Genomic DNA, 277466 nt, shown 5'->3' with positions numbered 1-277466 from the left:
TACTGGTGTCTAGGTGTTTTTGGTGTCCATATGTTATGAGTGTCCGGGAGTTACTGGTGTCCAGGTGTTATGAGTGTCTGGGTGTTTTGGGTGTCCAGGTGTTATGAGTGTCTGGGTGTTATAAGTGTCTGGGTGTTTTGGGTGTCCAGGTGTTATGAGTGTCTGGGTGTTTTGGGTGTCCAGGTGTTATGAGTGTCCAGGTGTTATTGGTTCCCAGGTCTTATGAGTCTCCGGGTGTTATGGGTAATTTGGGTATCCAGGTGTTATGAGTGTCTGGGTGTTATGAGTGTCTGGTTGTTATGAGTGTCTGGGTGTTATGGTTGTCCGGGTGTTATGGGTATCCAGGTGTTATGAGTGTCCGGGTGTTATGAGTGTCAAGGTGTTATGAGTGTCCAGGTGTTATGGGTGTCCAGGTGTTATAAGTGTCTGGGTGTTATAAGTGTCTGGGTGTTATAAGTGTCTGGGTGTTATAAGTGTCTGGCTGTTATGAGTGTCTGGCTGTTATGGGTGTCCATGTGTTATAAGTGTCCAGATGTTATGGGTGTCCAGGTGTTATGAGTGTCCGGGTGTTATGAGTGTCTGGGTGTTATAAGTGTCTGGGTGTTATAAGTGTCTGGGTGTTTTGGGTGTCCAGGTGTTATGAGTGTCCAGGTGTTATGGGTGTCCAGGTGATACGAGTGTCTGGGTGTTATGAGTGTCCAGGTGTTATAGGTGTCCAGGTGTTATGGGTGTCCAGGTAATATGAGTGTCTAGGTGTTATGAGTGTCCAGGTGTTATGAGTGTCTGGGTGTTATGAGTACCCAGGTGTTATAGGTGTCCAGGTGTTATGGGTGTCCGGGTGTTTTGGGTGTCTAGGTGTTATGAGTGTCCGGGTGTTATGAGTGTCCGGGTGTTATGAGTGTCCGGGTGTTATGAGTGTCTGGGTGTTATAAGTGTCTGGGTGTTTTGGGTGTCTAGGTGTTATGAGTGTCTGGGTGTTATGAGTGTCCAGGTGTTATGAGTGTCCGGGTGTTATGAGTGTCCAGGTGTTATGGGTGTCCAGGTAATATGAGTGTCTAGGTGTTATGGTTGTCCAGGTGTTATGAGTGTCTGGGTTTTATGACTGTCCAGGTGTTATAGGTGTCCGGGTGTTATGGGTGTACAGGTGTTATGAGTGTCTGGGTGTTATAAGTGTCTGGGTGTTATGGGTGTCCAGGTGTTATGAGTGTCTGGGTGTTTTGGGTGTCCAGGTGTTATGAGTGTCTGGGTGTTTTGGGTGTCCAGGTGTTATAGGTGTCCGGGTGTTATGAGTGTCTGGGTGTTTTGGGTGTCCAGGTGTTATGAGTGTCTGGGTGTTTTGGGTGTCCAGGTGTTATGAGTGTCCAGGTGTTATTGGTTCCCAGGTGTTATTGGTTCCCAGGTGTTATGAGTCTCCAGGTGTTATGAGTCTCCGGGTGTTATGGGTAATTTGGGTATCCAGGTGTTATGAGTGTCTGGGTGTTTTTGGTGTCCAGGTATTATGAGTGTCCGGGAGTTACTAGTGTCCAGGTGTTATTGATGTCCAGGTGTTATGAGTGTCCAGGTGTTATGAGTGTCCGGTTGTTACAGGTGTCCAGGTGTTATGAGTGTCCAGGTGTTATGGGTGTCCAGTTGTTATAGGTGTCTGGGTGTTATGAGTGTCCGGGTGTTATTGGTGTCCAGGTGTTATAAGTGTCTGGGTGTTATGGGTGTCTAGGTGTTATGAGTGTCTGGGTGTTTTGGGTGTCCAGGTGTTATGAGTGTCTGGGTGTTTTGGGTGTCCAGGTGTTATGAGTGTCCAGGTGTTATTGGTTCCCAGGTGTTATTGGTTCCCAGGTGTTATGAGTCTCCAGGTGTTATGAGTCTCCAGGTGTTATGGGTAATTTGGGTATCCAGGTGTTATGAGTGTCTGGGTGTTTTTGGTGTCCAGGTATTATGAGTGTCCGGGAGTTACTAGTGTCCAGGTGTTATTGATGTCCAGGTGTTATGAGTGTCCAGGTGTTATGAGTGTCCGGTTGTTACAGGTGTCCAGGTGTTATGAGTGTCCAGGTGTTATGGGTGTCCAGTTGTTATAGGTGTCTGGGTGTTATGAGTGTCCGGGTGTTATTGGTGTCCAGGTGTTATAAGTGTCTGGGTGTTATGGGTGTCTAGGTGTTATGAGTGTCCTGGTGTTATGGGTGTCCAGGTGTTATAAGTATCTGGTTGTTATGGGTGTCCAGGTGTTATGAGTGTCCGGGTGTTATTACTGTCCAGGTGTTATAGGTGTCTGGGTGTTATGACTGTCCAGGTGTTATAGGTGTCCGGGTGTTATGGGTGTACAGGTGTTATGAGTGTCTGGGTGTTATGGGTGTCCGGGTGTTATGGGTGTCCGGGTGTTATCGGTGTCCAGGTGTTATGAGTGTCCAGGTGTTATTGGCGTCCAGGTGTTATGAGCGTCTGGGTGTTATTGGTGTCCAGGTGTTATAAGTGTCTGGGTGTTATTGGTGTCCAGGTGTTATGAGTGTCCGGGTGTTATGAGCGTCCAGGTGTTATGAGTGTCCGGGTGTTATGGATGTTTTGGGGGTCCAGGTGTTATGGGTTTTCTTACCGCACAAGGGCAGTGAGCTTGGGCAGTGAAGTGTAGGGCGATGGTAATCCCTGCCTTGGACTTGTCTTGTTATGAGGCACCAGCCTCAGCTCCTGTGACAATGTAGTGTAATTTGTTAATAATTGCCATAAGGTGATAATATGTAATTACAAACAAACAAGGCACAATCCCATGTAGCTAGTTGAGTGACAGGCATATCAGCTTCAGTTGGAGTCATGTTCTGTTACCTGCTGGACAGTTCTGGACATTCTAATAAACACCATATCTAAAGTAATATTTACGATTTAACAGGGGACTGGAACAGCCTTTAAAACCTCAAAATTTAGAAAGATTGATTAAATTTGCTAAATACATCAATCACATTTTATTTATGTTAGCAGTTCAATGGCTTATCTTTAATTCCCTGTAAAAGAATTATGTCTGTAGTTTTTTCAATCTTTATTAATGAATCCTTGCTATTTCAGATAAGTTAATAACTACTCTAAATACTCTAAATCATTAATTGCTAAATACCCTAAATCATTAATTGCTTCTCAAAATCACACAGGATATCAGTTCTGCTCCTGCAAGTTTTGAAACAGGGAATTGAAGATGGGCTGTTTAGCCAAAACAATTGTAGACGCCACCTTAAAAACTTACAGTATATCCAACTTATATTTTATATCCAAAACTATATTCTCCCTACCTCTGCATATGCTTCCATGTCTTCTAGGAATTGCCCAAGCAAAGTAAGAGAGAAGGCAATATCTAGTGCCCAATAAGGATGAAGTTGAACAAGACAATCTGGAAACGCAAAATAAAAATAAAATAAGAACAATTGTAGGAATATATAAAAAATGGAGGTATACTGTGCTGTACCATGGTAAAGCGTTCCCCATCTTAGGGACTCATTTGACATCCCCCAATTCAGGTTAATAAAGCAGGGCTTTGACAGCAGACGTACCAAATCTGCTAGTTTTATTCAAGGACTTACCGGAGGTGTATTGATTTATGGAGCTACTGTGCCGTACCATTGGGGAGCATTAAAAATCCTAGGGACTCCTTTGACAACTCCCATTTCAGGTTAATAAAGTGGGACAAAGGCTACTATTACTCAAGGACTCACCAGAGGTATATTGAGTTAGGGAGTCTTGCTGTGAGGTATCAATGTGCCAGCCAACCAGAATATCAACAGTGTCCTAGAACAACAGAGGGTAAAAGTTAATAAGCATCAATGGTATCTAGCTGCTTTAGTGATAGCATTGCTCACCCTGAAATGGCCAGCAAATGCTTGGGGGAAGTCCTTAGCAATGGGCATGATAACCGCCAGGACTGCACACAATAGTTCTGGGAAACAAACAAATTAAAGTGTATCTGTTATTCTAGCAAACTGTCAAGTAGGAGAAAACATCCATTCAAGGTGTACATAGCCGTCTAGGTCTCTTCAAGATAAGAGTAAGATCTTGGTAAATATGTACTGTAGTACAGAAAACGTTTTTTTTTTCCTGCACAGAAATTAACAGATGAGTGTTTTTTTGTAGTTTTTCAGTCTAATTTAATAAGGCAATGGGATAAGCTTGTCCTTTAATGGAGATGATTTGAATACAATGTGAACAAGTCAGGAGATTCATTCTTTTACCTGGACAGTCCACGTTTTCCAGAAAATTTTGTAGAGAACTCATGATGTTCTGCAAACCAAACAAACATTAAATCATCAGAGTTACAGTATAGTACGGTATGGTACAGGGTCGAGTTCCTATAGAAAGCAGGTTAACGCTAACCAAGGAATGAATGCCCTTTTTTAACCAATCAAATATCAAGATAGCCATATTTATCTCTAGGTTAGCGCTAACCTGCTTTCTAGGGACCGGCCCCAGTAGTACAGGAACCAAAAACATTACTACAAAAGTGACAACTTACAACAACAAATTCTCTAAAGTAGTGCTGGCCACTCTCTCCTTGGCCACCTTCAATCTGGATGGTCTAGAATAATTGACAGTGTTAGTATACCATTAAAACGTGTAAGGATACTTTAAAACAACCACACTTTGAAACAACAGGTTAAACATTGACAAAGATGGAAAATGACAAAAACCTCAACTGGAAAAAGAATCTATTAGAATCCTCCCATTTAACAGGCCATCCTCTCTAAATTATTGAAGAAACTTTCAATAGAAACACGGCTTTTACAATTTGGATTTTTTTTCACGTTTTCTGTTAAAAATAATATAAGATTGTTTCATAATTGACTGGAAGTAAACTGGTGTGATTGCCACTTTAAAATTGTGTATCTCATGGTGAAAATCTGTGTTGTAGAATTGTCTAAACTAACATAATAGTGAGTAGTTACTGTAAGGGCAGCAAAAGCACAAGTGACTTTGTATTCAAATAAAACATAAATCGAAACTTTATTCAACATTCGATCATTGTAGTCTTGTAAGCTACTCTATTTACCTTTGTAAGAGCACCAAGCAAAATAACCTTTATCTCCTCAGAGGCAGACGAGTCCAGTTTGTTGAATATCCATTGGAGATATCTAAAAATTTGTCTCAGAATTATTCATTTGTTGTGCTTTTTCCCACAAAGTACTCATTGGAAGGATTGTAACATTTCAACGGTAAATGGCTAGTCTTCTTCAGGCATTAAAGGTAGAATGAGATGGTATGTCATGAGTCTTTATGTACACAAGGTTGTTTGACTTTTCACTTAGTGTGTTGGATATAAGATGGATGGATTTTTTTTTATTGTTAACCAAACAGTAAGCATCCATGTTGCAGATAACTCAAAGCTGCTGTCTTTTATCTCCTATGTCACGGAGTCAAATATGAATGCCCTCTTTGATCTATTTTTTTAGTGGTATAATTAGAAAGACTACAGGCAAGCTGTAGAAAAACTATATAGTCTGTGTAGGCATGGTTAGATAAGGTATGAATCAACACAAGGTTGAAAAGGTATGTTAAACACCTCTGTGAAACAGAGTGGTTGCGCTGACATTTCGAGCTTTAGCCCTTCGTTGGAGCAAAAGAAACCAACAAAAGGCTAACACTCGAAACGTCAGGGCAACCACTCTGTTTCACAGAGGTGTTTAGCACACCTTTTCAACCTTGTGTTGATTCATACCTATTTTTTAAGCCCTGTTGTTTCTGGTCCAGCACCTATTTCTAGCTGGGGTATTAGTCTTGTACTCGTCTCAACTAGACATGATGGCGAGCTAGGGGCATGCATGAAAGTTTCAATGACTATACAAACCTTCTTGAATCATATCCAAGCAGTCCTCCAAAAACTCCAAAACACTGGATGAGTGGTTCTTTGATGTCCAACAGTCCACTAAAAGGTGAAAACATTCATCGGAATCAAAGCATGTGAATGTGAAAATATAGATACACATAGATACCTAACAACCTGCATAAAAAATGGACAAATGTTTGCTCAAGCTGCAGCTACTGTAGCACAGGGTCAAGGAGTTTCACAAATAAAATAAAATGCATATGCCACTAGTTAATACAAGGGATGACTAAAGCTTCCCACCCTCTCCCCAAGGAAAATGTTACTACTACAGCTTTTAAAGACCGCAGACTGGTGGGCCACCGCAGATCAAAAATGTGGACGACAAGGTATTTGAATCCAAAACTTCGCAAAAAAGCACTCTGGCAGCATTTTCTATAGCTTTCTCTGTAAACTCCACTTCATAAACAATTTTAGATAAGTGGTGGCCCACCAGTCTGTGGCATTTTGAATGCCCACACGACATTGTGAAAGCGGTCCATTGAGCTTCGATTTTGTGGATGATTTTGCCTTTCATGCAGGTGATTGGTCGGAAATCTTCTGAATACTCGCTGAAGCAGGTGAGTTAACAGCTCTAAAATGATTGCCACTTGCAATTCATTTTATGCAAAGAAAGAGAAAAGAAATAAAAATAATTTACCGCTCATACAAAATGTCTTCCAGGTCAATAAGTACACTCTCTCCATTCTTCATAATAACCTGAAAAAGGGATCAGAATTATAAGCATATTTAGAAAACAAATTATTAGGAGAGAGGGTAACAGCAAAAAATTCAAACTTTTTCAGCCTGTATCCACTTAATGAGAAGTATTCGCTTAGAATAAATGATTCACACAGGATTTTACAAGATTGTAAAATAGGGATTTTAAAATGCGTCCCAAAGAGCTGTAGGTTGACATGGACAGTACTAGAGGGAAAATGACATCTGCAATAGCTTCCATGTTACCTGGTAGTTCTCAGAGTTGTTGAAGAACTCTTCTAGTTGACGGGCAGCTGCCAATCTGCGTTCACGGTCTGTCTCCCTACTAATTCTTTTGATCATATTGGACAGACGTGACTCATCAGGTATGTTGCCATGGCGATCTAGACCTGAAATAGAAATTCAAGTTTGTTAGACACGTTTAACTCGGGTACTCAGTCAGACCTGTGATTCTTAATGGCTCTAAGGCATACTTGGCACTAACAGACTCTTCCTGAACACTTTCAAAGGAATTTTGAATCAAAGGATTCAAAGGAAAAACACAAAGGAAAATGTGGGTCTTTTTAATCAGACCGAAATTTGTTTTCACTCATATTGGACAGTGCCCTAAGAAAAGATACCGGTAATCAGACATGTGGATATTCCCTGTTTTCTTGTTGTTGTCCATTTTTTCCAGTTCTTCTTTTCTATACTGGCATATTCTCATAAGGGAATTCTTGTTTATATTTCAGTTACATTTAATTCCTTTATTTCTAATAAGATAAGAACTTTCGAAAACTACACATATTGAACGTGTAACGTTAATGGTCAAATGATACAAAAAAAAGATAATTGCATTAAAAAATTATTACTGGCTTTGCATACTTAGATTAATTTGTTTAGCTTCTTTTTATATTTTCAGTTAACTTTTCCTCTATGCGCGATGACGTAGACGACGAAGTGACAGAACAACGAAGCATAACAACAATCACACAAAATTCATCACATCGAGCGTCTTTCAACGCCATCGCGGAAGCAAAAAAATAGTAAAGAGCAGACATAACCTTTATGCTCACTCGATTGGCGTTAATGAGAAATTAAATAGTCGATAATTACAAGTTTGCTTACTATTTGCAGCTTTAGCAACACCGTGACTGTCTCGGTTTAGCTCTCGGGAGTCCCTATCTCTCGGATCATTTCGCTCTCGCTGCGCGGGTTTTTCCAGCCGCCTGTGCTTATCTTCTCGTTTCTCTCCACTTCCAGCACGGCCAGAGTCCCGGTCCAGCAGCTCACGAGGTTTATCGTCCAGCTTTCGAGGCCTTTCGTCCCGTCTTTCGGGTCTACGGCGTGTCGCTGTACGCCCATTGCGGTCTCTTGGAGTTTCTCTTTCGCTTCGTACGCTGCTAACGGAATCAGATGAATTATCGCGGTTTCTGTTACGCTGAGGACGGTCTCTGCGTGACTGCCTAACACGGCCCTGTGGTCTCCCACTCATTCCATTTCATTATCGGACAGAACACAGCAGCTAAAACAACGTGGGGACAAAACCGACCTCGGGCGCCATCTTGAATGTGATACTGAAACCTCGCTTTCAGTTACGCGGGCAGAGACCTGGAGCGAGTTAGACGGTTAAAAGAAGCAAAATGCTATATCTAGCCAAATTCTAACAAAATATATTTTGAAGTCAGCTAAATAAACTTTTTAGGGAGTTTTCTTATTCTATAACTGAGACCTATATTCCGTGCGAGTATTTATTTTATGTGTCATAACGCAAGCAGCCCGTTTATCGCTGTACGTTTGCAAGGAACGCCTGGTCGATTTCTCATTATCTTGGCGAAAATGTCGGAAAAGGAGAGAAAATGCTATGAGGGCAAGAAGGTTGTAGTAACAGGCGGTGCTGGCTACTTTGGATCTCGCTTAGGATACGCATTGTCAGAAAAGGGAGCTGAAGTCACCCTTTTCGACATCAGAGAGCCAAGACACTCAAAAGGATTGACATTTGTAAAGGTCAGTGTTTTTTTGCCCGTTTGTTTCGCGCGGTTGATTATGTAACGCTAATGTATCAAGTGCCTCTACAGGGAGATGTAAGCAATAAGGAACACGTCAGGGCTGTTGTTAAAGGAGCGGATTATGTGTTTCATTCAGCATCATATGGAATGTCGGGCCGAGAGCAGGTAAATATTCTCGCACAGGAAGCCGTTGCATTGCCAAAATTACTAGAAGCAAGCGTTGCCGTGTGTTTTGAGGGAAGAGAAAGTTTTTGTCCACTAAAGAATGTGGTGAGGACAAAAAAGGGGGAGGGGGACATGTAACCGGGGGGGGGGGGGGGCTGCAAGGGGTGCTTTTAACCCCCCTCCCCACAATGGAGGAAAGTCCACTTCCATTAAGCAATATACATGCTTTGTAGACAAAACTATAAAGCATAAGCAAAATATATAAAAAAGCATTCTCGATCACTCTAGTTTGTTGAAAATTCCAAAGTGAAACACCAAACGTAAAACGTGGAAATACTACAATGTCATACATGGATATTTTTCGCAGCTCAACAAGGAACTCATAGAAAAGGTCAATATACAGGGAACACAGAACATAATAGAAGGTAAACAGTAGTGTGTTCAGGTGGTTGTCAGGCAAAAGGTTGTAGTGGGCCCGTTAATGTGCCATATTAGGGAATTCAAAATCCCATGTCTCCTTTGGGAACACATAGTCAATCCTCTGCCTAAACAAGCACAAAGTGCGTCATCTCTTAAAAAATGCATCAAACATATTACAAAGTCATGATTTAATTGTTGCATTATAAACCATTTGACTTCACACAGCAAGGGAATTGATTGGTCATGGTGGAATGATTGACTATGCACTATTTCCAGACGAAAAATGAATTTCAATTCTTGGCGGTCACACAACAACAAACTCATCTTTAATTAAAATCCTTAATGAATAAGCCACCTTTTGGGACTGAGGAAAACAGGCTTTTTGCATAACCCACATAAAAAGTAAAGATGAGAAATATTCTGGATCATACAAAACATTTGTTTTTGTTTAAAAAAGGATTTGAATCATTCACTCATATTCATTCATTTTTTAACATATTTATTTATCTTTCATTTTCACCCCTAAGGCCCTTGACAGATTTTGTCTCCAGGCAGTAGATAGGAATACATAATGGTCTTCATTGCTCTCTTGAAACTTTTTTGCAGCTTGTATACAACTTAGTGTGGCACATCTAGTTTATACCAGCACATACAATGTGATATTTGGCAGCAATGAGATTCATGAAGGGGATGAGGCCTTACCTTACCTGCCTTTAGATGAGGTAACTTATCAGAAAACATATCCCACCTCAGTGGTAAAACATTTGAAGTGATTGTTTTTTTTCCTTTTTTGTTACCTTTTTAGTCTCCTGTGCATAGCTGTTCTTTGTGTCGTTCATGCAACGTTCCCAATCAGAGCATTGCGTGGCAGACACAAAGAACAGCTGGAGGCTACAACTATCACCAATGTGCTAAATTCTCAACGTCTTTGAATTGCTCTAACTAAGCTCTTGGTCAATATCAATTGAAGAAACTTCCAGTATCCTCCTATATTTTTCTCTGTCAGCACACAGATCATTATTCAAAAACAAAGTCAATATCAGAACAGAATGTCTTGAAGGCTAACAAGACTAATTTGCCAAGTAAGTCAGGGAGATGTCAGGCCTGTACCCAGGGGGTGGGGTCGAAGGTCCACTTCGGTTCTCAATAGACATGCTATTTGTAGACATAGATCAATCTAGTATGTAGTCAAATCTGACAATAAACGTCCCGTGGAGATACTGCAAAGGCATAAAAAAATCATTTGTTTTTTTGTGGGTGGTCAGATTTTTATCAGAGAACTCCCTTCACCCGCCCTCCCCCCCCCCACCACACACACACACACCCCAGAAAAATGAGGTCCATTCTTTTCAGATTTCGAACCCCCCCCCCCCCCCCCCCCCCCCCCCCCCCCCCGCCAAGAAAAATTCTGGGTACGGGCCTGGATGTATTACTTGATGTTATCAGTATTATCAGGGGTTGATATTTGTATTATAATTATGGACTTATTAAAAGTGTTTGAAAGTGTCATAATATCAGCATTTTTAGAATAAATTTAGTTTGTTGGCTACTTAGAATTTCTATGATATTATGTAACTTAATTATTGAAGGTGGTGATTATCTAAGAACTTGCGCATTGAGGCCAGCTGGGATTTATGGAGAAGGAGAAGAAAGGCATTTACCCAGGATTGTAGTAAGAAATTTCTTTTTATATATGTACACAATGTCATTTGTTTCTTGCTATTGTAGCCAAGGTTTAAAACTTGGCTCTGAATTCATGGTCTCAGGAATTCCAATAGAAAAGACCCAAAGACCTCTCCATAAAGATGTTTAAAAGTAATTTATGGTTTCCAGGCCAATAGCCAGGAGAGAGTTTGGGCAAACTACTTCACTTACTGGAAGGTTTGCTAGAAAATAAAAGAAAATGTCCAAAGGATCACTTGGAACAAGAATGAGATACCTTAAGAGAAAATGTTGCCTAAATGGGTAAATGGAAACTCTGGCTATGGCACCTAGAGAAAGTGTACTTGTTTTTTTTATCTAGAATTACATTGAGAAAGGCCTGTTCTCCTTCACGTATGGCAGAGGAGAAAGCAAAGTGGACTTTGTACATGTGGATAACCTTGTTCTGGCCCATGTGGGAGCAGGAAGTGCCCTTACTGGAAAGGCACCTCTTGCTGTGAGTGACAACGCTATGGATGATGCATTTGATCATATTTAAGAAAACAATGTTTCAGCAAATACCAAAAGTATCAGATTTATAAAATAAAGGGTTTGTGGTAGTCATACTTGATAAGTATGAATCCCCAGAGAATGAAGCAAGATTTTCCATGGTCCATGGTATCAAAATGCCGTTTAACATGCCCATTAACATTTCTGGTCAAATAAAAAAAAAGCAGTTTGAGACTCAGTTTACAGCATTTTGTTTGTTTGTTTACTTTTGGGGGAGGGGTGGGTAATTAATTTTTGTCCCTCCCGCTAAATGAGGTATTTTAAAAGAAACCTTTTTTCAGAGATTTTTTCAGCACACATTTGGATATTTTTTCTCCTTCTCGTTCTTCAGTCAGCTGGCTACAAACTTTGCCATCTTGTTTACAATTTTAAGGCCTGACCTTGATTTCATGCGCCACATATTAACCACAACTCTATGCGACATGCATGTGAAACCGAGATAAACAAACTTTGCCATCTTCTTTACAATTTTGACGCCTGACCTCGGTTTCACATGCACATTGCAAAGAATTATGTGAAGATGTAGGGAAGGTAAATATTAGTCTGCTAGCCAATACTCTTTTTTAAGTACAAATGTGTTTGCTTATACATCCCCAGTGTGTCTTGGCTTCATGTGTTTTTGAAAACAAAACATATCCTAATAATTTCTTTTCTATAATTCCAAATGAGAGCCAGCTTGGGTGTGGTGAGACAACTGCCTCAAAAATATCTAAATTTTGGTTTGCCTAGTCCAACAGTCCTTCAAAATTCATGATATATCTGGCCAATCTCATGTTCAATTATGATATTTTTCAAAGCTCCCAACAAAAGACTGGCACTCAGAACCAGCACCAGCTAAACAAGTATGTTCTTTGTTAGGCTGGGGAAGCATACTTTATTTCAGATGGGCGTCCCATAAACAACTTTGAGTTCTTCAAGCCTTTGGTATGTACAGTATGTAAGAAATAGTATCCCTAGCGTATTTATTTTTGTACAAATTTTTATTGTATTAAATTTGCATCATATGAAAATAGAAATACTGAGAACATTGTAAACTGCCTAGCTATAGTTTAAAATGGTCCCCCACCCACCCCAGTGAAGGACAATAGCGGCCAGATTGTTGTTATTGCTTTGAGTTCACAAACGATTCTGGCTCTGCTTATTCCACAGGTAGCCCAGGCAATGGTTGCTTGTCGTAGCTCGGAATTCGGCTGTTCTGAAATCGGTCGAGTAAAGCCTTTTTTTGTGTGTGTGAAATGTTGTCAATAAAATTGCCTTAGAACTTAGAACATGCCTTGTTTTATTACATGCGAATTTGACAACAACAAGGCATGTTCTAAGTTCTAAGGCAATTTTATTGACAACATTTCACACAAAAAAAAAACGCTTTACTCGACCGATCTCAGAACAGCCGAATTCCGAGCTACGACAAGCAACCATTGCCTGGGCTACCTGTGCTTATTCAATTTTTAAGACACTTTTTACTTACATACCCTTAGCCTTGGCAGGAATAAAAACTGTTCAGGAATGAATGAAATATTTTTTAGCATCTGGATTTTGACCATTCCTGAGGGTACTGTAGCTCCAGAGAAGGGTGTGGTATGATGGTTAATTATCAATAATGACCTTAATATTGTGATAGGTTGAAGGACTTGGCTATAAGTACCCCACCCTGAGGCTACCATTTGTACTTGTATATGTCTTAGGTTAGTATTTCTTTTTTGCTTTTTATTGTATGGAGTTATTCAGAATTAATCTGAGATGTCTTATCTGTTGTTTTGTCTCAATAGCATATCTCACAGAGATAATTCACTCTGTAGTTGGCAGATACATTTACAACTTCCAGCCCCTCCTAACAAGAACTGAGGTAATACACAATATGCACTGCTTGACTGAGGAGGAGTAGGTTTCACACTTAGGCATAAAGATATCGACATGATGATGGGGTGGGGGTATAAAGATGACATAGACATGATTGTATGGTAGGTATAAGGATGACATAGACAGGATGATGGTTTGGGGGGTATAGATGACATAGAAAGGATAGAGCCCAAAATTTAATACTCAGTACTATATTAAAAAGGCATCAAGCATGCCAAAGTCTAAAAACTTTTTTACTTAGCAACTTACTTCTTGAAAAAAATACCTCCGACCCCTCTTGAGTTATATCTTCTGTATTTGTGATCTTTATTCCAGGTACACAAAACCGGCGTAACCCATTACTTCTCAATAGCTAAGGCAAGATCACATTTCCAGTACACCCCAAAGGTCCATGATCTATCAGGAGTTGTTAAGCACTTCCGTGAACAAGGGCGGGGCAGGAGACTACGAAAGGCTGGCTCCGGGCTGTGGTACCATGTGGTCAATGTTATTATTGGACTGTTTTTTGCAAGTTTATTGTTTTCATTCTTGCCGACAATAGAAACTATACCAGTATTTGGATTCCCAAGTACGGTAATATGAGGAATAACAGTTGGCTCATTATCTAAAATATGATAATATTTTTTTAACGTTGTCCCAGGTTATGATTCCAGGGAAGGGGGAGGGGGGGGGGGGCTGGGTTTGATTCTTGTCATGACAGGAAGGAAATGACACTGGTTACATGATCCATGAATTAATCCTGAATCTATATGATTACAATGTTGTTAGTTACATGGAATTGAATAACATTTTATTTTACTGGGCACTAAGAACCCAGTTTTTGAGCAGCAAACCTGTCAAAATAAGCACAGAAACGGTTATAGTCACACGCGGAAGCAATAAAAAAAAATAATGCACCTATCAATGTTAAGCTGGTAGGGGGGTGTGCGGATTAGACATTTTCGTGAGTTTGTCAGTTAAATTCCCTACCCTTGGGACAAATATGGGGGCAAATCTTGAGAAATATCCTTGCCCCAGGCTATATTATTTGGACCAAATATCCCTTGTCAAGGGAGTATGGCAGAAGAAATAGAGATAACATGAACTATACAACAAGCAATTTCTTTTTATGGATGCGCAGAAAAGTGTAAAACACTGAAACATCAAGTCTTTAAACATTCTCACATCCAAGAATAACAAATAAAGAAGCAATGGAGCATCTGCAGCGTGCACCAACGAAAACATGCCAGTCTGTGGGTCACATGAAAGGGCACTAGATCAAAAGATCCCTACCCCGGGAAATGATTAGTTCAATAAACCTTTCCCACGGGATAAATATGGACATTTAAATCCCTGCCTAGGGGCCATTTTTAACTGTTCAAACCCCAACCCCTTGCTACACCTCCCCCCCCCCCCCCCCCCCACAAGCTTAACATTGATAGGTGTATAACATCTTCCATTGAAAACAAGCCCTTTTTGACAAACTTTCTGGATGAGTTGCTACTTATTGTTATTTTGTCACCAAAAGTCAGATTGTGTGCTGAGTTGGGTCATGCATTTACCAAATGACATGACGAAAAAACATAACATGACCCTTCAAATAAGCCTATATCACATCTAATAAGGAGGAAAATTTCTTTGAGAGCTAAGGGAGTGATAGCTACAAAAAATCAAATGCGGCTTTTTTTTAATTTATGTGACTTTTTGTAAAGTGTCATTGAAATTTGAGCTTTTCGTCCCTGAGCCCATACATAGCGCAAGGATGATCAAGGAAAAAATATCTAAAAGTCCTAAAACTCGGTAAGTGCATTTCGGTTATGATCCAATTGTTTATTTTTCTGTACTTGATACATAACTTCAACTGACTGACAACTATATCACAAGTGTGCAAGTTTCTTTCAAATAACCCATACAACTTACACAATTGTTTTGCAGCTAAAATGCCGTTCACATTTCAGACAATAGGAGCGAGTACCCAGTAATATTTTTATCTTCTTAACATAATCCTACATTTGCCTATCATTTAACATTTGAATTTTTTTCCTCTATAAACCATTCTTGCTCAGAGTGAATCTAAAATAACACCATACCTGTTTTCCCTGGTAGAACATATTTATTTGCAGCAAATAAATTGTCTTTTTTTTACCTTGCCTAAACACTAGCTATAACAAGGCTAAAGGTTTGGAAATAATTCTCATTATCATGGCTATTGAAAGATTTAACTCAACACCTACAGTGTTCTTACTCAATAGGTAAAATATGTATTTTACTGACACTAGATGATTCGATTCCCCTATGCACTTAATTTGCTACAAGTTCAGTCGAGTTCACATACATTTGGTAAAATTGATGGTTATTGAACAGCTGATTATGTATACTTTTTTTTTTACTTAAAGGGGTATTATCACTTTTCACTAATTTTTATTGAACCTATCTGCTTCACAGGGACAACTATGTAGCCATTAAATAAACTAAGATAAAATGGAATAAGTTAAAACAAACAACGGAACGTTTTTGTATTTACAGTCAAAGCTCTTCTTTAGCAGTAACTTGCCTTCAGGCATTGCTGTTTTACAGAAAAAGGGATGTATCATGTCGTAGTTGCCACTTAATTGTGCAAGCGAGAGGAGGGATAGGGCTGAAATATCTTATAACAGGGCCATGTCACAGCATTCCAGAAAAAAAAAAGTATGCAAATGAGAGGGCTGGCACGGGCTTTTCAGCCTATTATTAGATGCAAAGAAGTGATGACAATCCCCTGGCACAGGGTACTGTATGCAGCACTGAAGCAAAGTCGAATGCATTTCACTATCAGGGGCGGATCCAGGATTTTAAAATAGGGGGTGGATAATGGCCGTATCGGCAGCCTGTAACGGATCCAGTAGTTCTTGGTAGGTCACATAGATCTAACAGTACTTCAAGCTGAATTGAATTTGTCGCATAAGCTCAAGCAGGCGATGGCACATGGACAGTACCTTCTTCGCAGTTTCTTCAAAGTGAATTTTCAATTTTTTTTGCTCAAAAAGGGGGTGGATATCCACCCAACCCACCTCCCCTGTAACCGCCCCTGACTATTTTCTCAAAAGGTGTTATGACCAGCAAGAAAATGAAAGGTTAAGGCTCTCTTTGATCACTTAAGCAAAGGTATTAAACTCTACACACTACAACAACTGGAAACAAATATACATGTCTAATGAGAGAAGGGATTATGACCCAATAAACCACCCAGCACACTTTTATATTAAAATGATATGTATCCTAAATCTAAGCTGACTGTCTTGTCCATAGATTCGAAACCCTTGATACTGATACAGGATGGTAATTAAATACAATATACACCTGGCTGCTAAGATTCTGCAGGGACATTCACTCAACCCATGTTTTCACAACAGCCTCTTGTTACCACCCTACACAACCAGCGACACAAAGCTGTTGTACTGTTGGATATTCCTCTTGAGGATGTCAATACACGGCCCAAGTACACGTTCAAAGCGCTGCCGGTCTAGTTTGACGCACTTGAGGGTGCCGCGGGCCTGTACTGTGGCAGCTCGAGGTCGGTTAAGTACCAGTGCAATTTCACCTGGAGATAAGAAAACAATGGGTATAAATATGCAAAGAATAAGGCAATTTCACTTGAAAGGTTGGGAAAACAAAGGTTATGTTATAAACCCTTCTTATGAAAATGCTGTACTGTAAGTTCCTGTAATCTGTTTTATCCCTTTGTTTGTCTAAACTTTTTAAACAAGAGAGCATAGAAGTTTATCTATTCTGTCTATTAACTTCAACCTTATTTGCTGAAGGGGTAGAGGTACAAGTACCTTCCCTTAGAGCCAAGATTACATGTGAGCAGCTAATAAAATGTTTTAAACTGCCCTTCAATGTAATTTACCAAAGAGTGAGTAACTGGTACCTAGATGAATGAATTAATCAATTAAGTGGTTTTGCAAAAACAACTTGTAGAAGCTTTTTGTGACCAAGAAGAAAAAGACAACCTATGAGCTAAACATTGCAGCAGTACTATCATGGACCCAGCTCTACTCGCTACCTGAAAATTATGAACATGTCATAAATAGTAATGGTATTATTTACCAAAGTAGTCTGAAGGGCCCAGTCTGCTGACTTCTATAAAGTCCTCGTTGGCTGAGCGTCTCTGGAGAACCACAGCTGTACCCTTGGGTATAAGAAGTAGTGTTGAGATTTATCTATTATAGGCATCTTAGGTATTCTACTTAGAAAAAGTCACTTTATATTTTATATAAAATAATATTAACAAGAGCAAAGATTTTATTTAAATGAGTGCAGCACATAATAGGTATAAAAGCTAATAAACATGTGGCCCTCACCACAATACAAGGCCTTAAAAATGAACACTGGGAAGTAATTATTTCTCCCCAAATCATCATTCTGATTCAGGTGAGAATTTACCTCCACAATAATAAAGAATTCATCGCCATGCTCTCCTTGTACCACCACATCGTCACCGTCCTGGAACTGTGTTGGCTCCAGAGCATCAGCCACTGTCAGTCTCTCCCACTTGTCCAGGGACTCCAGGATGCTGACCTTTTCCAGGAACTGTTCGTACATGCGCCTCTTTCTGATCTGGCTACCCATCAAGATCCGTCTGTAGGTTACTCGGTCGATAGCCCACAGCTTCACATCAGTCTTTGCCTTGATAGTCGCAGCTCTTGGGGTGCCATAGATCAGGGCAAGTTCTCCAAAGCTCCCTCCCTCCCCAATGGTAGAGACCAAACCCACATTGTTGACAAAAACCTTAAGGATAGAAACAAAGTTTTACTGTTGAATCCGTTGTATCGCGACACCGCATATTCAAAACATCGATTTGTTTTTGCTTTTGGGATTTTCGGTTCTGCCAGTCAAATTATTCTAAGCCAATCAGATTCTTGCCATCTCTCGCCTAGTGCAGTTGCCTGGCTTTCTGTCGCGACACTGTCTGGTTTTCGTCCAGAGGATAGCCAGGGAAGTGCACAAAGCAAGACTCTGATTGGCTCAGAATGGTTTTACTGACGGAACAGAAAACCAAAACAAATCATGTTTTGAAAATGCGGGTCGCAATACAACGGATTTGACAGTAAACACCAGTTTTAGTCTAGTGCCCAATGCAATCAGGGCCAACATTGCTGGCCCAGCAATTGCCCTGTTGGTACTCCATGTAAGGAGATGTCTTTTGTCTTGTGGTTAGCTGAGCTGGGTGGTGCCTGCAATTCTAGCAGATTGCAGTGCTGTTTGCAAAGGGCATACATGAATGCACACTATAGCTCTGCAATACTTTCCCCTTTTACGCCTCTCCCACACAAGTCATCAGTCACGACTTGATTTCGTAGAGTGTGGAATTTCACATTCCATTAATTTGTTACCAGGCCAGTAGCCAGAATTTTCAATGCGAGGTGGTTGCAAAGAAAATTGACTCTCACTTATCTATATAGAGAACATCTTTTTTACCAGGCATTTTTTAACTGGCAATAGCCCCCTGATAAACACACTGGCTCAGCCTGTTACAGATTGCAAAGGCCAAAGATGGCCGGCCATGGCAAAATCAACACAGATTTTAAGGGGGGTGGGGCTGTTTACATTTTGAACATTTTCTCTCATTTGAGCAGGGACCCCTTACTTAGTTAAGTGGGTGTGTTCATCTGAATCCCCAGACCTCCCCAGTGGCTACATAGGCTTCTTCTTATATTACTGCATGTATTCCACATGATCTCACATGAAGGTAGGCTATATAGGCTTCTTCTCATATTACTGCATGTATTCCACATGATCTCACATCAAGGTAGGCTATATAGGCTTCTTCTCATGTTACTGCATGTATTCCACATGATCTCACATCAAGGTAGGCTGACAGATGTGTTACAATGTACTTTAGATTTCAGTTACAGTTATGGACCAAAAAGAAGGAAAGGATTTTAAAAGAAAACAACATACTGTTTTCCATATTCTAATATAACCCTTGAAATAATAGTATATGAATCAAAAGTTAAAATGTGAGACATCAAATTTGCTTACTGATAGCGGAAACCTTCACATTTATATCGATACTAATAAACAAAACATGCTTAAATAAAATGTGATCTAGAAAATTGGAAAAGTAACAGATTTTGGCTCTCAAATTAACCAAGCTCGCCTCAGAGCAAAGCTATAAATTTCCGTACACATTAGACTTGAAGCCATTTCGAATTCCCCATGACATTTTTTTTATCATATGGCTTTTACTTACATCGACTTCGCCACTGTCGACAATGTAAAAATTGTCTCCCTCGTCGCCTAAAGAAGAGAGAAAACTTGATAGTTTATTTAAAAGTAGCAACCGGGTGCATCAGAATTGCCTGACGGTACACGGAGTGTCACATGTGTTTTGTGTTCAATGTGCTGTTGTGTACAAAAGATGTTTGGGGAATTTCATATCTCATTTACTGTAATCACAAAAAAACTAGTTGTGTTCTCAATAAGAGCATGTGTTATCAAGTTGATTAGTGTGAGGTTGGGATGTATATTTCTGTACTGACCTTGTTTTATAATAATTTCACCCGCTCCGTGTTTCACAAGGGACATAGCATCGAAAATATCGCTGCCGAAAACAAAACAGTAAAAAATGTGTTTACGAAACCGAAGAGGGTAAGACCAAAGAAAATCATAGGAAACGAAATCAAAGTAATTTCAGCTTTGTAATAATGTAATTTTACCTTCGTTCGTTCTCGTCCAGATGCGAGAACAATATATTTTTGGTGATTGCTTTTGAGAGAGCAGCCATTGTTTTGTAGTCCTTCGGCACGACCTTGATAAAAGCGAGAGAAAAATAATAACCGAGTTATAATTCGTTGTTTTGAAGCAACAGGAACGAAGGAAATTTGTACCTTTTTCACGTATGATGTTGCTTCATCTTCTGTGATCGGTGCTGCGCTAACAGCTCCTCGTCTTTGTCGCTGGAAAGGTTTGGAAGGAGGTGGATGTTCCTCAACCTCGGCTCGTTGTTCTGGTTCAGCCTCCAAGCGAGCAGTCTCCTCTTTCTTTTCTTCATGGCCCTAAAATACGAAAAATCGCCGGTACAAATCAATAGAATACAGACTAAGGCGGCTACAGGATACGATAAAAAGGAGAACAGCGGTCACGGGGCGTGAAATTCATGCAAAAATGCAATCAAATCTCTTCAAACTCAACCAGAGCCATTCTATCCCTGGAGCAAATAACAGCCGCTAAAAACTCACCTTTTCTAACTTTTCGAAATACTCCCGGAAGAATTTGTATGGATTTTCGGGTTTTGAGATACATAGTTGAACGATACAATCCTTCAAAACTCCCTGAATGTTGTGTTTTTCGACATAAATCTCGCATTGTCGGAGGGCCTCTGCATCTCCATCTTGTCGCTTCGTGGACGCCATTTTGATGTGAAGGAAGAAGCGAAGACAGTCAGTGACGTCACGGCACGCCAGACCAATATCAACCCTCGTGACATCACAATGACGTCAAACGACAACTTATAGTCCAAATATAAGGCCAGAAGCGAGCAAATCTTGGTTTTATACATATATCTGCCTTAATCTTTCCATTTACGTACTTAGCGTTCCCAAGCTATCCCTTAAAAAAGGAACATTACAATTAAAATATATATAATATTCTTTTTTCTTTCTTCGCTATGTTTTACTCGATTTTTATCCGACACTCCGTAATTTATTTGCCTTTTTTCGAATCTCTGTTTATTCATGAAGGTTTAAAAAGCTAAGAATATTCACCATCTACCCACGCATCTCACAAGAATCGCAATTTGTTGAATAGAAATGAAAGATATTTGTCAGGCATGACGTCAATGGCGTGTATTTATAGCACGTATAGAGAATGAAATGCTCAAAAGACAATACACTGTTTTCAATCACCTGCCTTTTAAGCTTGAACAAAATACAAAAATACAATAAAAGAAGTGGTACTTCTATATCCAAGTTAAGCTTCCTGAAATGCACGAACGACTTAAGAATACATTTTTTATGACGCTCATATTCTCATGTATAATGTTTTCCTGTCTTTATGTCTTCTTCTATCGGATACAATGATTTGAACGATAACGCTTCTAAAGCGGAAGACAAGTTGTTTACATCTTCGGCAAAATATAGAACCATAAAAAAGCTAGCAAAGGCCTTCGAGGAAGTATATTTGAATATACTTTGGTAAATTTGACGACACCATTTTCAAAAGTACTCTGGTAAAATAATGTCTACACGTTTTTCTTTTTTACTATAAAAACGGCATTGAATATTTTTAAACCGACCTTTTATCATTCTTAATCACAGACAAGTTCATTGTTGAAGATTTTGTCTGTTTGTGGCGGAAGCATAATACAAGAACAAGGTCGTATATACCTCAAAACATTAAAAAAAAATTCAGCACCGTTTTCCTTGTTTAAGAAACAATAAAAAAAATATCTCTTAAGATTTAAATCACAATATGAAAATAGGTCTTATTCTATTTTTTTTCTATTTTATCACTGCTTCCTTTCGTTTATTCGTGTCGTCTAAAAAGGAGAACGTGACTCCGCATATTTTACTGGAAGTGACGTTATAGAGCACCTGCAAGCCTGTTCATACTGTACGTTTCTATACTTGTATGTGCTGCGTATTTTTAATTTTCTTCCAGCCCACCATATATCACGAAGCACATTTTGTAATGCCAGATAATTATTGATAAATCCCTCCCACGGGCCACGGGGGTTATTGGAAATTCCGGAGTTTAGTGGTAGGGGTCTGGGTCCTATTTTCCAGAAGGTGAAAACACCGGCGCCGGCGAGAAACAAAACAACGTACTTTTATTTTTCTCCACTTTTTGAAAAAAAAATCCCCTGATACTCAGGCTAGGTGATGAAAATCGGGGTGACATTCAATTAAAATTGAACGAGGGTCGACTAGTCTTTATTCGAGGGTCTCAAATATTAGTCCACCCTTTCTGTATGTAGAAATCTAGCATAACACAGAAAAATTTAAAATCACGCATGGATGTATTAATATTATTTATAACACATGAGAAATACAAGAAATGTGTATGAGACTTCAGGCAATTGATTATGATTCACGAGCGATTTTGAAATACAATACAAAACAAATTATATGCTATAGGAAGAGAAAAATGCTTCGAAAAGTTCTGTAATTCAGATTTAAAACATTCTTAACTGTTATTGTATTTAGTCCTCTATGTAAGTTACCACAATGCCCACAAGGGGCAGGCTCCAAATATGTGACAAAGAGGTAAACAATAAACCTGTGACGTGATTTCTAAAATGCTTTTAATCAGATAACTATAGAACCTTATTCACCAGTGGCCCACCACAATATTTAAGGGCTATCCTTTGAAGGATCTGATAACAACACATTATGTCAGGATCTGAATGACTCTCTTGATCCGTGTCCTATCTGCAGCATCATCACCACCTGTAAAAAAAAAACATGAAAGAAAAAAGAAACTTTGAATGGCTCTGTTTGCAGCTGTGACACTGATTAAAGAATCAAATCAAGTCAAATAAAAGGCCATTTTATTTTAATATGTGTTTGTAGAGGAACAGAAGTGTGAAACCCATCCTCAGGGACCCAGGGTGATGCGAAGACGAAAGCAGGAGTGCATGCTTCTGGTCTCCACGTTGCCCTGGGTCCCGAGGAAGTGTGAAACCTGGAGAAGGAAAAACTTTGGAAAATATAGCTAGAATAAAAGACCCTTATAACACCTTTGGAAATAAAATCTCTTAGTTGATAAGGTCAGGCACATGCACCCCCCCTTGACGGCCAAAAAGTGGGTCATTTTTTATTGAGGAATCTTTAAATACTATGCTTTTTCCATTTGATACCTATGGCCGCGCACCCCCCGCAGCTAATCATGAGTACGTGCATGAAAGAGTTATGTTATCATCATCAAGAAAACATTTTGAAGTATCACCAACCTGTTTCTAGATCCACAAGCTTCTCTGCTCTCTCTATAGTAGTCTGTCTAGAAAATCCTTGCAAACCACCAAGGTATTCCAGCAAAACATCAAAATCATCTTCTGGGACCTGTTAAATTGGACAACAGTGAAATATAATAGTGAAAGGGCTTCCAAAACAAATTTAAAAGAGAATACTAATCTTCAAAAAGCTGTTTACATTGTGGCATCGGGTTTTGGCCATCACCTGCTTACCTCAGGTAACCTTAAATGCAGTTTGGGTAATAATCAGACAATATTTATTGGATCAACACCTAACTTAAGGACGGTGACAACTTACCTTTGATGGATCATACATGTGTTTTAACAACCAGACTTGTCTGACTTTCTTAAAAGACCACTGTTTGCGGTTAGAATTCCACATTTTCAAATAAGATAGAGCAGCCATCCCTGCATTAGGCTCTTCTCCTTTATTCTCAACACTTGTCTCCTCTTTTACTTTGACCAGTCTCTTTTTTTCATTCTTTCCTTTCTTTAGTTCATCATTTTTCAGCTCAGTTGTAGCATTCTCATTGCCTGTTTCATCAGAAGCACAATCTGAATTTTCATCTTGTTCAAATTGAAGTCTCTTTTCTTCCATGTCATTCTGAAGAGCATTGATTTCTGCACCTAGCTCATCTTGGGCCTCATTGATATCCTTTAATTTCCTCTTCTGCCTTTTAGCTTCTTTAAGAATCTTTTTCTCTGAGCATTTCAATAAACTTGTTCCAGTTTCTGCTATAATATCTTTACTCTGTTCAATATATCCTTCACTGCTATCTTTACTCTTTTTCCTTTTCTTCTTTTTTTCTTTAGATGGAAGATGTTCCTCATCCTCACTATCTTTGCAGCTTTTTTTCTTAATAGAACTCTCATTGTCAGTCTCATTGGTTTTCTTTTCTTTTTTCTTCTTTCTCTTTTTATTTTTGGGTTTACATCCACTCTCCTGTTTTGTGGTATTCTCATCAAAATTTTGTTTTATGTCCACTTCTTGTTCACTACTACTCCTCTTTGGTTCCTCACTGACTACAGCTTCTTTATCACCATCATCATCATGTCCCCTTTTTTTCTTTGACTTATTTTTAACTTGTCCGTGAATCTCATCGTCATCTCTGCCGCAATCTTTATCCTCTCGTTTTCCCCCCTTCTTTTTTAATTTCTTTTCTTGTTTTCTAATATCTTTATCTTTATCATCACTTTCACTATCCTGATCCTCACATCTCCTTTTCCTACTCTTCTTTAAGTTATTTTCTTTCTTTTTACTTTCTAAATCATCATCATTAGATACCTCATTTCCACATCTTTTGTTTTCACCCTTCTTTGATTTTTTTAGTTGTTTTCTATCTACATCTTCTATGCTACCATTTTCATTACCTTGACAAACTCTTTTCTCAGTCTTCTTTGATTTCTTTTTCTGTTTCCCTCTATCGACATCTTCATCACACAAACCATCATCTCTATTAGTTTCTTCAATTCTCTCTCTCTTGTTCTCCTTCATTTCCTCTCCTTGGTTAACATTGTGGGTAAGTTCTTGTTCACCACTGGAATCTCGTTGACCCTTCTTATGTTTTCGTTTCTCTTTCTTTTTTTCCTTCATTACTCGTTCCTTCCCGTCAAGCATGCTACACGTGGTATTTGATTTGCCCGTCGACTCAACATCTTCTTCCTTATAACGTTTCGTTTTCCCAGGATCTTTCCCTTTACCCATTTGTTACACTAAATAATAACAAAAACACCTACAAGACTCGTGGGAACAGACGAAACTGCTTCAAAAATTTCAGAAGATGAAGGCAAAATTCGCTTCAAAAGAATCAAAAATTTTATTTAGATTTTCCTGAGAACCTTGTTCCCGAGTCTTACTCTAAAGAAACACACAGGTACCCCGTTTCGACGATTTCGATATTAGAAAAGAAAGAAAACACTTCCCTTTTTATTCTGTTTGTTTTAAATAATTCCACAAAATATTGGATTCTTTCTATCGAAAATGTTTGAAAAAAGATTTACACATTTCTCAGAAAAAAAATAATAAAAAATCAAGATTCAGGGCTCAGTTTCTGCGCGAGATAGTTCAACACAGGGAGCCAGATATTTAGACAATGATACCCGGATGAAGAAGAAAATGACAAAGAAGAAAAGGTGAACGAAGGTGGACGAATTTTATAACTCACATAGAATAATAATATCATATATTCTGATTTTGCACCATCTGTGGACATGGCGCCTGTGAAAGATGAGGTATGATTCTAAAAATGTTAATAATCTAGTTTCTGGTAAGATTACTTGATCACATCCGCGTTTCAAAAACTTGCCTTGAAAATTCATGGAATTCTCTTCTATCAAAAGCTGGGTGGTTGTATTCATACTAAAACTATACCATGACTTACCATAAATCAATTCATTCTAATTTTTGGGAGAAAATTTCTCTCGTGTTTTTTTCTTTTTTAAGGTAGTGAGTAGTTTATACCGAAGCGACTCAGCATCTTTGAATGCAATCGAACATTTCGAACGCTAAAAAATATCGATTGCAATTGATTTTCTCATAAATGTGTCTACGTTGAAGTAAGATTTCAGTTAATTAGTAAAATCTAGATCGTAATCCATAGGTTTAAAATTCTATAGCTTTATTCTTTTATTGTTTTTTTTTATGGTTTTATGATTGTGAAAACTTCTTTATCTCTTTTTCATACTTGTAAGTACTTATAAATTATTTATTTTTTTTCTGTTATTTACCATTTGTCAGAAATAAGAGAAATAATTGTTTTTGTATTGTTCCCATTGGTTGCAAAACAAAGGTACAATAAGTAAAGGTTTAATACTCAAACTATACCATTACCTACCATAAATCAATTCATTCTAATTTTTGAGGGAAAATTTCTCGGTTGTTTTTTTCTTTTTTTGGTAACAAGTAGTTTTTACCGAAGCGACTCAGCATCTTTGAATGCAATCAACGTTTCGAATGCTAAGAAATACCAATTGTGTTTGATTTTCTTTTCAATGTGTCTGTGTTAAGGTAAGATTTCAGTTAATAAGTAAAATCTAGATCGTAATTAAAATTCTATAGCTTTATTGTATTATTGGGATTTTTTATGGTTTTATGATTGTTAAAACCTCTTCATCTCTTTTTTATACTTGTAAGTACTTAAATTATTTATTTGTATTCTGTTATTTACCATTTGCCAGAAATGAGATAAATAATTTTGTATTTTTCCCATCGGTTGCAAAACAAAGGTATACTTAAGCCTTTATCAAAGAGACATGATAGTTGATAAGAGTTCCACTTTGTCTGGCTCTCACATGATTGATATGAAACAGTTTTTAGAGCGGAGGCACCCCCCCCCCCCCCGGTTCTCAATAGACGTGCTATTCGTAGACAAAACTATAAAGCATGAGCTAGATCAATCTGGTCAATCTATCAGTCAAACATTTTGAAGCCAAATCTGACAATAAACGTCCCTTGGAGATACTGCAAAGGCATAAAAAAATCTTGGTCAGATTTTTATCAGAAAATTCCCTCCTCCCCCCTCCCCCTCCTCCCCCCCAGAAAAATTAGGTCCACTTTTCCAGATTTCACATCCCCCCAAGACAAATCCTGGGTACCGGCCTGTAGAGGCAATAAGAGCAGTCAAGTTTATTTTTACAAATAGTCAAAGAACCCTGCTATACTCACAATTCTGTCTGACAGAAACTTTTTAACTAGGAGCATTCTGTCATGCTATGATATGCACTGAAGCATCTCTTTGTATCGCTGGTCAAAGCTAATGTCAATCAGAATGTACACAGATCTTGCATTCTCATTGCTTTTAATCAGGTCATTATTCATCCTGAGGAAGGGGCTGCTTAGTTTAATTTTTTTCTGGTTCAAAAATTGCGACCCTCCCCCAATCTAAAGCACAAAAATGGTGACCCTCCCCAAAAAAAGCGACCAAAGATTAAGGCCATCCACCGGAGCAAAAAAAACTAAAATTGTTGTGTAAGGGGGGCACTGACTTAGACATGCCATAAAGGGGAGGCGGAGCTGGCCTTAAACACTACAAGCCAGGAGAAAAGTTGATTTTGATCCCATTTCTCAGGGGTGTAGATAAAATAGTATATGGTGTCTGGGAGCATGCTCCCCGTGAAAATTTTGCCAATTTCAAATATAAAAATTCATTGATGGAAGTTAATAAAAACAAAACTACAAAAGAAAAAAGTAGAAGCCATATTTAAGGGGATAATGATTTCCAATGCCAGCCAAACGAGAGTCATGAAAGTGCAAGCAGAATGTGCATCACATTCATTTATCTATTTGGTAGGGGGTCTGGGTTCTCTCCCCCCCCCCCCCCCCCCCCCAAAAAAAAAATTGAAATTCCAGGCTTTTAGGAAGCTCGGAAATTCATCTGAATAACTATGCCCTCTCCTAAACCAAATATTGAGTCCCTCCCCCAAATCAACGCTCAAAAAATAGCAACCCTTCCCCCAAACAAAGCAACCCTCCCCCTTCCCATTAAATAATGACCCTTCCCTTACTTCACAAAACTATCAATTTGGCCTTGCTAGATACATTGCACTGTATGTTTTATCTAATAATGTCAAAAAAGAGTGATATTGTTTTGTATTTTCCTAGATAAACTTGAGGTCTATCACCTTTGATAAAGTCACCTTTCCTGATATACACACTGGCTATAGTCCGTTACAGATTGCATGTATCCATGGCAACCATGACATAATCATGTCAATCCTCGCTTGCAGCCCTAACAGGCTTGATATCCACATCGCACTTTCAGCTCCAGTACAAGATACTCAATCCAAGCTGCATGGGCAACCAACTGCTGCAATACTACAGAACTCCTTTGAAAAGGAAACAAAACAGAAGCAGGGGGCATGTAAAAATCTAACTTTCTTAGAACAAATTTTGGAACATCACAATAAAGTTAGTAATGACTTAAAAAAGCTGGTGGCCAGGCATGGTGACCTCAGACAAATCAAAAAGTTTCTCTCACTTGGGATTGATATTAACCAACCATCGACTGATAAAGATGATGCAGGGACCACTTTTTGCATGCTAGCTGCAGCATCTAACACTCGGCAAGTTTTGGAGTACCTAATACAGGCGGGGTGCAACATTCATGCTCATGAGCGCCATGGTAATACAGCCCTTCACTTTGCTGCATCAACTGGGAATACAGAGAATGCCAGATGTCTACTGTTAAAAGGTAAGCATTCTTGAAGACCAGGCATACGCATAACTTGGGGGGAGGGGGAACAAAAAGTAGGTCATTTTTTATTGAAGGGTCATCAAATATCATCCATATTTTCATATGAAACCTATAAAAGGGCACCACACACACACACACAAATCCTGGGTACACATCTGCTGTGGTCAACACAACACAACACAACACAATTAACACAATACAATGCCATGAACTTTATTTCACAATGCAAAATTCCTCAAGTACAACCCTGGAAGAGATGGGGAGTCCATTCTAAAGATGTGTTTGGAAACTCACAAATTTTTATCATTTTGTAATGACAACCTCCCCTCCTCCCCCCCCCCCCCCCCCCCAATGTCCAAAACATTATGATAATATTCAAGAATGTTGGTTACCTAGTTTTCCAAAGACATCAAAACCCCACTAACATGTAAAAATGTAGCATGGGGAGGAGTTCATCACACTCCCAGGGAAGTACCCAGCTACAGGCCCGTACCCAGGATTTTTCTTTTGAGGGGGGGGTGCAAAATCCGAAAAAGTTTAATTTTTCAGGGGTGGGGGTGGGGAATGAGTTTTTTCATTAAAATCTTACCACCTCCCCCCCCCCAAAAAAAAAGTTTTTCTATGCCATTTTTATGCCACGTTTATTATCTGATTATCGAAGTTGGCTACAAGACAGTTTTAGATCTATGCAAACCAGATTGATCTAGAACACCTTTTTCATCTAATTCGCTTATGCTTTATAGTTTTGTCTACAAATAGCATGTTTATTGCGAACCGTAAGTGCTCTCCGCTGTTGTGGTGGGTTCGAATGCGCCCCCTGCACCCTCCCTCCATCACAACCCCTTTAAACCCACAAAAGTACTAGACCCTGGGGAATTGTACCCTCCCCCTCCCAAAAATACCAGGCAAAGTTTCAGCTTACAACGAGCAGACACAGAGGCAGTCGAATATGTTGAATCTTGTAATGCAAATCGACTTCCATCATTACCAATCTGATGATGTATTTTGTTCAGAGAAAAGTACATAGGTTAAATTTCTTTCGTCTAAGGTAATTCTTATTTTAAAAAAACAGCTTATTTTCCTTGACACTGGGTAGCTCGTGATTTGCCGGTGCTAAACGGGGTATTGACAGAGGACCCAGCACCAACAAAATTCATAGTTAAAGAAGGCCAACCACGCCGCCATTTTATGCTCCCGCTCAATGCCGAGTGACTCAAAGAATCCATTTCCATCGGCTAATTCAAGCGGGTAACCAAGATATTTTCAATCAAATATCGCCAATAACATATCAGACTTAATTCTTAGATTTTAATTTCGAATTTCCCACGCGAATTAACCGTTGTATTTTCAATGATGAATCATAACAAGGCGTGGGTGATTGACATTCTTTAATTGTCCATGTTTGACACACGCATTTATCGATAACTTTGAGATGGATGTGTCTGCGTATTTCTAGATTCTTTCTTTTTGCGAAGTTATGGAGTGTCATGCAACGAAGATTGGGTATTGAGATGTCAAAACGTCTTACGACTTTGATTTCCATTTTCTTTTGAACAAAACAGCCAATCAAAATTGTCAGTTAGGGTTGTGGTGCCAATAATGTTTAGATGAATATTTTGTGTTTAAGCGGGCTTCATAACACTTTTTTTTTCGGGGCGCGCTTCATATTTTTTTGGCAATATTTCGTTAAATATTCGCCCGTCATGACACATTGTAAGAGAGGAGGTCGACGTAAGTTTCCTCTATTAAGCAGTCAATTGATCTTCAGGTGCAGCTGTTGACCAAGAGACGACCTGGGGTCGAACACCTCTACACGTTGCGGCAAAGAATGGAAATCTTGAGGCGGTGAAGCTACTTTTGGATTGGGGAGCAAAAATCGACTCCACCACGGTAAACCAAGACACAGCTCTTATTCTAGCAGCTGAAAAGGGACATATAGATGTCGTTGAGTATCTACTTCAAAAGAGTAGCTTTGTGAATCAGCCAAACTTAGCTGGGTGTACAGCGCTGCATTTCGTGGCCAAGCAAGGTCATCTTGGGGTCGCACGGTTGCTGATCCAAAATGGGAGTAGTCTAAATGCAGTAGACAAAGCAGAGCACCAGACTCCGTTGTTTCCAGCATCGGGAATGCCAGGGAATAAACAAATGGTTCAGCTTTTACTTGAACAAGGTAGTGAGTGCCACCTGAGGGACAAAAGGGGGAGAACGCCTTTGCATTTTGCTGGTGACAGAGAAATAGCTCAACTCCTTGTGCAGTATCGCAGTGATCCGGAATTGCGTGATTATTACACAGGCTCAACTCCTATATTCCATGCCGCGGCTAACGGTATAACCGATGTGGTAGACTTTCTCATTGATCAGGGTTTCAATGGGGAGCATGCCAAGAACAGCTTGGGTGAGAATCCGCTTCATGATGTTGCACGCAGTGGGCATGTGATTGTTGCAGAGAGGCTGATCCAACAGGGCTGTGATGTTAACTTGAAGGCGATGCTAGGAGGGGTGACACCTCTTATCCTAGCTGCATTGGCTGGTAAGCAGGAGATGATTGAATGTCTGATAGAGCATGGTGCCATCGTAAATGACACTGATAACTGGAGGTCGACGGCCTTGCACAAGGCTGTTGAGTGGAGTTCTGGGTTAGATACTGTCAAGAGTTTGTTGCGGCATGGGGCTGATGTGAATGCTAGGGATGGCCAGGATGAAACTCCAGCTAATGTTGCTCTGCGATTAGGGAAAACGGACGTTTACCAGTTATTGGTGCAGCACAAAGCAGTACCATCACAGTGACATCAAACTGATGGTAAAATTTTTAATGGGGCTTTTGTTAGTGCAAGGGATGGTCAGGGTGAAACACTCACATTGATCTGTCGCACTGCGATTAGGGAACACTGACGTTTACCACCTTTGGAAGGCAATTACCATCATAGTGACATCAAATTGATGGGACATTTTACTGCAGTGCAAGGGGTGGCGAGGGTGAAACACCTATTGATCTGTCACACTAGGGAAACAGACGAATCGATGTATCAGTCATTGATGCTGCACAAAGCTAATGCCATCACAGTAACTCCCAACTTATACGATACTGGGTTGTTTATTATAACCTGCGCTTAAGATTATCTAACAACAACAAAAACAAGTTTACGCTGGCAACAAGAGGCTCGCTTTTTCCATTTCTCCTTTTTTTTAAAGTTTTAGTTTAAAAACTTACAGGGAGTTGGTAAGGGTTGACTTTTAGCCTCTAGACTCAAGGGTAAAAAAGGTCGCGGTATAAGGCAGCTTTATCACTATACTGAGGGTGATTTGTATATAAGTGTTACCTTTATTAAAAGTCTAAATCTATCTCTATGTTTGTTTCTCCGTTTTAAGAACTACTAATGACTAGAAGCACTAAGTGTTACATAAAATTTTTATCTTAGGCGAAGGCTTATTTGAAAATGTTGGCTCTTGAGGGCTCTAGTGCACATGCGTGTTTTATTGACTAAAAAAAAGGCAGCCGGACTTTTTTTTAAGCTACGCCCTTTTAAAGTATTAAAATACTTCAGTTCCGGTGATTTTCGTTTCGAACACTAGTATACAGTTTAAAGCAAAATTCGTTGTTGCGCGACCTCCCAGAATCGAAAATTCCTTTCTTTCTTTGAGGATAGCGCGTAGTCAATCAAATCAAACAATCGAAACCAGACAAACCGCCACCAAAGCTTGTGTCTGACTACGCGCTATTCCCAAACGAGACAAGGATTTTGGATTCGCCGAGGTCGCGCAACAACGAATTTGGCTGTAAGTACTGCCCTTACTTGCGCAATGCGAATGCACCACATTTACATACTATTTCAATCTGATCTGTACACTACATTCACTGTTTAGCCTCGTTGCGGTTTGTTTTTAATTTAGGCAGCTCCCAATCCTGTGCTTTGAGGAAAGCTCTGAGCCCGCGTAATGTGACCGGCGGGAAATAAGACCCAATGCGCGTTCGCTGCCACCACTGACCACGTTCAGCGGCGGCGCTTCCCATCTCGGCAAAGGTATAACGATAATGTTCTCCGCGGATAAACCTGTTGGGGCAGGAAAGGCATGTCATTGTACCAATAGAAAATGCCGAGTGAATACTAAGAAAGGTCGCTTAGCAAATGGTGTCTCCAACAGCTCATGTTGCAGGTCCACGGCAGAAAAACGGTTAACTCTGTAAGCTGGAAGGCATAAATATACCCCCCCCCCCCCCCCTTTAAACCAAGCGGATATAAAAAAAAACAAAGCAGCAAAATTTTTTTCTTATTAATTCAAGGGCAAGAGGGACAGAGTTTGTCGCAGGTTTCGGACAGAGCGTCGGGGACTGTTCGCGCGCCACGGGCTAGTAGCATCACATAATAAACGAGTCGCGAAGCAAGGCGTATTTCAGGGAATCTCGTTAGTTAAAATTTAGCCTAACAAAGTCTGTTCCTCCTGCCCTTGCTAATGCGCGATTTAGATTATCTGAAAAACAATTAGCACCAGAAAAGTTGTCCATTGCCTGTCGAAAGATGCACGAAGTGCATCGCGAGCACGTAACTCTATGTCGGGATATCTTCGGGCATCGCGAGCATGTAACTCTGTGCTAGGGATATCTTCGGGCATCGCGAGCCTGCACCTCCGATCTCGGGCTATCTCCGGGCAGTCTGTAACTGATGACAGTCAATGAACATAATTACACTAGTGCTAAGTGCTTTTTTGTCCAGATGATAAGTCGGGTGACCTATAACGCATATAAAGGGGGCTCTTATTACAAATACCTGATTAGTATATATAGTGTTATATTGATTTAAAACAAATTTTGGTGTCCTTCCTTATTTGAACGTCCCCTACTGACACCTTCTACCCACCCCTCCCCCTGTGGTGCATCGTGTCTTACATTGGTGTTGTGCCGTTGCCAAATGGGTTGTGAGCTATAAGTGAAGTAGCTTGCTCGTCGTTCGCAAGGAGTTTGGCGGCAAGGTGAATTAGCCACGGATTGTATTGATAGTTCTGTTGGGAAAAAAAGAAAATGTCAAAAAAGAAACCAAATGGAAGTAAATAGAAATAACAACTAGAAGAACAACTTAAAAATAACAGATAAAAAACATATTTGTAAGTCCGGGGCGCGGGGCGGCTATCCGGGAACAAAGCTAATTAGGAGGTAAAACTATGGCAATAAGAGTCCAAAGTGTTGCAATGTTCTGATTAATTGTTTTTCAAATGCTATTAGAATGTTAATAAAGACATACTAATTCCAAAACAGTTGAATAAGCTTCAATTTGAATATTGTCCCTGTATCGCCCTGAACAGACCGAATCTTGGTGTCAGTCTAGACAAGAGAGCACGAATAGACAAAAAAATGGCATCAAATTTTCCCATTCTCAATATATAAGCTCAAGATTCCGCATACAAGGAGTTCCTCTGACAAAAATCTTAATTCCAAATTTAAAAGAAATTTAGAAGATATGAAATTTAGATATTAGGGAGCAAATTTGGCTTAATTTCTGATCAGAGCCCGACTTCTCCCTAAAAACATGGAGAATTCATACTTTGATTCATACTTTGAACATTTGAAAATTGCACTTTAAGCCTCATATCTCGAAGACGAATCCATGTTTTGTTCTTGTGCGTGCATCTATTGTCGTCTGTTTTTCGTTTCTGTTTGTATTGATATTATATTGATGTATCATGTTGTTTACCCATGCAATTTTCCGCTTGACCTAGCCGCTTAAGCTCGATTAGCTATGCTATTTCTTAATGCGGCTGGTGCCCAATTATAAAAATTATATTTATTTTTCTCCTTTTCTTATTTAATAAGTAATATCTGTATAATAGAGGGTGCTAATAAAATATGTTGTTGTTGTTGTTGTCATTAGAAAAAAAACTCTTTTTGATATGTTGGTTTAAATAACATAGGGAACCTCTATGCAAAAATTAAAGCTTACCGAAGTTTACCAGACCTTATTTTGGGAAAACTTTCCATTTTTTTGCTCTGTCGCACGAATAAGAAAGGGACTCTAGTATTACCAGCGTGCCATGTCGATTCCAGGGGCGCGGGCGGCTATCTGGGAACAAAGTTATTAGGGGGTAAAACTATTGGCAATTAGAGATCAAAGTTTTGCAATGTTCTGACTATTTTTTTTTCAATTTGAATAATTTTTTCGCGTAACTGTAACAATAACCTGATTTTCCCTGGATCGCCGTGAACCGGTCTTGGTACCAGTCTAGACAACAGAGCATAAAAGAGGGACGCTTTGGTATTATCCGCGCGCCATGTCGATTCCATACCTGAAAAGCTGCAAACCACATCAGCCAATCCAGACGGTAGTGGTAAGGTGAGATTAGGCACGGTCGCCTAGCAACACTGCCTGGTTTACACTTGAACTCGTACTCTTGCCAGATCCCTCCTTGGTCGTCGGGTATGATTGTGCGGTTTCTAGTTCCTTGGAAGATCACCTCCGTGCGCTCTTTAGTTATGCTGACAATTAAACACGATATAACACGATAGTAAATAAGTTTACCTTGTTTTTGGTGTGTGTAAAGTCAAGTATAAATGCCCTTTACCGTAATGATTCGAATAAGCGCCCTCTTTTTAATAAGCTTCCCCTCCCCAATAAACGCCTTCTCTCGACCGCGAATTTTGGAAAAAGCGACCCTTCCCTCCTCCTAAAAAAAGCACCACTAAAACCACCACTTGAATGGTGCAAATGTCGAGGGTGCTGCCCTGAGAATCTAGTTATCGATGGAAGCGACTTCGAGGACGATATTGAATGAAAACCTCCATTAACAACATTTTCACTGTCGTTTCACTTTATAGCAAATTTCTCAATCAATTCAGAAGCTGGTATTTTCCGTCAAAATGATATAAGCACCCCCTCCCTAATAAGCCCCGGACGTTTGTTCGAATCATCACAGTATATCAAATATAAACTAGTACCAACAGAATGCACCGCTGCATAACGCTGGCAAAGAGTTATTGAGAAATTTAATAGAAAAAAATAAAATGCGAAACACGTCCAGAGCAGGGCGATATAGCCTTACCTGCCAAAAGCGCCATACGTATTGACCAGTCTGAAGGAATCAAAGGAAGTATTCATCGCTTGTCGCGTAGATAATAAGTTCTGTACCACAGGGATGCTGAGATACGCTAGTACCAGGCCCAACATGATCTCAAATGTCCGTCGCACACACAGGCCTTCCAACACAAAAATACAATGCCTCAGTACCGTACAATAGATTTCTTCCAAACCCCAGCTGATGTCCACATTGTACAGGGTAATCATGTTAGTTTATAAACACGGCTCCAGCATTCAATCAATGAGGTGTAAAAACCTTGCTCTCTACATTGGGTACTATGAATTCCTCTTCTTTTTAGATAAAGGAGTTAAGCCTGGGTTTCCGTCATTTACTGTACAACATTCATTAACTGGGAAACATAAAATAACGACTCGGGAGGTTGTCCTGTGGTACCACCTACATTGATGATGTTTTTACACACTCACACCTATAAAGTACATGCAGGCATGTCCCCAGGATTGGCTAAGGGGGGTGCGCAGTAATAGGTATCATATGAAAAAAGCATAGTATTTCAAGAATGCTTAATACGAAATGACCCACTTCGGCCGCCAAGGGGGTGCACGCCCACCCAGTAAACCCCCTATGTACGTGCCTGGCATGGATCAGTCAGTATCTGAGTACTCAACTTACCCCATGTGGGTTTCGAAGGGTGTTCCTTCTCAGCCTTCTGAATCTCTTGCACCTTAATCCTAGCACCAGAAAATGAACTGAACAGCCAAGCAAGAGAGGAGTCATCGAAGCACGCGATGCTGGGCAAGATGGTCAGCCAGTTTAGAAAGCTTAAGTTGCCACTTATGATAAGTATAACCTACAAACGGAGATCAATAAAAAGACCCCAAATCAACGGACAAGTGGCTTGCGTAAGTATAAGAACCTCTGGTAAATATAAAAATACCTGATGGCTGTCTTAGGTGTTGCTTATTTTTCTATTTCCATTGAAATTTTTTTGCAGAGTTGCTGTTTATGCTTAAAGAGGCAATATCCCCTTCTTTACATCCGGTCAATTACATAACAATTTCCGATGATTTTATACAGAAAGCACGAAACATATTTTCAAATTGTAAAAGCAGTATGGCCTGTTAGATAGTGCAGATTTTAAATAGATAATTTTATCTTTTATCCGTTGAGGTTTCTATTTGACTGATGGAAGTAAACTGGTGCGATTGCCACTTTAACTGTTTAATGGTTGAGCTTTAGTCAACCACACCTTCATTATCCTTATAATTTATCGAAAGACAAATTATGTAAAGAACTCTTGATAAACAGGTTTATGCTCTGTTTACCAATTGCAATTGAAAATACTGCAATAGCTTTGCCAAAGCAGCCGATGGAAATGACAAAATGGCAGCTGAAAAAGACACTTAAGCTCTTATTCATACTGTTCTAATTCATTATGTGGCTCCTACCTGAAAAGCAATTTGAATTAGGCCACCCCAGATACGCAAAGGGCGTGGCAGGAAGAGCAGGAATGGGGCGACAAGTTCTACAAAGTGATTGACCAGAGTCTCGAATTTGTGGAAGAGCTCAGGAGAGTGGTGCATGTAGTAACTTATTGGGTTGGGTACAGGCTGGGTCTGGAGGAGAAGAAAGGCAATGAAATAATAATATGAAGGCAATAGCATGGCAATTGTGGTGATGTTTATGGTGATAATAATTATTTTTATGTTATGGTAGTAGCTATTGTGTTAATGATAGTGGTAATAATGTTGGCAATGGTCCAGACGGTAGTGGTAATGATGGAGATGGTGATAAATTCAGGGACCATAACTATGATTACAATGATGTTTATAACTATGATTACAATGATGTGAAGTAGACAATAATGGTTATGATTATGGTTGTTATTCTGATGATAAAAACATCAATGATTACAGTGACGTTAATGATAACAAGATAACCATAAAGTCAGTGGTTATGCAGATGAAAGTGGTTATGCAGATGAAAGTGGTGATGATTATGATGAGTACAATTTTAAATTTTGATGATAGTTTGTATGATGGAATGATGATGATAAAAATCACCACAATACTGGTAATGATACTGGTGGTAGCGACAGTGCTGAATAACGTATGAGCATGCGGATGCTCTGGCGAAAACAAGCACAATTCAGTTGCTGTTTTGACTAACTGTACAGCATTAAAACCATACTGGACAAAAGATGACAGATTTGTGTGATAATGAGGGAGTCATAAAGAAAATTATAGCCTTATGTTTGGTCTACTTTTCGTGGCATTTGCCAAAATGTGACAGTTTGCCGTTAAAATTGCCGCCATTTCAAAACAAAAAGGCTGGTTTAACCACGCGGTACTGGAACTAGTCTAGCGTTTTTCAGCACTGTTGGTGGTAGCTGTTCATCATAAAGATGATTAGTAATACCTCATAATGGTAGTTCATGCACGTTAGATCACGCCAACATTGGTCACCTCTGATTTTTATCAAGCCCTGTAATGAAAATGTATGACATAGATAAAAATATATAAAATTCATATTGCATGATTTTAACATTTAACTATTGAAACCATCTCAATAAACATTTTTATAATCCAATCATGCAAAACACCCAAACAATAACGTCCTTGAGCCAAAGTAATGAATAGATTTATATTCACATTTGAATATTATTCATTGTCTGTAATTCATCAATAAAGATAAAATAATAAAGAGTTTATAGCCAACTTTTGGGGGGAAATAATCGAAGTATACAATAGTAAACAGTATGCAAGCAAGAAGAAATAAATATTGAATAATCACTGTAAACATTTATCTTACATACACCAACTTTTATATATTTTTTAAATTAACAGTACAGGAATGCCAGTGCTAAGTAATTACCGCTCCAAGCATTATGCGGAAAATCAGCCATCTGTAACCATAGATCACAACCAAGGGTATCGGCGTCTGAGCTGGGACCTGTTGCAGCTTGAAAACTGGACAAAGAAAGGTGGCCAAAAAGCCGGATTCAAGAAGTTGGGATTCCCATCCTAAAAAAACATCAAATGATTATTAATATGCTAGAGGCTTAGACTCTCACTTGTTCTCTCAAAACAACGTTTTTTTTTCTTTCCCTAGTGTATATGTGTTAGGATTTCTAAGCCAATTGGGATAATTACAAGTAAATTGGAAGGGTTAGACAGTCTAAAGGACTGAATGGAGAAAAGGGTGGCAGGGCAGGGTGCATTAAAAAAATATAACCAACCCCATCCATACCAACAGTTCCTTTTTGTTTGATGTGGCTCATGTCATATTAAACTCTCTTCTATATACAGTACCTACCAAATGAATACCTGTGAAAACAAATAGAAGATAAAACAAATTAGAAAGATATGGAGTACAACTAACATTTTTTTTCTTCTGACATAAGGTCAATCAATAATAACAATTTTGCTAAAGATAGCAACAGCGGAACTTAGGGGAGGGTTTAGGGGGTTTAAAACCCCCCCCTTTGGGCTGTCAGAAAGCCAAATTACCCCCTCCCCATTTTGTCACTGAGCCAAATCCCCCCTTCAGTGAAAAGTTAGATCCGCCCCTGGATAGACTAAAGCAATAATGTGTAATTAGTGAACTTTATTAATTAGATGCAAGCACTTTCACAGGCTACTAAAATGTTTATTCCATCTTTATTGAGAAGAACTGCAAGTAGATTCTAGTGCAAGGAACCAACAGAGGTGTGAGGACTGACTTTTCATAAAACTTCACTCTAAATCCATACATAATCTGCACACAGCACGGCCGTACCTAGGATTTTTCTTGGGGGGTTGCGAAATCTGAAAAAGTGGACCTAATTTTTTCTGTGGGGGGGGGGGGGGGTGGGGATTTTGTTCTCTGATAAAAATCTGACCACCCCCGAAAAAACAAAAAGGGATTTTTTATGCCTTTGCAGTATCTCCATGGGATGTTTATTGTCAGATTTGGCTACATACCAGAGTGATCTAGCTTATGCTTTATAGTTTTGTCTACAAATTGCACGTCTATTGAGAACCGGAAGTGGACTTTTGGTCGTTGTGTGGGGTGCGTTCGCACCCCCCTGGGTACGGGCCTGCACCCCCCTGGGTATGGGCCTGCACCCCCCTGGGTATGGGCCTGCACCCCCCTGGGTATGGGCCTGCACCCCCCTGGGTATGGGCCTGCACCCCCCTGGGTATGGGCCTGCACCCCCCTGGGTATGGGCCTGCACCCCCTGGGTATGGGCCTGCACCCCCCTGGGTATGGGCCTGCACCCCCCTGGGTATGGGCCTGCACCCCCCTGGGTATGGGCCTGCACAGAGTGTTAAAATACTTTTAGTCTGTACCGTACAGGGCTGGTATTAAAATGTAACTCACCATCTTTGCCCAACATTCACAATGGAGTGATAAACCAGCCAAAGAGCAAACATCATAATCATATTAGCACACCCTGTAAGAAGGATGAAGGCAGACACAGCAAGCCCAGTATATGCCAATACATCAAGGTGCTGATCCACTTGGGCAGGATCAGTGAAGAGAAGCAGTGTAGGGACATGTAGGAATGTTTTCCATTCAGTTTCCTGGCTAAAGTGTTGCTTGATCCTTTTTAAATACATGTCTGAAGGTAGAAGACCATCTTTGCCAAGAAGCTGTCGGTTTTGGTTGGCTGCAATAGTGAAGGCCACAACTGGAAAAGTAAAAAAATCAGTGACTTTTTAAATAAAAAATACTTACATGGGACAACAATTAAAATCTTTTTAAACTTTTCTCTAAACCAACATTTAACACTTTGAAAAACTATAAAAAATATGTGCAATTTTAGTTGAATCAGAAAGCATCTCCTACATCTGAAAGCCATGTTTAGTGAGTGGGCTTTACCATTTTTATAGCACCTTGTGTGCAAAATACAACTTTTACAATAATTAGTATTCGAAGGGATAACATAACACCTTAACCACCATAAAACAACATGTACATACGGTAGATAAACGCTATAAAGCGCAGAAGCACAATTCTCGTCAGCCAGTAGCTTCCTTGTTGCACGACATTTTGCGATTCGCGTTTTTTACCGTCTGCCTCCTTTTTCTGTAAATTGCGTGTTTGTGACTCCTTCGGCGATGTAAACCTGTGTCTGAGACCATCAGGAGTCGCCATAGCGTCCGTAACAGTGAAATTAAGGAAATGAATTGTTCTTCTTATTAGACGAAACACTCTTTTTATCAACAACAGCAAAATACCATTCACCATTAGCACAAAGACACGTTTTCGTCAGGCGTTCCAAACCGCAATAAACGTGGGCTCAATAGGTAAGAAACACAGGTTTACCGTCACTCCTGGGGGACGGCAGGCATCAGACCAATTTTTCTGTGCAGAGCTTTCTGTTTCTTTTGATTCCTTTGCTCTGCTCCACATGTGAAACAAAGGACCAAGAAATTAAAGCGAACAAATCTCCGGCCAGGCAGACTTCAACTTTTTTAAAAGTTAGGATTGATACCTATGAGCTGTTATGTACATAAAATTTTGGAACTGAATAAAGATAATTCATATAAAGGGGAACCGGAGAATTGGCGTTTTTAAACTGCTAAAACAGTAAATGATTGTATGGGGCTGTAGTAGGGGTGGGGCAACGTACCCTGGTTCCAGGGCCTCGAACGTCTCTGGCCACTAAATAGAGAGCCAGCTGGCCACTAAATAGAGAGACGTTTGAGGCTCTGGAACCAGGGTAGGGGTAACGGTACTAGGAGCTTGACTGTGATCCCAAATATTTTCTTAATGTTTTTGCATCTTGCAGTTTTTTGTCATGGTTGTTGTTGTTGTTTTTTTGTTTTTTTTTTTCTAGATAAGAAAGTTTGATCAGGTTTTGTCCATAATACAACTATACACAATTTTATTACTCTGTCAATTTTCGATGTCTTCTAAATATGTTTACTCTCTGTTAACAAAAATTATTCTATACAAGCATTTATGTAAAGAAAAGAATCTTTTAATTCTACATTATATGCTATTTCAGGAGAATTCTCCAACACCATTTATTGACCCCTTCACCCCCCGCAATATGTGGTGATTCCATCTATTGCCTCTGTGTCTTAAACTCATTGTATGCCTTAACAACAAGGTTATGCTTAGCAGCAAACTCTTGGGCATCAAAAGAACGGCGTTCAGAGATTGGTGATGGCCTGACTTTTCCAGTCTGTTCCAGGGCATAGTACTTATAGCGATGTAGACCGCTTCCACTGGGTGGGGAGGGAGGTCTGTAGCTCTTCACTAAACAACACAACAACAAAAACAAGCCATAACTTTCTTAGGATCAAATTTGTGCAACACACAGTTGATTTGGTTTTTATTAAAATAAACCTTGGCTAGGGACCAGCCCAAAAGGAATGGAGCACACTAATCAAAAACATGCTTTAAATCAACACAAGGATGAAAAGGTATGTTGAACACCTATGTGAAACAGAATAATTGCACTGACATTTCAGACATTAGCCCTTCATCGGAGCAAGAAAAAAGGCTAATGCTTGATATGTCAGCGCAATTACTCTTTTCCAAACTTGTGTTACTTTATAGCTTGTCTCCACCATGCCTACGCAGACCATCTATTTTTCTACAGCTTGACTGTAGTCTTTCTAGTTATACCATAACAGAAAACATGATTGGGTGAACTATATGTGTGGAATTTAACCCCAGCACTGGAGGTACCACATCCCTGAATCCCTCAATGCCAGTAAAATGACAGATCAAGCGTACATCAGAAGGGGAAACTCTGCTTACATTCAGTGTCCATGCCAGATTGTATGGTGTCCATGCCAGATTGTATGTCTAGTCTTTGAGCAAGCTCATCACTCTGGAAATTAGAGTGCATATACATAAAAAAGGAATAAAGTAGGTTGCAACTGACTTTAAGGCAGGCTTCAGATGACAAAAGATTGTAAAATTGTTGCAATTTTGTATCTCCAAAAAAAACAGGGTCCAATATTGTGGGGTAATTAATCAACTTTGTTCCAACAAAAATAAACATGTAAAAATGCCAAAACGTTGCTTTGGCCATTTTATTCCAGGCCTGTAGCCAGGATTTGAGCAAGGGGGTCCATTTACTTATTTAGTAGACCAGTTGCCCTGTAACTAACTCATCCTAGTTGGCAGTGGTACTCAACTTCCCTTATTAATTCAGACATACCAGTACAGAAGGTGCTAGGTTTCTTCCAAGCCCCCTAGGGCCCTGGCGCCCGTTTCTCGAAACACCCAAGAATTCTTGGGCCCGAAAATTTTATTTTGCATTTATGCTCAAAATTTTGCATGCTCTCCTTTTTGAGAACCACTTTCATGTTTTAGAACAGTTTCAACTTCCTCTTGGTTAATATTCCAAATGATTATTCTTGATAGGGCAATTTTCAAAGTTTTGCTGAAGCCAAAAAGCAAGGTCCCGAGAACTTTCTTAATAGTTAAGCATGTGAGTTTCGGGCCCGAGAAGTTCGGGAAAGATCAAAATCTATAAAAATCAAGAGAATCATCCTTCACTTGAAGCTTTGTGGTAAAATACAATGTTTAACAATATTTCAACACATTCAGATACCATAAATTTTATAGGAATTAGCAAGCTTTTTAAATTTAAGGAATAAAACGTTTTAGGCCCGAGAATTCTCGGGCGTTTCAAGAAACAAGCCCCTGAAGTAGACATTTTTAAGTGGCCAGGACAGTGTCCGGCATTCACCTCTAGCTATACACCTGTTTTAATTGCAAGTTAGCCACACTGTGGATGGTGGAATAGTGATTGAAGGCTCACCGGAATGTTCACTTTGAGGTAATGCAGCCAGCTACGGTACTGATGTCTTATTGGAGATGGGGCATCTGGATCAATCACCATCACAGTGTACAGCTTGGACTGAAATCAATCAGTTTTAGATCAAGGGTGGGTACTTAGTGCATAGAGTGGTGGAGGGGGCAGGAAAAGGGGTGGCCACACACTCAAAAATGATACCCATGGGCCGTGTGATTTGGTTTCACAATAAAAATAGAAATTTGCAGAATCAGTCGCTGTATGGAAAATCTTATACATTTTTTTAGCCAATGAGAGCATATGTTTGTACAGCAAGACTTATCTATTATTTAGTGCTTTTAAAGCCAGACATATCTATTGAGGTAGTTTTGTTGTTAAGCAACAATGGGGCATAATAATACATAGCTGTCAACTCTCCAGCAATAGGCGAGAGTCTCAAGATTTTGAACCTTTACTCAAGCCTTATTTTCTTGAAAATATCCATACATTTACTGTATTCTCCCACATAAGCTATATATCTTGGTACTTCTGATACATCCACTGTATCTTCTCAAGATTTTTCCCTAAGCTGACTGCTATGAATAATAGGACCACCTAACATATTTTACACACCACCCAAAAACACAAGAACTGTAAAAACTGGCAGTATTCTAAAATCTACCGTATCCACAATCTACATTAAAATAGTTCTTTACTTTGATTTTTTAAAGATGAAAGGCCAACTTTGAAATAAAAATGTCTTTATTTGTGTGACATCTAAAATGACACTAAACCTAGCCCTGCCAATCGATAAAAATCGATTATCGGAAACTAATCAAATTAATCAATATTAATCTAAATAAACCAGTTGATTATTATTGATTGGTATTGTATATCGATACTAAACGATACTCACAGCCCAAGAGTATTCGATCATAATGATTATTATCTATTAATATCGGGTTTTAATCGAATTTCTTTTATTTAAAACTGACCGCTGGTAAATTGAAATCACCGCAATCACCATTACTGTGTGAACTGGGAATGATACGTCTAGCTTTTCAGCGTGTGTTCATCTGTAAATGTTTGCTCACTGCACACATAACAATTAGTTCGGCACGGCAGAAACACAACAAACAGGGCTTTAAACATTGTAACATAAGTACTTCGTACTTATACATCATAGGGTTGTACTTATGCTTTCCAATAAGCTAATATAACGAATGAGTAGTGTTCAGAAATACCTAATCGGTAGTAGTAGTGGGTTAATAAAGAACCTTTTTTAGTGAATAAATGTTGTTGTTATCTTGCATATCTTGAATATGGTCTGCAAATGGTAAAATTGAGCCCTTTTGAAGAGATGTGAAGACTTGCTTTGTTTATCTTACCTTGTCTATCTGGTTTTATTTGAAGAAACACAATCAAACAATTGATCATGCCGGTTAAGGGTGATACATTTCTACGTAATGTACAGTAATTGATATTTATCAGTATAATCAATAATAAACGATAATTTCAATATTTTTCGATAAAAATTCCATAATAACGGATACTCACATATTTTCACGTATTCGATTTCTATTGATTTCCGATATTAATCGATTGATTGATATTGATTTTTATCGATTACTATTGATTATTATTGATTATCGGAATTATCGATTGTTAGGGCCGGGCACTAAAGAAACTGATACGCTTTTAATTTCATTAAGAAATAGGAGAAAAAAAGTAAAAGTTATATAGTAAGCGTTTTTCGTGGGGTTTCAGATAAAGTCAGAGTGTCGTTTACCTCCTGTGCGTTAGGGAAGCTAATCTCAGGTGTTTCAGTAACCGATTCGTAGTTCTTCACCTCACCACAATTCACTTCACTGCCACCAAAGCTAACTCTAAGACGCTTTAGGATACTACTGCATGAATCCAATAGAATGTCGCTTTCCTCCGCGTAAACTTGAAGCAAGAAAATAACAACAACAAAACAATGTTTCGACCACATCATCACTAGCCTTGCGTCGACCTCGTCCCCAGGGTCTTCTGGGTAATTTTCAATATGGCCTCTCGTTGGCCTTGCCACAGGGAGCTCACCTCCACGGTCTGAGTAGTTTTAGTTTTTTCGGAGCCTTCCTACGGTTTAAATAAAGTTCCGAACCGCGTTGCGTTGTTGTTTTACTGCGTGTGTGCCGCTTGTCTGCCTGGCGCTGTCTGGCGCTTGTCTCATTGGTTAGCGGTCTAACGGCTGTCGTCTCGACTGCGAAATGGCTTCCTTGTCACGACATACCTTACAAAGAGAGAAAAGGGATGAAACTCTGGCTAATTCTTCCGCCGCTAGCGTGTTGAGCACATGCGGACGGAAGTGAAATTACCGGAAGTAATTTCAAAGCGTGACGTCACCTTTTCAAAAACTCAACGGCAACAGAGCCACTAAATCTTCGGCTCTGGACATCGTCAGCTGGTAAATAACAGTGTTGAGTTGATAATATTGATGCCAGCGAATGAATGGATCGTCATTGGCTGCAGCTCTTGTGGAAAATTCTGGCAGCCGATACCTGGAGTGCATGCTACGGCGACTCTCTTCGTCTTAGAAATCTCGTTAATTGCCCTCCTAATTAAAAAGCTTTTTCCAGTACCTGCCTTCCCTGTAAGAAAGGTATTGTGGCCGCCGGCTATTAAATCTAGTGCTAGCTTTTGATCAAAGGATAACCTGGAAGTACATAAAATACGGTATATTAAAATATGACAGATTTTAAACCCAAATCTACTGCGAAAACAGGAATAAAATATTTTTCGGCAAACAAATTTAATAAAAGAGACTAGTAGAAACAAAGAGAAGTGTACAAACTTACATGTTTTTATTTCAAGAGTTGTGTCAATCAAACATCGTAGGCGAGAGAAGCAAGCATGGGCTGGCGCGATTCGCTTATTAGTATGCAAACGGAAGTAAAATTTCATTGATGCATCTACTTCCGTCCGCATGTGCTTCGCATGAAACGGCAGAATAGCGGCAGAAAATCAAGGATTTGCGAGATGCTGTATTGTGGGGTTTAGAACGTGTTTCTTTGATTCTTGACATGATCAAGTAAAAGAGCCACCTTTCTTCTAGTTTTGTACGAATTTTGGGCCGATAAATTTCAAAAAAAGGAATTTTTCTGGCGTGTTTTCTAGCGCAGGTAAAAAGAGTTTCATCCCTTTTCTCTCTTTGTAAGGCATGTCGTGACAAGGAAGCCATTTCGCAGTCGAGATGACAGCCGTTAGACCGCTAACCAATGAGACAAGCGCCAGACAGCGCCAGGCAGACAAGCGGCACATACGCAGTAAAACAACAACGCAAGCGGTTCGGAGCTTTATTTAAACCGTAGGAAGGCTCCGAAAAAAACTAAAACTACTCAGACCGTGGAGGTGAGCTCCCTGTGGCCTTGCGTAGCAGGCTGACAGAGCAAAAATATGGCATGAAATTGTCCAATTCTCAATATATAAGCTCAAGATTCCGCATACAAGGAGTTCCTCTGACCAAAATCTTAAATTTGTCTGAATGAAATTTAGAAGGTCGCGCCCCCTGGGGCCGAATGCCGGCCCCTGGTCAGGAGAACGACCACCACGCGCCTTTCTTGCACTGGCAACGTTTCGAGTGAAGCTAACCTATGTGATCCACGCTTTTAAGTCTAAAAGATCATAGTTTTCACTCACAAAAAAAAGCTAATTATGAATCCTGAAAAACAACAACACCTAGTCTGGCCCCGGAAGTGCTCACAGCGATTCAGATGGCCGTCCAGCAGGCATTTCAAGCGCGACTGAGCGCTAACAACCAGCCAACGCGATTCCTGTCTCTAGCACAGGTACAACAGTGGTTGCGGCGGCCGGGCATCCTCATCCTTCTCACTGCCTCAGGCGAGCACCCCGGTTGCACCGTCGTCGGTTGGCCCAGGAGGTAGGTCAGTTCCAGAATTTTTACAAGTGTTTTCCTCAACATCGCTCGCATCGGTTTGCTCTGGTTTATCGTTGGCCGGGTCTACTCCATTGATGACTCCACTCGTGTCAACTTTGTCCACCCTAGCGACAACTAGTCCCTTATCAGCAGTCCCAATTTTACACAAGCCGTTTGTGGTGGGCCAAGGGTATTCCCCGGTCCCCTCGAAGGTGGTTCTTCAGATTGTGTCGAATAAGTTTGTCGACCTCGCCGAGTTGCTACCAGCAAATCTCTCGACAATGTCCGAGCCTGAACCTCAATTGTTACTTGACGGGCATTTGTTGTTGTCGGCTCCCCGCTCCAAGAAACCGAAAAGGCGGCTGGAGGACGTCGTGTCGTGGTGCGAAGCCTTCACTATTTATTCGACGGTACTAGTGTCTTATTTTCCTAATCGGTGGCAAGATCTCACAAAGTATAAACTTTCCATTCTGCTACCTTTCGTCAACTCGGCGGGAAAGCTTGGTTGTCGTACGATCGTGCCTTTCGAGAACAGGCAGCCGCAAACCAACTGACCGATTGGTCCCAGATAGACCCACAGCTGTTTAGCTTCCATGCGGCAGGTGCATCCCCCCGGGCATCCTCATCTGCTGACGGGATATGTTACTCGTGGAATCGTGGGAAGTGCACTTCACCGACGTTTCCTGTCTGTCAGTTTTCCCACCGCTGTGCGACCTGTTCCGGACCTCACCCACAAGTGGAGTGTGCTAGCCGGGGACGCAAACCAAACAGAGCGCGCTCCTCCCCACCCAGCACCAAGCCTCCGAAACGCCATCACCGATAAGGTTGTAGATGTCGACTTTGCAAACCTATGTTAACCTATAGGTCGGATAAGTGACACTTGTTGTGCTCACTAGGCTCATTATTGCGTATTAGTAGGAGCATCTATTGTGTATGTAGCATTAGGCTCGGTTAGCCTAACTTTTGGATGCACTTGTCAAGAGCAGTCGAGCTCTATTAACCACGAGTTCTTTTGGTACAGTTACATATACATGACTTTGGCTTTATTCTATGGTGTTAGGTGTTATATTAGCGTGCCGTCTCCCAGAATACTTAGCGCAGAGTTGTGGCGGGCACGGTACTTGCTTCTTGTTATTCTTCGCCCAGAATACTACTCGCAGGGTTGTTGCTGCGCGTGTGGGATGGTAAGGTTCGCCCTTCTCCCAGGAGGATTCGCGCAGGGTTGTTACAGCGCATATGACCTGGTTCGGTCCGGTTTTTTTCCTTGGATACTACGCGAAGGGTTTGTTACTGCGCATGCGGGATGGTAAGGTTCCCCCTTCTCCCAGGATGCTTCGCGATGAAAGGTCGCTCGGTTGTTTCGCGTAGGGTGTTGCTGCGCACGTGAGATTGTTCGTCATCCTTCACCCAGGATGCTACGCGCTGGGTGTTACTTTGCATGCGCGATACCAAGGTTTGCGTTTATCACAGGTCGCTTATTCGAACAGGGTGTTCAAGAAGAGTGTTTACAGCATGGCACATGCAGGTTGGTACGACCAGATCTGCTCTGAGGGGGGTTTGATCTACGCCTGCGTGGTGCTAAGGTTCACCACCATTCATCGAGCGATTCGACACCGCTCACGGGAGTCCACACTTCACCCAGGTTTACCAACTCCTAGGGTACTTCTATCTTCAAGGATCCTCTGAGCTCGCAGCAGGGACCAGCTTGCCCCTCCCCTCCTCTGTTTTCAGCCTGCCTGCTCTAGTGGCTTTGGGAGTTGATGAGTGACTTTTTGTTGCAGCATTGCTCGCATCAGTCCCATCGGTGACGCCTCTAAAGCACGACAGGTTCGCTGCACAGTTGATTAAACACCCCGATCAACACCTGGTGGCATATGTACTGGATGGTATACGCCATGGGTTTAGAATAGGATTTGACGGGTCTTCAGCACTCCAGTCGAGCAAAAAGAATAAGCATTCTGCACAGGAGCACCGTTCGGTGGTCGACGATTATCTGGCAGATGAGGTATCGCTAGGTAGAGTGGCTGGGCCGTTTGCTTACCCTCCATTCCCCAACCTACACATCAGCAAATTTGGGGTGATCCCTTAGAGCGGGCAGCCCGGGAAATGGCGTTTGATTGTCGACCTATCATCGCCTGAGGGCGCTAGTGTGAATGACGGGATTGATCCCGAACAGTTTACCTTGAACTACATACGAGTCGACGATATCATTCGCATGGTAGACAAATTCGGCCTGGGGGCTTTAATCGCAAAATTCGACGTCATGTCGGCGTACCGGAACGTCCCAGTCCACCCCTCCGATCGTTATCTTTTGGGTATGAGATGGCGCGCATATTATTATGTTGATCTTGCATTGCCGTTCGGCTTCCGCTCCGCCCCATACATCTTCAATACAGTGGCCTCTATGGTGGAGTGGATTCTGGTAAACAAACACCAAGTGTCAGACATTATGCACTACCTTGACGATCTTATTTTGGCGGGCCCACCCGACTCTCGGAGGTGTGCGCGAAATCTTTCAGTGGCGCTACAGGTCTGCACCAATCTTGGCCTTTGCATCCGGGCAAGTGTGATGGCCCCTCCTCGACACTTACCGTTCTAGGTATAGAACTAGATTCAGTCAACCGCGTAGCCCGGTTACCAGCAGACAAGTTGGCGAATCTACGCGCACTCATCAATAAGTGGTCTCGCCTAGATTGGTGCACCAGGCACGATTTAAAATCTTTAATCGGCCACCTTCATCACGCTGCTAAAGTATTGTGGCCTAGCATGGCGTTAATCCGGCGCTTGATCGATCAACTCCGATGCTTCAGACATGACAGACACCCAATTCGCATTAACAATGAAACTCGTCGCGACTTGGCGTGGTGGCAACAGTTCTTGGAATCTTGGAACGGTGTCAGCTTCTGGCTTTATCCTGGTTTAGAAGCGAATCCTACGGTTATCGTCATCTCTGACGCAGCAGGCGCCTTTGGCTATGGAGCTTATTGTGGGTCGGAGTGGTTTAATGGGCTCTGGTTCGCCTCTCAGTCCTCGCAGTCAATAGCTTACAAGGAGCTCTTCCCTATTATTATCGCAGCGCATGTATGGGGACACGGATGGGGTAGGGGACATGTCCTTTTCAGGTCCGACAATGAAGCCGTGGTTCACATCGTTAACTCTAGGACCTCGAAGGTTCCGTGCATCATGAAATTGCTGCGTAGGCTACTCATGTGGGCTGTGAGATGTGGTTTTTCTTTCGCTGCAGCCCATGTTCCAGGGATTGAAAATTCCCTAGCTGACGCTTTGTCCCGTTTCAATTGGCAGGAATTTCTGCGCTTGGCGCCTTGGGCTCGTCCTTCCCCTACTACCATCCCGGCGTGGCTTCTGGCAGATATCTCTCACCCTTAGAAACAAGGTGCTGGCGGTTCATCTCGTACCGCCCACTCGTAAGTCGTATGCTACAGGTCAGCGGAAGTTTGTCAACTTTTGCGCGCAACTGGGAAAGCTCAAACCCCTTGACTTTGACGCTTTGCTTGTTTGCGTCCTTTCTTGCGGATTTTGTTCAGCCGTCGTCAATCAAGGTTTACTTGTCTGGAGTTCGTGCTATGTACATTGAACAGGGGTTCCAGGACCCTCTTGCGGGCTGTTTACGACTCGAGAGAGTATTGAGGGGCATCAAAAGGGTTCGCGGTGTGAATCCCTCGTCCCGGTTACCGATGAGGTAATGTATACTATCCACCGACACCTAGACCTCGGGCTTCCAGACCACCTAATGTTTTGGGCTGCCTGCTGCCTCGCCTACTTTGGCTTTCTGAGAGCATCTGAGTTTACGGTAGACTCGTTGAACAGCTTCTCGTCACAGCGACACGTACAGCCTCAGGACATCACCTTAGATTCCATGTCGGCTCCCAAGTACATACGTGTCAACATCAAGGCCTCTAAGACTGACCCCTTTCGCAAAGGAACCTTCATCTATATTGGTAAAGCCAGACCTCCCCTGTGTGCGGTTGAGGCCATCCTAGCTTACTTGCACTTGAGAGGAAGTACACCGGGCCCTCTCTTTTTGTTGCATTCGGGTCAGCCCTTGTCTCGGCCTATCCTGACGTCTTGGTTGCGACAGATCATGCGAGCAGCAGGTTTCGCCAGTGATTACTCCAGCCACAGCTTCCGTATTGGTGCCGCCACCGTGGCGGCTAGGAATGGGCTCTCAGATCATCTGATCCAATCTCTTGTCCGTTGGTCTAGTGACGCGTATAAGGGCTACATCCGTACCCCCGTAGAGGCGTTAGCAGCCGCTTCTGCTGAACAGATACCTCCTGTTCATTCTGTGGTTGGTGCTTGGTTTTGTTGGGGTCAGAAGGTCCCATGGTAGCCGAGCCACAGTCCCTCCTTTCCAAGCACCTGGTTGGCGGGGAGCTGTGGCCCGGTTGCCATGGTTCCCTGGGTAGCGCTTGGTCGGGCGACCAGTACGCTCCGATACCTGACCCCAACTTATCTGACGATGAGTTTAAATGTTAAAAGTTAAACCGAGTCACGGTCGCGCGCCCTGGAGCCGAATGCCGGCCCCTGGTCAGGAGAACGACCACCCCGCGCCTTTCGCAAAGTATTGATTAGTTTGAAATTATACTTTATTTGGTCGTGCAAGTAAGTCCTACCATTAAACTTGTGTTTGGTATTATCCTAGGTTACTTCAGTTACGGCGAAAGCTCAAGGTGCATACACAGGGGGGTTCGCGCGCACCGCTTCTTGGCGGCCAAAAAGTGGGTCATTTCTTATGATTCCTATGACTATAGAGTCGTAATTGCGATGACGTTTCGAGCGTTAGCCGGGCTTCGTCGGAGCAAAAGAAAGTTCCGACGTAGGGCTTTTCAATCTTGTGTTAATTTCTAATTTATCATATTCTGAGCCATTTATTTTCCGAATTACATCGCATTAATTAAATTTCCCTGACTTTTTCGTTGGAGTCGTAACGACCTCAGGGAAAGGCCATTATTTATCAGGGGGGGGGAGGGCTACTAAGTTGAATTTTTATCTGGTTCAAAAATTTCGACCCTCCCCCAATATAAAACACAAAAATGGACCCTCCCCCAAAAAGCCATCCCCCAGAAAAAAAAAGGTAAAAAAAAAACGTATTGATTAGTTTGAAATTATACTTTATTTGGTAGATGCTGTACGTGCGGCACGTTCTTCCAGGAGCATAAAAAAATTTTATAACCGTATGAGTGCTATGCCCTCAAATGTATAATAAGAAGCTGCCCACAAATGTGTAAACCCACAACTGTAATAACGAGCAATCTGTGCAATATACAAACAAAGAAAGGGGATTGGGTACTTTGCCAAGAAAAATATATTCTTAACATTTTGTTATGAATGTCGCAGTTTCAAATTCAAGTTGTGGGGAGACACCGCCTCCATCCCCCGCACTTGTCAAATTGTTATGCGTGAGGGGGAGGGGGGACTGACTTAGGCATGCCCATAAAAAGGCAGCGGAGCTGACCTAAAGCACCACCAAGCCAGGAGAAGCATTGTTTCGAGCGCATTTTTCAGGGGTGTAAATACTATTGTATAAAGAGGAACCTGAAGTGGAGGGATATAAGCTCAAACTCTTGTTTCTTCAGACATAAAGAGCATCATAAGGTCACTTGGATGCACCCCCGCTCCAAGCACTGGCACTTATTAGACTACATGATAACGAGAAAGAAAGATCTGAATGACATACTGGACACAAGAGTTATGAGAGGGGCTGATTGCGCCACAGATCATCAGATGGTCAGGTCCAAGGTGGCCTTCTCGCTGAGGAGACCGCATGCACGGACAAAGGCTAAACCACCAACAAAACTGGATGTGCGGAAGATCAGGAGTGGTGACATGAAGGCTAAGCTACAACACGAAATGAATGAGGCCCTGAAAAATCTTGAAGAGATGGATGGGAGTGAGATTGAGGCACAGTGGAATACTCTGAAGACAGTTGTGTATGAAACAGCAGAAAAAGTATGTGAGAAGCCGAAACGAAAACACCAAGACTGGTTTGATGAAAACGATAAACATCTGGAATGTCTGCTGGAAAAGCGGAATGCTGCTAGAGCCAATATGCTGCAAACAAACACAAGGTCCAACAAGAATAAGTACACGGCTGCAAGGAGGGTACTTCAGCAGTACACGAGAAAGCTCAAGACAGACTGGTGGGAACGAAAGGCAGAAAGTCTACAACAGGCATCGGATGTAAATGATATGAAGGGCTTCTACAACGGACTACGAGAGGTGTACGGTCCTGCAAAGCGTGGGTCAACCCAACTCACTGCTACTGACGGATGCACAATACTTCAGGAGAAATCGGAGATCCTAAACAGATTTGCCGATCATTTTGACCAACTCCTGAATGTATCAGGGCTTGTGGATGAGGGAGCACTCAACAGTCTCCAAACAAGACCAGAGGTAGTGTGCCTTTCTGAGCCGCCAGACATAAAGGAGGTTGTGGATGCAATCGATGCTACACAAGAGGGGAAATCACCTGGTAAATGTGGTATACCTGCGGAAATCTGGAAGCATGGTGGTACAGAGATTGTGTCCAAGCTGCATAAACTTGTCCTCAAAGTCTGGTCAGCGGAGAACACACCTCATGACTGGAGAGATGCCAGTATTATCCCTATTTTCAAGAAAGGTAGTCGGAGAGACTGTGGAAATTACAGAGGTATATCCTTGCTCTCCATCGCTGGTAAGATCCTCTCTCGTGTTCTGCTGAACAGGATTAACAGACACATAGCACCAGTCATACTGCCCGAGTCCCAGTGTGGTTTCAGGAGTGGCAGGGGCACAATGGACATGATTTTCTGTCTGCGACAGACCCAGGAGAAGTGTATAGAGCAAAACATGCCGCTATATGCAGTGTTCATTGACTTCTCAAAAGCCTTTGACACTGTATCGAGAGAGGCACTCTGGCAGGTCCTGGTCAAATTTGGCTGTCCACCCAAGTTTGTCAATGTTATACGATCCCTCCATAGCGGTATGAAAGCTTCTGTATCCCAAGGCGGAAACGACTCGAAGCAATTCGATGTCTCCAATGGAGTAAAGCAAGGGTGCGTCCTGGCGCCAACGCTCTTTTCTCTATACCTGTCGGCCATGTTGGAGGTAGCCTTCAAGGACTGTGTTGATGGGGTGTCAATCCAAACAAGGCATAACGCCGACCTATTCAATGTTGCTCACTTCAAAGCGAAAAGGAAAACATGCCAGGTCATAGTACGAGAAATGCTGTATGCGGACGACAGCGCATTGGTGGCACATGATGTGGAAAGTATGCAGAGATTAGTAGACAGATTCTCCTCAGCTGCAGAACAATTCAGCCTGAAAATCAACATCAAAAAGACAGAGTGCTTATTTCAACCAGTGAAGCGTCAGACATTGACTCAATTCCCTGGCGAAATCCATGTAAGAAATGAGACCCTGGTCCAGAACAAAGACTTTGTGTACTTGGGAAGTACCATCTCTGACAATGCACGAATAGATAATGAGATCACCTTCAGAAAGGGGAAGGCCAGCGCAGCATATGCTAAGCTGAGAGAGCGGCTGTGGGACAACCATCACGTATCGCTCAAGGTTAAAGGCAAGGTCTATCGAGCAGTTGTCTTATCTGCCCTAGTATACGGTGCAGAAACATGGACTGTATATCGCAGCCAGGTGAAAAATTTACATGCATATATGATGCGACACCTGAGAGAAATAATGAAAATTACTTGGATGGATAAAGTCACAAACAAAGAGATATACAAGAGGACCGGATTACGGTCAATGGCTGACACACTCATTGAGAAAAATCTCAGATGGACTGGGCATGTTCACCGCATGGACACTGACAGATTGCCTAGGCAGCTGCTCTACTCTCAGCTCACGACAGGGACCAGGAATCAGGGTCGGCCTAGACTCAGGTTCAAAGATGTGGTAAAGAGGAACCTGAAGTGGAGGGATATAAGCTCAAACTCTTGGCAAACCACTGCTCGGGATCGTCCAGCATGGAGAGTTAAGATCAAAGGACCAACACAATAGAACAGTCATCGTCGCCTCGACGGACTGCCAATGATGATGATGATAGGGGGTCTGGGGGCATATATGAAATGCTCATTATTGTTAAAAACCAAATGAAAAATACCATCATTAGCTCCTTCCCAACTGAAATCTTATTTATTATTACATATATTTCCAATTACATATATTTCCATACAACAAATCTGAAAAGTTAGTAGGGGAGGTGGGGACTTGAATTGAAATTTGCAAATTCAGTGCAAAAGAAAAAAAGTAGAAGCTACACTAAAGGGGACAATGGTTTTTAAGCAGAGGGCGCGTCATATTCATTCTTTGTAGGGGGTCTGGGGTTCTCCCCAGAAAGATTAAAATTGTGAAATTCCAGACTTTTAGGGGGCTCGGAAATTGATCAGAATACTTGTTAAAAAAAATAAGGCCCTCCCCTAAACCCTGTATCAAAATTTGAGGCCCTCCCCCAAATCGATGCTCAAAAAATCGCAGCCCTCCCCCAAAACATAGCTGCCTCCCCCCGTTAAATAATGACCCTTCCCTAACCGTCATCAATTTACCTGTCTGCGAAGCAGCCCCAAAGGATTGAGAAAAGGCGCGCGCTAGACAGAGAGAAGAATTCGCTCCATCCTTCTCTCAAGCGAACGGGGTCTATCCCACATCTTCCCCAGCCTTTTGCGCTTGCCTTCACAGGCTAGAGCAACTTGCAAATACAGGCGCGTACACAGGGGGTGCGCAGCGTGCATTTCCCCCACTCCTCTCTGGCAGTCAAAAGGTGGATCATTTCCTATTGAAGGATAGCCATATACTGCCCTTTTCCAATGGCTACGCACCCCCTTTCTGCAAAACCTGGGTACGCGCCTGGAATACCCTGTCAGATTGACACTAAGGACGGCTGCGAAGGATATTACCAGATTACGTCAAAACCTTCACAATGAAAATTCGAAATAATAATTTCTAAAGAACGAGGAAATAATGTAAATGAGGTGGTCCAAGAGATCCTCACTTGGGCGTGAAGAGCGTAATTCTAAAAGGGAAAGTCACCAAAGAAAATATACCCTGCTTCCAGAGCCTCCACCGTATAACCAGTGCAGGACATTATCATTTTTGTTAATATCGATTTACCTACCTATTATGCAAATATTCAAAATGGCCGCGCGGAGTTTGAAACTTGAATTTGTTTTGTTAGCGAGACGTCGCGTTGCAAAAAGCACCAAAACAGCGAAATATCCTGCTCTATACCAAGTTTGATATTTGATTGATGAGTTCCTGTGTTCGTAAAATATCGATCGGGAAACATTGTCAAATTGAACGTAATGTTTACGTTTAGGAAGAGGAATATGAGTGTGATGGACCAAATTATACGGCTTAGATCCCTGACAGGATTAAACTAGGATAGATGAGGATAATGGCATACTAAATCAATTTTCATCACAAGCCGAAATCAGTGCCCACAAGGTATGGTGAATGTGGAGGGGAGCAGAGGTTGAATTGTGGGAACGAAAGTGCAGGTCAAGGCACAACGTCTGTACTTCAACAGGGAAAAAAAAGCCGAAGAATAGGTATGGAAATCCGTGTAAACATATAGCCGAAAAGCCCGAAAGCCTCTAGGGGCTGGCTTCTTCTTATTCTTAACCAAAATGTCTTGCCCTTCGGCCACCACAACAACATGGGGGTGGGGGGGTACTCTAGCTGTAAACATGACGGTGGGTTCCGATAGATACGAACATTCTATGCCGCTAAAAGAATGAAACCGTGGAACTCCTAAGAATATACCCGCATCTGAATTCTATACCCAAAACACCACAAAGAATAGAAACTCATAGCCCCCCGCTCCACCCCCCCCCCTAAAAAAAAGAAACCAAAGCCAGAGTTCTACTCCTAAAACATACAGTACAGTAGCTGGAAACTTGCCAGCCCCATAAAAATACTATAGCTAAAGTTTTATAAGGGAAATTTGCTTATTAAATTAAATTTATCTATTACCTTTTATAAAAAAAAACTCTATCCTCCTCATCTCCAGCCCTAGGCCCTATGCTCCTTATCTCCAGCCATCAGGCCCTAATCATCAAACCCGGTACAATTTTACTTCCTTGACATGCCCTTAGTCTCTCCCTTACCATGCATTTCTCAACTTTTACTTTTACACCATATGCCTTTTCCCATTTGTCTGCACACACCATAAAATAGCCCTCATTGAGTAAGCGCCGACCATACACACACAAAAAATTCGTGCATCAAGCTAAAAAAAATCGTGAATCAAGCTCAAGGCACCAAATTGTTCAGTGGCCTATGAATCATAAGTTTTAGTGCATTTCCAGCCCCCCTATGGGCTGGAAATATCAAAACAATTCTGGTGAAGCATACCCCACACCCCTACCGAAACTATCAATCCTCATAAAAGAAGGCTGTCTAGAGGGGTCTGGTATGCTCACCCAGAGAAAAGTATGACATTCAAACCCTCAACAGAAAGAAATGCATCCATGTCCATATGGATGATATCATAATTAGCAGATGCCTGTATGTCATATCGGACATTATAGTCTACAACTTCTATTTGTATCATATCACAGTGAATCAGACGTCTATATCTAAACAATCTCATTTTGTTTTCTGGTATAAAAACTGAAAATCATATCAATATGTATCAACTGCAACTATAAATAATCAAATATAAGGATTGACTTCATGTCCTAAGCAATCACCAATTGGATTTACCGTATGAACAAATAGAATGAACTCTAGATTCATAGATGTTTTCCGCACCATAGATAAATTCCAGTGTTTGTGGCGAAAAAAAATTCCTGCAAGCCAATCGCTCACAAAAAGTATTTATATATTCGTGCATCACTGGGCGTCCGAAAAAAAAAATAGATTGAGAAGTCAAGTGAAAGCACGATCAATCCAAGCTGAGATGATGTTCCAAAATAATTTGGTAGATATTGCGGCTATGGTAAAATATGCAGTTATTAAACCGCGAATCGGCGTTGACGAAAAAAAAAAACAATTGCATTTATGACTGGGCTACCACAGGTATCCCATTAATATAACCAAAAATGGTAATGTTCCGCACTGGTAACTAGGGAAGTATTTGTATTGACAAAGCCAAGTGATACGAGGCTCAGGAAGTTTGTCCACAGGGAGCCCAAAAACTTTTATTTCCGAAAAAATGAATAAGCAGAAAAGAGGGTATAACCCTTAAAAATATAAATACATATTAGAATCCACCCACTTAAATAAAGCACCTATATCAGGGACTACCAAGTGCCGCAATAACAAAAAGACATAATATGATAATCATGCGGGCGAACTGTCTCAGCGTGATCAGCGGTGCACAGCGCAGGCTAAAATCTAACGAAGCCTGTAATTTATTTTGTTTACGCTGCTCTTGCTTTAGTTATCTTCCTTGTTGTGCACAAGTCGAATGAATCAACCGGCTAGCCTCCCGTTCAGAATGCCATCGCCAGTGGAAGAATTCATAGATGGGACGCCGCTTGCTACAATACAGGCTGAACTAACTGATGCTGCCCCATCGCCAGGAACTTTGTTGACCTCCAACGAAAATGCATTTCTGGTCGCAGTTCGAAGGAATGATCTTGAAAGTGTTCGAACTATGGTCGCTCCACGCTCACATGATCACAGTTCCGGTCATCTCAAACCCGAGATGGAGCAACATGAGAGAGGAATTGACGTGAATTGTATGGATAGTACAGGAGAAACAGCGCTTCAAATCGCTGTTAAGAACGACTCAATTGAGATGATACGGCTTTTATTAAAAAACGGCGCCGATGTAGGGGCAGCTTTGCTTCAAGCGGTCAGTAAAGACAATGTCCTTTATGTCAAGGCACTTCTTGCATATGAGAACAACAACGACCGGTTTTCAAGACGCTCATCTAGCTGTGTGAATTTGTCAAAGAATACAAATGACAGCAACAGATACATGACCCCCCTGATTCTGGCTTCACACAATAACAGCTATGACATTGTAAAGCTTCTATTATCCAAAGGTCACACTATTGATAGAGTCCATGACAGGGGGTGCCTCTGCCCTTGGTGTCAATCACTTGGACGGATTGGGACCTCGCTACACCGACTTTACACCTACCGCGCCCTTGCAAGCCCTGTATACATGTCACTGACATTCTTGAGCTGTGTAGAAGCGGAGCATCTTACTGATAAGATAGAGGCTAGTAAGAAAGACCCTGTGCGACAGGCGTTTGAATTGAATAAAGAGCTGGTAGAGTTGGCTGACATTGAGTATGAATTCAGGTCAGACTACTTGCAACTATCACAGCAGTGTGAGGAGTTTGCCGTGGCACTACTAGACCAGTGCCGAGACATGTCAGAGATTGAGCAAATGATGAGTGTGCCAGATATGGATGGGGCGCTGACAAAGAACGGGTCTAAATCACTGGGTGTCCTGGATTATGCTATTAATAACAAAAATGGCAGGGTAAGTGAAATAAGGGAAATCTCTACAATTCCTTATTATTTTGGGTTTGAATTTTTTGGGTCTGCTTATGTTTATATATACCTAAGTACCAGGATATCTGTGTATCCATTTTGTTTTTAAACTTGTCAGCAGCCGTTCAACCACAGCTAATAACCCAAATCAAAGGCCATGAAGTATGGGCTAGGTGCGCTGTATATTACTTTCTATCATGTGACATGTAAACTTGTTTAATTTATGTTTTCTATTTGGTAGTTTGTTGCTCACCCATACTGCCAGATGATGCTCAACTCAGTTATCTACGGCGACTTCCATACCTGGGAGAAGATGGGAGTCACTCTAAAGATCTTGTTCGCCCTTCTCTTTACAATCTTCATCCCAGTCTGGGCCATTGTCTATTTTTTCACTCCCACTAGCTGCCTGTCGCAGAAGCTTGCTACACCTATATTGAAGTTCATCATGCACACTGGCGCCTTTGGCTTGTTTTTATTACTTCTTATCCTGTCATCTGTTGAGGATTTATTCTTTGATCCTCTTAGAATAACACCACTAGGTAAGCATCAGACAAGGCTGACACATATCGTGCCTCTGTAGCCAGGAAGATCTGGTTTCTGGCATGGATCCATACACCTATTTCAAAGAATGTTACATTTTAGTATCTGTGTGTTGTAACCAGCAGTACAGTGGTTATGGGTAACATATGAATGGATCAATCATGTTCACTGAAAGCCATTTTAATGTTTACAGGCATATAAAAAGATTTACTTACCTTGGATTTGTTTCTATTTACACTTACTTTATTTGCATTGTATTTAATACCAATAAAGTACTGCTGTTTAAAAATCTCGGATTTTCTGAGTGCAACACTAATAGAAATGGGTGCATATACATGGCTCATCAAAAGCACCATACATCACTGGGGGTAAAAAAGCAAATGAGAAAAATGTATGCAAAGTAAGCAAAAAAGAAATAACTAAGAGAAAATGGCCAGATAACAGGACAAATACCCCCTCTCTCTCCACTTAAAGATTCAAAGATTTATAAGCTCCAATACATTTCTTCTAAAATTCTTTTTAATTTCTCAGACATTCTAATAACCATCTGGATTTTTGGACTCATTGTGCAAGAGCTGAAAGACATGTGGCGTCAAGGCAAAGAGCGCTACCTCTCCCAGTGGTGGAATCTTGTCACTTTAGCTATGCTGGGGTTATTTATCATCTCGGGTATCCTGTGGGTTGCTGGTTCTGCACTGTCTGTTAGCAAGGAGGGATCCTTGGCAGTGTCCTTCCAACAGGTAACCTTTTTATTTATTTGTTTGTTTGTTTAATAATACAGCCAACCCTTAGCTGGAGCAAGGTTATCAGAAACTACATTAGCTAATAGATAGCTTAAAGAGACATTGACACTTTCTCCCCTAGTCCTGGCATCAATTCATTGATAAGCCACTAAAATCGGGAAGAAAAGGAGCAATGCTGTATGTAAATGCTCTTATCCTCTCTTTATTTAAAGCAGGGCACTAGAGTAAGACCTTTTATTCCCCCAAATTTTATTAGCAGGCAAGGTTCACTGTTTTGATTGAAAAAAATCAGTAAAGTATATGTGAGATGTCCACTTGGGGTGGTTTCTAATGTTCATCATGGCAAAATGTTATGTGCATAAGCTCCAGGCGCAGATCCAGGAAAAATTCTGACCTGTTTACCAAAAAAAAAAACAATGTGGCCTATTAACTCTTTTTTCACACAACTAAGTTTGGCTTTCCCATTTCCCCCTTTCCATCTTTCATGCAACTCGCACTTTTTTAACAGGCTACGCTGAAGCGTTTCATCTTCATTCTGGTTGGCATGTGATGTACAAGTAACTTTGTGCAAATTTATTATGTTATCTACAATGTTTTTGGCACGTTATTAGGAGCTTGGCGATAAGACAAAAATAATTGCAATAATAATTAGAAAACACATAAAAACAGGCACATAGATAGACATAAAAAAGACACAAAATGTTTACTTTTTTGTCGTTTTTTTTTGTCATTTCTAAGGTTCTAGGTCTCACCGAAGGCATCAAGGAATCGTACCGCTTCATTCTCCTAGCCAATGCCTTCTTCACCATAGGTGTTCTCCTCGCCTTTTTACACTTCTCCAATGCTGTCCAAGTGAATTCTACGCTCGGGCCTCTCCAGCTCTCTCTTGTCAAGATGGTCAAAGACATCCTTAAGTTCCTTCTACTTTTCTTCTTGATCTATCTGGCGTTCGTGGTAGCTTTGAGGAGAGTCTACTCGCAGTATGTTTGGGCGGGAAAAACGTTCCTCAACCAGACTTCAACTACATCGGAATTCGCTAGGTAAGTGTCACGTACAGTGGCTAGAGTTGAGCGTCCCTCAATTTCTAGTAAAAAATATAAGTAATGTTTAGGGGCTAAAAAATGGAGTGCCTATAGGTACATCTTACTGGACTTCCCCCTCATCCGCAGAATAGAAATATAGAATAAATATGGTATGCATCCAGGCCCGTAGGCTGGATTTAGGGTGTGGGGGTTGCGTTTTTAAGGCTCAACATCAAAAGTCCATCTTATTATTCTAGAGCTTGTCTATAGTTTTCTAGTCCGCATACCATTTCTCTTTATTCTGTCTTTTGCAGCGTTCAAGGCAGTATGCGTCTCGTCTTTTGGGCCATTTTTGACAAAACGGAACTTGAAGAGTTCAACACGGACCCATCCTTTCCGACCAAAATTACCCAAAGCACTGGCGAGGTCCTATTCGCGCTCTTTAACATCGCCTCTATCCTCGTGGCGATCAACATGCTCATCGCGATGATGTCGAACTCTTTCCAAAAAGTGGCGGTAAGTAGCTTGCGTAGCTAGCGCAAAGGGTTGACGAGACAAGGCGCGCGCTCCATCCTCCTCTCCAGTCAAATAATTTTTTTTTTCTTTAAACCTCAGGTTTAAAGAGGTTTCTTCCTGTTTGATATATCTGTCCACTTATCCGTGAGAACGCGAAAGAACAGCGACGCGGATAAGTGAACTGATAGAAACAAGCAAGAAGAAAGTTCTGTTACCAGGGTATAAAATTAGCAGAACTGTCGGTCTAATCGCTAAAATAAGGCACTTCAGCTGAAATAAGAATAAAAAGTTGATTTGCATAAACTACTTCTGTTAACAAAAACGTTGGAAGGATACCTCAGTTCTTGTGACACTGTAACACTACAATTTCATCGTTGTCCCTTCCATTTAAGGACTCAGAAGACTTTCTATGGAAATTCTCGCGAACCAGAATGTGGATGGAATACATTATCAAAGGAAGCGTGTTGCCAGCACCGTTTAGCGTCCTGCCGTCTATAGCAAGTATCATCAATTTCTTTCGGAGCTCCAAATACTGCGTAAGTATTAACAGCTGTCATAGGTATCATGGGAGCGAAGGGGGACTTGTAACCCAGGGAACAGGGGGAGGATCAAGGAGTTCCAATAAGACGGAGCCGAAGCAAAGATTTCGAGTAGGGTGGCCTGATTAATTGTTCTTTGACATGTATTTCTTTATACTTTTTTATATTTTTATTTGAAATCCCTTAGTATGCGAGGGAAGGTGTTGTTCTGGCGAGTATCATGAAGCCCTCAAACACTGCGTAATAGCGACCGGCGGCGGGTTCCTGAAAGGCCGATTAACTTAACCCTAGATCAACAAATTAAACCCTGGGCTAGCGCTAATCGGCTTTTGAGGAACCGTCCCCTGGGGTAAAAATCTAATTGTGGGTTAGGGCAAATTCAACCTTGGGTTAGCGCCAATTGGCTTTTTATCCAGGGATAGAGGACGCTCCTTCAGGTATCCTCCCCTCTCAAAGTATTTCCAACACTTTGCTTTATAAGAACGCATAGCTGTTGAGGACAGTTTTAAAATTCCTGATGAAAACACTATTTTCTTTATATTTAAAGCCGTTGATTTGAACATTTTTTTGGCTCGCAAAGATGTCTTCATTAACGGGGTTTCAATCTATCGCTTAGTTTTTTGTCGCTTCAAATATCTTCCCCGTCATTCATCGCGCGGCGTCTATGTTCATCATCGTCCCCTGGGGAGGGGGGGGGGAGGAGAGAACCAGGGTCCAACCTCACTCCAGCAGGGTTGAGGGTGTCTAATTTATTTTTTTTTCACTCTGTCAGTGTCGGTTTTTCACGGATGAAGTAATCACAGATGGCCCTGGTTTCGTGGATGATAACTTCGTGAGTCATCTATCTTGCCTTGAACTTGATAAAAAAAATAAATACACCTAGGTAAAAAAATGATTTCAAATTCTATTCTTTACTAGCGCATCACCGTGGTTCGTCGACTAATCGAAAGATACTTCTACAACATCGAGAAAGCTAAAGACAACACCAATCCTAGCCATGTCGGAGTCGAACTTACTGACCTAACACTGCGCATGCGTGACCTCGTAGAGAAGCTCAAGAAACATGAAGACGATCCAGAAATCCCCGCAGATAAAAGAAAGGTGAGGCGGCATGGTTATAGATATTTGTGCTCAGCTTCAATAAGCGCTTAGAACTAGCGCAAACACGATACTGAAGGTTTTTGTGAGCGCCACTATTCAAATATTTTGAAAAAAACGTAACCACTCATCAACGCTCGAGTATCGTTTGGATCGCAATTCTTTCAGAGCTGAGAAAGATGGTAACTTTCATTAGCTCTAATCTCCAATTGATGGGTTAATAATCGACGTCCGAAGACAAGTTTTTGATAAAATTGTTACGCGTTTCTTTTTCCAGGAACTTCAACAAATTGTGAAGCTTTGGAAGGAAACGGAACGCAAGCACTTACAGGTAGGGCGGATTTCTTGTGTCCGTGACTGCGCGACCTAGAATCTAACTTTGTGTTTTGCTATGTCTATTGCAGATAGAGTCCGCTTTGTGACTGGTCGCGTTGCCCCTTTGCCACTAAAATACATCACTAAAATACATATTGCTGTTTATTCAGAACAGCTGTAGAATAGATTGACCAAGGCATTCTTAGGCTGCGTAGCAAGCACAAGTTGGGAAAGAAGAGAGGAGACAAGGCGCTCCATCCTTTTCTCCAAAACTTATGACCATAATGTATACTAGGGCGTGACTAAATTAGATTGCATACATAAGTCAAAGAGACAGAATTGGCTTAAAAGAAGGGGACCTTCCCTGTATCCCCCTGGGACCCACAATTGTCCCCTTGTAAATAGAATACAATAACAGAAATTGATTTTGTGAGAGTTTGTAACACCCGAACGCGTGCTCCTCCAGGGCAATTTTTTTTGGCATTTATAAAACGCTTAAAATTGTTAAAACGAATGTTTAATATCCGGCTGTAAGAGCAGCAAATTATTTCATCATGGTATTTATTTTTAGAATTGTTTCACTTTTAAATCCCTAACAAGTCAATAAATTCTTGTTTATTTAATTCGATAATTGACCATAACATTTGTATATGGTTTGAGTAATAAAGCCAAAACAACGTTGGGTGCGATACTTACTCGTGGTTGACACTAGTGCACACTAATTAACTCTAGTATCGGGAGAAAATCCAATGAAAACAGACTCCTAATGTGAAGCAAAACAAAAAACAAAGAGCACTTAAAAAATACATTCGCGTTCATCAGTTGGTTTGATTCTCACGTCAAATGAGAAGTATGTGTGATAACGAAGCGCGTGCATTGGAAGCCCCCCCCCCATCCTCTCCAAACACAGAAGAAGGTAAGTTTGATCCTCCAATAATTACAGTTTCCTTCTACGCAGTTTAGTTGATATCCTGGGAAACATAGTCTGGACTCCTATTTCGGTTAGCGTATATATGGACCTACGCTCGAACTAGAAAACCTCACATCGTTCCGGACACTACTATTGCCTCTTACCCGGGGAGTCGCCTTACACACCTATGATAGCAAGTTTGCTTGCGATGTTCATAACCAAGGCGCTGTGTTTAATGATATTTCATTATATACTTTTCTATGAGATCCGCAGGCGTAGGAAGGGGGGAGGGCGGAGTGCACCCACTCAGTCTATCCCTTGCTACCTTCCTGGATCTACCCGATTTCGATGATATGATTCAAATGTTGAATAAACAAAGATATATTTACTGTTTTATAACAGTAAAATTAAATAATGGTTATGTTAAAAAATTATATCCTCAATTGATCACTCCTAAAATAATCCTTTTTTTGCATTTCGGAATTCGTATTTTGGGTACAGTACTGAAAACGTTTAGGGCGGTACAGAGAAGAGAAGGTTAAACTTTAGAAATCTGCTCTAATAGGATAAATATATATGTGATAAATATTATTTATTTGAAAGATAATCAAAGATAGTATTATCTGCATTTAAGATAGTGGTATATAGAACTATAAATATTGCGGAAGAATATGAAGTCAGCTCATGAGCGCCTGAAGATCTTTGCAAAGCTCGTCTATATCACGTGACTGTCCCTGGTATTTCGTAAGGTCCACCCCCATAACTGTCACAAGATCGGCGATCTGTAACAAAACGGATGTATGATTATCATGTACCAGAGACTTTAACGAAACAAATTGGCCAATTTAATCGAGCTCATAGCAAAGCAAAGCTTACCTCTGAACTGCATTGCATAAACCGCTGAAGAGCATAAAGGCAACGATAAGCTGGAATGCAAGTGAACGAGAAGTTACAATGGAGACAAAGAAAACAAACGTAAAGCAATGTAGAAAAAGAAAGCGAAAAACAGTAATGCGTATTCCCATTAAAAACTAAAGAAGAGAAGTGAACATTTTCCTTAAAATATAAAAACGTCTATTATTTAACAAGGGGTACTAATGGTGTTCTTTGAATTATTTATGTATTCATCTTCCCCCTCACAAGAGACAATACTGAGACAAGAAAACATATGATTCACAGTAGCTTTTGCCACTGTAAGCCAGTAGAGGATATAGCTGGAGGGTTTAGGGGGTTTAAACCCCCCTTTAGGCTGCCAGAAAGCCCCCCTCTAGCGAAAAGCTAGATCCGCCCCTAAGCCCGGGGGCAAACTAGAAAGGTTGCGGTATCCAGCAAATATCTTAAGCTGATATTCTTTAGTGATATTTAGTAATTTTCGGAACAAACAGTATGTACCTAGCGGTAAGAAAGTGAAGAAGAAGAGGCAAAAGGGAAATGTTCTTTGTCTCTGCTTACCAGTTTCACCACAAGTCCCTTTGTTTAGGACCTCTATTATCGCAGTTGAACATTCTAGAGCAATATCTTCATTCACCTGAGAATAAATAGTAGAAAAGCACAAGGTGATTAGAACATTGAGCTTGAATTAAGTTTATATTAATGAAATGTACTTGGCTCTGGTTTTATTATAACGCTTGCTTTTATCAGGACACGTTCACAGTACTAGATAGTGATTTCGTGAAACAATCATAGTACCCGCTTTACCACGTTCAACAAGACCAAGTTGTCCAATAAGCATACGAATCACAGTTTTTACATTTGCCACGATTATTGAAGTTCATGCGTAATTCTTTCGTCGTTTCTTGCATTCTTGTTGGCACACCGACAAGGTGACCACGGTAGCGCGCGCGAAATTGTACAGTTTGCAAATGCTTTACCGTATATCTGGCGATGTTGAATGCAAGTGCTGCACCAGCAGCTATAACATCTTCTTGTTCGTGCAGAAGGGAGCAAACTGCTACTGTGGAGAGGTGGGGTGGGGCTTCGTCTGTCACGAGCTGGGAGTGACCAGCATAAGAGCGTGTTGCGTTACAAAACTTAAATTAAAGTCATTGAATGTAGTTAAAGAACCTTGGTCATCCACACCTTTGTTATTTACTATCAATGTTGGAAGATAAATCATTTGAAGTAGTCTGGGAAAAAAATCTTCTGAAAAAGAAATAGACTTCATCTACAATAATCAATCGATTATCGCAAAGCCTTTTTTACTCGTGTGACTGAAAACGAGTAAAAAATGTTATGGCATGCCTCTTGCTGAAAGTTTGAGTGTTCTGCGAACAAAAATCTAAATATAAGTAATTTGGCATTTAAATTACGACTTCTTTAGTAAAAAAAACTTGAGCAAAGTTTTGATCAATCAGAGAGTACAAAATGCAATATAAGTACTGGGCATCTGTTGACTGGAAGTCTCAAAATAAGACTTATCGCGACCGCGCAACAGCCTTACACTTATAGTCTTGCACTTACCATTTTAACGGCTGATGTATGGGTATCCGTTTCTTTTGCTGTAGCAGACGAAAAGTCTTTAATCACTGACCTTAAAAATTTGTTAACTGCAACAAAAAAAGGTTCATTTAAAAAATAAAACGAAAAAAACAGCAAACAACTTCAGGAGACAGAAGTCCCAAAGGAGTCGTAGTAAGGTTGCAAATACCTTACTAGGGTAGAAAGTATGATAAATGATCACTTGTTATCGAAAACGTTCTTGCATACCTTGTGATAATTGTAAGAAGTGTTTGTTCAAACAGAGAACTTGTAAAATTTCCATCAATAGCAGCAGACACTGTCCTTGCTTCTGGGTAAGCTGCTGATATAAATTATCTGAAAATGAAAATAATTGAATTCAACATTGTGTGAAATTATAAACTATCATTATAGCGCTTTAGTCTAATATTTAAAAAAATCTTATTCTTACAAACCTGTCATCAAGTATCTACATCTTACATTGTCTTTCTCCTCAACTAAATTTGTCTATTTCCCCTCTGTTTATCTTCCACCTCATCCCACCACCATGCCAATGCTACCTCACCTTAACTTAACTCAGCTAACAACCTCACGTCACCTATGCAACCTCACCTTCTTTTATCTTGCCTTATCTTACCTTGCCTTGTATCACCTCACCTAATCTCATGTAACCTTATATTACCTTATATTTATCTTGACTTACCTCACCTTTTCTTAACTTACCTCACCTTGCCTTGTATCACATAATTTAATCTTACCTCTCCTCACCTCGCCTTACCTAATGTTACAGTATGTTACCTTACCATCTCATGTTATGTTACCCAAACTTACATCATACAGTAGTTGTCCATATAAACCTCAGATAACATGGTTAGCTAGCCTCCTCTAACCTCCACACCACATCACCTGACCTGACATGACCACATGACCTTATCATGTGTCAGCTTGCACCTCAGCTCACCTTACTATACACTCACATTACCTTACTCTCTCCACCCTTACATCACCTTGCTACAACACTTCATCTCACCCTATCAGGCACAAACATAACCTCACTTCATCTGCTTACAAGACCTCATACTTTTTTCCCATCTTTATTTCTTTTTTCCTCACCTTACCTGGATATCTCCTTATCCCCACCAGCCCGCCTTATCATACCTCACCTGCATTAGGTTACCCTCTGAAAACCTTACATCTTCCTCACCCTTTTCCTACATTCAACTTGATTTGATTATAACTGTGAATTTGCTATATCTTACCAATATATGTGACATGTTTATCGGTTACTGTAGATGGTTTTTTGGTCACACATTCCTTCAGCTCCTCCAAGGAAGACATGTCACTGTTCCCACTACTCATTAATCCAGATTTCAGTTCTTCAAAACTAGTTTCAACTTCATTGACATTAAACACAGCTGGGGGTGGGGGCAAAAGTTCCATTGCACCAGGAACTTGACTCTGTCTTGGTACACTTTCCCTGGGCTCAAAGATTGACTCTGGGTTTTGTTTTTCTTGTTGTTTGGAGGAATTCCCACTTGATGCTATTCTGTGTGATTGGTGCATGGCTGATGGGGTTGCTCTCTCATTACCACCAAAAGATGTTCCACCAGCTGGTGTGACACGCATTGAGTCTACGAGTGGTTTGATCATCTGACCAAATGCACTGAAAAAGAAGACACATAAAAGAAAAAAATAAGGAACCAGCAACATAAAAAGGAGATAATCTCTTACATAAAATTACTATACATCTCATTTTTGTTTCTAGTGAAAATAAAGATAATGGCTTCTTCAAAAAACATCGAAAATATTTTGCTGTCAGGGAGGAGCATAATGAGGAAGGAGGAGGAGCCACAATTCTCTACGAAACAATGGTGAAATAACTCAAAATCCCCTTCTCCTTCCACAATGTTCACAAGCTTAGCTTATGAAACATGGACATCATCAAAACATTGTAGAGGCAGGCAGAAGAAGAAAAAGGAATAAAATATCTGAAACCAAAATGAAATAAATGAACCAAAGGCCTTATTAGTGATATTTTCCTTTTAATAACTTCGAGGATTCTAGCTACATTAGGCGTCTTTCTACAAGATGATAATGGACATTATCACTTTTAGGCAAAACTTTGTGCATGTTTACAAACAAACATTTGTTGAGGGTAACTACTTTCACTTCCCCACCATTTAATGCTAAATCATGAGAGATTATCTCAATCTTAAATACCCCTATACCTTCTATTCCAGCTAGTTTTCAAGCTCACCTATTAAGGACATCTTTTGGTAAATCCTGGATGTGTCTTGGGATTTTCTGGCCAGTCAGGAACATGGCAATTTCATTGGAAAATGTATTGCAATTGTGTTCAAACAGGTGGTACTTCTCTGGCCTTTGAGAAAATAAAAACAATTCTAAGTAGGCAAGGACAGAATTAAACCCTATTTTGATTAATTTTGGAAGATTTTCTGTAGTATTCACCCATTCTTCTAGTTTGTCCATCCCTCCTTTTTAGAGGTCTAGAAGTGCCTGTGGCCTATATTATGTAGTCTAAAACACCTTCATCCTCTCCCTTCAACAATCTAAAATCCCTAAAAGTTTAGTGATATACCTAATATATAGAGCAAATGATTTGTCTTGAAAGGAGTGAAAATACCTTAGTCACCAAGCACATATTTAGGAAGGGCATACACAACCCATCTTGATTGCAAAAAATTCATTTACTTTTCTTATTTATTATATATGCATTCACCCTCACTCAACAACTCCTGGCTACATAAATAGCTCTTAGTACCATGGAAACCTGTTATTCCCTGTTATTTAATTAAGGTATGGGACATGAGACCCCCTTGGGACCACACCCACATGTCGTACCTGAAGGCATCACAGCTCAAGCCATGAACATATTCCATAAATAAATCTTCTGTAACATGAGTCACACCAAGGTTCATAACCTCATCTGGTGAGCCAAGGATTGTACCTCCCTGATAAAAACAAGAAATCTCTAATTAGTAGTTCACATAGTAAAAGATGGCAATGATACAGTAGAACTTTGAAACTAATGTGTATTGGGGGAGGGGCCAATGAGGGGTATTTCATCTGCAAAGTATAGTGTGCCATATAGACTAATGGGAGATTGAGTAAAAACAAAGGCAGAAGGGGGGGACTTTAGCATTTTTTGATTGGATGTAGAAAGCAAGCAATTCACTTAATTGTATTATTTTGATTTAGTGTTGGAAGTTTTTCTATTGGCAAATTTGTTTTATACAGTAACTACATTGTAGTTGTAGCTGAAAATCTTCCGGCTGTGCAAGCCCAGCTTGACCTCCCAGTATCAACTTACTGGAGGGCAGCTCTCAATTCCGCCACCACCAAAGAAGAACTCTTTCCCAAAACATACCACACCAGTGTGCCTAGTGAAGACAGAATCATCAATTAGTACCAAAATATGATCAATCTGCCAAGTGATCAAACAAAGCTAGGCATAATAGCTGTTCCTATCCAGCATCCTGCTGCATGCCTGTCGTCGTCTCTCCCGCTCTCCTGTGTTGAGCGTCCGAAAAATTCTAGAAAATCATCATTTTTCCTATTTTCTATTGAAATATTTGAAACAATAATTCCATTTTGTAGCGCAATTTATCTAACACCCTCATGAGATCTATAAGTGGATTTGTATGCTTGAGCTTTCTATATGGCAAATGCCTGCAAGGTTTAACCCACCCCTCCCGCCAAAAAATGAATATACCCCACCCCTCCCCCCAAAAAAATCTCAAGCCTCGAGATTTTCGGAGGTTGACAGGTATGATTCTGGGAGTGGAAAAGTAAAAGATCAAATATACAATTCATGAGAGAACAGCTTCTCCGGGATATTTGGTGTGAGATTAGGTAAAAAGTCTGATCTGATAAAGATGAAGAGAATGTATTCTACTAATGAAACTGTTCACTAACAACTGTTTCTGACATCTCTTCATTGAAAAAAATCAGTCCAAATGCATTGGAGGACACCTACCAAATTCCATCGATCTGTTTTCCTAAAAAACAAAGGGCAATTTAGAGTGTTACAAAAATTATTTGTAGTGATCAAATCCAACGGGTATTACAGCAAAAAGATCAAATTCTCAAACGTTCTCTACTGTAAATTCTAAAATAGTTTTACCTAAAAGGAGAGGAGACATCTGACGTGCCAAACCGTTGGACAGTTCATAAACATACAAATGAACTTCTGATCCTGCCATCTTAGAATAACACTAGAGGAATTTCGACAGGCCCTATATACCAGTGATGTTATCTGTAGTATTTACAGGAGAAGCCAGGGCTCACGGGAGAAGTGAAAGAGTTTCGGAATGACTCAACAAAAATCTCTAAGAATTCACTACACGAGTAAACAAGGCGAACACTCAAGTCAGGGGCCTGGGACTCGGACATAACTACACAGGAACCCCAATTATCTTCATTGAATTTTATTCTTAATACCGAAGGCTTTTCATATTTAAATACCCTAATGATTTATTTAAAGATGTCATAGCATTTTACAATTATTGATTACATAAACTTGTCTGATTCCTTTTTTGTTGTTGTTGTTGTTGTAACTTTTTTCTTTTTTACAAAAAGGTATCAAGCAACCCCAAACGGCTCTACGTGAAAGCAACGAACGCCTGGGAGAAATTGTGTTGTCACACTTCAAAAATATTTTTATTTTTTATTTATCCCCAGAATTTTCTCCCCTAGTTTGTACCGAGATGACAAGAAAAACAACAAGAAGAAAAAGATACGCCATTTTTGCTAGAAGCACAGGTGTAAGTGAGACCGTTTTAATTTGCGTAAACGAAGAGTACTTTCTTGCGATGTTATTTGCACTCTACATGTTTCCCCCAAAATTCGAGTTGATAACCCAAGGTAATCGGACTCCTTCTTTGGATACGTACAACCATTTTTTATCCTTGTATTGATACTATAATCGACTGAGTATCTATATATTACCTTTCGTCTTTTTTGTCTGCGCACGTGATAATCGTTAGGGGTGATGGATGTTTGAGGTAAGAATGTGTTTTTCTGGTATTGACTTGTGATCAGCTGTCTTTATTCCATATCCGGTGATCGCACAAACTCGGTCGACTCTCCAACAGCGAGTATTCTACAGAGGGGAGAAGAATTTCCACCTTGATAGACACCTCATTGATGCTTTGAACTCTAAAAACATACCGACCAATTCCAAGTTTTTACTGCAGTATTATAAGTGGTATTGTCTGATTGAATTATTCAATTCATTTTGACTGGTAAGTATAGTACACTTCGACTCTTAAATATAGCAACCAGATTTGAATTTTTATCCTGAGTTATTGGAATAATAATGGTGCCTTTAGGCTGGTAAAACGCTGATTGATTAAATCAAAATTGTTGATCTTATCTGATCGTGTTTTAAATTGGGGTTTTAAAGTGATAATAAAGACTAAAAACTATCAGAGATACATCGAAGTTATTTCACCCATATTCCTGTTACAAGTACTGAGCATAATGCTATAATTGATGTGTTTTGCTGCTTATAATAAAGACTTTGTTATTGTTAAAAAAAAACATTTCCCTTTGAAAGTTATAAAAAAATGAAGTAATAATCTATCTTATAAAGGAATGAAATAATAATTTCTGTTATAAAATAATGAATTAAAAAATGATGCTATATCTTAAAAAAAATAAAAGAGCTATAGAGCTAATAAGGTCATTTCCAAATGGCAAAATTTGGTATCAGCTAGCACTTAACCTAAATAAAAAAGAGAATGGTATCTTCCTCTCCAGGAGATACAGGAACGACTGTGTTTTCCTCTCCCCCCCCCCCCCCCCCCCCCCCACACACACACACAATGTAAAATCTTTTAGTTATGGCCATAAAAATTCAGTATTTCTCTAACCTCTCAAAAACAGGGAACTTTTCCTGATGGATACATCTGTAAAACTTGGACACCATGACAGTAACAAAGCAAGAAAGAGGCTCCCAGAAATTCCCCCAGAGGAGTTGGCTTTGCATGGCGGGAAAGAGACAGCAGATGGTCAGATCAAACCCCAAGGCCTCCCCCCTGAAGTTCAGGCCAACATTCGGCGTCGACAGTTTAAGAGTAGCATCCACAAGAGGTCAAGGTCATTGTCTGGATTGGAGGGGATTGATTTCTATTTGGATGTGGACCCTAAGCAAACTCCCAATCAAGAGGAGGTTAAAGAGAGTAATTCTTCCATACGGAATGACAAAGAGAACATTGCCATGTCATTGCCTAATACACCAGGTATGAGCTGATCAATGAACTTGGTATGAACAAAACATTTGTCAGATGGCTTTGTAGCATATTTAAGATTTATGGATGGGGGGGGGGAGCAATAAACATGGGTGAGTAGAACAAAGGGGGGTACAGACCTCCCTAGGAACTTTGTTTTGGGGCCCAGCCTCCCTCCAACTTTGTTCTGGCTGACAAAAGAAAAAAAACATACATCATAATGGGCCAATGTTTTCCAGTGTACAGAGTATTGAGTGCCCCCCTAAATTTTTGCTTCTACCAGTTATAAGTGAGAATATTCCAGAAAGTTTGGGGTATAGAACTAAGCATCTGTCAAGCTCTTTTGCTAATGGGTATTCCCTTTTTTCGAATTATCTCTAGCATTAGATAGATATAAAGCTATATCAGATTAGAGGTCTATACCCAGGGCCTTAGCAGGTGATGGGGCATGTGCCTGCCCAATATCTTCGAAAATGGGAATGACCAGAAGGGGCGTGGCTGTGTCCCTGCAATATATTCCAAATATTTTCAATATTTTCCTTATGTGGCCTGCTACGGCTCTGATGCCATGATATAATTATCTCAATTCGGTTAACTTTTACTATAGTTATCCAAAGACGGAGCAGCACAGGAAATCAATTGTCCAAAGAAGACAAAGATCAGGAAATTTTGAAGGAGCTTCGCTGGCATTACAAACAGTACATCAGAGCTTCCAAGCGAAAGAAGGAAAAGGTATGCAAGAGAGGGACTAACATATACCTATAATGGTACCATCTAAATTAGGCCAAAGGCCTGCTTCAAAGAAGTGACTATTAAAAGGCTGTAACCAGAGGTGGGGGAGGGGTTGAGGTGTTTAAAAGATCTTAACTGGAAGGTCCACTCAAATGAAAGAAAATTAATACCACTGCAAGCTAGGACAAACGAAAATGGTGAGAAAATGGCCCACTAAATGGGTATCATAAAATCCTGCCTACAAACTGTACTCAGTAGTGGTAGAAAATACAGTAACCAAAATGTTTGTACTTAAATTTAAGCCAGCAACAAAAACGTTCAACTTGACATACAACATTGTTGCCAAACAAGTTGAGGAGTGATGTGGCCATTTAGAGTAGGGTGGTTGCTTCATTTCAGGGTCATAACAGACCTCGAAATACTGGGGGAGGGGGGCAAAATACAGGGACAGTAAGAAAAAATCGGGGACACATCCACACCCATTCTCAACATTTTCTGACAAACCATAATGATTCAAATAAGCGCCCTCCTTTAAATAACTGCCCCCTCACTAATATGCACCCCCCTTGACCTTGAATTTTGGAATAAGCAACCCCTCCCCCTAAAGAATATCCAAACAAAAGCACCACTTGAATGGTGTTAATCTTTATTTTATTAAGCTCGCATTGACATTCTCACATTACAACAATATTTTCAAACAATGAAATCCTCTACATGGATGTAATGTATTTAGTCTAACAACAATCTTACTGTTGTTTCAGTTAACTGCAAATTCATCAGAAGCTGGTATTTTCCACCGAAATGAATTAACAGCCCCCTCCCCAATAAGCGCCCCCTCTCCAAAAAGTGCTCCCCAAAGACCCCAAATTAAAGCCGCATTGTCACAAGTTTACTTCCGGTCGATTGCGTAAGAATCTCCGATTATTTTTAACGGAAAACACGAAAAATATTTCAAAATATAGAAAGCAGTGTGTCTATTGGAAGTTTCTTTGAGGATGTGACTGCTCATTTAGAGCGGATGGCCTGTTAAACATTTCGGATTCGAATAGATTCTTTTGTCTTTTAACGGTTGAGGTTTCCGTCGGACCTCCGGAAGTAAACTGGTGACAATGCGGCTTTAAATTGCCCCAGGTGCTTATTATAATCATTACAGTATTATTTTAAACTGGGGGGGGGGGGGGCACAGCCCTATAGGCATACAGCCCTGCATTTTACAGGTTGTCAATTAAGAGGTATCACGGTAGCCCATTTTTCTAAGACGGTCAAATTGATTTCATTCCAAACTGCCTGTTGACATTACAGATAAGTCCAAGTGGTGAACCTCGTGTTGTTGGGGCTGTACAGGCTGTCCTTAGTGAGGTAAGCACAACAACTTGATTGTTGGTGGCAAGCCAACGCATAATGAACTCAGGGGGAGGGGAACTCAGATACTGGGGGAGGGGGTATTTGATTTTCTGTGCTCCATATTTTAGGTCTTACTGACCTTTCCAGGTAGTGGTGAGTCTATACTTGGTGTTTTTGGGGGTATAGATTTTTGGCTCCGTCAGACCGCTATGTCAGACTGACATAACCTGTCAATGTTCGAAATACACCAAGCAAGTTTTAACATTCATTAGTGTGAGTTAGTGTGTAAGCGTTGTAAGATGGTACCTCGGACCAGAGCCCCAAACAGTTCTCTAATACCCCTCCCCTCCCTACTACACAAGTCAATGGATTGTGTTTGGAGAGGCGGAGCCTCAAGCCGCATTTTCACCAGTTTACTTCCGGTCGATTACGTAGCAATCTCCGATGATTTTTAACGTAAAACGCAAAAAATATTTTATAATATTGAAAGCAGTGTGTCTATTGGAAGTTTCTTCGAGGATGTCATCGATAATTTAGAGCGGATGGCCTGTTAAATATCTCGGATTGTAATAGATTCTTTTGTCTTTTAACGGTTGAGGTTTCCGTCGGACCTTCGTAAGTAAACTGGTGACAATGCGGCTTTCAGTCTAGCGTTCTTCTCCGAGAAGGTGAGGGACTGACAGTCACCAATGGAGGTCAACTGGGCTCACCCATTGAACACCGAACGCGATTCCCTGAGCAGTCGCATTTTCATTGAGGTAATGACCGCGACTAACTGGGCGCGACCGACTTAATTTCCCACCAATTTCTTTTACAGACAGCAGACAAAAAGCAATCGTTTGAATCGAACCGCTGCGACAGCTGCGGCAAATCTGTAGATATCCTTGAGCGTGTAGCAGTCGAGAACCACGTGTTTCACAAGGCTTGTTTTGTGTGCGCCATATGTAACGTCTGGTTAAATCACTTTAACTACTGCTTCGTGCCAGACCACGACAAGTTCTACTGTGTTCAACATTATCAGGACATAGAGAATGCCACAGAGGGGCTGGGTAGTGGCGAGATACGAAAGGCGATGGGTATCGGCCCGGGTGTCCAACAACAGTTCAAGTTTACACCAGGTAAGAATTGCACCAAGATGTAACTTCTCCGAGATGCTCAAAGGCCACAGCGAGGGAGAGGGTGGGGCTGAGGGGGAGGGGGCATATTTCTGGGGGCTCATTTTTTAACACCATGTCAGAAAGTTGACGATTTTTGGAAACACGAAGAGGAAATCTTGAAGACATCTCATGTTGGTCTGTAGGCAGTAGTAACTGCGGAGGTTTTGAAAACCAGGAACTTTGGCCATACAGAGTTTGGACCCTGTCGGACTTCCTCTCCGTCATGTTTTTTACCCAATTGCCCCTCTGGTCCCCTCAGTCAAGAGTCTTGGAGAGGGGGATACAGTCATGGAATAATACTACATGGTTTGTGTTGGTACAACATCCTCGGGAACCCAGGGCGACGTGGAGACCGGAAGCGGAAGTACTCGCGAAGACGAAAGGACTTTTCCCCCTTTTTCTTTCATCTTCGCGCTTACTCCCGCTTCCGGTCTCAGGGTCGCCCTGGGTCCCCGAGGATGTTGGAACAATTAATTGGCAGATTTCGAGCATCTAGAGTCAGTCATTGGAAAAATATGCAATAAAGTTATCAGCATTTAATCTGTGCCTGGTTGCTTTTAATCGTGCGATTGGGAAAAAATACAGTTTCCATTGTGTTAAAACCATTCAAGATATATCCATTTCTTATTCAGATGTGAAGAGTGGTGGCAAGGAGGATAAAACGGCGAACCGAGTACAGAATTCTCTCAAGATTATGAAGGAGAAGATCGCACTGCTCAGCAAACGCGGCAAGAAACTTACAAAGAGATCAGCAAAACTCAAGACAGAGTTCCTAAAGTGTAATAATGACGAGGAAAAACGGAAGAAGTTCTTTGAATGGTTCGACGCAGAACATGAGAAAAACACGACCGTGCGGCGAGAAGCAGAACTTACGTTTAAGTACGTTGTAATCAGTCATAGCAAAGTGCGGTAGGGGACGGTTTTAGCCAACAGCGATATCTATGGTATTATGGTCTTATATTAGCTACGACTGTGATTTATCTCGCCAGCGTTTGTATAGCTAGTTTTGCAGATTTTTGAGGTAAATATCCATTGTTAAGTTTAAAATCCCTGTACAAATTCAGGGCCGTAGCAGGGGGCATGTGCCCCCCCTAATATTTTCAAAAATTATAAGGAAATGACCAGTAGGGGCGTGGCTGTGCCCCGAATTCGTTTCTATTGTGCCCCCACCCCCCTAACTTTCGTGGCCTGCTGCGGCTCTGAAATGTTCGATTAACCATTAAGCAGACTGTTTTCTCTTAAGAGGTAGTAACTTTTTCAGTGGTAATCAGATTTCCTTCATTTGAGCGATCCTTCCAGTCAAGTGGGGTGGTTCCAAACCTCCCCTGGCCACGGGCCTGGGTTGTAGTTTATAGGATAGTTCATCGTCTAACATATAGAGTTTTCTCCTGACGAAAGGGTCCGGGAGACGGAGCTGTCTGAAAAGTACCACGAGCTTGAAAAACAACTTCGTGTCATCTCAGAAAAAAGCGGTGAGTTTTTAAGCTTCTGTGGCGTGGTGAAGGATGCGCATGCACATCTTCTTGGGATGACAAATCGCGATACTCTCTTATGAAAAATTTAACATTTTTAATTTTCCTCCTTGTCTTGCCGACGTCTTGAAATGCGTTTTTAATAAGATCATTGACTGTTTGACTTAGTTTCGTATATATTTGGTCTTTTGTAGAAAACACAAAGACAGAATATGACAAGTCAAAAGAAAAAGAGCTGTTACAGGAAATGCTTGTAGTGGTGGAGAAGCGCGAGCAACTGATTGCCGAAATGGACGAGTCAAAACACAGGTAGAACACCCATCCGGAATTAATGAATGGAAAACTGAAATCAAAATCTTATTTTCATTTTTTTATATACATTCATCACGTAGTGATAAGGGGTAGCTTACACGGGGGGTCGCCAAAATGTTGGTACACTTTTATTGGACCATGAAAAGTTATTCTTTTTTTCGTATGATATCTATAACTGTGCACCCCCTATCAGCACGTTTTGGATACGCGCATGCTGCACAATATGTGACTCCAAATAAAAACTACAAACACAAACAAAAGTAATTAAACAGCACATTTTTACTCATGCCTTTTTAGATACATGGATGAGGACAAAGACTTGGAGAGGCAAAGTGAAGAAATAGGTATATGGCGAAAGTATCAGAACAGAGGCCTTTTCTATGCATTTCGCTGGGCTCGGCGAATGCCAGCCCTCTGAAATACAAAGAAAATTGGCCCCTGCTAGGAGAAAAATATCAGAGCAGAAATGGTCAGTGAACAGCCATCACTTGAGATGAAGAGTTATAGGATCAAGTGCTTAAGTGGAAAACAGCAGATTAAGACTTGATGAGTAGCAGAGAAAACGTTTGTCTCTGTGAAATTACTTTTACCTTCATATTTAGTTGTTATGCCAGGAAGACGTTCATCTACCATTGCTTGTGTTCCAGGTGTAAACAGACCAGACTTAATTAAAGATGCCACAGCGGCAGACAAAGATGCCCACAAAGTTTCAAGTGCTGTCAGTCGTGCACCGTCCACAGTCAAGAAGCAGTCACTCATGTGTCCGGGATGTACTCTTTTCTAGTTTAGACACCACCATCAGACATCACAGTTAGTTCTTTATCTCACCACCAAGAAGCAGTCACTAATGTGTCCAGGTTGTACTCTGCTTTAGCTTAGACATCAAGACACCACCATCAGCTTCTAGTCTAGCCAGTTTAGGGTGTAATATATTCTAGCTAAGATATCTACTGTAGAAACCACACAGGTGTGTGCCCAGATTTGCTGAGGGGGGTACACAGTCAAAGGTATCATATGGAAAAAGGATAGTATTTGCAAAGATCCTTTAATAAGAAGGACTTTTGAGCGGTTAAGGGGGTGTGCGTGCACCACCTCCAAAACAACTGTCCAAGAAACATTTTTGTGTCGCTTGAGGATTTGGCACTCTCTACAGGTTTTTTGGGGTAGCATAACAAGGAGAAATGCTGCATGCCGCAGACTATATGTCTTCTAGTTTAGCCAGGCCTTTTAAAAGGAGTAAAACTCTTACTGGAGCAATCATTTGGAAACAAGCATGGGTATGGGTATGGAGATTTTCAAAATAGCAAAATAATATGGATTTTTTAATTGTGGGTTTTTAGAGGCATACTACAGTATTTTCATTCAGATTGGAGTTACAATAAATTTAAATCTATTGGAATACTATGTACAATAAATATTACAATGATGTGATAGCTACCAGGGGCAGATACAAGGGGTGGATTGGGTGGGATATCCACCCCCTCTTTTTGAGTAAAAAAATTGAAAAGTCATAAAAAAAATTGAAAAGTCAATTCGTTTGAAGAAAATAAATGTCTGAGGGACGGGAGCTATGGTCAGTTTTCCTTCACCTGCTTGACTTTGCTGACATGACAAATCCAATTCAGCGTGAAGTCAGTGGTGGCGGATGTTTCTTTATATATAAATGTTTTTTTTTAACCAATAGGTTTCAAGCGGTATATATGCAACCGACAAAATTTAGGTTATTCCCGCATTCTTATAAATAGCACTTAAGGACTTAAAACCACCACCCTCCCCTCCCACCAACTTTCGCCCCCCACTTATGGGACCACCCCTGGAAGTATTGTAAGATGTATGTAGTGACCTACCAAGAACCACTTGATCAGTTATAAGCCATCTATCCGGCCATTATCCACCCCTCATTTTGAAACCCTGGATCTGCGCCTGCGAACATGTGACCTATTAGTTGAAGGCTGAGGGTAATCAGCCTTTAGCAACTAGGGCAATTAAATAATTCCCAAATTCTAACTCTTGTAAAGACCAAAAATATTAAAATGGAGGTTCAGGACCTTTTCCGAAGCTCCACATGAAGCACTCTGAATTAATAAATTTTATTTAGATTTTAATAAATTACATATTCTACCAGGCAAAGGTAATCTGTTCATATTGTCCCTATTTACATGTTTTATAATTTCCATACAACACTGGTCTATCAGTGTAGAGTATTTACAACAGCGATAACCAAGCTCGACTTCCGACTCGCTAGCAGTTGATGAAGCTATAGGGTACAACTCGCACCCTCTGTCCTGCAGCCCAGTAAAAGCCACGCCCAGGGGTTGACCATTTTTGAAAAAAGAAATTGTTCCTTTATCCATATCCAGAAGCACTCCTATTACTGTTGAATCAAAGAATGGCTCACAGAATTTCCACTTCTGGCCGCCATGCCATATCTCACCCCGGTGTGAAAGTCCCCAGCTTTCCTGATCCCGACCAACTAGATTCACATATTCATAATTATCAGTGTGTAGCATTGCATCTTGTGTAGCCACACCTATCATCATTGAAGTACCGCGAACATCTGTCAGTTTAATTTCCCAGTAATGCTGTCCATGGGCGAATGCCTTATTACCTAAAACAGCAGCAGTGCCAGTGCTCTCCACAACAGGATCAATGTGGAAGCATGCCACCTTGTTGTGATAGCAGAGGTAGACATTGGGTGAGCGACTTTGAAAATCCCAAACCCATTCTTCCACGAAAAAGCTTGTCCAGGGAGGGACCTTTAAAATATATATATTTAAAAAAGATATATATTAAAAAATTAGTATTTTCTATGAAGTTTGAATCATTTCTGAAAGCTTAGATTCTTAATATACCTTGTCTAGTCAATCTTAAAAATCGATATCGATTTGGCAATCGATAAATAGTTAAAAATTGGTAAGAACTAATTGATTTTTATCGATTTTTCATAGTCAATTAAATTGAAATAAAATGATCAAGACATTATCAACCTGACTTCGTTTAACTGTTTACAATGCGAAAAGGTTGTTTAGCCTGCAATTAGGCATACTCCCGGTTTTTCTTTATATCTTTTTCCGCCACCCTCCCCCAAGTTACTCATTTTTGTCAAAACTCAAGATGGTAGCCTGCGTAGCATCTCAAGGGGAAAGGGAGGGAGACTGCCCAAAGACTATTGTTCTAGCCGTTCACTCTGGTATCTGAGAGACCGGGGGCTCACTATTGGCTGAGATGTGTCACATGTTCTGTACATCCATCAACACGTTGTATCAACAAGCTTTGGTGTAAGAAAATGCCTGCAAGTTGGTAAGGGTTTCAAAATTGTTTATCCAGCATTTTGTCGACCCTACAAATTCAAAAGGACCGGATTTTGCCCTTCAAAACAAGCAGTTGCAGTGCTTGAGGCAGCTATTTTTAAGGAATGATGTAATGGCAATTGTGCCACCGGGGTTTGGAAAAAGTTTAATTTTGCAAACCCTTACGCTTCTTGCCGAAGCGATATCAGGGATATCAGCCTGTCCCCTTGACCTCAATAACATCTAATCCATCTTGAGCGGTCGGTTTTCAATCGTTGCCTACATTGCCTACAAAACTCGTTGCCTACAAAACTCACGTTGTACCGACCTGGGGTATCGTTCTCATGTTTTTAGCAATAACAACACCAAAAACTATCAGCTCTTTTGCTCTCTTTAAAAATATTGGCAAACAAATCATAAGTGAGCTTGTTTCCGTATTGAATTTTGAATATTTTTGTCGAAATAACGACAGCACTTGTTCCTGGATTTCTTGACTGGATTTAAGTTTTCTTTTCACACGGACATACTGGAGAACACATAGTTCGAAGAAACAAGACAATTGTCATGAAGGGCGTTGTTTATTTTGACAAGAAACGGAAGTAAAATTACAATGTAAACAGTTCATGTGATTCTGACAGCTACTTGAGGACACAGGCTTAGGGGCGACGCGGCTAGAACAATGGTTTCCCGGCAGGATCTCCTATCTTCCCTTCCCCCTCCCCTTCCCTTGAGCCACTACGCAGGCTACGAATCGCTCAAGGCTGTTTTTTTTGCGATAAAAACATTGGGTAAACAAGTACATTGCAGGCTTAAGGTAGTTTGTCTTTTTGGCCCTTCTTTCATGGATAAATATGTTTTTCTAAGCTTATGTCAAAATTCGATAAATCCCAAAGAAACAATATTATCGCTTTCCGCACTTCTTTTCACGATAAATCGATAAAAATCGGTGATTCTCATTGATTTGCATCGATATCGATTTTTAACGATCGATTAGACCGGGTAATATAGCATAGAAGATTTTATAGTAAGTATGACGTCTCTTCCGTAGACAAATTTTAATAGATACAAAGCAGAACATAAATGTACCGGAAATATAGTAAACAGACCAAAGGTCTTGACCTGAAAATAGCAGGTTTGAGATGCTTCAGGATTTACAGAGTAGATAGGTCAAATTTCGTTTGGAACAACCAGCTCATATGGTAGTGATTCGTGCGATTAATCCACCAGGTAACAGTAAAGCATACATATAATTTCAAACGTTTTCAATATTGAGTAGAACCTGAACAGCAACATCAACAGAATAATAACACTAGAAGCTCACCATGAGTTTCCTTGTACATGAGTTTCCTTGTACATGAGTTTCCTTGTACATGAGTTTCCTTGTACATGAGTTTCCTTGTACATGAGTTTCCTTGTACATGCCCTATATACGGGTATTTTTCTCTTGCTTTAGTCGCTACAGTTGAATACAGATCGAATACTTGGATTCGGCTTCGAATCAGGCTAAAAAATACTATCGCGTTTCAAATGTACCTTTATATTTTCTAACGCACTATTTTTATGGCAAACGCCGAACTTTAACGTTTAAAAAAGATCATTGTTTTAGCCAAATTCTTGCAACGTTTACCCTGCTTCCAAGCACTAACCAAAACAAATTCTATTCAAAACAAACTTGTTATACAGTCAGCTGACTATATAGAGGCATGTGATTGGCTAACAGAAAAACCAGGAAAGCAGGACTGACAAGACGGCACAACGCAAGTCACAGAATCAGTCACGCTTTACCTGGTTACAGTCACGGCTGGATTTCCGACAGTAGGGGGAAGTGCGCCCGCGATATATTTTTCAGGACAGCGGGTGATTAATCAATTAACTATACGGGAATTTATTCGTAATACAATACACCAAAAACTGGAAATCGACTCTGTCAAATTTTCGTCTTTAATAAGACTTCTTCAGGGCAGACTCAATTAAATTCAGGGAATTTATTCGTGCGTGAAGTGGAAATAAGCCATTCCGTGACGTTACATCCGGTATGACAACACCTGAGCCCACCGTATAACAGCGGCAACGCCTGGCCGAAAAATAAAACAGATGTTCTCATACGGAAAGCAAGATCGTAAAAAAGTCTCTCTAGAAAAAGACGAAATTTGTAGTCCTTTACAGCTTTAGGAGAAGATCGATAGCCAATATGGCTTTAGTACAGTCTACTTCGTACGAATTTGACCAGCTAGCACAACGGAGGGATTTTTTAGCAAGAATTTTTCGACCCCCAGAAACATCAGAGGACGAAACCCACAGCGATTCCTGCTCAGATTCGGAATTCGATGATGATCAAGGTGGGTTAAAACTCGATCTGTTCCTTCTAAACATCTAGGAGACCTTTAATTTCTTTCACATTATAGGCAATATGTCCATTTGTCAATGAGAATTACATTCCAGCAAACGTTTATGGTTTTTTCGGCGCCTTTTATGTGAACTTTGTACCTAGCTAAGGCTAGCGAAGCTTTCATTTGGTAGTTGTGTTTACTTATAGTTTATTTCTAGCGTTTTCCTATTAACATAGATAATTGTGGCTCTTTTTGTAATTTTACTTATCAAATTAGTATGGTATGTATATTTTTGCAACTAACAAAGCGCAAAATATAGCCAGTCTAGTTTCGTTCCTAAATACGCAAACTACGGAAACTGAAATTTCACGAGATCAAATGATTTAGGTATTTCAATAATGCTCGCATATTATTTTCTTTTGATTTGCGATTTTGAAGAAACGGTTGAGATTTAACTGCATTCTCTTGTTTGTATTGTCTTTGTGAATATTCCCAAAACGTGTCTGAAAACCACTCATGCGATAAAAGAAGCGCGCGTGAACGCATGGAATTGTAAAATTCTAATTAATCCCACAGGGATATATTTTTTGAATACTTTTAAATATAAGTGTTTTTTTGGCTGAAGATAAAGCTGTATTTGGGTAAGTTTTCAGCAGGAATCGTTCTTGTCGAACCGGCACACCCCAGACAGAACAAAAACAGAATACACGCAATCATGCAACGCGCAACGCGCAGGTTATTCTGTTTCCGCCCATTTGTGATTTTATAATTGTTTACATATTTTTATATGGTACTGCCACACAACAACTACATTTTTTGCATATAACCAATCTCTACACTCTATGCTTTTTCTAATAAGCAAAACTAGTCGTTGAAAGACGTATAAATAGTTGAGATATTTTATTTACAATTCTGTAAAGAATCTACAGTTGCCTTATCAACAGAAATTAAGAAGTCATTTACCACATATGCCATTCTGTCGGTACATCCTAGAATTTAAACAAGATTATTTCAATGGTACAATTTAGTCTACAACACAAGTTTGACCTTATTGACTAAAAAAAAAAGCTATGCTATTGTGAACGTGTACTTCTTTTTACTAGCAACAAATTTGCATCAGTAGAAAATGAAACTGTATCTTGTCCTAATAGGTTGTTAATTAAACCAAAAAGTATTATCGTTTTAAATTGAAACCCATAAGTTATGTTAATAATCCCTACCTAAAGGTTGTGATCTCCTTGTTAGGGCTTGTCTAGTAATGACCATATATAACCTTGTCTGCTTTCTTGTCTTATCTTTACTATTTGTCTTTACACTTTCTAAAGATATTTTTTTTTTTGCTCTGCTAAAATCCTTTCTGTTTTTGTACAATTTATAAACCAAATAGATCTCATTGTTTGTATGTCTATGTTCTAATAATCCATGAATAATGTCACAGCCTGTGATGTCAACAACAGTCACTTAACTCCATCTTGTTGCAGACGTTTTTGTTCTGACATACTGTGAAATAATTAATTTACTCAAAAATTTGATCTGTTTGCTAAACAAAAGACTGACTCTCAAGTACCTTTTTCTTTACTCATACATACAAAATGAATACATACAAAATAAATAAATTGCAAGTTCTATTGTGCAAGTTTCTTCTACTGTTTTACTTACAGCATGACCACTTGTGTTTTCTCGCATTAGCTCATGTTTGTTTATGTATACACCTATTTAAAAAAACGTTGTCAGTGCAAATGGCAAATGGTGATTGTCAAATTGCAATTCTACAACCGAACGGACCCATGGATCCCAAAATATTTGTTTAAAATTCCAGAAAATATAAGTAAAAAATACGACTATCTATTACATCCAAATTCGTTGCTTCGCGACCTCGCCGAATCCAAAATACTTGTCATGTTTGAGAATAGCGCGAAGAAAGGAATTTTCTATTCTGGGAGGTCGTGCAACAACGAATTTGGCTATTATGTAAATTAATATATGGTTCTGACATCGCTTGATTTTATTTATCACCTTTATTTTCTTCAAATAATTACTACCCATAAACACCTTTCAGTCGTAGAACTGCCATTTGGTAATTGCTATTCGCTGATCGCACTGACAATGTTTTAAATAGGTGTATGCATTATACAGTACATTCTGAAAGCACAGTTTAACATGTACTATAGGTTAAACAATCATTAACTAATAAAACATCAACTATTACATTAATAAACACTGAAAATTATAAATAAATATAACCAACCGGACCTGCACATAGACATGGACAACATGACTACCTGACAGACAAGACAAGACATTTTTTTAGTTTGACCTTTGAATGGTGAGTGGTCATCAATGATGTGCTGTTGTATTACATTACTCGTATCTAATGTTCCATCACCATCCCCTAGTTTACAGTACTTGTTGATTCTTGTTGTACTGTATATGTATCATGTGATGTTGTATAACATTACTTGTATCTAATGTTCCATCACCACCCCCTAGTTCACTGTACTTGTTGATTATTGTTGTACTGTATAGTTTATCGTTCCACTGTCATGCGCTTGTTCACCTTTGTTCACATCTGAATTTTCCCTTGTAAGCCCCTGTTATGATGAAGAAAATATTTATTACAATATTAGTACAGTATATTGTGTAAACAAGCCATGGGTGACCGCAGTTATTGCATATATACAGATAAAACTGTACAATTATTGATCTTACACTGATTTTTACCTGCTATCATGAAAAAGATATTTATATACTTAAAATATATACTGTAGTAGCAGCAGTGTTCAAAAACCTTATTTATTGCAAAGCAGGAAAGGGAGACTGAGTCAAGTTAACAATTTAGTTTTCATAGCTGTCAACCCAACTTGGACAGAAATCTTGTGAAATCAGGTGAAATACAGTAAAAAAGTGAAAAAACCCAAAATAGTCAATGCGGGTGAATACAGAGAATGTGTGAATATTCTCACAAAAATAAGGCTTGTGATGAGCTCCAAAACCTTGTGACACCTGCCTGATACAGACGAGTTGACAGCTATGAGTTTTGTGCATGCAGGCAACACAGTATTGAGGCAGTATTTCTCGTGCGGGCACGCTACCAGTACTGTACCCAGGGGCCTCAAATAAACCACAATTTAAAAGTCTTTCAGGTCTTATCAAATGAAAGAGAAATTACTGCCATTGTAAGGTAACAGGAGAACATAAAATGTAAAAAATGGTCCAATAATTGGCTGATTTTGTGTCCTCAAAAATCAGTTTACTGAGTAGGGAAAAACCATGGAATGTGCCTCAACATTGGGTCCTTCTGCACCATTAGGTCTAGATTCTAGTCTTTCAAGGGACGTCAACTTCTAGGCTTGAAAAGTGACGAGATCGCTGAGATTTCAGTCTAATTTTTCTTTGATATCCAAGTGATTTAATCTTAAAAGAGGGAATTGCTTGGCTTTAAGTATAATAGATCACAAATTATGGTTAAAAAATTCCAGTCGACCCCTACTTCATCATTGGTTACATTTAAAAATGTCAAAATATTCATCCACGATTGAAGTCTGACCCAATATTAACAATATTCAAATAAAAGTACCCACATTGCTTGCTTGAGTATGCTGATAGAAATGGGTGCTTGTGCAACTCTGTACTGTGCTTAAGCCGAAAAAAGGGATGTGGTTGTCCTTCTTTTTAGTGAACACGAAAAATTTTTATCCTGGGGAATTGACGTCCCTTCAAAAGTATATTACAGGTGAATGCTTTGGTCCTCCTTGTGCACACATAATTCCACCCTCCCACACTACGGCCAACACATGGTTAAATTATTTTCCAGGAAAGTCAAGCTCATGACGCCGGTTCTGGTTGCCTTCCTTCACCAATCAAGACTCTTGTCTTGATAAAAAAGGAAGAATGCGTGGGGCGACGATGAGGCGCTGAGGTAGAGGTAACAATGCAAACTGGAGAAGCTACACGAAAGCATACTAAAATATTAAAGATTATTGATTCAGAACTACTGTCTCAGAGGAGTTGTGTCATGTAGCTTGTAAAATTTGAACTGTGTTTGTGATTGTTAGTCTGTTATTTTGACTAATCTCTACTTGTGCCTTTCTACTGCAAATAATGTATCAGAGTTGTGCTTTGTGATTTTTAGTCTATGGTTTATTTTAACTATTCTCTTCTTGTGCTTTTCTACTGCAAAGAATGTATCAGAGTTGTTCTTTGTGATTATTAGTCTGTGGTTTATTTTAACTAATCTCTACTTCACTTGCATCACTGCAAAACATGTAAAATTGCAAATGTAAAGAAGACACCGCCATATGAGATGCATTAGACAAAAAGTTGATCAAAGATTTTCCTTTGAGCTGTTTTGTGCTAAATTGTACTTAATCGTCATTATAACATACTGTATTTGTAATAAACATGTTTGTTGTTGTTGATGGATTTAATAGTCTATATGAGAAATGTCTATTTTATTTGGGATAACAGGTGTAGACATATTTGTAGTGTTGTGAATCTTGTGCTGCAAGTAATACTGTAACCGTATGTCATCTAGCAAGGCATAACATCCTCTGTTGCACTGCCTCTGAACAAAGGTACTCAAGTTTTGGATTCTCTCAGACAGGGTATAATTTATTTTGGATGGTGTTTTGAAAACAGTGGTTGGCTTCCTTCTCCACTCAAATAAAGAAAAAGGAAGGTCACTTAAAATTCTGATATGTTTTTTTTTACATTATTTGATGAATATACAATTCAGCAATTCACTTTCTGACTGAGAGCTGTGCAAAACAGATCTCCACAACATAATTTCCTATTGGTGTATTCTTCTTTATCTTCATTGTGGTTTTACATCTGTCCCTAAGTTCTCAGTCAGTAAGTGGAAGCATTTTACTCTAATGGTTACTGTCAAATGTATTCATTAACTATTTATCTTGCAGATTGTTCTAAAATTATTATCACCATGCCTCATTAGTAATCTGCTTTATATATCAGGAACTATTAACCATTACTCTGCTTTACTAGAATGGTTTCCTAATAAGCTTCAAAGAGGCATCTTCACATCAACCGTCTAACTTCTTCACATCAACCCTTTACCTTCTTAACCATATAACATAATGCATATGATTTTTAACTTTAGTACAAATAATTGGTTTGGGGTTTTTTCTACAAAGTTACAACTTTAAACACCATGTAAATCCCCAACAGTTAAATTTAATGTGTCTGGAGTTCTTCTATCTGACATCTCATTTTAATTTTAATCTAAAATAATTGCACTTAAAAAAATCTCAGGTAATGTTTCTCACAATCCTTATCTATATCAGCAGGTTGCGAATGGCGCTGGCATTCTAGCTCTGGTCCTTCCACGGCACTGAAACATGAGGGGCGTGAGGTTGTGTTCCATCCTGATTACAGCTGTGGAACGGCAGCCACCAAGGGGGAGGAGCCACTTTTTGATGGTGGTGTGCATTACTGGGAGGTCAAGATGACAAGTGCTGTTTATGGCACTGATATGGTATGTCGCATTGTCATTATGTCTGTCAATTGTATATGCTGGAATTAAATGGATTTTTTCTGCATTTCTGTTTGTCTTTGTCACATGTTTGATTGTCTTTTTTTGTGTGTCTTTGTGAAATGTATGTTTCAGTTATAAATAGGTCATTGTCAGATGTCTGCCATGTCTGTGTGTCTGTTTTTTCTGTATTTCTCTCTGTCTGTCTTGTGTCTATGTTTGTCTGTCTGTCCTGTGTAAGTTTACATAGATGTCATTCTTATCTCTCTGTCTGTCTTATCCCATGCCTGTCTTGTCTGATGTCTTTATCAGATGTGTGTATGTGTGTGTTTTAGTTGTGTCCTGTGTATGCAAGTATTGTCAATGTGTCTTGTTTGTATGTCTTGTTGTTGTCTTGTCTGTGTGCATGTCTTGTCTTTGTGTCTGTTTGTGCCTCTCTGTTTATCTTCTGCCTTGTCTGTGCCTCTGAATGTAGTCCCCATCTGTCTTGTACACATATCTGTCTTGTATGTATGTCTGTCTAATACTGTATGTTTGTTATGTTTGTCTGTCACCTCACCTCACCTCGTTTTGTATGCTGACGGTCTTGTTTGTCTGTCTTTTATGTCTGTCTTTCTTGTAGCTGTATGTTTGTTATGTTTGTGTGTCCTCTCTCTATGTCTAGTAGGCATGACTGTCTTGTCTGTCTGTCTTGTGTGTCTGTCTTTCTTGTAGCTGTATTGTTATGTTGGTGTATGTTTCTGTCTCTTGTATCTGTGTGTTCTTGTCTGTCTGTCTTGTAGATGTGTCTGTCTAGTCTGTATGTCTTGTATCTGTGTCTGTCTTGTATCTGGCTGTCTGTGTGTCTTTCTGTATGTTTGTATTGTTTGTCTGTAGAGTATAATCTTGTCTGTGAATCTGTGTCTGTTTGGAATGTATCTGTCTTGTCTGTACCTCTTGCCTAACTCTCCTTGTCTATCTTGTCAGTTTGTCTGTCATGTCTTTTTGTCTGTATGTATAGTCTTTATGTCTATCTTGTCTGTGTCATGTCTTTTTGTCTGTATGTATAGTCTTTATGTCTATCTTGTCTGTGTCGTGTCTTTGTGTCTGTGTCTTTGTGTCTGTGTCGTGTCTTTGTGTCTGTATACATTGTCTTTGTGTCTGTCCATCTCCTCTGTGTGTCTGGATGTACTGCCTATGTCTGTCCTGTATGTGTGTCTGTTGTGACTGTTTGTCTTATCTTGTGTGTATGTCTTGTATGTGTGTGTCTGTTTGTCTTGTATGTGTGTGTCTGTCTTGTCTGTATGTCGTGTATATGTGTGTCTGTTGTGTCTGCCATATCATTGTGTCTGCCTGTCTTATGTCTATCATATCTTGTCCGTTTCTCTTGCATTTTTGTTTGTCTTTTCTTGTCTGAATATCTTTACTGTCTGTCTGCCTTTCTGTTTGTCTTGTACAGTATGTGTGTTCGTCTTGTCTTTCTGCCTGTCTGTCTTGTATGCATGACAGTCTTGTATGTGTATCTTGTCTTGTCTTGTCTTGTATATGTGTCTGTCTTTTCTTACCTGTATGTCTTGTATGTTTGTCTGACTTGTATGTGTATATGTCTTGTATGTGTATCTGTATCTCATGTCTGTATGTTTGTCTGTCTGTATGTCTTGTATGTGTTTCTTTCTGTCATGTTTGCACATAATGTTTGTCTGTGTTGTATTGGTGTCTTTTATTGTGTGTATCTGTCTTGTTTTATCTGTATGTCTTGTATGATTGTCTGCCTTGAATGTCTTGCCTGTCTATCTTGTGTCTATGTCTTGTCTGTCTTGTATGCATGTATGTTTGTGTACCTATCTTGTACTATATCTTCACATCCATCTTATCTGAGTTTCTTTTCTGTAGTCAGGTTTCTGTCCTTTTTCTGCTTCTGTTTTGTCTTAACTGTTTGTCTTGTATTGTCTTGTATGTGTGTCTGTCTTGTCTTGTACAGTATGTGTGTCTTTGTGTTTGTCTTGTATGTGTGTCTGTCTTGTCTTGTACAGTATGTGTGTCTTTGTGTATGTCTTGCATGTGTGTCTGTCTTGTCTTGTACAGTATGTGTGTCTTTGTGTATGTCTTGCATGTGTGTCTGTCTTGTCTTGTACAGTATGTGTGTCTTTGTGTATGTCTTGTATGTGTGTCTGTCTTGTTTTGTACAGTATGTGTCTTTGTTTTTGTCTTGTATGTGTGTCTGTCTTGTCTTGTACAGTATGTGTGTCTTTGTGTTTGTCTTGTATGTGTGTCTGTCTTGTCTTGTACAGTATGTGTGTCTTTCTGTATGTCTTGTATGTGTGTCTGTCTTGTCTTGTACAGTATGTGTGTCTTTCTGTATGTCTTGTATGTGTGTCTGTCTTGTACAGTATGTGTGTCTTTCTGTATGTCTTGTATGTGTGTCTGTCTTGTACAGTATGTGTGTCTTTCTGTATGTCTTGCATGTATGTCTGTCTTGTCTTGTACGGTATGTGTGTCTTTCTGTATGTCTTGTATGTGTGTCTGTCTTGTCTTGTACATTATGTGTGTCTTTCTGTATGTCTTGTATGTGTGTCTGTCTTGTCTTGTACAGTTTGTGCTCTTTCTGTATGTCTTGCATGTGTGTCTGTCTTGTACAGTATGTGTGTCTTTCTGTATGTCTTGTATGTGTGTCTGTCTTGTCTTGTACAGTATGTGTGTCTTTGTGTTTGTCTTGTATGTGTGTCTGTCTTGTCTTGTACAGTATGTGTGTCTTTGTGTTTGTCTTGTATGTGTGTCTGTCTTGTCTTGTACAGTACGTGTGTCTTTGTGTATGTCTTGCATGTGTGTCTGTCTTGTCTTGTACAGTATGTGTGTCTTTGTGTATGTCTTGTATGTGTGTCTGTCTTGTTTTGTACAGTATGTGTCTTTGTTTTTGTCTTGTATGTGTGTCTGTCTTGTCTTGTACAGTATGTGTCTTTGTGTTTGCCTTGTATGTGTGTCTGTCTTGTCTTGTACAGTATGTGTGTCTTTGTGTTTGTCTTGTATGTGTGTCTGTCCTGTCTTGTACGGTATGTGTGTCTTTGTGTATGTCTTGTATGTGTGTCTGTCTTGTCTTGTACAGTAGGTGTCTTTGTGTTTGTCTTGTATGTGTGTCTGTCCTGTCTTGTACGGTATGTGTGTCTTTGTGTATGTCTTGTATGTGTGTCTGTCTTGTCTTGTACAGAATGTGTGTCTTTCCGTATGTCTTTTATGTGTGTCTGTCTTGTTTTGTACAGTGTCTTTGTGTATGTCTTGTATGTGTGTCTGTCTTGTCTTGTACAGTATGTGTGTCTTTGTGTATGTCTTGTATGTGTGTCTGTCTTGTCTTGTACAGTATGTGTGTCTTTGTGTATGTCTTGTATGTGTGTCTGTCTTGTCTTGTACAGTATGTGTGTCTTTGTGTATGTCTTGTATGTGTGTCTGTCTTGTTTTGTACAGTATGTGTCTTTGTGTTTGTCTTGTATGTGTGTCTGTCTTGTCTTGTACAGTATGTGTGTCTTTGTGTATGTCTTGTATGTGTGTCTGTCTTGTCTTGTACAGTATGTGTGTCTTTGTGTTTGTCTTGTATGTGTGTCTGTCTTGTCTTGTACAGTATGTTTGTCTTTCTGTATGTCTTGTATGTGTTTGTCTTGTCTTGTGTGCGTGACATTCTTGTATGTGTATCTTGTCTGTTTGTGTGTCATTGTCAGATGTCCTTCACCTTCTGTCTTGTCTCTATGTCTATCTTGTCTGCCGTGTAAAGTGTGCCTGTATTTTTAGTTTGGCTTTATGTTTATCTATGTCTTTGGTTTTATTCATGTCTGTCTATATCGTGTTATACAGCTGTTTCTTTTCTGTGTCTGTCTCTCTCTCTGTGAGCTATCCCGCTTGTTAATGCTGATAGTTAGTTCATACAGTGTCTATCTGGTGCTTTAGAAAGAAGAAGTTGTAACCGCTTCAGTGGTTTGGATTGAAAATGTTCTCAATAAGACATGTATAAAGACTGTATAAAGCGCATTGCCTTCTCAGAGTCAGTATGTACTGCCTGTGTGTATGTCTTGTATGTTTGTTTGCCTTGTAATGTATGTCTGTCTATAAATCTTGATTTGTCTGCCTTGTCTGTATGCCTTGTATGTCCTGTATGTTTCTATGCCTTGTTTGTGTGTCTGTCTGCAAGTCTAGCCTTTGTGTCTGTCCGTCATGTATGTATGTTTGTCTGTCTTGAATATGTATCTGTCTTGTCCTATCTGTATGTCTTGTATGTTCGTCTCTCTTTATGTGTGTCTGTATTGTCTGTCTGTCCGTCCTTCTGTATGTCTTTCTGTTCACATATTTACGTTCGCTTCAATAACCTTTATTTGTTTGTGAGTTTCTTTTTCAGCTTGAACAATTACTGGACAACTAACGACAACCGACAGTACAACTTACGACCACCATGATACAGTATTACCGTCTACAGTACAGCTAACAGTCCCGTGTTATCGCGGCCTTTCTACTCTACAGTACAGCTAACAGTCCCGTGTTATCGCGGCCTTTCTACTCTACAATACAGCTAACAGTCACTTGATATTAAGACCACCAATGATGCAGTTTTATCGTATACAGTCCCATGATATCCCATCTACTCTACATTGCAGTATACAGTTCAGGGTTACCGACGGACTTGTTAACAATGACAGCTAAATGCAGTACATATCAAAACGTTGTTGAGCATTCCTGTAAAACGCAGATAACTAAAATGAAATTGCTCGATTGACTATGACAACGTAAACGTCAAATTCATTTATATCGACAAAATGGTCTCAAATTCCTTCACATTACAAGGTGAAGATGTGTTAAATCAGAGTTAGTTTTTTCATTGTGTATTGATTGTTGCATATTTCTCCTTTAGATGGTCGGCGTAGGGACTAAGGACACTGACCTTGAACGCTACCGGAGCTCCTTCTGTAGTATCCTAGGACGGGATCAGGACAGTTGGGGACTATCCTACTTTGGGACCTTCCACCACGACGGCCTCACCCACGACTACACCACCAAGTTCGACCGGGGTACTACCATCGGCATCCATGTAGACACCTGGAGCGGTCGCCTCACCTTCTTGCGGGACGACCAGCCTCTAGGTGTGGCCGCGGAGGGGCTGAAGGGGAAAGAGCTGTACCCCATGGTCTCATCAACGGCGGCGAGGACCAAGATGAGACTGACTCGAAGCACTTCTTTAAAGCACTCGTTACAGTACTTGTGCTGTGAGGCAATAGGGAAAGCATTATCCCACCCGAACAACGTCCATGACTTGCCCTTGCCACCAGGGGTGAAGAAACACCTTGCGAAAGAGTTGAACTGGATTTTAAAGGTCACAGCTCAACCCAAGCCAAAAGAGGATGGCGTGTGGGACTCAAAGCGCAAAAGGAAATGCTGAAAATGTATCTTATAAATTATGTACAATTGGTATTATGTTAGGGCAGGGTGTTGTGAATTTGTTGTTCTGAATTGTTTGGACTTCTGTAGATAAATATAGAGTTTTATATTCGAAACAATGAAGTTTGTTTAGTAAAATACATTGAAAAAAGGTTTTAGTTAGCGTTACTTGTGAAGACAATGATATATTTATGTTAGATTCCAAAATCGAAAAGTTTATTATTATATATTATTATTTTTAGAAAGTTTGCAAAATGTTCAGTGATCAGCGCCAATCGACGAATTTGAATTCGTCTCAAAGTTGCATTTGTTCTATTTTCTTTCGCAAATTAATGCCAAAAATATTTATCAGCGCTCTGTGTATAAGCAATAATTCAATTCAAATAAAAAAAACAAAGTGAATTTTATACAACCAAATTGAAAATATAGGGAATTAATTTTGTTTATAGTTCAGAGTGCGCAAATTGAAATATTAAATACAGACTGACTATGAAAATGCGAATTTTGATCGAAACTTCGTCAATAAAGACGGTTCGGCGTTATTGTCAGTTGCTCTTATTCTCTGAAGGAAAAAAAATGTCTTTTCCCTTATATATTTTTTTTGCTATGCATATCTTCGAAGTATTTGCTGTTTTAATTTTTGCACTCACAATGTCGTTGCAAAGTAAAATGTGAGGATTTTGTTATATTTAGTTTTATGACTAAATAGTGTGACATATACCGACACCGTTGAAGCGATAATTAAAGTTTTGATTGACAAAAATTTAATCACTGGAAGGATTCTTTCGTGCTCTGATGGATTTTTCGTGCTGTCATTGTTTTGCTATTGGTTTACTACACAAAACTATCAATTTGGCCATGGTAGCGGGCGTCGTATCAGATAGCACTTCTCTCGCATTCTTATTGGTTCACTTCACAAAACTTTTAAGGTGGCCACGGTAACGCGCGTCGTATCACATAGCACTTCTCTCGCATTCTTATTGGTTCACTTCACAAAACTATGAAGGTGGCCACGGTAGCGCGCGTCGTATCACATAGCACTTCTCTCGCATTCTTATTGGTTCACTTCACAAAACTATTAAGGTGGCCACGGTAGCGCGCGTCATACTATAACGATCGTGAACTTAAAATGGTAATAGCAAGCTCACCTATTGCTCCTGTTAGATATGTTACCTTTTAGTTTGTTTTTTCATTAAAAATGTTAACTCCTAGAGGCATTGCTTGCGTGTTTTCAATTTTGGAAGGCCTCCAGTTTATGCCCACTCTTGTTCAACTGCGAAAAAAGTGTGGCGTACTACACGACCAATTCAAACCTGATTCAGACAGCACGACTTAGTCGTATGCGACACTTATCACCTTAAAAACTCGTCCCGTAGAGTGTAAATAAAGCCCACGACTTCGCTACGACACTCAGCTACGCCACAAAAAGATCGTGAGATTTTGAAACGTTTTAAGAAAGTCATCGATAACATTGTGATTTCTGGGTGAATTGTTAGTTGACTTTTGTTGTTTCTGTGCACAAATGAAGTCCAATGTATGATAGAACAGGGCCCTCGGATGGCGGCCAATGAGCATTATTTCACTATAGCAACACGCCAATTTCCAAGAGACGCAAGTCTCAGCGAGCTATGCGTGGCGTAACCGAATAAGACAGAGTTAGGAACCTGGTTATTGCCTCCCTAGCCGTAAAGCTTTCAGCTGCCATACGGCGGGTCTATTGTTTTTCTCATCTGATCCGGGCAAGGTTCGATACTTGGTAAATGGACTCAAAATGTTTTAATTTTCTTTTTATCACTTGCTTTCATTAACGATTGTCGGGGATTGTCATTAGCTTTCTGTCCATGGTTGCCGAACTGTACGGGTAATAGACTGTGCTAGCGTCTCGTTTTGGCCCGACTGGTGCCAATGTGTGTATGCTAGTGTGCTCTAAAAGTCCACTTACTGTTTATTTGTCTTTGTAAACGTTGAAACAGAAAAGAACAGGGTCTCCCAGGTTGAAATCCGAAACTGAGATAAGTAAGTCTTCTTTATTACCCCCCATCTCCCTTATCATTTCTATCCATTTCTTTCCAGCTCTGATTGGCTTAAATGTACCAGTCGGATGGAGAATGGTGCCGATTCTCTTGAGCGTTTGTAAATCAGGCAAGGGTGTAGCTAGCCTTGTTGCCAGGCCCCTCAGGCTGCGCGGCCACATATGAAGCCGACGTTTGATTTCCCGTTTCCCGCATGCTCTCCGTGGTCAGCTCTAAGAGCGACTAGAGCTGACCGAGAGTGGCCTGGGGATGAGGCTAGGGCAAAGCGGGGATGGCGGTCATTTATTCAATCAAAGCTTTTGTTTGCTTTCTCGATTTATTTAGCTTGAGCAGGCTTGAGCAACATATTTTTTTCTGAACAATAATCAATGTGGTACATATAAACAGAGAAACAGAATCATGTGAAAAATCAAATACACATTTTTCTCGCATGGATCATAGTAATATTCATGACTCAGCCGAGTGCAACAATAGATTTTAGTGTATTCTTGATTGCATTTTTAGATAATTCTCATGTCACTCAAAAAAAAACCAAGTGCCAAGCCGTCGTCCAGGGGATATGGATTTGCGCATTCTTTTTGCGAAAATGGACTTTGCGTTTAGATTATCCGCCCTGCTCTATTTCCGAGATAATATCATCGACACAACTGATAACCTTAGGCAACGTTTGGTCTATGATTTCGTTCTTGTATTGGTCTGTTTTGTTTTAACTGTCAAATTGTATGCATTGTACTTTAAGTTTGTACATCACTTGTCACTTCACCCAAAGTTCATTTAGCATATGTCAGTTGTAAACGGATCGAAACATCACACCATCAACTCAAAACAGTGACGAAGGGCTTGAGGTATCTGGTTCTCCGAGTCCTTCGATAAGGGCTTCTGTCTGCAGTTTACACAGACAAGAACAAGACGATATAAAAAGCCTCACCTATGCTCAATTAATCAAAACTTGCAAACTCGACCTTCGAGAATAAACACTGCCTTCAAATGGAGCCAAAAATTGAAGAATGCTCAGTTTCACAGCAACAAGTGAAACCAGAGAAACTAAGACTGTGCCTGAAACAGAAAGCTTCACATGGTGTTGGGCACATTTTGAACGACCTCGTGTCTTCAGTATGGTTTACATATTTGATCATTTACCTTACTAAAGTGGTACAGTTATCGAACCGTCATACGGGGCTGGTAATTCTACTCGGTCAGCTAGCGGACGGGATATTCACACCGTTTATAGGGATCCTATGTGACAGGACGGTTTGTCAATACGGTCGCCGCAAGCTATGGCATTTGATAGGCTCTCTACTGGTCACTATCACCTTCCCGCTGCTTCTGACCAGGCTTCTGAGTCACGGCGAGGGGGAGGCGGCGAAGGTTGCCTACTATGTAGCGGTAGCGGCGGTGTTTCAGTTCGGATGGGGCTGTGTGCAGATAAGTCATTTGTCGCTGATTCCGGAGATTTGTGAACAAAGCGGGGAAAGGGTTGAGCTTAATGCAATAAGGTAAGTTTGGAGCTTGGGGAAGAGGGGTGAATACAATTTGTATATGTTATTTACCAGCAGGGAGGTCCGTATCGTGAAATACCGTGATCGAGGTCTTGAAAATACTAACCGAAGGCCGAAGGCCTCGGTCAGTATTTTCAAGGTTGAGGTCACGGTAGGCCTCGGTCAGAATTTTCAAGACCTCGGTCACGGTATAAATGAAGGCGGAAGGGAAAAAAACGCGCCGCTGGGGGCCGTGTTACTCATTTACCAGGCGGCGGCGGTTACAAAGCACGTCGTTTGAAAGGTCAAAAGCGTGTAGGGGCAGAGCTCGCTGGAGGAGCGAAACCAAGGCGAATACATCCCCAGTCAACGTAGGAATAAGTGCTTTATTCAACACTGGACATTGGAAAATTTCCACCTTTGTTTACCTTACGGGCTTACCGTATTTACTCGAATAAGCGCCCAGGCGCGTATTAAAATTTTCTACTCTCAGACGGGGCGCTTATTCGGGGGAGGCACTTATTCGAGGGAGGCGCTTTTTAAAAATAGCAAATTTAGAACAAAAGGCCGAAGTGTTTTTTTTTTCATTTAATATCAGTTTTATACTGCATCAGTTTCTTTTCTCTATATCATTATTACAACGTGAAGCAGCTTTTTCAATAAACCTTCATCCATTAAATATTTGTCTTTTTCTTGTCCAGAGTGCTTATTCGGGGGAGGCGCTTATTAATAGTTTTGGTTCAAAGGGGCGCTTATTCGGGGGATGCGCTTATTCGAGGGAGGAGCTTATTCGAGGGAGGAGCTTATTCGAGGGAGGAGCTTATTCGAGTAAATACGGTACACGGTTGCACGAGGCGAGTTTTCGCTTCTGACTTTTCGCTCATGATCATTCAATAAACTCTATTTTGTATTTCCACACAACGCTTTTAACCCTCCAGAAATACAGAACCTCCAATGAAGACATCCTCTGAGTTTTGACCAACAATTTTTAAAAAAATTTAGTCCAAATTGATACGTCGTTCTCAACTCGAATTGATTATGGAAAGGCCTTCTTTCCCTTTAAATCCTCCACTTGGTGAAACAAGTTGATATCGGAGTCGGGGTAGGTGTCAGTGCAGCACTTTGATATGGGATTGAGGGAGGGAGGGAGGGGGGGGGGGGTGAAACAAGTTGATATCGGAGTCGGGGTAGGTGTCAGTGCAGCACTTTGATATGGGATTGAGGGAGGGAGGGGGGGGGGGGTGCAACAAGTTGATATCGGAGTCGGGGTAGGTGTCAGTGCAGCACTTTGATATGGGAATTGAGGGAGGGAGGGAGGGGGGGTGAAACAAGTTGATATCGGAGTCGGGGTAGGTGTCAGTGCAGCACTTTGATATGGGAATTGAGGGAGGGAGGGAGGGGGGGGTGCAACAAGTTGATATAGGAGTCGGGGTAGGTGTCAGTGCAGCACTTTGATATGGGAATTGAGGGAGGGAGGGAGGGAGGGGGGGTGAAACAAGTTGATATCGGAGTCGGGGTAGGTGTCAGTGCAGCACTTTGATATGGGATTGAGGGAGGGAGGGAGGGGGGGTGAAACAAGTTGATATCGGAGTCGGGGTAGGTGTCAGTGCAGCACTTTGATATGGAATTGAGGGAGGGAGGGAGGGGGGGGTGAAACAAGTTGATATCGGAGTCGGGGTAGGTGTCAGTGCAGCACTTTGATATGGGAATTGAGGGAGGGAGGGAGGGGGGGGGGGGTGCAACAAGTTGTAATGGGAATACGGGATGGGCTTGTAGCAGGGGGAGTAGGGTGAATGCGCAACAAGTTGATTTGGAAATTAGGGGAAAGGAAATTAACTAACACAGCGAGTTTAGGAAAGCTACCTAAAAGAAAATGGCCCATTAATAAAGAATAAACGACCCCTAACGTTCCTCCCCTCCCAGAATCATGACTATGGGCCTTTGAACTGTTGAATATTTCCAAGCACCTGCATTTTCGTTCATCAGGTCGGCGTTCACGTTTCTGTGCGGCATCTTCGTGTATGGTGTCACGTGGGTTCTACTCGGTCAGAGCACTGAGTCCCAGCTCTCCCCAGGCCTCTGGAAAGAGTTTATGGTAAGAGACCCGCCCTAGTTCTACTTTTGAGACTTCATTTGTTATCCAATTATTTTTTATATCCACTTGCGCTATTCCAAGACGATCAATGGATTTGATTTCACGGCGGGCGCAATAAACGAATTTGGCTATAAAAGCTTCAACAAGGTTATTTTGAGGTGTTTTAAAGCTTGTAGTACTTTTGTCTAATTGCTTTGGAAGAAAATAGGAATTTTTGTTATTGACTACATACTTCTTCCCTCCCCAGTATCTCTCGTTAATCGTCATAGGAACGGGGAATGTGTTTAACGTCGTCTTCCACGTGATAGTCAAAGAGCCGCCCTCATCTCGGCTGCTCGAAAAACTAGCGAGGAAGAATCGACAACATAGCGAAAACTCCACGACAAATAACGAGTGCACTACGACAAACGGTAAGAATGCACCGGTAAGACAACACAAGTTCCTTTGCTACGAGCCGAAGCAATATGCAACAACGCAAAAACAAATGAATAGCGACTTCTACCCAGTCGCTAGATGATAAGAAAAAGCAATGACGAGGCAGGCGCGAAAAGGGTTCTAGGGCGGCGAGCGGACTTTTTCGGTGGTGCGCAATGCTTTCTGGAAATGTCAGAGATTGGATGTTTGGCTATTTCTTTTGAAGCAAACGTGGGCTACGGCACATAGATTCTACAGTGTAAGCTTTTTGAAGTAGACGTGTATCACTTATGGTGTGTATTTATTTCAAGACCATCCACAAGCCACCTATTGCAATGGGGGTCTGGAACTAGTTGAAAGTAACCACAGCAACGGACCTACAACGGATATGACATCATGTGTATCTATGGCAGAAAGCAATAACAACACAGCGAAAGAGAATGAATTTGAAATCAATGAACGTACTGTGTCTACCCGGGAGGGTGGAACTCCCGTCCGGGAGAGGACTAGGGTGGAATGGCTCAAGGACCCAGCTCTATACAAAGTGAGACGCACTTCAGCTCAGAGACCCGTGGGGGGGGGGGGGGGAGAATTTAAATGGTATGAAGCAAAGCCCTAAATTTTTTGGTGTTTTGGCCACGATCAGGCTCGTTCCCAGGATTGGCCGAGGGGGGGGAGGGGTTGTGCAGTCGTAGGTATTATATGGAAAAATTATTTTATTTGAAGATTCCTTAATAAGAAATGCCCCACTTTTTGGCCACCAAGGGGTGGGGGTGGGGGGTAGGGGTGCGCACCTGTGTGCGCGCTGACGATTGAACCTGAACCGGGACGCGGCTTGTCTCGCAAAAATATTGTTGCAGGTCGCATGCGCATTTTTTTGCGTGTGACACCCCCTTTGCAACTTGTTTTGAATTTCTCAAAGTCGCCCGAAAAGCAGAACGATCTTCTACTTTCTGCAAAAAATTGTTTCAAGTCGCAGGAAAAACTTCACGTGTGACAGGGCGCGTGCGACCTGAAACAATTTTTTTGCGAGACAAGTTGCAGCCGAAAAATCTACGTGTGACAGGGCCTTAACGCAAACGAACCTTAAAAATGTAAAAACAGGGGAATATTTGTAAACATTTTTCTTCCTTGCCATTTATTTTGATAACCATGACATATGCAAAATGATACATTTTTTTATCTCTATACGTTGTTATGGTTACGGGCCACGCCCATTTAGAGCTGAGTCAGATGGCCTCCACAAAAAACGGTCTAGCTTATTCATTAATTTTCGCCGCCACTATCAAATGGTCAAACACCGTGTTTTAAGGAAAAAAAGTTTTTAAATTGTGGAGTTTTAGTTCCCCTTCTTTGTTGATGGATGTCACTCTTGTTATTATAAATTTTCAACTCATCGTTTCATTGGTCTTTCCCATCCACGTGGTGCAGAACTCTTTTTCAATTGGCTCCCAGCAGACGGCAATACCACTGAATAAGTGTTTGGTCGTTATCAGTACGTCTTAATACCTCATTGTTTCATTGGTGGTTTCCACTCACGTGTTGTTTAACTCATTCTTCTATTGGCTCTCTACAGACGGCGCTCGTATACATGTGTACTCGACTGGTTGTGAATATCTCGCAATCCTATCTCCCGATCTATCTGACGGAGACGCTTGCTTTCGAAAAGGTAAACGAGTTTTTCATTAGGGTGTGTTCATTTATTGGCTCTGGGGGATTAAGCTTGCTAAAAGAAAGGGGTTCACTTAAATTATATCTTACAATAACGAAGAAGCTCTGAAATTTATTCATTCATTCATTTATTCATTCATTCACAGATTCATCGTGGTTCCCTTTCGTAACATTTTTTCAACTTCACCCCTTTTCAATCAGGAACATCATTAAATCATAGCGAATATATCTATAGGAAGATTTTTAAGCAGATATTGGATGGTGAAAACTAAATAAACCCAACTTAAAAATTGGCGATGATATTAAAAGTTAAAGAGCAAAATGTTACAAAAAGGAACACCCTTTAGGTTTCAGCCAACAAAAATACAGAAAAACCGAAATCACGCTGTATCATCGGGATATATCATCTATCTGGACTTTAGCATACCCCTCCTAGCTTCCTAACCTGCTTTGATTTGTGTAGAATTTTCGAGGCTTCAAGACCGTGCTCAGATCAATGGACTTTATGGTGACCCGTGCCAATCATAAGATTCAAATTTAACGCAGTTAAAGTCACCTCACAAAAAAGCGTAAAATCGATCGAGTTCTTCCGCTTGAGGCCCCTCAACTCGTTGTACGCATAGAAGGATAGTTAAGGAAGATTCTCTCAAAACTTGGTTACATTTCACCTAAATATAAATGATTTATAAAGAAAACTCGAGCGAAATTGGCCTCAGAGGCGAATCCAAAAATACTCAAATTTTGGCACTTTCTATCCGGCCCGAGAGATTTGAAATAAATACCCAATGAAGCGGTGGATCTTTTTGCTTATGCATGTATAAAAGAGATCAAATATTGGTGGGGAACATATCCAAGAAGTAAAGCAAGAACGTGGAAGAAATTGCTTTTTTGATTTTTTTCCTTGACCCGCTGAAAATGCTTAAATGTTACAAAAAGGAACATTTTGGGGTGCTATAACTAGTGCAGGATAAAAAAGTATTTTATTTAAAAAGATTTTTATTTCTATGCAATTCTAGGTTTGATAATGTTTTATAGGTCTGTTTATAGCAAAGAAATATATATGTGAGATCACAATAATATTTTATTGAAATATATGTCAGGTTACGAAAAGGAACGACCGCGAAAATCATGTCTCTTTTAGTGTAACAATTATCAGAAAAATTAGGTTTATTTATGTTTAAAATCATGGTGAAACAACTAAAAACTGAAGCAGGGATAGACAACCATTCGATTCAGAGAGTACTTGTTAGTATTTTCATTTTCTGTGTTTCAGTTTTTTGGTCAAATCTCCAAGGATAATAGGCACATTTTGAATTCCCCGCTATATTGTTTCGATATTTGCAGCTTCTTTGCAGCCTCTTGAAAGACGTATAACACAAGCAAGCCTAACAAGAATCATCAGATGCTATTCGTATTTGCTTTTCCTGAGTTAAATAGCTCTTTGAATTAAAATGACTGAGATATGACGATTCTTGGAGACTGGGTAAAATGCATCATTCGTGTGCTGTATCAGAATAAGGTTTTCGCTATTTCCTTGACTTTTGCAATTTTTAGCAGCCTCTAGGAAAGCGGATAACTCAAACTGGCCTTAAATCATAATCTACTATTCGTCTTTCCTCAAACTACACACGGATTGAAAGTGCTCAGAGATGGGTGTACTCATAGAAACATACTACAGCTTTACAGGGCAGCTTTATTAATAATGTCGCTTGCTGTTGCTGCTCATAACGTCTCTGTGTATACATTTAAGTATAATAACGTCTCTGTGTATACATTCAAGTATAACAACGCCTCTTTATATACATTTAAGTATAATAATGTCTCTGTGTTCCGTATGAACAAACAAGTCATTAACAACAATTTTAGTGAATCCTTCGAATTCTCTTGCGCAAACATTTTTAACAACTGAACTTACTACAAACGCGGCTGAAAACGGCTGAAAATGCCTGGAGTGGTCATTAGATTGTTTCTACTACTTTGACTTCTTAGCTTTGTTGCGCTCTGCACGCACCTTGTCAGCAAGTTGTTGTGGAGTAAACGCAGACAACTCTTTCTTGGCCTCGTCATCTCTCATGACTCGTTCCATCAAGGCTTTTCTCTCGATCCTGTCATTGTTGTGTAGGAGATCATGAAACAGTCGCAGACAGAGATTAGACTGCGAATCTGTAAATACTTGAGACCCCTTACTCTTGAGGCATGATTCTTCAGCATCTTCCCGACCCGACATTCTTTCCATCTTCTCTTGTTGGGTCATTTTCTCTGTGGGGAGGCAAGGGCTCGCTTGTGTATTTTCTTTCTTCATCAATCTCCTTACTTTATCGTAAACCTTCAAGGCGTCGATATGCGCCAGAAGGGGGGTGCTTGGGTATTTCTTGCTTCACGGCATCTAACCGAAGCTTGCATTCTTCAATGGCACCCTTAAATACCATTTCGATAGCCTCCTCTTCTTTCTCTGTCCAGTGGTGACGACCAGACTTTTCTGCTTCCCCATTCTTCACAGACAGGGCTTCACTTGCTTCTACATGTGATGCCCCTTCCGCATACATGATATTTCTGAGCGCCAGAAGGGTTTTGCAGCCGACTTAGACTTCTGCTTAACGAGAATTTTTCGGCGGTCTTTTGATTGTGTCCCATAAGTCGGCTAGGTCCTTCCTCAGATGTTGGTGCTCTTCGTGGACCACTGAAACAGCTGCTTTACGGAATGAAGCTGCATTTACTCTAATCTTCCCGACAGCCTTTTGCCACAAGGAATTAAGTTGAGCAGATATCATAAATGATGTCATCTCACTCACTGTGAAGCTGATGAAAACCTTCTCATCGGGATCTGTTCCTGCTCCGCTGACCTTGTTTCTCATGTATTTTACATACGCCTTTAGCCAGGTGAAGACTGTGGGACTTAGCACTACATGGGCTGGGCCTGCCGAGGCAGATGTCTTGTGCTTCAAAATGGTGACAATCATTTCATCGCCGTCTTTCGTGGCTCTATCTAGATCCCGCAAAGTCATATTTGCGATCGGGCCAGCTCTACATGCATTCTCGATGCATAGGCGAGTGATGAGATGGTCTCTGACAGTACAAAAGTCTGTCTGACCCGGGGACCCTTCCTTTTCCATGTATCTTCCCAGTGTCGAGATTGCCGCTCTTACTGAAGCCGACTTTGAAAACTTCTGGACGTCCTCCGGGGTTATGAGTTTCTCTAGGTCTTCTTGATGCTTCTCCCATCTTCTTTCTTTGAACGGCTTCTTAAAAGAAGCCGACCACTCTTGGACTTGCACTCTGACCTTCGTCACATGCTCTTCTGTTAGCTTTAGGTCTTCTAACTTTTCCACAACAAGGAAACGGATAAATCTTGATAATGAACCTAAATATGCCTTGCAGGTCCCTGGCTTCCTATTACGTTCCAATTTCTGTAACCATTTGTCTCGAAGATGCTTCTTATTCAGGATTCTGTCGATGCGCAGCTCATCTGGATCTACATCCTTGATGATTGCGTGAACCTAAGCAACATATTGCTTAGCGGTACGCAACTCTCTACCTCCATCGATACCTTGAAGCCATTGTAAAAATGCGTCCAATATCTTATCTGTGTCATCGTTTCTGCCTTCATCATCTTTCATCAGCGTTTCTGCCTTCATCGTCAATTCATTTTCTTCATCGGTAACATCGATATCATTATCCTCATCATCATTACCACAACCTTCATTATCTTCGTCTTCATCCTCATCTTCGCCATCTGGCTCGTAGTCTTTCTCTTCTATCTCCTCTGCTGGGCTCGACGTTGATAAGTCATCCTTTTCCTTGCTATTGCCTGCTGCAGTTGCTTTCCATAGTGTCGGTGAAGATTGTTCTCCTCCCAATCCCCCAGTTGTTCTCTTCTTGATAACCTTTTGAGTGTCGCTGTGAATATCGGCTAGCGCGCGCTTAGGAAAGATGCTTCTCTTCTTTCCTATCGGCGATGAAGGGATAACTTCATCACTATCGTCATCACTTGAGCTGTATTTGTGTTGATCTACTTGACCTCCTCTCATTATAGCTTTGGCTTTTTCGGATTTTCTATGGATTTCCTGGAGGCACATTTCTTCTTCATTAGATGACATTGTACTGGATTGACTGCTCTTGCTCTGGCTTTGGCTCTGGCTCTGGCTCTGGCTCTGGCCCTGGCCTTGGACCTTGCCCTTGCCCTTGCCCTTGCCCTTGCCCTTGCCCTTGCCCTTGCCCTTGCTTTGGCTCTGGCTTTGGGGATCGGGCTCTTGCTCGGACTCGGTGTCAGAGGAGATCTCTACTACACACTCTTCCTGGAAATCTTCGCCTATCTCTTCCCATCGCGATTCTTTCAATAGCTGTTTGTATATCTCGTCGTGTCGACTTAACTTATGTTTTGCATTCAGGTGGTTGTGCAACCTTCGCACGATCAGGTTGCACCCTGGGAACGAACAAACCCGACGTTTGTAGGTCCGCTTGGCTCTTTGCTCTGGGACAGCCTCTGACTTCGTTCTTTTTGCCCTAAGGTCGAACACAGACAGTGCCTCTAATGCCTTTTCGCGGCTCCATTTGTGCACTGTTATCAAATGGCGAGGGAGGTGAATCACCTCTTTCTGACAGGCAGGCACTGGACAGCGATGTTTCTGTCTTTTATATGATTTCTTCATTTTGACTGGGTCACAGCTAGCCATCTTATGATAGAAACAGAGCATGGTAATCATAACCTGCGCAACAGGCGTCCCTTTTTAGGGCCTAAATCGCCCTATTGCCCCTCACAAGTGTTAATGGATATTCAAGGGAGCTAAGGGGGGCTCCCATACAAATATCCAGAGCAATTCATCCGCATGGTGTTGGGGCACCATAAAGAAAGCAAACGCGGAAATTACCTCTAACCGTCGTGTGGACTTCAAAATGAGGGAAAGACGTTATCGATTGAGCCTTGCATACTCCTCTCAATGTGGGATGTAAACCTTAATATTTTAGTGTTTAAAACGCTCATGAATCGACAAAAATGTGTATCGATGTATATCATTAAATAAAAACAAATTCAGGGAATGAAATAGAAGCAAGGATGTCACTGGCTGCGTATTATTGATGATATAAATGATGGAGCACCGACATTATCAATCTTATTCTACAACTTATTGTTACACTAAAATGTACTCATACAATGTAGGAGATAAGAATAAAACGTTTTATTTGTCGTTTAAATAGGGTTTGGATATTTACTGTAGAATTCAGTTTCTGAATTTAGCCCTATTTTCTAAGGTTACCAAAAGGAACACCCAAAGTTACGAAAGGGAACATGTGCTCCTTTTTGTAACTTGGCTTAGGTTACAAAAAGGATCACAAATGTTACAAAAGGGAGCACATGGTTACAAAAAGGAACATATGCTCCTTTTTGTAACTTGGCCTATGTTACAAAAAGGAGCACTGTTCCCTTTCGTAACCAAACCTTGGTTACAAAAAGGAACAAAGTTACAAAAAGGAACACGACTCGGTTACAAAAAGGCCCATGAATCTATTCATTCATTCATTCATTCATTCATTCATTCATTCATTCATTCATTCATTCATTCATCCATCCATTTATTATTTATTTATTTATTTATTTATTTATTTATTTATTTATTTATTTATTTATTTATTTATTTATTTATTTATTTATTTATTTAGAGGCTTCCATCACGACGTGACGAGGGGGTTGCTAACGGATGCGAGAAAACCTTGTCTCCCCCATAATAAAATTTTGAATAAACACTTCCTTAGGATAAAAACACCTCCAACATTTATTTCCTTCTTGTTTCATCAGTTGTTTTTCTTTTTGTTTTTCAAAGGAAGCTATCGCCTATTTTCCTCTAGTCGTATTGGTCAGCGGTGTACTTGCTAGTCTCCTAGTGAAGCTGCTAAGCGACAGGATTGGTACAAAGGTGCGTACTAACATCCAGTCTCGTGGAATGACTTCTCAAGGAAGCAATTGCCACAGCGAAAGTAATTAGAAGAGTCGACCTCTTTTTAACCACAACAAGTGAGCATTTTATTGGTGCCGGGTATGACCGCTAATTTCGTTCATTCGTTCCACTCAGTTGACGTTTCTCGCGGGCGCGACAGCCTTCATCGGCGCATGCGTATGGTATTACCTGCAAACTGTGGAGTCAAGGCAAGCCGTGTATGCAGCCACGGCACTAATGGGCAGCGGTAGCTCCGTGATGCTAGTGACGGCACTTTCCTTGATCTCTGATCTTGTCGGGTACGATAAGGTGCATACATTTATTTTGTATAGTACTTTCCTATATATATATATATATATATATATATATATATATATATATATATATATATATATATATATATATATATATATATATATATACATAATGCGTGAGTGCAGGCGTTCATATAACAGTGCTCAATACATAGGTGTAGAGCGGGATATATCTTGGTTTGTAGGAAAAAAACACGCGAACTACCGTTTCATCTCTACAAGCCTGTTTCGTGGTTGCCCAATCATCAGGTTGCCCACTCATAAGGAGATTTTTCATCTTCTGATGAGTGGGCAACCACGAAACAGGCTTGTAGAGATGAAACGGTAGTTCGCGTGTTTTTTCCTACAAACCAAGGTACTTTCTATATATATATATATATATATATATATATATATATAGAATTTTTCATTATAGTCTAGCATGTACGTGTTTCAGGAAAGGCTGCAAGCTTATTACAAGCCAAGCTATCGACAGTGTTCCAGTTGGAGTTCCCCCTCCAAAATGAAATACTAGAGGAAATGTCTTAATCCTTAAGCCTTAATCCAAAACTTTACCACCAGCCATATGTTTCCCATCCCTTTAGGAAGGTGCCCGCAATTCGACGCCTCGTTAATTTCTGTGCTTGAGTCACGCCCCTTACTTTATCATCTAGCCACAGGCATACCGCAGTTTTGTTTTATCATCTAGCAACAGGCATAACGCAGTTTTGTTTTGTCATCTAGCAACAGGCATAACGCAGTTTTGTTTTGTCATCTAGCCACAGGCATAACGCAGTTTTGTTTTGTCATCTAGCCACAGGCATAACGTAGTTTTGTTTTATCATCTAGCAACAGGCATAACGCAGTTTTGTTTTGTCATCTAGCAACAGGCATAACGCAGTTTTGTTTCACAGAAATCTGGTGCATTCGTGTACGGCGCCATTAGCTTTAGTGACAAGGTATCGAGTGGTACAGTCATCGCCATCATCCAAGAGCTGAACCCTGCGAAAGGGCCACAGTAAGTCAGGAACACACCAGTATAACAACTGGCAACATGCCAGTATAACCATGGCAACATGCCAGTATAACCATGGCAACATGCAAGTATAACCATGGCAACATACCAGTATAACCATGGTAACATGCCAGTATAACCATGGAAACATGCCAGTATAACCATGGTAACATGCCGGAATAACAATGGCAACATGCTAGTATAACCATGGCAACAAACCAGTATAACCATGGCAGCATGCCAGTATAACCATGGCAACATGCAAGTATAACCATGGGAACATACCAGTATAACCATGGCAACATGCAAGTATAACCATGGCAACATGCAAGTATAACCATAACCATGGCAACATGCCAGTATAACCATGGCAACATACCAGTATAACCATGGAAACATACCAGTATAACCATGGTAACATGCCGGAATAACAATAGCAACATGCCAGTATAACCATGGCAACATGCCAGTATAACCATGGCAACATACCAGTATAACCATGGCAACATGCCAGTATAACCATGGCAACATGCAAGTATAACCATGTGAACATACCAGTAAGACCATGGGAACATACCAGTATAACCATGAGAACATACCAGAATAACCATGGCAACATGCCAGTAAGACCATGGAAACATACCTGTATAACCATGGCAACATGCCAGTAAGACCATGGCAACATGCCGGTAAGACCATGGGAACATACCAGTATAACCATGAGAACATACCAGAATAACCATGGCAACATGCCAGTATAACCATGAAAACATGTCAGTAAAACCATGGCAACACTTGACTTGGAAGGTTCGCTCAAATGAAAGTGTACAACTGCGAGCTAGGAAAAGTTACCTTCCAGCAGATAATGGTCCGTTCTATGGCTGTTTTTAGCATAATATTTGCACTCCCAAGATTATTAGGCTTTCTGTGGTTGCCTTGTTTTTCCAGATTGTCGAATTACCTGTGGCTTTGTTATATCAGGGGAGGAGTGTCCAACGTGGTACGGTTGATGGGGTTCCTTGATTACTACGCTACTGGTTACAAGACAGTTTGTTGATTCTAAATAAAGACCACCTGTGGATTTAAATGGTCCTAGATGATAGGGTTACCTGTGGTTTTCTCATTTCAGGTCACAGACAGTTTGCCACGCATGCGCAGAGTACGTCCGTTACGTGCAAAGTGTCGCCCCAGGCTCCGCTGCGCTTGTAGCCCTGGTGTTCGTTCTATTCTTTTACAAATCAATATTCGTATGCAAGAAAAGAGGTTAATATACGGACACAGCTTTTCTAAAAGGGTCCAACTCACCCTGCCGACAATGCACTGCTTTGTTTTTGTTTTCACCATGGACAAGTCCAAAAAATGCACGTGGATAGAAATTTTTACACACCTTTCTTCTATCTTTCGTGAATAAAGCATGTAAATTGAAAGAATATTAAATAATTTATCATTTTCTCAAAAGTTTTGAATTTCGATGGCATCAAAAATGGCCGCCATCGCAATGCACTATGGGCAGGGTGAGTTGGACCCTTTAACGTTATAGCATAGACACGCTGCAGGGCCACACGTCTTATTTTGGTCAAACAGCTCATCACCCATACATGGGGGGGGGGGGGGGGACGCGCGCTTTGCCTGTGATGTTCTAAAAACCCTAGGGCCTGGGCCTGTTTCAATATGGCGGACTTCAAAATCGTAGTAAACACGAAATCATGCAAGTTTACGTGGATATTCTCGACGTAAACAGTTCAAGGGCGGCAAAAAGTAACAATAATGATTTAAGCGGCCTTCCAAATATGGTGTATGTAATGTTCTAAAAAGGAATTGACTGAGAAAGCTAGAAAGGGACAGTTTGCAAAACAAGATTGATTGATATGTGGAATTTGTCAATAACCTACTACTCTTTAGCGCAAAATGGAAACTCGAGAATCAACTATTCAATTATCCTTTGAAATAATTTCTGTTTCATCAATTCATTAAAAGTTTAAATCCTTGATATCATGCATGTCCTTTTGGTGGTATTAGGCTTTAAACGAGGATTTTTATTGTTTCAGTTGTTGTTCGTGATAGTGCAATACAGACTGACCGAGAGATACTGGAGTCGACTTCGGCACAATACTTGAATAATGGGGGCTCCCAACTGTGCGCTTGCGCAGTGAATGACGCCGTTTCTAAACCGTGCGCGTGCGTGGTAGAAAATCTCTCAAGTAACCCGAAATTAGTGAAACCTATTAGGGAGTAAATAGTTCTAAGGTAAGGCACGGGCCAGAGCAGCTATCTCGCATTTTTCGCGTTTTCCGTTAAAAAAACATCGGAGATTGTTACATTATCGATCGGAAGTCATTGGTCCCCGGAAGGAAAATTGACCGATTTTGAAATATGGCCTCACCCTACCAATAATATGCTTTCTTGCAGACTATAGCTTCCTTGGACACGAATTTCCCATTGCGATTCTCAAAGTTAGATTGTTACTGCCCCAAGCAATCGTGTAGTATTTTCCTACCTAAAGCGCGCGCTATGGACGACAGGATCTGCGTTGTCACGTGACTCGGCTTTGGCCCAGGTTGAACATTTAGACAGAAGCCTGCATTGTATCGTCCGTTACTCATACCTAGACTCCTGGGGTAAATAATAGGAAAAGAAAGGCAGAGGAAATTAGAGAATGATCTATGGAGCGATGAACTGATGTGAGCTACATGATGGAAAAACATGACGTGACGCTTCAAATAAGCCCATTTCACATCGAATAAGGCGGAGAATTTCTCTGAGTACTTAGTAACTTATAGCAAACAAAATATAAAGTGCGACTTTTTTTAAATTGATGCGACTTTTTGTAAAGTGTCATTGAAATTTGAGCTTTTCGTCCCTGAACTGATACACAGGGCAATGATGATCAAGTAAAAATTATCTTAAAAAGCCAAAATCTGGTTATGTGCACTTCGGTCTCACGTTATTTGTGTTTTGAAAATCAGTCCGTAATACTAGGAACCTATAGCCATTGTAAGAAAATGTGGCTTCTCTCTCTATCTGGAATTGCACGTTTCACAGGTTTTTCCGTCATGTCGACGTGAGCAGGATGAGTAAGAACTCGAAAAAGGGTGTCAATTATTATAAGTTAAGCAATGAATTGTAATCAACGGAATGCAGATTTGTCAAGTAATAAAAAAGACATTTTTTATAGATCTGTTTTATTCCACGAAATAATATAACACGGGTCAAAATGAACTAGTATACGGAAACTTGGGAAAGTACAAATAAAAATACACGTGAGGCTTGAACAATTCAGGGTTGGAAAAACTTAACAGGAAATAGGCTGCGAAGCTTGCATGGATATACAATAGACAATATATTTTCCGTACATTTGTTGTCTTTGCATTTGAAAGCGTTGGTAAGGATTCTTCAAATCAGAAGAGTCGCCGTTGTCCGAGTATTGAACAGGTTTCTTTTTTGTGAACACAAACAATAAGCAATATCTAGGGAAATCAACACTGAGCTGATCCAGAGCACTAACTGAAAGGAAACGGTTTCTTTTACCGAAGTGCTATGCGACTGCTTTTTAACACACGTCCAAGAGGTTCCTGTAGCGTCATATATCTCCTGGGGATTGGGGGCTGTGTCGCCATTACTACCCACGAGCCATATGATTTTTAATTTGTTTGCGGACGTGTGCTAGCTAAAAAACGGCAAACATTCATTAAAATACTTTCGTGTGGTCTCCGGTACTTTAGCTATTCCTTCCAAAATGCCTGCCACGCACTTGCGTTACTTGGAGCGTGACCGCGACCTTGAGCGCTTGGCTTCACGTGACCTTGAGGTGGATCGCGACTTGCGTGACCGTGACGTTGAGCGTGACTTGCGTGACCGCGAAGTTGAGCGTGACTTGCGTGACCGTGACGGTGAGCGTGACTTGCGTGATCGTGAAGAGGAGCGTGATTTGTGTGACGGGGAGCGTGACTTGTGTGACGGAGAGCGTGACCGAGTTCTGCGTCTTCGGTCACGGCTGCGGCTTTGGCTCCTGAAACAGTGAAAATCAATGGCAGTCGGTTTTCTAAATGGTCTAAAAGAGCCTGTAGCGAGCGCGCGGAAAACCTGCGATGTTCTTAAAACGCTAGGGCCTGGGTCTATTTCGGCCTTCAAACTCGCAGTAAACACGAATTCCTGTAAGTTTACGTGGACATTTTCGATGTACGCAGCTCTAGGGCGGCAAAAAAGCGAAGAAAATGATTAAAGCGGACTTCTAAATATGGTATGTAATGTCCTAATAAGGAATTGAAAATCAACAGTTTTAAAACAAGATTGATTGATATGTATTTGCTCTATCTTCTATCTGCTCAACAAGGGATAATGTTCGGAAATGTTTTCACTTTGAAAGTGCAAAGACCGAGGCTCACTGGGGCTAAGGTTGAGATCCGATCCAGTACTCCTTGCCCCTTGGCGCGCCACAGGATTCCCAATGTTCGGAAAAAGAAATCCGAAAAACCCGTAAGAGAGCGGGCTAGCAGGCTAATATTGTACGGAAAAGCGTTCTGGACGTGTTGACTTACCTTCGCCTCTTATGATCACGGCTGCGACTGCGGGATCTTCGACGGCGACCACTGAAACAGACGAAGCGAACAAGTGTCTCAGACAGGAAAATTTATAAAGCTTATCGCTTCATTGGTTACATCTATTTTTGTCCGACCTATTTATTTTCTCGTCCTCTTTTTTTTTCCATTTCTACCCTATGCTGTCTGTATTCATCCAAAGCTTCCATTCTTCGGTCAGTAAAAATACCTTCAGAAAGCGGTAGGGACCGAACAAAATCCCTGATCCTGCAAAAATCCCTGACCCCGCAAAAATTCCTGACCCGCAAAGATCGCTATTCCCGCAAAAATCCTTGATCCCGCAAAAATTCCTGATCCCACAAAGATCCCAGTTCCCGCAAAAATCAGCCTTATCCCGCAAAAATCCCTGATCCCACAAAAGTCCCTTATCCCGCAAAGATCGCTGGGTCTCCGAGCACGCGATTGCCGTGTGGTGCGAGGCCCAACGTTTAACGGTACCTAGCGACCAGAACCCGTGAAAAAAACCTGTCTTTGGGAACGTAAAAAACCTGTCTTTGGGAACGTAAAAAACCTGTCTTAGAGGACGTAAAAAACCGACAAGGACGCTAGGTTTCTCCCACTCATAAAAAAAACTACCTGAAGCAGACCACGTGATTCACATCTGAGGCGCGTTTCATCATATGCGCAATATTACTTTGCGCTATAAAAATATAACGCCACATAATTGTCCCCTTACCGGTCCGCATCTCGACTGCTTCGTCTGTCACGGTCTCCACTGCGCCGTTTATCCATCTCTCGTCGCTCTTGTTCCCTCTCTCTCTCCCTCTCCTCCCGTCGCTTCTGTCGTTCCAGTTCCCTCTCTTCTCGCTTACGGGCGATCTCCTCGTTTAGCTCTTGGAGCCGGTTACGGATCTTGATGAAGCCCATGTGCAGCTTGCCACCAAAGTGATCTGCTAGTCTAGATTTGATAAAGAGGAATATTTAGAAGAAGGCCAATCGCGCCGCCATTTTATGATCCCGCTCAATGCCGATTCACACCAGGGAAGTCACACCTGGTAAAACAAAGTATCCGTTTCCATTGGCTAATTCAAGCAAGCCACTAAGAAACTTTCAATCAAATATCATCAATAAAATACCAGACTTCAATTGTGGTCAAAAAACCATTGTATTTTCAATTATAAACATAGGAGAAGTTGAAAAATATTCTTTTAAAAGAAAGGCATTCGTTCCGTCATATTTGTGATCCCAGAATAGTCCATTACTTTTACGCCAAAAATGATACCCGCCCAAAACAAATCTCCCACTGTTAAAATCTCGGCAGCTTCAAATCCCACAATTACCGACTAATGAGTAACTTACCTAAAGTTCAACAAACTCAGAGAGAGGGAATACTCCAAAATTTAAAGATTTTCTTTCGTCATAGCCTGCAAGCCGACTCTCCAGTGGGTTAATTCGAAAATTGTTGTTTTTTGGGGGGTCTCTGGATTCCTGTACCCCGCTTTTTTTTGTGCCACAGGTATCCTGAACAAGGAAAACACAGGAGAGCCGGCTGACAGGCTACTTTTGTCAGCATATTGGATTGCATTGTTATGAACCCCTAGTGAGTACAGCTGCGCTTATAATTTCACTTCTTTAACAGAGCTATTGAAGGAATTCATGCTTGGTATCTAAGAATTGTTAGCAATTTATCTATTTTACTTAACTCTTTTACTTAGAGGCCCCAACCCCAGAATGTCAATCCCATAAAAAAGCCAACATACAGTGTGAGGATCTTATCCAGAATCAACACTGTGAGAGTGCTGTTGACGCAACATATGACGAACCTCCTGTCGTTGTCGTAGAGACTCAGATATGCTGCACACACTTCACAAACTCTCAGCTTCTGCTGTTGGATGGAAGAAGTTGGCAACTGGCTTCGGTAGATTTCCTACAGTACAAACCGCATGTTTGTTTAACATAAGTGTTCCTTAAATAAAATAGTACTGTTTCATAGGCATCAAACCCGAGGCATCTCAGTAGTGAATTACAGTAATCTGCTTGAATCTCGGTGAATTTCAACCCATCCACAACTAAACCAACTCAATCCCATATAATAAAGTATCAAAATAATATTTTAGGTTGTATTTTAAAAACGATGAGGATTTTGGATATTCCCACCAAAAAACAAATAAGCCCTTTCACACAATACAAATCTACAGACTTACAGGAAAATTTACGCTTTACAGAAACGTATGTATTATTGTACAGAAACCTAATTTTGGGTAAAGAAAAACCCCCAGTGAAACAGAAAAATGGAGATAAGACTGATAGTTACCCCAGTTATTACATTTTGTATGATATTGCAAGTAAACATACCTCTGCTTCGCGTTTCTTGATCTTCAGTTCCTCTACTTCATTCATGAGGCTGATGGATTCCTCCACTTCGCCAGCAGCACCTATAAAAACAAACAACCACCACCATCATCATCATCATCATCATCATCATCATCATCATCATCATCATCATCATCATCATCATCATCATCATCATCATCATCATCATCATCATCATCATCATCATCATCATCATCGTCACAACTACTACCATACCATCACCATCACCACTACTACTATCATCATCATAAGCAGCAGCAGCAGCACTATCATTGTCATCATAATCAACATCAACACTACTATCATCATCATCGCCCCCATCATCACCATCATCATCACCACAACTACATTCATCAGCACCACTGTACTACCATCATCACCACAACTACATTCATCGTCACCACTGTACTACCATCATCATCACAACTACATTCATTGTCACCACTGTACTACCATCATCATCACAACTACATTCATTGTCACCACTGTACTACCATCATCATCACAACTACATTCATCGTCACCACTGTACTACCATCATCATCACAACTACATTCATCGTCACCTTCATCATCATCATCACTACTGTCATCATCATCACAACAACAACCATCATCGTCATCACCACTTTTACCATCATCGTCATCACCACTACTACCGCCATCATCATATGATAATCATAACCATAAACACTTCCATCATCATACCTAGCTCCTCTGCTTTTGCAAGCTTCTTTCCAATCTGTTCTCCGATATCTTGAATTGCCTTGGCCTGGAATGAGAGCCCCATGTTTAGCACTGTGAGTTTACATTAATCAGGATTAACCCTAAGGAATGGGATTAATGTTAAAGTGAGAAAACACAGATTGTTAGTTTACCTAGACATGAATGTGATATTTTTTATCAGGGGGGAACCCTTGGTCAAACAGCCAACACCTTTACCTCCTCTGATGTATCAAACTCATCCTGAGTATCCTCAAGACGCTTCTTAGCTATAGCAATCTTACGATCACAGTCATTAATGAAGGACTGGAGGTGTTCCATTTGCTGAAACAAAAAAAAAACCTGACATTCAGTTTCTGAACTTACTGTAAATTCACTTGGAAGTTTTCTTACAGTATACAGGACTGTTCAGCAGGTACTGTGTATAGGATCTAGTAATCTTAGTACAGGGGGAGGGAAAATGGTCAGGCCATGGTACTGGTAAAAAATGGGTCAGGCTTTTGTATATATTTTTAAGATCAGCTCCATGTAGTAAGTATACAAAAATTAGAGTTAATCACCTTGGATTAATTTGTAAAAATGGTCCATACTCACATCCATATTATAGCCATAGTCTCGTGTCTTGGACGCCGCCTCAAAGTCAGCCTTAAGGGCGGGGTTGTGGATCTTCTGGCAGCTTCCTAGGTCCATTTTCTGTGAAAAGAGAACAAGTGAATCTAAAAAAAAAGCAATCTCTTGACAATGAAAACGCTGAGATCAGCATGAATTTGCCTTAGAATAAATGATTTTAGGGGAGGTTTTGTTTTTATTTATGGTGAATACCTTTATTTAAACAATATGATGCAAAAATTGCATGTAGAAGTGAAAAAGAAGACTTGATCTTAACATTTTTGCAGACTTATCTATTTTAAACCATTAACAGTTACCCAAAAAGAAACATATAGTAAAAGTGTCTTTTGAAAATCAGGCAAATCAGACAGAATTTTAATTCTCGCAACACTCAAAAAGAGAAATAGAGAGGAATAGTAAGTAGAATGCAAATTTAGAACACCTACCGTGTTGTTAAACAGCTGGTGAGGACACAGTCCCATCAAGTAACTCTTACACACTCGGTCACTTGTAAACTTGAGGTCTGCATCAGGGGTCGCACCTACAGAACAATAGGCCAACAGATTAGGAGATAAATAAACAATTGGTTATCAGGGGGATTAAGAAATATCTATAGTAATGCTGGGAGAACGAACATCTTAAGGGATGAATTGGTTCTAGAGTGGATTATAGCCAATTAGTGTAGTGGCATGGCTGAATTGTGCCACAGTGGTAAAAAGATGCAAAAACATGAATGACTTTACTCACATAACAGCCTCCAAGTCTGCACCAAGTAGAGATCACTGAAATACTCCAAACCTTACAAGATGTACCTCTACTTTTAAACCACTAAGTGCCATTGATTCTAGCAATAACCAGCCCAGGATAACGAGTAGGTTATTAGGTGTTATAACACAAAAACCTGAAATATTCCGATGTTTAAATCAAATGTTTATGTGTAGAAGTGTTTTCTCTTTTCAGAATTATAGCATTTTAATTGCAAAAGGATTATTACATACTTCTAAATCAAGTGAAATGATAACCTATGTACTGTAGTAATTTGCAAGGGATACATATCTGTCCACTATTTGACCCACAAATTTGCAACATGATTGCAGTTTCCATTCTAATGGGCTGGTAAATTAGTTATTTTACAAATGGTCTGCTATCGGGATTACTGATAATATATATCGTCTGGTTTAGAGCAACAATAAATACAGTATGCACAACAATGTGGAGAAATTCCCCTACTTACGTCGCCCTACTTACGTATCCCATGACTTGCTAGGGCAAATAATACTCATTCATTCATTGATAAGGGCTAGCCGCCTTTATTTGAGAAAGTATCAATATGCGGCATTAATTCCAATGCTTTTCAAATGTTATACATATTGAAAAAATGGGAAAAATACAATAAAAATAGAATGTTGAGGTTGGAATTATAAATCTAGAGATACTTTAAAATAAGGGAAAAAAACGGAAAAAATGCTTTTAAAAGCGGATATTTTTCTGATTGTGGTTAATAAACTGTTAAAATTTGTGCGTCTAGTTGAAATAGGGTACTTCAATTTACAAGAGCCAAATTCAAGTTCATAAAGGCCCTCAATTAAAAGAAAAGGCAAATAGCAAGGTTTCGCTCTTGTTGAAATCTGAGGAAATAAATAGCTTCCTGGTAAAACAGGGTTTCCCATGCGGTAAAAACCATATTAAAAGTTTGATTGTTTCCTTTGGTATCGAAGCATTTATTTCGAATAGATCGGTGCATGATTTTGAAAACTAGTTTCGGTAATTGCAGATGCGAAGTGTTTCAAGAGCGAGCGCTAACTCACCATCTCTCTGGGTCCCCATTAGCTCGTCTAACATCTTTTTCATCTGTTCTTGTGCCGTCATTGTGGAAGAATTTCAGAGTGCTTCTCGAAATACTGAAAAACTCCAAACACATTCGCTACCTCAAGATGGCGTCCTTGCGGTATTGCACTCGCAGGGAGTCATGGGTAAGCACAGGTTGACCGAATCTCTTACACTTGGATATCTCAAAATGGCGGAGGAAAGAGCAACGTTGTTTTGTCTTCCTCGTATGGACATAACTTTTAAACTTATCTTTCCTCGATTGTACTACGATGAGCTATACAAGTGTCGGCGAGTTTGCAAAGGCTTCAAGAAACTCTGTGATGAGTATTTCAGCACGATAATAACAACATTTGATTCAAGACATATCTCAGCGAAACCTCTCACACACAAGTTTAAATCCAAATTCAGTTCAAACGCACTACGACTGATTACAGCAAGAAACAACTGCTTAGATACCTTGGTGTTATCTGACATTGATATCCAGGAGGGAATGTCAGTCGATATAATAAGAAATCCGCAGCTGGAAACTCGAATTGAATGGAGTGCATTTTTATAAGGAGGGAAAGGCCAGGAATGTTGTTGTTGATGATGTTGTTGATGATAATGATGATGATGGTAGTCGCTATATGGTCCTTGGCAAAGACGAGTTTTTTATAAAACTTGTAGAATGTTGCCCACAACTGAGAAAACTTGTTGTTACGAAAGATTGGTATACAGGGTCCACAGGTTTGATGACAATATTCAAGGGACTCCCTGAACTAAGAGCTGTGTTTTACATCTTGTGAGGTATTTTATTGTGGTGAACTTCCCCTTGAATATTTAGCAGCAACTTGCAAGCACCTAAAACAGCTAGAAATAGATGGGATTGGACCAGGTGCAGTCCCCAGTTATCTTTTATCAGATGTTTTACAAGCAAACCCCTCTCTGGAGACTCTCACGTTGACTGATGCAGCAACAAATAATCATATGAGGGCTATTGCACAGTTTTGTAAAAGTCTTAAAAATCTAAATTTAGCTAGAAACACTAGAATAACAGAATCAGGATTTAGGAGTGTATTTGAAAGCTGTTCAGAGCTTCAATCAATAAGACTTTTGTTCACTAAAATTGATGATGATAGTCTAGCTTGTTTAGCTAACAACTGTAGAAACCTGGTAGATATCAACCTTGCTGGATGTGAAAGAATCTTTTCAGATGGATTGTGTAGATTCTTCAGGAATTGCCCAACATTAGAATCCATAGATTTGTCAGATGTTTATGATATCAGAGATGAATGTCTTCAATCATTAGCTACATGCTGCCCTAAAGTCAAGAAAGTAATTCTTTACGGATGCCAATTCCTGACATCTAAGGGAGTCCAGATCTTTTTTAGACAATGCCCACAACTTGAAGCTGTTGATCTAACCAAATGTGAAAATGTTGAAGATGATGCATTGATTTGCCTTTCAAAAAACTGTCTAAAGCTGAAGACTCTATATGCTGGAGAATGCAACCAGCTAAACTCAAAAGGAGTCAGGCCCATTTTGGAGGGGTGTCCAGATCATCAAAATCTTAGCATCATGCTTGATGGCACATGTTTGGAACAACTGATAACTAATGGGACTTCAAAGCTAAAAGAACTTACTCTTGGATCCTCAGACACTCCCTACTGTGTTTCCCTTTCAGCAATTTCCAGGGCCCTATTTTGCTGCAAAGATTTGGAGAAAATATCTTTTGTAAACATTGACAACCTTTCGGAGGAATGGATTGCCTGGTTAAAGCAGACATTTCCAAGACTTGAATATGAGGTTTATCCAAATAAGCGCCGATGCCTGACAAATTTGTGTCAACAAGACTGAATGTTGTCTTGTAAGCTGCTAACAGATAAATGGAATCAGTACACCCCCCAATTATCACATTTCTTGTAGCACCATTTTATCAAATTAGTGACAATAAAGCCATAATAAAAAACAATTAACACAGAGAAGCAACTGATACGGGTATTGACTAGTAGCAACACCTCTGCCTTCCCACAATCCATTGGGTTGAAAAGAGAGTGTGCCACTGTAAAGAGCTACAACATTCAGGGTTCTCGCAACCTTTTTGTTCCGTTTTGAAAAATATATATGCGTCAACGCAAAGTGGAAGAAACAAACAGAAGAAACGAACAAAAGTGATAAGAAGAAAATCAAAACAAGCAAATATATCTAGAAATAAAGACGGAAAAGAAAACCTTGTGTAAGAGCTCTAAGAAATCCCAAATACCATGTTGTCCAAATGGCCGCAAAACAGTTTCAAGTCAGTTTCAATATACAATTGACAGGTTTGTCTGTATGGTGATTTTGCTGCTGTATTAGATAATAGTGATTTCTGATTTGTCTGATGAGCCGTTAATTTCACTTTTGAATAAAATTTACAAAATGTTTGTTACTTGCTTGATTGTTATGCCCAACTGCCTCAATGTAGTCTGGATGAAATTCTAAGCTATTCGAGAGAGTTGTTTGCGAGCTTTGCTGATCTCCAGTGAGAGCTTGGGATACCTGTGCCTCCCCTCGTGTGAAGTGCTATGATGCAAAACCTAGTTCATTTATTTGGGTAATTTTGAGAGGCACACATTCACGATTTCAGATAGTGTGCCGATCTATCAGGAGGTAAATGTTCTGCGTACTGGGTTTGTAAAAAAAAAAAAAACGCGCAGAACTAAAAAAAATGCATGAAAAAAAAGGCTTGGATTGTACAAAGATAATTTTAAAGATAATATTCGAATTCAACGAGAAACAAAGGATTATGTCGGACTGCCGGACCGTTTTCATCTTTTTAAGAACCCCAGCAGGTTGCCGGATCTCTAGTCACCGCGGAAACTATTTGGTGCAACATTATGAGAACTTCTAACCTTAATTCGTAAAAAACAAGGCATAAAATACAATGAAACAAATTTATTTTTCTCTTTTTTTTTATAAGAACGTCTTATTTTCAGTTGAGGCTGGGCCGTTCTTATTTTTGGGACATTTTGAAGCTGAAGATGTTCTTAACGATGTTCTTAGATTTAAGTGTATATGAGAATATAATACCCAATGAATTATTAGGAAGAGAATCAATAGCAATAATATAGTTGTTACTGCGAGCAAAATTTGATTCTGCATTTTAGAACGTATCAGGACTGAAAATGATTTTTTTTCTGCTATCTGAGCTTCGGCATAATCTTACCTTTTTCTCAAAATTTGGTGAAATTTCAGCTGAACGTTGTTATAAAAAAGGTTCTTATAAAAAAAGAGTGTATTCCGAAGTTTAGCTAAATATTTTGTTAGAAGCAAAAGACCGAATCTGCTCATAAAAATATGTACATAGTGTCATACTCTTTACCTCATCACTTCCTCTTTACAGCCATAGGATACTGTATTCATTTTGAAAGGGGAATGTTTTAGCTTTTGATCATTCAGCAGGAATCCCAAAACTCCGGAGAGCCGGCTAGCAGGCTTGACTGGATTGAGCAAGCGTATTACGTGGCAAGGTGTCAAGAGTGACCCGAAGTAAACATGAAGCATAGTTTGTTGGAAGAATATAAAAGTACAACTTAGTAAAATAAGGCAAAAGGCGGCTTCTGAGTCATATTACGCTAGCATTTAATAACACCTATTATTAATGATTTAAGTAATATTGTTTCTGACTTTTCGCTCGATTATTTTCCGATCGATTCGTTCCGGCACTTTTAGTCCGTGTATGGATGAAAAGCGGTAGTCTCCTAACCTGGCTCACCAGCTCGCACATCAAATTCTGGGAATCGGAAACCCCCGACGAGGTACTTTCCCCGACAGCCACCATAAACCGTTGACCATTGACGTTTCTCTACAAATATCGAGTTTTAGAGCGTATAATACTAAAAAGCGACAACTCTCGTCGTTTGGTAACCAAACTGAAGGCTTATTTATGGAACGAGAAGAGTAGAGCATTCGTGTAGGATTCAGAAAGAAAGGCCAAGGGGAAACAGAAGGTAGGTTTTTGGTTCAGTAAGCTTGCTAGACATTTTTTAAACTACTTCGCTTCCCAGTATATATACTTTATATGGAAGGGAATAACCTTAGTATGCCTTCGTAATGCTTCGTATGCCCCAAATTATCTTTCTGGGGCCGGTTGCCATTATTCGCTACTAAAATGCAGTCCACTCTCTACCTTCTCACGGAGGCAGGCAAGTTTGTTGATGAAGAAGATGACAATTTGAAAGTAAAGAAGGGTAGCAGGAAAATTTATCAAGTTTGCTGTAGCTCTCACTTTCTTGTGTAAACTCAATTCTCAATGAGCTTTCTAGTATGCACGACTACAATAGGATAAAAGGGGCTTCCTAGCAGGATAAGAAGAAAACTTTTTCTTTCAATAATTTTCTATCAATAATTTTCTTAGGTATGGTATGGTTCCAATGTATGGTTCCGCTCATATAGATATGGAATAAGGCTGTATCTCCGTTGCTAATAATATAGTCCACAGTTCTACTCCCGTTATATTTAAAATAGTTTTTTTTTATCTATTCGCGTCCCTAGTACATGTACATGGCAGTACATGTGTCGATTAGTGCATTACCTGTACTATCTACCACGATATTTAGCGCTAAGAATCGGCAACATAATCTTCCAGCAGTTCAAAGAATTTATCCCTGTCTTCGGTTATAAACTCTTGTAGGAAAAAGTTTCCAAATCATTCTAAAAGAGTGCAGGCATTCAAGCCCCCAATGTGTAAACCCCAAAAAAGTGTGTGTGTGGGTGATAGTGGGTGTGGGTATGGAGTCATGGGTGTGGGTATGGAGTTGTGGGTGTGGGTATGTCAAGAGCGACATGCGTTTAGTACCATATGGAAAATGGATAGTTTTCAATTCCTACAACCCATCTGGAAGCTTTATTTTAACAATACAACAAAGCTATTGTCATACTCGAGAATCCAGAGCTTCCTTTCCTTTCCTAGACGGAGAAAAATCCATGAAGGTAACGAGACCCTTACCACTCAGATCGATGGGTCTTTGAGTATGAGGTTTTGCTGGCGTGTCAAGTTGGTCTCGTGTTTCATCAGCTTAAACTGTATAAAATACGTAAAGTGCGGTGTTATAAGCACAAAGCGCGATAACTCATACACGCAAATAGTGCGATGTTATAAGCGATATTCTAAGTCATACACGCAAAAGGTGCGATGTTATAAGCGAAAAAGTGCCATATTATGAGATATAATGTGCGGTGTTTTGAAGCAAATTGTCTCATGTCGTGACGCCAAGAGTCAGATGTTGTTGGCGATTTGCATAATGTGCAATGACGCAAGCCTAAACATCCAATCGTGTGTGACAAATAGTCACATGTCCTTGTGCAAAAAGTCCAATGTTGTAACGCAAAAAGTGCAATCTCGTGAAGCACAAAGTGCGTTACCCTGGGTACCAGAGGCTCCGAACTTCGCTAGAGCCGCGAAGCGGCTCCGAACTTCGCTAGAGCCGCGAAGCGCTTCACAGCTCTAGCGAAGTTCGGAGCCTCTGGTACCCAGGGTAAAAGTGTGTTTGCAAAAAGTAAGTTTTTTCCTACATAGACCAGCATGCTTTGCGAATAGACTAGAAACGTAATTGCAAAATCCTGAGCTTAAATTGAGATATATAAGTAAATATAAATATTAAATCAAGATTATAAGCCATGATGATCAGTAAAATACATAGCATTGTTGATAAGACAAAGTAAAAAGTTTAGCATTGCGACCCATTGTGAGTCGTTGCCTAAGATATTATGGCATGCTGTAAATGATTGTCAAAAAAGTTAGATATTATTAGCAGTAATGTCTATTTCATAGACAAAAACTGAAATTATTTGGCCATTCGGCAAATCGCGATATTTTTTAAGACACTAAGTACCATGTTATAAAGCACAAAGTTAATTATTTTATGCAATAGACAAAAACTGAAATGATTTGTGCATTCGGCAAATCGCGAGATTTTTTAAGACACAAAGTACTATGTTATGAAGCACAAAGTTAAATATTTAATGCACAGACAAAAACTGGAATGATCTGCGCATTCGGAAAATCGCGAGATTTTTAAGACACAAAGTTGAATATTTTATGCAATAGACAAAACCTGAAATAATTTGCACATTCGGCAAATCGCGAGATTTTTTAAGACACAAAGTACCATGTTATAAAGCACAAAGTCAAAATGCAATAGACACATAGTGCTATGTTATAAGCACAAAGTTGAATGTCGTGAACGATATACTGAAATGTTTTGAGCAAAGGCAAAATGATGAGTTTTTTAAGACACAAAGTGCGATGTTTTGAGACACAAAGTGCGATATTGTGAACTAAACCTGCAATGTTTAAAGCGATAATTAAATAGTGCTTTGTCGTGACACTCAAAGTGAGTTGTCGTGATGCAAATTGTTCAAAGTCGTGACCGAAAGGTGAGATGTTGTTAACGAAAACCTTGAGTGGCCCTCATGGGCTTCCGTAGTTGCACAAAGCCTGAATAAAAGTTATCCAGCGGTTAAAGTTATCCGGATGATAAAGGTCGGATAAAGTCTTACCCACCGAATAAATGTGAAGAAAAAACAAAATGGCGTCAGAATTTAGATTAATTTTAGACGCAGTGAAAGTTGAAACACATGCAACCGACGAATTTTACTGTTGGTAAATTTACAATGAACTACGAACTTACAGGCAGCTTTGGAATCAAACTGTATTGTCCGTTCTGTCGAGAAATGTGTCCCAAAGACAGGAAGAAGCTAAACACTATCCCCTGTGAACATTCAATTATTTTCATGCACTTTGTCTTGATAAACTGTTTGTTTTCTGGCACTTTTAGTAGCTTTTTCAACGGTCTCCATTTTGTTTGAAGGAAAAACAGCGCTCGCTTTGCATATTTACCATGAAAACGGGAAGCCATTTAGTGGTAAATGATGGCGATTCAGCGGATATCCAGTGTTCTATCCACGCTTTGTGCAACACTATTTTATACGACGGATAACTGTTCGCTGGATAGGGATTTTATCCAGCGGTTAGCGCCTATCCGGCGGATAACTCATCCAGGCTTTGTGCAACCGGCCCCTGACGCCTCAGAGGCGCGCGCTCAAGATCGCTTTTCCAGGTCGTAGTTACGAGGATTCACTCATGCTTCAAACCTTCCAACGTTGCCCCTGTTATTACCAATATGAGCGCGTAAAAAATTGACAATAGGATTCTACAACGCGTTCAATCAAACTTATTCTGTTACACCTTTTTTTAACCTCCTTGGGCTACCTGCTTTGCAATGCTTTTGTATACAAATCGGGCACGTATTGCTTTTGGATGGTGGTCAAATTTGCGTAATCAAAATTCCTCTAAAAAATATACGCTCAAGGGGGGGCCCCCGGCCCTTGTGCCTCGTGGGGGGTCTCATTGTCACTCAACTTCCTAGAGTGAAGAGCTCCCGGAGAACCTCCATAAAAAATTCAAATCACCGCCATTACCATTGCTTTTTCTAACTACGCCTGCCTACGAGTTTGAGCTTCCACATCCTTCAAAAGGCAATAATAGGTAAGAAAAATACTTTTCTTGCAATTCTGCTATTTCTCTTTAGCAAAAAGCTCATAATTTTATTTTATTTTTAGTGGCAAAAATCGATAAGATTTTCAGAGGGGAATGACGATGTGATGCATGGCGTGCCTTGGAGCAAGTAGCCATAAAATAATGTAGAACCGGTAAAGATGCCAGATTTATTTCTCTTTGTATGCATTAGAGTACCAGGAACATCCTAACTTCAATGAATAAGCAAAACAAGACATTTTGAGCATTAAAACTCGCTCGTCTCATCAAGCCATTTTCACATTCCAAACCTCCCATTCGCACAACAAAATCAGCTTTTGCGCTTAGCTTTAAAATTAAATTTTTGGGTCTCTAATATTTGATGGACGTGACAACATTCCTAGCTATGTTTTTGAGATATAGATGGCGTTGGATGGTGTCTGAAATAAGAAGCGAAATAAAGTTTCCAAAAGAATTCTTGTGATTTAACTTAAGCTTATATCTACACTCTTATTTAACTTTTAAGTTATATTTACTGCATATTGTCAAATTGCATTCTTATTTGGCAGGGCAATAAATATTTTCTCAAAAAGAAATAGAACAGCTGTATTATAAACTGTATTTTGACTCATAATTGTCTAGTTTGAATTTAATGCATCTGTAAATAACATCATGTTTTTCAAATACAACTACAACTTAAAGTCTATGTATTTGATTCTAAATTATATAAGTAAAGTTGATTAAGACCCCCTCTGCTGCTCAATGGGGGGCTTCTATAGCCATTAGCTGGGCAAGGTTTTGAAAAAGAAGCAGAAACACCCTCAGACCCTGGCCTATCCAAGAGGGCATATACGGTCCATCCCACTATACCTGAAACCAAACTTTACCTGGAGTAGAGCAAGCCACCCCATGCTTTTAGATCCACTGTAGTCGCCCACATTGTGCTTAGTACCCAAAAACAGATATGTATCAATGTTGATAAAGTATTTTTATTTTGCATTCTATACATGATTCTGATCAGATGTTTAAAGACTATGAGCTTATGAGCTAATATTCTATAATATTCACTTGTGTTGTCTACCACTTTTCTAATGTATATCATTTGAAATTGGGCTCCATTTCTATTCTTGAGAAAATAAATAACTCGCTTGTGTAGAAAAGAAAAAAAAAAACACCGGAAAAAATTCAAGCTGACATCCTATGACAGGAAGTAGCCAGGATTTGCTGGGGAATACGAGTTGGGGATGGCATATATGTTGATATTTTTTAAAATGGCTTAAAAATCTGGGGAATTATTTTGAAAGAATGGTATCACTGCTTTTTGGTGGCCAAGAAGGGTGTATGCACCCCTGTGTTTACCACCTGTATTGCTTGAAAAGTAAAACCAATAATTACTAGCTTTTGATTAAAATACAAAGTCAACGGGGTAAGAGAACTAAACTCTAGAAAACATGAATCATGCAAGATGCATCAAACACACTAATAGTAAGAACCTGCAATGAAAAAGCAGAAAAGGGTATGGGCTGCCAGAGAGCCATATGTAACAAAAAAAATTATCCCCTCCCCCCATTGTCACTGAGCCAACTATGCCACACAATACAACCATACAACACTAACAGACTCTCTTGTCATTATTTTCTTCCTTCCACCTTCAATGTATTTTTCCCTACACTCTTCACCTAAAGAAGGTTAACATGTATCTCTCATGGAGCACTGTAAGCAAACAAAAATAATGGAGGGAGGGGAGATGTCAGAAATGTCAATACTCTTTCTACATTACACACCATTGAAGAAAAGAAAATTTAATTTATCTGGAGATTTCTTAATATATTCAGGGACTTTAGAGATGGGTATAATTTCTCTGATACGCACCTGAAATACTCTGATAAGTTTACTAATTTGTTATAATGTTTTTGGTATGTACTTTTAATAAGCTTCAAGGTGCAGTATGGTATAAAAAGTACATGCAAAAAAAAAAAAGAGCTGACCATAATTTCAAAATGCTCCATCTCATAGGCCTGCACACAGAGCTTCTACTGATTCTTTGAAGGTGGAAGGGAGAGGACCCAATTGGATCTTTTTAAACAACAACAGTACTTACAAACAACAACCAGAGAACTATCCCTTGTAATCTAAATCTGCTTCTCTGACCACTTTTCAAATAATTTGCCCTCTCAAACTCTGTTTACAAAACCGCTAATACATTCGTTTAGCTAATGATAAGAGCATTTATCTCGAGCGAAAGGCCAAAAGCGAAGAAGGTTGGACTGGCCACTTGTAACACCGGCCCAAAATAATGCGCCATTGTTGTTCTGTAAATTTACCGGGATGTAAGAGTTTTTTTTTTTAATGTGAGAATTTTTTTAACATATCTGTGACAGTTTAAACAATCAAATTGCTTAAATTTGTAAGTACATTGGATATTTCCTCTAAAATCGGGAAGATATACAATTTTGTTGTATATTCTTTTAAAGGATGTATACAGTATCAGGGGCTCATAAGTAGGGGCAATCATCTGTATTATATAAGGATATATCCTTATACAAGGATTAAATAAGGATATAGAAATGTCATGATCAATGTAGATGGGGCTAATAAAGTTAAATATAAATTGTTTAATTTTTTTTAGTGCACATGTCTAGAAAGCCAGAAAGTAATAGCTGTTCTAACATTCCATTTTGGTTTGAATGGGTCAAAAACCATTTGACCAAGAGCTCTGCAAGCCCTCCCATAACAGCATTAGGTTAACATATTCACCCTATAGCTACCATTACTCCCTTGCCTTAGCTTCAAAATACCCAGTTTGTGGCTATTTTTTCCTGGTTTGATGATAAGATGTTGAGAATCAAGGCCAAAGTCAATAGCTTGGACATATTTCATACTTTGACTTTGATAACCAGGATTTACAAGCTCTGATTTGTTGGTGCCCTGCTTCAGTCCGTGAAGAGAAAAATCTGGCCTTGCACCAAAAAAATGTCAGATAGATTCTTAGCCAAAATGAATGTACACAAAATGGGCCAAATAATAAGCCCAGGAAGAAAACCACTTGACTTTACTTCTATCCTACTGGATCTTGTGGACTGTGTCAACAGTTAGGGACAAATACAGACTTTAAAAGAAAAATGTTGACAAGCTTTGACACCATTCAGAGGTGCTTTTTAATACACTATATTTTGGCAGGCCAATATCTGCAGTTAATATTTTATAGTAAGAGTAGCATGTTTGCAGCTAATATGAACAACTTCAATAATAATTAAGTAAAAACATGATAAATATAATAGGGAGTTGTGTAAACTAAGTTATTTCACAGTAAACAAAAGTCAACAATAAAGCTTTTTAAGAAGCAAAACACTTCATGAATGTAGCAGATATTATTAAAAGAAAAGCTTCAGGATATTTTTCTTATCATTGCATATAATTATCTATTACAGCGAAATAACCAACTGTTATTATTACAGGGAAAAATATACTGTTTGAGTGGCAGCATAATCTTCCCCAAGAAGATTTTCTGAAAGATTTAACAAGGACTAAAAGTGTGTTACTATAATGGTGGCAAGTCTTACATTAACAGGCCCATAGCCAGGGGGGGGCTCGGACGAACCTCCCCACCCGGCTTGAAGGTCTGCTCATAGCAAACAAAAATATATAACGTTTGGCCAAAGATATACCGTGCACATCAATATGTCTTTAAAATGACTATAGAAATCTTTTTATAATAATTATCTTTATTATTATCTCTATATGTTAAAAAGTACCCTATTAATAACATTTTAAATACAAGATTGATTGCCTGATGCAATAAGGTGAGGAGAGGGGTATACCGGAAATTTGGTCCGCTGAAATGGATAAACGATCCACCTCGCTCAAAATCCTGGCTACAGGCCTGAGTATATGCATGATTTTATACCTTCCTTGCCTTTTTTGTAATGATTATAAAACGTATTATAGTTTCTGGTCACCCAAGAGGTCACATTAGAAACGACTTCAGTCGATAGTCACTATAATACACATCTCAATACACCTCTCTTTTTTTTGAAAGTCAAATTAGAACAAAGTATTCATATCATCATAAATAACAAGAATAAATTTTTGAATTAAATGGAAATAGAATTTACAAAAAGACACAACTATCCATATTGAGGTTGCCTTTTATGTTAGTGTACTTTTGCATGGATATTTCTTACAATTTTTTACCAGATCAGGACAGTCAGTCCAGGACAGGTCATGGGTGTTGATACAAACACAGTTCCAGCTTTGAAGAGCTCGTTTAATAAAAATATTTAACAAAAAACAAGACATAAACTTTCGTATGTTACTTACACTATTGTTAGTTAGTTAGTTAGTTAGTTAGTTAGTTAGTTAGTTAGTTAGTTAGTTAGTTAGTTAGTTAGTTAGTTAGTTAGTTAGTTAGTTAGTTAGTTAGTTAGTTAGTTAGTTAGTTAGTTAGTTAGTTAGTTAGTTAGTTAGTTAGTTAGTTAGTTAGTTAGTTAGTTAGTTAGTTAGTTAGTTAGTTAGTTAGTTAGTTAGTTAGTTAGTTAGTTAGTTAGTTAGTTAGTTAGTTAGTTAGTTAGTTAGTTAGTTAGTTAGTTAGTTAGTTAGTTAGTTAGTTAGTTAGTTAGTTAGTTAGTTAGTTAGTTAGTTAGTTAGTTAGTTAGTTAGTTAGTTAGTTAGTTAGTTAGTTAGTTAGTTAGTTAGTTAGTTAGTTAGTTAGTTAGTTAGTTAGTTAGTTAGTTAGTTAGTTAGTTAGTTAGTTAGTTAGTTAGTTAGTTAGTTAGTTAGTTAGCAGTATCAAAAACCTTATGAACAGATTTTTAACAGGCATGGCGGTCGGACGCAATTTTAGGCTCTCTACAAATTTGTGTCTGTTTCTCTGTATATATATGGTTTTCAATAGTGACAAGCCTTCTTATGTAAGGGAGAACACTCTTCTCAACGACAGAGACATTTATTTTATATCACAGACAAGTTGCAGGGCTGTAATTGCAAGTACTTCATTCCATCAGAAGACCTCGACCAAAGTTAAAGAGCTCAATGGACCGCTTAAATGCGTAATGTTTTGTAAGCTCTTTCATCGTGCCTGCTTTGCCCTGGCCCTTATTGCCCTGGCTGGTGATATTGAGTCAAATCCTGGCTACCTGGCTTTAAATGATATCAAAAACACCCGAGGTCTCAAGATTGCTCACTTGAATATTCGGAGTCTCATTAGAGCATAAAATGGATCTGTTAAAACTCGAAGATCAACATAATTATAATACCAGAAACAAATGTAATATTAGGCTCCCTAGTGTGAAAAGAAACTGGGGCAAACAAAGAACTGAGTACCATGCAGTCAAGGATTTTAACTCACTTAGCCAGGACATTAAGAGATGCACAAATATTTGTACTTTTAAACGCAGTATTTCTCAATTTTTAACCTAGGTATTTTTTATCATAGTATTTTTTAATGTAACGATATATCAACAATATATTTTTTTTCTCTTAATTTTTTTTCCATATATTTTTTATAGATTATTGTTATTATTTATAAGTCGAGGTCCTTTTTGAAAATCATTTTAAATGAAAAAGCTCTCCTCAATAAAGATTATTATTATTATTATTATTATTATTATTATTATTATTATTATTATTATTATTATTATTATTATTATTATTATTATTATTATGAATGATAATATCGCCTCTCAGCTATAAGTATAGATCGATACAAATGATCACTTAAGATTTTTTGCAAGAGTAAGAAAAATAGACTCGTAGCAACATTTGAGTCCACTTATAAAAAAAATAGTCCAAGGCTAGTAAGAAAATTTTCCTTTCTCTGTGGCTAAAAGGGTTCAGAAATTAGGAGACATATGACGATGTAGGAAGACTTTGAAAAGCAAGCGTCGTTTTCCCCCTTCTCGGCCGCCATTTTGGATTCCTTGAGACAAAGTCAATTTTTCCGCCCTGCCATCTGATTGGCTCATCCGCGCGTCTAAAAATAGCCTGACCCTAGGAAACGCAGTGACACTTATATAATGCAGATGATTTCCCCTACTGATGAGCCCCTGTGTGAACCAAAAGTGGACTTTCGGCCTTTGTGGGGCACCCCCCTTTTTACGGGTCTGTTATATAAAAGTTAGTGATAGTAAAGCTGTTACAGCCTCTCGTGAAGCTTTAGCGTTTATCGAGTATCTGGATTAAACTTGTTGTGTTATTTGTCATCGATGACGTCACAAGAAGCAAAAATATGATGACGTCATCAAAATAAAAAACATATTTATATTTCACGAAGGAAACATGGTATGGCAACCAAACTTGGTAGGTGTCATGAAGGTGTCAAGGGGGGTGCAACAATATGGTCACGTGTTGTGTGACGTCATCGGTGACGTCACTTAAAGCGAAAACCGTGATTAAATGCAAAAACATTCATATCTCTTGAAAGAAACATTGTTTCACAACCAAACTTGGCAGGTGTCATGTTGGTGTCAAGGGGGTGCACAGATATGGTCATCTATATGTTATTATATATTTATATTATTATTATCCTTAGATTATCTTATACTTAATAGAAAATATCCATAGGGCCCTTAGGTACTCAGCACATGACCTTTGGTAAAATGTTTATATTACTAACTAGACTGAGATACGTGAGGGATTGCAGGCCCGTAGCCAGGGGGTTCTGGAGGTTAGAAATAACCCCTCCCCCCACACAAACACACACACACACGACTGGAAGGTCCGCTCTAATTAAGGAAAACTAAGTACCACTACGAGGTAGGACGAGCTACCTAAAAGAAAATGGTCCGCTTTATGGGTAAACGAACCCCCCCCCCCCCCCCCCGCTTAAAATCCTGGCTACGAGCCTTGATTGCATGTGTATTTGGGGTTGACATTCATGACCTAGCCTATCCCATAGTGGGGGTGGCATAAACTAGCTTAGGGAGGGCAAATCCAGCGTTTATTTAAAGCGCTATCCCTAGGGTTAAAAAATGCTTTGAATTAAATTTACTGAAATATCCAAAGTGAGTCATATTGTTACATAAAATATAATTGGTTCAATTGTTCATGGTGTTAATTATTTCAGTTGTTCAAAATTCCAATTTGAGTATTACTTTTCACGATGACATATTTAAGGGCAGAGCTTTGATTGCATTTGCAGTAAAAAAATTGACGATCTTGCCCTTTAACTGCACAAATACAAGCGATTCTCCGGTGAGATTTCAAATTCCAATATGGCGGACTGGAATAACAGCTTGAGAAATCTTATTAGGAATTGGCGCATTGGCTTCCTGTGCATTGCGCAGCTATGCAGATTAATCTAAAAACAACAACATCAAGTATATAGCGTACAGTTTACGCTTGCCCTCACCTGCATCTGAGATTAAAGCCTTAACAGTAAGCTCAAGTAATTCGGGTTTTAAAAAGTCCCAATCCCAGGGAAAGCGATCGCAGTTAAATTCTCGGTATAACGATGGACATTTCGTGTAAAATCTCGATGGAACGATATACATTTATATCGTTCTATCTGGGTTCTACTCTATGTTAATTGTTCCTTTTTTTCCTTAGGCTTACATGGGACCCAGTCAAGGATCCAATCGTCTAGCATGGGCGTGCAGTGCCAACTGCGTTAGGTGTACAGAACTAAAGTAGTCTTAAGTGGGTAAACTAGTGCAAAAGTCAACCGGAAGTAAACGATACAGTCAACGAAACCCTCAGCCTTTACCAGTTTAGAAAAATCGCTCCAAGTACTGACTGTTTATTACTTGAGCTAAGAAAAACAATAGTCCAAATCAAAATGTTTAGAAAACTTTTAAGGTTAATGGGTGTTTTAGAGTCCAGCGATAATAAATCGCAAAGTATTGACCAAATACCCGGTTCATCGGGGACAAGATTAACAACACACCGTGCATCGGCGAATTGGTCAAGTAATGGAACACTTTGTATATCGGGGGTTAGGACTGGCAGCACTACAACACCCGGTTTATCGGGAAGTAGGACAAGCAGAACACCCGGCTCATCGGAGGTTAGGACAAGCAGAACTACAGCAGAAAGTACATCGGGAATGAGGACAAGCAACAGTAAAACACCCGGTACATCGGAAAATAGGACGAGCAACAGTACAACACCCAGTTTTCCGGGGGTTAGGACAAGCAGAACAACAACAGCAAGTACATCGGGGTTGATGACAAGCAAAAGTACAACACCCGGTACATCGGGAATAAGGACAAGCAACAGTACAATACCCGGTACATCGGGAATAAGGACAAGCAACAGTACAACACCCGGTACATCTGGAATGAGGACAAGTAATAGCACATCATATAACTCAGCAGGAATAATAACCAAACCAGTCCCCTATTTTGAAGCGAAATCAAAACCACTCGTACGTGGTGCTTGTAAGCCTAACTCGACGAATAAGTTTCTCGTTGATTTCGAGCCAAAACCAAAATCCAAAAGCAACACTATTGGCATTAGCACCAAAAGCTCTTCGTGGCTACAGGGGACTGTATGTGAAGTTCGCGAGCGAGCTGTCTTCCTTACGCCCGTCACGTCGCTACCGACGGGTTACACCAACAAAGACGTGTACATGCGACCTGACGCAATTGGACAAAGTGTTTTACCCATCAAAAAGGGTGACAAGATAGAGTTCATATTGGGAACAAAAGACAAGAAGAAACCGATGGCTTGGAAAGTGAGGTTACAAGAGTATGCTCCACGCCGTGTAGCGGAGCTGCAAGAATACCTGGAACAGTACTTGGAGAAGCTGGTGAAGTATAATGGCTCCACTGGGCGTCAAACCATTCTGCTGGATACCCTACCTTGTCGCGCACTGTGGGAGCTGCTTGGAGACAGCATCTTTTCGGAGAACCCCATTAAAGCCATGGCCTATATAGTTACCCTCTTAGAGCTAATAGTTCGGCTAATGGAACTTGGGAAGAACCACAAGAAGCTGATTGAGGGCATGATTTCAACCCTTCTGCAAGGCGCCTTGTTTCAGTTTCACAATGACCAGATCACGAAGATGAGCCTTCCTGAAGCTATACGTCTTAGTCCCGAGGTGTCTGTTCTTCGTGAGAGAGTGACTGATCTCTGCATGGGCGTGGCAAGATACGTGCCCGATGCTGCAAGAGCGCTATTGCCAAGTGTGGCGGCTCTCTGTGCGATAGAGCCAGGGGGAGAAACGCGCTTTCTCTTCGACTTACTCCAAATGCTGCTGTCAACTGGCGGCTCATGTGTTCCGCAAATGGACCTTTGGAATGAGATGCCGTTGGTTCCTGGAAGCAAGGAGCTGGCGGACCAGCTTGTAGTGAAAGACCCTCATCTGTCGCGAGTCAAGATTGGTCCGGAAACCTACAGTGGATCAGAGGAGTACATGGACACTTATTTCAGGTTACTATGACCATGTTCTTGATCAATTAAGCTATCAAATGAAACCATGGACGAATTTAAAAAGCGTTGATGGTTTCTTGCTGGTATGAGCAGTTTGTTAATTTGTGCACATCGTTAATGTTGTTACTTTCTTCGATAAATGTATGGTGTTATGTTATTTTTGCTGTATAGATTGCTTCGCGCAGAGACGTTCGCCTCTATCCAACGCGGCATCAAAGACCTGAAGAACAGCGAACTTGACCCGCGCGACATGCACGTGTACTTCAAAATTCAGTTATCAGGTTACGAGGTCCATAACGCCGTGTTCTCCCTCGCCCTGCAGTTCACCCCTGCCAAGCCCGTGACCAAATGGGAGGCATCGCCACAGCTCATGTTCGGCAATCTGCTCTGCTTGTCGCCGAACAGGACATTTGAAGACGCCATATGGGCCACTGTGAGCAACAGGGATACCAACCTTCTCAACAAGTCTCAGATTATTACTGTGGAGCTTTTAGACTGCAATACATTGAGTGTCAGTGACGTCATAAGCAGTCTGCAGCTCAATGATGGGCTAACGGTCATGGTAGAGTCACCTACGTACTTCAATGCCCTGAGACCTGTACTTAATTCCCTTCAGAAGTTTGAAATGGAAGACTTCCCGCTCAAGAATGAGATAGTACACGCAGTGAGCTCATCCGAACTTCCCTTGTACCTGAACTCTGCCCAAACCATCAATACAAAAGCGGTTGAGCCAAAAACCGCAGACGCACAGGACGTTTATGTAAAAGAATTTCTTGCATATGCCGACCGATATAAACTTTTAGAGTCCAGCCAAAGCGAAGCTCTGCTCCATGCCCTGAATAATCGATTAGCTATTGTCCAGGGACCACCTGGCTGTGGCAAGACGTTTCTTGGCGTCAAGATAGTCCAGCTCCTCCTGTCTCTTCAGCCACAACTAACTGGACCCGTCCTGCTGCTGACTTACAAGAACCACGCACTTGATGAATTCCTGAAAGCGATGTTTCAGTTCTGTGAAAAAGAAAACATCGTACGAATCGGTGGAAGATCTAAGGAGCCACAACTAGAGGAGTGCAATTTGCAGACCATCTTGAAAAATGAGAGGTACACGCAAGCGAGGTTTAATGAGATTCAAGATATCCGGATAGCAATTGGTGATAAAACGGAAGAAATCAAATCAATAGCTGGTACCATACGAAACAGCAGTTTCCTAACACGTGAGTCACTTCTGCAAGAGATGTCTGAAGCACAGGTTGTTTCATTAATCCGGGATGCCGGCTGGAACGAAACCCTCGTCTATAAAGCAAGCTCTAAGTTCAGGGCCAGTAGAGAATGGGTAGCCAAGCTTGTGACATCCATAGAGCAGGTCACCACCGTCAAAACCCTTGTTCTTCATTGCTTCAAGGAGGGAGTTCCTAAGGATAACACTGATGCCCGCTACTGCTTTGAGTTGTTCAACAAGGCGCTAGAGACCTGGATTCCCGATCGGAAACAACTCGCTCAGGTCAGAGAATTTCAAGCTACGTTTGTCCAAGAGAACTATAACAGTGACGTTTCGACAGTTGACGAGGGCGTAAGAAAGATTCAGGGCAATGGTAAGTGAAACAACAGTTTTATAAGGAGGTTACAGTTTATCCTGATACGCGATATTGAGGAGACAGAGAATAAGAAAAACATTATTCCTTTTTTTTCATTTAAAAATCAGATAAAAAACAGCAAGATGACAATAGTGACGATGATTACGATGAGTATGACGAGGAAGATGTGCAGGCTCTTCTAGAGGCTAGACTGTCATCTTTCGGCGGCGATGGAAGGGGAGAGAGAAAAAGGGATAACTTGGTATTATTTGAGAAAAACAGCGCTGAAGTGCTTGTGAGTCTTCAGGATTATCCCCAGAACATGGAGCCGAGTAGCTCAATTCTAGCGGTGGAGAACCTGTGGTCTCTCACGGGGATGCAGCGTCTTCAGTTTCTTTACACGATCCTGTACAACCGGTCCAGCGTCACAGCTGACAAGCTGGGGGAGCTACTCGCTGAACTTGAAGAATTGAGAGACCGCAAGCAAGGTGAGGCAGAAATCGCCTGGTAGCTATCAGGCTAGACACGTTGCAAGCCATTCATATTTATATAAGTGCAGCTGAGGTTACAGCTCCACAAGAATGTGACTGTTGTTGCCGTTATTGCTGACGACTGCTATTGCAGTCGACTGTTATTGCTATCGACTGTTATTGCTATCGACTATTATTGTCGTCGACTGTTATCGCTGTCGACTGTTATTGCTATCGACTGTTATTGCCGTCGACTGTTATTGCTATCGACTGTTATTGCCGTCGACTGTTATTGCTATCGACTGTTATTGCTGTCGGTTCTCGTGGTAACAATGTTCATTGTCGTTGTTAGTTTTTTTAACTGATTCTTGTTTCTCGTCCCTCTCAATTCGTCCAGGTATTGAGACTAATCGCAAGTTTGAGGTGCTTCAATCCAAGAAGATTGTGGGTGTTACTATCACAGGGGCGTCCATTAACCACGACCTGCTGCAGCTACTTGGACCCAGCGTCGTTATTGTGGAAGAAGCTGCGGAGATCCTGGAGCCCAGTCTTCTCGCAGCGCTGACACCACAGCTACAGCATCTTATCCTCATCGGAGACCATAAGCAGCTTAGACCAAACGTAAGTAGGTGTTGAGCTTAGACGCCATTGGACGATGATTTTAATTTAATGAGACTGTGCGATGTTACCCCCCAAGAGAGAGTAAAAGAAAATGCAAGCTTATATACATATACAAAAAAAAAACCTCATTCATAGATTCATGTTTATTGTTTTTTAATTTGTGATGTTTCAAATAACTATGACAGAATGAAACTGCATCTTGCTAACTGCCAAATGCTATTTAATGATTTTTTTTACAATTCCCGGTCTTGGCTCTGTTTCCTAGGTCGATACGTACGAACTCACGAAGGATTTTGACTTTGACGTCTCGCTTATGGAGCGTCTTGTCAAATCTAATTTTCCGTACAAGACATTGGCGAAACAAAACAGAATGCGTCCCGAGTTCTCAGCGCTTCTGAAAGACATCTATCCGAACCTAAAGGACAACCTTCCTCGTGTATCTCAGAACAAACCTCTGGAGTGCCTAGACAAATCCATGTTCTTCTGGACACATAACCATCCTGAGAAGAAAGAACGCACCATTACCAACAAGAAAGAGGCGGACATGGTCGCGTCTCTTGTGCTCTATCTTCTAAGTAGCGGCTGTAAACCGAATGAGGTGACCGTATTGGCCGCGTACCTTGGACAGGTCAAAATCCTACGCGGGAAGATGAAAAAGCACAGGATCGATTATCCAGAGCTTCACCCCAATAATGAGCAAGTGACAGTGCAGACGATTGATATGTACCAGGGCGACGAGAACAAGTATGTAGTGGTGTCACTGGTCAGATGTAACAACAATGGGAATGTGGGCTTCCTGAGTAAAATCAACCGACGCTGCGTGGCGCAATCGCGGGCTCAGTGCGGAATGTACTTCGTAGGCAGTGCTTATACGCTAGGCAGAAGTTGCTGGGGAAAATTGCTGACCGGAATGGAAGAGCAGGAATGTTTAGCTTCTAAAATCACCCTTCAGGTTAGTAAACAACTATTTTCCAATGATCAGCGCAACTTAGGGTGCGGCTTCGCAACAAGTAAGTCTTGTCAAACATTTAAGATTTCAGAGTTTTCAATATTCTGTGAAATCTTGCCGACGATTTGTAACTACGAAATCGCCTTCAGGCTTTCGTCATTCAAAATCTTTAAAGCGTTTTCATTGGCCAACACTGTAATGGTTTCCAATCATGCCACCCCTGCGTAAGGCGATGATGACTAATGCACCTATCAATGTTAAGCCGGTGAATGGGAGGCGCTGACTAATGCACCTATCAATGTTAAGCCGGTGAATGGGAGGCGCTGACTAATGCACCTATCAATGTTAAGCCGGTGAATGGGAGGCGCTGACTAATGCACCTATCAATGTTAAGCCGGTGAATGGGAGGCGCTGACTAATGCACCTATCAATGTTAAGCCGGTGAATGGGAGGCGCTGACTAATGCACCAATCAATGTTAAGCCGGTAAATGGGAGGCGCTGACTAATGCATCAATCAATGTTAAGCCGGTGAATGGGAGGTGCTGACTAATGCACCTATCAATGTTAAGCCGGTGAATGGGAGGCGCTGACTAATGCACCTATCAATGTTAAGCCGGTGAATGGGAGGCGCTGACTAATGCACCTGTCAATGTTAAGCCGGTGAATGGGAGGCGTTGACTAATGCACCTATCAATGTTAAGCCGGTGAATGGGAGGCGCTGACTAATGCACCTGTCAATGTTAAGCCGGTGAATGGGAGGCGCTGACTAATGCACCTATCAATGTTAAGCCGGTGAATGGGAGGCGCTGACTAATGCACCTGTCAATGTTAAGCCGGTGAATGGGAGGCGCTGACTAATGCACCTATCAATGTTAAGCCGGTGAATGGGAGGCGCTGACTAATGCACCTGTCAATGTTAAGCCGGTGAATGGGAGGCGTTGACTAATGCACCTATCAATGTTAAGCCGGTGAATGGGAGGCGCTGACTAATGCACCTGTCAATGTTAAGCCGGTGAATGGGAGGCGCTGACTAATGCACCTATCAATGTTAAGCCGGTGAATGGGAGGCGCTGACTAATGCACCTGTCAATGTTAAGCCGGTGAATGGGAGGCGCTGACTAATGCACCAATCAATGTTAAGCCGGTGAACGGGAGGCGCTGACTAATGCATCAATCAATGTTAAGCCGGTGAACGGGAGGCGCTGACTAATGCATCAATCAATGTTAAGCTGGTGAATGGGAGGCGCTGACTAATGCACCAATCAATGTTAAGCCGGTGAACGGGAGGCGCTGACTAATGCATCAATCAATGTTAAGCTGGTGAATGGGAGGCGCTGACTAATGCACCAATCAATGTTAAGCCGGTGAATGGGAGGCGCTCACTAATGCACCAATCAATGTTAAGCCGGTGAATGGGAGGCGCTGACTAATGCACCAATCAATGTTAAGCCGGTGAATGGGAGGCGCTCACTAATGCACCCATCAATGTTAAGCCGGTGAATGGGAGGCGCTGACTAATGCACCTGTCAATGTTTAGCCGGTGAATGGGAGGCTCTGCAAGGGGTGGGGGATTCGAACAGTTGAACTGGCCCGTAGGTAGGCATTTGACGATCATGTTTATCCCGAGAAAGATATTTTTTGAACTCATCTTTTCCCGTGGTAGGGATCTCTTGATCACGGAGTGCCAAAGCTCCTTTGCTCGGTAAAGCCCAAATCGTAATGATTCGTTATCATTTTGTTAATCATTGTGTCGCCACTGTGGAACACGTTTTAGTGGATTTTTGTTTTTTTCACGGACGGAATCTATGTAAGTTTGCTTTCGTTTGATTCGTTTAGTTACCCTAATCGATTGTATACATTCTGACGTAGTTCCTTAATGTTTTTATTTTAGTTTTCACCTATATTTTTTTGTTGAAAAAGTCTACGAACAGATGCTTTAGATGGCCCATCCCGATTTTTCATTATTATGCTAACTTTTATAGAAAATTGAATTAGCGTCCTTATAACTCAGCTGAACTATGTAAGTGTCATATATGTCATATATACTGTCAATATTATATTTATCTGATTAATGGACAGGACTTCTTTCCTAACTCCTCTATTGGATAGGTAGCTGAAAATAGAAAACACAATACATTTAACATCCTGATAAGTCATTTACTTTATATTGTCAGTGTTGGAAGCATAAAGAGCGTTCGTGCAAGCACGCAGAGAGTGCCTCAGACGTGAAGAGCGTCGTAGATCGTCCGCTATCTCTCTGCAAGCTGGAATGCGGGGATCAAATGCCATGCAAGATTCCCGGTCACGTATGCAGGAAGTCATGTGCTTCGCGCCACGCCCACACCCTGTGCACCATCGTCGTACAGGACACGTTCCCCTCGTGCGGGCACCCTGTTAAGCGGCAATGCTACGAACTTCTCAATAATCTGCGCTGTGATATCAGCGTCTCCTACGTCTTCCCTGACTGTAATCACGTGAGTTCCAAGAAGTGTCACGTAAACCCATCGCAGTTGAAATGCGTGGAAATGGTTGATTATCATTTCCCCGGATGTAATCATCCATCGTCTAAGAAGAAGAAGTGCTCTGAAAAGATCACGTGGAAGTGCGACAAGAAAGAGAAGTTTACCAAGAAGGATTGCGGACACGAGCTGTTTAGGATTTGCCAGCAAAAGGAAGAGGACGTCGTGTGTAACGTACCTTGTGGGCGAAACCGACCGGGGTGTGGCCATCCGTGCACTAACCTTTGTGGCGAGGACTGTAGTAAAGGAGACTGCAAACTCTGCGAGAGGAAGCAACAAGAGACGATGAAGCAATTTCACAAAATGGCAAAAAAGAGAATTGAAGCGATAGAAAAGAAAATAAGCATCGAAGAGGAGAAATATTTCTTCTGCGATGAAATTTTCCGCGATGGTGCAGGATCAGCTGAGTTCCAAAAAGTAGAAGACCAAGTCTTGAAGTACATCCAACCGTGCCACAACTGGTACCCGACTGTCCACAAAATCGAAAAGGTAACGAACTTGAAGCTCGAGAAGAGATTTGAGGAGGCCAAGTCAAGAGCATTTGGTGACAACATTGACACAAAGTTCCATGGGACATCGGACGAGGGCGTGGCGGGTATCACTCGAGATGGGTTTAAGCTGCCTGACCAAAACCTTCCCCCAGGCAAGCGAGGGATGTATGGGCAGGGAATCTATTTTGCCACAGACTCATCGAAGAGCGCACAGGGCATCTACACCAAGGGGTCCAACAAACTCCTGGTGTGTCAGGTGTTACTGGGACGGAGCATGATTGTGAGGAAGGCTGATCGAAATATGGACAAGGCGAAGCTCCGCAAAGGAAGATACGATAGGTAGGCGTATAGTTTGGTGGCGTTTAGGGATACGCCTTTTATATGTGTTGGTTGATAACTTACTTACTTTAAATGTCATTCCAATGTCCATGACTCACTGTACTGGTGGTCCCTAGGTACAGCTTGTGTGGTAGAGTGTGTTAATGAATGGCTCACTGTACAGGTGGTCCCTAGGTACAGCTTGTGTGATGTTGTTTATTCATGTATGGCTCATTGTGCAAGGGGTCCCTGGGTACAGCTTGTGTGGTGTAGTGTGTTAATGTATGGCTCACTGTGCAGGTGGTCGCTTGGTACAGCTTGTGTAGTGCAGTGTGTTCGTGCATGGCTTACTGTGCAGGTGGTCCCTAGGGACAGCTTGTGTGGTGCAGTGTGTTAGTGCATGGCTTACTGTGCAGGTGGTCCCTTGGTACAGCTTGTGTGGTGCAGTGTGTTAATGTATGGCTTACTGTGCAGGTGGTCCCTTGGTACAGCTTGTGTAGTGCAGTGTGTTCGTGCATGGCTTACTGTGCAGGTGGTCCCTAGGTACAGCTTGTGTGGTGCAGTGTGTTAGTGCATGGCTCACTGTGCAGGTGGTCCCTAGGTACAGCTTGTGTGGTGCAGTGTGCTAGTGCATGGCATTTACCAAATGTCACAGTCTCTTTGCTGATATCGTATAATTCCATTACAGTGTGTACGCACCTCGAGGCTCTGACGTCATGAATGATGAGTTCGTCATCTTTGACCCGGCACAGGCTCTTCCCCAGTACATCGTGCACTACTCTACCACAGGCCTCCCTCCACCTCAACAGCTTGCTGCTGCAGGCCAGCCATTTATAAAGAAAAACATGAAGCCATCTCGGACCGTGGACCCGAACGATCCTTTTGAGAACTTCTACAACCTCGCCGCACAGCATTATCTTAGCAAGTGCCAGACAAAGAAGGAGATAGAATCAATCGACGTCGTCATCAACAACCAACTGTTACAAAAGTTTGAAGCTAAGCAGAAGGAGTTTAAAAGCAAAGGTATCCCAGACGGCGAAATTCTCGCCTACCACGGCACAAGAAGCGTCAATATTGACAGCATTCTGCGTAACAACCTCGATATCAAGTTCGCCCAAAGACAGGCATACGGTCGAGGAAACTACTTCTCGGAATTCCCTGAGATCAGCATGGGTTATGGTGACGGGTTGCTGCTATGTCGAGTTCTCCCAGGCCGTGAGTGGGTGGACAGTAGTGGCAGAGACATCCTTCAAGGGTACAATTCCAAGAAAGTTCTCCAACTGCAAAGAGGACAACCAGCCGCAAATGCTTTCGGTGACATGGTCATCATCGAGAATTCGGATCAGATCCTTCCTTACTTCGTCATGCATTTCAAGTAAGGGGTAACCATGGTGACTCAGACTGTCACTCTTAAGTATATGAAAGCTTCAAATCGATACACCAAAAACTGGAATTCGACTCTGCCAAATTTTCGTCTTTAATAAGACTTCTCACACAGGGCATGATTAATACACGTATGATTAAAACACATGGTTTTTAATAAGTATGGTCAAATGGCCGGCCTTGTAATATTCACCAAGGATGTTTGCTTTATGGATGATATCATCCAAGATAAAATATTACACCAAATGTATAGCTAAGGTAAAATCGGCTTAGCGATTGAGGTTTTGAGTAACGTGCAAACTTGTGGCAACAGCTAAACAATCTTCCAGCCAAGGTGTTAACCAAACAGAAATCCCGATTAAAGTGGTTTTCATTAACCCGTGAAACAAAGTGTGATAGTCAAAGTTTAATAGTCAGGAAAACACAAAAGGGAACAATGGAATTGATCGCAAATAAAGCGTAGTACGCTTTAGTGTAGTTCACAGTTAATATAAGACAAAGTGTTATAGAGTGTTTTTTAAAAACCCATGGAATACTAATTAGTTTATTTAGTACCAATACCTTGTAATGACTTTGTTCTCTTTTGATCTGACTTGACTTGTCAATCAAATGTATGATTGTTAGTGAAAGCAGCTGGAGAAAGCTTACTGTATAAATATGTTATCACCAGATCGCGAACTGAAACTGTTTTTTGCCGTCCCCACGTAACCGTTTGAAAACGCAATCTTTTCGTTTGAAAACGCAATCTTTTCGTTACGAATACGGGTAATCGCCCACACACAAACGCGAAAACGATAACTGAAAATTTGAAAACGTGATAACTGAACAATTTGAAAACGCTCTCCATAGTGGAATACTTTTAAAACGACTATACCCTTTCGGTGTTGTGTGGACAAACGCATGCGCTATAGAGCCTATTATCGTTTCGTACCGTTTCTGCGTTTTGTTTCTGCGTTTTCGTGGGGATGGGGCGTCCCAAAATAAATACGCTTCGTGTGGACGCGGATCTTTTTGAAAACGGAACAAAAAGGTTGCGTTTTCAAGCGAAAACGGATACATGGGGGTCTAAGATAATTTCATGGTATTAACTTTGCTTTTTCTACAAATTTACCACCCCAAAGGAGCAAACGGCATTTGGGTGACAATAAATTTATAAGTTTTAAACGTGGCGCGCCCCCAATTGTTTACATTTCGCATATCTTTCAATCTATCAATCAAAGGCACAGGTATCCAAAGCTAACAGGGTTTGATCACGCTACGTTCGTGACGTAGTTTGTAGTAAACATATAGAGTTATAAGAAGCCGTTCATTCTACTATGAAATAAAATCTATAAAAATCACAATAATATTCGTACTTGATTTTCGTATCCTCAATGTAGTCTGTATGAAATTCTAAGCTAGTTGGGCGAGTAGTTTGCGAGCTTTGCGGTTGAGTCAACCGCCCCCCCCCCCTCTCTCGTCCCCTTCCCCTCCCCTTGAGAACCGCTACGCAGGCTAGGTCTTGGACTGGATCCGACTACATGCATTGGGACTTCCACGTAATGACTTCCATTAACTCGATTATGAAGCGCCTGCGAACTCCAATTATTTTCCTGATTTGTAAATTGTCGATTTCCTTTTGTATTTTTGGTTTATTTATTTCTCGGAGGGAGTGCAGCGACAAGAGAGGAAGTCTAAACATGGCATCCGCATATGCGAAAAGCTGATTTTTCGTGTCCACACCACAGGCTTCCCAGTCGGCTGATTTGTATTTTTATTTCATGTTGATCAGCGGTGATTTTAGCGCATGCGCGAGTTTTATATAGTAGATGCAATTTTTCGTGTCCACATTACAGGTTTCCCAGTCGGCTGGTTTTTATTTTGATTTCGTATCGATCAGCGGTGTTTTTAACGCATGCGCGAGTTTCATATAGTGGATGCAATTTTGGATGCATTTTTTCGTGTCCACACCACAGGTTTCCCAGTCGGCTTATTTGTATTTTGATTTAATGCTGATCTGTGGTCTTTTTCGAGAACCCCTTTACTGAAACATGTTCGTCCCGTCCTCCGAGCATTCATTTTCTATTAGAAACTTCTAGTAATTATTATTATTTTGTTTTTTGTTTTTGGATCGCTACACCAAGTAACTCAAGTACGCATTATATTACCACAGGGAGCCCAACCAATCTGCCACTCCCACCCCACCCCTTGCGTACTATATTACGCATGCGCACTTAGGAGGCAAGGCTAACGCCGCCATCATATCGAAAAGAACAACAACATTCCAGCTGAAATATTGCGCCTGGATCACATAATTACTTCAAAATACCTTTATAGCATGTGAACTACATTACTGGAGAGTACAACTGAGTTTTTTTTTGCAGTATGAGTTTTAAATCCCGAGCCGCAAGCTTGGGCGAACTTAATGGCGGTCAGAGTGAAAGATCCGAAGAAACTATGGAAAGATGTAAAAGTTCGCGAAGTTTAGCGAAGAAGAAAAGCTTTCGCTTTGGTTCGAAGAATCGTGAAGAAGGGAGAAAACTCTCTCGAAAAGCATCCATGAAGTCTGTGTCTAATATGATACAAAAAATCGTGGTTAAAATGAGTTCTGTTGCGGTTCAACTACCGGCGAACGAAACTTCATCGAGTAATGGCGATTTGACAAGAGTCGAAAATGCCTCTTACAAACAGCGAAATAGCGACGATAATTTAACAACCAACAAACTTGACAGCGGCTATGATAGGACTCCAGAGGTGTTTTCTTTAACAGGACTAAAAAATCACGGGAATACGTGCTTTATAAATGCTATTATACAGTGTTTGGCACATACGGATTTATTGGCCGAGTATTTTGTCATGGGGGGCTATAAACAGGATTTGAAACTACGTAAGGGGCAAATCAAGAAATTCGGCACTAAAGGGGAAGTGACGGAGAAGCTAGCGGTTTTACTCAAGAGCTTGTGGTACAGCGAGTATTCAGGTGAAGTGAGTAGCGAGTTTAAATCGGTGGTTGGAAAACATGGAGCCCAATATCGGGGCTATTCGCAACACGACGCGCAAGAATTCTTGCTTTGGTTACTTGATATAGTTCACGAGGACCTAAATCGAGCGACAAAACGAAAGTACAAAGCTAATAAGGTAAGACTAGAATTTTACCATATAAGTTAGCATATAAGATGACAGTTTCGGGTTAATGGTGTTTAATGAATATTCACTGTTGTTAAATGATGGGTTATGTCCAAACGTATCCGGAAATTTTTTTTTCCCGCAAATGATTTTTTGAAAATGCGAAAATTTCCGCGGCCACACAAAGCATATTCGAAACACAACTTTTTTTACGAATCCGGCTTTCGTCCACATGTATTCAGCTTAATTTCCATCCGTATCCAACAGAATGACTAATTATATTCTAGTAGAATTGCATCACACGTGACCCAGTGGGCATAGCTGTTAACTCATCTGCATTAGCCTAATTTTTGTGAGAATGTTCTTAATTCTCTGTATTCACCTGCATTAGCTCTCTTGTTTTTTTTTTTCACATATTTACTGTATTTCACCCAATTTCACAAGATTTCAGTTAAATCTTGACAGCTATGAGTGGGTGGCGTACTGGAACCTTATTGTTTCTAATGTAAGTTGGTTCATACAAGGAAACAAGCATAATACATGTGCGGGTCAATTAAACAATATGAAAACTGTGCAAACCCAAATGCAAGGGCAAGCAGGCATGCAAGCACAGGATGCAGTTTTACTGTATTCCTCTTGCATTTGTTCTTGTGCTTGCATTCAAGTGTGAATCAAGAAAGATGGTTGTTGTCTAGGCACACACTGGGTGTTAAACGTATAGAAAAAAATGACAGTGTTCTTGTGTGGAATGGTAATTGGTGTAGAATTTTTCTGTCCTCACTAAAAAAAGCATTCTCTTTCCATTTGTTAATAGCCAAACTTAGATATAATCTGCATGCTCTAATGATGTCCCTATTTTCTTTCAGGATAACTTAGGTCGCTCTGATGAATGCATAGCTACAGAGGCTCTGAACAATCACCTTCGCTGTAATGACAGTTTCGTACTAGATCTATTCCAAGCACAATACCGATCTGCACTTTCTTGTCCCAAATGCAAGCAGAAGTCCACTACATTTGATCCCTTTCTGTGTCTGTCCCTCCCCATACCTCAGAGAAGCCTCAGGCCATTGCTTGTGACCATTGTGTTTGTTGGCGCGTCTAGGGCGCCGCTAAGAATAGGAGTGAGCGTTCCTATAAGTGGGAGTATATCTGATCTCTGCGCAGCAATATCCGAGATGACCGATATCCCATGCAGCTCTCTCATTATCACTGAACTCAGTTCTGATGGCTTTAATCGACGTTTCTATGCCAACCAGCCGTTAAGCATCATTCATGATAGTGATGCCATATATGGATTTGAAGCACCACAGAGATTGTACCCATCCCAACAGAATGATGGATGCTCTGTGACCTCTCCCGGTATGCCGGAAGGTCCTGACTCTATAGTCATTCTGTTGTTGAACAGCCAAGGTCAGGGAAGACAAATTCGTAGGTGAGCTTGCAAAGACTTAGCTAACACCCACCTCCTGGTAATACTGCATATGTACCCAGAGAAAGAATTTTAATACATCAAGGGGCCATCTAATATTTTAAGGGCCTTGCAGCTAAATTCCAAACAAGCTGAAATTTCCCTCTTGAAAAAAGAATCTACTGTACATGTACAGGAAAACCTAGGTGTAAACACATCTTTTGGTAAAGAACGGCCACATTTCCAAGAAGTACAGTTAAAGTTAAGAAAATAAAAATGATATAGAATTATGAGGCATCAAACTTTTAAAATTATTTTATTTATGAAAAAAGTTCCTTTTTCTTAAAAAAAAACAATCTGTGCCAGAGCCCTAAAACCTTGAGCAGTGGAACTACATATTGTATGGCATGTTTGTTCCACCCTGTCGCATGCAATATTTTCAGCCTAAAGACAATAAACATTCCACCCATACAGTACAGGGGTACAATACAGGGGTATTCACACTTTTACTGAAACGGCTATTTCTCCCTCCCTGTATCGTTGTTGTTGCAGGTTTGGTCAACCATTTGTAGTCCATGTGCTACAGGAGCTAAGCTTTTCTAAACTGCAAGCCTTGTTTCTCCATGAGATGGACAGGATGCTTTTAGACAATGCTGACTTTCAGGTAAGATACTTAGCTGCCACCCTAAATACCACCCTATCAACGAGGTAAGGCAATCAACTTCCTCCCTGCTGTATTAGCACCTTATTTCTCTGCACGCTAAAAAAGTGGTAGTGTGCGCTGAAGTGTTGTTACGCTGTTGTCATTCTTCCTTCATCATGTATCTTCAGTTTTCTGTATTCATGACTGGCAACAGGTGATACAATGCAATTCCACTTTGTTTTGTAGTTTTAGAGATATTTAATATGGGTATCTGTTTTCAGATTAAAAAGCACAGGCAGCTATTTCGGTTGCGTGTGATGAATGGCTTGGCTGGGCGGAGTTACCTATCATCTGAACTAGACCACCCCCTGTACACTGCAACTGTCGAAAGGCGAGTAGCACTACTAACCCATTCCGATGCACCAGTAGCATGACTTGAACAGGATGGGAGAGTTTTTTAAACCCCATAGCAAACCATCTCATCCTTACTCATAGAGTGGTACAGTTTGTAATTCTCTTTCATTTGAGTGGACCTTTAAGCTGGGTGTTCTTCCTGATGAGCACTCATTTTTTGTACGCATACTTAGCATTTAATCTTGCCTTTTCTTCAGAAAAGTGCTGCTCTCACATCAAGGCATCCCAGTCAAAATGTCCTAAAAACAGATATTCTATGATGCTACTGTATTATAAACTTGTTTATACTGTATAAGAGTTGACTACTATACCAGAATTTGCCATACACACTGACTCTTTACTTTTGTTGAAGACCACATCATTGTTTGTGTTTTCATTGTACTCTATAATACTTATTATGTATCAGAATGATTACTTCTCCTTATTTACAGTAGTTCTGCCTTGCTTATGGTTATGAATTGAGTGTTGATTATTGACAGATACTGTTATTTTCAGTGCCCTGACATACAACAAGGGCTCCACAGGTCCTGCACACATCAGAATGGTGTTGGAATGGGAATCAGAGCTGAGGAACAGGTTAGGCATAACAAACAGGTTAGGCATAAGAAACAGGTTAGGCATAACAAACAGGTTAGGCATACCAAACAGGTTAGGCATAACAAGCAGGTTAGGCATAACAAACAGGTTAGGCATAACAAACAGGTTAGGCATAACAAACAGGTTAGGCATAACAAACAGGTTAGGCATAACAAACAGGTTAGGCATAACAAGCAGGTTAGGCATAACAAACAGGTTAGGCATAACAAACAGGTTAGGCATAACAAACAGGTTAGGCATAACAAACAGGTTAGGCATAACAAACTAGGCCCCAATAGGTGACTTGCACTAACAAATCGCAAGGTTTTTGGTAAAAATAAGTAATCAATAATTAATTTACTCTGTGCTTCTTAATCATTAAGAATTAACCAGAAAGTTTTTTGTGTCAGAAATGGCAATAGTGTTTATTCTAACTTCTTTTTATCGCTCTCTCAATCTTGATGCATCAATCTTGGTGTTTGTTTTTGCTTGCCTTTGCCACCCATAACAGTCATGTGATTAGTTGGTGAGTTGGTGCAAGTTGTTAGTATTGTCATGTTACAGTTAGATAACAAGCTTTAGGAAGCAATCTGGTGTTTGGTTTTGCTTGCCTTTGCCACCCATAACAGTCATGTGATTAGTTGGTGAAAGTTGTTAGTATTGTCATTTGTTACAGTAGATAACAAGCTTTAGGAAGCACTGAGACGGTTGGAGTTCACAAATGTTTTGAGGTTATTACTACTGTAAATAAGTAGGCATACTGTATGGTGGCTAACATGTTGGGCTGCTGGTGGTGTTGGTTATGATCATGAAGCTATTAACAATGTATTTGTTAATACGAAAGGGATTTAATATAATTAGGATATAATTGGTTTACACTTTGCAATTTGTAGACTTGCGAAGACATCAATTACTCTTCTCAGTTGATTTCCATTTGTTGGATGTGTTATGTTCAAACCACCATATTGTATTTTTCTGAAAGATGTAAAGTTATAATAAAAAGCCATGATGGCTTTTTTGGTCATCCCACATGGCTTTAACCGTCTTTTAAGAAAAAAAGCATACTGTACCGAATTAACAGTAAATTCACCATGCAATATACTGTACCTATTAAGGATGATTATAATGATGATTAATGATATGTATAACTGATAATGATACAGTGTGTTGGTGATGATGGTTATGGTGATGATGATGGTGATGGTGGTGATGGTTGTGATGGTGATGGTTGTGATGGTGATGGTGGTGGTGATGATGGTTATCATGCCTTCCAGCTGCATCAAGCCAGATGTCCAAGATAGCCCAGAAGAGCACACCAGTGTGCAGAATGTCCAGAATCTGTTCAGCAACACCCACGCTGTCAACCTAGATAACTGCTTTGAGCTCTACACCAAAGATGAAACGGTAGGTACTATACATGTATTTTTTAGGTACTAAACTAGATTCTAGCATAGCAGGGGCTAATATGAAGGAGGTTCTAGAAAATTTTATTTATATTGCTTAGTGCCACCACCAACATTTTGGGTCCCACAATAAAATCAACAATATACTTGACCATGATTAAGGCAGGTTGTTTTGAACTTTAAGCAATTTGAATAAGCAGCGTTCAAAATTCTTGTTGCTAAATAGTAGGAAACTATTTTATTTGTGTATTTTGAAAGGTATTATAAATATAAGTTATTAGTGTATTGCTAAACAATTTTGATTGGAGTCAGAGAAAATAAAATTCAAAGTTTAAAGAATTGAGTCCTAGAATAGGCAACCAACTGTCCACCATCCACTGGTTGTCTAATAACCGAATACAGTTGCCTAATAATTTCAATCATACAATAAATACAGAAAAAAAATACAATAAAAAAGGAAGCGCAAACAGACAGATGTGTTTTCACAGAAATTCCCCGGTGATTTTTGTAATGTTTGAACAAAGTGAATAAAATTACAATTAATTACAATTAATCCGAAGCAACCGTTTGCCTATTAGAGTTGCCTGATAACAATCATCATAAGTACATTTGTCCAAAAATTCTTCAAAGCGAAGTGCAATGAAAGTAAACATAGAGCAAATCTGGTATTCATTGAGCAAAGTCTCACATGCTGGGGTTTCATTGAGTTTTAGAATAGGCTGTGGAAGTTGATAAGTACACTCGCACACTTGGTCATACTGCCATTACTCACCATGAAGAAGAGGAAACTATTTTGGACACAACCTTTGCTTTTTAAAACCTTTCAATAAGCAAAGATCAGTTTGGGGTATTTAGAGATACTCTTTTCCTTTTGCGAAGTAAATAATGAACACATGTTAAGAGCGTCAAAGCGCCACACATTTCTCCTACTACGAGAATAAAACAAACCCGTCCTCGTCATATCTTCATCAGATCTCACATGTTTGAGTTATTGTAACCTTTGCTTCTGTAAACCTTCTGATCAGCCACAAACTGTTCGAGATATTACCTCAAGATGTATTTTTTTAAAGTGAATCAATATTTTCCTACGAAGATTTTTTGAAGAGCGTCAATTAAAAATTTTATCTACGAAGAAAACAACGAAGCAATGTCTTTATCGTTGTTTCTTTCATTACTATTATGCCCTGAGACGCCTGTAAAATGTATGCCCAACTCCAGAACGTCAGAAATACAAAATAAACATCACCAGACCCGGATACTCATGGATTCCTCCAAGGCATAGACGACCTTCGAAAGCTCATCTTAGCAATGTAATAGAATTGACCCTTTTTTACAAAATATCAACCTTGAGTTCTGACCAATTCGTAAACATATGCTTAAACTCAGAAACATTTCTTACCAAAAAAGACACAAAATTTTGAACTACAAATAGAGACAAGCAAACACAGATCAAGTCACAAATAGATACCTTTATTGCGCTCCGTCAGGTCCCATTTTACAGCAATCAGTCACAATAATCAATGCTAGAACCTCCATTAGAAGCGGGTCACCGTGTTTGGCCTATTTTGCATGCCTGCACTGCATCATGGGAGTCTTGGAAACACCTTGACAGACAGGCGGGCAATCTCCTCCCCCAGAATCATAACAGTCTTTTTGCCCTGAAGCCAAACAAAACATTTCCAGGTCCAAGGAACACAGAAAGCCTGAAAACAATTTTTGAATAAAGTTGGGTAGCAAAGATGGCAAACATTGGAGAGTATGAGGCCATTCACTAGAAAATTCCTTTAGTATCACTTGGTGAAGCCCAGACAAGGAATTATCCCATTGAATCAACCTCAGCATGCAAACATCCATAAGCACAGCATTAATTATGCCCAAATAGACTTTATGATGTCCTAAGGCACTCTCCAGATGTGAAAAAGCTGTGAAAAACCGTTTTAAGCAACAGGCTGTAGCCGCTATGAAGAAAAGACACCGGAGTGCATTGTAGGAAACTTCAAGGCATGCCGTCTTGGATCAGCGGTTGCTTAGCTTAACTGGTAGCGTTGGACTTGAAATAAGGAATTCTGTTTTCAGTCTATTTTTTTTTTACAATTTTGCTCAAGGTATCCAGGTGTGAAAGGGTTAAGATCCCCTAGTTTGTGTGATCAATCTTAAAAATTTCTGTGAATGGCGAGAGGCATAGTTCTCGATTGCCTCATTAAAAGTGCGAGTCTCGATTCTCGAGTGGTGAGAGTGCTAATGAGGACTTGACACAGTGTAGCTTTGGTTACTCTAGACCTGCACTGTAGGGGTTGGAAGTTATTAGTTCAAATAAAACATTAATCGACTTTTTTTTAAAAGTAGGCTGCATTTGGAAGATAGTAGCTAGTGGTTCCACCATCCTCTGGGCCTGTAAATGGAACCCCTGACATGCCTTCTTTAAATTACATGTGTTAACCTGGTCCATCTGTGTTTAGCTGGGCCTGGACGATGCATGGCTGTGTCCGAGATGCAAAAAGTTACAGCAAGGCACAGTCAAGAAGCTTAGCCTCTGGTCTCTACCCGAGGTTCTCATCATACACCTCAAGAGGTTCCGCCAGGTCAGTAGGCTTAATAAATCTTATTCAACTTACACTTTGGTTAATAAGAGGCCCATAGCCAGATTGATTGGGGGGGTCAGAAGACCTGACTGGAAGGTCAACACAAATTTGGAGAATTTTAAGTATCACTAGAACAAGTTGAAGTATACTTCAAAAAAGGGAGGAGCGTAACGCTTCTCTAGCCTTCCGAAATGGATAGCCCTGATCAATCTCTGAGAAGGGGGAAAACTGCTTTGATAAATCTTCAAAATTCTCTCTGTTTTACTGACCATCTGAAAGCTAGATCCAATTTTCTGTTACGAACAATGTTTTTTTTTCTTATTAGCTAGCGTTTTATTATCAAGGATAATCGTTTTCTGACTAAAAAAGTCAGTGAGATGAAATTTGGCGTTGTTCGTGAGGTTTAGCAAGTGAGCGGAGGTCCAGCGATCACTATAGGAAATCAAATCAGATATGAATTTGAATCGAAGCGAGTACGCTGTATCTTTATTAAAAGGTTAATTGAATATTCAATGCTGACAAGAATAACATCATAGGTAAGACTTTTAGTGAAAGGTTTTTTTTATTGCATAAGTAAACACAACTTGACATATGTTATTCTCTTTGTTCGAGTATTGCTTTTTCTCTCTCTTATCTCTTCTTTTCTTTATCTCGGATAATTTTGCTACTGGTGGTCTCTGCTTATTCCTTGTCACAGTCACAGTCACCACCTTGGAAGAATAATGGACGTCTCTGATTGGCTATTTCGAAAAATAGTACACAGGCTTCCCGTCTTGCGAGTTACCGTGACGCTCCTCCTTTAATGTGTAAACACACAGCCGTAGCAGGCCACGTAAGATTGGGAGGGACACAGTGCGAAAACATAAAGAAAATATTTGGGGGGGGGGACACAGCCACGCCCCTACTGGTCACTTTCTTATAATTTATGAAAATGTTGGGGGGGGCACAGCCACGCCCCTACTGGTCACTTTCTTATAATTTATGAAAATGTTGGGGGGGGCACAGCCACGCCCCTACTGGTCACTTTCTTATAATTTATGAAAATACAGTATTGGGGGGCACATGCCCCCAGTGCCCCACCCCCTGCCTGCATAAAATCCTTACTATGATCCTTACCAACGCCGTTATGCTTACCAATACTCTTTACAGTTGGTACACATTTAGATTGCTTCAAATCATGTCATATTATCATGAAGCATTGACTAATCAAGAAGCAATAAGGAAATGATTCTCTTGAGTTTGAAATTGGACTGAAGCCAGAAAGAATTTTAGCAGTTGGTGAGAGTTCACAGAGTACACAAAATCCTGACCGATACAACAGCTTGGAAAAAAGAATAAAGTTTGCTAGCTAGAGTGTAACTAGCTATTTTTTTTTGCAACTACAGTGTCCATCTGGTCGTACAAAGCTGCACACGCTAGTGGAATTCCCTGTGAATGACCTTGATATGTCACCCCACCTTGAGCCCCGACACAAGATCATACCCGACACCCACTCGGTACTCACCAACTGGCCCCACTGGCGACGTACCAGAAGAAGCTCGGGCGTGGCAGGGGAGGACAACCTGTACGACCTGTATGCTGTTTGTAACCACCTCGGCAACATGAGCGGGGGTCACTACACGGCACACTGCCGTAACCCTACGGATGGGCAGTGGTACCTGTACGATGACACTAGGGTAGAGCAGGTAGGATAACACATCACACTATGCTACAACCTACACCACACCACACCTAACCACACCTAACCACACAACACCACACCACACCACACCACATCACACTACACTACACTACACTACACTACACCCTATCACACCACACTACACAACACTACACTACACCCTATCACACCACACTACACCACACCACACTACACTACACCCTATCACACCACACCACACCACACTACACCCTATCACACCACACTACACCACACCACACTACACCCTATCACACCACACCACACCACACCACACTACACTACACCCTATTACACCACACTACACCCTATCACACCACACTACACTCTACCGCACCACACTACACAACACCCTATCACACCACCCTACACGGCACACTGCCGTAACCCTTCTGATGGGAAGTGGTTCCTGTACGATGACACTAGGGTAGAGCAGGTAGGATAACACATCGCACTATGCTACAACCTATGGCATCACACTACACAACACCCTACTGCACCACACTACATGTGTCAGTGCCAGTAGGCATAGTCAATGTACAGTTCTTCTAAAAAAAACAGAAAGGAATTTTCAACTATCATTGACTATCATGTAACGCTTTATTATGTGCCTCACACTGTTCAGGTCCCGGTTAACCAAGTAACCACACAGGCAGCCTATCTTCTATTCTACGCTCGCCGTAACCTCGGCTGCTCCTCGGCATCTGAGTCGTCGGGCTCGTTAGACCACTGGACGCGAAGAATACCACCACGCGTGTCTCGCGAGTCACTCGTGACAAGCTCGCGCGAGGAGCTGAACGATGATTCAAACAAACCACAGCAAGGTACATATACAGCATACTAACGATATACAGCATACTTACGGGGCGCTAAGTGATGGCAACACAGGGAGCTAAAGCTAACGTTAAATGATGTGTAGTGTCCAGTTCCATCGTGACATCTGCTACTAATTATACCTATGAACAATAAAGCACTCACTAACAGCTAAAGGTCAAATTAGCTCGCAGCTACCGCGAAACCCCTTCACAATAAAACACCCTCAAAAAGCTTAATGTTACACTAACTCGCAGCTCGTCCGTGAAATCCCTTGTAGCTCTACCCATAGCACAATAAAAACACCCTGAAATAGCTACTGTAAAGGTCAAACTAACTCGCAGCTTTACCGTGAAACCCTTTTACAATATAATACCCTCGTCACACTAACTCGCAGCCTTACCGTGAAACCCCTTGTAGCTCTACCCATATTGCAACACAATCAAACACCCTGAAATAGCTACTGTAAAAGTCAAACTAACTTTGCAGCTCTACCGTGAAACCCCTTTACAATATAATACCCTCGTCACACTAACTCGCAGCCTTACCGTGAAACCCCTTGTAGCTCTACCCATATTGCAACACAATCAAACACCCTGAAATAGCTACTGTAAAAGTCAAACTAACTTGCAGCTCTACCGTGAAACCCCTTTACAATATAATACCCTCGTCACACTAACTCGCAGCTCTACCGTGAAACCCCTTTACAATATAATACCCTCGTCACACTAACTCGCTTTACCGTGAAACCCCTTTACAATTTAATACCCTCGTCACACTAACTCGCAGCTCTACCGTGAAACCCCTTTACAATATAATACCCTCGTCACACTAACTCGCAGATCTACTGTGAAACCCCTTTACAATATAATACCCTCGTCACACTAACTTGCAGCTCCGCCGTGAAACCCCTTTACAATATAATACCCTCGTCACACTAACTTGCAGCTCCGCCGTGAAACCCCTTTACAATATAATACCCTCGTCACACTAACTTGCAGCTCCGCCGTGAAACCCCTTTACAATATAATACCCTCGTCACACTAACTTGCAGCTCCGCCGTGAAACCCCTTCACAATATAATACCCATGTCACACTAACTCGCAGCTCTACTGTGAAACCCCTTTACAATATAATACCCTCGTCACACTAACTCGCTTTACCGTGAAACCCCTTTACAATTTAATACCCTCGTCACACTAACTCGCAGCTCTACCGTGAAACCCCTTTACAATATAATACCCTCGTCACACTAACTCGCAGATCTACTGTGAAACCCCTTTACAATATAATACCCTCGTCACACTAACTCGCTTTACCGTGAAACCCCTTTACAATTTAATACCCTCGTCACACTAACTCGCAGCTCTACCGTGAAACCCCTTTACAATATAATACCCTCGTCACACTAACTCGCAGATCTACTGTGAAACCCCTTTACAATATAATACCCTCGTCACACTAACTCGCAGCTCTACCGTGAAACCCCTTTACAATATAATACCCTCGTCACACTAACTCGCAGATCTACCGTGAAACCCCTTTACAATATAATACCCACGTCACACTAACTCGCAGATCTACTGTGAAACCCCTTTACAATATAATACCCTCGTCACACTAACTCGCAGCTCTACCGTGAAACCCCTTTACAATATAATACCCTCGTCACACTAACTCGCAGCTCCTACGTGAACCCCTTGTAGCTCTACCATTTTCTAGCTATTTAGTATCACATAAACATGTTAACGACGCCATGCTGAATAGGGGACTGTGATCACGTGACCTTTCTGGGTGGCAATTTCAAAACAAAATAATCAAACAAACAAAAAATGACTGCGCCCGTCACAAAAGAGAACGACGAAAAAATAAAATCTTTAAATGAAACTAAACACTTATGAAAAAAGGCTTTTTTCGTAAGCTTTGAATAAGATGCTTTTTGTTGCTGTTTTTTTGCCGCGTAAAGCCTGAGTGTGCGCTAATTTTTCACCCGAAAAGTCACGTGATCTCTTAGCGCAATTGCCCAATTGCATCCCTTAAATCGTCCCAGCATGCTGCTCGCTTATCAGCTCGACCCAATCCCGCGCACAACGTAAGAATGGCGATTTTTATCAGCGGAAGTCCTGTGGTACGGAATACAGAACTATACCCTGTATGAATGGTCACGCGAAAATAGCAAACACGGTGTACCCAACAACCCTAGGCCTGCCTGATGAATGGTCACGCGAAAATAGCAAACACGATGTACCCAATAACCCTAGGCCTGCCTGATGAATGGTCACGCGAAAATAGCAAACACGATGTACCCAACAACCCCAGGCCTGCCTGATGAATGGTCACGCGAAAAAAGCCAACAAGATGTACCCAACAACCCTAGGCCTGCCTGATGAATGGTCACGCGAAAATAGCAAACAAGATGTACCCAACAATCCTAGGCCTGCCTGATGAATGGTCACGCGAAAATAGCAAACACGATGTACCCAACAACCCTAGGCCTGTCTGATGAATGGTCACGCGAAAATAGCAAACACGATGTACCCAACAATCCTAGGCCTGCCTGATGAATGGTCACGCGAAAATAGCAAACACGATGTATCCAACAACCCTAGGCCTGTCTGATGAATGGTCACGCGAAAATAGCAAACACGATGTACCCAACAACCCCAGGCCTGCCTGATGAATGGTCACGCGAAAATAGCAAACACAATGTACCCAACAACCCCAGGCCTGCCTGATGAATGGTCACGCGAAAATAGCAAACACGATGTACCCAACAACCCTAGTCCTGCCTGATGAATGGTCACGCGAAAATAGCAAACACGATGTACCCAACAACCCTAGGCCTGCCTGATGAATTGTCACGCGAAAATAGCAAACACGGTGTACCCAACAACCCTAGGCCTGCCTGATGAATGGTCACGCGAAAATAGCAAACACGATGTACCCAATAACCCTAGGCCTGCCTGATGAATGGTCACGCGAAAATAGCAAACACGATGTACCCAACAACCCCAGGCCTGCCTGATGAATGGTCACGCGAAAATAGCAAACACAATGTATCCAACAACCCTAGGCCTGCCTGATGAATGGTCACGCGAAAATAGCAAACACGATGTACCCAATAACCCTAGGCCTGCCTGATGAATGGTCACGCGAAAATAGCAAACACGATGTACCCAACAACCCCAGGCCTACCTGATGAATGGTCACGCGAAAATAGCAAACACGATGTACCCAACAACCCCAGGCCTGCCTGATGAATGGTCACGCGAAAATAGCAAACACGATGTACCCAACAAATCTAGGCCTGCCTGATGAATGGTCACGCGAAAATAGCAAACACGATGTACCCAACAATCCTAGTCCTGCCTGATGAATGGTCACGCGAAAATAGCAAACACGATTTACCCAATAACCCTAGGCCTGCCTGATGAATGGTCACGCGAAAATAGCAAACACGATGTACCCAACAACCCCAGACCTACCTGATGAATGGTCACGCGAAAATAGCAAACACGATGTACCCAACAACCCCAGGCCTGCCTGATGAATGGTCACGCGAAAATAGCAAACACGGTGTACCCAACAACCCTAGGCCTGCCTGATGAATGGTCACGCGAAAATAGCAAACACGATGTACCCAATAACCCTAGGCCTGCCTGATGAATGGTCACGCGAAAATAGCAAACACGATGTACCCAACAACCCCAGGCCTGCCTGATGAATGGTCACGCGAAAATAGCAAACACAATGTATCCAACAACCCTAGGCCTGCCTGATGAATGGTCACGCGAAAATAGCAAACACGATGTACCCAATAACCCTAGGCCTGCCTGATGAATGGTCACGCGAAAATAGCAAACACGATGTACCCAACAACCCCAGGCCTACCTGATGAATGGTCACGCGAAAATAGCAAACACGATGTACCCAACAACCCCAGGCCTGCCTGATGAATGGTCACGCGAAAATAGCAAACACGATGTACCCAACAAATCTAGGCCTGCCTGATGAATGGTCACGCGAAAATAGCAAACACGATGTACCCAACAATCCTAGTCCTGCCTGATGAATGGTCACGCGAAAATAGCAAACACGATTTACCCAATAACCCTAGGCCTGCCTGATGAATGGTCACGCGAAAATAGCAAACACGATGTACCCAACAACCCCAGGCCTACCTGATGAATGGTCACGCGAAAATAGCAAACACGATGTACCCAACAACCCCAGGCCTGCCTGATGAATGGTCACGCGAAAATAGCAAACACGATGTACCCAACAACCCCAGGCCTGCCTGATGAATGGTCACGCGAAAATAGCAAACACGATGTACCCAACAATCCTAGTCCTGCCTGATGAATGGTCACGCGAAAATAGCAAACACGATTTACCCAATAACCCTAGGCCTGCCTGATGAATGGTCACGCGAAAATAGCAAACACGATGTACCCAACAACCCTAGGCCTGCCTGATGAATGTAATATTGAAAAAAAATCGATAGAAAGGAAAGTTAAAAATGTATTCTATAGAAGTTTAGAGTGCAAAGAACTTGTTCACTAACGTTGATTGATTGATTTATCGTGTTTGACTTTGTTGCAACTTGTTTTACGCTTACAAGCGCTAATATCTTACAGCCGAAGCCATTGACGCCCCGAAGGAGCCGAGCATGGGACCCGAGGGAACAGTCGTCGCTGAGTCATGTGTATAGCCGAGTATAGGGGGATGCAGTAGCTATTACCCTTCCAAGCTAGGGGTAGGGGTAGGCACAGTAAGCTGGCGTACCTCCCTCCCCCCACCCTCGCCGCGACAAGTACATTCTTCTTAATGATATACACCAATTTCCAAAAACGTCAGTGCAAATGACGAATGGCACGTGGTTTCTTCTAGGTATAATTTATATCCATAAGAATAAGGTCAAGTAAACTTATTGCACTAGTTATTCAAATTTTCTATATTCAATAGAGACATTACAAGTCTATGGCATTTTAATGCCATTTATCATTTGCACAGACAACGTATTTTGAAATATGTATATATATACAGTATGCATAGAATTGCAACCTCCCCTCTTTCTTGGCGGTAAATCCCAGCTACAAGCCTGCTCCCCACCAATCAGTCAACTGTTTAAAACATAGGGAACCCTGTGTTTTGACACCAGTCCCTCCCAGCATTAGATCACTAAAGACCACAGGGTCCCTGAACAAGTATTTTATAACCAATTAGAGCGCGCGTTATTTTATAACCAATTAGAGCGCGCGTTATTTTATAACCAATCGTGTATATAGACGATTTGTCATTTGTAAAACGAAATAAAACCGAGTTCAACAACTCACGTCAAAAACTCAATGCCAAATTAATTATACAAAAGGAATTAAACGCCGAGGAATGTACTTTAGTACGTACAACATTTATTGTATTATTGAACATTTGTACATATAATGAATAAAATAAATCGAATTGAATAACCCTTTTTTTTCTTTGGTTAATAGAGTGGTTTTTAAAATCGCTTGCAACAAATGTAGTTTGTAAAGTGTAATAGTAAAGTCAGAACAAAAGAAAACAAAGTCATTACTGTGTATTGGTACTAAATAAACTAAATAGTATTTCACGGGTTTTTAAAAATATATAACACTTTGTCTTATATTAACTGTGAACTACACTTTAGCGTATTACGCTTTATTTGCGATCTAATTCCATTGTTCCCTTTTGTGTTTTCCAGACTATTCAACTTTGACAATCACACTTTGTTTCACGGGTTAATGAAAACCACTTTAATCAGGACTTCTGTTTGGTTAACACCTTGGCTGGAAGACTGTTTAGCTGTTGCCACAAGTTTGCACGTTACTCAAAACCTCAATCGCTAACCCGATTTTATCTTAGCTATACATTTGGTGTAATATTTTATATTTTATCTTGGATAATCATCCATAAAGGAAACATCCTTGCAGGGGTGGATCCAGACTGATTCAACTGATTTCAGTGAATCACTCAAAATCCCTGAAAAACTTTCTTTTTCGTAGATTTGAATTTTAACACGTTCAATAGAAATAAACATCCATCTGTTGTCTGTTATTTAAACACTATAAGACCTGCTTCCTTGGTTATTTCGCTGTTATTTCCTTTAGCGCTTAGGCCGCATTTCCGGTTCCCCCAGGGGAAATATTGCTCCTGATGGTGAGTGATAAATCAATTTTTTTTTTTTTGGGGGGGGGGGGGCATTTAGAAATTTTGCGCGTGTTCTTGAACCACTCAAGCTCTTCACCGATTGGCTACGGCCCACGCGGAACTACTCAAGCTCTGTTTTGATTGGTTGCTATAATTTGTGAATCACTTTGGAATCAGTTGACAATAAAATCCCGATGCTACCCATGACAAAGTAGGCCTTTGCTTGCTTTAGCGTGTGATCTCTTGTACACATCTCTCGAACCGAAATCTTGAGTAGCGAAGCATGGCTTCATAATATGCAGACGTTTCTCGTGGAGAGCCTGTCTACCGAAAGAAGGAGTGTTATCCTTTTGATTATGGTGTAGAATTTGATCGAATTCAGATCCAGAGAAGTTGGAATTTTAATTCCATCATTAAAATGATGAAAGTGTGGCGACAGGACGATAGCTCTTTAGAATTCTCTATGAGTTATGGCAATGGAAAGTGGTCGCCCTCGTAAGTGAAATACATAATGTTTTTAGCAAAACCCCCGGACAGTGTATTCTTAGTATATTAATGGTATTTCTGTTTGCCCTGTGTTTTATTTGGGAAGATTTTCGGCTGTTATTTTAGTAAGGTAAATAGGCTGGTAAGATACCACACATGAGCAAAATTGACCAGTACACGAATTTTCGATGCCTCTAATGGATGAATCTAGGAGAAACATGCAAAAAGGAGAAGTGCCAATAGATCAGCAACTAGATGGGATAACGCACTGTAAAATTGCTTAAATTGGAGAGGTCATGGAGTCAATTATTTATAGGAGTTGCTGTCTGTGTGGCACAAGCTACGTTATAATGCAAGGAGAGGTTGTTTTTTATATATTACAATCACACCATTTGGATATTGCCAAGGGGTATTCGAAGAGAATAACTGTCAAGAACACAAATTTGGTTGAATTATGTAGAAATAGTGTATTTATTTTCTGACTAATCGATTAATGAAGTCACTCAGTTTTAAATGACCAAAAGTTTAATACAGCATCGGTGAAACGTAACCTTGAATTTATGATCTCACTATATAAATTCCTAAAATGCCAAATGCATCCCTAAAAATTCTGCAGATTGCATGTTTCAATTTCAAAAATTTCCTGTTGGGCATGCCCCTATACCCCCCCCCCCCCCCCCCCCCCCATTGATTGGTCAGTGACCATTTGGAATCAGTCAACTTTAGGCCTGGATCCATCCCGGCCTTGGTGAATATTACAAAGACCGGCCATTTGACCATACTTATTAAGAACCATGTGTTTTAATCATACGTGTATTAATCATGCCCTGTGTGAGAAGTCTTATTAAAGACTTCTTTTTTCACGGGTTAATGAAAACCACTTTAATCAGGATTTCTGTTTGGTTAACTCCTTGGCTGGAAGATTGTTTAGCTGTTTCCACAAGTTTGCACGTTACTCAAAACCTCAATCGCTAAGCCGGTTTTACCTTAGCTATACATTTGGTGTAATATTTTATCTTGGATGATCATCCATAAAGCAAACATCCTTGGTGAATATAACAAAGACCGGCCATTTGACCATACTAATTAAGAACTACCTGTATTAATCATATGCCCTGAAGAAGTCTTATTAAAGACGAAAATTTGGCGAGTCGATTTCAAGTTTTTGGTGTATCGATTTAAAGCTTCCATATACTTGAGTGACAGTCTAGGTCACCATGGTTACCCCTTACTTGAGATGAATGACGAAGTAAGGAAGGATCTGATCCGAGTTCTCGATGATGACCATGACACCGAAAGCATTTGCGGCTGGTTGTCCTCTTTGCACGTGGAGAACTTTCTTGGAATCGTACCCTTGAAGGATGTCATTCCTACTATTGTCCACCCACTCACGGCCTGGGAGAACTCGACATAGCAGCAACCCGTCACCATAACCCATGCTGATCTCAGGGAATTCCGAGAAGTAGTTTCCTCGACCGTATGCCTGTCTTTGGGCGAACTTGATATCGAGGTTGTTACGCAGAATGCTGTCAATATTGACGCTACTTGTGCCGTGGTAGGCGAGAATTTCTCCGTCTGGGATACCTTTGCTTTTAAACTCCTTCTGCTTTTCTTCAAACTTTTTTAATAGCTTGTTGTTGATGACGACGTCGATTGATTCTATCTCCTTCTTTGTCTGGCACTTGCTGAGATAATGCTGTGCGGCGAGGTTGTAGTAGTTCTGAAAAGGATCTTTCGGGTCCACGGTCCGAGATGGCTTCATGTTTTTCTGTATAAATTGCTGGCCTGCAGCAGGAAGCTGTTGAGGTGGAGGGAGGCCTGTGGTAGAGTAGTGCACGATGTACTGGGGAAGAGCCTGTGCCGGGTCAAAGATGACGAACTCATCATTCATGACGTCAGAGCCTCGAGGTGCGTACACACTGTAATGGAATTATACGATATCAGCAAAGAGACTGTGGCATTTGGTAAATGCCATGCACTAACACACTGCACCACACAAGCTGTACTTATTGACCAACTACACAGACAGCCATACACTAACACACTGCACAACACAAGCTGTCCCTAGGGACCACCTGCACAGTGAGCCAGGCACTAACACACTGCACCACACAAGCTGTACCTAGGGACCACCTGCACAGTGAGCCAGGCACTAACACACTGCACCACACAAGCTGTCCCTAGGGACCACCTGCACAGTGAGCCATACACTAACACACTGCACAACACAAGCTGTCCCTAGGGACCACCAGTACAGTGAGTCATGGACACTGGAATGACATTTAAAGTAAGTAAGTTATCAACTAACACATATAAAAGGCGTATCCCTAAACGCCACCAAACTATACGCCTACCTATCGTATCTTCCATTGCGGAGCTTCGCCTTGTCCATTTTTGGATCAGCCTTCCTCACAATCATGCTCCGTCCCAGTAACACCTGACACACCAGGAGTTTGTTGGAGTCCTTGTTGTAGATGACCTGTGCGCTCTTCGACGAGTCTGTGGCAAAATAGATTCCCTGCCCATACATCCCTCGCTTGCCTGGGGGAGGGTTTTGGTCAGGCAGCCTAAACCCATCTCGAGTGATATCCGCCACGCCCTCGTCCGATGTCCCATGGAACTTCGTGTCAATGTTGTCACCAAATGCTCTTGACTTGGCCTCCTCAAATCTCTTCTCGAGCTTCAAGTTCGTTACCTTTTCGATTTTGTGGACAGTCGGGTACCAGTTGTGGCACTGTTGGATGTACTTCAAGACTTGGTCTTCTACTTTTTGGAACTCAGCTGATCCTGCACCGTCTCGGGATATTTGCTCGATGGAAAATTCTTTTTCTTTCTTGAGTTTTTCTTTGATTTCTTCTATTCTTCTTTTCGCCTTATCGTGAAATTGCTCCATCTTTTCTCGCTGCTTTTCAACACAAATCTTGCAGTCTCCTTTACTGCAGTCCTCGCCACAGAGGTTAGTACACGGATGGCCACACCCTTGTCGGTTTCGCCCACAAGGTACGTTACACACGACGTCCTCTTCCTTTTGCTGGCAAATCCTAAACAGCTCGTGTCCGCAATCCTTCTTGGTAAACTTCTCTTTCTTGTCACACTTCCACGTGATCTTTTCATAGCACTTCTTCTTCTTAGACGATGGATGATTACATCCGGGGAAATGATAATCAACCATTTCCACGCATTTCAACTGGGTTGGGTTCACGTGACACTTCTTGGAACTCACGTGATTACAGTCAGGGAAGACGTAGGAGACTCTGGTATCACAGCGCAGATTATTGAGAAGTTCATAGCATTTTCGATGAACAGGGTGCCCGCACGAGGGGAACGTGTCCTGTACGATGATGGTGCACAAGGTGTGGGCGTGGCGCGGAGCACATGACTTCCTGCACACGTGACCGGGAATCTTGCATGACATTTGATCGCCGCATCGCAGCTTGCAGAGAGATAGCGGATCATCTACGACGCTCTTCACGTCTGAGGCACTCTCTGCGTGCTTGCACGAGCGCTCTTTATGCTTCCAACACTGACAATATAAAGTAAATGACTTATCAGGATGTTAAATGTATTGTGTTTTCTATTTTCAGCTACCTATCCAATAGAGGAGTTAGGAAAGAAGTCCTGTCCATTAATCAGATAAATATAATATTCACAGTATATATGACACTTACATAGTTCTTTCAGCTGAGTTATAAGGACGCCGATTCAATGGAAAAGCTTCTATCTTTAGCAGCCACACCACGGAATACAGCTTCGATGATCGAATTTTTGTGTGTGTTTTGTTTAAGGAGTAGAACCAGAGTACCATAGAATAAAATAACAACCTCAGAACAGCGCATAGAGCCCTCATGCACATCTATACGGGATTCAAATGTCGCGCCAATAACGATTAGAATCATAGACGCAACCTTGCTTGCTATGACTCGCCAACGAAGGGTTAACGCTCGAAACATCAGCGCAACAACTCTGCTTCAAAGTGGCGTTCAACATACTTTTTCAACCTCGTGTTGATCTACAGCTTGTCTAATTTCCTATGACTCGTACGTCAAATTTACTAACCTGTAAAGTAATTTTAGAGCCCACACATCTCTGCTCTTCCATTCCGGTCAGCAATTTCTCCCAGCATCTTCTGCCTTGTTCTTTTCCCCTTAGAGTATCAGCGCTGCCTACAAAGTACATTCCGCACTTAGCCCGCGATTGCGCCACGCACCGTCGGTTGATTTTACTCAGGAAGCCCACATTCCCATTGTTGTTACATCTGACCAGTGACACCACTACATACTTGTTCTCGTCGCCCTGGTACATATCAATCGTCTGCACTGTCACTTGCTCATCATTGGGGTGAAGCTCTGGATAATCGATTCTGTGCTTTTTCATCTTCCCGCGTAAGGTTTTGACCTGTCCAAGGTACGCGGCCAACACGGTCACCTCATTCGGTTTACAGCCGCTACTTAGAAGATAGAGCACAAGAGACGCGACCATCTCCGCCTCTTTCTCGTTGGTAATGGTGCGTTCTTTCTTCTCAGTATGATTGTGTGTCCAGAAGAACATGGACTTGTCTAAGCACCCCAGAGGTTTGTTCTGAGATACGCGGGGGAGGTTGTCTTCTAGCTTTGGATATATGTCGTGTAAGAGCGCTGAGAACTCGGGGCGCATTCGGTTTTGCTTCGCTAAGGTCTTGTATGGGAAGTTGCTTTTGATAAGGCGCTCCATGAGCGAGACATTGAAGTTGAAATCAGTCGTGAGTTTGTACGTATCCACCTGAAAAACAAACAATAGGAGAAAATTCCAGACTCAAATATAAAACGAAGTAAAATTGAATTTGCTCATTTCTCCTTAGTAATCTTTTATATTATCGAATAAAAAATGTAAAATTAGTAATCGCCAACGATTACTAACAGCTGAAATTGCCTCTCTTTTGCCTGCTTGAATCAGCCGATGCAATTGGATGCTTTGTGTGACTCGGTATTGTGCGGTGGCATAAAAAGACAGGATGATTGCCTTCTTTAAAGAATACATTGCTTAATGAGGTTGTTTGATTTCTGTCACTTTGGTATAAAACATCGCACATTCACTAAACTCATCGTCCACTAACGTCTGAGCTCAACAGCTACTCACGTTTGGTCTAAGCTGCTGATGGTCTCCGATGAGGATAAGATGCTGTAGCTGTGGTGTCAGCGCTGCGAGAAGACTGGGCTCCAGGATCTCCGCAGCTTCTTCCACAATAACGACGCTGGGTTCAAGTAGCTGCAGCAGGTCGTGGTTAATGGACGCCCCTGTGATAGTAACACCCACAATCTTCTTGGATTGAAGGACCCCGAGCTTGTGATGAGTCTCGATACCTAGAGGAGGGGGACGAGAAACAAGAATCAGTTAACAAAGTCTAACAACGACAATGAACATTGTTCCCAGAGTACCGACAGAAATATAACGGTATACAGCGACAGTCACATTCTTGTGGAGCTGTATCCTCGGCTGCACTTATATAAATATGAATGGCTTGCAACTCGCTTAGCCTGATAGGTACCAGGCGGTTTCTGCCTCACCTTGCTTGCGGTCTCTCAATTCTTCAAGTTCAGCGAGTAGCTCCCCCAGCTTGTCAGCTGTGCCGTGGGACCGGTTGTACAGGATCGTGTAAAGAAACTGAAAACGCTGCATCCCCTTGAGAGACCACAGGTTCTCCACCGCTAGAATTGCGCTACTCGGCTCCATGTTCTGGGGATAATCCTGAAGACTCACAAGCACTGCAGCGCTGTTCTTCTCGAATAATACCAAGTTATCCCTTTTTCTCTCTCCCCTTCCATCGCCGCCGAGAGATGACAGTCTAGCGTCTAGAAGAGCCTGCACTTCTTCCTCATCGAATTCATCGTCATCGTTATCATTGCGCCTATTGTCTAAGAAAACAATTATTAATGCTTTAAACGGACTTTAACAAAGTAAGTATTATTTCCAAAAACCACCCGAGGATAAAAATGACTAAATCATTAAATAAGGGAAGGATTGTACTCCTACCTTTTTTTTGCTCAATATTGATGCCTGCTGCATTCTCAACGTCATCGTAGCTTTCCTTGACGAATCTCGCCTCCAGATTCCTTAGCTCTGCAAGTTGTTTCCGATCGGGAATCCAGGTCTCTAGCGCCTTGTTGAACAACTCAAAGCAGTAGCGGGCATCAGTGTTATCCTTAGGAACTCCCTCCTTGAAGCAATGAAGAACAAGGGTTTTGACGGTGGTGACCTGCTCTATGGATATCACAAGCTTGGCTACCCATTCCCTACTAGCCCAGATCTTGGGGCTTGGTCTATAAACGAGGGTTGTTTTGTTCCAGCCGGCATCCCGGATGAATGAAACAACCTGTGCTTCAGACATCTCTTGCAGAAGTGATTCAGGTGTTAGGAAACTGCTGTTTCGTATGGTACCAGCTATTGATTTGATTTCTTCCGTTTTATCACCAATTGCTATCCGGATATCTCGAATCTCATTAAACCTTGCTTGCGTGTACCTCTCATTTTTCAAGATGGTCTGCAAATTGCACTCCTCTAGTTGTGGCTCCTTAGATCTTCCACCGATTCGCACGATGTTTTCTTTTTCACAGAACTGAAGCATCGCTTTCAGGAATTCATCAAGTGCGTGGTTCTTGTAAGTCAGCAGCAGGACGGGTCCAGTTAGTTGTGGCTGAAGAGACAGGAGGAGCTGGACTATCTTGACGCCAAGAAACGTCTTGCCACAGCCAGGTGGTCCTTGGACAATAGCTAATCGATTACTCAGGGCATGAACCAGGGCTTCGCTTTGACTAAACTCTAATAGGGTGTTAAAGTTTCTAGGTAACAATAAGAGAAACTCGTCAACATCCACATCCCATGCATCAGTGACATTAGCCTCAATTGCTTTTGTGTTGATAGTTTGTGCAGAGTCTAGGTACGCTGGCAAATTCGTCGATGAATTAGCGTGCACTATCTCATTCTTGAGCGGGAAGTCTTCCATTTCAAACTTCTGAAGGGAATTAAGTACAGGTCTCAGGGCATGGAAGTACGTAGGTGACTCTACCATGACCGTTAGCCCATCATTGAGCTGCAGACTGCTTATGACGTCACTGACACTCAATGTATTGCAGTCTAAAAGCTCCACAGTAATAAGCTGAGACTTGTTGAGAAGGTTGGTATCCCTGTTGCTCACAGTGGCCCATATGGCGTCTTCAAATGTCCTGTTCGGCGACAAGCAGAGCAGATTGCCGAACATGAGCTGTGGCGATGCCTCCCATTTGGTCACGGGCTTGGCAGGGGTGAACTGCAGGGCGAGGGAGAACACGGCGTTATGGACCTCGTAACCTGATAACTGAATTTTGAAGTACACGTGCATGTCGCGCGGGTCAAGCTTGCTGTTCTTCAGGTCTTTGATGCCGCGTTGGATAGAGGCGAACGTCTCTGCGTGAAGCAATCTATACAGCAAAGATGAGGCCGTACATTAAACGAAGAAAGGAACAAACATCAACGATTTGCAGCAAGTGCACAAATAAACAAACTGTTCATACCAGCAGTAAATCATCAACGCTTTTCTGAATTCGCCCATGGTTTCATTTGATAGCTTAATTGATCAAGAACATGGCCATACTAACCTGAAATAAGTGTCCATGTACTCCTCTGATCCACTGTAGGTTTCTGAGCCCATTTTGACTCGCGACAGATGAGGGTCTTCCACTACAAGCTGGTCCGCCAGCTCCTTGCTTCCAGGAACCAACGGCATCTCATTCCACGTGCTTAACTCTGGAAGGCAGGAGCCGCCGCGTAACAAAAGCATTTGGAGTAAGTCGAGGAGAAAGGGCGTCTTCTCACCCGACATTGATTCACAGAGCGCTTTCACAGTTGGTAAAAGCGCTCTTGCAGCATCAGGCACGTGTCGTGCCACGCCCATGCAAAGATCAGTAACTCTCTCATGAAAGTAAGACTCCATAGGATTGTCACGGATAGCTGCAGGAAGGCCCACCTTGTCATCGTGATCCCGAAACAAGGCGCCTTGCAGAAGGGTTGAAGTCATGCCCTCAATCAACTTCCTGTTAATCTTTCCAGTGTCCATTAACCGAACAATCAGCCCCAGGAGCGCTATCATGTAGTCCACAACTTTCACGGTGTTCTTCGGAAAGATGCTGTCTCCAAGCAGCTCCCACAGTGCCTTACAGGGTAGAGTGTCCAGCAGAAGGGCCTGACGCCCGTTGGAGTCAGTATTCTCCAGCTTCTCCAAGTACTGCTCCAGGTATTCTTGCAGCTCCGCTACGCCGCGCGGAGCATACCCAAGCGATCTCACCCTAAATGCCCTTGGCTTCACCTTATCCTGATCCTTGTTACCTAAAACAAACTCTAGCCTGTCTCCTCTCTTGATAGCCAACAGACTTGATCCCAGGGCGTCAGGTCGCATGTACACGTCCTTCTCGGTGTAATCTTCTGGTAGGGCTGTCGCAGGTTTCACAAAAACAGCTCGCTCAACAACTTTACATACAGTTCCTTGGTACCAACCAGAGTTTCTTGTCTGTGTAGAGACTCCAATCGTTTCGATTGTTGTTCCTTCGTTTGGCTTTGCTGTTTCTGATTTCTCAGATTTTATCATAGAAGCAGAAGATGTGCTTTGATCATGTAATAAGCTTTCCCCTTTCCCAAGTGTCTTTTTTTCGTTTTTTGATTTTTGTAATGCTGGGATTCCCGGTTTATCTGTTTCCATTCTCTTTGCGATTGGCAAGTCAGACGACGTTTCTCTCTTGTGCGGAATCTGCAAGGACGCTGTCATAGCTGTCGCTTCGGGGGATAGCTGTGCAGCGGATGCTTGTGGTAATGACATTCCATGGGATGCCTGTGCTGCCACTGACACTCCATGGGTTGCCTGTGGTACTGATGTCCCAGGCGCTGTTGCTTGTGGAATATTAAACCTTCCGATACGCTTTAAAAGACTATTTAATCCTTGATCTGTAGATTCCTTGAAAGCTGTCGCTTTTGGGGATGGCTGTGCAGTGGATACCTGTGGTACTGACATTCCATGGGATGCCTGTGTTGCTGCTGACACCCCATGGACTGCTTGTGGTACTGGTACACCTGATGTCACAGGTGCTGTTGCTTGTGGAATATTTGACCTTTCGATGCGCCTTAAAAGACTATTTAATCCTTGACGCTTCCCTGGATCTTCAGATCTCTTGACATCGGTCTCCCTAATCCCAACTGAAAAAAACAAAAACAAATCGATGTTTTGAAAATGCGGCGTCGCGATACAATGGATTCGACAGTAAAGGAGTTACGAGAATAAAGTTAAGGGCATTACGAGAAGAAAAGAGGAAATTATTTTTTCCGGTGGCTTCTTGAAAGGGACACAGCCTTATGCGTCTCTTCAACCCCAGGGCGGCTTATAATCCGGTCTAAAAAAATAGACAAGGGCTAGCATCGAAAGTCAAATCAATTTTAACCACAAGGGATAGCTCTTTGGGTGTGTAAAACATCAATTCTTGCCCTTAAGAGATAGGTAAGTGAGTGGTGAGGTGAGGTGAGTTCGAAGCAAATTATTAAACCTAAGAGACACTTTTTAAAAGTTTAATAAAAGTTTTAGTATTCCTGAATGCTATCGTGATTGTCACCAGTTTACTTCCGGTCGATTACGTAACAATCTCCGATGATTTTTAACGGAAAATGCGAAAAATATTGAAAGCAGTGTGTTTATTGGAAGTTTCTTTGAGGATGTGATTGATAATTTTGAGCGGATGCCTGTTTAATATCTCGGATTTTAATAGATTCTTTTGTCTTTTAACGGTTGAGGTTTCCGTCGGACCTCCGGAAGTAAACTGGTGACGATGCGGCTTTAAAAGTCACCGCCATCGACCCCTTTTCTTTTTTTGACGACTTTTAAGAGTTCTGCTTAAAGGGAGGGGCCCTTATTCAAGGGAGGGAGCTTATCCTATTAAAACCTCCCCCTGGGCCAATATTTTCAAATATAAGCCCTCCCTTGTATCACCGCTAAATGTAATAATCAACGCTAAATGTAATAATCAACGCTAAATGAAATAAACTTCAACGCTAAATGTAATAAACCATTAACACTAAATTTAATAACATTTTAACGCTAAATTTAATAATTTTATTAACGCTAAATGTAATTTACTTGTTACTTGATCATGGATACACATAGTGCTAAAGCTTTATTTTTATGTCCTTAGGCTGTTGTAAACACACAATCAAACTCCCCCCCCCCCCCCCTTTCTTAGACTGTAGGACTGGGATGTGTTGGGTTTGGACATACCCATCCCATTGGCATTACATACTTTACATAATTTCTATTTTTTCTTGCTTTTCTATAAGTTTATAGCTGTTTTCCTTAGAAACAGTGCCTTATAGGGGGGTGGGGGGTGAATAGGGGTATGTAAATCCGCCGATCCGCAACATTTTCGGGGCAAATCCGTGGATCCGCAGATATTTTTAGATCCGCATGGTTTGACAGATAAACAATAGCATCGATTGAAATTCATTTAAAATCCGAAATTCGACCGTCAAAGCAGTCAAAATCCGAAATCCGTGCCCAAATTGTCAACAGATCCGTGATCCGCTGTATTTCCAAAATCCGCCAATCCGCTGAAATAATCATCAAAATCCGTAATCCGTGAGCATTTCGGGGCTGAATCCGCCGATCCGCGAACCTATTCACCCCCCCCCCCTTATATGTACAAGACTATTAAAACAATAAAAATACATAAAGATGTGATAAATTGAAATTGTTTAATAACATGACCCAAGTCACTAACTATGCCATAGCTGTCAAATCACCCACATTCAGAGCCGTAGCAGGCTGCATAAGATTTTTTGGGGGGTCACAATACAGAAACATTTAGGACAATATTGGGGGGGGACACAACCTTGTCCCTCTTGGTTATTTCCTTGTAATTTTTGAAAATATTGGAGTGTGGGGGGGGGCACAATACAGAAACATTTAGGACAATATTGGGGGGGGGACACAACCTTGTCCCTCTTGGTTATTTCCTTGTAATTTTTGAAAATATTGGAGTAGGGGGGGCACAATACAGAAACATTTAGGACAATATTGGGGGGGGGACACAACCTTGTCCCTCTTGGTTATTTCCTTGTAATTTTTGAAAATATTGGAGTGGGGGGGGGGGCACAATACAGAAACATTTAGGACAATATTGGGGGGGACACAACCTTGTCCCTCTTGGTTATTTCCTTGTAATTTTTTAAAATATTGGAGTGGGGGGGGGGGGGGGGGGCATATGCCCTCAGTGCCCCATCCCCTGCTACAAGACTTTACACTTAATCACAACCTAATTTTTTGTGAGAATGTTTATACAATCTTTGTATTCTCCTGCATTGGCTCTCTTGTTTGTTTTCACATTACTGTATTTCACAAGATTTCTGTCCAAGTTGGGTTGACAGCTATGCTACACAGAGCAATTTAGGTTACGAACTCGTGTAACAACAGCAAAAAGCAAGTTATTCAGCCTTTTAAAATCCACCAAAAAAGACTTATTTTCATTGATATATTAGTTTTTGTGGCTCACTAGCCTGATATGACCGTAGCAATTTCTTTGTCTATTTTGGCTTAAATTTGGCACTCAAAAAGTAATATTTTTTTGCATTTTCATGTGCAAGTCACCTATTATTTTATTTTGCTATTTGCTGCATCTTGATGGCTCTAACAACTGTCTCCTTTATTATTCACTATAGATATAGTTTAAAGTTTTCACCCCACATTTACTTACAGTGGGAATGGCTTCGGTTTCTCAGATGCTCAGGGTTCCTTCGGTAGCACTCAGTGTTGTATCTACATTGTTCCCTATCCATGGCTGGAAGATTAAAAATGTAGCTATAAAAATGAGAGTTCCTTTATACACAGCTATTAGGTCACTGTTTTAGTTTTTGGGAGGGTATTTTTTATCAGCTTTTGACCGAAATAAAAATAATGCTGCTTCTCTTTTGCCCCACAAAAATTTTTGCAAGAAACTTTATTAGGTGTGTACTTATGGGGGTGGGCAGGGGGTACACTCACCCCCACTCCCTTTGTTTTTTTTTTCCTAATCCTCAAGGTGCCTGTTGCGACAATAACCAGTATTGTATAACTATTGCTTAAACACCCCCATTAAAATCAGCTAACAGTGTAGATGCATAGCAGTGCAAATGTGTGTTAAAGCGTTCATTTTTAATTGGCACACAAATTAAATTCGTTTTTGAAACAATGGAGAAAAAATATGATGTAGCTGCTGTAGATTGAAAATCATGTAATGAATAAAACAATAGAAATGCCCGATTTGAGCAGGGTGTGGGGGGATCGTTTGGGAATTTCCATTAGGAAAACCTTTCAGTCATGTGATCAATGGGGTGGTTCTTTGGGGCCCTTTGGTGATCAACATTGCTGAATCAGGTATTGTGCTATGCTTATTGCTAATTGATAAAAATTGATAATCAAAAGGCAATTGATATATTGGATAATAATTGGTATCAATTGAATGAATGGTTTTCAATTATTATCAGCAATTTATAACAATGGATACTCAATCAACTTTTTTTGGTATCAATTGTTATCAGTTGATATCAATAATTATCAATGGATTCGGCGCATTCCAGCAAAAATCACTTACCGATTTATATCAATTAAATTAACTTGATAATCAACTGTTATCAATAATATTACTTATCAATTTCTATCAATTAGATGTTAATCATCAATTGTTATCAACTGTTATCAGTTGATAACAATTGATATTAGTTTCATCAAGCTCGCGGACTTGCTAAAACAAAACTCACGGACTGAATCTTATAAACGACATTAAAAAGCAACCAACAAGTTGATCGCACCCTAATGTCGAACCTACGATTCGCCTAGTACCGAAATACCCCGATGGCAAAACCCCTTCTCTGTACTTCGCAGCACAGAAATGAATACGAAATACTTATTTCATATACTGCACGGATAAATTTTGTGTGTTTACGAAGTGATTTTAAGTTAAGTGTCTAGGGGAAGTAAAGAAGAGAGTGTTTACTTCGTGGAAGCACGGGTGGCCTAGTGTGTTAGCGCGTCGGCCTCTCACCGCTGTGGCCCAGGTTCGAATCCTGGCTCAAACTGGGGATTTTTTCCGGGTTCCTGCCTTGAATCGAATTTGTCACAAGTGAGTTGAAGTTATTCTCCCGTGTTTCCAGTCTTCTCGGATAAGGACACTAAACCGGAGGTCCCGTCTCTTCAAGCTGCACTACATTAACCTGAACCGAAGGGACGTAAAAGAACCACTGGGGACGCAATAAACCCTCTGGCAGTGACCACCCCCAGTGACAGTGCATACTTACCGAGGAATCGGTCTCCTAGTATTAGCGAAAGCTACCTATAGGAGTAATAATAAATCAAATAAATCACTCGTGCCGATGAAGCGCGGTGTCCGCTTGGTGGTTAGATTATTAGATTCGTTTGATATCTTGTAAGAAGTCGATTCGATTCAAATCTGCCTTAATGCCTTTAAAAGCTAATCGACGCCTCTTGATGTTAGTAATATAACTTACCTCTCAAATAAAGTTACTCCTTGTCATTTCTCCGTAGAAGTATGAGCGTATTGGGGACTTACCCAAGCAGTTATTAGGCAATATAATCACTTTCGGGGAAAGCCCCGATTTCTAAGAATTGTGTAAAAAGAATTTACATACTGATCTAACTACTCACCTAAGAAGCTGAGAACCATTGAATTGATTTGTAGCAAATAAGGAACATTTATAGGCTTAAAGGGGTATATGATAAAACCAAAAATGCCATGTAAATCTATGTGCTCTTTCTTTTTTACTAAAAAATGTTTTATCATTTCACTTTGAGCTTATGATCAAAATACTAAACTCTCTCAAGATAATATGTGCTGCGTCACATCGCCAAATTTCCCCTAATTGCTCATTATAATTCACTGAATATTTAGTAAAAAAAAACCCTTCTGGCGGGGTATCGGCGGATCATGTCCAAGGATAAGAAATGGTACGAAAAATAAACAGTTGGCCGAGAAGCGAAGCTTCTGAGCAAAAGAAGGGGTTTAATTATTTTATATCCCAGTGACTACACTGGAAATGCGAAAAGTGTATTCTGCGCGCGCTGACGTGCACTGGAGTTTTTGCCATTCGCGAAAGATATCAATTCATGCAACAATTTTTCTTCATTAGAACAAAAACTACAAGCTAAAAACTTGCATTTCAACTGATGGATTTACACCTAGACTGTTTTCGTATTGTTCTGCTGAGAGTTGGAATAGAAATTGAAGCAAAAGTTTTCAATTTTGAAATGTCTTCAACGCGCGCACTGACGTGCACGGGAATGACGCCACGAGCGCGCGCTGTTGTGAAGTTATTTGTCATTGCTTTTTCTTTCCCGTTTCAGGATAAATTCTAAAAAAATACATTGATGATAGTTCTATGAAAGAAATAAAACATTCTTTCTGTGCCTTCATAGCGTTTTGAAAACCATGGTGTTTGTTTGAGGAGTTATTGAGCAGACAAAAAGCGAGTTTTGACTGCACAGAAATGTTCACAGGACAGATATCACTTTGCGTGGACGTTATCGACTGATATTTGTCCTGTGAAAATGTGCACGTGACCCGTATTGACCAATGAGCGCGCGTGAAAATTCATCACTGGGATATAAACATGAATATAAGTGTTCTGTTTTGCTCAGCACAAAACAAAACAACAACAAAAAAATACATATATAAAAAATACATATATTCTGGGGGAAAAATCCAGTCCGTGTCCACTAGTCCCGTGGCCGGATCCTTTTTTCATGCACACACAATCGAAAGTTCAGAAATCAAACCTTTTTTAATAGAACAAAATCGAATTTAGAATAAGTCCTGGTCCCAGTTTATTTAAGTTGACACGTCTCGTTATTATTATTATTATTATTATTATTATTATTATTATTATTATTATTATTATTATTATTATTATTATTATTATTATTATTATTATTATTATTATTATTATTATTATTATTATTATTATTATTATTATTATTATTATTATTATTATTATTATTATTATTATTATTATTAATCTCCCTAGCTTTTGTGCCTGCGGTGAACGCTTCACAGTCAGCCATGCATGCGTTATCCTGTAAGAAAGAAGGCTTTGTAGCTCAGAGGCATGGCCATCAGAGATCTCTTGACAGCTCACATAAGTAAAGTGTGCAAAAATGTAGAAACAGAGCCACTCTTGCAACCACTTGACAATGAAGTCTTTAACCTGCAATCCACTGTTACAAGCAAAGAAGCGAGGCGGGATATGAAAGCAGGAGGTTTCTGGACACCAGGAGTTACGGGAATGTACGCTATAATTAACCAATGAGAGCCCGCGTAATACGCTGATCACCAATGAGAGAGCGAGTGTAGCACGCTAACAACAAGCCAATGTGAGCGCGTGTAGTACGCTATGAGCTGTTTATTAAGACGTCTGGCATAACGTAGCATTACATGGCTAGAGAAACATTAGTGGAGCGTTTGACATTTTAAAATATTATCGTACAAGTAACGAGGTTTTTCTTTAGAGAAAATGTTAAATAAAGACCAAAGTTAGTTATACTAAATAGACGTTGTTTATAACGTTTGTTATTGAAAACAAAATAAAAATAACGAATATTTTTACGTAAGTATAATAGGCCATAAATGTCTTTAATTTACCAGGTTTTATTTTAATTTTGTATTTGTCATTCCATAGCTAATACATGCGGCGAGTAAAAATATATTGTTGTCAATATGCTGCAAGTTGAAATGTTTCAGGTTAAGTGATTGTCAAATAACTTCAATCATATTCCAGGTCAAAATAATACCAAAGTTTGAACTTATTTCGCTTCATTTCGACCAGAAATATATGTAAACCAGTATTCCCTTTTTATTACTGGACGGCTGTTATTGCCAAAAACTTTTAACTTAGCATCTGAATTAACTCATCTATCTCCCTTAGCAACCATCGCAAGTCATTTTTCTTTCGAGATCTGAATAATTAAGGTGCTCGTCTCATACGGCGAAACAACTTTCATTGGATGGCAGGTGTGTCGAAAAAATTTACAGTGTGAAGGGAATTCCGCTCTCTCTTGCATCAGTAAGAAAAAAAAAATGTCAAAACTGCTACTCCGCCTAAGTCTTCTTCAAGCTCTGTGTCTTCACTTGGTAAGTTTATTGTCTAGAATCATTGGGGAACTCTCAAACGCGACTTAATTTCAAGGATTGTTAACTCGCTTAAATTTCGTTTGCGTATAATTACAAAGCATTAAGTCAGGCTTATCGATTTCTAGGTAATGCTAGTTTTTGGAAAGATAAAAAAATATCTATACATATACAGATAATATCCTTTAGTGTTGTCTAGTGTTGTAAAAAAAACAGTTTTCTAAAATTTAAGAGAAAGTGAAGCGCAAATTCGTATTAAGTAAATCACATATTTCAGGGTTTTTTTTAACGCAGAAAACCAGCAAAAGCTTGTTGCAAGTTGAAATGTGGAAGTGTTCTCATCTTTTCTTGAACTTTTTCTGAGTTACTAAAATTTTTGGAAGTTTGCATTCGTTTGAATCCTATTAATTATTAAAGATAAACCAAGGTGATATTTGATGCTTAAAAAGATGCCTTAGGTTTTTGTCATGCTTCGAACGTTTGTTATTTTTTTGTTTGTAGATCTTCTATAAAATTCCCAAGTTAAACAAATCGATCACAAAAATGTTGAAATACTGTGTTTTTGTTTCCTTTGAAGCTTGAGACAGGTTTTTCTTAATTAAAATAGAAGTTATCAGAAGTTAGCAACGTCCCGCAAAAAACATTTGCCACGATAATTATCATAACATACAATAAAAGCTTAAAAAGCTAGAATGAAGATGGACATGGATTTTAGATGTGAGTGATGTGTGTGAGAGAGAGAGAGAGAGAGAGAGAGAGAGAGAGAGAGAGAGAGAGAGAGAGAGAGAGAGAGAGAGAGAGAGAGAGAGAGAGAGAGAGAGAGAGAGAGAGGTGTTGATGGACAGAGGGGGGGGGGGGAGTTGTGAATGGAGAGAAAAGTGGTTTTGGGTGGAGAGAGGGTTGTGTGAATGGAGAGGGGGGACTTGATGGATAGAGAGGGGTGCGGTTGGAGAGAGAGGTAATTGTGGATGGAAAGAGGGGTGTGTGGAAGGAAACAGAGGGCAACACGAGACCATTTAAGGGGGGGGGTATGTCAAATAAATTAAAGGGGGGGAGGTATGTCAAATAAATTAAAGAAGGGGAGGTATGTCAAATAAATTAAAGGGGGGGAGGTATGTCAAATAAATTTTGAACTTAAGAAAAAATGCTAGTTAATGTTTCTTTAATAACGGTTTATCAGCTGCAAAAAGGAGTACGCAATTTGCATGAGATCAAAACAGCGCCGCCCGCACAAACTATGGCTAAGTGGTTACCCGTAGTGAATGGTAGAAACGTTCTATCTTGAATTTTGATTATACTAAAAGCCTTCTCATTCGCCTCGAGAAATCTTTGAGAAGGCTAAAAACTTTCGAGAATAACCGCATCCGTCGATATAACAATTTTCTATCTAGTCCTTCGTCTGGTTAACCTTAAATGGGAATATATGTCCATATTTAAAAGTAAGTATTTAAAAGTGAAGATTTCCAGCTCAGCGTCTCCGAGTATGTCAGAAAAGCTGATTTACGCCAATAAGAACGTCGCAGCGAATCATGGGGATGTGGCAAGGTACACTGGGGCGGCGATTCGTAGAAATAAGAGCCGGCCAAAAGCACTTCATGTCACTCTAAACGTGCACGAATCCTGTAACACTGACACATAAGAGATAGCAACTTCAATATATCTCAACCTTCGAGCGCGCCGGCTGAGGCGAATGCATTCTGGGGTTGGCTGTTTTCCAGATTAAGGGTTCCACCTTTTTGGGTGGCAAATTCATACCACGAGAAATGTGAGAAATGACTGCGCCCGTCACAGAAGAGAACGACGAAAAAAATAAAATATTTTAATGAAGCTAAAATCTTTCTGAAAAAAAAAATATTGCTTTATTCGTATGTTGCTGTTATTTTGCCGCTAAGAGCCCAGCGGGCGCTCATATTGAAAATCGGTGCTGCGCAAAATCCTCCTTGGGTTGATGTTCAGCGGTAACCTAGTAACGGTACGATGGTGTTTTTCATTATTTTCTTAGGCCTCCTCGTCCTGTCCGAAATTTAAGCTGGACAGCTCGGACGACTGGAAATACCCTGGAGGCGTAATTAACTACACCCTGACGGTATCCCTGTGTGCCGGAACAACCGTGCCAATCATTGCGCGCTTCAAGCTTCCCTCCAACAACACCGCAGTCATGCGCATAGCGAAATGTGACATTACCATCGATAAGACCCAGGTCACCTTCACCGGGAGTGACGCGGTCATTATGACGTCATCACAGGGCGATGGAGTCATCGACGAAGCAAACGTGGATTTGAAGAATGCTACAGCGACTGGGGCGAGTGACATCAGATTGGATTGTTGGGTCAGTGATTTTTATTAGAGTCTCTGTTAGGTTAGGTCAGGTTTTTTCACCTAGCAAAAGGTTAAATATGAAAAAAAAAATTCCAATTCTCTGATTAGTTTTCTGGCATTCCTGTGGTTTATTTATTAACTTGAAAGTAGAACTCCCATATGCAATTCACCATTTTAACTGACGCGTTTCCTAGATAGATGTATAAAATTTGTTGCGTAGTGCGTTACATATCGATATATAGTTTTTAACAAGGTGTGTGACATGTTGTGACAAACATTTTGACGTATAGCTCTTTGTAACGTGCTTGTCATATTGCGTGACATGTGTAACAGCTTGTTGTATGTAGTGCACGACATATATACAGCTGTTTACAAGGTGCGTGACACTTATTGCCTGTCACATCTTATTACATATGCAAGTCATTACATTTCGATATAGATATAATGTGACATTGCTTATGTGACATTGCGTGACATCGATTCTGTGAAATTGCGTGACATTGATTGTATGACATGCCATGGCATGAATTATGTGACATTGTAACCTCGTCCAGGTTCAATTGATGAGCACTCCCTCTAACGGACTAAAGAACTGGGTGAGCGCCGGTGTGGAGTACACGAATGGGTCTATCTGGGTTGCTCAACTGGCGTTTAAAGCCTTCGTGCCATGGATAACCCGGCCAGTGCTGATCGTCACTACGGCGATACAAGAACAGGCGACGGATGACGTTCTACAAGGGTGAGGGTAGTGACCGATCTGATAATCGTTGGGGGAGGGGAGGGGTAGCACCCCCCCCCCCCCCCCCCCCCCCACCGCCACCCCCAACCCTCTTTTGAAGATCAACTGATTTTGAAGACTAATTGATCTGATGACCAAGCTATTCAGGTTGCACTAAACTGCTTATCATACCAAAGGGGCAAAGATTCGTAAGCTATTTAGCTTCAGTATGAACTGGTTCGGCGAAAGCTATCTAGATTGTGCCAAACTCGTTTGATTGCACTTAAGTGCAAAACTGGCTAAGGTGTGAAATATCAAGATTGCGCTAAACTTATTTCGCTGCATACCCTCCAGATTGCATTTAACTAGCTATATAGATTGGACTAAATTGATTTGATTTAAGCTTTCAAGTGCAAACTGGTTTTGAAGTTAAATACCCAGATTGCACTAAACTGGTTTAGGTGTAAAATATCCAGATTGCACTAAACTGGTTTATGTGTAAAATATCCAGATTGCGCTAAACTGGTTTATGTGTAAAATATCCAGATTGCGCTAAACTGGTTTATGTGTAAAATATCCAGATTGCGCTAAACTGGTTTATGTGTAAAATATCCAGATTGCACTAAACTGGTTTATGTGTAAAATATCCAGATTGCGCTAAACTGGTTTAGGTGTAAAATATCCAGATTGCGCTAAACTGGTTTATGTGTAAAATATCCAGATTGCGCTAAACTGGTTTATGTATAAAATATCCAGATTGCGCTAAACTGGTTCTGTGTAATCTAGATCTCTAGTCCTGAATGTGACAGTAAGTCATGACACCGCCAAGACAACAGCTGAGGCAAGCGATGTCTTTGTGCGAATCAGCACCCCAAAATTCCTGACCTACGCATCCAAGGAGGGGTCCGAGGAGCTAGTCAGCAACACTGTTCATACACTGACATTGAAGGTAATAGGGAAGGGAGGGAGGGAGGGAGGGGATTTTAAGGAGGAGTCTGATTGGACGGGCCTGTTCTTACTTTTTCACCCAACAGATTCCAAGTCTGAGCTTTTCATCCAAAAGTCAGTTCAATGTGACATATCAGATCGATCCGACCAAAACAATGGCTGACGGGAAGGTCCACAGGGGCTCACTGCTCGTTCGCGCCAACTGCTGCGAAAAGAAGGTCGCGCTGAAGAAGATAAAGGCCTTCAAATTCTACGTACCACGTGAGTACAAACTCGTCTTCCCAGGGGGTGGGGTACTCAGATAATGACATGGCGAGGGAGGGAAAGGTTCGTTTTTGGTGTTAAATTTCTCGTTCTGGTAATGGCGATAATGAAAGCGATGGTAAAAAAAATGTGTCGATAGTGATGGTGGTGGTAATAACGGTGAGCTAATAATGGTTATGGTCGGGTGGGTATATATAGTATTCTGAGCACGCAAATATAATATGACCCAGCCGACTCTTTGTAGCGAACACAAACAAACTTCTGCCCTTTCTGGGAGTTTTTTTTTGTGTCGAATTTTTCGCCGAGATGTCGTGGTCAGACCCGTTTCCATGACTGATTTTAAGGTAAGGTGTGATTTTAAATTTGATCGCATTTGATCGTTCGCCTGTGCTTTATAATGGCAGCAATTGTCATTTGAAGTTAGCTCCATTATCAATCTAGCGATATATGTGAAGAAATTTATTTTTTGCGTTGATTTTATTTAAATACAAATTCAGCAGAAGTGGTGTGACGGAGTTTGGAAATAACTTTCCACCCTTGTCTGAATTTAAGCCTTTAGGCTTGAAGTCGGGTTTTTGCAAAACCCGAATATTTCTGAATGGGTGCAACAATGAGTAAGACATGTATTTGGAAGGAGTTTCATTGAAGAGTCCGTGACCTAATTAATATTCACAAGCAAAGTTTAAAGCACATTCTATATAAACAATGCGCTGAGTTGAGTGGGCTCCCTGTGTTGATAGTATAGTAATAATGGTGATAGTATGGTGATAGTAATAGTGGTTATGGTGAGAGTATGATAATAATGGTTATAGTGATAGTATGATAAAAATGGTTATGGTGATAGTGATGGTAGCACAGGTACCCCAAGCTCACTGTGTGTATGAATGTATTATATGTATGTATATATGGTTCACGTTCCGTTGTGTGTGTGTGTCATGAGTTTAGAGTAAACATATGGGATTGAAATAAGCCGTTCACTTCACTACGAAATAAAATCGTAAAACTCTCAAAAATATTCTGACCTGACAGTGGAGTCTTAAATATGGTCTTGGTGAAGGATCAAGCAATTTGGGCTGGCATTGTTTCTATCATGCGTGCATCTCATACAACTGTCAAACACTCTTTAGGAGCCGCTTGCGACGCTGCCCTTGGTATGGCCAGCGGTACTATCACAGATGCCATGCTCTCCGCATCTTCCGAGGCCACTGCTATCGGAGCTGCTGTGAAAGGCAGACTCAACAATTTAAACGCCTGGATTCCATTCATGTAAGTAAACTTCAAAAGACTATAACTATAGAAAGCAGGTTGGCCTTTGTCTTAATATTTTCGGGAGACGGGGACGAGAGCGTTAGGATACCTGTGGTAATACAGAATGGGTGTTCCTGGAGACTATTCAAAATGGCTACCATGTGAATTTTCATAATGTGACAGCGACAGCGGGCGGAATGAAAAACGAACGTAAAGAACGAAACGAAACGAACGAAAAGCAAAGGTGTTTGACATGAATAATTCCCATGTCATTAACATAGATGAAATCATTTACGTTTGATAGAGGCTATCAGCGTCAAATTAAAATAATTTTTTTTTTTATTTTCTAGACACAACAAATGGCAATTCTTCCAGATCAACTTTGGAGCGATGAAAAAGGTTGGCCGTTTGGCTGTGCAGGGCCGAGGGACCGGGTACAATGACGATATCGATGCGTACGTTAAAAGCGTCTCATTCTACTCCAGCCTCGATTGCGCGCAATGGAAGCCCGTGAAGCGTGGTGGGAAAACGAGGGTAAAGGCCTATATAGTAAAACTACCATGGTGCTTTGCGATATTTTACTAAGCGGCTAACGTCATAGCAGCGGCCACTACTTAAAGTCTGAAAATATCTTATTTTCACTCAAATACTATTAAAATGCCTCTATTTACGGACAGCGGTGTTTTGTTTCTCCTGAAAAGACCAAGGCAGGATTCCTTATTACCACATGACCCTCCCATTTTCGTTTTGTCGTAGCTATCATTCTTTTAGGGGGGGAGGATAAAAAAGGAAGAGGGCTCATGCACCCTTCCTTTCCTTCCTTGGGCACACCCTGTTCATGATGTTGGAGCAATGGCCAGTGCTGAAAAACGCAAGACTAGTTCCAGTACCGCGCGGTTAAACCAGCCTTTTTGTTTTGAAATGGCGGCTTTTTACCGGCGAACTGTCACATTTTGGCGAATGCTAAGAAAACTAGACCAAACCTAAGGCTATAATTTTCTTTATGACTCCCTCATTATCACACATATCTGTCATCTTTTGTACAGTATGGTTTTAATGCTGTACAGTTAGTCAAATCAGCGACTGAAGTCAGCCTTTCGTACCTTTTCTCGAACGATTTAACACTACGATTGTACTTGTTTTCGCCAGAGCACGCGCATGCGCATACGTTATTCAGCACTGTCGGAGCAATGTGTTAAACTATTTGGATTTGATTTTTTACAGGTATTCCGAGCAAACAAGGATCGCACCAGAACTGCAGTCATCCCTCTCGGTGAAGAAGTTGAAGGGAAATGCTTCCGTATCGAGCCAAAAAGCTGGAATACCCAGATTAATATGAGGGTAGAGTTGTATGGGTGCGCCTCTTCTGCTGCTGACCCTGCAGGTAAGAGGGACAGCGGTTACCTCCCACTTGCGCATGACAGTGTAGTGTTAACTTTCGTCACTGCTGACCCTGAAGAGAAGAAAGACAGCGGTTACTACCAACTTGCGCATGACAGTGTAGTGTTAACTTTCGTCACTGCTGACCCTGAAGAGAAGAAAGACAGCGGTTTCCACACACTTGCGCATGACAGCGTAGGGGTGCAGTCTTCTGTAGCATACTAATCATGCTTGTTAGTTTTATGACGCTAGCCAATCATGTACCTCCTTGTTTGCAGGTTTTGTGGCTATGGCAGCTCGCATGTTTTTGCTGGACACCACCTCCAACTTCTTGTTCTTCTGCGCTCCAAGAGTGGACAGGTTAGGAACTAGCTTAACCAGTTAACTACTGGTGAATAACACCAATCATTTTATTTAAAACACAAGTCCCACGAAAAGTTTTTGTTTTATTTTAGTCACAATCTTAAGCGCATAGAAAAAAGTATCGAATTCGCGAAAATGTCTCGCATTGGATGGCAATGCAGGGGCGGCGGACGGGGGGGGGTGGTTGGGGGGGTGGAAGGGGGTGCGCTCCCCCCTTCCCTTGGCCACCCCCGCCTGTCCCATCCCCTTCATTTCTGGGACCATTCCGCCGCCGCCCCTCCAATAATGTGCTTTTTCTCAAACGCTTTGAAACCGATTCCTTTGCAACAAAAAAAATGGATGCTTTGACGAAATTGCTCGCAAAATAACATTCGGTGGCTGATCTGGTGCTAATTTATGATTTTGTGTATTTCCCCAGAAAGCCACAGGACCCAAGCTGCTTCTACACTAAGAACAACGGAGAATCTTACTACGGTACCGCATATTCACCCAAGACATCCACTGCACCCTTGCACAATTCAGCGCTACTCACTTTAATCTCGCAAATTTAATAGCTATAGAATAAAAATCATATACCAACAGGACATGTAATGATTCTCGATAACAGGGCCGTAGCAGGGGGCACCCCCCCCCCCCCCCCCCATCCCCACACACTATATTGAAAAAAAGAAATGACCAATAAGGGCGTGGCCGTGCCCCAAATATTTTCTTAATGTTTCTGTGTTGTGCTCACAATATTTCGACCTGCTACGGCACTGAATAATTGTACTCAATCTGTGATTCGGCTTCGGCTGCAATAAGTTTTATAGGTAAAAACGTTATTGTTTTATTCAGCTATTGACCCCATAGTTCTTAACATCAAATACCTGGACCCAACGAAGAAACTGCTCTACGGTATCGGGAACAACGGACTGAAGTTAGCATGCGCAGCGGACGCTGTCTCGGAGTGGGGGGTGATCGCGGACGCAGAGTACACTGCAGCCTCCTCGGCCTCGGGCGTGCTGCAAGCTAAATCCGCTGACCACCTAACAACCACTGCATCCGGGGCACAGCCACTTGCCGCTGACCAGCTGGCCCTGACAAGCGGACAAACATGGGGAGGTAGGTTAGGGGAAGGGGGTGAGTGACGAAATGAAACAGTGAAAAACAATGCATGAAAAATAAGCTGTCATAATGTAAAGTAAAAAGGAAAGAGAAACAAGCGACAAGCGGGTTGGGGCGGGGGATACAGGGGCCAGGATTTTTTTCCTTTGGGGGGGGGGCGAAGTGATTTTTCAAGAACATCCGTTTCCAACTGAGACATAACGACTAAGACATAAAAACACATATCACCTCTCAATTGATTTTATTAATTGTTTTTGTTGAATTGATAAACAAAACCTGAAAACTCGAAACAAATATAGCTCCAAAACTTTTTAGTAGACTATAAAGTACCAGAGAAAATACAAATGGCGGAAAGGATGTTAATATGTCCTAGGTTTTAAAGAATAAGTAACACAGATACAAAACTTAAAAACTCACGAAACTAACTTCTATTTTCGAATATGTAGCCACTGGCGAGGGACTCCATTACAAGGCGAGCTCATCTTGGGCTCTGAAGGCCACCTGGTACTAAAAAAGTAAGTGACGTCATCATTGCAGAACAGCGGTATTCATCAAAAGGAATTCTTTCGAATTTTTTTAGAATTTTGAAAGAAATTTCTTATAATTTTCGAGTTGCACTCTATTGCACACTATTTTGCCTTTTTTGGGAATACCAAAGTATTAACATCTCTGTGTGTTTTTAATTTCAGGTGCTGCACTTCACGTAGTCAGGATCGTATTAATTTTTTAGTAGTAGACGCTCATCGTTTTAGGTCTTGAACTTGACTCAAGGTCGCTCGTACTGCGAAGACCGTGTATGTATAATAACTGCTGAGTGCCCCACCCTTTCCCCTCTCTCCTCCAACCACTGGCGTGGATCCAGAACTAGTGAGCGCAATGAGCCATGGGACGGTTTAGCGCCGACACACAGGACCATGGGAAGGGTGAACCGTACCCAAGCTCCCCTAGGCGCTTAGTCCGGTCACGCTAGTAAGCCCATGGGTCCATTCTCTTCTCTACTAGGTCTAGCCTATTCTATTTCCACTTGACTAAACACCACCTCCTGTTACATGAATACGACTAACACCACCTCCTGATACATGAATACGACTATCATCACCTCCTGTTACATGAATATGACTATCATCACCTCCTGTTACATGAATACGATTATCATCACCTCCTGTTACATGAATACGACTATCATCACCTCCTGATACATGAATACGACTATCACCACCTCCTGTTACATGAATATGACTATCATCACCTCCTGTTACATGAATACGACTATCACCACCTCCTGTTACATGAATACGACTATCATCACCTCCTGATACATGAATACGACTATCACAAGAGGCGGAGGTATCCCCAGATGAATTTGTCCGCATTTAAAGCACGCAATCCTGAATGTGGGCTGTTCCTGGTTACGGCAATTTGCAGATTATTTACGAAAAGCACATGATAGTATAATATTAATAACTATGATAGAATCTTAAGAGCCTAATTAATTTTTAGATCAGAAAGCGTTTTTCTTTACTACTATTTCATATACTTTTTAAAACAAAAAACATATATTAGTACTCCTTCGAACGATACAAATTGGTTTAAGTTGGTGAAAAAAGGGTAATCAATATTGTAGGAATATTCCGCCTATACAGTAAAAACGGGAGATAGCCAGAAAGAATCCAAACAATCATAGTTATGAATCTTAACATATATCTTAATGCTACCCGTTAAACGGCGGAAAATCATCAGTTCCTACCATCAGCGTGGTCAGCGGGGATATTAAAACACCACGCGCAAACAAGGTGCGCAGCTGATAAAACAGCCCCTTGCGGGCGGTGCATAGTGGGTGTACAATGTTTGGTGGTACTGGGGTTGTTGTGCAGAGTATATTGGTGTTATCCAGTAGCACTGTAGAATATCCATTTTGGCATGGAAATGAAAACTACCTTTATTAGTATAGCATACTACTCTATTTGTAATCACATTATCAGATTATGAAAATAAAATAAATATTGCACAGTTTCTCGTTTGTGTGGTCATTGTTAACATAAATTGCGATAGTTCCCGGCTAGGTGTATTTCACGGCCGGGTCCTACGAGGAAATTGGTAGGTGTCTATTCATTGATGTTGGCTAGAAGAGGAAATAAGTATTTTCTATGTCATTTTGAAGTTGACTACAAGAGGATATTCGTATTCGCTGGCGCATTACCAGGATTTGAAATCATATGCACTCTCGTGTCTTCAATACTAGGAAAAGACACCTCTTTTCTGTGGTCGAGAGGGGGATGCGTGCCTTCCCCACCCTTCCCCCCTGCGTCTACTCCTATCTGTTTTCTATTTTCTACAAACAAATCAATAAAAGATACATCATACAGTTTTTCATTTTATTTATTTTAGAAAATAAACTCCTCTCACTAAGAAACTGTATTACACCATGCCAGCATGCAAACTGATGCATCGTGCTATGGTTTCGGCCTTCAGTGTCACAAACGGGCGCAAGCACATTAGAAAAGACTACATACAACCTGACACGGCTGACTGGTGAGGTCAGCTCTTTCCCTGGGCGCATGCGCCGTCTCATCTGCTTCCTCCTTTTCTAATCTTCTTGCACTTGCTACTCAGTTAAACGAGTAATGCTTACGTTATTGAGAAATGGCGTTACCTCGCGTAAAAGAAGATCGAACATAAAACTCATTCATTGGTACATACATCTTCTTCTTGGCACATTGTATACGAGCACTACTATAAAGCGCACGTATGACTAATATTTAAGGCTCAGAAGTGACCGCTCACTAGGTGTCTATGCTAGGCGATTTTAAAAAGAATGTGTTACATCCCGGCCTGTATACCTAGTCCATATACTGTGAGTTCACTAGTATGTGTGTGCTTTAATAAGTTTATATTTATACTGATCCATTACAGAGCATGGATGTTTTAAAAAGAAAACTGTTGAGATGAAAAACGGATGAATCTAAAAAATAAGCCTCAATGGCACAATTGCTCTTTCTGGTCCAACCCTATCCATTTGTTGTTTTCTCAATGGTATTATATTCTATACGTTGAAAATATAAATCATATATCTCATTTAAATCATCATCTGGCGGCACATTTAGTGACATGGAACTTTCCTTGGATGTCATGATCCATATTTGGACATGCTCTCCCTAGTCTCCATCGGTCATCTGGAGGAACTGGGCATAAGCGTCCCGTGAGCACTCCCCCTTGGGATTGAAGGCGAATTTATAGTAGCTGCCATCGGCACAAATTGCTTAAAAGTAAAAAACAATGTCGGCTGAGCATAAGGAGACTGCTTGTTCAATACATGCTCGGGGACCCAGGGCGACACCAAGCGGGAGTACGTGAGAAGACATCTCCGCGCGTACTTCCGTTTCCGGCCTCCGTGTCGCCCTGGGTCCCCAAGAATGGTTCAAATAGGTTTTGACTTTCTCTAGGGTTAAATAAGCCACAACAATGCATCATGGGTAGGTTGAATGAAACCCCTCTAAAAATAGTCTTGAAATAGCAATACTTGATAAAACGGTAATCTTGGTACATCGAACTTTTTTGCTGGCACCAAAGACCATGGAATATGGAAAAGAATAAACCCAATTTAAAAAATTTCACGATACCACAATGCAATGTTTAGGTCTCCTGCTCGTTATATCGTTTCACGAAATGGAAGCACTAGCCTCGGGTGTCTTCAGGGGGTGTTTTAAACGTTTTTACCATTTGCATTTTGCATAGTGTGATTCTAAAAGGATCCAGCCCCCCTCCCTGGATATTCTGCCATGGTCTAAGTTGGAAGGAGGGGTTCCCAAGCCCCAAAAAGGATTCCATAAAAAAGCCGAGTATATCATTTGGGTGCTCGGGAGCACCTCCTTTTGACTAGACTAATGGAAATTTGCAAAATCTTAACCTGTATTGTTTAAGAAAACAGGGCTTACACTCAAGAAAACTTAAACACTTCAGTCCTTCAGTTACAGCACCACCCTTTCTCAAATAGGTAAGGATATTTCCTGGAATCACACCCATGATAAAACACTCTCTGAACTTACCTATAACAGTATTCTTTTCAGCGCCAAACGCACAAATACAGTGTGGATCTCCAGGGACCTGAAACCGTGAAAAACTCCACTTGGAACTGAAGTATTTGGGAAGAAAGCTGTGCGCTGAGCTTGAGCTAAAAAAGAATAAATATAAAATAAAATTTAAGAACCTCCAAGGAAACGAGGACTATATGTTCCAGAGGAGAAAACTGTGCATCTCGACAACTTGCCGAAATCAGTGGCAGTATTGTGGCTTGTGAACATTCAGTTACATACAAATTTTCTAGTTAACGACTAAAAAGCTTCCCTGCTAGCAGATCTTATAGATGTAAATAGGGGAGGGTCCAGCCTCTTCCCACAAAGTTTTCTCAATGCAGCAAGTGTTATACATTTGAGCGTGTTCCACATACGTCATTGAGAATGTAAACGTTAGTTGGAACGTTGAGAACGGGATGCACACAAATCTAACATCCTTGGCGTTCTAAGACTTTGGATGCTTTAGGTCACTAATATCTATGTACAGTACAGTATACGCATACCTGTCAACCTCCGAAAATCTCAAGGCTTGAGATTTTTTTTTTGGGGGGGGGTGGGGTACTTTCATTTGGGGGGGGGGAGGGATGGGTTTAACCTTGCAGGCGTTTGACGTATAGAAAGCTCTCACGAGCAAATCCACTTATAGATCGCACAAGGGTGTTAGATAAATTGCGCTACGCAGGTGAATTATTGTTTCAAATATTTTAATAAAAAATAGGCAAAATGACGATTTTCTATAGAAAAATTTTTTGGAAGCGATAAAAATCTCTAAAAAGCGGGAGATTTGGTGCTCAACGCGGGAGAGCGGGAGAAGGGGTCCAAAATCTTGAGACTCCCGCCTAATGCGGGAGAGTTGACAGGTATGTATACTCCACTCAAATCCTGGCTACTTGACGGAGCTTCTGTACTTAATATGATGACAACTGCTCTAAAGTAGTTAACAAATTTTATTACATACAGTAGTTGTTTGGAGATTCCCTAAGGGCTACAATTTAGAGTTACCTTGTCTGTTTATTTTTCTTTTGATCTTCAATGGCGAATATATGAACAGTTCCATGGTCACTTGATACACAGAGTAGTTCAGAGTCTTGATTAAAATTGATGCTAAAATAGTAAAGTGAATATAGGAGAAAAAATACAACACTTTTGAAGCCACATACATACATTTAAAAGCTTAAAGTTCTTAAAACATTTCACTTATATCAATATAGCCAAAACAAAGCATAGATAAACTTTCATATTCTGAAAGGGGAATTGAATTTGATTGAAATTTGAATTTTCTACAGATCTTTGAAAATTTTCCTGGCCGTGCGAAAGGAGATTGAATCGAGTGAATAATTCCAAGTTTTGGCGGGAAATCTAAAACAACGTATTTTCCTTAAATTGGCTAAAATTCAGAGACGGCAATACCACAAAATATTGGCGAATTGTTTTCTATCGCAATGCTACCCTCAATGAAGCAATGAAGAATAATTTAAAGTCGAGAATTGTATGCGAAAAAAGAAAATATCGTTTTGTTGCAGGTTTCAAAAACAGCGCGCGCTCGTGACAATGTCGCCATTCTAGATTGCGAATGCAGCGCGCGCACAATGCAAAGACAATTCAAAGACTAAAAAATATCTGCTAAATTTTGCAGATTTGTTTCCTGAAGTTAAATAATCATTACCAGAATACCAGGTTGAGATATAAAGATGACGGTAAAAGTTGTAACCACACAAAGTTCTTCAGCAATAACTAAGAAGACATGAAGACGGGAACCGGTTTAGCGCGGGCATTATGTTTTCTCATGTAATTTGGTTGACATCTCGATCTACGTCACAAATGACTGGATTCGCACGAACCCATGTTTTGTAGGGTCAATACGAACCACATACCATTTGGAAGATGAAAATATAAAGAATTGACAAAGTCTATCAACTCTGAAAGGTTATATGGACTTTAATATAACCTCTCAAAACATCATAATTCATGTAGAGACAAATGTTATAACTAATTCATCTGCAACTTTGGAATATATATCAAAACAACTAGTAAAGAGCTGGAAAAATATTAAATAAGTTCCCAGGGGCTTATCCTGCATGTTTAATATTGCCTGAACTTTTATTGCTGCCTTCAAAGAGGGTATCCCACTTTATCTCAAGCTTTCTTCTGACCACTGGATCCACTCACCAGTATATATGAGCACTTCCTGATCCTCTTCTAAGCTCATGAAGTTGGGCACCATTACTGGTGTCAAACACTCGTATTAATGTTCCCTACAAAAAGGAACAAATCATCAAAGCATAATACTGTATGTAACTTCTGTTAAGTGCACCCCTGATACAGCTCTAATAACCATCAGCATCAGAATTAAAAAACATGTGAAGTATTTACAGGCTGTGCGAAGCTGCTGGGTTTATGAAATGAATGTGTTTACAAGCTCTTATAATCGACAACCACGGAAATTTAATAAATAAATAAATAAATTGGAGTAGCTTCACACTCTCATTGCAGCTAGATGCTGGATTACGAGAGCGCAGATTCAGATGTGGTAGAGTTGAAGGCATGGAAAGGCGCCTCAGGCAGCGGCCATACAACTCATGTCTGACTACGGATCACAGATAAGATCAAAATTGTTGGTCTTGTGGAGGAAGGAAAACCAGAGAACCTAGAGAAAAACCATTGGAGCAAAGAATAAGATACCAACTAACCCAACCCAACCCACCCAGTGGTAGGAGGCACAGGCACTACCGAGCGATGCTCTGATGTGCCATCTGAGCTTCCCTTTAAAACAGGTGAAGTAATGGGTTTTGCTGAACTGTTGAGTTCATGAGATGGAAGAAGTTACAACCAGCAGAAATGCTTCTTGTTTTTGAAGCACACCATAAACGTCTGCTAACCTTTTCGGATGCTGTAGCAAGTCGAGTGCCTTGAAGATTCATTGCCAAGCAACTCATTGGCGCCTCATGGGCGGCAATCTCAAGTGGAGCACGCTCGGTATTTGCAAGGTCTACTATTTGAACATGGCCTGTCTTCCGGGCCGGGAATGCCAGCAAAGAGTTATTGCTACTTGGACAGAGAACACACAAGCCTGGAGAATAATATGGAAGTATTGTAAAGAATAACACACATAAAAAAATGCAAATAAATCATAGGGAGGGAAGGTGAAGTGATTATTTCTTGCCCCAAGGTCTTCTTTGTACAAGACATAGTCAGGTTGATCTTGTTAATCCTACCTTTTGGGTTATTTGCAGTTTCAAATACATGCAGCTGTTGGGGATTTTGAGTGAAGGTAAATACTTTAATGAGATTATCTAAAACCACCACGATTCTGCAATAAAAAAAACACCAAAAGATAAAGAATATCTTTATATCAATTGATTTTATACAGTAGAGCTTGCATATACCAGACATACACATAAACTATAGAGGCTGTTTGTGTAATTGTGGTGGAATCAGTAAAATAAATCAATGCAGAGTTGAAATGCTGAAAACAATAGTTTTACTGATGTTTTTAGTGTTAGCCCTTCGTTGGAGATATTTTCAGAGGCATCTCAACCTGATTAACACTATACACCTGTAGTGTACCTGATAATCATGTACCTGATACAAATCGCAGTGCTAATGCAATACAACATAGAATAACAGACACAAATACTGTAGTCTAGTTTGTGCCTGTAAAATAGTGCAGTTCTACTGTATACCATCACAAAGACTCATACATGTCTAGTTTATACCTGTCTCATTGTAGTAATAAGTACCACTGTACACAACCACAAAACTTATACCTGTCTCTTCTAAGCTTGACAGCCCTGACATCACTAGAAAAGTCTAGTTCTATCACACACTTCTTCTTTAAATCATCCCAAACCATTACTGTCAAGAGAAAGAGTTGATTAGCAAGGAGGATGTTTCAAAGGGGGGGCACCAAATTGAAGTGGGGGGGGGGGGGCAGGGAGAGGACCAAAAAATATTGCAGGACCACATATATATACAATTTCTGTAAGGTCCAGAAAGGAAGGCAATACCCCCCCTGGACCTTCTGGAACCACCCGACCATAACTCTTACTTTAGTCACTTCCCAGTTGGATCATGGTATATGTTGTGGTTTCAAATGTGGCATGGTTTGAATTTTTTTCAAACTGGTTTTAACAATTTCAAACCAAGAAGCATTTCAAACCACAACATATACATAGCCTGCAGATATGTGATTTAAGTGAATTTAGGTGAATTACAACAAGTTCAGAACACTGCGGCTAGACTTATTACAGGGCTTCTGGAATTACGCGAAAAAAAAACTCAAAATTACGCGGGATTCTTTTACGTGCAAAATTACATGAAAAATCAATCATTACGTGCTATATTAGACGGGATTTTGCAATACATTTTTCTTTAAATATCAAAATTTTGCGGGATTCTTTACTGAATTACAAGCTAAATTACACGGAATATCAACTGTTGCGCCCAAACTACATTTTGTACCAAAGGAAAGCGTGAAATAGCTTGAAAAGGTTATTTTTTGCGTGAAAATATCTTAGGCAAGTTTTCATTGGCTATTAGCCACCAGCCAATTAAAAAAGGTATTTTATTATTAGTCCTAGGCCTTCGCAGTTTAGCAAAGAATGCCTAGTCATCTTATTTGTTTTCGAAATTCAGTTTGAAATATCGCACTCTTACGAAGAATATCTCTTTTTTTACGAGAAATAGAGGTAAGAACCCTTAAAGAACACATCAGCTGTGCAATTAAATGTTTTGTCTTTCAAAATTTAGCCCAATTACGCAGGATTACGCGGAAATTTGTGGATTATGCTGATTACACGGAAAAGGCCAAATTACGCGCTTCTGCACAAGCGCGTAATTCTAGAAGCCCTGTTATAAGGAACACTAAGAAGTTTGATCACATTATACTTAAGTACTCCACTGGCTTCCCTTCTTATATCAGATCAATTTTCAGATTCTGTTATATTAACTTCCAAGGCAATTCATGGCTTGGCAACCAAATAAATTTGTAATTTAGTCACATTGGTGACTAAATCTTATTCCCTTAGGGGCAATGACTCAATATTCATACAACTAAAATACACCAAAAACTGGTATTCGACTCTGCCAAATTTCCAGCATAACATATACCTCTGTTAGCAGGATATTTGGGGCTTCTACCTCCACCGACAAGAGCCAAGTAATTACAGCGAAACAGCATTTCAACATGTCCTATACCACCATCTGTAAAATCTATGAAAGCAATTATACAAATTGGAGATTACATTAATTTCCATAAAGCTGGATCAATATATAACTTGATGATAACATCAAATTATGTTGGGCTTGGTTATTATATTATTTTTTAGAAAAAAAAAACAGAAATGATTGTCTTACAATCTCCCAGAATCTAAGTTCCTTGTCTAGTTAGGAAAGAGTGCCCATTTGATGAGATTGGGATTGGGAGGGAGTGGAGGTTCGATTGTTTGGTAACTGACATCTATTTATGTATGAAGGGGAGAGAAAGTCTAAAATGGGTGTGAAAGTCACCCCACAGCCATGAGTAATAAACAATATTTCGACCAAGATCTTTAAAGGTCTCTGTGCTTGTTTATCCAGCAGGCACTGTTCCATGATTTACGAGGTAAGCTCCCTGTCAATACTCACTACTTGCAAAATAGCAAGGAGAGTTTTGAGCAGATAACTTTGAGGGTAAGGGCCAAGGGCATATTATTAATGCTGGCAACTTCGTACCAACGTGATTAATACAAGAGATCGCGGGCAAAAAGCAGGTAAATGTATACGAACCTTGTCTCTCCTTTTCCTTTAGTGGATCGCAGTTGTAAATTCTAAACCCACTCTCCATACCACAAGCAAAACAGCCTATAATTTTACCACAACACAGTCAACTTACGAAATCAATCATAAGAAAGTTTGGATAACTTTAACAAAAATCCATCATTTTACCTTGATCTTGATTAAACCCAGCAAAGAGGAGTCCATTGCCATACGTTTTTGTTTGGCTAATGTTCATCTTGCTGCTTTATATTGCAGTAGAATTCTTAAAAAGTCTTGGTAACGTTCACATCGTGAGCAGTCGAACAGCCATTTTGTGTTCTGGGCACGTGACAGCTCTACTTCCAGTCATAATATTAGCCAATCACTGGCTGTCTTAGAATTAGTTTTTATTGGTGATTGACTTTTCACTTTTCTAAACACTTATTTCATTGGTCAGCACAAGGCCATAACCCATAATTCATCTGGACAGTGCTGCAATCTTTATGGCGGATGTTCCTACATTTTTTATAGTTCCAAGAGAAAAATCGTCCGTTAAAAAGAAGGCTCCTTTGCTATGAATCCTTCGGGAAGAAAAATTTTCCAAACTAAACCTCCGGACAGGGGCAGTTTTCCGCTAGACCACGACGGTAAGGAAATCTTTTTTCTTGGTCTGATGAGTGTTGTCGATGTTTCAATGTGTTCTTTTATCGTGACATCGTCTTTCGCGACATTTTTTAATCGGTACAATTATCGGTTTGCCGCATCATTTAGGTTTGTTGTATAAAATGTTGATGCTGGGAAGTGATAATGATGAGTGACGATGATATGATGATTGTAATTACTGTGCTGATTGTAATTACTGTGCTGATGGCGACAGCAATGATTATAAGAATGATAATGATGGCTAAGATATATTAATGAAGATGGTAGTGATTTTGGTGGTGGCAATGCTGGTGAAGATGTTTGGATAATGACAATGGTGAGCTGGCTGGGGTTTCACAGTATAAAACAGGAGACTGTCATTAGCCTGGAAGCAGTGACCAGTGGATTTCAGCCTTTTCCTTTGCCAGAGATGAGACGTGGTCAGAAACTTCTAAATCTTATGCAGGGTAGGTTGGGCGGACCAGTTAAAGTTCTGGCTATCCTCTCCATTATAATGTTATCAGAGTCTAGGCCTGAGCTCCAAAATAAAAAAAAGATATTACAGTAGAAGAGATGAGATTAGATCAGGGGCATAGCCAGGGGGGGGGGGGGGGCAGGGGGCCGGGCCCCCCTTCTAGCAGCCAAAAATACAGTAAATGTATGAGACATTATCTAAAACACACCCAAAAATGCTTGAAAGGGTCTTTTGGGTCCTCTCTTGTTAAAAACCCTGGCTACGCCGCTGTAGATGATGATGGTTTTGATTAGGATTATGTAGCTGCTTGTGGTGATGTTGACTCTTTAGTTTTTTTTAGTTGTTTAGAATATTGAAGTGCTTCTGAGCTGATTTTGATTTTCAACCAGGGGAATGCAAGGATTTTATGATAACGTACATGCAATGCCTCAAGAAAAACAAGAACATGAACTTCAACTGCCGCGCTGAGTCCCAAGCATACTTGCAGTGCAGGATGGACAGGTATTGCTTAAAGCATTCTGCCTGTTATGTTATCATCATGAGTTTTCACCTGTTTCTTTTGGAAGGAGCTTGGGTAATACAGTTGAGAAAGTGTTCTCTGTTTCAGGTTTGAATACCAGTGATGTGAGTTTAGTTACATAGTAGAGTCTTGCCTTTGCTACTGGGTTTTCCTCTGGTTTTCCTCCCTCCACAAAAAACGACAAGCTCAATTTAGGTTGTGTTTTATATCTTCAAAGTGACCAGGCTGTATCTTCTTTCTTGTAGTTCATCCTTACAGTTACAAGAAAGTTGTATATTCAAACTCTTTCACAAGATGAAAAAAATATTCAATGACTAGCTTTTTTCTGCAGGCATTCGCTAGTGAGGATAACTGTTATAAAGCTGGCCTTTCTATAGTATACCTATCTCATATGCATGGCCGTAGCAGGCCACGTAAGATGGGGGGGAGGGCACAATACAGAAAATATATGGGGGGGGGGGGTAGCACAGCCACAGCTTCTGATCACTTCCTTATAAATTTTGAAAATATTGGGGGGGGGGGGGGGGGGGCACATGTCCCAGCCCTGCTACAGTCCCGATATTCCATTGGAATCCAGGCAGTAATTCGTCTAATACACTTCTCATTTCCTATCACTCCAATGTTTGCAAATTCCAAAACTAGCTTCTAAAGAAACATTTCAGTAAAACCCTGTTTTTTATTGGATTAAAAATGTATGACATCATGCAAAATAATATTTTGAATATTTATTGACTTGAAAAATTCATCTATATTTCATGTATGTAAGTACATTGTTGTTTTGCTTCATTGCGACAATCATTGCGACAATCATAATGTTATGGTACAACTTATAGATAAGTGTAACTCTGAGGCTCAGCTTAGGGAAAGGGAAGGCCAGTGGGCTTATCGGCTTAAGTCTATCTACCCGTGGGGTCTTAACAGTGATGACTTTTTTTGTAGTTGGAACCCACGTAGAGATGTGTAAATTCTTTTTATCCATAGCGCGCGCTATTCTAGAAAATGCACGTTTTTGTCAGTTGTAATGTTTTTGCGTCTCACGCCACTATTCTGATGTAAATAAGCTTGTAACGATTCACCTTCTTCAGTCTGCCCTGAAGAAGTCTTATTAAAGACGAAAATTTGGCAGAGTCGATTTCCAGTTTTTGGAGTGTTGTTTTGCTTCATATGTAAGTGATCTGTTTTGTATATTATTTATCTCCATAGAGAGCTCATGGCAAAAGAAGACCTTGCTAAACTTGGCTTTAGATCTTCTGCTGGAACTGACGCTAAGCAGTCCTCGTCAAATCAAAGAACATCAGATAACTCTAAATAGTAACAAGGCATTGCTAAGAATAGCCTGCTTGCCGGCTCACATTTGGGGTTATTTGGAGATGTTGTGCCTTTGAACATTGGGCATCCTGTGGTGTGAAAAGGGACGAGATGCAGCGGATCAGCTTGTGAACCTCAGACTGGGCGCATTTGAAAATTTAACTTTTCTAGTTGACCCTAAATGAGAGCCAGCTTTCTGGTTATGCTATGGAAAATAAGTAAAACTACAATAAGCTTAGAGGTGTAATGTTATAAAAAGGGCTTGTATTATCCAAGCTTTGATGTGGCTACCCTGGTCGCATAGCTGTCAACTCTCCCGCATTGGGCAGGAGTCTCAGGATTTTGAACCTTTTCTCAAGCCAAATTTTCTTGAAAATATCCATACATTTACTGTATTCTCCCGCACTAGTTATCTTGGTACTTTTTACTGTATTTTCTCAAGATTTTTCCTAAAGCGAGATTGACAGCTATGTGGGGTCATATCATACAACTAAGAGGTTAAGAGATAAATCTGTGAGATGTAAGAGGAATCAGTCATGTCCTGTTGTTCTACAACATATTTTTATAAACAGTCAGCTTTAGAGCTGCTGTAAGCCGTGGCTAAGCCAAAAGACTGGTCTATAAACTGCAAGCCAAATCCAAACAGGTATCGAATGATAACTGCCTTAAACCCCATAAAGAAAGCGTTTTGAACTATGAAATGAGGCCTTGTTGTAATTAGCTTGCAAGCCCTTTTATAATAAATCGTATTTACTTGACCAGGAAGGAAGTATTAGTTGACCTAATACAAGAATTGTCAAACAATGGAAAACTAAAAAATCTCAATCTAAAACCCAAACTAATTTCAAATTCCTCAGGGATACTGTATTTTGTGTTTTCTAACTCGAATGACTCAAACTTTTAGCTTTACTCGAGGGCGGTAAATAATGTGTAAAGTACACCCCTGATTGATAATAGAGGGGCATTAGAAATGAAGAAGATAAAGGAATAAATAAAGTTTGATAAAAAAATTAGGGTTATGTCGATGTTATATCTGCTCTATCAGAACAGTTAAAACAAGAAAATTTAAAGATATATTGCTCAAAACTTTCCTATCGATATGTCTAGTATGTTTTAAGAGACAGCAACAAAAATGACCTACAATGTAGGTTGTATTTGTTTCTTTGATCAGGTCTCGTCTTTGTTCTTGTACAACATCTGTTATCTTGTGAGGGAAAACCCTCAGCGTAATAGACTCTTGCGATTGGAGCACGGACAAAAGTCAGTGTTTGGGTCAATGGATTAGCGAATTACGATCAAGGGAAATGCAAATAGCGTATGTTTTTGTCTGTACAGGTCTTTCACCGGCATCTTCACATGTTTATCAAACTCACGCCGCGAAATTCGTGCCCAAATGGACGAATTTCTAGACTTTGTAGTCTCCGACAATGATGGAAAAGTTCGCGAGATTTTAGAAACGATTTCAAGCAAGGTTTTTGATAAAGAAACCGCACTAGGCGAGACCTCTTTGTTAGATTTTAAAATCACAGACTTGGAGGATGCGTTTGTGGAAGCCGCCTTTGCGGGAAGTATAAACTGCCTACAAGCGCTGCACAAGTATGGTATGTTAGCCAAAGCGTTTTTTATTATTTTATAACATACGTACTTTGATGTGAGTGTTTAATTGAGCATGTTATTTTTAATCGAATGTAATGAACTCTTATGTTGTATTTTATTCATTCCACGATCTTGTTTTACAATACGCTTTTTCGCACTCTCAGGTTTCCACTAGATTTAGCCTATGCGCAAATGTTTGTCGTGAGTTATTTGTCTTGTTAAGTTAAAAACGTTCTCTTTTTTAATCATTCGTCGCTGATTTGCTATATGCCCGTTATATCTGAGAGGCGCGTCGTAAAAATACTTAATATTCCCGTGAAGCATTGCAAATACAATAATTTCACATTTCGTTTTTGAAATAGAAAAATATCTAAATCCTTCCCCAGGCAAGAGAAATGCGTTTTACTACCTCATTCCTTTTAGAACACCCTAATCAATAAGCTGATAAGAGGGATAAGACAAACTCTCACTAAGACAAAAAACTGTCGGATATTATCGAATATGAGATGGTTTTTGCTTCAAATTTTTTAACAACAGTTACACGAGAGCTTCCCGCTTCAATTAAGTCTCGTCACATAGCTATGTCTTTTGGAACTAAAGATGTCTCATGGAATTTCCACACAGCTTTTCAAGTATTCAAACATGTCTGTGTGGTTCAAGTGAAAACCACCTGTTGATCATGAAGTGCAGCTATTGTACTCTCTCCATTCATCTACACGCGATCACGCTCTTGCGTGTTAATTAACCTGTCATTAGCATGTGTGTTCACACTTAACTCCTGTCGCTAGCACGCTGAGCGTGTTTAGACATATTATCAACGCACGCTTCCCTTTATCGGCTTGTAACTCTGAAATATTGTATCCTAGAAAATTTATATACCGTTTTTTTTTTTCTTAGTTCCAGATGTGAATTGTCAGGGTCGGCTAAGGGATTCGTGCCCAGACTACTTAATCTCTCCTTTGCGGGCCGCGGTTGAGGCTGACCGCGTGGAGGTTGTGCACTGGCTGTGTACAAGTGGGGCAAGACCAAACCGGCGTGAGTGCCTATACAGTATCAACTACGATGACGTCATTTCCGGTCCAAATTTCTCCAACCATTGCGCAGTGTCATGCTACGTTCCACTCCATTTCGCCCAAAGCCGCGCATGCGCAGAAACCCTCCTCAAGCACGGCGCAGACATCAATGCTCAAGACTGCATGAGTAAGACTCCGTTGTCAATGGCAACGCTCGATGGACGCCTTGTTGTCATGGAAACTCTCTGTGAAAACGGCGCGCATGTGGGTCTTGGGAGCACTTGGGGCGCAACACCGCTGGTCTACGCTCAATATGCTCGCCGTAAAACTGACCGGATATCCGCTACAGAAATACTTTGTCGCTACGGCGCATGCGTAAACTTCCAGGACAAAAATGGCCGCAGTGCATTGCACGTTACAAGAGATCCTGAGTGCCTGAGAGTGCTACTGTCATATGGCGGTGACCCGAGTCTAGAGACCATATTTGGCAAAACTCCTGTAGTTATGGCTGCGGAGGCTGGGAACTGGGAGATAGTGCGCATGCTCTTTGATGCCCAACCGCGGGTTGAGCTTGGACTGCTGGCGCGAGGGGTAGCGCTTTGTAACCAGTTGCCCCTTGACGTGTTCTCGTGGCTATTGCGGGCATCCCGCGAGGTACGCGAACTCAAGCATTTGTGCCGGTGCGTCATACGTACGACGCTAGTGCGCACGCGCGGGAACTTGGATGATGCTATTATTACCCTACCCCTCCCTACAAGGGTCAAGTTGTATCTGGCTCTTTTGCAGCATGCTAAAAATTGATCATTCATCTTGGCAAAAATGTTCGTCGTCACCACTTCCCATCATGATTATCAAGATCATCATAGTCATCATTCTATCAAGATACAGTAGCTGGTGGTGCTAACTTCAACAATTTCCTTATATAGGAAATCGAACATACCTTTGGAAAGTAAGCATTTACTTTCGCTTCTAGAAACGCCAAAATAGCTGAATTATCATTAAAAACAAGGGAGAATACAAAACTTACTAGTAGCTTCTATTGGGAATAGGTTCTGTCTGGAACATTCTAGACATTTGTCACCGAAATACAACATGAGGACATGAAGTTTTATGGTTTATCGAGGGCAGGGTCGTTTGCGTTGTGAAGCTAACTATCTGTGTTTGCTTATCAGTAGAAAGAGCCTCGGCGCGTAACCAAGGGGGGGAGGGGTGCGCAGGGCGGGAGCACACCCCCCCCCCCCCCAACCTTCCCCTCTGGCCGCCAAAAGGAAAGGAAACCCTTGGGGCGTTCCTGGGGTCATCAGCATGACCACCATCAAAGGGATACAGCGTGTAGTCCTTCTAGAATATTCTAGAATATGGCGGCTTAGCGAAATATGAGGCACGTGTACAAAAGGGAGACAAATATTTGCATGAAAACATTGACGTTTTACACAGGGGAGGGGGTATTAAAAATATACAATAGAATAGAAAAAATATACAAATATATAAAAAGAGGTTGGTGTACTTTATAAAATTGTATTTGTCTATATAATATTCTAGTAAGAAGTGTATTGCAATAAATGAATGTAACTGTTGATTGAGTGTCTGTTTTAAATCACACACTTCATGTATATTATATCCTATAATTCTTGAATATATCAGAGTAAAAAAAATAAAAATACCAAAATCTCTTTATAATTGACTTTTTCTGGCCAGCATAAAATTTCAGAGTTTTACCAGTATTTATATAATAATAATATCGTATCAGCTTCCGTTTGATAATTGAGGTATAATTGCCACGTGTTGTTTGGGTGTACCTATCAGCTTCGATTCCCCAGGGTCCCAATGTAGCGATATGACCATGAAGTTATATTAGTACAATATCAAGTATAGAAATCTTACAGCCCTCCCGCTTCGATTTGCTCATGGCATTGTATAGACCGTCTTCACGATGTTGCGAGGGCATCCAAAATGCCACATACAGCTATGGAAAATGCTGCCAGAGTGCTATAGCCAAATTGGCGCTTGATTCAAATACCCCTTCGCTCGCATTTTTGGATCACCTGTGGCATTTTGGATGCGCGCGCAACATCGTGAAAACGGTCTATTGGCACAATGTCGAGGTAGTTTAAAAAATCTCAAATTTCTCCGGTTTGCTTATGAAGTTATATCAGCTTCAATGTGATGTCGAGATAGTTCTCCAACATTCCCCCCGTTGCGATTTGCCCATATCGTGATATTAGCATGATATCGAGGCAGTACTCTAACAGCCCCCCCACTGGGGTCCCCAAGTGACGATTCGTCCATTACCTCCACACTTAAGGCCGACGCACCATCCATGATCACGTGACCTGAACAATGCTCTACTGAATACCACACTACCTACTGAATACCTCTTGCCTTTATACTGGCAGGAATCAGTTGTCACGAAGCTCCGCCCATACATTTGTGGACGCAGTCGAACCTCAACCGACGGACAGACCGCTGACCGCCAGTTTGCTATCTTCCCGCCGGCGCAGATGGCCCTGTAGCATTTCCCGTTTTTTGACCTGTGAATAATTTTGTTTCCGGTTTGGTACATGCGACCACGATAGTAACAGTTCAGTGGATGTGACTTCCGGTTCCGGTGAATCTTCAAAGCAAGGCGCGTGAGATGGTGCTCACAGTTGAAGTCATCCCACATGATAACGTTACCGTCGTAACTACAACGAGCACCGAAACACCAGTTGTGTCCATTAGACGAGCGGTAGATTTCACTCCCAGGGGCGAACCATTTACCCTCATAATAGCATTCATACGACTGCTGTCTAGGTGTTTGTCCTCGCATGTCTGTCGTCGATTTTCGCGAGTCTGTTCGAGAATGCTGCTTATCGTTTGTTGTCGGAGCAGTTGTTGTCGAACGTTTAGCAGATGTTTGTGGTACAGTGGTTTCTGGTCCGCAGTTGAAGTTGTCCCATGGTTCGTATTGTCCAGATCTGTCGCACATTATTCCATAGCACCAGTCTCTGCCGTCGTATCCTGTCTGATGGTTTCCTGGTGGGTACCATTTCCCTTCATAGAGACATCCTCGTCTTCGAGGAACAGTGGTCACATGTTCTGTCGTAGGTTCTGTCGTAGGCTCGGGTGTAGTTCGAAGGGGTTCCGTCGTCGGCTCGGATGTAGTTCGAGGGGCTTCTGTCGTAGGCTCGGGTTTAGTTCGAGAGGGTTCTGTCGTAGGCTCGGGTGTAGTTCGAAGGGGTTCCGTCGTCGGCTCGGATGTAGTTCGAGGGGGTTCTGTCGTAGGCTCGGGTTTAGTTCGAGAGGGTTCTGTCGTAGGCTCCGGTGTAGTTCGAGGGGGTTCTGTCGTAGGCTCGGGTGTAGTTCGAGGGGGTTCTGTCGTAGGCTTGAGAGCATCTGTTGTGTGCACATTTGGGTTTGGGTCTTTAAAGCACCCCAACCCATCCCAGGCCATGATCATTCCACTCTCATCACACGTCAACCCAGACTCGCACCCCCCGTAACTACTCCTGGAGATCTCAGAGCCAGGGGGATACCACTTTCCGTGGTAATGACAGCCTGGAGTTGTCGTAGGCTCAGGTGTTACTCGATCACGTTTCGGGATAGGTTCTGTCGTTGGAATTGCGGGTTCCTTGCTGGGTTCGGTTGTCCTTCTTGCGGTCGTTTTACAATTCCAATCATCCCATGCTATCACTTCCCCTGATTCTGAGCAGTATGTCCCATAGCACCAAGATCCACTCTGACCACGTGATATTTCGGCTCCTGGTCTATACCATCTGTCGTTTTCATAACATCCGTATCTTGGAAGAGCAGTCGACATAAGTATGGCGAGAAAATCAGGAAGTCGCGTGGTTCTTGGTCGAGTATCGGGACTTCGGGTAGATCTCGGTCGATCTTCCGGTCTTCTTGTGACCTTAATTGTGGTGAAACGTCTTTGTGTTTTCCTCTTTGTGGTAGTTTCGGGTCTTTGGGGTTCAGTTGTTGGCGTCTTTGAAGGACGTAGGTCTCTAAAGCACCCTAGTCCATCCCATGCTATTACCATGCCATCCTTACCACATGTCAATCCGGACTCGCAGCCCCCGTAACTATTCCTGGAGATTTCAGATCCAGGGGGGTACCACTTCCCTTGATGATAGCATCCTTTAGGGGTGGTTCGAGGTACTGAAGTTGTCGTTGGTCCACAGTTGACGTTGTCCCATGGTACGTATTGTCCAGATCTGTCGCAAATTATTCCATAGCACCAATCTCTGCCGTCGTATCCTGTCTGGTGGTTTCCTGGGGGGTACCATTTCCCCTCATAGAGACATCCTGGTGTTCGAGGAACATTTGTTACATGTTCCGTCGTAGGTTCGACCGTGGTTCGGGTAGGTTCCGTCGTAAGCTCGGGTGTAGTTCGGGAAGGTTCTGTCGTAGGCTCCGGTGTAGTTCGAGGGGGTTCTGTCGTAGGCTCGGGTGTAGTTCGAGGGGGTTCTGTCGTAGGCTTGAGAGCATCTGTTGTGTGCACATTTGGGTTTGGGTCTTTAAAGCACCCCAACCCATCCCAGGCCATGATCATTCCACTCTCATCACACGTCAACCCAGACTCGCACCCCCCGTAACTACTCCTGGAGATCTCAGAGCCAGGGGGATACCACTTTCCGTGGTAATGACAGCCTGGAGTTGTCGTAGGCTCAGGTGTTACTCGATCACGTTTCGGGATAGGTTCTGTCGTTGGAATTGCGGGTTCCTTGCTGGGTTTGGTTGTCCTTCTTGCGGTCGTTTTACAATTCCAATCATCCCATGCTATCACTTCCCCTGATTCTGAGCAGTATGTCCCATAGCACCAAGATCCACTCTGACCACGTGATATTTCGGCTCCTGGTCTATACCATCTGTCGTTTTCATAACATCCGTATCTTGGAAGAGCAGTCGACATAAGTATGGCGAGAAAATCAGGAAGTCGCGTGGTTCTTGGTCGAGTATCGGGACTTCGGGTAGATCTCGGTCGATCTTCCGGTCTTCTTGTGACCTTAATTGTGGTGAAACGTCTTTGTGTTTTCCTCTTTGTGGTAGTTTCGGGTCTTTGGGGTTCAGTTGTTGGCGTCTTTGAAGGACGTAGGTCTCTAAAGCACCCTAGTCCATCCCATGCTATTACCATGCCATCCTTACCACATGTCAATCCGGACTCGCAGCCCCCGTAACTATTCCTGGAGATTTCAGATCCAGGGGGGTACCACTTCCCTTGATGATAGCATCCTTTAGGGGTGGTTCGAGGTACTGAAGTTGTCGTTGGTCCACAGTTGACGTTGTCCCATGGTACGTATTGTCCAGATCTGTCGCACATTATTCCATAGCACCAATCTCTGCCGTCGTATCCTGTCTGGTGGTTTCCTGGAGGGTACCATTTCCCCTCATAGAGACATCCTGGTGTTCGAGGAACATTTGTTATATGTTCCGTCGTAGGTTCGACCGTGGTTCGGGAAGGTTCCGTCGTAAGCTCGGGTGTAGTTCGGGAAGGTTCTGTCGTAGGCTCGGGTGTAGTTTGAGGGGGTTCTGTCGTAGGCTCGGGTGTAGTCCGAGGGGGTTCTGTCGTAGGTTCGGGTGTAGTCCGAGGGGGTTCTGTCGTATGCTTGGGAGCATCTGTTGTGTGCACATTTGGGTTAGGGTCTCTAAAGCACCCCAACCCATCCCAGACCATGATCATTCCACTCGCATCACACGTCAACCCAGACTCGCACTCCCCGTAACTACTCATGGAGATCTCGGAGCCAGGGGGATACCATTTTCCGTGGAAATGACAACCTGGAGGTGTTGTAGGCCATGGTGGGGTGGCTGGAGGTGTGGTATCATGACAGTAGTCCCATTTCACAAGTTTACCGTCAAGGCTACACCTCAACCCTTTACAGTCAATCGGATAGCTCCCCATCACGTTCATTCCTCGTACATAAAATTTTCCCTTATAAAAACAAGGCTTGACCACAGGGGATGGGCGAGTGGCTCGTGTAGTCACCGGCTGCCTAGTGTATCGTGGTTGTATGAGATCACGACCATAAGGAACTCGGGAACTTTTCGGTTTTCGGGTTCTCCTGAGCCAGCCCTTGGGAATTCTAGTCGGTGGCGATAGAGTAGTAATCGGTCGCAATTCGGGTCCACAGAACAGCTCATCCCACGTAACCACGTAACCATCATGTGAACATAAAGTGCCAAAACAGCGGCGACCTCTGCGTTCTGTTGTCATTCTGCTTCCAGGAGGAAACCATTTACCGTTGTGATAGCAACCTTTTGGGATATTCGTCGGGGTGGGATCCAGCTCGGGCCAAGCGCTTTTTCCGGAAGTTTTTAAATCCTGTCCATGCCATTCTGTCTTTGTTTGAGGAGTCTCCCGATTTTCGGGCGAGTTAGCTCGCATTCGGGGAGTTGTCTGCTCCAGTCGAGGAAATGTCGTTGGGTATTCGGGCGTACTCGAAGTGCCGCATTTAAAGTCGTCCCAGTGAATGACCTCACCCTGTGGATCACACACGACGCCGTAGCACCAATTCCTACCGTCGTATCCTCGGGCGATCTCACCAGGTGGGTGCCATTTGCCTTCGTAAAAGCAACCGTTTTCCCCCGTCGTAGGAGGGGCGTTGGTGGTAGGAGGTTCATTTGTCGTCGGATACGGTAAACCAATTCCGGAAGCATATACACAAGGGGCCCATATCATGAGCAGAAGTGCAATAGCTCTCAACATTCAGATGCTGTGGATGAAAAGAAAAGGGAGCATTAAGGGGATAGGATGGAAGGTCTATGGTAAACGCATTCGGATTAAAAAATGGCGGACGCACTTCAGCTGGCCCAGAGAGCAAGCGAAAAATCAAAAGGCGACGACACACAAAATAAGATGGCCGCGCAGTTTGAGATGCTTAGGGACGAGGCTAATGAAAGCAGAGGAGTTTCGCCATCGTTTCAAGCGAATCGTCCGCGAAACTGCACAGTTTACCCTGTGAATTTTTACCTAGTTAAACGATCGATATCTCGGATTTCCCAATTTCTAAAAAAAATATTGTAACATAATTCTCTGTTTCTTGACATAATCGTTATATCGAGGTCCCAGTGATTTTTTTGAAAGTCTTCTGTGTCACATGACACTGCCTGGAACAGAATTGCGCAGTGCTGGCGAATTCAAAAAGAAATCTTTGACGTGCAATGCGTATACACGTTGTATAATAAATGCCATCCCAGAAACATAAATGACAAGCTTACATTTGAAATTCCATCATGTTAAAATGAAACGGTTTCCGTAACCATCGTTCTCATTGGTTTAGGAACTGCCCGCGAGAACACAGAAACTTACACATGCGCATTTTTGCACCAAGTTGACACCCGGAAGTTGACACCTGGAAAACCAACCCCCCACCCCATCCCCCTAACCCCTCAACAAGCGCGCTTTTTTGTCAACCATCGGTCGTCCTTTTTAACGTATTCCCCCTGGCTGATTGCAAGTTGCGTCGTGTTGTCATTTTGCAGCCAAACGTCGGAGCGCGCGCAAGGATGGCACCCCAAAAGTCGCATGATCTCTTAGTTTCTTGTCATGATTCTTATTTGCCATATCACAAGATCTCGTGAGGGTTGTCGCACGTCCGATCGTGCTCTTTTACCAAGGGATATTCAATCTGGCGAATACCAGATCGTTATAGTTTTGTTTAGCTTAAACAACTTGAAAACACGAACTTGCCTAAACATAACGCGATAGCATATAAGATGCTAATTTTCACCTGGGCCCCTCTTCCTCAGTTGCTATCGACGCCCTGGGTTCTTTCCTCGTTGGAAAACCTTTGTTGCTTCGCTTTTTGGTAAACTGAGGACCGTTAGAGGCCCTGAGATACATATGAGGCCGTGGGTATAGTTATCCTTGATAATAATCTCACCCTTAGACGTCCTTAGAGCATTTGACGCGGAATACGCGCGCGTGAATCATTCCCAAGCGTGTGAGACACGCATGCAACCGTACGCGTGCTAAGCGGAGAAGGCAGCAACTCTAGCTCTAATGGAAAAGGGAGAGGGGGGATAATCGAGAGAACAGAATGATTCAAAAAGGGGTACAGTGGAATGTTACCCGGTATTCACAAAGCTCTCACCCTACCCCTCTGCCGTCGATGCCATGAGTTCATTAACTAGCGTCACGACATACGCCGGAGCAAAGATGACATAGAATGGTAAGCTATATAGCTTGAAGACTATTAATAGCTATAGTAGATGGATACTATTTTAGTATATCGTGAAATATGGGTCGACAAAGCAATTTTTTGGGTATTCATAAGTACACATTGTTTCTATGGTAAAATTAATGTGAGCAAATAACGTGCATAGGTGACACGAACAGTAGCCAGAATACATGCTTTGACGGTGTTTTATCAGAGACGACAAAAACAACAAACATCCCAATTTACACTGTCATTTCTATCCTGGCTAGAATTCATGATTATTAGAACTTAATGATGACTAGCGCGAGTGTTCGCTTCAACTGTTCAAGCTGCATTCGACAGCTGACAAGTACAGTTAACACGGACAAGGCAAGAACAAGCCAAAGATATTAGAAATACCAAGGAGACGAAAGGCAATTAGGAAGTGCGCCATTTCTTCACGCTATAAAAACAACATTGACCCCAATACGACCCAACAAGGTAGAACAAGCGCTATTGATATCATAGGGTGAGCTATCCATGCCCACTTAGTTATGTATACCGTACCTGGTAAAGATCAATGAAGGAGAAAAATCTACGGTTCCGTTCAAGCCAACAAACGGGACGCTAGATTGGAGAATAGCCTCGAGCGTTGAGTTACACATGCATGGACTTGTCTTACCCCTCAGACATAACGATAGGATACTCGATAAATAAGATAGAGTTTCAAATTTCGCATCAGCTCTTGATGATGTGATTGTGGGTGTCATGTTGCAAGGAATGCATCACCGCAAAGAAAATCTCACGCAGCACTCGTATGGGAGGGGAGGGTACTCCGCCGGTAATTATATGTTTGCTGTATGTGTATGTGCCATAGCAAGGGTTTTTTTCTCCTGTCTTAGACAAAATGTACGTCTCAGCTGAAATGTCCTTTGTGTCAATTATAAACACCTGTCATTTTTGTTTTCGCTAAGGCGCGGGGTTTTCCGGTTGCGGTGGGCACGCCATACCTTATCTTATCTTATAATGAATCAAGTCGACAACAATGCAGAATTGGTTTTCTAGAACAATATTTCGACAGGCCAGCACCTGCCCACATACCCTGGGTACCAGAGCCTCTAGACTTCTCTCGCTTCACTCGTCGCGACATTTTGGCTGAGCGTCACTGGACGAGGAGGCTCTGGTACCCAGAGTACTGCCATGCCCTCATCTTCAAGTTACAAATGAGTTACATTGGCATGTAACAGATGGTGTGTGCGAAGTTCATTAATGATTAACTAACAAAAGATTGGTTGAGGGGGCGGGTTGATATGGGTTGTATGCCAGGTGAAGGGGGGTAGTAGTATAGAGAAGTGGATAATGATGAATAGGGTATTGGTTACTAAACGGTTACTTCTCGTCGGTTCAGGCCCAGACTCGTACCAGTCGCCAAAATATGAAGAAAATAAGAAGAAAATAAGGGAAACATAATTTATGCGCGGGTTGCCTGTGGTGATTAACTAGGTGTGCGGTGCCGTGTGGTTAAAGCACTATGCCTCTAGCCAAGAGAGCATAAGATAAGAGAGGAACACTTTGGTATTACCCGCGCGCCATGTCGATTCCGAATCCGGCTATTTTTAGTAACCACCACCCCACCACTGCGCGTGAGGATTTGCTCCTTTTATTTTGTCCTACTCCCCCGCGGGTTGCGTGTTGTTGTTTTGCCAACTCGAAAGGAATGAAAAGAGATCATGTAAAACTCGGAAGAAGAAAACAAGTTAAGTAAGCAAGATTGGCAAATATACTCACAGAAAGCTAAATCCCTGAATAGTTTGACTGTTTGTTTGTCTGAGCGGCGAAGTCAAGTGAAGAAGAAAGAAAAAACCGACGAGCGATAAACTGGCTGTGATACCGCGTTTGATTCAAATCCAGACTCCAGCTTGTATAATATACTCAATAGTTATAGAAATGTCTAGAAACTACATCAAAGAAGTACAGTAATATCTCCCTCTTTATTTTCTCAGTATTAGGAAAGCTCAGATACTTCAGCTTGCTGGCATTCCCTCGCTAAAAGGATAGTTTTATGAAATGTATTTTCTTGGATTCCTTCTCTATTCACCCGAATATTCACAAAAATCAATATCATATCAGATTTCGCTTGACCATTAGGAAGATAATGAATGTTGAAAAACCACGAAGAAGCAGCAAATTAGAGGGGAAGCGGTGATTGAAGCACGAGGTTTTCCGCTCTTGATTTTGAATGAAGTCTCTTTTTTTAAACGTTTTCGAAATCTTGCAATCCTCGAAGTACTACATCCCCTTAATAAACCGCAACTGCCTGTATCCTTGATGCTAGAATGAAATTTTCGATGGTATTTGTGCAAATAGGGTGTTTTTTTTTCGGTTTCAAGTCACAAAACAGCGGCGAACAACAAGATGTAAATGCCAAAGCGCGGGGGTAGGGGGAGTAAAAATGCTCACGCGCAGTGGTGGGGTGGTGGTTACTAAAAATAGCCGGATTCGGAATCGACATGGCGCGCGTGTAATACCAAAGTGTCCCTCTCTTATCTTATGCTCTCTTGCTCTAGCTTTGACCACAGGCAACCCACAAGGCACCACGCGCCTAGTTAATCACTAAAGGCAACCCGCGCAAAAAATAATGTTTCCCTTTTCTTCTCATTTTGACGACTGGGTACGAGTCTGGGTTCAGGCCACCGGGTTCCAGAGTGCCAGCACGATGCGGATGCAAATTAGCATCGAACAGGCGTGTGTAAGGGGGTAGCACTCACGAATCACGGACCGAATTTTCACGAATCACGGACCGAATTTTCACGAATCACGGAGGTTTAAAATCACAATTAAATCAGAATTCATCCACGGGTTACTAGGACAGAGGATTTCCCTGTTTCTCACGAATCATAGGGCAAATTAGGTTCTAATCACGAGAATCGAGGATAACAGACAGCCCCTTCACCCCCCTGATCGAGGGTCTTACCACGGATAACATAAAACCCATTCTCTCCCCCCCCCCAGATCGAGGGTCTAATCACGGATAAAAAAGAACCCTCCCCCCCCCCGATCGTTGGTCTAATCACGGATAACATAGAATCCCCTCAACCCTCCCCCCTAATCGATGATTTAGCACGGATAACAGAGAACCCTTTTACCTCCCTGACCGAGGGTGTACTTACGCAGTGCGGTTGTAAATCCTATTCAAGAGCCTGCATTTGGTCACCCCCGGTTGAACCACATCTAAAAAATGAATTGTTTACTTTACAGCCCCTCCCAACATGATGTCATATGAATCAATAGCTGCCGTTTTTCTAAATGGTCTAAAAGAGCCTTGGGCGAGCGCGCGGGAGACCTGTGATATTTTAAAACGATAGGGACTAGGCTCCATTTCCAAGATGGCTGCCAGCAAAATCGTAGTAAACACGAATTCCTGCAAGTTTACGTGGAAATTCTCGACTTACAAAGTTCCAGAGCGATAAAAAAAGCAAAAAATTAATTAAAATGGGACTCCCAAATATGGTATGTAGTGCCTAATAGGAAATGACTGAGCGAGCTAGCTAGAAAAACGGCAGTTTTTAAAACAAGATTGACTGATATGACTGACAACACCAGCATAGCCGGGCCAGCAGTGCTGGCATTTTTTAGACTGTTTGGAATTGCCCCCAGTTATACCAATGAGAATTTAGTCAAGGTCTAGTGAGATTTACTTGTTGTACTTGGATCAATGTGAATGGCGTCACTACATTGACTAAAATCACTACTTCTGGGTAATTTTGCCATATGGCGCCCAGCAGCTCATTTTGAAACCACCAAGAATACCCCTCAAAGACCAGTTACTATCCAACAAATAAACAAACTGCATCGGAATTTACTGAGTTGAGGGGCAGTATCTGACACGATGCTTACAGAAAATGGCCCGCTTTTTGAAGGCCAGAGAGGGTGTGAGCTGCGCGCGCACCAGTCCCCCCCCGTAGGTGCGCGCCTGAGAATGGTACATGTTTCCCAATGTGAGATGAGGAAGGCTTGGGCGAGTGGTAACCATATTTTTATTCTGCCAATCATTATCAAATCATCTCATATGAAGAAAACGTTGTCGTTTTAGGGGTCTGGTTGTGCAATTTTAGTTTCTTTTCAGAGGCTTTCTCCGTTGACTAAAGATAGTCACAGTGACTGTTTTTCTCTTTTGAATACAATTCATAAAGTTTGCGAAGCACCTGCGGTACGGCAGCCTTAAAAATGACAAGAATCATGCTTCAGGTTTTCCAAATAAAGACTATATTAGTTTCCTTAAATGGAAGTGACCGCGTCTGGGAAAAACGACAAGTTTTGGCTAAATTTTCTTGGTATGTAAGAGATCAATCGCGGAAGGTAAAACACATGCCGTTATGTTACGGGTAAGTACCATCTGCTCAACAAGCTCTGAGGTACTCATGCATTTGTTATCTATTTTAAGCGGCTATGTCGATGTTTGCCAGGCCACATTAATTTACAACGCGCGGGACGTTTTTACGGGATGTTTACGGATTTATATTCACTGGCTCTTTTGTCATTATAGTTTTTTCTTTATGGCGATCACAGTTGTTGGTCCTTTGAATAGACCAGAAAATCAGATTATAATCTCGAGATCTATTAAATTCGCAATTCTTGTTAGTGCTGGCATTCTCGATCGCTTTATTGGAAAATAAATGGTTTATTTGCTGCAAAGGGAAAAAAACGTTAGCGTTGAAATGAAATATTCGTCAGCGAGACAGTGAATACTGATATTTTGTTTGTTACGAAGTTTAGTCACGTACATATCCCCTCTCACGTAACCCCTCTTTGGGCCCCTGAAAGTGGGCGATTAATCACTGATGAATAATAAAAAAACACTATCCTTTTTTTATATAATACACATGACTGCCTACTCCCCCTGGGCAAATCCTGGTTATGCCCCTGAATTTCAGAATCATTCCTTATCGCAAAAGAAAAAAGATGGCGTCGGTACCAGGTGCACTGTGTGGATAAAAGTAAGCAATAATCTGCAAATAGGTGGGAAGTCCAACAAACCAAGATGAACCTTGATTGATCAAAACATAAAGGCGGGCCTCCTAAAGAGGGATAACAACTCAATAATCGACACTCGACGAGTTTATGACCTCTTAATTAAAGTTAAATAAGATATTAAAAATAAAGACATTACATTAAATTTCCAGCTCAAGGACACCGAAAAAACTCCAAAGTTTTGATAACAACATAAAGGTTTGAGTTTGCAGATCAGAATTTGTTTCGTGGGTTTTTAGTTCGGATTTATCCTAATGCCACAAGTTTTCGAGTATCTTTGTTGTTAATACAGAAATCAGAAAACCTAAGACGCCAAGTGTCTATGAAAAAATAACCACATGATGAAATGTTTTAATTTAACAGGCGGTTTCAGACTTCTTGAATAGTGGGTAGGTAAAAAAGAGGAGATTTACATGAAGATTGATTGATAATACGAATAACGATGTACCAGAAATTCGTGAAGATTGAAGGGCGATTCCCACCTAAAACCGCCTTTGAACATTGTGCCTGTCGTATTTATGTTTTTATCAAGCATTGGAGTAAGTTTGTCTTGTTACACTATTGTTAACTTCTTGTTGCTTTAGTTTGTTTGTAGTTGATAACTTTGAAATGCCGCATACAAACATTCTACTGCCTCTGTTGATAGTCACCCGGTTACCATGGCTACAAGGGACCTACGCGAATGGTTGCGTTGGTTTGTTTTCAATGTCAGGGAACTTTGTCCAGAGTGGTGTATTGCAAACAGTTGCAGTGTCGACTCTTGAAGAATGCAAGCAGGCATGCCTTAATGAAAAAGAATGCCTGACGATAAACTATAAACTAAAGACGTAAGTTTATATACCTTATTTTAATACCTTATCACCTTTATACGCTTAGCCGCGGAAAAGCCTATCCCGACTATTCCAGCTTGTTGAATAATTTTTCCTTTTCCTAAATTTTATTACCCATCTATCATTTTATGCTAGGCAATAGATTTAAAAAACAAAAACAAAACAAAAAAATCTGCGTTGTTGTCGACTTTTTCTTTTCAATCTTTTATTGATATGTCTAACTGTCGACGCAGACCACAAGGTCCGACGTACACCAGCATATAGGCTGTCTGGTGGTTTTCTTCCTTCTTCTTTGTAAATAAATTGGACCTGTTTATAATGTAAAGGGGATCGAATTTCAAAACACATCAATTCATTGTTTGTGCTTAACTCTTTGCATTAAAAAATATCGGGGGCACAGCCATGCCCTTAATGGTAATTTCCTTATAATTTGTGATAATATTTTTTTGGGGGGAAGGGGGGGTGGGGCACGGCCACCAGTACCCCACCCCCTTCTAAGGCCCTGCTAGACTAGACATGCTGTACGAAACAGTTCAAATAATGGTGGCATGGTAATTTCAGGTTCACGTGTGAGTTGAACAGCGCATCGCACCTGTCACACCCTATACATGACAGACGCAGTGACGACGCATACTCGACGCATACATGGTGTGATGAAACCGCTGGTCATATGCAGCAATCTGTTCTGCACCACCGGTTACGCATGCCAGATGAACGCTGACGGGATTTCTTACAGATGCGGTGTGTTTTCCCCCATTTCAATATAGTTTTTTAAAAGTAATTCACAAGCCAACTAATCTTGTTTATTATAGAATCCTTCATTAATTACTACACGTGGTTTAGAGCATTCTAGCATAAACTTATTGCAATGCCAAACCGAAAGCCCCCCCCTCCCCCCCTTCCACACCAATAAAACTATAAAACACGCTGCACTCTCCCCAACCCCCTCCCCATTTGGTTTAGACGTCCATAAAACAAGAGTGGTCGGAGTCCATGCTATTAAAAGAAGACGATCATGGTATAAGTATTTTTGAAACCACATGTGAAACAAAATAGTTTTCAGATACTACACTAAACGGGGAACTGCAAAAAAAGACCCTCCCCTCCCATGACAAAAATCTTTGATGCTAATTTCACACTAAAACTGTTCTTTCAGATGCAGTTGTTCAAATATCAGTGAAGGAAACTCGGGAATTACAAATAGCGTTAGTCAAAGTCAAATAAGTTTTGTCCATAGTAAACGTACTATAAAAAACAAACATTATATTATAACCTAAGGTTTCTCTATGGCCAAATATTTATCACGTCAGACAGTATAAGATTAGTGTCAAAATTCCCTGATTCCTCCCCATCAGATAGAACGGTTTTAATTTTTAAAAAAGCAATCTATGTGACCCGAGGTTCTAGTTGTCATTCGACACCCTCTTGATTCAACTCTGAAGGTCTCCTGGCCAATAACCACATTCATGACACTGGGGAGAGGAGGGGAATAGGGTTGGAGGGACGAGGGGATGGGGTGGGGCAGGGATGAACAGGGTATGGAGAACAGGGGGGGGGGGGAGAAACAGAGTAGAGGGGAGGGGAGGCAGGTAAAGTAGGAGGGAGGGATGGTTTGATACCTTTGTAAAGCAAACGCTGCCGCAGACTCCCTGGTCATTATGTGCGCTCTCCCTTTTCCACGAGATTGGAGGCTCCCTTAGGGTGATTGTCAGCGTAGTATTTGCCACTTGCCACTTGAAGGCCAATGAAATGGTCTCCTCTAATTGCACCTTGCAATTTTGAGCCAATGCTCGCACACTCGTGCAATATAACATTTGCGCAATAAGTGGTTGAACATCGGAATCCCGATTGAACATTTGACCCCCGATTTGGTGGCACTATCTAGCTTGTGCTCATCTGTTGGCTTATATGTATTATGTTTGACAAATTTAAATTTATTTATTTATAGTCTTTCCAGTGCTTCTTCTCATATATCGCTATGGCAACATGAATACCAGCTCCGATGCTTTAGAAATTATTTTTATTGGCATCCAGATGTACAGCATATAAAAAACTGTCAGTTTTAAAGTCAGGTTCCCATAGTAACTTTTTGTCATATTACTGTGCAATATTTATTTGTTAAGATCCATTATCCCATAACGAAATTGTAGTTGCATTTGATCATTTATATTGGGATATTGTTTTTTTGCAAAAGTGAGGAGTTGTAATGTAATCATAAAACAATTATGCATAATAAAATAGGCACATTCAAAGAACGGAAGACATTTACCAAATACATACCTCATTACTTCTAGTAAGGTGATTTACGAAGTGGGTTGATGTTTAAAAAAACAGGGAAGAGATACTCGTCGAGCCGTAGCCGAGGCGCATCACCTCTGATTACAATCACAGCAGATGTGAGAGGTGCTCTCAGCTCTGCCTTCATTCAAACGACACACTAAACTCGTTATCTCGTAAACTTACTGACGCTTGGAGAGAGCGTGTTATATGCAGGTCTAAGTTCAACCAGAACCCGTAGCACTCGAACTTCTTTGCACGGCGAATGACGTAAACACCGTCAGGACATTTTAAAGTATACTTTACTGCACGGGAAGGCCATTTAGTCAATTTTCAGCGATCGAAGTAGGGAACAATGACTTGAGACGCCGAATGCAGCCTCTCGAATCGTGCCCAAAAGATGAAGTCAGGTCATCTGAAGCGTCTCTTCGGTGTCTGGATATTCCTGGTTGTTCTTCAAGATGTAGTGCAGCGTGCTAATACAGGTAGGAGTACTTTACGAAGTTTGGGGAATCGATGGCGAGTTTATAGCGCAGGAATGCATTCATTCGATACGTCTCTGCACTCAAAACTTCATATTAAGTATTAAGAGAAGAACGATAAAACATTGAGATAACACTGTAAACTTTTCAAAATATTTATTTCTGTAACTGAGAATTTCAATCAGAAAATCTGCGTGTGAAAATGTGTTTTTCGCGAAAAGTCACTCTTTTCTCTTAAAATCGCGAAAGGAAAAAAAAAACCCGTGTGTGTGTGAACTAGACAGTATTGATCACCAAATACTTGGTATTATCAATGTTCGCTATTCAAGTGCCGACAGGCCGTAGGCTTTTTGATAACCATCAATGGGAAGATCCTTTTTGGTTATAACCCCAGGATTACGACACACTTGGTCTAGATGACTACGAGCTAAATGCTATCATCACAAACTGCATTGATACAGACGGTATGAGGGTCAGTCTAATGTTTGTCTAAGAAACCGACAAAATACTATTTTGCTGTGTCATTAGACGACTTTTGACAGCAAGTGAATATTTCTTTTTGATAATAATGCATAATTGTAGCCGCGAAATCCCGGGCTGTACATTACAGGTATGACGTCATCAAAAGCACTTGAATTGAACTTGCAATTGATTGACATTTTAGAATTTACAGGAGAAAAGTGATTGGCTATCGTAAAGCATGTGCGAAAGTTCATGGGATTTTTTTCATAGTTGAAATCATCCAGACTTCGTTGAAACTGATGGAAGAAGATGCTACGATAAGGGGTCACGCACACAAGTCATGTCCCTGAATCCGAATGAATCCGAATGAATTCCGAAAGGTCCACGAACGAGCAAGAAAACTCTGTAGGCCATCGCCCTGGTCGAATTTGATACTTTTACATGGAAGAACACAGTGTGGGGTACTAATTTATGGGGAGACTCAACAGCGTAGCTCGCAAACTACTCACCCAAAATAGCTTACAATTTCATCCAGACTACATTGAAGACACAACAACCAACTACGGATATTTTAAAGATTTTATTTCATAGTAGAATGAACGGCTCATTTTAAAACCATAAGTAATGGTCACAACGTAGCGTGATTACGGACTGTGAGCTTGGGATACCTGTGGGAAAGAAGAAAAAAATAGACTTACATTTAGACATTGCAGAATAATCGTATGGCATCTAAACTTTGGGCTTAAGATTTCGGACTCGACACTGCTATCTGATCACGAATCTCACGAAAGTGCCAGGCCCGTAGGCTGGATTAGTGGTTAGTGTGATGGCTCACTTTCAACACTTTCCCAAAGTCAAAATATATATTGTTCAACTGTTGTCAATACTGTTGTCGTTTTCACTTAACCTTAGTCTTTAAGGGTAATATTCTAAAGTTGCACAGTTGTTAAGAACGTTTTTGGAGTTTTTTTTAAATAAAAACTCATCTGAAAAGGGGGGAGAAATAGGTGGTGTGTGTGTGTGTGGGGGTGGGGGGGTGGGGGGGAACCGGGGGGAGGGACGGATCGCACCCCTGTTTGAAAAAAAAAACATCTGAAATGCCTTGTTTGGGACAAAAGTATAACGGTCGCAGAAAACCAAAATATATCCTTCGGGCTTCAGTCTTGTCTTGTCAAATCTTGTAATAAATGATATTGACGAGATTCATTTATCTATTTATATATATAAATATGTACCGAGACCATATAGGCTGGGCCAACAAAACCCAGAAGTCCTTAGGGAGGATATTGTATCCCTAAAATATTAACTTTTTTTCAGAGGAATGCGTTGATACAATAGATACTGTGACATGCCAGCAGGCGGCAGCTGCAGGCCAATGTACAAGTCAGTACCCTGTGGTTTTAGCAAACTGCAAGAGGACGTGCAACCAATGTAAGTACAAAAAACTCTCGATGCGACCTCCTCTGAAATAAAACATTGTGGTAGTTATTAGGGCCGTAGCGGCGGGGAACTGGGGCACGTGCCCCCCCCTCCCAATATTTTCAAAATTATAAGCAAATGACCAGTAGGGGTGTGGCTGTGCCCCCATTGTTTTCTTTATGTTTCTGTATCGTACCCCACCCCCAATAATTCGATGCTTGCTACGGCTATGGTTTTTAAAGTTGGTCACCTACGAGAATGCGCCAGACATTGGTCGCTTGCAAGTGCTTATTGTTCGACAATGTGTGGTTGAGTGGAGTTTAGAAGACTAAACTTTTACGAGAGCCTAAAAACAATGGTCGCTGAAATCAAAATTACTGCCTTACCAAAATTTCTTATTTATGTCCGACGACGAAAACAGACGAAAAAGATCACTCTCTTTTCACCACCATAGACTAAAAAAGATAATCTAAGAACATATAAAATATATAAGCTATACTCGACAATTTGTGATCGATTATCCTCCTTCGATTCCGTGTATCATCTTGGCCTGTTAACTCCATGCTTGTTAACTTGGCTCGCCTCGAGCAAGCAGATGTGTTTCCTCGTCCCACGCGAGAAATGTGCGCCATAAAAGTTCGTCAACACCGAAAACAATACCCAACTGAAATAACCCTTTATCGTTAGCTATGGGACATCATCGTGTAAATATCTCGCGCAATAAAGTTTACTGTGGTTTTCGATATTTCGTGATTTCTCGCCAAATAATTTCCAACTGTTAAACCGCTTTATGGCTTCCGTGTTTCATCAAGCCAAGGAATTACATATGATGGTGTCTTTATTTATTGCTCAGCGCTAAGAGAGTATGATATAACAGTATGATATACCCTCTTGTTAGCGCCTTGTGGAAGAGTGACGTGGGGCGTTATGGGGTTGGTCACCAACTTTTAAGTTCATATTGAAGAACAGAACAACTAAAGTCAAAGTACTGAAGAGAGGATAAGCTTTTTATAGGAGACTGCGCGCATATGAGCTCAGCCAAAACGTCAAACAGCGTCCGTAAAAACGCCGTGACACCTATATAATACCAAAATGCGGGGAAGTCGATTGCCCCTAGTTTAGAGCCCCTATCATATGGAATGTTTTCCATCCCCCAAAAATACAAGACGAACAATTGATTGGCTGAAGGGGGGAGGGGTACGCAGGTATCATATTTTAGAAAAAGCATAGTCCTTGAAGATTCCTTAATAAGAAATGACCCACTTTTGCCGCCAAGAAGGGGGGGGGGGGGGGGGTGCGCAGTCATACTGTAGGTATCATATGGAAAAAGCATAGTATTTGAAGATTCCTTAATAAGAAATGACCCACTTTTGCCGCCAAGAGGGGGGGGGGGGTGCGCAATCATAGGTATCATATGGAAAAGCATAGACTTGGAGATTCCTTAATAAGAAATGACCCACTTTTGCCGCCAAGAGGGGGGTGGGGTGCGCAGTCATAGGTATCATATGGAAAAAGCATAGTATTTGAAGATTCATAAATGAAAAATAACCCACTTTTTGGCCCACCCCCTGTGTGCGCGCCTGAAAATGACGTTTATACCTTGTTCGGTTGCTTGTGTTCCAGGTCCGACAACCCCGCCGCCGACACCCGACATAACAACAGCACAGGCCACATCAGGGTCGCCCACATCGGCTACAAAGCCTCCCAAGTCACCTTCTACTACCCCAACCACGCATGCTCGAACTACACAACTGCTGACATGCAGTAACTCTACATCAAACATAACAACGACATCAAATGCCGGGTCAATCCCAAAATCAAATGACTTATTTTCTATAAATCTAGTATTCGTATGGTTAGCTTTAACATGGCTTTTTAGACACAGATGATTTTGCATAGAATAGTGAAAATACGATGGAACAACTCCGTCAACTAAATGTTCGGGTTATTGGTTTTCCGAGTAGAAATGACCCACAGGAGAAAAAACTCGGCAAAAGGAACTCAAAACTACTTTGAGTGAATAGGGAGTTAAAGTTATTCTAGTTAGAGTTCTCGTGGTTTACACATAAATAAACCGTATAAAGGGCAACAAATAAAGAGCTCCCAATTCTCGGAGACCCAACGATCTTTGTGGGGAGCCCCAAAGGTCTCACGTTATCAAACATAAGAACTCTCTTTTACAGATGAAATTTTCGCAGCACAAAACAAAATGCGTAATTTTTTGAGGCGCCTCTTTTACCTTAGACTTTCGAGATTTTTCGTACCGATTTTTCTTATGAGTTATGTAACCTTTGAAAATACGAAACACAAAATATTTTCGAGTCACTTGAACTTTGCGAAATTCTAAAAATGAAAGTGACGGGAAAATGGTATTCCGTAGTACTCAAAGACATCAACGTTCCCTGTTAGCAGTCACTTCTTTTTGCAGCGTTATTTATTTTTGCACCGCCGCGAAGCGTTAAAATTTCACAAAAGGTTTGACGTTTACAGTGTATAACAAATAGGAATAAAAATGGCCTGAATTTCGGGAATAACAACTACCAAAACCACTTCTACAAGAAACTGCAGGAAAATGTAGTTTTATCCTCGCTTTCTGATTGGCTGAATTTATACTTGCTTCCTGATTGGTTTGGTTGGCTGTACAAATCATCGCTTTCTAATTGGTTGTAAGCAATTCTTGCTTTAGTGGACAGGTAGAGGTCGCATCTTCAGTAAGGTGTAATAAGGGATAGAGAAATAAAGTTTTTTAGGTGGTGGTACATTAGTCATTTGACATTAAAAAAATTCGAACGTACACGGGCTAAACTATCTCTTCAGAGAGATATTGCTTTTCGTTTTGGAAAGAATGTAATTATAGGCAAAGCTTATTTTAAATGAACTATATTATCATGAAAACATATGTCATTGTTGAATACACCGGTCACAGAACTCTTAACGATTTATTTTCGAATACAATATCAAAAGTTATCTTCTCTACCCAAACCGTTCTAAAACTACAATAACATGAGAAAGCAAACACTTATTGTATAATAGACCATGCTTTTAAGAATACAACTTCTTTTACCACAGATAAAAGACACAAACGTCGCGATGAAAAAACATGATATATAATAACGTTTATTAATAATACTGTGATGAGGAGTAAGCTTGGCTTTATCTTTGTGGAAACAATAGGAAACATCATAGTTGGGGAAAAACCACCCTCGGAGATCCAGCGATTCCCTCTTTCACTTAAGAAATAAATACGCGCAATAACCAACTTTAAGGAAAGCTGGCTCAGTGACAAAAGGTGTGGTTCCATGGTTGAAAAACAAGCACCTCTTTGAAAAAAATTGTGCTCCTCCTGATTACGGGGCACACAACTGAGGGCTTGGAGACGTTTTGTTATAATTTAATATATCAAATTATAGAAAAATACTGGATCTTTTACTGTGGCTGGTTGCACTTTATGGTTCGACCAATCCCAGGCTTTCGGTATTGAAAGAATAAAGTCTAATATCTGTAAATAGTAATCAGTGAAAGGTCGTTAGTGAGTCTTGCCAAAGGAAATGTTTCAAAAGGCGGATAATTCCTTTGAGTACCTAGGACTTACGACTTTTTGAAGAAAATCATTTCAATTTGTAGCTTTTGCCCCAGCATTTATAAATAGAACTAGGACGTTAAACAAAATTGTTACAAAGTTGGCCAAAGAGCTTTCATAGCGAGGAAAAAAACGGATGTTCATTCAGACCACCCTGATGAAATATTAAGACAGTGAAGAAACCCCTGAGTTTCCCGGAATGAGGTGGTGTTACCCCTTTAACCAAACAGTATTATTTTGTTAACTTAAAAACTACTGTTTCTTGCATTCTTCAACACACTTCAAGTAATCTTTGACATCATCAGCAGACCCTATGAATATCGGTGCACGCTGATGCAGCGAGGTGGGAACTATATCCAGGATGGGTTGATTGCCGTCAGAGGCCATACCGCCTGCTTGCTCAATGACATAAGCCATGGGGTTGCATTCGTATAGAAGGCGGAGCTTGCCCTCAGGGGCCTTGGTGCTTCCTGGGTACATGAAGATGCCACCATAGATAAGAGTGCGGTGGAGATCGGACACCATGGAGCCTACATAGCGCGCTGCATAAGGGCCTTTACCGTCCTAGAAGAAAATATAAAAACAAATCGTTCCCTCATTAGGTACAAGTACTGGCAAAGACAACAGAACCAGAGAAAGGATTAATCCCAATTCCTCAACCAACATCCACCAACCCTCCAACCTAGTATTCTCATGATCAATTCTTGCTTTTATTTGTAAGGTATTCTTAAGTCATGATCAATTCTTGCTTTTACTTTTAAGGTATTCTTAAGTCATGATCAATTTTTGCTTTTATTTTGTAAGGTATTCTTAAGTCATGATCAATTTTTGCTTTTATTTTGTAAGGTATTCTTAACCCATTGACTCCTGGCTTTTTTGGAGCTGAATTTACAAAAAAAACAGACTGAAAACAGATACCTCCCCCCCTATTCTGAGTTTTATACAGCCCGTCAAAGTCAAACACAGCTGCACCTAGTCAGCGGTATCCAAGCTTTCCAACAGTGCTTTGCGGTCCCCACTTTTAATCCCTCGTCGATGTGCTGAAGCCAGCACAAGTTGATGGTTGCTTGTATTTTTCATAAAAAATACAGCTCTGAGCATATTAGGAGAGTGTCTCAGGACATCATGAAGTCTTTTGGGGCATACTTGAGTGCTTTGCTTATGGATATTTGCAAGCAAAGGTGGATTCATGATGATTTTTTCTTGTTTGGCTTTGCCCGGATGAGAAAATAATTTTCTAATGAATCACCACAGCTCTCCTAAATGGTGTCTTTTCTGAAACCAAATTGATTCCAAAATTGTTTACACTGCTATTCTGGGTCTGTATGACCTGGAATTGATTCGTTTGGCTTCGGGGTGAAAAGACTTCTAAAAAACCATCTGACTTTGGGGAGAGGAGTGTTGACTGGCCCTCCCCTCATGAATTTTCCCCTGGATCTCCCAGAATGCTTTGCAATACGTAAAGATATTTTCGTGGTTGTACAATCCTTCAAGGAATGGACATTGTGTTTTGAGGCCAAGGAAATGTACCTGGAGGATCAGAATAAAGGTATCTATTTGTGTCTTGAGCTGTGTTTGCTGATCTCTCTCCCTTGTGTGGTATTTTGAGCGTTTTATTGAGAGGGGTGATTCTGCTTTTCTCTCCTTGTTCGATTTGAGATTTGTCAAAGAACCTGTGCTATTATTTGGCTTAAGAGTAGATGCCAACACCTTGGTTGGATGCATATCTGCAAGACCATTTATCCCTTAGACTGATGCCTGAGTATCTTCATCTTGTTGTGTTTATTTTGAATTTATGAATTTTTTGGGTTGTGGGTACCTCCCAAAGCTGGTACAGGCCGGTTGAGGGGTCAATGTGTTAAGTCATTACCACCCAATAGCTGATTAGCTTGCTGGTGGCGATTATAAGCCGCTGACGGGCAAATTAGCTACTAATTAGCTGTAACTAGTGGCAACTATTCCAATCAAAGGTTCAGATATAAACCATAAGATTAGAACCAAAACATTTTTTACTTTATTTTATTTTATATTAAGTTTTAGTCTAGTTACCAAGCCAAGATTAACTCACTATTTGCCATTATTTCAATGGAAGTGTGGGTTTCGCAAAGGTCATTGTGTGAGTGTGGGTTTCGCAAAGGTCATTCTACTGAATTTGCAGCACTCTGCCTGGCAGACTCAGTTCGTGTTGACCAAGGTCAGTTGACAGTTGGTATTGGTTGAGGCTGAGGCTCAACAAATGCGAGCAGCTCGCATTGTAGTAAGATCTGCAAGTAGTGACAATGCTATGGACATCCTGAAATGGCCCACATTGTTGGACAGGCGTGATGCGCATATTTTAAAATTAGTTAAGAAATGTTTGAAGGGGCACTGCCCTCAGTATTTTTGTAATTATTTTAGTTATAATAGAAATATCTGAACACGCACTACCTGCCAGGGCAACAAGCTCTATTTGCCTGCAGTAAGGACTGAAATAGTGAAGCGTTTTTTTTACTATCACAGTTGCCATGTCTTTTTTTATAATTCTTAATCCTTAAACATAAATCTATATTTATCTATATATATTTATAAGATAGTATATTATATTTTTATCTTTTAGATCATAGTGTTTAATAATTATATATTTTAGCATATTTGTAGTGACTCAGGGCACCTGTTGATAGCAAGAGATAAATTAGTCATAGCTTCTGATTGAACAACCCTGAGTAATAATAAATAAAGGTTTCTATCTATCTACAAACCTTGGGTGTCTTGAGCTTCTCCATGTACTTCTTCATTGGCTCAAAGAAGTAGCAGGCATTGCCCTCATTGACACTGTAGATGGCCTTGCCTCTAGGCTTCATTCGGATATTGGGTTTCGTCAGCACAAACTCTCCAATCGATGGATCCAGGGTAAATTCATTGACACCATTACCAGTTGATAGGACGATCACAGTAGCACTACCGTACAAGGCGTAACCAGCTGCTACCATGTTCCTTCCTGGCTGAATACCGTCCTGTTGTCCAGGTGAATCATTCGAAATTTTCCTGGCAATACCAAATATAGAACCAATGGAAGCCAGGCAATCAATATTGGAAGAGCCATCAAGTGGGTCAAACCACACAACATATTTGCCTTGTTTTTCAATCTCTACTTCTATCACAGTTTCATTTTCTTCAGAGACTAAAAGGCAGGTTGTGTAGGAAGATCGCAACATGTTGATGAACAGCTCATTCGCAAGCACATCCAATTTCTAAGGAAGAACAATAAGGAGTTTTTGAGTGGTATTACAGCGGAGCCTCGAAATTATATTGCAAGACATAAATGGGACATAAGTTCCATTGTTATATCAATAATATTGTTAAATCTAGATTATTTTTCGCGAACGCCATTTCACGTACACCTCATACTTCTCGTGTTTTGACACATAGAGAGGTCCCATGGGAACTACACGACCGTGCCCCTCCGCACACCCCCAACGAAATGCATAAAGAATAGAACGATAGTAGAACTAGGACAGTCCAGTGCCAATATTGAGACATAAAAAAGATAATGCTGGTTTATCAAATGCATTGCGGTATGTAATAAATACCTGTTGCTGATCACCAGAAATGTTCGTGTCGCCAGCAATGCCAAAAAGACGTGCTATTCCAGCTTTCCTGACGGCAGAAGAAGTTGCCTTCACAGCCGTCATAATTGCGCTCAGTAACTGTGTCAAGTCACCGGTGGCCCCGGGAATTTTCCGCTGCTCGCTCAATACAAAGCGTGTCAGCGTCATGCAATTCGTATCGACCATTTTGCAGAAAGGGAAACACCACAGCACAAGAAGAGAACGCGGAGGCGAACAAAACGTAAAAGCGATCAAATGTTCGACGACGTGTAACAGGTCACGCAATGTCAGCGGTCTGTATGCGTGGAATGCCATGCGCTGGATAATGCCTGGTCGATGTTTTCACTTCCTGTCCCAGGATTTCACATCTTGCATTTTTTAAATTTTCTGTTCGGTTTAGACCTCTTTTCTTAAACAATGACCAAAAAAACTTGATTTTATACCTGTCTATATAACGGATTGCGTCCAGGGGAATTTTCTGATGAAGATTCCTAGAAACCTGTTGCATTTTCCGGGTAAAACAGGAAGCGAAAATGTCCGCTGCCAATCTATGGATTATCGATCGCGAAGGTCGAACTTTTCTTGTAAATCTTCGAGACAATTCATGGACAGAGGTATCCACGCCAGAGTTGGGATCTCGAAACTGTTTTAAGCGCGTCTCTGCAGTTCCACAATGTGCCTGGGCGATCAACGCTAATCAACAACCTTGTTTGTACGTTCATTCAACCGAGGTCGCCATTCGTGTACGCGTGGAAACATGGGAAAACCAGCGATGGGGTTTTATGAATGGATGGTCTGAGAAATCGGTGAGTCAAATACATCAAGTGATGCAACAGGCGCAACCAATAATTATTATATTTGCAAGTTTGTTATTGTTTTGAGGCAGCAGACATATGACTTAGTATTCATAAATAATTAGATAATACGTATAATGCTTTGACCTGCTCCTCAATGTAGCGTTGTTGCTATTGGCACTGCGAAATTGCTTGTGATGTTGTGACAATTTTAAGTATAATAATTTTAAGTATATTAAGTAATTTTAAGAATATTTTAAGTATAATAAATCCACCTTCCCTAAGGGACTGGCCATATGCTGACTTTAAGGAGGTAACACAAAATTTAAAAGAAAAACAGTTGAGTAGCCCAAAAGCCTGCAAAAAAGGTGGACCAAGAAAAACAAATATGTACCTTTCCCATAAAGTTGACAATCCCTAAAAATAGCCTTGTGTTGACAAGATGAAGCATGTAGGCCTAGGTTTTAAAACCTGGGCCTGGATTTGGACCAAGGATCTCTTGCTTAGAGAAGCAAATTACCATTTGGACCATATATCTCTTGCTTTTCAAAATCCCCCCTGAGAGTATTACAAAAAGGTGTTATATAAGTATTGTAATAAGACTATATGACATGTTTAAAATATCTTAAGGGGTCATTAGGGGTATTTTTGTGCTTCTTGAAGAATCAAATTCAAGGTATAAGTTTAGAATTTCCAGTAAAAATTATTTTTTGTGTGATCTTTTAAGGCTGTTGCTGACAAAGTGTTATATTTGTGTAAGTTCTCGCTGGTATTAAATTCTGAAATTCGGTGTAAAAAGGTACAAATATTTGTTGGCTGATCAGCTGCAGGAACAATGAAAATATACAATTTAAAACCCATAATAAAAGATTGCTATCGTCGCCATTATTCACGAAGGATGAAATTTGATATGAATTACAATCTTTTAAAGCCATTAATAGTGATTGTGTAGATCCAGAAATATCCATTACCCCCCCCCCCCCCATTGAGGGGGTCGGAGGTATGACCCCCCACCCCTCTGGAATTTCCAACCCCCTGGAAAAAAAATAAATACAGCAACCATTAAGGAAAAAGGGCATTTCCCCCCCCCCTCCTCCCCCCCCTCTGGAAATTCCTGGGCATTTGAATCCCCCACCCCCCAGGAATTTCTAATCCCCTCCATAGAGGGGGGGAGATGGATATTTTCTGGAACTACACATTCTTAGTTAAGAACTTCCTCTGTCAAGCAACACTAGTTACTGGGATACCTGTGGTAGCCCAGTTGTAAAATGCAACTGTTTTTTTTGTTTATTTTTTGTCGTCTTTCCTAACAACGTGCATTATTGTGCAATGCCCAGGAAGTCCATGCACCATTGTGTGTGTATTTTTTTAGTGTACTTGCTGCGACCTTACTCAGGCCTTTTTCTTACACGAAGTACTGTATCTATGCTAATCTAGCCTCCCCTCATTTCGTCATCGCTGGCCTAGTTACCGCAGAAGGTTTGCACAGCTCTATACTACAAACTCTGTCATGGTCTCCATCTTGGATTTTGTAATTCCACCTCTCAGATCCATATTATTTGTGCAGTAGAAAATGCCAGATTCGCGATTCTATTACTGTAAATTTCACCATAGCTTAATTTTTTTTTTATCAAGTTATTGTGAAAAGTCGTGTTAAACTCGGAATGATTACGGAAAATTTCGCTGTGTTGTACATTAGCGTCGCGTTGAGACCCGTGTAAACTTCAAACTTGCAGTCAATCAAGTCTCAAGACCTTATTTGTGACCTGATTACTCAAGAATGAGCTAAAGGTATTTACCTCACTTTGCTATTCGGAAGTAGATATTTGAATCAGCTGATTAGAACTGTCTACTATATATAAATCGCCATTTTGTGTTTTTTAATAAAGGCTTCTGTTTATTTTTAGAATACATGTTGTTTCCTTTCGATAAGCTTTTCTTTTCTAAAATCAAACCTCTATCCCTCATTGAATGTCATTATATGTTTTCTGGTTAATATTTGCATTAAAAAACTAGAAGTTAAGCTTATACTTTGTCTTCGTAGTGTTTTTGCGCCTGGTAGCTTACTTACTGAAATAATGTTCTAATTCCATGTCCGGTATTCTATACCCCTCTCCTTTGTCTCCAAAAACTGTGTTTGCTAAAAAATATGAAAGCATAAATAGATATTTTTGCTTACTTTGCACGTAAAATAACAAATGCCGTGAACAATGAAAACAATCTATATTGTTATAATTATGGCTCACTTTTGGTGTAACAGCAAATTTACCCCTTATCTTTTGCAAAATTCTACCAAAACGCTTTGCCTTTGGGGAGTAGAGAGCATAACTAGCATAGAGAAGGCACATTCACGTACAGCTAGCATTGTTATTTAAATTCAGAAAATTCTTTTTTGCCCTAATCAGTGTTATGATATGGCATTTACAATGCAACTCAAGATTATATATATATCTTTATTAATTCAAAGGTGTTGATTGCAGAAAAATTTGAGTTTCTTGTGCCATACATGTCTTAACACAGTGAAAGCTTCATGTGATGGAGGAAAAGAACAAAGATTAGACCCTTTAAATGAACCCAGTGATGAGTCATTTGTTAACAATGTCACAAACCAGTAGAGTAATACTTAGGTATGGTTAATAATGCAACAAATGATTGTTTATTCATTTTAGTAAAATGCCTTTTATATAATCTAACAGGCTTAGTCAGGAGTCCTTCAATACATTGTTTGTACCATTGACCTATTTCTGCAAATAACCTTTCCATAGACTGTTTGTTTTTAGGATAATAGAAGGAGCCCACTGTTACAATGAGTGTAAATTACCAATTCTAGGAGATGTCTGGTTCTCAGATTTTGGTACCACAATTCGTTTGCGGGGTTCTACTGTAGCTGGCATGAGTCCCTGAATTCTTATGTAGTCTATCCGATAGAAGATTTAGACTTAGCCACTGTTGTTTTGTATATTCCCTTGGTTATTCTAAATACTTGAATTATATCATAAGACATTTGAGTCCATTTACATTTGTTTAGTTCTCGGCACAAGTACACCATCACTGATGACAGAGACAAACTTTTTTAAAATGGCAGCCAGTTTTGCAGTATCATTTATACGTCAAACACTGTACACGTCAACCCCAACATTCCCCCCTCCAGGTATCCCAGTCAACCCTGCGCGCAGGGTCTAGTTTATTATGAAACATGATTGATCACAGAAAAACTCATGAATTGTGCCTAAATACAGAAAAATGTGTAAGGATCCTCCTTTCTAGCCTTCAAATTGCTTATTCTCAGCAAAAAAAAAAAAAATAAAATAAATAAATAAAATAATAATCCTCCACCTCTCCAGAGATTCAGCTCTGACCGATGGGGCTTCAGCAGTGAAGATGGTCGAACACACTTACCCAAAGAAGACTACAGGGTTCCCTCTGATTACTGGGTGTGGGAAGGAGACTGGTACATTGACAGAAGCATCCAAGGGGATATAGAGGTGATTTTTTATAATATAAGAAGGGATTTTTCTTCTTCTTCTTCTTCTTTTTTTATTACAGGATGTGGCAAAGAAACAGTTGGTGAAACAACAGAGCTATAGCAGGCCTCAAAATATTAGGGGGGACATAGATTTGACATAAACATTGGACATACCATGCCCCTACTTGTCATTTCCTTGGGGGTGGGCATGTGCCGACCTCCCCTCTGTGCCCTATCCCCCGCTACAGCCCTGACCAACAAAAGCGTGCAGTAGTGAGGAGAGAGGTGATATCATGAAAACAAGGAACCATAGTTCTGAAATGTTCAAGATTCGGGAAATACTTATTACTGTATACAATGTACAATAAAAAGGTATGCTTGGATGTGATTATTATGTATTATTTGATTTGGAGGGCTGGCAGTATGCTATTGACTTCCCAAGAAAGTACTACTCTGAGCAGTCCAGATCATCTTGTGTGCGACGCAGGTGCTGGGCCAGATACTGCAAATTTGACGGCTTTGACAGATGGTTGTTGGTAAGTGTACAGGAGATACATGTTCCCTTACAGTACATTACCCTAAATATACTTATTATGTACATACATACGAAATAACAGGGATATAAAAAAGGAAAAATAAGAAAACATAAAGAAAAGCTATCTTAAATTTTGTGAAAAAAATAGTTGAATGAAAAAATCTCCCTGCTCTTGAGCTTCTTTTTAACAATTATTTACCTATTCACCTACAATAAAAGGTAGTGAGACTGAAATCTGCTGTACTGTGTTTACCCCCATGTCAAATGCACACTTTTATGTATAATATATGCCTTGATTTTCAAGGTTAATTTTACAGAAAATACTTTTTCTCAAATTTATTTTGTGGGATTTTAAGATTTGAAAATTATTTCTTTCCCAGATACCTGGGATAAGTGAAGACCCTATAAAAGAGCCCTTTCAGGACCTTGCCATTGGTGGGTCTGCTATTCCTGGTGTAGATCCCAGCTACTTGGCCGTTTGGGCAGTGACTTTTCATGGAAAGGTGAAGTACATATATAATGCTGTTCATTCTATAGAATGTGACTTTTCATGGAAAGCTGAAGTGCATATATAATGCTGTTTATTCTATAAAATGTGACTTTTCATGGAAAGCTGAAGTGCATATATAATGCTGTTCATTCTATAGAATGTAACTTTTCACGGAAAGCTGAAGTACATATATAATACTGTTCATTCTATAGAATGTGACTTTTCATGGAAAGCTGAAGTACATATATAATGCTGTTCATTCTATAGAATGTGACTTTTCATGGAAAGCTGAAGTACATATATAATGCTGTTCATTCTATAGAATGTGACTTTTCATGGAAAGCTGAAGTGCATATATAATGCTGTTTATTCTATAGAATGTGACTTTTCATGGAAAGTTAAAGTATAGTGCTGGTACTTGTACTTTTATAGGAAGTGAATTTTTCATGCCTTTATTTTTGCCTTCTTTGGTTTCTGGTGATGTTGTTTATTTAAAAACACTCATCCCCCTTTCTTTGTCTCAAGGTTGTGCATAGAACAGGTATAAAGGACACCAACCCTGAAGGTGACAAGTGGATACAAGTGGCTTCTCCTCCAGGCTCCATCATTCAGCTGTCAGTCAGTCGGACAGGGGCTGTCTGGGGGATCACATGGGAGGGGCTTGCTGTTGTGCGCACTGGCATCACCTATGATAACTTGACAGGTACTGTTGCTTGACAAAGATGTGTGTAGTCTCCTGAGTTTTTTTTTGTAACTCTCAACCATGCATAAATCCATGCGTTGTAGAGGCATCATGGTTATTAGGTTGTGTTATTAACAGTTGTGTGGTGAGGGGTGTGGATGCAAGGGGCGCCCACAACCCCACCATCTTGCAAACCCCACCCCTCCCCCCAGCAAATCCTGGGTGTGTGACTAATATTCTTTTAAAGGCCCATAAGCAACCAAGCCTACATCAGATCGAGGCTCTATTTTAGCGCTGCGCTAAAATAAAAATTGTTTCAACCTTTTAAGAAACCTTTTCTATCGTTGTTAAAATCGTGTTAAAACCATCGAAATGCGGCTCAAAGTTTTAAATAGTCATTACTTTATCGTTTTACAACAATACCTGGAAAATAATTCTAAGATTTATCTATATGCTGGCATTTATGCAATTTCAATATGAAACCACCTCGAGCCGAAGGCCGAAGTTCACGGGAAATTGAAGTATGTAAAAGGTTCATGAAACTTAATTAATCGTTAACTGCCGTCCAAGAACAATACAAAATCTCTTTTGCATTTTATGAGTATATTTAACACAAGATGAAAACAATCTTCGCTTTTTTTTTGTGTTCGTTTCGACTACAAAGGAAGTTGAGTTTAGTATTTCCGGAAGTTTTTCAGACTCTGAGCCACTCATTCACATATAGAGGGAAGGAAAATAGTCTCACCACTGTTAATAAGCGCCTTCTCCAGGTGTAGCTTAAGCCGGTTGGCAATCATGGCTCCAACGAAGGGACTCTCTGTGACCTCCTTCGCGCTGTTTGACGACCGGAACAAATAACCATGCATTGCTTGGTCGTTTCTTCGTTACGTTATGTTCTTGTCTTCCTAAATACTGGCTTTCTTCACTGGGAAAAACAAGATGAAATACGCACCTTGAGGGTGTTGTGAATAATTATGTGTATTATAGTCCTCCAATCAAATCACTCGCAAGACAATGGCGCTATTTCAAAACAACAACAATCGCTTTGGTTGCCAATGGGGCTTTTATTTTACTATAGTATAATACAAGGCTTCTTTTTCTGCATAGCTTTGCAGTACTGTGGTCACAAAATGACATCAGTTTGTGTATTTCCCCATATTTTTAACACTTAATTCCTGCTGTATCTGCACTATCAGCTTTTTGGAATTAAGAATAACAACTATGAAGATATTAATAACAGTGGAACCCTCCTGTTATAGAAGAATCTTTGAATTATGAAATAATTGATATATAATTACAGATGCTCTGGTTGGTCTAATTGGAGCACTTTTATAGTGTTATACAGGTCATTCACTATGAAAAAAAAATGAAAAGGGGGCGAATCACTCGACCTGCTCCAGTTATCTGATCTTGAGTTCTCCTGAAAATAAGCATCTCTGTTCTAAAAACGCTATGAAGGCTTTCAAAGATTACATTCTTTAAAGAAAATAATATTCTTCTACCACCTGTAGGTGTTTCTCTGTTTTAAAAACATTGAAATTTTTTAGGAAGCGACTGGGCACAAGTTAGTCCGCCATCCATCTCTACAAACCCTGAGGCAAACCAACTGCTGCAGGTATCCGCAGGGGTGAACAGCATCTGGGGCCTCACCAAGGATGGGCAGGTACTGTACATACTAACTGACATGTCAGTGATTGATGGCTGTCACCCAAGTGGGGGGGGCAGGGGGAGGGGGAAAAGAACTTTTTCCCCCCTCTCCCCCTGCCCCGCCCATCCCTCCCGCTGCGGAGCACATTATCTAAGATGGCAGCTGGGTTGTTTGAACTTTTCGGGATTCGGGGTTTTCGTGCCGAAAAAACTATCAAAGCCTGCAGTTAGGCTAGATGTGAGGTGATTTCCACATACTGTAGTTTGGCTTGGTATTACTTCCTGCTCATGATCAAGAGATTCTCAATAGCAGCTTTGCCTTCAGAAGCCCCTTATCATTTTTTTTTATAGAGTCAATGATTGGGTATTGCTGTTATCTTTATTTAATTTACTTTCGAGAATTTCATGACTCATTTATCAATAATGGAAAGGTGGCATTTTTTTTTCTGTATGCCTGCTTCCCCTTAAGAAAATCCTTGCTATCTCCCTGATGTTTTGCACCAGGTGTGGTTCAGAAAAGGAGTGAATACTGGGTCCGCTGGTAGCTCTACTAAGGACACTACTGGCTCATCCTGGATTCAGATGGTGGGCCGGTTCCTGCTAATAGCTGTGGCACCAAATGATCAGGTAAATCATGGGCGATAGGAAACAGCAGCTTACTGGATGGTTATGGTGATGGTGCTGGTGCTGGTTATGGTGATGGTGATGGTGATGGTTTTGGTGATGGTGCTGGTTGAGGTGATGGTGATGGTGATGGTGATGGTGATGGTGATGGTGATGGTGATGGTGATGGTGATGGTGATGGTGATGGTGGTGATGGTGGTGGTGATGGTGGTGATGGTGGTGGTGGTGGTGGTGGTGGTGGTGGTGGTGGTGGTGGTGGTGGTGGTGGTGGTGGTGGTGGTGGTGGTGGTGGTGGTGGTGGTGGTGGTGGTGGTGGTGGTGGTGGTGGTGGTGATGGTGATGGTGATGGTGATGGTGATGGTGATGGTGGTGGTGGTGGTGGTGGTGGTGGTGGTGGTGGTGGTGGTGGTGGTGGTGGTGGTGGTGGTGGTGGTGGTGGTGGTGGTGGTGGTGGTGGTGGTGGTGGTGGTGATGATGATGGTGATGGTGATGGTGATGGTGATGGTGATGGTGATTGATGGTGCTGGTTGAGGTGATGGTGATGGTGATGGTGTTGATGGTGATGGTGTTGATGGTGATGGTGATGGTGGTGTTGATGGTGATGGTGATGGTGGTGTTGATAGTGATGGTGGTGGTGATGGTGATGGTGATGAAAATGGCGATGGTGACGGTGACAGTGGCGGTGGTGATGGCGACGGCGATAGCGATGGTGATGGTGACAGTGATGATGATGGTGATGCTAATGGTGATCGATGATGACAATTAAGTTGATGACGTCATTGATAATGATGATGATGTTAAAGGCGATACTGATGCCTTGAAAATTTTACTCTTTCTGTTGCAGGTATTTGCTTTGAGTACCTGTGGGGATCATCTCTACTTCAGGACTGACGTAAAACCAGATGAGCTTAGTGGTCGTCAGTGGAGGATCATCAAGACAAGTAGATCCCATGATATTGATAGCAGCACATCTACTGTCAGCTCACTAGACAGCCAGGGTCAGTAAGGATTAAGAAATTATAGTTATCAATTATAAAGCCAGTTGTAACATGCTCGCATTTACTCAATGATTTCAGTGCAAGGAACTCCGTCTTGCATTACTAAAGCTCCCACCTCTAGGTAGCTAGCCCATGGCCAGACTAGATTGGGGGGGGGGGGGAAGAAGGTAGCGGCCACGAGTTGAAAGATCACCAAATTGTGCACGAAAAACACTGGAAATAATCCTGCGAGTACTAGGCTTAGCCCACTCTTTCCTTTCCTCTTATCTATTCTTCTTTTTCATCTTCATTCCTTTGTATGTTTTCTCTTTTTCCTTTTCTCTTGACTCCCTAGACTCATTTACCCAGAAGACCTTGGGGACAAGGTTGCTACAGTGAAACCTCGTTTTTTTAAGGATACCGCAAGAATAGAATCCTCAGTACATTTTCTGTAAGTCTCAATCCCCTTAAAAAGGTTACCCCTAAGAATTGTGTTAGTCAGTTATACTGTATTGGAGGTGTACATATCGAGGTTTTGCTGGATTTCCATTGCTTATAGATTCTGATGAAGGTTATGGCGGAAGTCCTCGTCACTCTACCCTTCCTCGCAACATCGAGTTTCTCACGTGGGTTGCCTGTGGTGCGTGTGACGTAGACGCCTCGTTTTTCAACGATAACCACCGCGGACTCCTGTCCTCGGTAAGCAGCATGAGCATCAGCAACCTGGCCTTCCGTGACGCGGCGTGGAGGAATGACGTGCTTGTGGCGCTGAGGTCACGTGATCTTAAGGAAGTCAACGCTTTTGAGTCGTACGAGGAAGCTGTGTCGCAGGTATTATATTACAGACTACAAATTTTGCTTTTGAGTTTACAGTTCATATTCTCGACCGTGTAGTGTTTTACAGCATTCGACCAAAATATGCTATATGGTTGATTAACTACTCCTTTATTTTTGTCCACTCCTTTTTTTAAGTTTTTTTTTTTGCAAGAAAACCTCCAAAATAACCACCCACGATTGAATTTTACTACTTTATTGACGATATTTTATTGAAAATGTCTCGGTCATTGCCGATGGAAATGTATCTTTGAGATCATAAAATGGCGGCGTGATTGGCCATCTTTAACTGTAAACGAACTAACTTTGAACTTGATTTGTATGTATGGCCACAATTTTCGTATAACTTGGGATAAATTGTTTTGCTTGTAATTGTTTAAAGATATGTTTTATGTACTTTAACTTATTCATCCGTTATGGGGAAAATGCAGGCATTTGTAACGGGACAATAATACATAAAGCATGTGATTTTTTTTATTTTAATTTAAAGCATATGATGTTTGAAACTTTTTCCCGTATCTTTGATTTAATGTGCTCCCCCCTGACTCCCCTTAAATACTGTACGTCTCTGGACATTAACATTCTACATCTCGCTGTGTGTTAGGACTCTAGCTTTTTTTACTGACCCCTGATTGTGACCATATTAACACTGATGCCCGCTGTGTAGCTATTTATTGACCCGTAATTGTGAATCTGTAACACTTGCGTTCTACATCCTAACTTCCACTGTGTGTTAGGGCTCTTGGTCAAAGAAGATCCGTTGCCAGATGCTTGTGGACGCCAATTTCAACTTGTGGTGCGACTGCGTGATCAAGCTCGACCAAGGCTGCAAGGAACGCCACGGTGCACTGCTCTGTTATTACGAGAAGACATCAAGCCACCTCACGTACGGCGAAATGAGGATCCCTCTAAACGAGATCAAATGTGTCTGCATCGTCTCAAAATTGGCACGCAGCAACTGCTTCGCGGTACATACCCCGGTCCGCACATTCGAGCGAAACCCGCTTGTCATAGCTATGGGGTCAGAAAAGGACCTCAATGACTGGGTAACAACCCTTTCTACTTCTTCCGCTAGGGCCAATAGCAGTGAAGGGCCCGCTCCTTATAAGGCGCTATGGGCTATTACGTCATGCGGGGACGTGTTCGTAAGCCACGCCCCCGTGTCTGAGGCGGAACAGCCTAGTCATCAATTTTGGCACCAAATCGGTGGTCATTTGCGCCATGTCGAGGCTGGAGTTAGCGGAGTCGTGTGGGGGATTGGGTTCGATGGCGTGCCGTATGTGTACTCTGGGGGATACGGTGGGGGGATTTTTCCCGGATTCGCTAGTAGCACCTCCTGTATTTATAATCAAGAGGATTGTGACATACATTATATCTACGAGAACCAGCGCTGGAATCCTATAGAGGGGTTCTCCGACAGGTGAGAGCTTGAAACATTAATAGTATATTTGTCAGACTTGTATAAAGAATATTTTGCCGCAAAAAAAAAATAATGCATTTCAGATACACATAAATCCACTTGATACACTGTAACTCCAGAACACCATTTTCTATGGATTATGAGCTTTTTGTGCAACACGTGAAATGGTTTTTATCACTGGGAATAATAACGTTGGCAATCGTATGAAGTTATTCTTTACTTGATCGTCTTTGAGCAGTGGGGGTTCAATAGGGCTGAAGATTAAGCAAATTCAAATGATTAAGAGGCTCGATGATACAATGTAATTTGTCCTCCTGGATCAGCCCATTGTCGAAGCACTTCACGAGGACGACTCGGTACTTCACGGGGATGATTCGTTACTTCACAAGGATAAATCGGTACTTCAGGAGGGCGACTCGGTAATTCACGAGGATGCCTCGCTACTTCACGAGGATGACTCGGTACTTCACGAGGATGACTCGGTACTTTACGAGAATGACTCGGCACTTCACGAGGATAACTGTGTTCTTCACGAGGGCGACTCGGTACTTCACAAGGGTGACTCGATACTTCACGAGGATGACACGGTACTTCACAAGGATGACTCGGTACTTCACGAGAATGACTCGGTACTTCACGAGGATGACTCGGTACTTAACGAGGATGACTCGGTACTTCACGAAGGCAACTTGGTATCACACGAGGGTGACTCGGTATCACACAAAGGTGACTCGGTACTTCACGAAGGCGACTCGGTATCACACAAAGGTGCATCGGTACTTCACGAAGGCGACTCGGTATCACACGAAGGCGACTCGGTACTCCACGCAGGCGACTCGGTATCACACGAGAGTGACTCGGTATAATACGAGGGTGACTTGTTACTTCACGAAGATGACTCGGTACTTCACGAGAACGACTCGGAATCACACGAGAACGAGTCGGTACTACACGAGGATGACTCGGTACCTATCACGAGTGCTTCAAAAGTACCACTAGTGAGGGACTGTATGTCATTCCTTAAAAACTGCCACCATTCGTGAGGTATCACGAAGAGGTTGAAATCTAACTTAGATGCATCCTTATTTCGACCGTCAAACCCTAACACAGCTTTTACAACTTAATTCCAGGCGTCTTCCGAGTGACCGTTGGGTGTGGAGCGACAAGAGCGGTGTCTACGAGCGCACGAAGGAGGGATATACATTACCCTCCAGTCAGTGGCACTGGACCAACCAATGGCAGGTTGACACGCGTCCGGGGATAACCGACAAGGAGGGCTGGCAGTACGCGGTGGACTTCCCGAGGTAACGAGCTTATCACGTGCCATCCAAGAGTACGGACTTTTATTTAATACAAGGCCCTAGCAGGGGGTAGGGAATTGGGGCAAAATATTCAATATTTTCTTGATGTTTTTGTATCGTGCCCCCTAGCATTTCGAGGCTTGCCAGGGCACTGTGATAGTTATTTACTTATGATTCTTACATGGATCGCTGGGTTTCCGAGCACGTGGCGAATCTCGCAGTTGTTCCTCTTCAAACCTTGCTAAAAGCCGTTATAAGGAAAAGCGTGCAACGTCCTTCTTCAACATAAAGCCCCCCCATCAAACAAAGGCCCCCAAAGACACGAAGAATTAAAAAAATGCTTATTTAAAGAATGTCGATCACCCAGTTCTATGTTATTGTTTATCATTTAAAATCATAAAGCGGTTTATTCGGAAGAAAACTTCGGAAGAAAAATAACAATCTACGAATGAAGTTATTGACGATATTTGATTGAAAATATCCCGCTTGAATTAGCCGATGGAAATGGATGCTTGTGTGATTCGTCGTTGAGCGGGAGCATAAAATGGCGGCGTGATGGACCTTCTTCGAGAATCAGGACATTGTTTTCGCGCCGGCTTTATGGCCAGTTCATGTGATTCTATTGTTACGTGTCATAATCAGCACACTCGTGGCATGCCATTTGTAATTTACACGTTATTGTTTTCTCATGTATTTACGGATAATGTTATTTTTAGGCAGTACCACCCGGAGAAGTTTTTGAATGACTTCGTGAGAAGAAGGAAGTGGAAAAGGTAAGATACATTGGACCCTCTTAAAAGCGACCGTAAAACCACCCCCCCCCCCCCGTACCATTATTCATACAGACAATATATTGCATACCTCCATTAAGACCAACTAACGGACGTAGTTTCTACGCTGCAATCATTAACGCTTTAACGCGAGTTAACGCTTGGTTGAGCAAGCTTATAGAACCACGGGAGACGCTACATCTGTATCATCAACTTTAGTACGAAATTTGTAAACCTCAGTGACATTATTTGCAGGTTTGCAGAAATAACTGGCACACTTGACATGACGGAAAAACCTGGAAAACGCGCAATTCCAGATATAGAGAGAAGACACAATTACTTACAATGGCTATAGGTTCCTTGTTCTACGGACTGATTTTCAAAACAAAAATAACGTGAGGCCGAAGTGCACATAACCAGAGTTTGGCTTTTTAAGATAATTTTTCCTTGATCATTATTGCCCTGTGTATCAGTTCAGGGACGAAAAGCTCAAATTTCAATGACACTTTACAAAAAGTCGCATCAATTTAAAAAAGGTCGCACTTGATATTTTGTTTGCTATAAGTTACTGTGTACTCAGAGAAATTCTCCGCCTTATTCGATGTGAAATGGGCTTATTAGAAGCGTCCCGTCCGGGTTTTTTTCCGTCATGTCGGCACACTTTAAACTACTTAGGACACACTATGCCAGCGTTTTGTCTGTAGCGCTTGAGTATCAGCTACTGTTTTAGTGCTTGAAAACTTACACACATCACTAACTAGGGGCGGCGGAATGGTCCCGTGGGGGGGGGGGGGGGAATGTTGGTGGGGAGGGGTGGGTAGTGGTTTTGGGTGGGTGGTGTTTCAATTTCTTAAGCGCTATTTATGAGAACGCGGGGGATAACCTAGGTTTTTTGAACGGCATTTTAACAACAAATTTGTTGTCGGTTGCGTATGAACGGCTTGAAACCCGTTAGTTTAAATAACGTTCATATCTAAAGAAACATCCGCTCAGGCGCCCCCACCCCCTGCCCCTCCCCTCCCGCCACCCCTGCTACCAAACACTCTATTTAGCGTGAGTGGCATAATCTCGCGCAGCATGTAGCCTACGACATGTTTCATAGTTTAGCTAACCAAATCTTGTAGCTGAGACACCAAAGTGTTTTCTCGAATAACAAGAAACGTTACTCTGTCGCCGGCTACAAAATTTAAAGGGTGATACAATTTTCTTGGCATTGTTAAACTGAGAAAAATTCAGAAAATATGTTGAACGTTACATGTCGTGCGCGACGTGTTTCCTACAATGGCTGTGAAAAAGTGTTATTTTTTTCCGTATGACTTACCAGGCGATGTAAGCTGACAACAAGTGGCCCTTGGCTTCCAGTGACTCCATCTGTCAAGCTAAGAGATGTGACGGTCCAGATTAAGCCCCTGAAGAAACCTAACGAGTGTGTGTCTGTTTGGGTGGTCGGTAGCAAGGGAGATGTACTCTACAGACACGGGGTCACCAACGAATGTCCACAGGTAACTAGTCGCTAATGGACAAGTGTGTTTCTGTCTGGGTGGTCGGTAAAAATGGGGGTCATTGACAAATGTCCACAGGTAACTAGTCGCTTATGGACAAGTGTGTGTCTGCCTGGGTGGTCGGTAAAAATGGGGTCATTGACAAATGTCCACAGGTAACTATTGGCTAATGGACAAGTGTGTTTCTGTCTGGGTGGTCGGTAAAAATGGGGTCATTGACAAATGTCCACAGGTAACTAGTCGCTTATGGATAAGTGTGTGTCTGCCTGGATGGTCGGTAGAAAAAAGGTCATCGACACAACGTCAAATGTGTGCTAAGGAAATACATGGATGTATTTCTTTAATGTCTTCTGTCTGAATATATTTTAGGGTAATTTGCGAGTATCCATTAAACACCCAGTATTACCTTAAAGTTAAAGGTACTGTAGAAGTAAACGAATCTGTTTGCTTAACTCGAGATTTTGGTCCGCAGGGCAAGTCGTGGGAGCACGTGATCACAGATGTCCCATTTGTTAGTATTTCCATTGGGGGCAAGGGGCATGTCTGGGGCGTTGCCGAGGATGGTACTGCCTACTTTCGGGCAGGATTCGAAGAGAACAAGATTACAGGTAAAAATAAGACATGTCTGAAAAGCAGGACAATGGAATGATAAAGACTCCTGATAATCTAGGTCCTGTTATTATCTTGCTGTGTTTACTCTCGACTTGTCGACTTGTCTCGACTGTTTTTGTTAGGGATCCGATGATTAAGCCTTGTATATGTTAGGTGCCGGTGATTAAGCCTTGTATATGTTAGGGTCCCGGTGATTAAGCCTTGTATATGTTAGGGGCCCGGTGGTTTCATATCAGCGAGCGTCCGCCATTACTCGTACAAGTCTCCGCTGGAGCTTCGTCAGTGTGGGCTCGCGATAAAGATGGTAAGATCTACAGAACTTATTTCCTTCAAACGAATTCATAATTGTCCGATGATGATCAGGGCATCTGTATATACCAGGTAGAGGTGCCCCTTCACCAGGTAGTATCAAGAAGTCTTGTTCTCAAATAAGCAGGATCCCCAGGGTCGTGTTTTTCTTTTAAATCGTAGAAAAATGGCCTGTTTTACAAAATATTTTCTTAATGTTTCTGTATCGCCCCCTCTCCCACGCCCTATATTTATGTAAAGGCCTGCTTTACAGCTTTCAGGGCGCTAGAAGAAGAATTAACGATAAAAAGTTGATTTGTAGGAGGAGGCGTAGCAAGGATTTTTTTCATTAATCTAAGCTTGCTGCCAAAAAGAAAATCTGAGTTTCTGTAGTACCCAAATACGTATTGACCATATCAATCAATGGCTGTCGTTGTTCTAAATGGTCTAAAAGAGACTGGGGCGAGCGCCCGGGAGACCTGTGATATTCTGAAACGTTAGGGACTAGGCTTCATTTCCAAGATGGCTGCCGGCAAAATCGTAGTAAACACGAATTCCTGCAAGTTTACGTGAAAATTCTCGATTTACAAAGCTCTAGAGCGATAAAAAAGCGATAAATGTGATTGAAGCGGACTCCCAAATATGGTATGTAATGCCTAATGACCGGGCGAGCTAGAAAAACGACAGTTTTTAAAACAAGATTGACTAATATGGTCTAGAGGGCTATACCCACCCCCCCCCCCCCCCCCCCCACCCCCTCAACAGTCCGAGTGCGATTCTGGGAAAAACAGCGTGCCCTCCCCACAGCACCCAACTGTAAATAATGTTGCTGGATATTATCATAAATTCAGTTTATTTAGTGTGTTTGTAGTTGTATTCCTTTTTGTATTGTATTGTTGTATTCCACTTTGTAGTTAAATGAAGAAACATGATAACATTGTCATTTAAGTTATAATGTATACCTGTGTGTCAGGGACGATATGGTTTCGAGTTAACGTGACGGACACTTTTCCGGAGGGCACGGCATGGAAGCTCCAACAGGGCATTGTGTCGCACATCTCTGCGGGCCCCAAGGACCAAGTAAGTGAAAACCATTTGTTATATTTGTCACGCTAGATGATGTGTCATGCTAGATGATGTGTCACTCCGGATCGCATTTTTCACTCATTGCTGCATTTGTCACATTGGGACGCACAAGAAACGCTCTTGTCGCCTTTGTTACACTAGGGCGCCTAAGTCACGCTCGAGGCCGAATTTTACACCCAAAGACACACAAGTCACGTTCGAGGTCGCATGTTTCACAGTAAGACACACAAGTCACGCTTGAGGTCGCATTTGTCACTACGTCGCATGATTTCACAAGTAATCCGCTTCCTAGCAAGTATCACGCGCAGATGTGGCTAGTTCATTCACCAATCATTGTTATTTCCAGGTTTACATGTGTCACGCGGGATCCATCGAGAAGCGTTACAAAGTCACGCAAGATAACCCCATTGGGGTTGGGTGGGAAATTACGTTGCCGGTAGGTTTTCGAGATCTCGCCAACTAGCATTATACTGCTGAGTCTGTTTTCACTCTTGGACCTTTTATTTCTTCGACCTCCTCCTATCCTTATCGTTACCACTTTCATACCACACCACCCGTCTTTTACGCACATGCTACATGCACGCATCTTTCGGACCTATTTTTATTTTCGTCTTTATATAACTCCCCCATTTCCATGACTTCTCTAGACCAATTGGAATGTGCCCTTTGTCCATATATGGTCATTATGTTTATATAATTTCTCTGTTTCCTCTACTTCTCGGGAACACTGGTGGAATGTCTGTTTGTCTATATATGGTCATCATGTTTATGTAATTCCTCTATTTCCATGACTTCTCAGGACCACTGGTGGAATGTCTTTTGTCCATATATGGTCATCATGTTTATATAATTCCTCTATTTCCATGACTTCTCGGGACCACTGGTGGATTGTCTGTTTGTCCATATATGGTCATCATGTTTATATTATTCCTATATTTCCATGACTTCTCAGGACCACTGGTGGAATGTCTTTTGTCCATATATGGTTGTCATGTTTATATAATTCCTCTATTTCCATGACTTCTCAGGACCACTGGTGGAATGTCTGTTGTCATTGTCTATATATAGTGATTATATATTATATAATTCCCCTGTTTCCATGACTTCTCAGGACCACTGGTGGAATGTCTGTTGCCGTGGGGACCCTCCAGATGTCCTAAGTGAAGTAGACGAAGGGGAGGAGGTGGCAGAAAGCCCTCTCCTCTTGAAGGTCGACTCCCTGCAAAACAAGTTAGACCTGAGTAACATAGATATTTATAGCTCCTATAGTGAAGACACGGTGGAAATGAGTTTCTCCGACGATGACTTTGACAGTGCAACAGCTGTGCGTGTCTGATGCCAAGTCTACTAAAGGCCATGTCACACGAGGAAATTGGTCCTGTAATTTGCACTTCAGGGCCCGTCCACACTAACACGGATTCGTTTGGATTCGTATACTTTTTGATACGTTTAGGCCTTCCGTCCACACTTACACGCGCGCTGGATCCAGCGAATCCGGATACTTTTGAATCCGTGTTATTGTGGTCGACCCCTTCAATTTTTGTTGCGTTGCGAGCTACAAGAACGTGATTCGTGTAGCGCGTGCAAAGCAAAGCGCATGCAACAATTGTCGTCTGTGAAGGGCTTGGCGGCTCAGCGGGCGCCCGCACCTTTTAAATGCTAGAATGACAAAATGACGGCTAACAGCCACTTTTCAGGCTTGAAGCAAATGGTACATCTCGTGGTATTTTTATATATACTCAAAAGAGATTTATGATCGAAGGAGTAATAATGCACCAATATTGAGACGGTGTCTCAATAGTTTTAATAGTTTTCATATGTCATAAATTAGCGAATTATTTACAATCAAACATTTATATAGATAGCAGAATGAATTTGGATTTTATTACTTATACCTTTTCGCCTTTTCATTAAAGAGCTAAACGTACTTGTTGTACTTGTTCTTACCCCCTTCCCCCCCTCCCCTGGGTCACTGGAAATTTTGACAGGGAACCAGTCCTCCTCCCAGTCCCCCTAGTCCCAAGTATTGTATTGGTTGCCGCCAAAAGCCAACTGTTTCCTAACCACAGGAAACCCAGCCCAGAAATTACGCCGGGTCAGTTTATAAAGCTAATGGTGGTGGGTTAATAATTTGTTTATTTTTGCAAAAGCAAAACATTGTTTGTACTAAGTAAAGCACTTGCTTCTGTTGGAATACGGGTGCCAAAAGGTGTTTTCAAAATATTAGGAAAAATGCCTATAAATGGAAAATCATTCTACAGCGAGATTTTGACAGTGTTGTCAAAGCTTCTTTGAGTTTTTTGTTTTGGTATTTTATAGAGTTCAGCTATTATTTTCCCCAAAAGCGATGTTTATTGTATCTTCCTTTTTCTTGTCGCATGTTTTTAAATTCAGTGATCAGGTACATCTCAGGAACGTGTTTTAGATCGAACTTCAATAACAGTTGGAGATATTTTGCAAGGATGGGCATGAATATCAAATTGTAAAGGAAAATGTGCGGCATTGTTGGCGATGACAAAGACGAAAAAGTAAAGGACAGAGGCTTGCCGTTTTGGGAACTAGAGATCTTACTATCACTTATTTTGTCCTGTTGATCTGAGGTGTCTGAAAATAACACGAAATGGATGCTCCAATGAAATGTCAACATGTGGTTTCAATAACCCCCGAAAAAAGTCATACATTTGCAATTTAAGTTGAACTTTAGCAATCCTTAAACAATACCCAAGATTGTATAAGTGCATCTTTGTGAGATGGATGTGGAAGAGAGCTTAGAAGTCGATGTCGTCGACGGAAAGCAGCCTACTATCACCGAAGAACTTCTTCAGATCGTGGAAGACTTCGGTGACTACATTGAAAAGTTCATGTTCGAGATCGTTACTTTCCTCGCTGTCATCGACTCCTCGATGGGTCTGATCAAGGATCTCTTATCAATGTTTGGGTTCTCAGGGTGGAAGATGACTTTCTTCCCGACCTTTTCCTTTGTAGTTACCATTGGGGTATTTTTATTTGGATCAAAAAAGCGCAAAGGAAAGCGTGACGCGGATGCTGCTGGACTTGATGGGCTTGGAGATGCCTTGGAGATGTTGGACGATATCATTGAGGTGGTGGATGAGGTTGCTGGGGAGATAGATGACGAGGGAGGTCTGGGGGTCGGTGACTATGGTAGCGACAGTGAGCAGGAGGAAGATGGCCAGGAAACAGAGAAGGACCCAGGAGAAAACCCCGAGGAACCCCAGTTAGGTGCGAGAGTAGATGAAGGTGCTCCGGGTCCAAGTGCGTTCGGAAAGGCCATTCGATTGATTGTCGTTGTTGTTGGATTGCTTGCAAAGTTGACTAAAGGAGGAAGGGGTAAAGAGAGCGCTGAAGAGGAGGTGAATCAAGATGTTATGCCTACGACAACAGGTGGCCAAAGCCCACCTAACGAAGCAAAACAAAACAAATCCGGGATAACACTTGTTGAGGCGAGCAAAGAGCTCGAAAGAGAAACCGGGGAGCTTGTCAAAGCCGTACAAAGCGACTCATTAAAGGCTGCAAGTCTTGTACAACATGGATCTTCAGAAGTTGGGAGACTTGTGAACAAGAACACTACTGACGTCCTACACAAGACTGGTGTATCTTCAATAAGCAGCGGATTGATAAGAGAGGTTGGTTTTATTGGCGGAAAGCTTTCACAAGAAGCGACGAGTTTAGCAGGTAAAGCAGGCAAACATTCTCTAGATGGATTAAAAGGAAACCCTTTACTTCAAGCAACAGGGACTGCAAAGCTTGGCTCGGGATTGTATCGAGAAGTGGACTTTATTTCTGGTAAGCTAACGCAGGAAGCCAATTCAGCTGCTACCAAAGCTGGTGTGAAGCTATTGTCAAACGGTTTGAAAACAGATACAAAAGGGGAATCCGTGGATAAGGTATCTTGCAATGCAGCACAACAAGATGGCACTGTTAGAAGAGATAAAAGAACTCAGTATTTACCCGAGAAAGGCAAAAATCATAAGGTATCATTCAAGTCGACACTGAAAGCTTCTTCTGTAGAAAGTGATATAAGTTTGCTAGAAAAGAATGACTTTCTTCAATCAGGACCAACATCTCGCCAGTATCAACTTGAAAGTGGGTATTTAATTGGTGAAATAGGCAGTTTGGAGTGTGTGACATCGGTTAAGCCACAAAATTTGAGAACTGAATTCGAAAGGACCAACTTGTCAAAAACTGATGTTGAGTCCGATATTGAAGCTGTTGCAACCAAGGGGTTATTTTCATTCAATGAGAACTTAAACCGAGTCAGCGGAACCAAGGACACAGAAAAAGTAGACGAGTTAGGAAGAAACACAACGACTTTGAGTGCATATCCTATCGGTTCAAGAGAACAGATTGTTAAGGGAAATAATTCTAAAGGTTCTGTAGAAACTGGGATAAATTCGCTTTTGGGAGCCGAAGCCATCGAGAGCGTCATGGATGACGCCAAGGACTTTGCTGGGTCTACAAGTGCGGCAACAAAAAGCTTGAACGATCAGGCTACTAAAGGGCTCAACGAAGCGAAGCGACGAACAGGCGGGCTATTACAAATAGCCGTGCGGCTTTTCCGGGTGATAATGCGAGCGCTGAACCGTAAAAAGGGCGGCGATGGGGCATCTGCGGACACTGCATCTAGTGCTGAGTTAGGCGGAGACGCAAAGACATCGGAGGGTGCTTCAGGGAAGAAAGATGAAACCCCGGGGAAAGAGGAAGGTGTTCCTGTTGCTGGGGCAAGAAGTGCGGATGACGGTGGGGGTGATATCGGTGCTGGTCTGGCTGGTATCGCAGCCTCTGTGGGAAAGGGTGGAGGCAAAGGCGGACTGGTGGGTATCATAAGGACGGTAGTGGGTGTTGTCGTGCGCCTGGTAGCGATGGTTAGGAAGAACAAACCAGCGGAGTCCGTGCCAGCTGCGGCAGAGACTCAAGACTCGCAAGTGAATTTTGAAGAGGACTCGGATGATGAGTTTTTTGACGCTGAAGAAGAAGTTGTAAAGGCTGAGCCCCGCACAGCAAACGAAGCCGAAACCTTACAGCCCCGCCTTGTAGAAGAATCTAAAGCTTCCTCTCGTGTGGTAAGTGAAGGAGTTAAGACTTCTATGCTGGGGGATACCTCTGCAGCATTGAATGGACAGTATCTGGGTGCTGAGACTACAGGAACACGGCATTCAGTTCAAGTAGGCCAACCTGGCACAACAAGCAAAGGTGTAGTTATATTAGATAATGAACGCGACGGTGTGGACACTGGCAGACCAAACCAAAGGGTCACTCTGAAAATATCTGGAGGACAGAGCCAACAGGGGAAGACGGATGCGGCTACTAACTCTATAGTCATTGATATTGATGCCCCGGTTGTCTTGCATAGTTCAAGTACGGCAAAAGATAATGCGAGAAGCACAGAACGTGATCAATCTATACATCAGTATACTTGCAGTGACAATAGTGTACCGGGTGCTACGCCCCTAGGATCGACACCCATGAAATATACAGAGAATACAATTCAAGGGAATGCGATGCCTGGAAAATGTTTTGCTGGACAAAACAATGTTAGAGATTTTAATGGAGAAACGAATCCAGGAAAAAGTAAACTTATAAGCGATGTTTCAAGAAGAGTCCCTGGACGGAATTTTACAGAAAAAAATGTGGATTGCAAAGATGTGGATGGACAAAGTCCTCTTGGAAATTTTGAAAATTCCGAAAAAAGGAATATGTCTAATGGCCTTGTGGCTGAGCACGACTACCTGAACTACACAGCTCAGTCTATTTCCAAGAATCCTCTTATATCTTACGAAAGCTCTTCCGACGATGACGCAGAACTGGACGTGATTCGAAATAAATACCTTCAGGAAATCGTACCAAATACTGAAGAAATGAAATTCCTTTCTGTAGAAAGAAAATACAACAAAAAAGCAAGCACGTTAAGAACGGTCAATACGGAAGACATGATAATTGAGAGGCCTTTTCTAACAAGTAAATCCGAGTCTTATTTCTTAGGAAACGCTCAACAGAAAGTAGCACCTAGTTCCAGGCCTATCATTAGTGGCCGAGAGACAATGAAAGCGAGGCTTCAGAGGCTAGAGGAAGAAGGACATAAGGGATTTAGCACTATTAATCGCGGATACGCGGTCGATAGTGATATGTCTGGCGATTGTGAAATAAATCGGAAGGTCGTCGTTGGTAAAAGAGAATCGATGAGAAGTCGAATGCAGCAGGCGAATATGGCGCAAGACTCGGAGGCGTTTGTGTGTCACAAAGCTAAAGCTCAAGGAACAACTAGAAATGATACAGGAGCGCAGGTGTTCGTGCGTGGACAAGATAGAGTAGCGTCCATACATAATCGACCAAAGGGCTATAGAGATAAGAGAGTTGCACGCGAGTTTGCAACACTGTCGCCACAATCCTCAGATGTTGCACCCGTAAATGGCCGACCACAGTGGTATAAAGATGAAAGAGTCGCGCACGAGTTTGCAACATTGTCGCCGCGATCTTCGGATGTTGCACAATCTCCAAATAACATCATATCCACAGTACAGTCTTTATTAGGGGATGTGCAAAGTACGGACACCTCGATCATGTCTGAACTCCAATCGTACCTATCGGATGAAGACATTGTTCATCTCCGAGACTCTCGACTGACTAAACCAACGCCAGAGCATAAAGATCAAATACGTTCCTCCCGTAATTCCGAAAGGCAATCAAAAAAGAGAAATAATCTTGAAAAGCGGCTTCACGAGTTGGAAAAAAAGTTGCAAAAAAGAGCAAAATCGATTACGCCCACGAGAAAGCATTCGCGAAAGGACAGGGGACAAATAACACCGGAGCGGATTGGACAAGGGAAATCCCCAGACGGGAGGGGAGGGGCTATGTCACCTGGGGGGAGGGGGAGGCAGCCGTTGGACTCCCCTCTGCAAGGACTTGAAACCATAAGGGATTTGCTTCAGAAACTGGAGAAGCGCCCATATTTGTCGAGCAAACAGCTCGTGTTAAAGTCTTCTGAGAAGAAGGCGCGTAAACCAAGGGCGGTAGGACAAGACAAACTGGGAACAAAGGACGAGAAGGTAAGCATTATCACCGATTGAATATTTAGATTCAGACTATCGGCGAAATATAAATTATTTTCAAATAGAATAGACCGTTTCGCGGTTAAATTACAATACTTCGGATGCCTGTTTTTTTTTACCAGAGGCTCAAACGGACGTGCGTGTTTCTTTCCACCCGCAAAAACACACAAAACAACAGAATACATAAGACAGTTAACGTGGTATTGCGCTTTACGTGATATTGTCACTGTGATAAGGACACAGCGACAATAAGATAAAAAGTTCCAATATTTAACCAGAACAGGACCCGTCACCTTGTGACGATAATAAATGTACCTTACGTAGAGCTTCAGAATACTTCTCAGGGTTTTCGGAATGTTTTTCTGTGTTTTCCATAATGGCGCCTGTAAGAATTCTCGTGCAAAAGCTTGTGCAGGTTAATGACGTCATACCGCTCGACCAATCAAAAACGTTTACCCGACAGACGTAACGCTTATAATAGTAAAGATATATAATACTTTTAAAACTTTTCTTAACAATACCCCTTACTTCAGAAATTGGAAAAGCACCATAGTGTCCTTATTTTCGAGCTATGGAAACATATCTAATAGCATAAAGAAAACTAATGGAAAACTAATGAATAGTTTATCTCAACAGATTAATCGCCGCAGGTATAACCAACCACCGGTTGAGGATTCCTCTTCTCCAGTCTCCGACAGACCACGACCAGCGGTTCTAAGCTACTCTGACGTAGCTGTCAGTCTAAGTAGCTCCGAGCCAAACACAAGATTTAGTGATGATTCAATTACGATAACTGAATTTTCCGAAACATCATCAACTTCACGTATGGGAACTCCAGTACCGTCCAGTTCGCATTGGGAGGACTCCAAGGGCACTAGGAATGCTAGATATCGTGTCTAAAGTTTATACAATACACGTTCAAATGGGAGAAAAATGAAAGCTAGTGTATGATGAAATGCAAGTAATTTGGAATCTCGATAAAACGATACTTAATATAACGATACTCGATATAACGATACTTAATATAACCATACTCGATATAACGACACTCAATATAACAATACCCGATTATAACGATACTCTATTTAACGACACTCGAAATGACGATAGTTCATATAACGATACTCTATATAACAGTACTCGATATAACGACACTTGATATAACGGCACTCAATATAACGTTACCCGATATAACGATACTCGATATGACGACCCTCGACATGATAGTTCATATAACGATACAACGTCTCATATAACGAGACAACAATAATTCAAGGTAAACATTTCGGGTCCTATAAGCGATTTTTATAATTTTCCTGCCTCTTATACCGTTATATCGAGGTTCTATCTTTTTTTAGAATGAGCGTGATTTTTTTCATTGGCAAAGAGCGTGTCCCAGGAGGGGTATGGGAGGTTGTTCTGTGGATGCTGTTTTCATTCAGAGGTGTAGGGCTTGAACAAGAATGGACTGAATCTACCCCTGTCTTTCCATTTAAAATAATCTCCATAAGCTCATTATGGGTATTTTACGTCTGGCCATCATAAATTACCAAAACTCCGTTGACTGTTAAAGGATTTAAAAAAATAATAATAAAACGGTCAGCTATTGTTTTTAATTGTTTAATCATCTTATTTAGGCACTTATTAATCTTACAACACTATTAACCTTTTTAACAATGAACTTCTGATCACTTGGTGCAAACTGCGCATGTCAGCTCATACCCGTCAACAAAAGGGCCGCAAGGCAATGCCCCACACCTCCCCTCCACGGGGTACAACAAAGCACCATCTACACTTGGTTTTGTACCGTATCTGTACTCGGCATCCTGGTCAACACAAACAAACTGGGACGAGTGCTTGTGACCATAGTGTGACGTCATCAGGTACCCGTAATACTCGCGGGTCCATCCCGCGGGACACGTGTACTGGGCGGGGACCATTATCTTGGTACCACGTGATGGGACGTAGCACACTGTGCACGGAACATCGTGATCGTCTAGAACTCTATTTTTGCGTGTGAAAAAGTTCATTGTACTCTGATATTCAGTGCCGTACATGAACGAGTGGCCCTGAACACCAGCCTGGACCGTGAGGTACTGGGGAGCAGTCTCTGGAATGCAGACGTACTGAGAGGCACCGCCGGTATGGCCGTACCCCCCCCCCCCAACTAAACCTGGAACAAGGGAGTTACAAGTATAAGAAAGCGATTTTAAGAGAGTTAGCAATTAAGCATGGGAGAATCGCTGTTTTGAATGGCACGAGATTCATAGCTAGGGAAATTCTGTCCTGCACTTATCGATGCACTAATAATTAATTAAATAGTCTGCTTTCGTGAACAAGCATTCGAGCATTGATTGAACACAGAGAGCACTTTCAATAAACTTGAGGAGAACCATCGGAGACCCTTTTGCCATCACTATAGCTATAGCATCAGGCGCTAAAAAAACATATCAAACATATTCCCCACAGATTAGTGTCCTTCGTACGTATTGCCTAATATGGGCATTGATGCCCATATTTAGAAGAGCTAAAGTTTTCCCGTTCCCTAATCTACAGAAAACATGGTTTAAAATGTTGATTCCTGTCAATTTAAGACTCGAAGCCAAAAATTACCTTTTCTTACTAATCTTGATGAGTCCTTAGACCCAGGCCTCCGAGCGTGTTTGAAGGTCACCCAAATATTGATATGAAAATATTTTGCGATTTGGTGCTGATTTTGCCACTAACCTCGGTAGACGGTCTGTGCGCCTGATGGACAGGATTTCTTTCCCCACCGTGTATACGTCACTCCCACCGTGGGCCGGGGCGCAGGAGTTCCTGGAGCGCCGCCGGGTCCTGGGCTCCCTTTTGGTCCTTGGTCACCCTGTGGTCCCTTAGCACCTGAAATCACGTGCCCGAAATAGATACAGATAGACGGATATCATATTGGACAGACAATTAGATAAACGGACGTAAGTCAAACAGACAAAGAGATAAACAGAAAAAGGGTTGGAGAGAACAGACAGGTAGATTTGACAGGACGTACCTGGGCTTCCACTTTTCCCGTCTCGACCATCGCGTCCTGAAATCACAAGGCACATCATGGGAGTGATGCCATAATTGTCAAAACATGATCTAAAGTTGACTTTTTCAAGGCGTTAGTTGTTTGTATATGCAGATGCTTGTTTAGATCGTTTCTGAGTTCTAGTACACAAGATTTTACAGTGTTTCTTGGTTCAGCTGTTTATAGCTGTTTATGCTTTATCATTATTATCTTTTTTTTGGGGGGGGGGGATGAGACTAGGCATCAATTTGAATTTCCTGTTGGGAGGAGGGAGGGGGTTATTTACACCTCGGTTGTCCAAGTTGTATTTCGGTTTCAGGGGAGGGGTCGCTCCCTTGTCTTGGTATCCTTTTGTGTTTTGTGAAATTCTTTAGGTTCTTTAAAATGTCTGTGTGTTGGTGTATTCTTGTTTGTGGGTGTTCATGGCGGGTCATGGGGGGGGAGTAGTCTACCGTTTGCTCCCGGTTTTCCGTCACGCCCGTCTCGGCCTGAAAAGCAAGCGATTTTGTGAGAAAAAATACGCTAGAATATTGAAAAAAAAGTGAATGGATAATGTGGTAAAAACAAAAAATGGGCACAGCGCCTTCGACAAATACCGGCGTGTGGTAAGTATTCCGCTTTGTTTTGAACTCACTGAAGACGTGTTTGGTGTGCAAAAAATAGAAAGTTACCATGATGGTATTTTATTTCAAGCCTCCGCAGTTTACAATATTTTACGACCTATCGCCGACGAGCCGAGTTTTTATTGGCCAGCACTGAAATGGTTTCAAATCACGCCAGGGGGGTGGCCCAGGGCCCCCCCTTCTAGCAGCCAAAAATACAGTAAATGTACATGAAAAATTATCTAAAATACAGGAAAATGCCTTGAAAAGGCCTTTTGGCCCCCCTCCTGTTAAAAATCCTGGCTAATCCGCTGCACGCCACCTATTCGCAAAGGCCAATCAAAAATGCACCTAATGCATTTCCGTTCACGGAAGCTAGAAAGCGGTTTTTAGCAGTTGGGAATTCTTGACGAGAGCTAGAAGAATACTGAAAAACACACGTAAAAGATAAAATTTAAACTTCAATTGTTAAAAAGTTGCAATTAAAGGGGATGGGGATGCACGAGCATAAAGATTTTATTACCTTTCAGTAAGGGCAGATCTTTCATGCTATTCAAAAGATGGGTCACTCTGAAAAATGAAAAAGAGGGTTTGCTTACTAAACTAACAAATATTATTTGCAATAAAAGGTTCAGATTTCTGAAAAATAGAGCACAGATAGCTGAGTACAATATACTGATTATATTATTATTTGACATACTTATATGCTGGTTTAAAATTATAAACAATGTTTCTAGATGGAGTAGAAACTATTAAAATGATTAAAATTTCTGAAATCGAGGATAACTTTCAAATTCGGGATTTTTGTATCAACGCGCGCGTCACTAATAGTAATTATTACTGCGCCGTTTTTAGTGTTTTTTTGTTGTTGTTGTTGGCTTGTTTCTAGCTTAAATCTAACCTAAAGAAAAAAAGATAGAGGACAGAAAAGCAAACAGGGAATTTTCTCACTTCGTTTCCAAAGTTTGAACGGTAGACGCCAGTCCACTGAGCGTCGGTGAACGTCGGTCTAGGAGTTCCCCACGAATCTGTTCTTGGTCCATCGCCGCTCCATTTACCAAACAAGACATCAAAAGAACGCAGCCAACAGCGCTGAGAAGCATCATTTTCGCAAACGAAGAGCAGATCTTTGAGTACGATGGCTGTTGCGAGCTTGCACGAACTTTGTCAACATTGATGTTGAAGGCACAGTTGATTGTGCGTGTATTTATAGAGCGCTCGAAGCAGAAACACGAATCATCGTGCAGATTTTTGAAGAGGGCAATTTAAAAACAAAATAAAGGTCAGGAACTTTTCAAAACGTTTTCAAATTAACACCTTAAGCTTATGCTACAGTTGCTTAAAATCATGCTCAAAAATCATGTTTAGGTCTAGTATTTACCAAGAAATTATTGAAAGATAAACCAAGACGTTTCTCAATTTGATATGTAAATGCTGCACTATTCTTCGTGTTCTACTGCCGCTCTTTTCGAGTAATTAATGGGAAACAGGACTCAACGATTTGCCTCCATTAGCTTCATCATCTATCGGGAGGCAACAGTTAAAAGTTATACCATGCTAAGCTTTTGCTTCAACTGAGGACTGAGACTGGCTTAAGCCTGCCGATAGCAAGATTCACAAAAAAGAGAAAGTCGACTAAAGCAAAATCAATCAGAGAACAGTATGAACAAACAAGTGTTTTTTTTAAATGTTATAAATCATTTGTTTAAAATATATTTGACAACACAAAGAAATTATTTCCGCTTCAAAATAGCCAGGCTGTTGATGCCTGAAAGCCTCCTTGATGATTATTTGCTCATGAAATGCACCTGCCATGTTAAAAAATCGTGTTTTTCTTATGCCGTGCGTTTAAGTGCCTATTTGAGTACTTCATTTATTTGTTACATTCAAGACGGGAAAATAGCAAATAACTGTTTTATCCCTGTACCTGAATTTATTTTAGATACCCTGCTTATCATCTGTTTTGTGTCTTCCCGAAATAACGCTAAATTCCCTTCTCAACCATACTATCGTCAAATAAGCTTTTACGATGGAAAAGAGAGAAACCCGCATACAAATGTAGATAAAATTATGTTGATAAAAGATAAAATTATGTGGATAAATATGGTAGGAAAAAGAGGACAAAATAAAAACTTATTCAGAGGCTGAAAAAGAATTTACCATTTATAGGAAGAATTTACTGATATTTAATTTAAAAAAATAGGTTTGTTTGTCTCCCACTCTTTTTTTTCATCACAGTTTTGCATGTCTCCTCCAGTAAAAAAAGACACTTTCAGCCTAATTTTGCATTGAACTGTTAAATGCCCGCTGAAAGAACCTCAATTAAAAAATGGTGTTCTTGTATGCGGGCTTTACTGTATTCGATTCTCTTGAGCTTTCTTTGAGACTTTTAGATTAGTTTTACAACATAGTCGCTTGCAGGCGTTCGATGGTGTTTTGGCCGCCACGATCACGAACTTCGGGTTTTCTCTGATAAAACACTATCGAACACCTGCAAGCAGACTATTCTATAACACTGAACAAGGCACCCAACGACCATTTTCGGTCAAATATCTGTTCGAAGGCAAGGTCACCTACGGATTTCGGAGTCGGCCTAGAAATGTCTATTTTTTTTTGGGAATTTGTATTTCTAGATCACCTATGTTTCTCGGGAAGAGAGCTGGATCACCTATGTTTTTCGGTTGCTTTTGTTACCACCATCACCATTTTCGGGAGATTTTTACGTCCGACATGCTTTAAAAAAACCCTAGTATTTTCGGGAGCGAGTATACAAGGGACATCAGAAATTTCGCTTTAGGATCTTAGAATCGCTAGGAGTTTCGGATGCTTTGGGATGGGTAAGATTTTTCGGATGGCTGTTATTTCGCCTAGCAAATCCGAACAGATAAAAATATCTAGGAAAGTTCTATATTGTATAAAAATGACTGCAAACGAATAAAAACGGTAACTTAACTCATTTTAGGCCGGTTGTGAAATTTTCGTCGTTGGGTGCCCTTGACTGAAGTGCCACTCCACCGGGCGGCCTTGTTTTGTCTCATTCTCGCCGCGCGCATGTTTAACTCGACGCCCTGGATTCCAGAGGATGGAATTTTGTTCACATACCCATTTCCTCTACCAAAATAGGAGGAAATGGCTGATTAGGGATCTTGAACATGGAAAGTCAGGAGTAACGAGATAAGTAGACATATTTGCAGAGATTTATGCTGTTTATCTATAATAATACTCGTTTATTTTAACGCTATTGCAGCAAAAAGGCTGAATTACAGCGCGGTCAGGAACACATATAATAAGGGACAAAACTCACAGCTAGCGATATAGCATTTTTACTAATGTACTGAAACGTTCAGTTTTTGCTCGACTCCAGTCTATCCTCTCAGTGCCCGATCTGAGGCTATAACCATAGGCTTAAGCTCTTTGCCTAAGGTTCCCAGGGGCGGGCCGAGCGCCCCTAATTTCAGATATTTGGTTTAAAAATAATAATATAAGGAAATCAACGGAAAAACAATGAGTCCTTCCCCCCCTCTTTTCTTGAAAATTATGCTTCGCCCCCCACCCCCCTTTTTAACTTCTGGATCCGCCCCTGGTTCCTGTTATTTAAAGTGATATAGACTAGGAGAAATGGCTATCATAAATTTAAAATAAAATGTTCCCAGTTCTGGGGGAGGGGATAGGATACTTTGGAAAAACTCCCTCTAGGGGAGATTAACCTACATTATACATACTCTGTGACAAATCAATAACTCATTTGAAGTTGAGGTTCGTTTAATACTCCACTAGTACAAGTGTACAAATGGCAAAGAGGCTTAAGACTCCTCGTCCGCTTCCTCGTCCTCCTCCTCGTTACTGATCTGGAAGTAACGTAGCTCATATGATGTGTGATCAGCGGCAACCACACGCAGCCAGTCTCGCAGATTGTTCTTCTTCAAGTACTTCTTAGTGAGATACTTGAGGTACCTAGCAAATTAGAAATTACAGTCAAATTAGATTTACAAAGTTGATCATTGAAAACAAGAAATTAATATTTTTATCAACTGAGCGCTTTGCACTAAGAAATCAAGTAAGCAACAACAACAAAAAATCGTTCATAGAAATTTTCTGGCTGATTCGTAAGCATTGAATATGTTGCATAAATCTGTTCCCCACCTTTTTGAGAAAGGAATATCAGATACGACATTTAACTTGTTTTTCATCCTCTCAATGGTAACCTCACTACCAAGATTGTTGGTTTTTCCTTGCACCTTGATGCGGTCATGGAGAAATTGTTCCTGTACAGACAAAAATGTTATACTTAGGGAAGGTGGCCCTAAGTACCAATATGTTAACAGCTATCAGCACATACAGAATATGTATGTTGAGCAAACTACATCTTTAGGATAAGAGATGTTCTGGTCCCTAAAAGTTCATACAGCAGTTCCCTACCTATGAGAACCTGCATTTTACAAGGTCAGCATAAACATTTTTGCTGTAAGATTGCATTTTTGCTGTAATAGTGTATAAGATACCAAATTTAAGCCTGAGGGGTTCTTAATTTCCAGGTCCTTATATGTGGGAAACTACTGTAACTAATACTGGGGATCTTAAAGGGACTAGATCACTAGTTGCACATCTAGTAGTCTGCTGACCCTTTTCCACTGGTAGAATTCAGGTCACATAGCTTGAAAGGTGCATATAGCAGGGAAATGGGTAAAATAAGCATTTGCGGTTTAATCAAAATTAAACTTACTCTTAGAATTCCCCATTGGATAGTGGATTCAAGAGCACAAGTTGTTATACTTACAAAGTTGGCCACATCCATGATTCCATCTTCCACAGGGTGAGTGCAGTCAACTGTGAACTTCAGTTGCTTTTTTTGCTGCTTCTTTGATTTCTGAAAAAATGAAAAGTGAATGAGAGAGCTTAGTTAACCCAATACATAGGTCATGCCTGAGCCATGCCGAATCTAATTGTTTGCATTGGGGGACATGAACACTTCTGAAGTTTGGCAACAACAGATAAAAGTTCGGCACAGCAGATATAAGTTCGGCTACATAAACCAGTCATGCTGCAGAGCGAAAGAAGGACACTGATTCATACACAGACCCAAGCTAATTAACCAGTCTGACCAAGAGCTTATCAGTGTAATTTCACTCTAACAGGTACAGTGATAAAACTCTTAGCTTTATGTGCAAGTTTTTAATTACGAAGTGTTGAAATACCAGGCAAGTCTAATATTTTAAAAATTAGATGTTCTAGTCGATATAAATTACAGAAATTTGCAAAGTCGAGGCCCACCATAACAAAGAAATGTGATTATTCATAGTCATAACAGCAATGAATAGTCACTTCAGACTGCATGTTTCATGCTACAAGTTTTAGGTATTACCCTAGCTATTTTCATGGTGCAGGGTATGAAGTAATTTAACAATTGTTCCGATTAAGGTGGTTTGACTTTTCCCTGTTTTGTTGTTGTTGTTGTTGTTATAACCTTTGCCATTCACTCTAATTTATAATAGCTTAGTACATCAGAATCGCTTCCAAGTTCTTAACATGCTACATGGTTATATACTAAGGTTCATTTAGCTAATCCTTCTCGAAATTATAAACTTTTACGACATCTAGTCAGTAATTTTGCATAGGCTGCCGACTTCTAGACTTTCGACTTCGTCGTTCGTAAGCGCGAGCCACGTGTCCAACAAAGCAAAATACAAGCCAAGCCAAAAGAGCCAAAAGTAATCTTTTAGCAAGGGAACATTTTCGTAGTGTCTGGATGTATTTGTTTTTTTCTTCAAATTTCGTAAGAAAACTATCTCGAGCAAATCTCTGTTCAGTTCGTGCCACATTGCGAAACACATCGCTGGTTTTGGAATACCACTTTGGCAAACCATCTTTATATCGTAGTTCAGCAGAGCACACCCCAAAAAATACACCAAATACCCTTCGATGTACTTTATGGGTACCTTGAAATGAGTATTACAAAGAGCTGGTGGTAGAAAATGCGTATAAAAGCGAATTTAATAGCGAGGTTTTCTTACCGCCGGCATCTTGGGTTAGGGGCAGAGTAAAAAGAGAACGCATGGGGCTTCGCAGGGGGTCTTCTAACCCGCACGCGCAAATAACGGCTCCGCTGAACACATACTACGGACTACGTTTTTTGGTGAGCGTTGAACAGTTGAAAATAAGAAGGACGCAAATAGAAGGAGGGCCATATTCCATTACTCCGTGACTGATAATAATACTAGGAATATCTGTTGATAGTGAATGCTCGGAGCTAAATTTGGAGATATAATAGAGGTGTTCCCATCAATCCGTGAAATAGTTAGTGGTACAGTAGGTGTTGACACAAAATAAAATTCCGAATTATCTCTTGTTTGCTTTTTTTTTTCTTGCTCTGTAGAGTTAGTACACACCAACTATTAGTTAGTGTTTCACGGATTAAGTGGAACAGTAAAGGTAATATGATTCCCCCCTCCAAAGGGAAAAGCATTGAGGGATGCTGCCACGAACAAAAGCCCAATAAAAATGAACAGATTTGGGTATAATACAAGATACAATAACATTGTAATTAATAATTCGACACAACTGGAAGTTTTAAGTGAAAAGCCAGAATTTGAGGCCTTCAAGTCATCTGAGTCTACTTCTATCAAAGGAGAAAACGGGAACCCTCCAGATTTCCAGGGTTATCACTCGAAAATTGTTCGTAATAGGTAGAAATGAGTCATAGCGGAGCTAAGCGCGGCCGCAGGCCGCGCGCGTAGCCCCATAGGCATAGAAATATGGTATAGGTATGGTCATCGCGCGGGTACCCTGTGGTGTCACTCACCAGCCAGCCAGCCAGCCGCGCGACTCCCAGGCCCCACTCGGCCCCGAAATGGCGACTAAATACAAGCACGGAGCAAGGGAAAAAGTTCTTGTCGATTATGCGATGATTATTTATTTTGCCTCAAATTTTGTGACTTAAGGATAAAGTCAACTAGAGGAGATCTACTAACATTCATTCACGCCAAGATTTATCTGGTTTTAGCTAGTAAATTTAAGCAAGTAACAGTTCACATTAAAAAGCGAACAGAACCACAAGAAAGCGACCAAAAAAAACAAAAAAACAATGCAAGGTGAGTTTCGGACGACGATTTGTATTGTCTATTGAGGATATAAAAGTTATTAGGCTTTTTGTTGTCCTTTTTGTATGCTTTGAGAATGCGAGTACTTAACTTAGTAATCAAATTATTTGAGCATAACAGGTTTTGTTTTGACATTCTTCGTTTTATCTATATTCTTGATTTTGTTGAATAAAATACGACACAACAAAATCTGGAATTCGTCTTTAATAAGACTTCTTCAGGGCAGATTGATTGTGTTGAGATATTTCATTAAGGCTAACCAATATCGTGTTGCATTTGTCAAATACTGCTAAAGAAGACCGTTCTTGTCTTTATATCCTGTGCTCTTAGTCCTAAGAAGATACATATCCTTTGAAGATACAGCAGCTTTTTCAACTTACAAGAGAAATTTTCCTTACCGAGGATAAAAAAAACCCTATTTTCAATATGTATTGTTGTTATTGTCTGCATCTTGCATCTCATGTGTTTATTTTTTTTTCAAATAGTTGTGTAAAATTAGTTAGATTATAAATGGCTTGATAAAAAGATTGTTTTGAAAGAAATAATAAATAATTGTTTTCACTCTTTTATGAACCAGGAACTACCTGAGGGCCAAGATGAATGCTAAAGACTGGAAGACATGAGAATTAAAAATCATGTCTTGAAGAGAACAGAAGGATGTTCTTATTCACTAGTCATTTGATACCCCCACACCCATGGTCCCAGGGAAGGGTGGGGGATTAAACTTTAATAAAAGCCTGTTTCCAAGTTAAGAGTCAAAAACAGTCAATACCACCACCCCTCTTGAAATATTCTGGTTAAAAAGTGGTCTAAAACCCCACATTAACCCCTGACTTCTGCAGGACCATAAGGGAGGGGGTGCAAATGACTAGTTCATTACTATGTGATTCAGCAGTACACACTCATAGGTTTTTTTTAGAACAAGATACTTATATAATATAAAACTAAAAACAAACTTTTGCTTTTTAAATAATAAATCTGTAAAGAAAATAGTTTTCTATCAACCTAAAGATAACGGGAAAGGGGATATTTTAGAAAAGTACTGAATATAATTATCACATTATTGTTATTATATTTTCTTCCTTTTTCTTCTCCCTGATGACTATTTTTATGCAATTGATGCTCTTTACTATTTCCCCTCTACACCAAAAATAAATTAATGAACAGATTTGATTTTTAAATTAGAAATTTTCATTTATAACTTTCACTTATATTTTCTTTTTAGGATTTTCTTTCCAAGTCTCTTGCCCATTACATTTATTTTAGATGTTTAGATTTATTTCATTGGAATAGTTAGATCCAGGGTTTCTCAAAACACCAAAATATAATGCATTACTGGATGTATATTTGTAGATATTAATTCCCATGGGGATGGAAAATCACCACTTAAAATGGTACATTAAATCTTCAGCATTACATCTTATCTAAAATTGTGTCTGACACTATTCCATCTTTGAAATCCTGTTTCATCCATTGTTCTTCGCAAGAACAAAGCTTGTCAGAATGTAAATTTACAAATGTACATTAATGGAACTTTTATTAACCCATTGACTGGCTTTTTTTTAGCTGAATTTATAAAATTTACAGACTGAAAACAGATACCTCCCCTCCTATTCTGAGCTTTATACAGCCCGTAAAAGTCAAACACAGCTGCACCTAGTCAGCGGTATCCAAGCTTTTCAACAGTGCTTTGCAGTCCCCACTTTTAATCCCTCGTCGTTGTGCTGAAGCCAGCACAAGTTGATGGTTGCTTATTTTCATCAAAAATACAGCTATGAGCATATTAGGAGAGTGTCTCAGGACATAATGAAGTCTTTTGGGGCATAATTGAGTGCTTTGCTTATGGATATTAGCAAGCAAAGGTGGAATCATGATGATTTTTTCTTGTTTGGCTTTGCCTGGATGAGAAAATAATTTTCTAATGAATCACCACAGCTCTCCTAAATGCTGTCTTTTCTGAAACCAAATTGATTCCAAAATTGTTTACACTGCTATTCTGGGTCTGTATGACCTGGAATTGATTTCTTTGGCTTCGGGGTGAAAAGACTTATAAAAACCATCTGACTTTGGGGAGAGGAGTGTTGACTTCCCCTCCCCTCGTGAATTTTCCCCTGGATCTCCCAGAATGCTTTGCAATACGTAAAGACATCTTCGTGGTTGTTCAATCCTTCAAGGAGTGGACATTGTGTTTTGAGGCCATGGAAATGTACCTGGAGGATCAGAATAAAGGTATCTATTTGTGTCTTGAGCTGTGTTTGCTGATCTCTCTCCCTTGTGTGGTATTTTGAGCGTTTTATTGAGAGGGGTGATTCTGCTTTTCTCTCCTTGTTCGAATTGAGATTTGTCAAAGAACCTGTGCTATTATTTGGCTTAAGAGTAGATGCCAACACCTTGGTTGGATGCATATATGCAAGACCATTTATCCCTTAGACTGATGCCTGAGTATCTTCATCTTGTTGTGTTTATTTTGCATTTATGAATTTTTGGGGTTCTGGGTACTTCCCAAAGCCGGTACAGGCCGGTTGAGGGGTCAATGTGTTAAGGGGAAGGGTTTTTTTAGGGCAAGATACTTAAACTTTATAACACTAGCAACAACCTTGTTCTTTTTCAATAATAGAATTCTGTTCACATAGCTTGGATAGCAAAGACATGGCCTCTTTAGAGCTCAATCAAATTATTTTCATTACTGTTATATTTTTTTCACCAAACCTTTCAAGTTGAAGCAATTCACTTTTTATCTCCTCTCCCGTCGATTATTTTTTAGTCAATTGATATTCTTTGATTCCTCTCTACCCCAAACATAGATCAATGAAAGGGTTTGGTTTGAAATTAGAAGTTAGCATTTTCAATCTGTTTTTTCTTCATTGCATTCATTTGGGAGTAGGCCACCAACAACAAGGCCACTATATGGTAAAGTGGGGTGCACCAATATGTAATGCATGAAAGGAGATATATTTTTGGATTTTAATTTCCAGACATTTTTCTGAATATTCGGTCCAATGAAGGAGATAATTGCCACTAAATCAATACATAAAAATCACAGTATGGCATCTAAACAGTCTAAATATATTATTTCGAATCTTTGGAATGCTGTTACATCCATGACATTTTCTGCACAAGGGCAAAGCTTGTGGGAGTATTGTTTTGATTAAAAAAAAGATATTCATAATGGAACTTCTATGATGGGACATAAGAATTTACCATTAGGCTCTTGACAACTTTGACAGCCATATCCACACCAGGAATTGTGTTTGTTAACTTTGATGTACTGCATAATTTAAATTATTGAATAAGGCCTGGATCCATTTGGTTGGTACAATAAATAAATCTCAGTAGAGAGCAGGATCCTAGATCCCCCAGTAATACCTTTGATCAGTCAACACAAAAGGTGTTTATGCTGGCTCCGCTTTTAGGCAGTGCCTAAATCTATATATTAACCGGAAATGTCTCTCAGTCGGAAACTTCCGAACAAACATCTTCGGAAACGAGGACCATAAAACAAGATGGCGGCCATATCGCGAAAGAGTTTCAAGGGTAAGAGATATATTTTATGCCTTTGTTGTATACTGAATGGAATTTTCCAACCCTTTTCACATAATGTATCTTTATAACTTTGAACCACGACATTGGCGGGTTTTATACTTTGTTTTAATTTTAAGTACTTCTTTTTAAAACCGACGAGAGATAAAATGAGATAGAGATAGAGAGATAGAATAAACACAGGTTTATCCTTTAGTAACTATTTCACAGTCTAATGAAAATAATTATATAAGAACCAAGAATTTAAAAAATATATATAGCCTCATGGTTGGAAAGGTTCGTTTAAAATTTTTAAAGTCAACTACAAAGATTGCCATAACAGGAAGATACACCTATGACTACTTTAATATTTAGTCATTGTTATAATATACCTTCCTCTAAAAATTAAAAGCAATTTTAAATAACTAATTAATGCTACCATGCACCCATTAGAATAAGTTTAGACTAACTTGCCCGAAAAAAAACCTGGTTCTAAACGCGGCTGTTCACTGTGTACGAGTTTAGGTATCAAATACTTGATTAAAATCAACAAACACTAATTAAAATAAGTTGCAAAGGAAAAAGACTTTTTACTTTTATGATCTGTCACCTCTTTTGCCTACATAACTAGAACACAAAATTCGGGCAGCCATCTTGGATTTCTCTGACAATCTCGCACTTTACGAAGTTGGTGATCGGAAGTTTCCGACTGAGAGATTGGGTATGACCGCTGGAAGTCCGCAGACTCGACCACACTCTACGTCCGTGGGAAATTGCTTCCCCAAAAAAACTCGAAATAAACTCCCCCTCTGCTTAATTAGAGTTGCTCTCAGTTCGCTACGCTCACTCCGAGCAATAACTCCGAGACCCCTTTTCAACTCTTTATTTTTCTATATAACTATAATAAGCAAAGTACCGAGAAAACAATTAAAAAGTTTGTGTCTTTTCCTAAATTGTTTTCTGCTGACATTTTGCCGTATGCCAGGTGCGGATCCAAACCTATTTACATCGGTCATTTGAAGCAGATATCTATGCATTAATTATTAGTTTGGGAAGTATCACAGTTTGAAGTATCACAAATTTCTGGAAAATTTGTTTTTCTGTTGTATCGTTTCTTTTTTTAATGCATTCACGAGAAGCGATGAGAAAAATTCCTGCAACGGTAAAATACTTTGAATCAGGAATGGTGTGAAAACTTTCAAATGATTGTACTCTTTCGGCAGCTGCAAATGCTTTGTATCACAACTTTTAGAAGATTCACGAAAAAGGCTATCAAAACAAATTTTGTTACAGAATTAAAACAATAAAAATAACCACTCTGCACTGTTTCATGATAAATAAAGCGACAGAGGGTGATGCTATCAAAGGTTTATCGGGATGGAGAATTTGAGATGTAAAAGAGTTGAAATCTTTACGATTCCCAACGTTTCTGTTCGAGGGGGGCCTCGGCGATGATGCGGGTTTGCTTTAATTAAATCTGGCGGGCGGTCCAAGGGCGTTGGGAACAGAGGTTGTTTGGTAAATTGATTTAGAGATGACAAACAACGAAACTCCCCTCTGATTTGGTCGAATTTTGCCTTTTTTTTTTTGCGACGCGCACTCCGTGTTTACGTAGATACCCGGTCAAGTTACGTTGCGTAATCCGAGCTACTACTCCGTGGCGCGCGAACAGTCCCCGACGCTAATACGCAACGTGCCCCCGACCTAAGAAAAAGAAATAATTAAGTGTGACCCACTCCGCACTGTTTCATGATAAATAAAGCGACAGGCTGAGGCTATCAAAGGTGTGTCTAGAGTACGAAGAATTGGAGATGTGAAAAAGTTGAAATCTTTAGGATTCCCAACGTTTCTGTTGCGATCCATCACGGGATCGACGGGTTTTAACTATGCTCTAATTCAGTTATATCATTAAAGATTTAACATTCTAATTCCCTTTAACTGTCTCAGATAACAAACAACATGTAAGAGGGTGAAGACGAACTTCGCGTCAATCCCAAAATATGTATACTACATTACTGTGCATTATTTTCTGTGTTGTATCACTTTCAACGACAACAGAAGCAGAGGTATTCCTTACCTCGAATGCTCTATCAAGGGAAAATGCCAAGGGTTTGGGAAAATTCCGCAAGCACATCGGTACATATTTGAACGTGTTAGGGAAGCTTACACACTTGGTGGAAAAACCAGGCGCATGTGTTTTGGCGTGTCTACGAAATGAGTCTTGCTTTTCGCTGAACCTGGCGAAAACACCTGACGACAAATCAAAGTTTTTGTGCGAGGTGCTATCTACTGACATCTATAACTCGTCCTCTAAAATACAGAATAACACAAGCTGGACCCTTTATAGTATTGATGTAAGTAACATTTTGTGCCATTCTATCGAAGAGCCAAGGGCATACAACGAGCCCCCCTTTCGAAACATGTTAAAATTGCATGTTTCGTCGTTTGAATATGTTATGATGCCGAAAATATCAATTTTACAAGTTACTGGGAAAAAGTTATCTGTTCCTTCTTCCCAGGTGGGAACATTCTTTTTTTTTTTCCCAGCCAACATTGAATAGTCAATTTTTCTTCCAGCCAGCAGTGGTTGGGCATAAGCACAAGAAAAATATAAGCGATCGGGATGATTTATTTTCCAAGCATCCGCTCCAGCCCCCCAAAAAATATACCCAGCACAACTAGTCCGACTTCACAAATTTGCCAGCAGAACCAAGCGATTCTCAATACATCGCGACCATTCGCCTTGACATTCTAACGGTGATTTTGGTTAGTTCGTGGACGTCAATCATATCCCGTTTCCATAACGATCAAGGCAGACGTCTTTACTCATGTGGCCCGAGAGCCACATTTGACAAAAGTTCAGTTCTCATAAAAGGGTAAAAAATATGATTCTCGTGAATCCTTCACGAAAAGCGTTGAGAAAAATGCCTGTAAAGGTAGAATATATTGAATTAGGAATCAGGAGTGATAATTTTTAGATAATAATTCTTCTCTTTCGGCAGCTGCAAATGCTTTTGTATCACAACTTTTAGAAAAGTCACGAAAAGGCTATCAAAACAATTTTTTTACAGTTGCAAGTCTTAGCCACTCCGCACTGTTTCAAAATAAATAAAGCGACGGGTGATGCTATCAAAGCTTTGATATAGAGTTGAATTTTTTTGGATTCCAAACGTTTCCGTTACGATCCATAACGGGGTTGACGGACTATGCTCTAATTCAGTTATGTCATTAAAGATTTAACATTCTAATTCCTAGTAGCAATGACTCAGATAACAAACAACATATAATAGGGTGAAGGCGAACTTCGCGTCAATCCCAAAATATGTATACTACATTACTGTGCATTATTTTCTGTGTTGTATCACTTCCAACGACAACAGAAGCAGAGGTATTCCTTACCTCGAATGCTCTATCAAGGGGAAATGCCAAGGGTTTGGGAAAATTCCGCAAGCACATCGGTACATATTTGAACGTGTCAGGGAAGCTTACACACTTGGTAGAAAGACAAGGCGCATGTGTTTTGGCGTGTCTACGAAATGAGTCTTGCTTTTCGCTGAACCTGGCGAAAACACCTGACGACAAATCAAAGTTTTTGTGCGAGGTGCTATCTACTGACATCTATAACTCGTCCTCTAAAATACAGAATAACACAAGCTGGACCCTTTATAGTATTGATGTAAGTAACATTTTGTGCCATTCTATCGAAGAGCCAAGGGCATACAACGAGCCCCCCTTTCGAAACATGTTAAAATTGCATGTTTCGTCGTTTGAATATGTTATGATGCCGAAAATATCAATTTTACAAGTTACTGGGAAAAAGTTATCTGTTCCTTCTTCCCAGGTGGGAACATTCCTTTTTTTTCCCAGCCAGCATTGAAAAGTCAATTTTTCTTCCAGCCAGCAGTGGTTGGGCATAAGCACATGAAAAATATAAGCGATCGGGATGATTTATTTTCCAAGCATCCGCTCCAGCCCCCAAAAAAATATACCCAGCACAACTAGTTCGACTTCACAAATTTGCCAGCAGAACCATTCGGTCTAACATATCTTCCCAGCCAGCAAAAAAAAAAAAAAAAAAAAAAAAAACGGGCTGCGGAACAGATCCGTTTTATGCCCTTTAAAAGCGAGAGTATAGGATATTTTTGTACAAACTAGAGTCCGGTTATCGCCTAGTTAACCGAGGTATATTTCAATCCTTCAATGTATTGGGTTTGCTGGTGGTTTAGGGGAATAGTATGCGTCGTCGTAAATATTATAGCGATTCTCAATACATCGCGACCATTCGCCTTGACATTCTAACGGTGATTTTGGTTAGTTCGTGGACGTCAATCATATCCCGTTTCCATAACGATCAAGGCAGACGACTCTACTCATGTGGCCCGAGAGCCACATTTGACAAAAGTTCAGTTCTCATAAAAGGGTAAAAAATATTGCAAAACATTCAAGGTTCAAGTTTTGCCAGTCACCTCACAAAGAAAGCCTCGAAACTCTTCCTTCAAGATTCGATCTCTGTCATGCAAGTCAACATAGCCACGGTTATCGGCGATAATTTCATCTTGTTCTGACAATATTTGATTTTGCGACCTGCTAATTAGATCATCACTTGCTCTAATTCCTGTGAATCTTTTCCCTGCAATGTTCGTGTCTTGTTCCAAACGTTTTGAAGCAATTTTAGCTATCATTTGAGCCGAACCGACTTACGCGCTTCGATTCTTCACTAACAAATGAAGTTGACTGCAAAACTGCGATCGTTATGGAAACGCGGATGATTGACGTCCACGAACTAACCAAAAGCGACCAAAAGCACTGTTAAATGTCAAGGCTAAGGGTCGCGATGTATTGAGAATCGCTATAATTAAACAAATGCCTCCATTTTGAGTAGTCCCCAATATATTTATCTCATATTTAATTAACCTTATAAAAATGTAAAAAAGCGATTTCTATACAATACAGTCCGTATTTTAGTATTCCACCTTTTCCTATATCCGTGTTGGGAGCCCTGGATTTTGTGAATAATAGAGTGAAGCGTTAATCCTCACTTCGTTGGCTTTCTTGGGCTTAGTGTGTTATTTGGTGGTTGATTCCATCCTTTTTAATAAAAATCGATGTGACATAAAAGGTATGTGGGTCTGAAAACACAAAATGACCGCCAACTAAAGAATCTACTTTCTTTTCGAGGTAGGAATAATGCGTTTTTAAATAACGATAAAAAGACGGTTGTGTTTTAGCTACAATTAATCTATCTATGCAATAAAACTATGGCAAGTATTCGAATTCTTTTTCAGATTGGATTTTCCGCGCGCTCGAAGGTTTCGTTTGTTTACACATCTTCCGAAATTGTCTAGAATAAGATTTCTCCTCTACGATGATATTTTTGGAGATAGACTTATTACTGTATACTTTTAGTGTGTTTTTCTTGAGAGACACGGAGGTCTGAAGTTCATTAGTCCTTTTTGCTGCGGGAAATAATTTTTTTTTGTGCTTCTGTGAATTCTTGAAAATGGCGCCTTTGCGAGTGTGATCCTCTCGCTTTACAAAAACGCGTGAGTTCGAACTTTGCTCCCTGGTATAATATTGATATGAGAAACATTTTGCACACCTCCTCTCCGGTAATGTGTGGAAATGGTATAGTTTCGGAGTTTTCTAGCTCAGCCGTTTTTCCGTGAAAGGTGGAGCACAGTAGCGTATTATATATAAAGATAGCCATCTAGAAAAGAAAACTAATTTCCCCTTATACAGTCGATGGCAGGCTCGTACCAAGAAGGCTTTGTGGTGGGATGCCAATAAACAAAAAGGGGAACAAACTTTTTATTATTTTATTTCTGTTAAAAAAAGCAACTATAAAAAATATGGGCTAGACTAACTTCGCACGCAATTTCCAACAGAATCCTTGCTTTCACTACCCTTGCCGGAATAACGGAAGGTGTCAAGCACGTTACCATGACGACAACTACACCTGCACGTGTACAGCAGCGTACAAAGGAAGGAATTGTGAAGGTAGTGAGCATGCGCGAGTTGTAATAGCTCGGGTTAGGTGGGGAGCTCAATTCTTCTCGCTCGTGTTAGATGATGGTGAGTTCGAGCCATCTCAGCGATTTGGGGGAGGGCCTCAAATTTTAATAGAGGGTTTAAGGGAGGGCAGGTATTCTCATCAATTTAAGAGCCTCATAAAAGTCTGAAATTTCGCAATTTCCTTGGGAGAACCCCTTCCCTGCTAGCAGAGGCCTCTTTTCTCTGTATTTCGCTGGACTGGAGTTCGCGAGGAAAAGATACCTCTGCCATGGGTCGAAACTGTTTCTGTTGCGCATGCGTGAGCGTTAATAAGCGACCGACGTGCCAAAACCCGTACCATCGCGCGAAAGCTGTCAATATACTTTGCATGGGTTTAGTCGGAAATCATGAATCAAACTCCGGTTAGTTCTCCTCTTCGAAAAAAGAAAACAACTGTTCAATTTCAATCACCTAAAACGTCACTAAAAAGATTGAACAACAAACGCAGCAAAGACGAGTTTTGTCTTGTTTGTGGGATTAATTTCAAGACATCTGGGCAGGCGAGTTTCTTCAATGTAAATATCGCACAGTTGGATTCGAAGAAAATGTTACAAAACTTTTTGGTAAACTTAGATCAGCTATTCCCAGAAGAATATGCAAAACCTGTAAACGGAAGATTGACTCGTTAGTCAAAAGAGAAGAAATTCTGAATGAAGATAAGGCATTGAATGGCTTCTTTCATAATTCGTCGCGTGATATTTCTACGGAGGACGCCGTTTCGAATGCGGGCTTATTATCCCGCAGCGGATATACGTTTTATGCATGCGCTAGTCATTGTGGGCTCAAATAGTGGCCAGTAATTAATGAACGGAGCATGCGCTCTGGATCTCGTCCACGATCGTGGACGGCGGTTTGATCAAACGAACTTGCTACCCATGGCAGAGGTATCTTTTCCTTGCGAACTCCAGCCCAGCGAAATACAGAGAAAAGAGGCCTCTGCTAGCAGGGAAGAGAACCCCCAGAACCCCTACTAAATAAGAACATAAATGTGATTGGCCTACTACTTGCACTTACCATAACTTTCGTTTGGCAAAATTTCCACGGGATAGCATTCCCCCGCACTCCCTATTTACAATACTCTTTACGCCCCTTATGAATATATGTTGAAATCCACACTGCTCCTGATTACAGTGATAGCTTTACAGCAAATAATACACTGTGAGTGAGGCTCTCATATCGAATCGTCTTTGCCAGAGTATGTGCCTCCAATGTCGTGCAAGGATATACTTGACAGGGGTGAGAGCAAAGGAAGTGGAGGGTACTATATCGACCCAGAGAGGAAGGGAGAAGGACTGTTTCCTGTTTACTGCGACATGACTAACGAAGGAGGTATAACATACAATAGTCTTATGTAATGTGCTATTCCAGATAAGTCCATACCTCGCTTTTAGGCGATGGTTCTTAAGCACCATTTTCAGGAGTGAAATAAAACTTTTGTTTATTAAACATTGTCTTTCTGTCATGCATTAATGTTTTAAACTAAAAGTATAATATTCGATGCGCACTGCTGATGCAAAGACGTTAAACTATGAAATTTAAAATTATTTCTAACTGTGAGTTTCATCCGGATGAGGATTTGGAAATTACGTTATGCTTTGGATTGATTTGCACTTATCATGCATATCAACTTTGTTTTGATATATTCTAGGAGGGTGGATGATGACGCTGAATCTGACATACGAAGCTTCGCGGGCTGCCTTCACCCCCGAGGAATCCATTCGCTCTTTGTCGAAGTTCAGAGATGGGTATATGGGTGAGATTACAGTTAAAACAAACGCCAGTACCTGCATTTGTAGATAGACGAAACTCTGGGCAACCTGTATGTATTTCAATATTTTCTGATTTATTCGCTCTCCGGAAATTGACAAAACATGTAGTATTTATATAGCGCGAGTTTCAGCAACATGGTGTTATCATGTCCATCATGAGATCATAACAAGACCACTAAACTGACAAAGAAACAACAGCCCATACTAGCACTTTTTATTGGTTGTTTCGTCCAAAAGAAAGTTGATCTCAAAGTCTTATGACGTTTTGATACCCGATCTTCGTTACACTTATGCCTGGTGCACACTAGTGACATAACGACATGGGCGCGCGCACTCTGTTTAGCCCGACATAACGACATAGACATAACGACATAAGAGAAAAAAAAATGTTTTTTCTCTTATGCCTAGTGCACATTAGCGACATAACTACATTGGCGCGCGACATAACGACATGGACATAACGACCAAAAAAACGAAAAAAACATGTTTTTTCTTTTATGTCATTATGTCCATGTCGTTATGTCGTGCTAAACATAGTGCGTGCTAGTGTGCACTAGGCATTACATAACGACATAACAACATGGACGCGCGCGCTCTTATCTTCGTATGTTCAAGTGTGAATGGTTCGACATATTGACATAAACACGACATGACGACATGGACATAACGATATAAGAGAAAAAACATGTTTTTTCTCTTATGTTGTTATGTCCATGCGTTATGTCGGGCTTAACAGAGTGCGCGCGCCCATGTCGTTATGTCGTTA

The 277466-nt window shown here is 41.0% G+C and overlaps 31 protein-coding genes and 5 long non-coding RNA genes across 58 annotated transcripts in view; 18 read left to right on the top strand and 18 right to left on the bottom strand.

Annotated features, from left to right (window-relative positions):
* The window catches only part of LOC5520587 (serine/threonine-protein kinase SMG1), a 59569-nt gene extending 51548 nt beyond the window's left edge, over positions 1-8021 (bottom strand). Inside the window, exons 1-11 of the mRNA XM_048719855.1 lie at positions 7655-8021; positions 6794-6936; positions 6489-6547; positions 5813-5890; positions 5018-5099; positions 4484-4546; positions 4203-4251; positions 3834-3910; positions 3690-3762; positions 3270-3367; positions 2585-2676 (exon numbers count right to left, since the gene is read on the bottom strand). Coding sequence (XP_048575812.1) covers positions 2585-2676; positions 3270-3367; positions 3690-3762; positions 3834-3910; positions 4203-4251; positions 4484-4546; positions 5018-5099; positions 5813-5890; positions 6489-6547; positions 6794-6936; positions 7655-8021 — 1181 coding nt within the window. The remainder of the gene's footprint in view (positions 1-2584; positions 2677-3269; positions 3368-3689; positions 3763-3833; positions 3911-4202; positions 4252-4483; positions 4547-5017; positions 5100-5812; positions 5891-6488; positions 6548-6793; positions 6937-7654) is intronic.
* A 249-nt stretch (positions 8022-8270) lies between these two features.
* Positions 8271-15671, top strand: LOC5520676 (short-chain dehydrogenase/reductase family 42E member 1). The gene is made up of 11 exons (XM_032365705.2): positions 8271-8533; positions 8605-8700; positions 9068-9125; positions 9727-9842; positions 10127-10202; positions 10710-10792; positions 11144-11278; positions 12190-12255; positions 12953-13016; positions 13101-13177; positions 13507-15671. The coding sequence occupies exons 1-11, from the start codon at positions 8285-8287 to the stop codon at positions 13771-13773; spliced, it is 1287 nt and encodes a 428-aa protein (XP_032221596.2). The 5' UTR covers positions 8271-8284; the 3' UTR covers positions 13774-15671.
* LOC5520589 (cAMP-dependent protein kinase type I-alpha regulatory subunit) lies at positions 14980-20600 on the bottom strand. Its single transcript, XM_032365706.2, has 8 exons — positions 20394-20600; positions 20043-20210; positions 19872-19963; positions 19695-19756; positions 19406-19452; positions 17596-17940; positions 17260-17341; positions 14980-16750 (listed from the first exon to the last, which is right to left on the bottom strand). The coding sequence occupies exons 1-8, from the start codon at positions 20565-20567 to the stop codon at positions 16578-16580; spliced, it is 1143 nt and encodes a 380-aa protein (XP_032221597.1). The 5' UTR covers positions 20568-20600; the 3' UTR covers positions 14980-16577.
* A 1552-nt stretch (positions 20601-22152) lies between these two features.
* LOC5520590 (DEAD-box ATP-dependent RNA helicase 42) lies at positions 22153-25007 on the bottom strand. Its single transcript, XM_001640453.3, has 3 exons — positions 23424-25007; positions 23105-23213; positions 22153-22601 (listed from the first exon to the last, which is right to left on the bottom strand). Exons 1-3 carry the CDS (start codon positions 24828-24830, stop codon positions 22543-22545), a joined length of 1575 nt encoding a protein of 524 aa, XP_001640503.2. The 5' UTR covers positions 24831-25007; the 3' UTR covers positions 22153-22542.
* Positions 25008-25205: 198 nt separating this feature from the next.
* Positions 25206-31659, top strand: LOC116603983 (ankyrin-1). The gene is made up of 3 exons (XM_032365702.2): positions 25206-25357; positions 27726-28314; positions 30086-31659. The coding sequence occupies exons 1-3, from the start codon at positions 25337-25339 to the stop codon at positions 31102-31104; spliced, it is 1629 nt and encodes a 542-aa protein (XP_032221593.2). The 5' UTR covers positions 25206-25336; the 3' UTR covers positions 31105-31659.
* On the bottom strand, positions 31393-41045 carry LOC5520677 (lipase maturation factor 1). Of its 4 annotated transcripts, none has more exons than XM_032365700.2 (11): positions 40651-41045; positions 39703-40012; positions 38656-38666; positions 38215-38363; positions 37759-37824; positions 36789-36956; positions 36013-36190; positions 35347-35500; positions 34594-34783; positions 33203-33315; positions 31393-32369 (listed from the first exon to the last, which is right to left on the bottom strand). In XM_032365700.2, exons 2-11 carry the CDS (start codon positions 39939-39941, stop codon positions 32171-32173), a joined length of 1467 nt encoding a protein of 488 aa, XP_032221591.2. In that variant the 5' UTR covers positions 39942-40012; positions 40651-41045; the 3' UTR covers positions 31393-32170. The 4 variants fall into 4 exon arrangements, with proteins under 4 accessions (XP_032221591.2, XP_001640504.3, XP_048575813.1 ...); XM_001640454.3 differs by lacking the exon at positions 40651-41045 and adding an exon at positions 40305-40638; XM_048719856.1 differs by lacking the exon at positions 40651-41045 and adding an exon at positions 40395-40638.
* Positions 41046-41195: 150 nt separating this feature from the next.
* On the bottom strand, positions 41196-45245 carry LOC5520678 (protein D2). 2 transcript variants are annotated; one of them, XM_032365707.2, is made up of 5 exons: positions 44871-45245; positions 44470-44478; positions 43109-43207; positions 42097-42169; positions 41196-41589 (listed from the first exon to the last, which is right to left on the bottom strand). In XM_032365707.2, the coding sequence occupies exons 1-5, from the start codon at positions 45075-45077 to the stop codon at positions 41396-41398; spliced, it is 582 nt and encodes a 193-aa protein (XP_032221598.1). In that variant the 5' UTR covers positions 45078-45245; the 3' UTR covers positions 41196-41395. The 2 variants fall into 2 exon arrangements, with proteins under 2 accessions (XP_032221598.1, XP_048575814.1); XM_048719857.1 differs by lacking the exon at positions 44470-44478 and having other exon boundaries at positions 44871-45203.
* A 5458-nt stretch (positions 45246-50703) lies between these two features.
* Positions 50704-51351, top strand: LOC125557556. The gene has a single exon (XM_048720248.1). It carries the CDS (start codon positions 50704-50706, stop codon positions 51349-51351), a length of 648 nt encoding a protein of 215 aa, XP_048576205.1.
* Positions 51352-58335: 6984 nt separating this feature from the next.
* Positions 58336-64923, top strand: LOC5520591 (short transient receptor potential channel 3). Its single transcript, XM_032365698.2, has 10 exons — positions 58336-59457; positions 59710-60007; positions 60540-60748; positions 61490-61791; positions 62088-62289; positions 62682-62825; positions 63601-63660; positions 63747-63929; positions 64204-64257; positions 64331-64923. Exons 1-10 carry the CDS (start codon positions 58429-58431, stop codon positions 64346-64348), a joined length of 2499 nt encoding a protein of 832 aa, XP_032221589.1. The 5' UTR covers positions 58336-58428; the 3' UTR covers positions 64349-64923.
* Positions 61688-62203, bottom strand: LOC116603984. The gene is made up of 2 exons (XR_004290852.2): positions 62061-62203; positions 61688-61835 (listed from the first exon to the last, which is right to left on the bottom strand). It is a non-coding gene; the product is annotated as an uncharacterized LOC116603984 (long non-coding RNA).
* Positions 64924-65726: 803 nt separating the features above from the next.
* Positions 65727-72686, bottom strand: LOC5520679. Of its 3 annotated transcripts, none has more exons than XM_048719721.1 (12): positions 72577-72686; positions 71606-71627; positions 70940-71009; positions 70471-70580; positions 69866-69988; positions 68868-69271; positions 67858-67965; positions 67612-67697; positions 67023-67181; positions 66604-66679; positions 66028-66077; positions 65727-65933 (listed from the first exon to the last, which is right to left on the bottom strand). In XM_048719721.1, exons 4-12 carry the CDS (start codon positions 70545-70547, stop codon positions 65829-65831), a joined length of 1188 nt encoding a protein of 395 aa, XP_048575678.1. In that variant the 5' UTR covers positions 70548-70580; positions 70940-71009; positions 71606-71627; positions 72577-72686; the 3' UTR covers positions 65727-65828. The 3 variants fall into 3 exon arrangements, with proteins under 3 accessions (XP_048575678.1, XP_001640506.2, XP_032221595.1); XM_001640456.3 differs by lacking the exon at positions 72577-72686 and adding an exon at positions 71753-72023; XM_032365704.2 differs by lacking the exon at positions 72577-72686 and adding an exon at positions 71753-72023 and having other exon boundaries at positions 67023-67142.
* On the top strand, positions 72241-80275 carry LOC116603893 (F-actin-monooxygenase MICAL1). 2 transcript variants are annotated; one of them, XM_032365500.2, is made up of 10 exons: positions 72241-72392; positions 73516-73871; positions 74467-74591; positions 75894-75950; positions 76753-77053; positions 77725-77971; positions 78491-78564; positions 78759-78873; positions 79174-79220; positions 79524-80275. In XM_032365500.2, the coding sequence occupies exons 2-10, from the start codon at positions 73529-73531 to the stop codon at positions 79658-79660; spliced, it is 1446 nt and encodes a 481-aa protein (XP_032221391.1). In that variant the 5' UTR covers positions 72241-72392; positions 73516-73528; the 3' UTR covers positions 79661-80275. The 2 variants fall into 2 exon arrangements, with proteins under 2 accessions (XP_032221391.1, XP_032221390.1); XM_032365499.2 differs by lacking the exon at positions 72241-72392 and adding an exon at positions 72738-72872.
* Positions 80276-80950: 675 nt separating this feature from the next.
* On the bottom strand, positions 80951-83828 carry LOC5520680 (SPRY domain-containing SOCS box protein 3). 2 transcript variants are annotated; one of them, XM_032365501.2, is made up of 2 exons: positions 83488-83828; positions 80951-81632 (listed from the first exon to the last, which is right to left on the bottom strand). In XM_032365501.2, the coding sequence occupies exons 1-2, from the start codon at positions 83584-83586 to the stop codon at positions 80967-80969; spliced, it is 765 nt and encodes a 254-aa protein (XP_032221392.1). In that variant the 5' UTR covers positions 83587-83828; the 3' UTR covers positions 80951-80966. The 2 variants fall into 2 exon arrangements, with proteins under 2 accessions (XP_032221392.1, XP_048575679.1); XM_048719722.1 differs by having other exon boundaries at positions 80951-81633; positions 83505-83828.
* Positions 83829-84231: 403 nt separating this feature from the next.
* Positions 84232-96146, top strand: LOC5520681 (SPRY domain-containing SOCS box protein 3). 2 transcript variants are annotated; one of them, XM_001640360.3, is made up of 3 exons: positions 84232-84505; positions 89797-89987; positions 94855-96146. In XM_001640360.3, exons 1-3 carry the CDS (start codon positions 84358-84360, stop codon positions 95377-95379), a joined length of 864 nt encoding a protein of 287 aa, XP_001640410.2. In that variant the 5' UTR covers positions 84232-84357; the 3' UTR covers positions 95380-96146. The 2 variants fall into 2 exon arrangements, with proteins under 2 accessions (XP_001640410.2, XP_048575746.1); XM_048719789.1 differs by having other exon boundaries at positions 84233-84505; positions 89800-89987.
* Positions 96147-97658: 1512 nt separating this feature from the next.
* On the top strand, positions 97659-112933 carry LOC5520682 (major facilitator superfamily domain-containing protein 12). 4 transcript variants are annotated; one of them, XM_048719785.1, is made up of 11 exons: positions 97661-98907; positions 100876-100984; positions 101232-101394; positions 101710-101942; positions 102975-103067; positions 108889-108981; positions 109138-109311; positions 110210-110313; positions 111440-111573; positions 112359-112519; positions 112718-112933. In XM_048719785.1, exons 1-11 carry the CDS (start codon positions 98399-98401, stop codon positions 112724-112726), a joined length of 1782 nt encoding a protein of 593 aa, XP_048575742.1. In that variant the 5' UTR covers positions 97661-98398; the 3' UTR covers positions 112727-112933. The 4 variants fall into 4 exon arrangements, with proteins under 4 accessions (XP_048575744.1, XP_048575743.1, XP_048575742.1 ...); XM_048719784.1 differs by having other exon boundaries at positions 112359-112933; XM_048719786.1 differs by lacking the exons at positions 112359-112519; positions 112718-112933 and having other exon boundaries at positions 97660-98907; positions 109138-109301.
* On the bottom strand, positions 103201-108892 carry LOC5498035 (protein starmaker-like). The gene has a single exon (XM_048719788.1). It carries the CDS (start codon positions 107770-107772, stop codon positions 106567-106569), a length of 1206 nt encoding a protein of 401 aa, XP_048575745.1. The 5' UTR covers positions 107773-108892; the 3' UTR covers positions 103201-106566.
* LOC116603894 lies at positions 110103-111533 on the bottom strand. The gene is made up of 2 exons (XR_004290804.2): positions 111420-111533; positions 110103-110297 (listed from the first exon to the last, which is right to left on the bottom strand). It is a non-coding gene; the product is annotated as an uncharacterized LOC116603894 (long non-coding RNA).
* Positions 112934-113631: 698 nt separating the features above from the next.
* Positions 113632-123859, bottom strand: LOC5520592 (putative RNA-binding protein Luc7-like 2). Of its 6 annotated transcripts, XM_048720339.1 has the most exons (12): positions 123723-123859; positions 122005-122067; positions 120361-120461; positions 118999-119093; positions 118538-118636; positions 118163-118267; positions 117929-117992; positions 117204-117283; positions 116609-116775; positions 115585-115806; positions 114849-114899; positions 113632-114319 (listed from the first exon to the last, which is right to left on the bottom strand). In XM_048720339.1, exons 3-12 carry the CDS (start codon positions 120419-120421, stop codon positions 114067-114069), a joined length of 1197 nt encoding a protein of 398 aa, XP_048576296.1. In that variant the 5' UTR covers positions 120422-120461; positions 122005-122067; positions 123723-123859; the 3' UTR covers positions 113632-114066. The 6 variants fall into 6 exon arrangements, with proteins under 6 accessions (XP_048576296.1, XP_048576297.1, XP_048576300.1 ...); XM_048720340.1 differs by lacking the exon at positions 122005-122067 and having other exon boundaries at positions 123723-123857; XM_048720343.1 differs by lacking the exons at positions 122005-122067; positions 123723-123859 and adding an exon at positions 119787-119860 and having other exon boundaries at positions 120361-121146.
* A 16931-nt stretch (positions 123860-140790) lies between these two features.
* On the top strand, positions 140791-146243 carry LOC5506123. Its single transcript, XM_048720337.1, has 3 exons — positions 140791-140863; positions 143036-144210; positions 144878-146243. The coding sequence occupies exons 1-3, from the start codon at positions 140822-140824 to the stop codon at positions 145566-145568; spliced, it is 1908 nt and encodes a 635-aa protein (XP_048576294.1). The 5' UTR covers positions 140791-140821; the 3' UTR covers positions 145569-146243.
* A 1417-nt stretch (positions 146244-147660) lies between these two features.
* Positions 147661-163680, top strand: LOC5506112 (ubiquitin carboxyl-terminal hydrolase 31). Of its 2 annotated transcripts, none has more exons than XM_048720335.1 (10): positions 147661-148689; positions 149544-150109; positions 150638-150749; positions 151010-151119; positions 151638-151736; positions 152993-153122; positions 155581-155703; positions 157089-157388; positions 158028-158226; positions 162853-163680. In XM_048720335.1, the coding sequence occupies exons 1-10, from the start codon at positions 147937-147939 to the stop codon at positions 162924-162926; spliced, it is 2466 nt and encodes an 821-aa protein (XP_048576292.1). In that variant the 5' UTR covers positions 147661-147936; the 3' UTR covers positions 162927-163680. The 2 variants fall into 2 exon arrangements, with proteins under 2 accessions (XP_048576292.1, XP_048576293.1); XM_048720336.1 differs by having other exon boundaries at positions 147668-148689; positions 151638-151718.
* LOC5506110 (NFX1-type zinc finger-containing protein 1) lies at positions 163605-174544 on the bottom strand. Its single transcript, XM_048720334.1, has 7 exons — positions 172480-174544; positions 170879-172302; positions 170413-170760; positions 169985-170208; positions 168926-169627; positions 167224-168392; positions 163605-166788 (listed from the first exon to the last, which is right to left on the bottom strand). The coding sequence occupies exons 1-7, from the start codon at positions 173883-173885 to the stop codon at positions 166098-166100; spliced, it is 5964 nt and encodes a 1987-aa protein (XP_048576291.1). The 5' UTR covers positions 173886-174544; the 3' UTR covers positions 163605-166097.
* Positions 174545-176231: 1687 nt separating this feature from the next.
* Positions 176232-178586, bottom strand: LOC125557603. The gene is made up of 2 exons (XR_007305338.1): positions 178397-178586; positions 176232-176691 (listed from the first exon to the last, which is right to left on the bottom strand). It is a non-coding gene; the product is annotated as an uncharacterized LOC125557603 (long non-coding RNA).
* A 2277-nt stretch (positions 178587-180863) lies between these two features.
* On the top strand, positions 180864-191383 carry LOC5506122. The gene is made up of 13 exons (XM_001626802.3): positions 180864-181032; positions 183032-183358; positions 183903-184087; positions 184853-185015; positions 185101-185275; positions 186406-186544; positions 186877-187060; positions 187751-187910; positions 188185-188266; positions 188688-188743; positions 189104-189370; positions 189820-189888; positions 190063-191383. Exons 1-12 carry the CDS (start codon positions 180979-180981, stop codon positions 189882-189884), a joined length of 1857 nt encoding a protein of 618 aa, XP_001626852.2. The 5' UTR covers positions 180864-180978; the 3' UTR covers positions 189885-189888; positions 190063-191383.
* A 351-nt stretch (positions 191384-191734) lies between these two features.
* Positions 191735-199546, bottom strand: LOC5506120 (WD repeat domain phosphoinositide-interacting protein 3). The gene is made up of 10 exons (XM_001626788.3): positions 199372-199546; positions 199213-199287; positions 198556-198657; positions 197214-197301; positions 196662-196756; positions 196326-196516; positions 195616-195701; positions 194449-194550; positions 193420-193544; positions 191735-192632 (listed from the first exon to the last, which is right to left on the bottom strand). The coding sequence occupies exons 1-10, from the start codon at positions 199436-199438 to the stop codon at positions 192529-192531; spliced, it is 1035 nt and encodes a 344-aa protein (XP_001626838.1). The 5' UTR covers positions 199439-199546; the 3' UTR covers positions 191735-192528.
* A 129-nt stretch (positions 199547-199675) lies between these two features.
* LOC5506109 (cytochrome c oxidase assembly protein COX19) lies at positions 199676-203137 on the top strand. Of its 3 annotated transcripts, XM_048720333.1 has the most exons (4): positions 199703-199829; positions 200209-200291; positions 200689-200800; positions 202023-203137. In XM_048720333.1, exons 2-4 carry the CDS (start codon positions 200255-200257, stop codon positions 202129-202131), a joined length of 258 nt encoding a protein of 85 aa, XP_048576290.1. In that variant the 5' UTR covers positions 199703-199829; positions 200209-200254; the 3' UTR covers positions 202132-203137. The 3 variants fall into 3 exon arrangements, with proteins under 3 accessions (XP_001626851.2, XP_048576290.1, XP_048576289.1); XM_001626801.3 differs by lacking the exon at positions 200209-200291 and having other exon boundaries at positions 199676-199829; XM_048720332.1 differs by lacking the exon at positions 199703-199829 and having other exon boundaries at positions 199865-200291.
* An 88-nt stretch (positions 203138-203225) lies between these two features.
* On the top strand, positions 203226-206313 carry LOC116613963 (ankyrin repeat and SOCS box protein 8). Its single transcript, XM_032374474.2, has 2 exons — positions 203226-203728; positions 204621-206313. The coding sequence occupies exons 1-2, from the start codon at positions 203521-203523 to the stop codon at positions 205535-205537; spliced, it is 1125 nt and encodes a 374-aa protein (XP_032230365.2). The 5' UTR covers positions 203226-203520; the 3' UTR covers positions 205538-206313.
* LOC5506108 (mucin-2) lies at positions 206225-213576 on the bottom strand. 2 transcript variants are annotated; one of them, XM_048720331.1, is made up of 3 exons: positions 213424-213576; positions 210322-211431; positions 206225-210288 (listed from the first exon to the last, which is right to left on the bottom strand). In XM_048720331.1, the coding sequence occupies exons 2-3, from the start codon at positions 211422-211424 to the stop codon at positions 206982-206984; spliced, it is 4410 nt and encodes a 1469-aa protein (XP_048576288.1). In that variant the 5' UTR covers positions 211425-211431; positions 213424-213576; the 3' UTR covers positions 206225-206981. The 2 variants fall into 2 exon arrangements, with proteins under 2 accessions (XP_048576288.1, XP_032230364.2); XM_032374473.2 differs by having other exon boundaries at positions 206225-211431.
* Positions 212579-213902, top strand: LOC116613965. The gene is made up of 2 exons (XR_004294295.2): positions 212579-212889; positions 213147-213902. It is a non-coding gene; the product is annotated as an uncharacterized LOC116613965 (long non-coding RNA).
* A 4517-nt stretch (positions 213903-218419) lies between these two features.
* LOC125557573 lies at positions 218420-220188 on the top strand. The gene is made up of 3 exons (XR_007305307.1): positions 218420-218714; positions 219279-219458; positions 219874-220188. It is a non-coding gene; the product is annotated as an uncharacterized LOC125557573 (long non-coding RNA).
* A 938-nt stretch (positions 220189-221126) lies between these two features.
* On the top strand, positions 221127-226116 carry LOC116613969 (cell wall integrity and stress response component 4). Its single transcript, XM_032374494.2, has 3 exons — positions 221127-221479; positions 223256-223369; positions 224981-226116. The coding sequence occupies exons 1-3, from the start codon at positions 221395-221397 to the stop codon at positions 225244-225246; spliced, it is 465 nt and encodes a 154-aa protein (XP_032230385.2). The 5' UTR covers positions 221127-221394; the 3' UTR covers positions 225247-226116.
* A 161-nt stretch (positions 226117-226277) lies between these two features.
* Positions 226278-230836, bottom strand: LOC5506107 (fructose-1,6-bisphosphatase isozyme 2). The gene is made up of 3 exons (XM_001626785.3): positions 230507-230836; positions 229676-230167; positions 226278-227501 (listed from the first exon to the last, which is right to left on the bottom strand). The coding sequence occupies exons 1-3, from the start codon at positions 230708-230710 to the stop codon at positions 227190-227192; spliced, it is 1008 nt and encodes a 335-aa protein (XP_001626835.2). The 5' UTR covers positions 230711-230836; the 3' UTR covers positions 226278-227189.
* Positions 230837-230860: 24 nt separating this feature from the next.
* On the top strand, positions 230861-249479 carry LOC5506117 (tectonin beta-propeller repeat-containing protein 1-like). Of its 2 annotated transcripts, none has more exons than XM_048719751.1 (18): positions 230861-231330; positions 234663-234803; positions 235198-235320; positions 235700-235822; positions 236335-236512; positions 238039-238154; positions 238643-238765; positions 239607-239760; positions 240299-240570; positions 241311-241993; positions 243124-243297; positions 244011-244067; positions 245389-245566; positions 246039-246174; positions 246393-246482; positions 247440-247546; positions 247899-247988; positions 248664-249479. In XM_048719751.1, the coding sequence occupies exons 1-18, from the start codon at positions 231058-231060 to the stop codon at positions 248886-248888; spliced, it is 3243 nt and encodes a 1080-aa protein (XP_048575708.1). In that variant the 5' UTR covers positions 230861-231057; the 3' UTR covers positions 248889-249479. The 2 variants fall into 2 exon arrangements, with proteins under 2 accessions (XP_048575708.1, XP_048575709.1); XM_048719752.1 differs by lacking the exon at positions 248664-249479 and adding an exon at positions 248352-248417.
* A 39-nt stretch (positions 249480-249518) lies between these two features.
* On the top strand, positions 249519-255562 carry LOC116613968. The gene is made up of 2 exons (XM_032374488.2): positions 249519-254616; positions 255256-255562. The coding sequence occupies exons 1-2, from the start codon at positions 250303-250305 to the stop codon at positions 255517-255519; spliced, it is 4578 nt and encodes a 1525-aa protein (XP_032230379.2). The 5' UTR covers positions 249519-250302; the 3' UTR covers positions 255520-255562.
* Positions 255563-256223: 661 nt separating this feature from the next.
* Positions 256224-259460, bottom strand: LOC5506106 (short-chain collagen C4). The gene is made up of 6 exons (XM_048719753.1): positions 259216-259460; positions 258788-258834; positions 258115-258150; positions 257645-257680; positions 257347-257499; positions 256224-256792 (listed from the first exon to the last, which is right to left on the bottom strand). The coding sequence occupies exons 1-6, from the start codon at positions 259368-259370 to the stop codon at positions 256308-256310; spliced, it is 912 nt and encodes a 303-aa protein (XP_048575710.1). The 5' UTR covers positions 259371-259460; the 3' UTR covers positions 256224-256307.
* A 2548-nt stretch (positions 259461-262008) lies between these two features.
* Positions 262009-264398, bottom strand: LOC5506116 (60S ribosomal protein L22). Its single transcript, XM_001626783.3, has 4 exons — positions 264276-264398; positions 263042-263131; positions 262408-262529; positions 262009-262218 (listed from the first exon to the last, which is right to left on the bottom strand). Exons 1-4 carry the CDS (start codon positions 264282-264284, stop codon positions 262068-262070), a joined length of 372 nt encoding a protein of 123 aa, XP_001626833.2. The 5' UTR covers positions 264285-264398; the 3' UTR covers positions 262009-262067.
* A 7784-nt stretch (positions 264399-272182) lies between these two features.
* The window catches only part of LOC5506115, a 7165-nt gene continuing 1881 nt past the window's right edge, over positions 272183-277466 (top strand). The window contains exons 1-4 of the mRNA XM_048720307.1: positions 272183-272556; positions 274766-274877; positions 276126-276260; positions 276580-276684. Coding sequence (XP_048576264.1) covers positions 272203-272556; positions 274766-274877; positions 276126-276260; positions 276580-276684 — 706 coding nt within the window. The 5' untranslated portion in view covers positions 272183-272202. The remainder of the gene's footprint in view (positions 272557-274765; positions 274878-276125; positions 276261-276579; positions 276685-277466) is intronic.

The sequence above is a fragment of the Nematostella vectensis genome, chromosome 12, assembly GCF_932526225.1.
Source record: "Nematostella vectensis chromosome 12, jaNemVect1.1, whole genome shotgun sequence".
NCBI classification, from domain to species: Eukaryota; Metazoa; Cnidaria; class Anthozoa; order Actiniaria; family Edwardsiidae; genus Nematostella; species Nematostella vectensis.
The sequence above is the reverse complement of the archived record's forward strand: the minus strand, read 5'-3'. Positions and strand labels throughout refer to the sequence as shown.

Coding starts and splice junctions, on each gene's coding strand:
- LOC5506116 (XM_001626783.3), bottom strand. Junction 262,530..263,041: donor TCATGGATGTGGCCAACTTT/GTAAGTATAACA, acceptor TTGTCTGTACAG/GAACAATTTCTCCATGACCG. Junction 262,219..262,407: donor GATATTCCTTTCTCAAAAAG/GTGGGGAACAGA, acceptor CTAATTTGCTAG/GTACCTCAAGTATCTCACTA.
- LOC5520681 (XM_001640360.3), top strand. CDS start 84,358: ATGGCTTTAGTACAGTCTACTTCGTACGAATTTGACCAGCTAGCACAA. Junction 84,506..89,796: donor GGAATTCGATGATGATCAAG/GTGGGTTAAAAC, acceptor TATCTATATCAG/CAGGTTGCGAATGGCGCTGG. Junction 89,988..94,854: donor CTGTTTATGGCACTGATATG/GTATGTCGCATT, acceptor TTTCTCCTTTAG/ATGGTCGGCGTAGGGACTAA.
- LOC116613963 (XM_032374474.2), top strand. CDS start 203,521: ATGGACGAATTTCTAGACTTTGTAGTCTCCGACAATGATGGAAAAGTT. Junction 203,729..204,620: donor ACAAGCGCTGCACAAGTATG/GTATGTTAGCCA, acceptor TTTTTTTCTTAG/TTCCAGATGTGAATTGTCAG.
- LOC5520590 (XM_001640453.3), bottom strand. CDS start 24,830: ATGGGTAAAGGGAAAGATCCTGGGAAAACGAAACGTTATAAGGAAGAA. Junction 23,214..23,423: donor ACATGTATGATCCATCAAAG/GTAAGTTGTCAC, acceptor CCAATTTAACAG/GTCCCAGAAGATGATTTTGA. Junction 22,602..23,104: donor GCTTGTGGATCTAGAAACAG/GTTGGTGATACT, acceptor TTTTTTTTACAG/GTGGTGATGATGCTGCAGAT.
- LOC5506117 (XM_048719751.1), top strand. CDS start 231,058: ATGTCCGCTGCCAATCTATGGATTATCGATCGCGAAGGTCGAACTTTT. Junction 241,994..243,123: donor ATAGAGGGGTTCTCCGACAG/GTGAGAGCTTGA, acceptor ACTTAATTCCAG/GCGTCTTCCGAGTGACCGTT. Junction 246,175..246,392: donor CGAAGAGAACAAGATTACAG/GTAAAAATAAGA, acceptor TGTATATGTTAG/GGGCCCGGTGGTTTCATATC.
- LOC5506109 (XM_048720332.1), top strand. CDS start 200,153: ATGACAATGGTGAGCTGGCTGGGGTTTCACAGTATAAAACAGGAGACT. Junction 200,292..200,688: donor ACTTCTAAATCTTATGCAGG/GTAGGTTGGGCG, acceptor ATTTTCAACCAG/GGGAATGCAAGGATTTTATG. Junction 200,801..202,022: donor TTGCAGTGCAGGATGGACAG/GTATTGCTTAAA, acceptor TTATCTCCATAG/AGAGCTCATGGCAAAAGAAG.
- LOC5520682 (XM_048719784.1), top strand. CDS start 98,399: ATGGAGCCAAAAATTGAAGAATGCTCAGTTTCACAGCAACAAGTGAAA. Junction 100,985..101,231: donor GCCTCTGGAAAGAGTTTATG/GTAAGAGACCCG, acceptor TTCCCTCCCCAG/TATCTCTCGTTAATCGTCAT. Junction 110,314..111,439: donor AACCCTGCGAAAGGGCCACA/GTAAGTCAGGAA, acceptor TTCTCATTTCAG/GTCACAGACAGTTTGCCACG.
- LOC5520676 (XM_032365705.2), top strand. CDS start 8,285: ATGTGTCATAACGCAAGCAGCCCGTTTATCGCTGTACGTTTGCAAGGA. Junction 9,126..9,726: donor AACACAGAACATAATAGAAG/GTAAACAGTAGT, acceptor ACTTTTTTGCAG/CTTGTATACAACTTAGTGTG. Junction 11,279..12,189: donor CTGGAAAGGCACCTCTTGCT/GTGAGTGACAAC, acceptor GTTCTTTGTTAG/GCTGGGGAAGCATACTTTAT.
- LOC5520677 (XM_001640454.3), bottom strand. CDS start 40,572: ATGGTGAATGGTATTTTGCTGTTGTTGATAAAAAGAGTGTTTCGTCTA. Junction 40,013..40,304: donor CTTTATAGCGTTTATCTACC/GTATGTACATGT, acceptor TTACTTTTCCAG/TTGTGGCCTTCACTATTGCA. Junction 36,191..36,788: donor TAATTCAAATTGCTTTTCAG/GTAGGAGCCACA, acceptor CTCCGTTTGTAG/GTTATACTTATCATAAGTGG.
- LOC5506108 (XM_032374473.2), bottom strand. CDS start 211,424: ATGTTGAGAGCTATTGCACTTCTGCTCATGATATGGGCCCCTTGTGTA.
- LOC5520589 (XM_032365706.2), bottom strand. CDS start 20,567: ATGGCGTCCACGAAGCGACAAGATGGAGATGCAGAGGCCCTCCGACAA. Junction 20,211..20,393: donor ATTTCGAAAAGTTAGAAAAG/GTGAGTTTTTAG, acceptor TTCGTATTTTAG/GGCCATGAAGAAAAGAAAGA. Junction 19,453..19,694: donor TGAAATTATTATAAAACAAG/GTCAGTACAGAA, acceptor TCTCTTCTTTAG/GCGACGAGGGAGACAATTTT.
- LOC5520680 (XM_032365501.2), bottom strand. CDS start 83,586: ATGTACAAGGAAACTCATGTACAAGGAAACTCATGTACAAGGAAACTC. Junction 81,633..83,487: donor CATGTACAAGGAAACTCATG/GTGAGCTTCTAG, acceptor TATATTTTAAAG/GTCCCTCCCTGGACAAGCTT.
- LOC116603893 (XM_032365500.2), top strand. CDS start 73,529: ATGGATACATCTGTAAAACTTGGACACCATGACAGTAACAAAGCAAGA. Junction 74,592..75,893: donor CCAAGCGAAAGAAGGAAAAG/GTATGCAAGAGA, acceptor TTGACATTACAG/ATAAGTCCAAGTGGTGAACC. Junction 78,565..78,758: donor TGTCATCTCAGAAAAAAGCG/GTGAGTTTTTAA, acceptor GGTCTTTTGTAG/AAAACACAAAGACAGAATAT.
- LOC116603983 (XM_032365702.2), top strand. CDS start 25,337: ATGGCGCCTGTGAAAGATGAG. Junction 25,358..27,725: donor TGGCGCCTGTGAAAGATGAG/GTATGATTCTAA, acceptor GTATTTTCCTAG/ATAAACTTGAGGTCTATCAC. Junction 28,315..30,085: donor CAGATGTCTACTGTTAAAAG/GTAAGCATTCTT, acceptor ATTGATCTTCAG/GTGCAGCTGTTGACCAAGAG.
- LOC5520679 (XM_001640456.3), bottom strand. CDS start 71,831: ATGGCAGGATCAGAAGTTCATTTGTATGTTTATGAACTGTCCAACGGT. Junction 69,989..70,470: donor TTGAGCTGTGATGCCTTCAG/GTACGACATGTG, acceptor ATTTTCTCAAAG/GCCAGAGAAGTACCACCTGT. Junction 65,934..66,027: donor TTATGCAATGCAGTTCAGAG/GTAAGCTTTGCT, acceptor GTTTTGTTACAG/ATCGCCGATCTTGTGACAGT.
- LOC5506110 (XM_048720334.1), bottom strand. CDS start 173,885: ATGTCAGTACCACAGGTATCCACTGCACAGCCATCCCCAAAAGCGACA. Junction 172,303..172,479: donor TACATGGACACTTATTTCAG/GTTAGTATGGCC, acceptor TTTGCTGTATAG/ATTGCTTCACGCAGAGACGT. Junction 168,393..168,925: donor GCTCTAAAATTACTTTACAG/GTTAGTAAATTT, acceptor TTATATTGTCAG/TGTTGGAAGCATAAAGAGCG.
- LOC5520678 (XM_032365707.2), bottom strand. CDS start 45,077: ATGATGTGGTCGAAACATTGTTTTGTTGTTGTTATTTTCTTGCTTCAA. Junction 42,170..43,108: donor ACCTCAAAGTGAACATTCCG/GTGAGCCTTCAA, acceptor TCTAATTTCCAG/AGTGATGAGCTTGCTCAAAG. Junction 41,590..42,096: donor ATCTGGCATGGACACTGAAT/GTAAGCAGAGTT, acceptor TGTGTTGTTTAG/TGAAGAGCTACAGACCTCCC.
- LOC5506120 (XM_001626788.3), bottom strand. CDS start 199,438: ATGAACATTAGCCAAACAAAAACGTATGGCAATGGACTCCTCTTTGCT. Junction 196,757..197,213: donor GTCAAGCTTAGAAGAGACAG/GTATAAGTTTTG, acceptor TTTTTATTGCAG/AATCGTGGTGGTTTTAGATA. Junction 192,633..193,419: donor TGAAAAGAATACTGTTATAG/GTAAGTTCAGAG, acceptor TTTACTTTTAAG/CAATTTGTGCCGATGGCAGC.
- LOC5506106 (XM_048719753.1), bottom strand. CDS start 259,370: ATGATGCTTCTCAGCGCTGTTGGCTGCGTTCTTTTGATGTCTTGTTTG. Junction 258,151..258,787: donor AGATCTGCCCTTACTGAAAG/GTAATAAAATCT, acceptor CTTGCTTTTCAG/GCCGAGACGGGCGTGACGGA. Junction 256,793..257,346: donor CGCACAGACCGTCTACCGAG/GTTAGTGGCAAA, acceptor CCCTTGTTCCAG/GTTTAGTTGGGGGGGGGGGG.
- LOC116613968 (XM_032374488.2), top strand. CDS start 250,303: ATGGATGTGGAAGAGAGCTTAGAAGTCGATGTCGTCGACGGAAAGCAG. Junction 254,617..255,255: donor TGGGAACAAAGGACGAGAAG/GTAAGCATTATC, acceptor TTATCTCAACAG/ATTAATCGCCGCAGGTATAA.
- LOC5506112 (XM_048720335.1), top strand. CDS start 147,937: ATGAGTTTTAAATCCCGAGCCGCAAGCTTGGGCGAACTTAATGGCGGT. Junction 150,750..151,009: donor TAGACAATGCTGACTTTCAG/GTAAGATACTTA, acceptor ATCTGTTTTCAG/ATTAAAAAGCACAGGCAGCT. Junction 151,737..152,992: donor AGGTTAGGCATAACAAACAG/GTTAGGCATAAG, acceptor CATGCCTTCCAG/CTGCATCAAGCCAGATGTCC.
- LOC116613969 (XM_032374494.2), top strand. CDS start 221,395: ATGAAGTCAGGTCATCTGAAGCGTCTCTTCGGTGTCTGGATATTCCTG. Junction 221,480..223,255: donor AGTGCAGCGTGCTAATACAG/GTAGGAGTACTT, acceptor ACTTTTTTTCAG/AGGAATGCGTTGATACAATA. Junction 223,370..224,980: donor CAAGAGGACGTGCAACCAAT/GTAAGTACAAAA, acceptor CTTGTGTTCCAG/GTCCGACAACCCCGCCGCCG.
- LOC5506107 (XM_001626785.3), bottom strand. CDS start 230,710: ATGGTCGATACGAATTGCATGACGCTGACACGCTTTGTATTGAGCGAG. Junction 230,168..230,506: donor TTTCTGGTGATCAGCAACAG/GTATTTATTACA, acceptor GTTCTTCCTTAG/AAATTGGATGTGCTTGCGAA. Junction 227,502..229,675: donor AGAAGCTCAAGACACCCAAG/GTTTGTAGATAG, acceptor ATTTTCTTCTAG/GACGGTAAAGGCCCTTATGC.
- LOC5520591 (XM_032365698.2), top strand. CDS start 58,429: ATGAATCAACCGGCTAGCCTCCCGTTCAGAATGCCATCGCCAGTGGAA. Junction 62,290..62,681: donor ACTCTTTCCAAAAAGTGGCG/GTAAGTAGCTTG, acceptor CTTCCATTTAAG/GACTCAGAAGACTTTCTATG. Junction 63,661..63,746: donor GTTTCGTGGATGATAACTTC/GTGAGTCATCTA, acceptor ATTCTTTACTAG/CGCATCACCGTGGTTCGTCG.
- LOC5498035 (XM_048719788.1), bottom strand. CDS start 107,772: ATGATTACCATGCTCTGTTTCTATCATAAGATGGCTAGCTGTGACCCA.
- LOC5506122 (XM_001626802.3), top strand. CDS start 180,979: ATGTCAAAACTGCTACTCCGCCTAAGTCTTCTTCAAGCTCTGTGTCTT. Junction 187,061..187,750: donor AGCGTGGTGGGAAAACGAGG/GTAAAGGCCTAT, acceptor GATTTTTTACAG/GTATTCCGAGCAAACAAGGA. Junction 187,911..188,184: donor TTCTGCTGCTGACCCTGCAG/GTAAGAGGGACA, acceptor CCTTGTTTGCAG/GTTTTGTGGCTATGGCAGCT.
- LOC5506123 (XM_048720337.1), top strand. CDS start 140,822: ATGGAAGAGCAGGAATGTTTAGCTTCTAAAATCACCCTTCAG. Junction 140,864..143,035: donor CTTCTAAAATCACCCTTCAG/GTTAGTAAACAA, acceptor TTATATTGTCAG/TGTTGGAAGCATAAAGAGCG. Junction 144,211..144,877: donor CGCAAAGGAAGATACGATAG/GTAGGCGTATAG, acceptor ATTCCATTACAG/TGTGTACGCACCTCGAGGCT.
- LOC5520592 (XM_048720339.1), bottom strand. CDS start 120,421: ATGACGGCACAAGAACAGATGAAAAAGATGTTAGACGAGCTAATGGGG. Junction 114,900..115,584: donor AGCAGTCGAGATGCGGACCG/GTAAGGGGACAA, acceptor CGTCTGTTTCAG/TGGTCGCCGTCGAAGATCCC. Junction 114,320..114,848: donor CGTGATCATAAGAGGCGAAG/GTAAGTCAACAC, acceptor TCACTGTTTCAG/GAGCCAAAGCCGCAGCCGTG.
- LOC125557556 (XM_048720248.1), top strand. CDS start 50,704: ATGTATACTATCCACCGACACCTAGACCTCGGGCTTCCAGACCACCTA.